This window comes from Athalia rosae, chromosome 5 (genome assembly GCF_917208135.1).
Source record: "Athalia rosae chromosome 5, iyAthRosa1.1, whole genome shotgun sequence".
In the NCBI taxonomy this organism is placed as follows: Eukaryota; Metazoa; Arthropoda; class Insecta; order Hymenoptera; family Athaliidae; genus Athalia; species Athalia rosae.
Window position 1 is genome coordinate 10,410,774 of NC_064030.1, and position 277,550 is coordinate 10,688,323.

Consider the following 277,550-nt stretch of genomic DNA (forward strand, 5'->3'; position numbering starts at 1 on the left):
AATTATTTCTCTCTCATATCATGCGGCAATAACCGCGAAATTCAAGTAGTTTAGGAGTTACGCAACCAGCTATACCGTTCGGATATATCGTAGGGTATATTTGGTATACATATGTACATAAACTGTTAAAGAGCAGCCGTTTCCAGCAAATGATTCTCAGGTGCGATACGAGCCACGCGGCTTTCTGGTCCATTAATTAAATTCACTCCTCTCCTTGGCGTACAACATCAACGTAGGCAGGTATACCTGTATACACCCGTGCACGGATGTGTAGGTGTACCTATACACGCGTATCGTAAATTGTACAGTTGTGCAGGAGCAGGGGAGTTCTGAATCGGGAATAATACGTAGGTATACCCCGTGTTTTCATCTTATTCGTTTGTTCATTTGGTCTGTTTGTAAAGCAGCGTTTCCAGTGTTTCGTTGCACCCGGGATAGACTCGAACCTAGAGTGAGCTGGGAGGGGAACGTTAAAGTGTGCGGAAGTTTGAAGTTCCGAAGGGAAACGAGAAACGAGGGGTTGAAATATATCGTGGCACTGCGAACGGTATACTCGTAGAACTTCAACTCGTAGCTCCGATACGAGTTTTCCTTCATAATATACGATGCAGGTTTGAAATATCAAAGATCTTCACCGAAATTATTCATCCGGTATGTCTTTGCCAGAGGGATGATGCGGTGACGTAGCTGTGTTTCCAAAGTTAACGCGTACGCGTGGATATCCGCGCACGCACCGCGATCCCTTCCTCAATTTCTCGGCAACCAGATCTCACTGCTGTTCTTCTCTCTATAGATATACACGTATGTACGTACGTACGTACGTACCCAGTCCCGTTCTCGGTTCCCAATTTTCGACGTGTGTCAACAAATACAGGATTGAACGAGCCCATTGTTAATGAAGATAAAGAAAGTGATTTGAATATTACGTACCTTAATTGTCGGACACCCTCGATCCCCACGCTGTTATTGTCATTATTGTCATTATTGTTATTTATTGTTGTCGTTATTATTATACCGGGACCGTTGAGCCAATTAATTGTTCCATGTTTACGACGAGGTAAATCAAAGTACATATATCATCTATAGAAATATTCGCTTGTCATGCATGACACAGTATACGTATTTACAGGATGACGAAGCTCACGTCGAAAAGTTGAAAGCCCAGTTTGATCCTACGCAACCGTTTCAAACTGAAAGAAAAAGTTGAGATTCTGCGTAGGCTTATTAATTTATCTTTGATTTTGATTTCCCTCTTGTTTATGCGAGGTACCCTAAGCTGTTCTTTATTATTTGGAAAGTTAAAATGATATTTTCCCCCGTACAAGTTTGTATAATGTCGTCTCATGTTTGCAATCATACGTAATACTTCGATTTGAAATTTCTTTCAGCGTACGTACTCCCGAGGAGGGAGGGGAAGAAAAAAAAAAGTTTGCACGTAAACCATGAACCTGTAAAATCGGCATCGAAATTCTCGATACCCCGAACACGCCGCCTTCTCCTCTTTTCGAGATCAAGGCGATTGATCCGACAGTGGTCTGATGAGCGTGACTTTTGATTGACTATTCACTCGACGTCGTCTCGTGAATTTTGATTTTATATTCGTCGAACGGAAATTCGACTTCGGTCCAAAGAAAATGAAAGAGAATAGAAAAATCGATATTTATTGCAAACACTCGTCGGGAAACCACTTCTTATTGTTGGACACTTTCGACGGGTATTTAGAAATCACTCCCCCTTGAAAAAAATTACACGCGAATATATGTATAGAAGGAAGAAATTGAAAAAAAAAAAAAAACACAACTTTTCGTGAGGTAGAGACCCTTGGATACATATTTCTCGCGGTATTGGGTGGAGGGGTGGAGGTATGTTCTTGGCTCTCGGACACCCCGGACTGGATATCGGATGTCTCCATCTCGCAACGGCGCTTAACGTTACGTACGTACGTACGTACATTACTTCGTAGGTACGGGTTATATTGTATCGCTTTTCATACAGTGTCAACGCTTTACGTTATACGGTTACTTTATCATTGGAGAAAACGAGAACGCTACCAAAGGAGGCGATATAAAGAGAAACGCATCCCCGCCATGTGTTTAAGTACGCCCATGTACGGGAACCCTTGCTTACATTCTACACCCACATATCACGTTTGAACAGAACAGAGTCGAGGGGTTCTGCACACGTATTTCTCGTCTGGATTATAGCATACAGGTTAGGTAGACCACCGTAAGATGGTACGTAGACGTTTTTCTTTGCAAGTAGAAGCGATACCTACGTACGTACTGCACATACCTGTGCATGAAATTACAAGACCTACGTAGCTGAACACGTATCCGTAGGTATACATATGTATAGAAACGAGGTGAGGTGAGAATTAGTTGGACCGGGGGGAGGGGGCGCAGAATTAGCCTGGATAAAGTGGGGAAAGGGGGTTTTGTTCGCTGGTGATATTCCTAGCCGTGTTTCAAGTAGCGGGTAACGACTTCGACCTCTCGAATGGGTATTACTCCGAACGAAGTGAGTACGCCACGAACTGATTAAATTCTCACTCGACGACTAATTCGCCCGTTGAATGGAAATTGTTCCAGCATTTTGGCTGACCGAAGTAAAGTCCGAATTATTTTCGGTTTTCGATGTTGTTCACGCCGGTACGGTTTTTGCGAATTTCGATCGTAAACGAGGCGTGAATGGGGCGGTCGAAAGGACGTCATATCGTCCGATATCCAGGTTAGCTGGTTTCGGGTCGTTTCGTACGTATGTAGGTACCTATACCGTCGCCACGCTGCAAGAAAAGAACAATATAAGAACAGCGAACTGCCTCGTCGTTACCGGAAGGTACTTCAGAGCCGTTCATGGCCGATCAAATTCAACTATGTAGGTACATACCTGTTATGTACTTATTACTTCAGTTCGCACGTATACGAACGACCACATTTACTCCAACTCTACGAGCGTACTCTCCTCTCGTTTCGTCAGGTCTTCGAGAGGAGGGGAGCGAAGAGGCCTGGGAGGGTTTACGGTCAATCGCAACGAGTGCGAAACCTGGACTTTTACTAACCCCGCGCGCTAACTCTTTCTCCTACTTTTGCACATCGAACCAGCGGAAGATACTTCGAAAAGGGAATTCAAGGATTTAGCAAAAATGTGAAATAAAATATCCAAGTGTATACCTCGGGGGCTCAACATCCTGGCTGATCATTACTGATTACTTTCCTCGTCCTGTTTCCGGTGGGATTTATCTTACCGCTTAATTATGAAACGGAAAATTGCAAGCATCGACCATCGATCCGGTTGTACGTACGTTAATCTGGAGAACGTTACGCACCTTGCCGCTTGCGGGGTGTCGAGGGTAAAATAATGAGCGACTGTGGTGCCATTTCATGAGTACGTGACCATCGGGATGCCGGACGTCAAAATTCCCACGACGCTCAAGCCCCGCTTAGCGGTGCCTCGCGTGAACGAGTCTATGAGTCGCGGTGATGACGATGTCGGATGATATTCACATTTATTATCAACACGCGTGTAAATCACACGTAGCGATTTATGGCAGTACGTACAGGCTGCTCGGCACAGGTGTCACTTGCCGGCGGTGTATACATATACAGGGGAGTGCATACAAAGGGGTTGAAACGAGTAAACCGGATAACAACCGTCTCTATTAAAAATGCTTCATAAATTGCGTACAGTTCCCGGAAGATAATCACGCAGGCAACGTGGAATTAATAATAGGAATTTTATAAGCCGTTATGCCCGTACGGTTCGTTTTCTTCGGCACGTGCTGACTCCGTTTATATATTTTTTTTTCGTACTAAAAGAGCGAAGGATAAGGATTCCAAGTATTGGGAAAGCTTCGAAGACAATCAGGATTAACAATTTCATGTGCTATATTTCAACGTCACGTTGGTATAAGAAGACAATAACTACTTCTTTCGGGGATCACATCACCGCGTGTATGATACAATGGAATATAGTATGTGAGGGGTGATAGATGTATCGTCGCTGAAAGCGTATTGGCCTGAAGTCTGAAAACGGTAATAAGTTATGGTAGAGAACCCCAATGTCGAATGATTGAATCTTTTCTTTTTTTTTTTTTTTTGTTTTTATACAATCCGAATTTGGATCACTGCTTGCGAATTTTCCTTAGAGTAAATTTTTCTTCGGATTATAAGTTGCTGTAGAAATTTTGGCGGATCTTTCAGCGATGACCGCCTCCTCCTCCGGCGGATCCTCCGGCGGATCCACCGTCGTCTCCTTTTTTGAATGCCCACTTCTTCCCTTCCGCGTGATCTGCTTTCTTCCCATATTTCTGGTGGTGATCGTGGTGTTCTCCGTGTCCCTCGGCCGCTTTATGTCCCTTCTGTTCGTCGTGGTGATGTCCTTCTTCGTATTTCTTTTCCTTTCCATGCTTTTCCTCGTGCTCGGCTTCATCGTGGTGTCCCACTTTCTCGTGTCCTCCCTTCTTTGACTCGTGTTCGTGGTGATATTCTCCCCCCTTCTCGTTCCCACCGTCCTCGTGGAATTCATCGAAAAATTCTGTCTTTTTTTCGTACTCGTCCTGAAAGATGTAAGTTAGTCGGAGTAGGAACGATTTGTTCAACTTGCTGTTTTCAAGAAAAGGTGGGTGGGTCATGAAGAAAATATTATGGGCGAACAAAATATTAGCAAATTAGCGAACTCCGTGGCCAGGTACGACAATGAATACTTTTTTGCTCAAGAAAAGTAGATTATATCGAACAGAGAGGCGTTAGGATGATGTGAAAAAAATGTCTACGTTCGGTTCGTATTTGGGTGTCGTCCCTAGACTCGAAATGCGATCAGTGACTTCCATCAAGTTATCAGCGGTCTTCATTGTAATCGTTTAATAATATGTGTGGGTAGGGATAATCGAAATTGCTTTCGTATCTATACCTTTTTGTGAACGAAATGTTGTCCCTTGGTGTTGTGCCCCTTTTTGTGTTCCCCCTTTTCGCCAAAGTTCGCTTCTTTCGTTCCCTTTTCAGCGTGATGATGTTCTCCGTGGTAACCACCTTCGGCTTCGTGCTTCTTTTCCTCACCCTTTTTTTCGTCATAATGCTTACTGTGATTCTCCTTGTCATGGTGACCTTTTTCGCCCTTGTCGTATTCATGCCATCCTTTGTAGCCCTACGAAAGATTCGTAAATTAGATAGGATGTAATAATGATAAAGTTTTGCAAAATTTATAGTGGTATGATAAAAAAATATATCATATGTTATTAGCGGATGCGAAGGGATTACCTTATCTCCCTTTTCACCATGGGACTCGTGATGATCTTCTTCGTGTTCCTCACCATTTCCATGCTCGAATTTATGATCACCTTCACCGGCATTGCTACCACCTCCACCATGACCTCCACTGCCACCACCCCCATGTCCGCTCCCTCCATGACCTCCACTGCCACCACCCCCATGTCCACTGCCACCACCCCCATGTCCTCCACTGCCACCACCCCCATGTCCGCTTCCTCCATGTCCTCCACTGCCACCACCCCCATGTCCGCTTCCTCCATGACCTCCACTGCCACCACCCCCATGTCCGCTCCCTCCATGACCTCCACTGCCACCACCCCCATGTCCACTGCCACCACCCCCATGTCCGCTTCCTCCATGACCTCCACTGCCACCACCCCCATGTCCTCCACTGCCACCACCCCCATGTCCGCTTCCTCCATGACCTCCACTGCCACCACCCCCATGTCCGCTTCCTCCATGACCTCCACCGCCACCACCCCCATGTCCTCCACTGCCACCACCCCCATGTCCGCTTCCTCCATGACCTCCACTGCCACCACCCCCATGTCCGCTTCCTCCATGACCTCCACCGCCACCACCCCCATGTCCTCCACTGCCACCACCCCCATGTCCGCTTCCTCCATGACCTCCACTGCCACCACCCCCATGTCCTCCACTGCCACCACCCCCATGTCCGCTTCCTCCATGACCTCCACTGCCACCACCCCCATGTCCGCTTCCTCCATGACCTCCACCGCCACCACCCCCATGTCCTCCACTGCCACCACCCCCATGTCCGCTTCCTCCATGTCCTCCACTGCCACCACCCCCATGTCCGCTTCCTCCATGTCCTCCACTGCCACCACCCCCATGTCCGCTTCCTCCATGACCTCCACTGCCACCACCCCCATGTCCGCTTCCTCCATGACCTCCACTGCCACCACCTCCATGTCCTCCACTGCCACCACCCCCATGTCCGCTTTCTCCATGTCCTCCACTGCCACCACCCCCATGTCCGCTTCCTCCATGTCCTCCACTGCCACCACCCCCATGTCCGCTTCCTCCATGACCTCCACTGCCACCACCTCCATGACCTCCACTGCCACCACCTCCATGACCTCCACTGCCACCACCTCCATGTCCGCTCCCTCCATGTCCTCCACTGCCACCACCCCCATGTCCACTGCCACCACCCCCATGTCCGCTTCCTCCATGACCTCTACTGCTACCACCTCCATATCCGCTTCCACCGTGACCTCCACTGCCACCACCTCCATGTCCGCTTCCGCTATGACCTCCTCCGCCACTTCCACCTGCTCCATGTTCATGAGCATTTTCGTGAACCTTATAATCCACAGCTTGAGTTGCAGTTAACTCTTCATCATCACCGCGGAAACCAGCATACTCAAAATGAGCTGGTTCCACTGGCTCTTCTACTCCATTGGCTTCCCCATTTTCGTAATGCCCATTAACTTCGCCACTCTCATCATCGGATCCCCCTTTCCAGCTGAATCTGTCAGCTCTCTTTTCATCATCTAGTAATAATAAGTCAGGCTCAATTTTTGTTTCCTCAGTCACGTCTTCCTTATACTGAACATTTCCTCGGTTAACAAATGGTGCGGTCGTTACATCATCCTCGGCAACAATTTCAGAAGTTACTCGTGTAAAAGGTAAACGTATATGTTCAATGTTTCGTCCAAAATCACCGTACTTGGAAAATATTTCAGGGCTATTTTCTGTTATCGCTTCTTTGATCCGTGATGATGGGACATCGGTTGATAATTCCACGTATTTTTCAGTCGGTGCAAGTATCGTGTCGGCAGTCAGCAGACTCGGTCTTGTCTCGGCAAAGTGATCGTTTGCATCAAACAGTCGGGGATGATTCTTCGGAGGCACTCGACGACGATATTCTTTCGTTACAACTTCGGGCGAGTATTTCTCGGATATGGTTGACGGTGTTTCTACAAATTGTCCAGCAGGATCAGCTCCTAAGGGAGTATTGGCTGCTGCGACGTAAGAGAAGGGCTGAGGATTGCTTGGATTTCTGGACCTCGATCTTCTAGATACTGGCCTGGGTGTGCTTCCAATCGATTTTACACTTGGTATGGAAAATTGGCGATCGGTTGATTCGGGCGAGGAAGCTACCGTATTTTGTATTTTTACACTAGCGGACATCCGCTGAGGTTCGTAAGCGGCAGCTGCAAGGACTTCTGGATTTTCAGCGGAATCTAAACTCTCGATAGGCTGAGACGTGGTTAACACCGATCGCCTTCGCGATTCCGCTACCGTTTGGTCATTCAACTCTCGAAGACGTATCCTTCTGACATCGTAGGAGGCGCATTCCATTCCGATCTGCGAGAAAGTGTGAAGAAAAAACGTAGGAAAGTACAACGTGAAAATATAACAGAATGCCGATCCGATTCGCAGTATCTGAATGAGGTAAAGTCTTACCGAACAACTCATGAGGAGGATGCCGAAGAGCGCGCACTGCGCCGGCAACGTCCTCATCTTCATGATAGAATTTTTAGTCCTCGGGGTAAGTGCGGGCACCGTCGACTGATCTCTCTGGCCTCTAGTCGCACCCAGTTATAGTCCCGCCTCCTTCTGCAAGTTCTACCTAGAATACGGGAATGATAAGACAATTTTCCACTGATTAATTATCACCATCACGGTGCCGCTTGATCCTCAGCCCCACCCGCATTCGTTTCCTCCTTTCTCTGAATGAACCCATACCACCGCGTCTGGTGTTGTTCAATATAAACTAACAACAGTTGGCGTCATACCGTTCCACAAGAATAAGGATCGATTTTTGTGGGGGTAGAAGCTACTTAAAGAGGAGGATGCATGAAATTCCTGGGAATCCCATGTATTTCCGGATACGCCTACTCACGTGCTCGTAGGATTTTTATCGGGCTCATGAATCGTAGATTGAAGCATTTATCATGCATAAGTTATTCGGACATTATTAATTCGAAAATGTAATGAAGTACCGAATCATTCAACGTAACTCTAGTTATACAATGTTTGCAATTACCGGGTATAGCACGTCCATTTGCGCAATTTGAATAAGTCAATATCTCAGACTCTTGCCAAACTCACCGTATCTTTGTACCTGCATTCTTGGTATTATAACATCAATTCGTCGCCGTTCGTCACAGCCAGTAATTTCATTGATTATAATATTTCATAATAATGCGCGACTTGCGGGCGGCGTCCCCCTAAACTTAACGTCCTATCGTTCCAGACAAATCTCCGGGCGTATATGTGCCCAGACGAGAGTCGCCTTCCGAGATTTACGGGACAATCGTAAGAAAATTAAACCACCGAAAAAATACCTACGCCACGCGTCATATCACCGTGAGATGAAGTCGTCCTATACAGTTATCGCAAATTTTCTACATCGCAAGAATTTCATCTCCGACAATTTTGGGTCGAGCGACTTCCGAGCGCGGGTATGTTCTCCGTCGCTGTAACGAGCATATTCACGTGTCTCTAAAAAGAATATACGAAATTTTGTGGGTTTTTTTCTTTTTCGTTCTCTCACCCACTCATCTCGCGGTCAGATTTTAGATTATTACTGCAGTAAAACATTCACCTCGCTATACATAATGCCACACGAGATTCACCTATCTATTCGAATCAGCTGAACAAACACCCTAGCTCTCAAATCACCGGTTAACAAATGTTTAATTAAACGAATCACCCGGTATGCATATATATTGTCACGAGGCACATGCGGGGCTTGAGAGTCGTGTACGTGCAGTGCTCGTATTAGTTTCGGTATAGATAATTGTACAAAGTATATGACTGTCTTAATGGATTGGTGCAATTATTCGCTTCGGTTGGCTCGGCGTGACTTCGGGTAAGGAAAAGCAGGTAGGATTTCGGCGTTCTTTAGGTCAGTGAATTATTTCGGCGCGAGTTGAATACGGAGTTGGCGGTATCCCCGCGCATTCGTTGTTCATTTTACAACTGTTTTCCTTGATCCTTCGTATCCCTCGGGACGACGTATTATACCGGGTGGCTGTAAACGGCGGAGTCTTCCGATGCATCATTCTAAGCCGATACGCGGTGGGGTTTACAGGGAGGAATGGAAGGAGCTAAAAATACAGGGGAAATTCATTGCTGTGGTTTGAAAAATGTGCCACGTATTTTGTCCGAAGAAAAAAGAAGAAAACTGAGTAACTATCCGAGAAATGACCGCAGTCAGACCAGCTTCTATCGGACATATTATTGCGCGAGTTTACTTTCGGCTCGAACAACTGATTACCGCAATAGCGGTGATTTGTCGATATGTTTCCGGTCCAGCGCCCTGTAAACTTGTTGGATTCTTCGTCCAACCGTGACGGACTCCTTGCGTCGGAATAATCAACGTAAATCTTTGCCTAACGGATAGTTTTTGTTTTTTTTTTTGAAATTTACTCAAAAATTCATTGAACGATCTGATAGGGATCATGGTGAGAATGGATTAAGAACCACACACGAATTTTGACAAGGTCTTAGAAGTACGTGTATATATGTATATATCGTATAAAAAGATCTGTATAGTGTATAATTACTAAAAGGAAAACTTGGCTACAATATTTGGCATGCATTGCACCCGAGCAGATCGAGCCTGTTGATAGTACCGGGAAATGTGGAACAGAGGGACGTTTTTCGCATGGCTTTAGCGTAGCTCGACGAAGACCCCGTTGACGCCTGGGTCCAAGTTCCTTCGTGTACCGGGGCATTGACCAGATGTCCTGCACGTGGCGAGCGACTTTTCATCGACGTCCTTTCTTGTGGGCCCACTTTTTACCGTCCTCGTGACCGCCCTTCTTCCCGTATTTGGAATCGTGATGATGACTGGATTTGTGACCCTCCGCTTCCTTGTACCCCTTATGCTTGTCGTGATGATGACCCTCCTCGTGTTTTTTCTTTTTCCCATGGTGATCCTGAAAATTGAAAAGACGAAGAAACGAATGTGATTATTCTTGGTACATTCTGTCCTTGAGATTTCGAGGAATTTTCGCGTGAAATCGATGTTGGTCGTACCTCGAGGTGTCCCGAGTCGTGATGTCCCTTTTTATGGTGTCCTCCCTTCTTCCCTTCGTGCTCGTGGTGGTGACCTCCGTGTTTCTCGTGATCCCCACCTTCGTGGTACTCGTCATAGAAGTCTTGTTTTTTCTCATATTCATCCTTAGGGCATAAAGAGACGCGAGGGGACTTATTGTTAGTTCTATCTGCTTCCTCGCCTGTTGCGCCTCGTACTTCGAGCTGCGTACGCATAAATCACGTGTGTTGAACCTTTACATTACCTTTTTGAAGATGTTGTGCTCGCCTTTGGTACTGTGACCTTTTTGGTGCTTGCCATCCTCTCCAAACTTTGCCGCCTTCTCACCTTTCTCCCCGTGGTGATGCTCTCCGTAGTGTCCAGCCTCGTCGTGTTTCTTTTTCTCATGCCCGCCCTTCTCGGCGTAATGATGCTTGTGTCCCTCCTTGTCGTGGTGGCCTTTTTCACCCTTGTCAAATTCGTGGATGCCTTTGTATCCCTGCGGTAAAGCAAAATCGACGAACGCCTTTACTCCTCCGTCGGTATACGTGTAACGCGCATCGCTGTCGACACCGCAACGTCACACACGCCCGCCAGCTAATTTGTATTTGTGCAAGTACGTATGTAGACACAGGTATACATTCGGGGCATTATCGTGTTCTACGGAATATCCGAGATATATTTAAGTACGGCTCTGATATACCCGATGCCTCCAGCCCCGAAGTACCTACTCTGGGGACAAGGACGCGTTTTTCCATCCTGTCGAAGCAGATAAAGACGAACTGCCCCCTCGTCTTCTCATGCTTTAGTCTACACCGGCTTCATCCGACAATACCAAGAAAGAAGACACGAGTGACAAGTAAAGCGAGGGAGGGGGTGAAAGTTTCTACCAAAGGAATTTCACCTCCATCCACACAATATACGCTGTCCAATGTCACAGCTCCTGTCGAATCTATACCTATTACACGACCGCGCACGTACTACACCAGGCGCGAAAGATGCGTCGACGTACGTTCTTCCGCTTTCAGAAAATACAGCCTCCACCCCCGCTGCAACGTCGCAACTAGGTCATGATAATGAAACTTTTCTTCGTACCTTGTCGCCCTTCTCCCCATGCGATTCGTGGTGATCTTCTTCGTGTTTTTTCCCACCACCTTCTTCGTGGTGTTTATTTCCACCTCCTGGAGAACATGAGTTCAAAAATTAGAGTCGATTATCATGTTCAACGGTTTCATATTCCGCTGACTGAGTTGAGACACTTGTTGTCGTCGTGGCGACGGTTTTGTTCAAATGTTATACCCGTATGAACCTTTACCTCCGTGTTTTGTAGCTGCGACGACCTGGTCGTCGAAATTGTATTCGAATCTTACTGGAAGCCGTTTGACGACCCGCTTCGCGGACCTTCCCGGAACTATTAAAAGTGTAAATGTAACTGCAAGTATGATGAAAATTTGTACGCGTTTAATTTTCTCCATTATGATCGAATCCCGACAATTCGCTACCGAATCAAGGTCCGGCTTCAGGGTCAAATTATCATCGATTCGCAGAGAATCGTCGCTCCGCGAAGAACTGATCTGTCGGAGACCCTGTCGTGTCTTGATATAACGCCGGGCGTGCACGCCGTCGACTGAGAAGGGGACCGGAAGTTGTTTTTGCCGAGTACCACGCGGGATCAACGGTAGCTGGCACAAGATTTTTATCTTATTCTATTCGCTTATTTGGTTTATTTTATTTTTTGTCGAAGATCGAGCAGGCGACGAAGAGCAGGCGTGAAACGCGATCGCAGAACCAACTCGGTGCTCGGATGGGAAAATACGCCGACGGATCACCGAACACAACTAATGCGGCGACCGAGGCTCACAGGAATGCCGCGTTTTCGTAACTTTCACCCACGCATATAAGACCCGATTCGCATGAAACCCGGAATTAATCGACAATTTGTTATGCTACCGGACACAATAGAGGGACCAATTTTATCCGAGCGGAACTTTCGGGAAAAACTAATCCGGCGAAGGAAAATTCCCTGGTGAGGTGGAATCGACGTAAATCACTGGGCCCATATCTTACGGTATACTTACGTATACATCGAAGGTCAACACAATTTCTTTCCAAGTTTTATCTCCCTTGAGAAGCGCGTTAAATGATCGACGGGATCGTGTTCGGATCGTCGGATCGCCTTCTCTGCACTCTTCTTACATAAGTATATATCCACTAATTATCACGGTCCCGCGCCTATTGGGCAGAAAATGTCGAGGGTTGGACTTTTTTTTTCTCCTCATTTAGTTGTTTTTCTCAAGGACTGAACATTTCGCATATTATATATAAAAGAAGTCTCGCGTCGGCGGAAAAAGGTAGTTAAACGTCTTTTCCCTGCTCTCCTCGATCCCCTCTTCGCGTGCGAATACCTGCTTCGCCGGCTTAATAGCTTAACTTTACAGCGCACGGTTTCAAAACTCTTCGTCATCCCTCTGCAATATTTCATCGCGCACCGTTTATTTCCAGGGGAACCTCTTGGCTCTAAAAATTTTTCAACCACCGAGTCAATAATTGCACGGGACGTCGCGATTTTTCGTCTCTAAGACGCGAGTCTTACTTTGCTTTTTTCTGTCAATTTTATTTTCTGTTTCTCGTTTCTCGTTTCTCTTTCTTTTACGCCACAATTTTCACCGCTCATCGGACTATTTTTTTTCCCTCGCGACCCGCGCAGCGTATAACCCCGTCCCATCCTTTTTATTTTCTACTATGGTAAGCGGTCGAATATTATACTCCGTTCTCTAAGGCCGTAACAGGACCATAAGCGGGTAATACGAATTTCATATAAGAATAAATATGCTGGCTTCCATCGGTCGCGCTCACGTCGTCGACAAGGGTTCGGAAAAAGAACAGCAAAAGAGTGGTGGTTAGTCAACGAAAGGTTGAACGGCTACCACGGGGTCTGAGGGGGTTTTGAGGGAATAAAAGGGGGGTAGATATGGTAGAAGGGGAAGTGGTCAAAGCACGTGACGCACGCCGAACAGAGGCACTGAGCAAACAACGCCCGGCCAGATAGCCGCGGGGGCGAAGTCGTTTGGCAAACACACTCCCCGCTTTTCGCCTGATACCGACCCCTGTTTCACCCTCTACCAGTTGCCTTTGAACGGCTCGCCCCGATCCGAGTCCTACAGACATCGCGAAATTCCTCCACAGCCGCGGCTTACTCTCCAATTTTTATTTATTTATTTATTATTTTCAATAGTTTATTTTCTATTACTTTTTTTACACATGTTCGGTTCATCCGCAGTTAGGATTTGACCAATTTCTCATAACCATTCAGCTACCGACTGGCTCAACTTTCATGCTCTCCCTCTATTTTCCATTTACTCACAAAATCAGGTAGAGAGCCACCTGCGGCATGTGTAACAGGTGCCTCAACATCATTATGACACGGAGTCGAAGATTTTATCCTCTTATAGGATGCGCTATCAAAAAAAGATTATGTATAGTAATCGCAGTAGGGTTATAATAACGTCAACTGTCTCGTGTGCTCGAATTTGTATATTTCACTTTACAATTAACAACCCTTTCGTTTAACAATGAGTATGATGAACGGTTCATGCATCCAGACGTATGAACCTGACCTGCAGTCCAGTCCAGTTCACGTTTCCAGAGCTTCGTACATTTTGCTCATGTTTGTGCTTCATTCTTTGTTTTTCTAATTGAGTTGTAAATGCAGTGTTTCGCTAGCTAGGTAGATTCTTGAGAGGTGACAAACGATTGTTGTTAGCTTTGTGGTTGTTGTTCTTGAGCCACACGTGAATCCGTTTGAACGTTTTAACGTCACGGTCGCGCTTTCGTCATGTGAAAGTCTTTCACTTTCGGTATAGTACTTCTCGCAATTAGTCGGTGTTGCGAAACCGATTTTACCTTATTACGTTAGTTTCTTCCTATAACTACGTGGTGTTATATGCGCCTTGGCGGGACCTGCACTCTTTTGTATCGAGAGAAAATTACTCAAGAACTCGCGAAGAGTAATCATACGATATGACTACGTAGGGCTCCCTCGCGTCGCGTGGGTTCGGAAAAAAATCAATTACAAGAATTCGCGTTCTTCAACCGATTGGAAGTGTACGATGAAAAGATGGACTCTGCTGATACGGCGACAATTTCGGAAAGCACAGGACGAATAAATGGAAGAACGAAGAAAGCCAGTCGCCCGTAGGAGTCCGGAGGGATTAAATTTTATTCCACGAATTCTCTTCTAGCGACTGTATTCGAGTCGCGGACAACCTTTCGTGGCCATCCCGAAGACCGGCCCCCGGAATAGAAGCGACGCTTATTGTCGAGATTCGGAAACCAGCGCGAAAAAATCAAATTGCCGGGCACCTGTGGGCAAAAAAAAAAAAGAAGAAAATCACGCGTGGGTCAGTCGGCTGCGTGATAAGTATGCACGGCCCTGTGCGATAACGAGATATAGAGACATAAGCGAATTAGCACCCCCGCGTGGCGACCGTCACTTCGTAGACGAGGGGAAACGACGTACTGCAGGGTCTCGGTTAAGCTTACTTAATTAAATTTCAATCGGCGCACCCCTATAAAGCGAGGTTCGTTCAGCCGAGCTCTCAGGTCGCTCTCGTTTTGTCGCTGGATTTTTACCTGCCTCCAACTGTCGAATGTTGAATGTTGAAGAGTTTATTAGAAGTATCATCGGCGCAATAGATCGATAAAGGGATTCAGTGCTCCGACGAGGTATATTTTGGCCCTCGGGGGACACCCGCGATGGCTACGCTAGGAGACGCGATGGGGAAGGCCGCAAAAGAGGTGGAAGCGGGAAAAACATTCGCCGATGAAACCGACGAGTATATCGCCAACCTACCCAGATCTTTACTCCTCGAAGAAAAAAAATATCTTCTAGCGGTCGAACGGGGTGACCTCCCGAACGTACGCAGGATACTTCAAGCCGCCAACAATCCCTCTCGTTCACGGGTAAATGGGAATTATATTTCATTCCACTAATGTACGGCAGGTTTTCTATTCTATTGAGAAAAAATGACGAAAAAGAAATGAATAAATAACGCTTAACCGAACCTTATATAATTCCCTACATCTGCATCTCATCACGTGTCTCCACTGTATCTGTATTTTTCCAACAGCAAACGAAACCTCTGGACGTTAACTGCGTGGACAGCTTGGGCCGTGGTGCTCTAGCTTTATCAATTGAAGCAGAAAACCTTCAGATGGTCGAGTTACTGGTTGTGATGGGGGTAGAAACTAGAGATGCACTTCTTCACGCTATCGATCACGAGTTCGTTGAGGCTGTGGAACTCCTATTGGAGCACGAAGAGTTACTACGTGGAGAAGAGGCAGCCGCAGCTCTCTCCTCTTCGGGTTTATCGCCGTCACCAGCTTTAATGACAGGAAAAAAATCAGGCGCCGCCGAAGAAGCTGGCGATGACAAGGGCGAAGTTATTCACAGCTGGCAGAAGGTCGATCCTGTAATTGCCAAACATCCACCCGGAACAACTCCACTCGTTCTTGCAGCGCAGAGAGACAACTACGAAATTTTAAAGCTTCTCTTGGACAGAGGTGCAACTCTTCCTATGCCGCATGACATCAGATGCGGTTGCCCTGATTGTATAAGAGCCGCAACTGGCGACCCCTTAAGATTATCGGCGACTCGAATAGCCGAATATCGAGCACTTGCAAGCCCTTGTCTTATCGCTCTGAGTTCCGCTGACCCTTTAATGACGGCTTTCCAACTGAGCTGGGAACTCCAAGAACTTGCTATCGCAGAACCCGAGGTTCAAACCGAATACACAAAGCTGAGGAAACAGGTCGAACGGTGAGTACGTGAAACGGTAGGGGCGATTTTCTAATCTGAAATCCATCGTCAATTCTCTTCTGCAGCTTCGCTGTGGAGCTCCTGGAGCAGACGAGAAGTTCAGCGGAGTTATCTACCATTTTAAATCACGACCCGGACGAGGATCCTAGCACGGGTCCTACGACGACAAAAACTCTTCCGCGTCTCGAGACAGCAATTCGATATAAACAAAAACGTTTCGTTGCACATCCCCACGTGCAGCAGCTCCTCGCCTCTATTTGGTACGAGGGTGTACCGGGATTCAGGCGAATGACGACCGCAAAACGAATCTGGATCATCGTTAGAACTGCTCTTATTTTCCCGATACATTGTCTCGTCTATTTATTTGCCCCAGAATCCGCCGTTGGAAAGCAAATGAAACATCCATTTGTTAAATTTCTCGTTCACGCGGCATCCTACCTATTTTTCCTCGGCAAGTATAAACCGGATAAATATTTGAAAAATAAAGCTAAGAGTGGAAAAATAAATTTGCCCCGATTATTTCTTCAGGAGTTCTTATCCTGGTTTCGCAACGGGCGGAAGTACAGGCGGTCAGATTACTCGGTGGCGAAGAAGCCCGGCGTGACCTGGAGGAGTCTCTTTTGCGGCAGCGAGGGGTCGGTCCAACGCCCTTGGAGTGTATCGTCTTAGTTTACGTCTTAGGATTTGTTTTACAAGAAACAAGAGAAGTGTGGATCGACGGACTTCGAAACTACTTAAGAGATCTTTGGAATTTCATCGATTTTACGCGGAACTCTCTGTATGTGGCTACTGCGATCCTTAGGGTTGCTGCATATGTCCAGCAAACTGCTGAGGTTCGCGCAAATCCCGCTACTGCGACTATTCCGCGTGAAAATTGGCCGGATTATGACCCTCAGCTTATTGCCGACGGTCTTTTCTCCGCGGCGAACGTTTTCAGCGCTCTAAAACTTGTTCATCTCTTCAGCATCGACCCACATCTCGGACCCCTTCAGGTATACATGATTTAAAAAATGAAGTCTTCGATTTTCCGTAGGGTTTTTATTTCGTTAATTATTTTATTTCTTGGCAGATTTCACTCGGTAAAATGGTGATCGACATCGTCAAATTTTTCTTCATCTATACCCTGGTGCTTTTCGCATTCGCCTGCGGGTTAAATCAGCTACTTTGGTACTTCGCTGAACTCGAAAGACGCAAGTGTTTTGGTCCTGCGGATCTCGCGCCGGACTGGGAAGTAGAAAGTGACGCTTGTTTTCGGTGGAGAAGGTACCACGATCTTGCTGCTCTATATCATACTCATTCACCAAACATAAAAATCCATGAATTTTATTCCGCACAGATTTAGCACTCTCTTTGAGTCTTGCCAGAGCCTTTTTTGGGCCAGTTTCGGGGGCGTGGGTATCGACACTTTCGAACTGACCGGTAAGATTGAAAATAATGCACAACTACATACATAATATAATTCGACTCGAAACCCCGTGTTCCTCAGGTATAAAGTCTTATACGCGTTTTTGGGGTCTCTTAATGTTCGGCTCGTATTCCGTGATAAATGTGATCGTCTTGTTGAACCTGCTGATCGCCATGATGAGCAACAGTTACACACTAATTGTGGTAAAGCAAATTCCATTACGTTCTACAAATTTCCAATCGTCAAGGCTCCCGGACAAAAAAAACTTTTTGAATACCCGATTCCATAGGAACACTCCGACACCGAGTGGAAATTCGCAAGGACGAAGTTATGGATGAGTTATTTTGAGGAAGGGGGCACGTTACCACCACCTTTCAATCTCATTCCCGCCCCAAAAATATTCCTCAGATTATGCGGTCTTCGTAAAAAGGATCCGAGCCAACGGTCCAGCGTGAAAAGACGCGTTCAGGAGCACAGGTGATTATTGACCGTCAGAAGCGAGTAGTGAATAATAATTCGAAAGCTGAAATGGTGATGTACTAATTATAATTCAGCTATTGATTATTCAACTAAATCATACAGATACGGAAGCGTAATGACGGCCCTTGTCTGGCGTTACGTTGTGGCAGATCACTGCCAACAGGTAAACGAACCAGTGACCGAAGAAGACGTTCACGAGTTGAAATCTGACCTTTCATCTTGGCGGTGCGAACTCCTTGATATCCTGGGAAGGAATGGCATGGACATATCCGGGGTAGATACAAAGGATAGAAGTAAGTATAATCGGATGATATGTCTGAAACTCTGTGAACGTGCATTCAAATCGATAAGAAACCCGCGGTTGTTGTAATCCGAACTGATTCCATCTACCTCAATTTGATTCGATCGTTTAGCTCACCGTATAGTGTTGGTATAAGCGTGAACCGCCGGGCTCTAGGTAATTCACACTTGATGTAATTTTTTCTCGGGCTCCAATTTCCTGATGCGATCAGAACCGCTTTGGTTCTATTTTTTTATTTTTCTTACGCACGGTATAGGTATAATACCAGATTACCTGGCAATGACAATGGCTGCGAAATGACAATAACAAAAATTAAAAATGTTGCATCTGTTACTCCCTGTCATTAGCTACTCCGGGACGAAGAATGAGAATTTGGGAGAGACAGTTGATGAGGGATTTCCAGGTGTTGGGACCGATGGCTGGTCTGGCGGAGGAAGAAGCTCGCGAAGAACTGGCTCTTCAACAGCCACCTGAAGGAGAGGACAGCGCGGCGAGATGGCGACGCGTTGCTCGCCTTGCGGTTTTGCAATCTGCCGGGCATCGCTGGGGCCAAGTAAATTACAATTGAATAATCAATAATGCTTCGTGAAATCATCAGAATTCTCGGAATTTCAGGTCGTTGGTCGCGCGGTTCAGAGTTCGCAGATCGGCAGAAGCAACAGTCAGGCGTCTTTTCAGAGTCAGAAAAGCCTGAAACGAGCCATGCAAGATGCCCGAAGACTCGCTGCTAAAAGCCCATTACCCCCGGTCAGTCCGGTTCATCTTCCAGAGACTACAGCATTCAGCATCCTCCACGTTTTAAAAGATATCGACGAACGAGATGACAAAGATGCGTATACGCTGACGCCAGAACCAAATGTAAGCGAGTCGACGAACAATTATTAAAATCGGAGTACGTAAAATTAAAAAGGAATTCAATTTTTCTCTGATTGTGAGCAGCCAAAACCACCAGCAGCAGTTGGCTACGTCGATGAGAAGCGGGAAAAGCAATTAACGAAAGCGAAAAGGAGCCCTGCTCGTGTAGCGCCAAGTAAGTCTTCACCACTGCGAACTGTTGATAAAAAAAAAACAAATTCGACAGCTATTTTACGGCAACAAACATCATCGTCTTCTTCGGATAGCAATCCGAGAAGGATACCGGAAGTATCCGTGACACCAGTTACTCCTGATTTGGGACGAGAAGCTGAAGATGATAAACGGCGATTGGTAATGAAACCACCACCAAGATCACCGCGATTTCCGGCTTCCCGATCTCCCAGAAGGGGTGGAGGGTGGTTGTAAAAATTAATGGTAACGATCAAGTAAATTATCGATTCCTTGCAGACCAAAATTTGGAACGTCACACAAGCCCTGACTTCATTCAGACGGTGCTAATGAGAAACCAAAATTCTACGCCAGTTCAGAGGAAAATAGGTCGAAAACAATAGCCAGATTGTTTTTAATACCATAATCTCTCCTTTATTATTTTGTTATACTTCTCGTACATTGCTGATCGTCAGTAATGCATGTCATAATATGTTGGTAGGTTTCTACGTAGGTTTCATTGACAATTAACGGATCCGACATGTATAAATCAAGAGTTCCAAAGAAAAAGGTTTTGTTTTCAGTGTTGTATAATGTATGTATATATATGCCTATGTATATCAATATTACAATTATTACAAACGCTACAAACTCATATTTAATACCTAACGCAGTTCAAGACCGCCATTGTTATCGACACCCACGAGAAGTTGCGAGTCTAGCCGAGTCTAGAGGGATGAAATTCGTCGGTTCTTACTCACTCTTTTGATAGATTCTTCATTTTTATTTATTGTATATTTAGGCGTTCCTTTTCACTTTTTCTCTTCGCGACTGCGCCGAACCACGTGACAATCTATTTATTGATGAATAGTAGCTGATGAATAATTAATAATGAACAATTCTCAGGCAGCCTGAACAAGTTTACTTTGAGGCCCCTTCTGGGTAGAGTTTATCTTGTCACCCAAAGAAAGTGCCATTCCTTGGCTCTTGGCTCTGATCCGAATATGCCCAACAACTGGAGCATCTTGCTTGTGCATCGGCTTTTCAATCGACAGATTCGCCAGAGCATCCTCACCGAATATCGATTTTGCATACATATTCGCAGCCATGAATCCACACTGGCCAGAAAGAGCCTGGGAACAAAATTCTTATTATTATATCTCGAAGAGTTAGTACTTGATTAGCAGAGCACAAATATGAGCTCTGTATGCATCCATCAAATTATACCTTTTCAGGCGTGAGGCAACGCATGTTGGTCGACTTTAGCAAATGGGCAAGATACTCTCTTAGATCTGAGAGCGTTGTGTTAACGGAGACTTTGTTCTCCCATTCGAACTCTGACCACATACAACGGAACTCGCTATCGGTACATGTTGCTGGTACAATATAATCCATTATATCTATATGTATATCATTCAGGACTACCACGCTCCTATCCGATCCTGCACCAGACACATCGTAAACTGAAATAATAAACGTGTATCAATAATTATCAACTCGAAGAGATGCAAAACTCTTGCAAAACTGAAGAATAATTTGAAAAAAGCAGATGTTATACCAATGTTTCCAAATATAATGCCGTTTTCTGTTGAAGCAACCTTGACATTGGCCTTGATGCTCGCAAAATCTCTAGGGGCTAAGACAATTGGCTGTGGCCTTTCGACGAGCTTGAGGTCGCCCATTGTCGCGAGTTCCAAGGTGCAATTTTGTAGAGTGTCGTCTGTCTGGTTGACTACGAGAACGTCTAGAACGATATCATACTGGTTGACATGTACCAAGGCTTCGGCATAGACCGGATCCGAGAATCCTGTGAGTTGTGTTACTTTGCTTAGAGCACTTGGCGCTGGTGTATCTCCTGCAGCGCCTGAAATTATTGATTATTGATGAAAATTTCATCGTAGTATGATAACCATGAGTTCCTACATATTTTTCCAATCCGCTTACCTGGTCTGCCAGCCACTGCTACGCTTAAACTCTGCTCAAAGACGTCTCCCGCACCTCCTGTTAGATCCGAACCACGACTCAGTTGTAGAAATTGGATCGCGTCGTCCACTTGAACAACATTTCCTGGTTTTTCCTTGGCCTGAAATTCCAAAAACTTAGATGAAAAACCGAACATAGTGAAAAAGTACGGAATTATATCATATTACCACCACCGATTTAAATACCTTTTGGGTTTGTGAGTCCTCTTCAGCTTTGGCGGCAAACATTCTGCTGAGTGCATCTCTGCAGCCTTCTGTGAAGACTTTTTGTATCATTGGTGTTGGGCTGGCTAAAGATCTCAAGCATACGGTAAGACGTTCAGCGTCATCATGAGTCATTGCCTTTTTGGGGAGTCCAGAGCGACCCAACTGTAAAACACTGGACATAACAAGCATAGCTTCGGCTTGCATTTTGTTACCCTTCTTATGATCGCTTTCAATACTTTTGTAGCGGAGTATCAGCTTAGCCAGGGTTGTTGCGAGAGAAGCACCGATGAAGAAATCTCCATCCATCATGTATTGAACCAAAGGTGGGCGTTTTTCCTCTTTTTTACCTGAACAAAAAAAAATGTTCCACTCGTATTTTGAGCTTGAGAGAATATGAGATTACACAATATTGAATCGCAATTGGGTTCAGATGCTAACTTACCAGTGGAAGTTGCACTGAAAGCACTTTGACTGGCATATGTGCCATCTGAAGTGACCAATTGAGCTGGAGCTGCCGGAGAAATTGCTGCTCCGTCTTCAGCTGGTTTATCACCAGCTGCCCTTCTAGTTTCTGCCTCAACTAGTGGAAGTTCACCCAACGCACCTCTGATACGGTTCATCACTGCCTCGATATCTTCCTTAGATGTTGCATATTCTCCGAGAATCCAGAGTGCGGCTCGGTGCACTTTTACTGATCGAATTTGAGGAAATACCTGAGAGAAAAATAACAATAGCATTAGGATGTTTTGAGGTGTACGTTGAGAGGGTGATAATCATCAATTTGCTTATTACTTCGAGTAGTTTTTCTATAATCAAGGGCCTGAGAGACTCAAATCGCTGAATGGCTTCGCGCACGAAGATAAGGACGTCTGTGGCTGCAGCCTCATTGTTTTCAGAGAGGAAGTCAGTTAGAACTGGGATAACTGTAGCAGCCACGTCCGGAAATTTGATGGAACAGGCGTGCAGAGTTTGCACCAGCAGTCGCCGATACCTTCCAGCATCTTCGTGTTCACCACCTGCAGTTCGTATGACTTCTTTTTTCAGAAGCTGCACCATTTCCTCAATAGTTCTGTTCGATACCAAGTCCATCGCCAGGGCCAGAGTTTTCGTTCTAACTTCTAATGCCGGCGACACTACGCATAAAAAAACTCATATTAATAAAATTCGTAAAATGAATGAAGATTATGAAATTTTAGGAGAACTCACCCAGTACTCTGAGAACGTCCATAACCAAATCCTGTAGTACTCTTTCATGAGCGGGACTGTCTTTCATAGCTATTAATCGATCGAGAACAATCAACTTCACGTTATTGTCACTTTCCTTAACAACCAGCTCGACGTAGCATGCAGCTGCAGCTCTTATAGCCGTCGGAGCACTAGAAAGAGTCACCAGAGTACCAGCAGCTTCGTATCGAACTGCAGCACTTGGAGAATTCAGCAGACTGTAGATACATCTAATAAATCTTGCCCTCTCTGATGGATTTGCATGGCACACCTGGTTTAGAAAATCGAAATTTGAAAACAGAACAAAGTGGCCCAAGGAACAAGTGGAATATCGATAGAGTTAACCTTGTAAATTAGCTCGACAATGACCAACTGAAGAATATCCCCAAAGCTTGGAACCTGATCAAGGCAGGCAGCTAGGTAAGCCAAAGCTCTGCTTTGATCCGCATGTAGTAACATAAGGAATGCATTTCGTCTGCAAGACATATCTTGCTCTCCCTCCAAATATTTGGCAATTAATTCAGGAGCATCTGGTATAAGAAATTCGAAGTTCCGATAGATGGTGAATATAGCCAAGACTGCATTCCGTCGAACATATGAATGTCGGTGTTCTAGGCATGCTATAATTGCGGGCATCAGCGGCTCTAGTAGTTCCGGTTCTTTGAGTTTGCAGAGGAATCTGTAAATTTGTCACAGAAAAAATTCAATCATCGGGAGTCCTATTTGGTACCTTATACAAAAATGAGTAAGCAAAGTTTCAAACCTCAGTGTAGAACCCCTCACAAATTCATTAGGATGCTGTAAGTCCTTTCTGTAAGCATCACAGACTAAGATCATCTCTTGGAGAAGTTTGCCATCAGGAGATGTTTTTGGTACTATTTCCCAGAAAATGAGAAGCAATTTTTTAAGGGCGTGGTCTTGCAGGGGTAAAACGAATCTGATTATCGTCATGAGGAGACTGGGTAATCTTTCACCGCTCAAAATCATATGGATGGTACGTTTTAGTGCATCCACTTTTGTCTTTGTGTCACCCTTCTCCAAATCGAGTTTCAGCTGAAGCTCGTTTATTGGTTCCGAGTCTATCGGTACATTTATCAGCGTGTAGCATGGCTGTTCTGCTATGCTACTCATTTTTTCTGTCCTGAAAGGTTGAGAACATGCTTAAGTGTTGGTTTGCTCTCGGAAGTATTAAGATTCGAATCGAAAGAGAAACAATCCAACTTGTGAGGCATGAAGTAACTACCGCATAATACTACTAGTGAGCAGTACTAAAGTATTCATGTGATTATGATTTATTTCATCATTCTTAATTCTATGCTGTTAAGTGTCAGATACAGTCAAAGGTGTCAGCAATTTGATAGGTTATGTTTGATTTCATTTTGACAATCTGGAGAATTGGCATACGTACGAATGATTGCCTTGTTCTCGTTGAGAGTATACAGGCGATATTGATGAAAATTATACACCAACCTCGTTAGAATATCTTAAAAAATATCACTGCAAAATATCTTAGCAAGTAAGGACAGCATTTAAATTCGACTACAAAGATTGCGGTGAATAGACCGCATACGTGTCAGACAGCAGTTCAGACCTTAGCCACGGCAACCATATGGCGCGGGATTTGTCATACCAGGGAGGTATAGAGGTCATACGATTGGACGAAATTTTCCCCTCCACCGTCACCTGGCCAATTCATGTTTGGTTTCATTCATCCTCCGGCGATTTACTACGCCTAATCCTTGCCGGAAGACAGCCGGGCAGTAAGTATGCTTTTAGGGGTCGTATGTGGCTCCTGAAAGCTTCCTTCGTTCTCATTGTCAGATCAATACTGACTGGGATCTCAAGAATCACAAATTCTCAATATGTCTCTATGGTTTCGTCCATTTGTTGCATTTTCGTGACCCGCAGCTTTTGTTAGGATAGGCACTACAAGTAGTTGCGATCAGAACAGCGATTGCAAAATTCTGCACGCGCTATAAATTCGACGACTTCCATGTAGAATTGTTATTCACATCCGCTCATGGTAACTATTGATCACTCATAATGACTGATCACTGTACGTACAATTCTTGCGATAATCTTGTCTGATATGTGGAGGAGGTCAGCTGAGCTAACTGCCTTGATATACATTTTTATAATTTTATGTAATAGAATATTTGTATAAAATTCTCTGCCCCTACCAGAGATCATATCTGTAATTTGAGATACCAGATACGGTGTTTATCAAACTCAGAGAAAACATTGGTTATAATATTTATTGTTAGTATATGTATAATAATAACTACGAGTACATCTCGGAGGCGGTTAGCGTATACATATACATGTATATTGATGAAGTATAATTTATATAGTCAAAAGTAATTATCTGGTGAACGTTCGAATTAGATTCAAAATACGCGCACTAACCGGGGCAGCTGGGGTTAAAGGTCATTTAATCGTCGACGACATCCTGACGACATTGACCAAGAATTTGTACCTTTTTTTTCAATCACAAATATACACACATTCCTCCGAAATTTAAAAACAAACTGATCGAAATACTATAATCTATTATACACGGCATACATACATACATCTGTAATACATAATATTCGTCCACACGCTACTTCCCAATGAACTCTGAAACGTACACTCTTCCCCTTTCATATAAGCCTGTAACATATATATACAGGTATAATTGTATGTATGTAATTATTGTACGTAAATAATCATGCTCTTGTATTGTCGATAGCTTATAAAACTCACAACTCATTCAGAGAGGTATTTTCACAATACCATAATTATATAACGAATAAACGTCACGTTTTTATACATTAATAATTATATCAGAAATCCCTCGCGTCGCCTCTGGCTTATTTGTATCCATATGAACATACACGCGCGCATACATTTATTCTTCCTCTCAATGAAAAGTAAAGAGGAAAAAAAAAAAAATTGAAGAAAAAACAACGATCCAGCTTATCATAAAAGTTTTTAGGTGACACCAAAATGATTGAGTAAAATTTATTACATCTTTAAAGTTGTAAATAACTAAATTAAACACCACGTAGATGTCGAATCGACTGTGCCCATCCAACAATAATATTCGTAAAATATATTTCTATAATTTGCGAGATGAAAGACGTAATAATTACGTATCAAACTGCTCAACGGTACATACCTACATTCCATATCTCTTAACATTCTTTATTACATTTGTATTCACATATTCTGCACGAGTTGTTTGAAATTGTTTTCATACAAGAACACGTATGATTAGTTAATATTTAATATCGTCTACCCCTCTCTCCGTCTTTAATTTATACATCTGTGCTTCTAAACTGGGGCATTCTTCAAGTTTATTACATACAGGGAAAAGAGAACACCTTGTTGCGGCGAACGTGCAACAGAAAAATTGCATCATTATTGTTTTCATTCTTTGCATTGCTTTTGAATTCTCATACTGTACAGCGTTTTAATATAAATGTTATAGATAAACACTGGCACTGCACACGCTCACATGTTATGCGATTTGTTTATAACTTTTCACGGATTATTGCACCCAATAATAATAAGAATAATTTTTGTAGCGTATAAGTGAATCATGAATCAATGGATCAGTTACGCATCTCACTCTGAAGTATAGATTTGATCTACAGCAATTAATTCCAATTTCATAATCAATAAATGAAAGTTTTTTCAAATCTTATGTCCGTAGACTCAAGTGAATAACTCCAGATGTAATCTACATCAAACTTCGTAGTAGCATCGGTTCTATATGACGATCCAATTTTACAATAATTTTATGAGCTGTGCTATGCAATGAATGGTAATATTGAAATGATGAAACACTTGGAATAGAATGACTCCGAAATAGGCCAACTGCAGTATAGATTTGTTAAAAATGCGAACGAAGAAAGCGCCAAGGTTTTTCTATATGAATCCGTGAAACCTCCGCACGTGTTTTAATCTCGAAGTCGAATGAATCGTCACTGCGAAAAACCGCGGCAGTTATATATCTCTTGATATCCTCACGTCCTCGATAAGGTGTTGAGGATAAATGCAGGTGAACGTTGATGGAATTGTTCAGTTTTAAACTAAGCACAGTTGAAGAAACGCGATCGCTATGCTTATTAACGGTGTTAGTTTACCGCGATCGGTTGCTCGGGTTTTCGCGATTGGTGTTATAATCCTACTCGTCGGTTTCGATCACCCGAATGTAACAGCCGTTGATATTTATAACTGTAAAATGAAGGTGCGAGATATGGCTTTGAAGTTCTGTTCCGATCCTGCAGGTATAAGAAAGAAACGCGACATTTCCATCGGTGCAGAGCCGGAGAGTGAGGTACAACGTTCGAGGGATTTAGAAATCGGTGATCCACGTTTCGGCTTTGCTAGTCTGGTCAGTAGTCAGTAGTAGTTTATCACATAACTAACAAAAGATCAGTCACCTTGAATCAATTGTCCGTTGTGATTGCAGAATTCGGGAGCCGACCTAGGCTTAACATTGACCCAAAATGAGGAGGAAGATTTGTTTATGACACTGAGTCAACGTCTCTCGAGGGCTGCCAAGAACAAGAATCAGACAATGCGTATGATAAACGCATTTGCGGCGAAATGTTGCGGCGAAAATCGCCACGATGAATGTAACGATGCTGCGAACGTCATTGCGTGTCCTTGAACTAGAAGACTCGCCTTTGTATGTTCCTATATGTATACATATGGTTTATCCATCCATCGAAACTGGCTGAATTCCTTATCCTTGAAAAAATTAATAATCTCAAATATGAAGTCAATTTCTTTCGCGGGGTATCCAAGTATATGAAAAGCGAATAATTACGTATGAACACAGAGATTTATTATTGGCAAAAGTTTGTGTTATCAAAAATTTTTATCAGCGTTTGGGGGTCCGACTTAATAATAGTACTTGTACAATTCAGGTATATTATATTAATGTATAAAAGGTAGGTACACGTTTTGCGTACATTATAATAATGATGCGTGCATAGTCAGGCTCCTGATGTACCAATTGTCTATGAATTGTTTCTTAAGAATACGTCTCTAAATTGTATATAATAATATAGGTACTAGTTGTTTATAGATACATCATATGGAAATAATATTGGTAAATTGAAATTACTCTATTAAAGTTATTAGAATTATACGGTATACGGTATACAATGAATTGTATAACTGTTATAATTACGTTATAATTAATTAACCTAGGTAAAATAATTTAATGAGATCATCAGTTGATTAGAATTAAATGGGAGGCTGCAGTTGTACCGCAGTTGCACATTATGTCGCGCGCGATGTCTTTTAGAATATATTGAACTTATTTTATGGCTACACGCGCCGTTCGCTGCATCATATGCATAGTATAATGTGCGGTATTCGGACACACTTGTATGATATTTCTTCCTTTATGAACTGCACCATTTCTCAAATCCGGACCGTCTGAATAACCAGCGGGCTACTTCGCGCTTTACGTTTCTGCCACCGCATACTTTTGTACGCTACGTCCTCTGTACACGTACAAGGTCATCGCGAAGGTCGGCGAAGGTCCTTTTCGTGGCCCTGCATTGCGCCATCAACATGCTCGAGGCTAAGCTCGGATTTCAACGGGAAAATGACGATCGAGCCGATCGGTTCGGGGGACGTTGTGCCGACTTGAAAGGCTGGCACTTTTGGAATCACCGTTTCTCTTGATACCTGAAACAAACGTATGAATGTCAATGAATCGATTCATCAACAAATACCTTTATATACGTAATTATTCGAGAATTATTAGATGTGCGAAATTGTTATAAAATGCATTTGAAAAATCGGGTGCTTTCATTTCTGTAAAAAATTGGTGCTAAGAATGATGATCTATTCTTTTTGGTCGGACTAAAATTGAAATTCATGCTGTTGCAGATGTTCGTGACCATCAGGTGCTATACAGTGCTATCATGTGCTATACTTTGGGTGAAAAACATGACACGGAAATATTTTCGTTGCGGGTGTTGTTAGTGCGGTTCTGGAATAGTTTGTTAAAGCACCTTCCGCCAGCTCTTCCGACGTCGTTTTTGCCGCCGTTTAGGTCTTCGGCATTGACAGACCGTCGCGTATTTCCGTCGGCGACCTTTTTTCCGCCTTTTAGTTCTTGGCGCCCGGACGGTTTGGTGTTCAAATTCAACAGCGGTGATATTCGAGTTACTCGTGACCTGCGATTCCCTGACCGTAGAATAAGGTAAACTGACTATTTTAAAAGCCTTATCGTTAACTTTGTCAATTGCAGCTGACTTTGATCTGAAACATTATCGTAACCAAGCCCGCATCCCGCATACAATGAATTTGTATCCTATAACGTGCAATGACGTATGCAAAATGGTTTTCATTCGCAAAAGTCATATTATAATTCACTCCCGTTATGTATCATATTCACCAAATGATTTATACGAGTGTTGACAGGAGAAGAACACCTACCCAATTGCGTTTCCTCGCGTTGCAGTATCGTCCCTTTGAGTAGGTTGCGGCAATGGTTTGCAGTACCTCTCAAGATGTTCAATGCTACACGACCGATGACAGCATTCCTGAACAAGTCCTCTTCTAGGTCCTGTCGTCGAAGCAGGTCGTCTTTCTTCCTCGTCGTTCACTTCACCGGAATATGAAAAGGGTTCGTTGAATCCTCGATCTTTACAAACGAGGAACAACGCGTCGCTGAGACTCCGAGAGCAGAGTCTCAATGTCCTTTGATGGTAGGGCATGGCTTCGACCCACTTACTCTGCATGAGTATCACCTGAAGAATTACAACAGTCGCCACTAGAGCCGTGCAAGCCGTGTGGCTTCTTCTTTCTGTGGGTGTCATCGTCGTCCTCAGGGATATCATAAACGTCAAAGGCTTTTTATAGCTCGACTAGCAGTCAATGGAGGGGATGATTTAGTCCTCGGTATACGTTCCTGGCCAACACCCCCTGCGGCGAAGGAGGGTTCTCGAAAACAATAACGAGTACACGAAGGAACACGCACAAGAATTTCAATCTATGTATCGTATATTATAACGATCCGTTACTCAAAGTTGTTTTTTTCTTTCTATTTTCCTTTTTACAGGTAATATTTTTCGCGTTCGTCACTGTGGCGAGGTGTGTAATTGTTTTTGGGACAAATATTATCGTCACCCGCGACACTCCAACTTCTTAACCGCCTCCAGCACCGGGATCACCGCGACTCCAAGTCGCCTCGAAGACCCTCTCGGTTCTTCCTCTGCGCTTTGCTTAACCGCGCGCTCTTCGGTCAAGTTAACGTTCTTCTGTGGTGGGGAAAATCTTGCTACGCGTGTGGGAGCCGCGTAATAACGCATTGGCGTTAAATGGATCGCGATTATGCGATTGGCGGGTACAGTGTCAGCGTTATGTCGGTGCCAAAGTAGTAGAATTGTTAGCACCAGAGGCAACAACAACGGGAACAGTAACTGTAGCTTGCAGTTTATTACACTACCGGGTTTAAGATGCGACGGTGGTCTACTTTATACGCGCGACTAAAAGCTCTCCGATATAACGCAGCTTCCTGTACGCCCCGATCACGCGCATTTTAATTTTAATTACGTACATGTATGACAACCGCAACGATTCAAAGTCTGCTCGTTAGGTATATATATCTTTGTTATTGTTCTCCATCACCTATACGCGTGATGGTTGGGTCGGTAACCGGGAGTTGCCGTGAGGGTCACCGGGAAACGAATCGATAGTTAGTTAACGATGATACACATGTTGATTGCGTGTATGTATACTTCTCCCGTTACGCGATGTCAACGACTATTAGAGAGTGGCCAACCGATTGCTGGGCGAACTGTGTATTGTAGTATTTATTATTGTTCCCAACAAACGTCCGTTCCTCGGTTCATTTCTCCCTCCCTTACATTTTTCGGTTTCTTATTACCGGGCCCCTGAATGACTCTGGCGAAAGAGACTGTATTAACTTTGAATTATTCGGTAACCGGACACCACCTTACACACTTTCAACGCGTCCTTAACAACGGCAGTAATATAAGTTAGTTCCTGCATCAGTTGTTCTCCTTCTTTTTTTCTTTTTGAACAATCAGAAAATTCTACTAAGTTTCGAACGAACGATGACAAGGGGTGTATAAGTATATAACGTTGATGGTACCGCGGCTTCCGCTGCCACTGGCAGGTACGCAGGTCGGGTCGACGATCGTAATCAGCTGTTCTTCAGGATGGTCGATGACTATTCGGGAAAAAAGTGTACCGCATACGATCAACCGTACGTATTAGTTTTTTGTGTTTTGTTTTGTTTTTGTTTTTGTTTTTGGTTTTTTGTTTTTTTTTGTTTTTTTTTTGTTTTTTGTTTTTTTCTTCTCATCGATGCCATCACCGACGCTACCAACCATTACCCGCCATTGAGTCGCCGAGTCGTCGCCGAGTAGCGATAAGAAACTTGATCCCCCTACGCCCCACCGGCACGGGGTTCCCTCACCCTACTTGCATCGAAAAGCTACAGGCAACACTATAAGGTCGTCGCCATCCCCGGCTAACCCGATCACTCGGGTTCATCGAAGGCAGCCACTGTTTATAGTAAAAATATATGGTCCTCGGAAATCACGAGCTTCGGTCGTTAGTTATAGACAAGATCTGCATCAGGAAGAAACGAAGAAGGGAGAAGAAGTGGAAGAAAAGAGTCGCGAATAAGAATTTATACACCAACGGGGTTACACGCATATCCCCGGATCGTGGGGTGATGAACGCGCGGAGCCGAAGGCCGAAGCGATTCCGTTGTCCGTCTTTCCCCCCGGCTACTGCAGCTATCGGATTTCCGTCGACCGACTGACTGGAGGGTCGCTCACCTGTTCGTCATATCGAGTGCATTATAATCGGGTCTTCGAACGATTGTTTTTTTACTTCCCTCACCTCATCCCGTGCCTCATTACCTTCGGCCTTCACATTTCACGTTTCGAATTTCACGCTCCGCGCTACCCGCAAAAGTTTCCCTACTCTTTGACTGTACGTATACCGTGCACGTATACAGTACGCGTACGTTCAGACGGTACGTTATAATGTTGCAGGGTTTTGAGGATGAGATATCGAAACGGTAGTGCTGCAGGGTGAATCGAGAAGGAAAAAAGAAAACTAATATTACAGCAATCGAAGTCAAAGGCAAACGCATTAAGCGAGGGCGAAAAAAATAAAAAGAAGAAGGCGCCGCTGCTGTTGACCCCTGCGTCTAGTATCCGACATCTCATGTTCTAAATATAGACGTTGCACGCGTATACGTAAGTGAATCTACAACACCACTGTTGTACAGACTTTATGTACGCTTTTATACTTGTGGCGGGTCGTTGTTTTGTCGGGGGCAACGCGCCCCACGCCCGCGTCCGCGCGTACATGTTGCTGCTGGTTGCTGTTACAGAGGTACCACCACCAGCCTCTCGGCCTTCTCGTTATTCCATTTCCTCTTCTCTTCGATTTATCTGAAAGTTGCCAGATCGCCGATCTGATGCAGACGATACCCCTGCAGATTTGCACTCTGTCCTCTCCCGAGTTTTCTTGTAATTCGTTGAATAACATTTTTTTGTCACGTTATTCATTTTTCAACTGCACCATTTGCTGTTTCATCACAGGGCGCGGGTCGCGAATGCAAATTTCGCGGAACGATAAGAAATATGAGATTACCAACGGTTCTACAATAACACTATCTTCTCTATATGATCAATAACGATCGATGAGGAAAATTCTCGTATAAATTAATATTACACGCGTGTCGCTTCTCCCATACTAACAATGAGTATAATTATGCAGCCGATGAGAGGTGATCATCGGGGTAACGCTTGTACCGTATACATACGTATAGTACGAACAAATTTCGAAAGTATTAACCAAACTTGAGAAGAAGTTTAATGTATAAATATAACATGCTTCAGAGCGTAGCGTCGCCGGGTCGAGGCGAGATGAAGTTTTCCGCTAAATATCGAAAACACGTAAACACGAAAACAGAAGTAATTACCAAACGGCATTCATTTAAATGATTTAAGTGTTTAATTTATTTATTTATTTTTTTATGTTTCTTTCAGATCTGCAGGCTGTCCTTCGCGCGACTATACACGCGCGTTATCTTATCTAGCTTTCGCTGGGTAGTATAACGGCCTGGTCTGGAAACAACTTGGAACCAACAATCGCCACAGTGCTACGCGATGCACGTTATACCCAAAAATATCGGGAATCTAGCCAACTATGCTGCCAGCCAACAGATTTTATACGTATAAATAGCCTACAGCTGATTACAGATCATAATTATTATAATGTGTAGTAACGAATAACTTGATCTATGATCTCAGAAAAGTCATTCCCCATCTGCAGCTATTGGCAGATAATCTAATAACCTCGTAAATCTTTTTTCATGCAGTAGATACAGCAACACCGTAAGTCTGCCGAAGGTAAAAATCTGTTCCTATTTTTCTTATTTTTGTTATGTGATTTATTATTATTTTTGTATGCCCAATATATCATCCATTACATACATGACTTATACACATTGTAGACAAACAATCATCGTTGGATAACAAGCTGACGGACTCTGTCCGTTACGTTTTGTTGTCCTGGTTCTCGCCCTCTTGGTTGTCTCTCGCGATAACCTCGCGGGGGGCTCTATGAGAGGACAGAGGAGAAGGAAGGGAAGTAAAAGAGAATCCCAACGCCTCCCCTCCCACATGATGTACTTCATGTAATACATATAATAGTACCGCATACAAATATTTATATTGTTATAAATATAACGATCCCAATCGTGATCACCGATCGAGAATTTTAAATACGAAAATTCTCACACCGTCTAGACGTCAACACGCGTCCAGCCCGCATTATACTTGTGTGAAAAAAATATGCATGTATATATATATATATATATATATCTCCGTGTACATACATATACTTATACCTATGTACATGCCACTTGTAATTGGAATTATTATCATTATGGTAATTATTATTATTGACGTCGATCACCTGGAACATTCTTCTCTGCGAACAACAAGTTCAAAGACATATTGTTGAAAACAAGTTGATTAATCTGTGTATAACGACCCAGAATAATAATATGTAGAATTTTTTGACACCATTTTTTGAAGACGTGATAAGAATTATTCAATATTTTTCCTTTCTTTCAAATTATGATATTTATTTTGTGAATCATTGTTTATCTCGTGGATCAACTCTATGCATACGCGTAAATCAATCATTCGCAAAATTTTCCAGTATACTATTATTGAATCTTAATCGAACTATCTATTTTGTGTAAAAGTATGCACGTATTAGTTGTTTATATCCCTTCATTGCGAATTAGTCTCAACGATGCCGTAACACGCATAAATTAAAGCCGATGAACTTATACAGATAACGTCCGTTAGTGGACCATATACTCTGTTTATGAGAATTTGTTTACCTCTTCTCAGAGCGCATTCAACCTGACAATAATAATTAATGGCGCCATTAATTCCTATACCGGCGTTATTCCCTATTAGCTATTCGCTATTCGCGCGTTTGTGTACTACACATATTATAGTACATATAACTATATGCATAGATTCCATAGCACGTGTGAACGCCATTGGTGTTTTAATATACACAACCTGTACCGTAAAAGCCTATTTATACCTGACAAGAGGTGTAAACCGCAGTGTGGTACCGCATAACGGGGTTGGTGTTTCGGTACGTACTGTTATCGGTTATTTTCTCGAGAAATAATAGGCGCGATTAAACGCGGTGTACGTACTAGAGCGCAAAGCATTGCAATCAATTTGTTTAACTCATTCAAAGGACCTTGCAAATTGAAAATCGCTCAACGGTTAAAAAAAAAAGAAGAAATATGACACCCCCGATTACCTGGAGCTTGGGACTCTCGGGAATTAGGGAGATCGCCGGTAAAGCAACCCGAGTGGTTCTCCTCGGGCAGCCCGGGGTGGGAAAGACTGGTGAGATGAATTCGATCGAATTCGTGTGTGTCTATAATTTTCTTTATATATTTTTTTTGTTGGTTTTATTCGTAGCCTTGGCCGTGAGATTTGCTACTCGCCGATTCATCGGCGAATATGATTGCACAACGGAAAGGATATACAAGGAGACAGATCCCGCAACGGGACATTGGGAAATCGCTGATCCTCCTGGATATCCGCCGGCTCCTACCGAGCCAAAGCTTCGTTGGGCAGATGCAATTCTGATCGTTTATTCAGTCACCGACAGAGTTAGTTTTGATGAGACATCGCGACTCAGGTAAGTCATGATTCCCATTCGCTTTCTTAATTTTTCGAATAGCTACCAATCGTATCGATTATTCATCGATATCTGAGTCAGGTTTTTAGTGACTCACGCGAGACGGGGGCGGAGGGTCCCACCAGTGGTGGTTTTAATCGGAAATAAAGCTGATTTAGCTGCGTCTCCGGGTGAGCGAATGGTGTCAGCTTGGGAAGGACGTCGTCGAGCAGACGATATCAAAGCTCACGGATTTTACGAAATATCTACCAGAGAATCAGTCGATCAGGTAAAAATACCAACTCCAACAATCCGTCCTCGCGCGCGGTTCAAACGCCATCGTCAAAGGTATAAATTACACTCAGGTCACAGTCATGTTTTCCGACGTTGCGAGGCTCGTCGCAGAAGCTGCTGCCGGTGGTTCTCTTCAGGTGAATCCATTCAGAGTCAGAGCGTCCACGGATGGATCTATAAATGATTTGAGAAGACCACCGGTACCTCAAACCGGAAGAAGGTTGAGTATATCCGCCCGAGGTGCGCCGCCCTAAATAAACGAGTTTGAGTAAAAAAGGTAATTATTCTAGGAAAGTTATTTTCAAAAATTCACTGCATTCGACATCTATGACTTGAATTATATAAATCGATTATCATATACGTATGGTGAACAAAAATAATTCGTATACAATTTCTGCATGTTGGAAAGAGAGAATTAACTCCTTTTCTTTGATTTCTCGAAATTCTTGCAACAACGTCGCTATAGAATAGATGTACAATATTCTACATCGACGGTGATTAACCGTGGGAAACTTATCAGCGTAGCGTGACGTGTAATATTATACCTATGCAAACATTACCCTGTTCAACGTTCACGTGGCGCTTAACAAACACACATCATAGACTGTTGTTGTAATTATTTTTCTATCTCGCCCCCGGGGATCAGAGATTGTTATAAAACTTGATAAGATCACCTCTTTTTCGCACGGTTTATATAAACTGATAGTCGCGCATACGTGTACCTGTATATGCATATCGAGTGACGTGTAGGGATACATTGTGTGTATACATGGACACATACGTAATACATTTTCCGACCAGTGAAGTAAAAGGATAGGTGACCGCAGTAGAACGCAATAACGTGTCGAAATGGTACCCTCTGAGGGAAGCTATCCTCCCCTGGGCCTCCTACGGGACCTGAGCAACGATTTACCGCCTCAATCGGAACCGCAATTCGAATCTTGATGTTTGCCGATCGTTTGTGATACCGGCTGCGATGCTATATGTATAGAGTGTTGCCAATTTGCGAGGAACGCAATCCCCGCCTTTCCTTTTATCCCGTAAAATTACCCAACTCACTCTACCAATCTATACATATAGCATCCGGTATCGATGGTATAAGAACCGATACAACACCAATCGACAAACTCTTCAACGTCGCCCCTGCAAGATGCGAGCATCCACATTAGCTTTTGGTTGTTTGGCTTTAGAAGCCCTTGGAGCAATAGGGGCGACGGATCATCTCGTCAATCTTGAACGCGTCTTCAAGGAGAGGTGAGAATATTTTGGTACAAAAAATGAATGATATCCATTTGCTTGTTCCCTAAATCTTGCGCATATCGTAATAATACGAGCACTTTTTTAAAAAAAATTTCAGGTCTAGAGCAGATTGGGAAAACGCCTGGCATCGTGAAACGCACGCTAGGTGCAGAGAAACGCTTCTTCGGCATCTTTACTGGGCATGTGAGAAGGATATTTATGGAGTGAGTCGCCGGTCGGTGAATTTTTCGAAGCCACCACCGCCACCTTGGGTATCTGGATGGCGAGCCAAAGAGATGTTGAGATACAGGAGAGATCTTAGGAGAAGAAGTCCTGCCGCTGTGGCATCTATTACTCAGGAGTGTTGCGGTGGACCTGGATGTACTTGGGAAGAATATGCGGAATACTGTCCAGCCAATAAACGAGTTGATAAAAGAACTCGTTTATCTGCAGATGAACCGATGCTGTAGAGTCTCAAATTGTTGTTATACATCCAGAAGGAGTAATAGCAGATGCAAGATAAAAAAGTGAAAAAAATCGACGTCTGTAACAATTATCTCTTGGAATGCGGTACGCAGATTTATATTATCTATGTACACCGGAAAATATAAATGTATACGTGAGTACTATATAACATGGTATCAGATGGGTAATGATGAGAAGAAAAATGCTCATAATGGACGAAAAAATCATCATCATCGTCATGATTCAACCCAGTCTTGCAGCGAGGACCAACGCCCTTGGGTCACCGTCGTGAATGGCCATTCTGCATTTTGCCACGGCATTTGCTGCCGCCTTTCCAACTGCATAAAATTTCATTTTCATTGATTCATCTGGACCATATAAGGGATGATCTGTTTCGTTTTATTATACCCACCACGAAGACGTGCCACCCGCTGAATTGCGGCGTTTAGTTCTCGAAGGGTGCGAACTAAGTCGGCGTAGCTGTTGGCCCCGATTTCGTGCTCCCTTATCAAGTCACTGTTCACCGACCTCAACTGCGACAGTCTTGTTTTAGCGCTCGCCGCGTCGCCCAGAATCCTCGCATCTTCTGTCCGCACCAGGAGATTTCGTAGAAGCGCGGCACCCCGTGCTTCGCCTGCCCTCAACCGGCTCTCTGTCTCGCGGAGACCTGTCGAACGAATGAGCAAGTTATGCATGGGTCAGAGGATTGAAAACGGAAAAATTTTCACCTTCCAATCGCTCCAATGCTTCGGTCATCCGCTCTTCTTCCGCGGGAAAATTTGCTTCCGTAGTAAGTTCACAAAGCCCTAAATATGCGGCTAGCGAATGGATCACTTCTCCTGCGAAATTCGAATCTTCCGTACGAAGACTAAGTTTACCGGTCGCAGAGACTTCGAACAAGTGAATTTTTCCGTCTCTCAACCCCCGGAGACAAACGCTAAGAGAACCCGTTCCTGGTCCATTTTCCGGGACTTCTATCTCTGTATCTTCCGGCAGTATTAAGTTCTGACTCAACCAAATCGCCAAACGTTGCGGCCGTTCCGCCACCTCAACTGTCACTCCACAATTCTGCGACGAAATATCAACGCCTGGGTACTCTTCAAAATGCTGAATTCGTTCGTACATGCAAAAGCGAGGCAGCTGACGGGTCAATTCGTAAACCTTGGAATAATTTTTTTAATGACAAAATTGTTAACAAATACGTGGATCGCGAGGAGACATGGTGCACATCGTTCTTTTATACCTGAAGAAGATCGGCACCCATGGGACCGACGCAAACTTTAACATGAACATCGACCGGTACGTCTTTTGGTGGTCTGAGTTCAATATCGATTTGACCGCTGGGGCGACTAGGACGAGTAACGAAAGTTTCACCTTCAAAAACACCTTCCGCAAATACGATGGCGCAGTGAACGAATAGCCCTGGAGCTGCAGCTAGAGCCAAGTTTGCAGCTCCGTTGTTACAGGAAATACTAACTGCAAGCCGCGAACCAAAATGAATGGGATTCGCAGCTCTGTGCCTCAACTCTGATACCAACGCCTGTTTTTTCGCCAACAACTCGCGTACCTTGTCCCCTGGCTCTGATGATTCCGGCATGGCACCCGTACCGTACCCCCGGACTTCAAGTAAAAAATCATTGGTTCATATGTAACGCGACGAGAGGAAAGTGCCGGATAATTTTACATACCTTCTCCAGTCGTCGAAATCGCTACTAAATCGGGTCTTCCGGTGCACCGATAATCTGCACGTACTATTCCAGCTACAGAAGCGTTCATCTGAACCCGGAAGACTACTTCTCCAGTAGCAGGAATTCTCGCGTCAACTTTTCCACTGCTCCATCCCGTAATCAATTCCTCGTTGCCATCCCCGTTGATGTCGTAGCCTCGAATTGCCACAACCCTGTATTTCGACTGTGGGGATCAGTTGAAATGCAAGGGTAAGTTTTTTTTTCTAGCTTGCAGAGTGCCATATTTAACTTTGTCCTAGGTGTTTTTGCAAACCTTGACGCGCCAAAGACGCTGTCCTATCTCGTATACACCAACGGTGCCATTTCCTACGGTATATCCGAATTGGCGACCAGCGAGATGAATCAGATCAGTTACCGGTGCTGTTTCCTTCACTTCCCAAGCAATCGAGTCACCCTTTAAAGCACAAACTTCGAAATCCGCAGTCCCCAAGACCAGCTACACCGATATTAGAATTCGGATTATTATCTCTTTTCGAAATATCTATCATCCTTTCAAAACTCACCTCATTCGAACCATCACCGTCGAAGTCAAAGATCGCGAGGGACACGACAACGTCGCCAGTTACCGTCCAAAAGACTTCAACGCCCGACGAATTCAAAACTGTTACGGAACAGTTACCCCCTATAACGACTACTCTCTGTTCCGTTAACCACCCGAGTTTTCCAACAGCGATAGAGTATACCCCGTCGGACATCTATGACGCAAGTTAGTCAAAAAAACATTACTATTTGAGCCTTGAAATCGTTCGCGTAAAACGGGCCCACTCCACCTCTTTATAAAATACATCTGCATTATCCTCGACATTGTATGCCAGCAGGTGAGTCGGGGTACCGACCATAAGAACATCCCTTTCGTCTTCGCCTAACCGTCCGGTATACAAAGCAGTCACCTTCAAATCCATTATAATTGCTGTATTTTTATCACCCGTTCATTTTCTATACTAACATTACAGAGAGAGAAGATTTGTTTGTTTGCTTGTTCCGGATAGACTCAAAAATTACTGAACCGATTTTAAAAAATTTTTCACCAAAAGAAATTAAGCTGTTCTATTAGCGTATAACATGGACTATGAAATATTTTTCGAAAAATTAGAGTTCCATTCGAAAATTGTTATAATGTATTATCATAAATATATTGAACGTAGTATAAACTGATTATGAGCCACAGCAACGCGTGCACGGCCGGGTCAGCTAGTCGTTTATAAACTGCTGACCTGTTTGCCGATTCTTAATTCTGCGAGTTCGCCAGTCCAGGCAAGCCGTCCAGATGCGGAACCGTCAACGGGATCTGGGGGTGCCCGGCGATGCGGACTGTGGACCAAAACGTTGCCTCCGGAAGTGGCTGCCACGAGACATGCGTGAGACCCGTCAAATTTTCCACTTGTTACCAGAGCCGTTTCTATTTTTCGTTCTAGCTGCAGGGAAAACGCTGCCATTTTAAAACTGCCCTGACTACAACTATACGTTTTGTACAACATGCGCCACCCCCTCAAGCAGTACGTGGTTCTTCACCTGTAGGCTGCGCGGCTGTTTATTGATCAGTATACTTGAATTATAAATACACCTGCACAACCTCCCACGTATATCTTTGTTGTTTCACATATGAAAATCCCAATTTATAATATTCTGATTAATTTTGTTTGAATTAAGCTTGATCGACTAATTGTTTTCGTCTGCATGATTGCTCAAATATGAAAAATGGCAATTTGATACGCTTGAGTGTCATGATACCCCTTGCTATCAAGACAAATAGAATTACTTGATAAACAAGTTTTACGCGTAGACAGCAAGATTAGTTGTCGTGTCTACTGCTCTATGATTAAATGTTTTATACATATTTTTCATTACCGCTGAGAAGAGAATTAATTGCATCTTATTGGTAGAGGAATCTTTCACGAAAAACGCGTACCCTAATATAATTCCTTTGTTGAAATGAGCTGAGAAATAATTGTGGAGGATTATCAGGGAATGTAAGAATGAATGATTCATTTTTATGGATGTTGTATTAATTATTCGTTTATTGAATCGGCATGTACTTCGACCTGGGCGTCGTGACGTGCAGGCAAATTTGAGACGAAAATCGTAAACATAATAACACGATGATACGTAGAAGGAATAAATAGCTATATATATTCAATATCTTGTACAATCGGATGTGAGAGGCGCTAGTTATCTCTGAGCACCACCTCCTCCACCACCACCGCCACCAGCCTCGGGGTTTGTCGCTGAAGATAGTAGGACGAATATAACTGCAGGTACTATGTACATCCACTGAAATTCAAATAAAAAACACGTAACTTACCGCGTATTCATGTGTACTTGGTGCTTCCAATAAATAAGCTGCATTATAACGCGATTTATGTCAGGGCCAGTAAGCTAATATATAGTTTATGAAGTCTCGTAAACATTTTCAAGGCTGTTTCATATTATCGTGAGTTACTGTTTAACTGGTAAACACGGCGATTCATTTTCAGGTCCAGTTTCAATATTGGACATAAATTTTTAGATCTTCTAAGTTGAAATTGGCGAAATAAAAGTGTAAGGTTAGCGGGTTCTGTTTTGAAAAAGCCTTGATGTATTGTGCTTACGTATTTCGCCAAAAAAGAACGATTGTCTTTTGTGTCTCCTCTCTCCCTGGCTTCCTTTTCTCGCTCTAGTTTCTGAATAAACGTTGCTGTATCTGGGACTGGTCCAGCCTCTGGATACCTCACTTGAATCCCTGTAGTCCACATGTGGGTGGGTGGAGCTTCCCGAGAGCAAGGACCATATGAAGACAGGCTCACAGCCACTGGTTCTGCCGCTCCATCGAGCCAGATAGTTAAAAAGTCTTCAAGTTCAGCGCCTAATAGGAGACACTGGAATTAAAAAATCAACCATAACTAATTAATGATTATTTGAAAAAGAAAATTTTCTTTGTCATTAGTTTCTAAGTTGCTTTTTCATACACAGATGATGTAATTGTTGTGACGTCAAAACTTATGGTCATATTCTACATTGAGAAAATAACACTCCGTGTTAAAACTGTGGAATGTCTTGCTGAATCTAAATACCACTGATAATCTGTACTATTATGAATATCTTGCCACATATTTCCAAAACAAATTTATGCAGAATCACGTAACAAGATAAACAGGACTCAAATTTTTTTCAACGATATTACCGCTGGAACTGAGGTCAGAAATGTTGTTTCTAGACCTGATGAACCTCGTACTGAAGCTTTCAACCGGTATTCTTTATCATCCTTTGCTAATTTCTGTAGGGCCTTAATGTCATTTGGCTGAAGACCCATTTGCGCTACAGCAGAAGCACTGCTACGAACGCTGGTTACGGTTATGTTACCTCTTTCAATGAAATTTGGCATTGGATCTTTGTTCATAGCATGCCATAATCTAAGTCGAAGCCATCCATCATAATCCAGTTCACTCTGAAAAATCAACTGGTGTTTCATTTAACAAATCGAAAAGCAACATCAAGAAAAAATGTTAAGGCAGACTTGTGTACCGACCCCAACTGCCGATAGAATGATCATGAATAATATACATATCCAAGTCTGAGAAGAAGGCATTTTGTCTCAGATTTCGGCGGCACCTCGTAGTTTTATCATGGAGTCTATAGGTTAAAGCCACCGCACCATTTTCACAATACAATCAAGTTTTGAAACACAAATTGATCGTTTTTTACGGTGTCTCTTCCAGATTATATTGGATTTCACTAGATCGAATGACACCTTTGTACAAACGAAAAGTCACGTACACCTGATTCAATTAATAATCAATTCACACATCGAACAAAAAAACTGATTTTCAGATTTGTCTCTAATTTTTAGTTTTATCATCCGTCATTGGTGTCAAGCAGTTAAATCGTAAATTGTGACGCTACTAGAGGGCTCTACGTCCCGGAATAGAAGAGCGCAGAATAGAGGCCGAATTACAGCTGACAATTCTCTATTTATTACCACCACAGTACAAAGAATATAGTATAACTACATCCATTAAAGTACAGTTACTCAATGCTACATCGTTCCCCCCATGTGACCGGACTAGATTTTAATGATTTTTTCTTATCCCTATCGATTGCAGTTCGTTTGTATATGGTTCAAGCGCTAATTTCGTCGTTTTTTAGTTAATCATTTGTTGATAATGATGAAACCAATGTCGCCTAGGGAATTTCCTGATGTTGGCCCCGCACAACCGTAAATCTCGACCAAACCCAGTTTGATCTATGTGCAATCGTTTGTGCGGCTCTGATTATCATCGGTCGACATAATCATACCATCATACCATCGTAATCATAGCGTGCGTAGCATCGCCGCCGCGTCTGGTAAGAGGGCGCGAGCTCGCAAGCATGCATCGACTTTTTTCTAGTAAGGCAACTGGTTACAGACCTACGGGTGGTCAGTATAGCGCAGTATACACCCAGTATACCCTTAAAGCACTCGCTACAAGTATGTTCCAAGGTGGTCCCGAGAGTACACCTATGTATACGTATGTACGCGTACGTATGTACTTATCTGGCATCAGTAATGGCGTCGGTTTTGTGGTGGGGGAATGGAGGGTAGAGGTGGAGTAGAGGTATCTTCCCATAGATATAGATGTGCGGCTTGGGGTGGCTTGGCGTATGTCTAAACAACAACCGATAGGGTATCCTCTATCCAGTGGGAATAGGTATAAGGGAAGGCGGGGCGAAACGGGGTACTTAAGCAGACCATGAAAATTTTTTTTTATTTCAAAATCCAGAGTGAAATTTGAAGTCTTCGTCGATCGTTTTCAAATTTTTTAAACAAAAAAATTACACAATTTTTGGGGTACCCCATTATTCCCCGCTACCTCGTTTTGCCCCGCCTACCCCTATGTCAATGGTCGACTACTATCCTTGTACTTTTGCAAGTTCACAGAACACGTTCGACCCTCAACGAAATCGATCAAATTTAACGTGCCGCGAAAAGCCGCAGAGTACGGCATCAGCGAGGGTATAGCAAACAAGTCGTACCATCAAAATTTTTCTAAAAATTGTTTCTACCATGAAAACCACGGATTGATTCGGAAAATGATATTTTTCAATCAAATGAAATAGCATTAAAATTATAAAGCGACTTCAATTAATATACCCATTGTCAAATGGATTATAACGATGCGCCAAGTACGAATGAAATATTAAAACCTACAATAAATGTAAGTTTAATTGTGATTGTAGATTTTTATGTTCTTCTAAATAATTGGATGTACACGTGTTGGACCGGTTCAAAGAATGCTTAGTTTCCGTTATTCGTGCTTTTTGAGAATTGTGCGCTAGAGCTTTCATTGAAGTGGCTACGAGCCTGTTCGTATAAAATTTCGCGCCTCGAATATAGGTGGAAATTTCGGTATACAAGGAAACATTTTTGCTGGTTCCAAGTCGGTGGTTATAAAAAAAAATTTTAATGTGGTGAAAACCGTTTTAAATCATGTTTTTTGCAATTCGTCTATTTATTTATTCATTCATTAATTGATGTGTTAATGAAGAGGCGTGATAAAAAAATTGAAAAAATTCTTGTAAATCTTTTGCCAGATATGAAAATTTTAAGCTATACCGCGCAGTTCTTTTATTCCAAGTGAAATAATAAATGACACTTGGCAAATGCTTCAAAAAAATTACACCTGCTTGAGGTTTCGCGCAACTTTGAATTTCTTGACAAGCAATAAACCGACGGAAAAGTTTTGCAGTACAGATTCATTATTGAAACTGTTCTCGAGGGGATTTTCTCGAAATTTCAACCTCTTCGAGGCCATGTAGGGCAAGAAGAATGAACTTATTTTGGACTTGACCGGTCTAAACGCATATAGAATTAATAACGAATTACTGATCCCTTAAATTATGAATGTCGCAGCAATATGGACGTCGGATCTTTGATCCCAGCGGGTCTTTTATCGAATCGATTAGATTTGACAACTGTACCCGCGGCAGGGTACAACAAATTATCAGAAAATTTACGAAAATTAACACCTCTCAGTATGCAATGTGCTATTTTTTGTGGTGGCTCACGTTGCAAATATGAAAACCCAAAAGCATGGCCCCCCGTTCACATGGCGATACAAGATGTATTTTCTCATTGGTAAGTTTTCAGTTTGTTTCCGAGATTATAACATTATTATGCTCAATCATTAGTTACACTTTATTCATTTTGTGCGATGATCGATTGCTTCTATTGTACCAATTCAACTGATCTTCAAAATCGCAATATATCTATACGTATTTATTATAGGGTGTTTCAGAAAATTTTATTTTGATTTGAGAACACGCTCCAAAGTTTAATCTCACAATCAGCGTAAAAAGACACCTGTTAAAATCTGATTTCTCAATATTAATATTTGCAGGTCTCCCATCGCACGCTTTCATTTTCCATATAAGCATAGATATATAAGATTGACATGGGAAAAGGGTTATTTATTTCTTTTGAAATTTGTTACTTGTCAACAAATTAGCTTACGGATAGGCCCGAGACGTATTTTGGTAGGGAATCGAACGCGCTGCAGAACAGGTCTCTTATCATTTTTTAACTAGTCTACAGGTTCAAAACTTATACAATATCAAAGTTGAATAATGAATTTCATGATTTTTGGACTTTTGTGGCAAAATCACAAAACTCAAAAATAAAAATCACCATTTATTTTAACGACTACTCAATTCTCCAATATTGGAAAATTTTGAAAAATTTCTCGTCACAGAAAAATTGGTGTCACTTAAAAGTAGAAAGGTTGACAAAGTCTCAATTCCACCCATTTTCAATTGGATATTGCATACATAATTTTTATAGTATTCTTCGGTTTATTGACAAATATACTTGAGTCAAAGGTAATTATTTTATTAGAAGTAGGGCTCCAGACCAAACTCGCTCCAAAAATTTTTTCTACGAATTTAGTGTAATTTCTAAGCGCTTCAATAGTAATTTCAAGGCGGGGGAGACATATTTTTCTTATCGTAACATGCTCCACAGAATGCATAATAGATATAATAAATTACTTTATTCTGTCAGGATAGATAATCGTATAAAGTTCAAGGCAGCGGGTGGGCGGTGGCGGGAGGGTCAACATGCAAAACATCGAGCGAGTTTGGTGCGATGCACGTAGAGATATGCCTAAATATGGTCGTCGGAATGATCGCTTGCACGAATTAGCTTAAAATGTTTTTTTTCTTCTTTTTTGCTTAATTAAAAAAAAAAATGTTTTTTCTTAAGCAATAAACCCAAGAAGTAGTGTCTCTCCCACCTCAAAATATCTTAATCTACCCTATCGTAGATATGTTCAATATATCTATGACCCTATTAAATCGCCTCCAGTGGGCAACAAATTTTTTAGTCTGGAGCCTTACTACTATAGATATAACATCTATGCCACTACTAAATAATTACAGAGACGAATATGATAATGCACCGTAATATCAACACACATTAGTAGGTGTATATTCGGTCTCAAATCAAAAATTTGTATTCCACATCTCCTTTTCTAACTCGTTACATCAAGAACATTTGGACGTTGCCAAAAAATCACAGTCTATCAACTATTTTCATATTTCTTTTTTAGTTCGCGACCCAAATTTGCCTTTGCATGTAAGATCGTTAAATTGCTTCGGTAACTTGCGGTTTACACCAATCCCGACCTAAAGAATCACCAGCGGCGCGATAAAAACACATTCTAACATAGTTTTCTTTTCACCTTACAGATTGAAATTTCGTCTCATTGTTTTGAAATTGTGAAAATGTTCGATCATGATACAATCAGCGATTAAAACATTTCGATCGCAGTCCTGTAAAACATCCTTTTCAGGGTTACGGAGGACGTTCTCGCGATGGCACGACCCAGCACAGAGCAAATAGAAAAAAGAAGGATAGTCGCTCAGTTCCAGGCGTGGGGAATCAAGACTATCGTCAATTTACAGACTCCTGGGGAACACGCGAGTTGCGGGGGTCCTTTGGAAGATAGCGGTTTTGCTTACGATCCCAATGTCTTTATGACACACGAGAGTGAGTTTTGTCTTCTTTTTTTTGTTGTCTTGAGGTGTTTTATTATGCATTTTTTTCCTTGTATTTTCGTTATACATATGTTTAACGAATCCGACCTTCCATTACAAAATGTCGTGGCGTGCATGACTAATTTTTGCTCATTAATATTAACTGGTTGAATTAAATTTGAACCGAAAAACTACTAAGGCATATGGGTCAAAAGGTTATGGTCTAGTTCACGGTTCCCGCCTTGGAAGGACATACTTGTATTTAACGTATATGCCACCTATCGATACCGCGTATAACCGTTCTGAAAAAATAATCGATTCAGCAAGCAGTCTTGCAGGATGGCATACTTATTGTTTTATTACTGTATCATATCGTACGTCAAATGCTAAAGGACCTAAAATTTTCGACTTTTTTTCAATCGCTCTGAAACGCGTAGAATAACGAATATGGATTGGTAAAAATCATTGAGTCGAAAATTTAGACCGTAGGGGTCCATTTCCACGGCGCATAAGCTCTCCGTGTTTTTCCGACGACAGGGGACCTTTAAATTTCTTTTTATTGTTTTTTGCATTTTCCTTTGTTTTTTTTCAGTGATAATTTCCGTTTAAGTTGTTGTCCTATAATTTCCACATCTATCATTCACTCTCCATTCTACATTCTTCATCTTCGGTATTGTAGAAAAAAACAAAATCCGACCAATAACCTTTCGTGGCATAAGTCCTTCGGAAATTTCTAAAACCCGAAGGACCTGGAGAGTGTGCGCCAGGGGACAGGCTGTTACGGATTTAAATTTGAAGTTCGAAGAAAACATCAATGTTACAGAGATTATAGTCCCTTTTGACGGTTGTCACGCGATCAGTATCACGGTACGACGAGTCTCTCTTACTCAGATTATAATTATTATTACACAGTTTATTACTACAATTTTGCCTGGAAGGATTACGGGGATGCGACACTTGGAAAGCTCTTGGATATGGTGAAGGTCGTGGCGTTTGCTGTGCAAGAAGGTCGAGTTGCGATTCATTGCCACGCGGGTAAGAATTGTATCACATTGTCAGCGGCTCAAAATGAAACCAAATCGCGTGATATATCTAGAAATGTTTAAATTTACTCTAATTAATTTACAGTCAGGAGGAAAAATTGTACATGAATAATAATTAGAATCTTAAATTACCCAAGTTTGCCTTCAACACGGCTCATGCATAATTACCTGCGCGTAAAAAATGTTCGGGATATTTGTTCAAACCTGTTATTGCGTGCGTGCACTTCACCTCATGCGTTGAAGATCGAAAATAGTTGATAATTAGCACGAACAAAAGATGAAAATGAAACAAACAACGTTTAACATAAACGAGCATTTATATTGGAGCGTCCATTGCTTAAAAATTCAAACATTATCTGATCTAGGAATTAAATATTTGTTTTTTGTGTCCTTGTTACGTACATGTAAGTATGTACATACACCGTCCCCCAGATCATTCTCCGGCTCGAAATCGGTAAAAATCCACGAATCTTGTCGCTACGAATTCGAACGATTTGGATTCAATATTTTTTGTTGATTTGAAAAATCGTTCTCGACAAGCCGATAATTAAGGATTTCTGCCGATTTTTAATTATGAAAATCTGATTTATTCCCAGGCCTCGGTAGGACTGGTGTTTTAATTGCCTGCTACTTGGTCTACAGCTTACGCGTGAGAGCTAACGATGCTATAAGATTTGTGCGACTTAAACGGCCTAATGCGATTCAGACAAGTGGGCAGATCCTCTGTGTACAGGAATTTGAACACTACGTACTGCCCCAGATGATAGTGTTCGCCACAAGAGAAACCATCACGGGTAATCGGATTTCTTCCAAGTCATCGTGTGGCCTTCACTCCTACTTGAGGAAACAGCGAAACATGCTCCACGGATACGAACAACGCACATTCAAACAGATTCCAAAAGTATCGCTAGTATTTTTTCTGAATTTATCTTTTCGGTGCAAAAACACTATCACGCCCCATCGAACGGCTGAGTTACGCCCGAAAAAATATCAGACCCAATCTCGAGCCGTCGTGTGTTAAATTAACTCTCCAATATCTTGATTTTCAGATCGTCTTCATTATTTGTGAAAGAATACTTCAGCTCTGTGACTGTCAGGCAGACAATTCTCCATCGGAAATTGAGTTCCTTGTATCCAGCTCTCCATTTGCACAGAAATTTTTGTGCAACAGAATAGAAAAGAATCTGAAAGATGGCGGAAGCATGAAACATTCTTATTCGTGGGCTGATTCATTAGCCGACGCGACATTCGATGGCTCTGGTAATTACCTATTTTTCAGAGTTGGATCGAAAACTCTCAATGTAGTACATAGATATAACGATTCCCAGGCTCCTCGACGATATGCGGAGATGATTCGAATCGAAATACCTCCGAGGATATATCGGCAATGTCCTGCTCCTCACCGGAGGTTCCTTCCTGCGTGTCGGAATACTCAGGTGAGCGAGCCGAGTTTAACTTTCTGCTTAAAAATTAATTTCTCAACCGATCACTAAATTTTACAGTACTGGACGATAATTTGATCGACGACGTACTGGGCGACGGCATCCACGACCAAGATCTCTACGACAACGGTTGCTACAAAGAGTTACAATCACAGATAGACCTCAAAGCAGCCGTGCAAAGCCAAGTCCACGACTTTGTCGGAGCAGATCAAGTTGCAAAATCACTACTTTTCGACCACGAGCTTTTACCCGAAGCCAGACGAGCGAAAGTTCGTGAGTATCAGGTATACTTCAATGTGCAAAAGCCTCGAGCCTCTAATCGTCGGGTTTAAAATAAAACGAAGTAAGTGGATCGATGTAATGAAACTTTTAGATCGATTTGAATAACAGACAAACTGCTTGGCAGCGGTTGGAGCTTGAGACGGATCTCCACGTGCTATCGGCTCTTCTATACAATTGGTTAGAGAACTTGAAGTATCCAGTTCTCGGTACGGATGATTTGAGCATGATAGTAGTATGGGGAAACAACATTGAGAAGTGCTTTGAAAAATTAGAAATATGCGATTGTTACTTAATCGAGTATTTGTTGAGATTTGTGTCAAGGTTAAGACCGCTTTCTAGGGACGGTCAAACCTTGTTGATCAAGAGACTGATGGCAGCCTTAACGCAACAATCTATCTGGATTAATCAGGGGCTACTGCCATCAGGTGATAGAATGATTATTATTTCGATCAGACCATAAATATCCAATAAATACAACTAATCAATCATTCGTTTCCAGGTAAAGAGTTTGGTAAATTGCGAGGCGGAACCTGCACAAAGTTGGAGGAATTCTTTTTTGGGCTCATGAGTTTGATTATGGAAATAAATACCATGGAATTTGATCAATCGGTCTCCAATTCATTTCGATGGCCAACATCCAACTCTCCATCACACGATGATGATGACGACGAGGATGTTGTACACTCTTCATAAGCCCTACAATCGAAAAGCGGTTGAATTCGGCCAGTTCTCACAACTTCTGATGGTTCAAATTATCGATAATCACGCTACCATTCACAATCAGTACAAATTGGTCGTGTCGACAGACGTCTTATTGATACCAATTTCGTGCAGCCGCATTCGTCGACATTGTAGATCCAGTTTTGAATTAATTGTGAATTTCGCGTTGCAAAAAATTTTTTCCGTGCACTCTTACTCTCAGAATATAATTGTTATGTTTTGTTGAACACAAAACATTATTCAAAATCTATGTTTTCTGGAAAATAATAAGATAATTACGTGCGAAGTCTGTAAAGAGTTATTTTTATTGTTGGATAAAAAAATAAAGAACAGTAACAAGAAGTCTTCAATTGACTGCGTAATTTAGAGCCCCGAATTACGTAACACCCATGGTCTTATCGGTTCAAGAGTAGTAAATTTCGGAATCCTTGCTCCAAAAATCGTAAGTCCTAAATTCGTTGAGCCTAAATAACTTGAATTATGAAAATTAACGTTAGGTGGCACACTGAGGATAGAAAGTTGTTAATTTTTATCAAAGGATATCCTTTGTAACCAGAATTCAAAATCATCAAATTTCAAATGTATAAGTAGCTAATTTATTATGTCTCTCGAGTTACAAATATTTACTATAGGTATGTGAGCCAGTCGGTGTACCAATCGATACACTGTCGCAGCACTTTTGTACATGTACAATATACACAATAAATTCATAAATTTTTTTCAGACTTAAGAAGTACGATAGGTGGTATATATGTATAAAGATATGGTCAACCCTATTCTGCAGGCACCGTATATTAGCTACTGTATATCACATTGTTTGTAGGTAACAAAAAATAGCATGTTCTATACCTACTAAAATATTATGAATATTTATTTATTTTATGCTTTCTTTTAATTTGATAGTAATATTTATTACGTTATTCATGATATTACACGGTTGCCGTACAGAATAAGTCAAGGGTACACAAAGTTGTTGATTTTTTCATCTATTTAATAATTTACCTAATTTTTCTTTCAATTTTTCCTTGCTTCCTAATTTCTGTATAATTTCACAACCAAAGGACACACATAGATTCTACGATGGAACTTGTTAAAAATTCTAATAACCTTAATAGTAAACAAAATATTATATGATATTACCGTAAAATAATGGCGAAATACAATGTGCGTCGAGTGAGTTTTTGAAGAACAAATTAATCTTAGAATCTTATAAGAATGGCAATGGAACCAGATTTTGTTGGTTAAAGCTTTCTTCCAATTACTGAATCTACTGTCATTTCAACATACGCACGTACGTACATACATACGTATGTACGTACTTACGGAAACTCAGAAAATTTTTTTTATGCGTCATAATTTACCGCTCATAAGCATCTCAAATTCCATAAATCTGTGTCTCAAGTCATGAAAATCATATCGTGGACAAAAAAGGACGAGCACCCCATGCTTTGGTAAATAAAATTTATTGCAAAAATGACTGAAGCTTACTGTTCAGCATTTCGTTAATATCTCCAATTAGTCTCTCATCGTCAAATTCAAAGTATAATACGGTCGCCGAACATTTTGGTTCACCAGAAGCCTATAGGCCGGTCAATAGAGCGAAAAAAAGGCGATTCTTGCAATAAAATTGTACAGAAAACGACGTGCGCTATCTTTTAGAGAATAGCGCCTAGATGAAAACGTATGTTTCGGGTAGAGCAAATTTGCTTTAGAAATTGGTTTAAACAAACGAAAAACCGTAAAAAATGAACACTTTCAGAGCCATTATTGAGATATTTCGCACACTGAAATAGGTATATCTCTATTTCAGTGATTTCGCACCCCCCACGTGAAAATCTGAGATGGACAAATCAAAGATTTCAATCTATACTTTTTGGAACCATCAACAGAATTTCGATCGGGCCATTTTTCTTATAGTCATGCATTTGACAAGATGAGCCCTCTTATTGTTTACAACGCGATTGTGCAAAAACTATGCGTCGGACAGAAACCATCTTACGCATCATTAAACTACTATTACCCATCATTTGCCGCAATATTGTTTTTCCAGCTTCAAATTTGTGAGAGTAATGAATTTAAAAAAAAACGGTTTTTTTCGCGGTTTTGCCGGATTTTCTCGGTGGAAAATGCACCGATCGAGTTGTTTAAAAAAACATTTTGTAGGTTTTTCAATTCTCTACAAAAGCCTAATTGACAGTAAAATGATCTCTTCTTTACTTTTCGAGATATTTGCGAAAAACTAAAAAATTGTCCATTTTTTTACGGTTTTTCGTTGTTTAAACAAATTTCTAAAGCAAATTTGCTCTACCCGAAACATACGTTTTCATCTAGGCGCTATTCTCTAAAAGATAGCGCAAGTCGTTTTCTGTACAATTTTATTGCATGAAAAAAGCTCTATTGACTGGCCTACTAGCCACATGTTATCGGTTTATTTCATTTGACAATGCAACTCCCGAACATAATAATTAGCTGGTGTCCTCCATAGCCTTCTGTAGCCACGGTTTTTGGTCCCCAATGCGATCTTTATGAACGAGGCACAGATTTATGGAATTTGAGCTGCTTATGAGCGGTAAATTATGACGCATAAAAAAGTGTCATGAGCTCCCGGTCCAGTATGCCTAATTGCAGGCATTGGTTGTTAGAATCAGTTTGTGCCTGATGAAAATTTCCAGAATTGTTAGGAAAGCACAAAGTTTCTTTCGGTAGATATTATAATTTTAGCAACTGGAAAGAGCTGTTTGACTATCAACGAGCAAGGAAATCCTGGTTAATTTCTCAGGTGTTTGAACCTTTGTGAACTTGGCCCCCCCGCAAAGTCTCGAAATTTTTTTAATACGTCACAGGGATTGCCCATCGTTGCCCGTGATGGGCCTCCCTTTTCTTTCGTTCGCCCCAAAGAGTTGCCCCTTTTTGATTTCGAGGTTATCGCGTGTCGAAATTTGGTCGGGCTACGTGTATGAAGTTGACTCCCACGTACATCGTGATAAATTCGTCCCATCGACACGTGATAAATTCAGATTTTCACGTCAAATTTGGGGATAGCATAATTTCTTCAGAGGAGGGGCACGGGGGTAGGGGCGGACAAGTAACCAAAATCCCTTAAAGTTTCTAGAAGAAAACGAGACCCATCCAGATTTGTAACGTTCGCCTACCCGCTCAAGGTATTCTAGGGGTTGCAGTCAAGGTCAGAGGGGTCTAGGGGTAAAAAAACATTAGATCGTCGCGATTATTGGGACGCAGCATTTTTTCCTTTAGGAATATGGGGGCTGGATTCCGAATCATTGTTTAACGATAGTCCGGTAATTAATTTTAAGGCTCAACCCATAAAACTGAACATGGAGCAAACAAGGGCAAACGAATTCCTTCCAAATTCAGGTGGGAAGACCAACTTTACGTAGGTAATTCGCCCCCTCCCCCCGCGCCAAATTTCGACACGTGATGACTTCGAAACCAATACCATAAGGAGAGGGCAAATAATGGGTGATTTATTAAAAAAATTCGTGATGTTTCGAGGGGTCAACTTCACAAGGGTGTGTGTCAATAATTGGCTATCAAACTTTTGCTAGTAAGAAAGTTCAGCGGAAGACCAGTTCCCCATCTTATGAAAATTTTAGCTGACGGAGTCGAAGAATTTCTTGCTTTTTCAGTTTCTATGGAGAAAAGGGAACCTTGGACTCACTTATCCGTGTTCAACTGTACAAAGTTATTTATGCTTGTTATACAGTGTCTGTATATTAGACCTGAGTGAACATAGGTATACACATATAGGTATGTGTATGTATATTTACGTATTATACATACATTTGATGTAAAATTTATAATATACGTATGATCTAAGGCTAGGTATTCCAATCACAAGAGTTTGGCAGTCGTGGAATCAGATTCTGATAACACACAGTTACAGATTTCTATTCAATAAAAAAAGGTTTGCTACCGGTTAGTCAAATGCTGCATACTAGTCGAGTAATAATTCAAACCTAATTACATGGCTACCGAATGAAGCTAGGTTGCGAGCTATGAAACTGAAAAAAATTGTTGGTTGAGAAGAACTGAAATGTTCCGAAAAAAATATGTGTGTTTTCAGATACGGATGCAGAACAGTCATCATCGGATAATTAGTTAGAATATATCTGATGTAATTAGTTGCACTTACATCACAAGAATTAGTCAAGCATTTCTTTTTCCTGGCTTTTGATTTTTCTACACCATTTTCCAAAAATTAAATCGCGGATGTTATTATCAATATATCTAGCCACCTCTGATTGTGAGACTCCGAGTTTTCTGTAAAGATATCTCTTATTTCCATTCATTTTATATACTGATAATCTAATTTCATTTAAGCATATCATTCAATGTTATTGATCCTAAACAGACACGGGAAGAATGATTGGATAAATGAAGCAGCTCAGGTATAGAGGATAGTAGAGCAAAAACATGAGAGGAATATCTTTGATAAGAAAAAAAAAAAAATTGTTTTCAGCTTTAGAAGTGGTTGATTTTGAACTTTAAATGTAGGGGTATGTATACGCCGCCGTTGATTGGCACGCGCAATTAACATTTGATGCTCATATCACCTACGTACAAGAATATTATATTTTTTCATTCAAGTGAGTAACAATAATATACCCACTAAATACTTGTCCAAAAAGTTAGTCAGTCTGTTTAATTAGAAAAGTGTGAAATTTGATGGTGAAGTGGTCGAAAATCTTACCTAATCAAACCATTTATTGTTAGTACTAAGGGCAACAAAAGTGAAGAAGGAGTCACGTTTGGCTATGCCATTAGCATAAATGAATTATAGTCCGACAATTAAATATCTGGCACATATTACTTATAATAATTGAATAGAGTGTATGTTCGGACCTGATACCAAAAACGAAATAGCTTTCAATAGATTATCTGGCAGGTTTTTTTCTTGTCTACTTATTGTTAGTAAATGCACTGATGATAAAAATAGTACAAACAGTGTTGTTTCAACAGCTCAACATGAATTCTTTTTGAAGCGAAGCTTCTTCACGCACGTTTGGGATGAGGACCTATGCTCGGACAAGGTAAAACCTTGGGTAAAACATCGCAAACGGAATTTGCAACGATTCTCGCCGGCTACGCACTGCATATTGTTGACTATGTAAATGAGCGAGATACAGAACTAGAGAGTGGAAGTGCTTCTTACTCATGTAGTACTTCACTCTTATGACATTATGTGCATGTGTGTGCAAGTTTTCAACCCCTGATGCTGTTTTGGGTGATATATTCATGGATATGTATTTGAATATAAAGAGCTACGAAATAAACTTATATTTTTTTTCTGCATTTCTAAATATATCCGAATAACAATTTACTACCACAGATATATCGAACTATATCTATGTTACTACCATATCGAAATTCAAATATATTAATAAATAATTGGATTTTACGTTCAAAGCGTAAGAAGCTTCGCTCCTGTCGGGTGTCCCACGACACCTTACGTAGTTTTTTTTCGCCCCTATAACGGGTAGATTGTACGTATAAGCTAACCTTTATACATAATAAATAATAAAAATTTAAACAATATCGAATAACAATAAAACGTTGATTAGAGAGAGGCTATTTTTAAAACTTCCGAAATCTATAAAAATCAATCAACGATTCCAGGTAGACGCATGCAAAATACTTATAAACGATATATTGAGCAAAAACAAGGGATCTATAAACAAATGGTATTTCTGACAATGAGGTATACAATTCCAACGTTGGAATTATACTACAAATGATAATAATGAAAAATTTCACCGTTATGTACCGGGTAAGTAGAAAATTTCGATTGAAATGAAATTGTAATTAAAACAAGCAGCCGAAAAAACCCATAAATGAATACGTCAAAATCCGTCGGGCATTTTCAGCTGTATTCGTTAAAATTACCCAGGGGTAAGTTGAAAATAAATTTTACAACATTAAAATTATCAAATAAGTACGGCACATAGAAGAATTTGTTTTTCCACATGATAATATACGGAGTTTTATACGATTAATAAATATCATTATAATTTGTCCTTTTTGTTTTGTTTTTTTTATCCCAGTGGCACGTTATCGCTACTGTGGTTCAACAAGAACAACTCGGCAACGATTTATTACTAGCTTCAAAATTCATAAATCTGGATCTAGTATTTTTTTAAATTTCAGGAGGAACAAACAACTAACGACCTTTTGTTTTTATTAACAGTTGGACAGTCCAAACGATTGCCAATAAAATAATATTGTTGAATGATTATCGGTTTGGTAATGTAAACAGTGTGCGAAAATGAAATGTAGTACCTCGGTGTGCATTTTGTAAATTAAATTGTTAAACAAGTTAAACTGATATATGGAAGTAAATAGTAAATGTTAGTCTAGATTAAAATATAACAACGTATTGCTACTCAGTCTAGATAGAGATGTGATCAGTTCTCAAATACTATTTAAAATATCTAACAACAATGACACGAAAAAGAAGGCTGTTCTTCATTGATGCCTACTAATCATCATGGAAACAACTGGATTTGTAGCTCTCAGAACAGATACGGCTCTGTCGTGATCCATTTTAGTAAAGTCAATGCCGTCCACTTCTAAGATTTTATCACCAGGTCGAAGTGTGCCTTGTGCTGGACCCTCTGGATTTACTTTTGTCACTATAATACCCTGAAGTTCAAATTTAACCATAATAAAATTTGTCACTTAATCTTAAAAGCGGCAGAAATTCTTTGAAAGCCTACAAATTTGATGTTCATCTCTACGCAACTGTTGTTGGAAATTTTAAACCACATTAGGATCTGAGTAAGGAAAGAAACTACGCTCAAAGACATATTCTGTATCTCTAACTCATTCATATATCATTGAAACTCCTTTTAACCCCTTACTACTTACCGTTTCAGCTCCCGCAACTCCTCCTGCAATGCTGAATCCAAGACCAGGATTTTTTCTCACTTGTATGGGGAACTGGAACAGTGAGAACAAAACATATTTTTAGCTCTATAGGTTTGTCACAGCATTGCATTGCTTTGTGCTAATAAGAATGAAATCGTCTTACGACATTTGCGTTTTTGTGGGGTCCGAACATCCATTTTAGTCTTGGCTTTCTTTCAGGACTTGGCGAGTTCGTTAAAGTTGGAATTTTTGATTTAGCATTAATTGACATATTTATATTATCGAGTGTTTTATCGGACACAATTGAAGCAGGTGTACTTCTGCCAGATATTATTTCATTATCCATTTTTATGGAGCATTGACTCGGCAAATTGTCATCCAATGTATGTATTAAATTAGGATTTTTTTCCAAGTCATCAGATTTATTTTCTACTGAATTCGATTCACGATTAAAATTATTGTTCGGAATGATATTATCAACTACGTATCGTTCGCTGGACAAATCTATTTCAATGTCACCACGAATATCCAAGTCCTTTTTGTTTAGTGCAATGATATCATCACTTTTCACTGTACGATCAACACTCATTTTAGATTGCAAACACAGCGGAACTCTATATTTCTTCCCTGTTATCGGTGACGTAGGGGTCGATATTAAATTCAACGATTTATAACTATCACCATTCTCCACAGAATTTGAAAATTTATTGAGTGAATCATTCTCCAAGTATTTTTGTTTAAAAATTGGTATTTTACTTGGTCGCGAAGTTTGATCATCCTCAGACATATGATCTGAGCACAACACATTCTTGATTTGAACCTCTGGATTATCAACTACATCGGGGTCAACTGACACTTTTGAATCACCATCTATCGAATGTGAATCCACTGTAGGTAATTTATTTCCATAAATTAATGCAATATTCTCAGTTCCTAACCGATTACAATTTCCCTCGTCTTCAACTGGGCTTTTGGTTATTGTTTGACTAATTTGACTCACTAGGCTAGATGGCGGATCATATTTTTGCAAACTCAGCAACGATAATTTAAAGGGCAAGACTTGCGACTCGATCATAGCTAGACGAAAAAACAATTCAGGTATCAATGTTACATGTTACATCAATGCAAAAAAATGAATATACCTGTCATATTTGTATAAATTACCACTATTATTCTGCTGAAAAAGCATTGCTTTTTTTGAGAATGTTGCCGCAATGTGATAAGGCGGTGGCAGCGGCGGAACATCGTTAACTTTGAAAGCGTCGATGCCAAAATGATTGGTAATATCCTTATTCCCATTAATCGGAGTGCTTCGATAGGGTTCCATAAACTTCTCAGACTCTATTATTTTGGCAGTATTTGCTTTTGAATATTCGTCTGGTTTCCAAGTTGAGTTAACATAATTGGCAACAGTAGTTCGTGGCTGGCTGTAATCGGAGGATGGATTTTTTATACATTTAGCTTCACGAATGTCAGGACTCTTTTCTTCAGCCAAAACAGTCGTATTAACTTCGTCCGAACATTCTTCCAAATACATTCTGCTGCCGTTCACATCGGAAGTATTATTATCTCCATGATTATTGTAGTTATGAATATTTTTTGTTGCAGGGCTTTGGTGAGGACTCTGAAAACGAATATTTTCGAATATTGCAAGATATCAAGCAATCTATAGAAACTCTTGCTGACGTTAAATACTTTGTCATTCCGCTGAGTGGAAGATCCGAATTTAGTTACAACGCTCAAAGACGCAGTCGCTTTTGTCACAATTGCCTCTCTGATGGTAGTTTCTGTTTCCGTATGATTCTGAAAAGTGATTATCAAATTTTAAATAAACTAACTCCTATTCTATCATCATCTTACATGATAACCGCGCGCTGTTCAACTCACTCTTTGATCAAAGCTGTTTTGATGATGAACGTTTCTTGCATGCCTTGCAAGGTTACGAAGTTCTTTAGGATAAGGTGTTGGAGCGCGATGGAGCTGCCGAGGACCTTCAGATTCTACCCCCGCAGCAAAACATATCCTACGCCCCGAGCCGGGTATCGTACCTCCAAGTGGCCCGACAGGTGGTTCCATTTCTGTAAATAACCCGGTGTTAATTGATATCGAATAAGCGCATGATTAGAAGACAGGCTAAAATTAAAAAACAGGTGTCATTATGTACATCGGATTCATATCAGCCCAAATCATTTTTTGCAAATAACTTCTCACCATTTCATTTTTCGTCATCCTCCTTATCATCCGCTGGTTGCACAAAAATTCAATTCGTCGACATGATTAAAGGCAAGCACTTGCTTATGATAATTATTATAATTATTATTGATCATCAGATCAAACGGATACTTACGCTCGATATCCTGTCGAGGTTTTTGCGGTAGCATAAAACAGCTGAGAACCATAATATCCTCATCACAATTAAACTCTTGCTGGAGAGGAACGAGCGGCTGACTTTGATTATCGCTAAGCCAAAGAGCTTTTAAACAGTTCAGATTTAACATAGAAACCGGTAAAAATTTTATACAGTTGTTAACTAGATTTAAAACCCTTAACGAAGACAAGTGACCCAATTCTGGTGGTATTCTTGACAGATTATTTGACCTCAGTGAGAGAAGTGACAGAGCTGTACAGCTGCCAATCTCTGGGGGCAAACATCTGAGGTAATTATTGTCAGCATTCAAACAGTGTAGCTTTCTCAGAAGGCCTATTGAGGGCGGCAAGTATTCGAGAAAGTTTTTTGTTACTATCAATTCTTCTAAGCTAGACATTTGACCGATGTCATCAGGCAGTGCATTCAGTTGATTGTCGTCGATCTTAAGAGTAACAACGGTTCTCAAATAGCACAGGGAGTCGGGCAGCTGATAAATCTCATTTGAAGAAAGATTCATTATCGAAATGTCACGCCAGCCCTGAATTTCAGATGGTACCAGGTGCACGGCATTCATTGTACAATCAAAGTGATTGAGTCTTGCTAGCTGCTCAATATTTGTAGGTATTCTACGTATGTCGTTACCATCTATCCAGAGCTCTGTAAGATTTGTCAAATCTCCTACAACTTCGGGCTGTAAACAGGCAATGATAATTCGATTGGTAAAATATCTGTAATTTTATAAACAAAGTCAATTGTCTCTTTTGAGTTATACCAACATACTTACCAGTTCAGTGAAATCATTGTTGCCTATATCTAGTCTTTGAAGATTAACTAGCCGGCTCATACTTTTGGGTAGGGTCATCATATTATTTTCTCGTAGCTCGAGGGTCTTCAACGATGACAGCCTTCCAAAATTTGCTGGTAAATACTCAATGTAAGCGTCATTTAAATAAAGTTCCCGCAAGCCAACTATATGTGTTATTGAATCAGGAAATCTCTCAAATGGGTTAACACTTATATCGATAGATCTCAAGTTTTTGCATTCTTTTATGCTGTCTGGAAGCTCTTTTATAGCTAAAATAATAAATCGGAATAACGAACTGAAGTTCAATTCTATAGATATACTTTTATCCAGACAATGTCACAGAAACCTACTGTTTTTGCTCAAGTCCAAATATTCCAAGTTTATGAGAGAAGCTATTGCCGGTGGAAGTGTAGCGACTTCGTTGTCACTCAGAGACAAAACTCGGAGTTCGTGGCATTGGAATAATGGCCGTGGCAGATCCTTTATCTAAAATTGGCGTGGTTAAAGTAAATGTGTTCCGTTGAAAATTTCATTGATCCAGGTTTATATATTTCACTCACCCTATTAGCATCGAGGAAAAGTTTTTCCAGCGTTCTTTCATAGATAAATACATCAGGTGGTACGTCGTAGAGGTTGCAGTGGTTCAATTGCAGTTCGCAGACGTCTTCCTCCTGGGTTCTCAAGCATGCAGCGCATTGCCACCAAGCGCTACCCATTTCTTTACTCCGTCAATAATTTGCATAACGTTTTCTCCTTTTTTATCAAGGTCCCCCTTTGTGTCTGTGGATAAGAAAAACAATCATAGGTTCGTTTGTAAAGATATTTCTTCATTGTGAAAACCACTTGACAGGTATCTCCGTGTAAACGTACACTTTTTTCATGAGGATGAGAGGAAAACAGAGACTAAAAATTTATGGATTTTATTTCCGGTAGGTTGTTATTTAAAGGACAGGCAACTTCGTACTACAGTAATTGCGGATGGGGTAAAGTATAAATTTTTAGAAACATACCGTATTACATACGTCAGATTTGTTGTATAAGTGCTCCCTTTACAAAATTGATATTGATTTATACGAAAGAAACTTAGGTTGAATCACGAGCGTCAGAACCGAACCGAAACACCCAGGGGGGTATTGCTCTAGCTTACCGATCCTATTTTATTATTATTTTATATACAACGTATATACATATAATTTATAGTTTGACCATGGAATTTTCATTGTCCTACACCATCCTGTAAACAATTATTTCAACATTGTCGCATTGGTTGTTGGAAATCCATTCAATGCGAATGATTATCAGCTATACCTAGTTTCTATTGATGCGGATACCAATACACATGACGATAAACTGGTGGTATTCAGTAACGTCAATATCGGTATTTCGTTCTACTCCTCTACTCCTTAGTAAAGGTGCGATTTCATGGTGACGCTTGACGTTGGTTTGAACGTCAACGTCGCTGGTAAGAAGCGACAAACAAAAATAAAAAATGGTCGGAACTTGGAACACATACGTATCAAATGTGGACGTAAATACCAAAATTCGGCAAGCCGAAATCGAGAAAAATCAGATAAAAAAGAATTTTAGCTGCTCTTGTATGTACATACGTAATGATATATGGTTTTAGATAGCAAAAAGAACGAAATATTCCGAAACGTTTCTGATATCTCCTATGTTCAAACCGGTCAAACTACTGTGCTGACCATTTGACCATGGATATGAGAAAGACACAGGAGGTATACCGCGTTCCAAAATAAACTACACTAAGCACGCGCTTTACACAGAGTCTTTACATTCGTGAACGTGAACGCGGACTCTAGTGAACGCACATCAAGAAATGAAATGGAGGGGTGAGCCAAGACAAAAGTCTCAACGATTGTATTCATACCTTCGCCTGAGTAATAGATATTTGGTGCAGTTTGAATTATTATAAATTATAGTTCTTTCCTTTGAAACGCTTACGGTTCAATGTAGTTTTTACGATCATTTTATCTCGGTAAACAGATCGCAGAAAAACAGGAGGTAGTTTGGCAAGACTAATCGCGTCAATTGGGGTGAATTGAGGACCGGCTTTGTTGGGTTGTCGTTTGTAGTGCAAAGTAATATCCTTGCAGATCCTGGATTAGATCTTGAGAATAAACAGATCAATATTCTCACAAAGAAACAAAGGGAGGACAATTTCGACGTTGATCTGCAAACATGCAGGGAACAATAATTGAAAATCTTAGTGGCAAGAAGTTATCAGTTCTCGTATCTCTCTTGATCATCGGCCAGATAATATGCTTCTTGATTGGTGGATTGATTGGTGAGAATACAAACAATTATTCATTTGATACGCCAGACTATCGGTGATGTCCTTTAATCAGTAGTCTTTGTCCTGCCTCATAGCTCCAACACCCGCCAGTAGTCAAAATATCCTCGGAACACCCTGCGAAGACATTAGAATCAACGGATCTGAGCCAGGTGGTGGAAAATGGTTTTACACTCGTGGCAAAGGATCATGTATATCGGTGGACCTGAATCATTTCAGCTATGACGATCATCTTCAAGCACATCAAGTTGTTTACGCATTTCAAGTATACTTCCTCATTAATTTACAATGAAATTTTTTCTACAATAAATAGGACTAGTTGACAGATAGAACTTTGCCTCGTTACTGTTACAGATGCCTATTCCTCGGAGTAACAAGCAGCTGGATTACTCGAGATGGCAACAGAATTTGATTGGAGTTTTACAAGTCGATGTCACCTACCACAGTCAAATGGAAATTGGTATGACACACAAATTCCTTCGAATCATGTAACATAATCTCTCTTTATTATTTATCTCAGTTTCAGGTAGCAAGATTACTTTGGACGCCAGATTAGCATATCGGAACAAAGGAGATCCCGATGATGCTTGGAAGCATTATGCAGCATCTATCGAGGAACGAACTCTGGATTGCACAATTGACATGGTGAGTGAGCCACCACTGAGCTCAGCTTAAAAAGTTTGTTTCTATATCTTGGTTTTTATTCATTCTCGTTGCAGAGAATGGAAGAGTATACATACAACTGTAGTGTTGTACCTCTTTTCGAACTTGGATCGTTGTTCCACGATTATTATCTTCTGAATGTCCGCCTACCTGCCGACACAGATAAAAATATCAACCAAGGGCTGGGGCACATCACGGACTTGTGGCTCACAGTAAGTATCTCCCTACCCACCTTGCATGTATTTTTTTCTTTTGTACACTTTATTGATTCAAAATCCTGATTGATGCTTATCTATTTTATAGGCTATAAATCAAAATGGAGGTTTTACCAAAGTATGGGTAGGGTTGAAGACCATTTACTTCCCATTAATAGTTTGCGTACTTGCCTGGTATTGGAGACGAGTTCACATGCTTTCAAGATCTCCAGCTCTTTTGGAATATATGCTTCTTAGCCTTGGTTCTGCCCTGACATTTTTAAACGGTAAGAATTCTCTAGAAGATGACATATATTGTAAAGACGGTTTAAACTAATCAATAACCGTATTTTTCATTTTGTTTATTCGACTTATTTTTGCTATCTGTTCAATTTTCTCAGTACCTCTCGAATACCTGACACTGGCCTACGATATGCCATTTATGCTCCTCCTCGGAGATATCCGACAAGGCGTATTTTATGCTACTCTCTTATCATTCTGGCTGGTGTTTGCCGGGGAACATTTGATGGTAAATTTTTCTTTACATGTATATTCTGTTTACACATTTTGAACTTCTACTAATCAATTGAAATTTGTTGATCTGTTGCACACAATCGCGGCTGTATTCCAAAAGATTCAGGTAAGGCTTAGACAATTTTTTCATAATAAATTTCAAGTGCACGTCAGAGTTGAAACAGAGGATATGAGTTTATTTTTCACAGGACAACGAACAGCGTAATACATTGAAGTGCTACTGGCGTCACCTCTCCGCAGTTGGTGTAGGATGCCTTTCTTTGTTTGTGTTTGACATGTGCGAAAGAGGAGTTCAGTTGAGAAACCCTTTTTATTCTATCTGGGTTACCGACATTGGAACAAAGCTCGCTGTATCCTTACTCAAGATATGCTTGACTTTTGAGATGAAAATTTAGAGCGTACATAATGTCGAATACATTGTTTTTTTCCTTAACAAATATAATTATCGGTAAAAAGCTATCCTTCATAATCTTGGCTGGAATATCGGCTGGCGTTTATTTGCTTTTTTTAACCTACATGATATGGAAAGTCTTCACCAACATAAGTATCAAGCGTGCTACTCTGCCCAGCATGAGTTCTGCCCGTCGTTTACACTATGAAGGAGTTATTTATCGTTTCAAATTCCTCATGATAGCAACGCTTTTATGTGCCACTTTAACCGTGATTGGCTTCATCCTTGGACAGGTGAAGAGAATCCTATATATTGATTTGGAAATTTTTGTGTCAATTTACCTTAAAATTATTCAATCGTGCAGATGGCCGAGGGGCAGTGGAAATGGGATGAAGATTTGGAGTTAGAAATGACATCTGCCTTTTTCACCGGAGTATATGGAATGTGGAATTTTTATATTCTGGCATTGTTGGCCCTCTACGCACCTTCGCACAAGCAATGGCCTATCGAAACTTCTGGTAAGTTATCGCGAGAATCTTATCCGAAAATCTGAATAGATTGAATCCATCTTCTATTAACAACTGAACAACTTACAGACAGTATTAGTGAGGAAATAGAATTCTCACGTCTTCCGACCGACCCTAATGAGATGCTATCGTTGACAGCGTTTGCTCGTAAAACAGCAATAGAATAAGCAAAAGGGTCTGAGAAAAGTAATCAATTTTATCGCCACTCTCAACAAGTATTTCTCATATCACGTGTTATTTTTTTTACATATTTATTGAACTTTCCTTCTGGGAAAGTTTTAATTTTTATTCTAACACAAAAATCTGCTCAAGATGAGGAGGGCAATGTGAAAATAGACGAATGAGGGTATGGGCTCACGTAAAGTGAATGGTCTTGACACGCGGAGACATTGAACCTGGGTTTCAAGTTGACTGATCTTAGAATCGGAGGCAGCTGTGAATGTGGAAAGGCGTTTAACTGATCAAACGATTATTATTTTTTCTGATTCCTCCATAACTTTGACACCGGTAATGATCATTCGTGTTTACATCTAGGATCTGCTATTATGCAGATCAGTTATAGTGATGTTATTCCACTCCGATAGTGTAACAATAGTATTTATAAACGATAGTCATATTTCTATAAGTGGAAACGTAAATTCACGAATTTAGGAAGAACAAAGTCGAGGTCCTCTGTGTAGAACTTTTGAAAATACCTTTTCTTCCTTTTTTTTTTCAATAATTGTCAGATCAAAATTCCATGAATTGAATTAAAAGACTTAGATTCGCAAGTTCTAGAAAAAATATGATTAGATCCTTGTGAGATCCATGAAAAGTCAGTATCATGGGCATTCTATAGCTGATGTTTTGACCTCGACTAGTCAATACGCATTTACTTGCCAATATAAACTTGATATAATATACATATATATCAAATATCAGTATTTAATGTACGTTTGTAAGACGTAAGTGCACCGGCAGATATGCTTAATTTTGACATGAATATCTGGTTATTTCGTTTTCATTTTTTTTTTATATTTCGTATATTCTTGATCATGTAGAATCTTATAGCGTTATTCACTGGTCGAAAAATGTCTCGAAAAGTGTTTTAGCCCAGTGAAAAGCGTCATCATGTGTGTATTGAGACTGACGCGTCAAACCAATTTTTTTACAATTGTATTGATACGAGGCGAAAACTCGATCAAATGTAATTACCTCTCATCAGTAACTTGAAAAAAAGTGTTACTTTTAGGTTTATTTTATTGTATCTCACTTTTTGCGACGTTATTTATGCTTACTAATCCGGTCAGTGTTCCTTTGAAATCTTACGTTTCTTTTTTTTTTTTTTTTTTTTTTTTTTTCAAAGAAAAACTGCAGATATCTAGTTTATTGTGCAGCATAAATTTTGCAAAAATTGTATTTTCATTCGCTCGATATTAGGTATATTATTTTCTAATACACCGTCAAATATTGTCAAATTTAAATAGATTTTAAGACTTTTTATACATATATTCGTATATTCAAAATAAAAGTATTATCGATCCTTGACCTTCGAAGATCTCTAATAATACAGTAAGTAACTGGAAGTAATGTCTCGTAATCCAAAAGCATTTGCACCTTTGCTGAACAAATATTTATCAGCTCTTTCTTCATAGAGAAGAAAATCTAATTATGGGGGAATCAAAAGGTTGGTATTTCAAAGAGATGTGTCTTTAGTCTGAACCTTCTAATATAAAAATTTTTGAAATACCTAGGTCAGCCTCTCAAGTAAGGAATGATGAGAGATACGGATAATAATTGTCGAACCCCCTGGAACTTACTTGAAATTATTAAATTCACCAGAAGCCCAGCGCTGAAACAAAACCAAAAAATGCTGATATTTCGAAGTTCGTTCCACTTCCTCCCCTAATGAAATTCGTAACGAGTCCTGTAGCGTTCTGTGATCTGTTTCTTGTTTTATTCGATTCTTTCGTTTTATGTGAATCTATCTCTATCCGTACTGACTGAAGATTTGTTTTCATCCTTGGTCAGGTACGTTAATTTGATATCAATATTCGGTCAACGTAAGAATGATAGCTACATTTTGAAAATTCCCGCCTCTACTGCCATTTTGTTTTGAAGCGCTGCCTTTGGCTCCGCTCTCGCTATTAGGCAAAGAAAAGTGAAAAGGAACGTCCCGTGCGCAGCAGGTGAAATAAGGACGAATAACGTTCGCACACACGTTCCTTTTGAACCCTGCGGGATACAAAATGTGAGTGAGAGAAATTTATCGGAATTTAGTGTGGCGGAACAGAGATAGCCGAAAGATCAGCAGCTTGGCGAAGCAGCAGGGAGACCATTGAACATTAGATGCGTCAAGTCCGTGGGTTGACAGCACTGTGGTTGACAGGGTTGCGCGGGTTGCGGAAAGAACGAAAGCGTTTCGTAGCGCAGTAATCCGTAGCGAGAGAGCTTTCAAAAAGCGTTGAGTAAATAAGAGGAATCCGATTCGGGGATACAGAAAAGTCAGGCAGTCTCGTAACTGCATGGATCGAGTTTGTCTTCTATTCCACTGGAAACAATAACATAGACCTTGGTGCAGACCAGTGATAAAGATAGAAGCTAAAAACAGATAAAAAAATTAGTGATAAACAGATTCTACTACGCCTTCGTGTTTGTGCAGCATAATAACAAGATAGTTAAATCGTGTCCAATCGATTGAATCATCGTATCATTGAAATGATTATATAGCATTAGCTACCATTTCCCCCCTCCCCCTCCTCTTCCGCATGCATTGAACACACCACGAGCTTATGGTTCGAAAAAGCAAGGAATAATCCACATAAATAAATAAATAAATAAATATTCACTCCGAAGACGTAGTAGAACTAGCGGCAGTAGCGCAGATGATTTTTAACAAACGTATAATATACATATGATTCCACATGACGCATAATAATTACCTGCATTTATATTCATGTGGTATTCGAAAAGTGGGAATTATACATTTGTATTGACTAAATTTTGACAAAAAAAAAGAAAAAAAAAGAAAAAGGAAAATGAAGTGCGTAGGTATGTAGTATGTATTTGGTTTGCTGCTGCTGGGATTCGTATGGTCGATAAGGGAGATCACGTTGTTCGATTCTTTCAGAATATCAGATAAAAAAAAAAAATAATAAAACTATAAAGTAGTTGGAAAACAAAGGATTCCTATGTCGAGTGTGTAAGAATTCGTCTCTGACTGTCGATCTAGTGGCCGTCCCTTTCAGCTGTTAATTTTCGACGAGAGATTTCAACCTCAACGTAAATATCAATATATCAGCTTATCGTCATCATCATTATTATCATCAACAGCAGCAGTAGGAATAAGTTGATCATGTTTTCTTTCTGGCTACGCAGCTGGCTGCTGGCTTGACTCGCTTTTATAACTTGAGAGCACTGCTTGAGAGTTGTGTGACTCCTGCCTGTGTTCACTTCAGTTAAATTCAATTCAGCTGTTTGTTTTGCTCTTTTTTCCTCTTCTACCTTCACCTCATTGGTTTCGTTTCTTCTTCATTTCCGCTGATCTTCCCTTTCTCTTTCTAATTCAAACCATCTTTCTCCCTTTTTTTCATCTTTGTTTTCGATAAATTGACATAACTTCGATCCGTAAATGTAGCTTCAAAGCTTCTGCTTCTACTGCTGCTGCTGCTGCTAGTCAAGTTTATTACATCGGTCTATAATTTTCTCCAACGTCAAAAACGTAGCTTGGGATTCATTGAAATACGATAACAACAATCTACCAGGAAAATAAAAAAACAGTCAATGATGATTAGGATCGAAGCCAATCAAGTTTAAAGATTGATAAATAATTAATACAAATTTACGAACATTATAGTGACAGAAGAAAATAAAAAATAACCTAATAAAAGTGTGTGCTCGGTGAGCGTGATGATTATTGTTAAACTATAAATAACCACGGCAATTATGACAAAGGGACTGTTTAAAATATGAAAATAAATCCTCGTTGTCATCGTGTATTCTCGACGTATTCGTTTCCATCGGTGTGAAATCGATGAACAATTCTAGATAAGAATAATTATAGAGAGCTAGAAATCATTAACAAAGACTTTTCTCTCCCACTCTATAATTTCTTATCACAACATACCGAGGGGCTTCGGTCGTTCTACCGAGATATTTTATTTATTTTTTACTACCGTTTGAAGAGAAAAAAAAGACCTTAACTCGGTTTTTTCTTCAATCTTCATCTTCCTTCAACAACAAATATGTCGTCGCCAAGTGCTGGTAAACGACGTATGGACACGGATGTAATTAAACTGTATCCTTGACTCAATAATTATATCCATAAGCAAATTCATAACCGGGCTTACGGTACGAGACGGTAATATATTTGTCGAGTAATTATTAAATAGTGACATCAAAAACTAGGCATTGTCCGTCCGCCGACTTTATCATTCTACCGATATTTCAAAGTTTCAACATTTTCTTTTGTTGAAATCTACCCCAATTTCCACCCTATTATTCTTACATTATTCCCGTACGCTATACGCTCCTGGAACGACACTTCATCGCTTTCCCTCTTTTATAGCGCACAGCTGTTTTTCTCTAAACCAGCTGATTCGAGAGCCGATTCCTCTCGAATCTCAAATTCTTTCTTCGATACTCCTTTTCCCTTCAGCTCTCTCCCCTTCTCCAGCCCATGTCGCGACCGCGTGAAAAAAAAAACAGTAACATTTTACTTGCGTCGTACAATTTTAATCCGTTTACTCTTATCCGTCCTAACCGAGGTATCGACGCAATCGGCTGATTATCGTTGTATGTTAATTGGTAAAATTGATATAACAATCACAAAATTTGCTATACCGTGCTAAATTTCCGATCATATGTATATACGTACTACATGAAATTCTCTGAAAATTTACGCGGTAGATTGGCGCCGGTATATATTTCTAATTGGCTGAAATTTTTTGATATTATCCATTTGTCCCGTGCCCAAGGGGCTCTTTTATTATCGTTATACGCACCTGGCATTCTCACCGTAGCACAGCTGTTTTTAACCAGCTGATTGCGCGACCAGAATGCGCGTGTATCGTGTTTCTTCTATGTATGTAACGATATTGAAGAAAGGCTTTCATTACGCACCTTTTCTATAGCGGTTTTTAATACCTCCTTCCACCCTGCTTCTTTGCCTCCCCCCCATTCTTTTATCTCAACTCTAATGTTTATCATCGGTTCAATCTCCTCTTACGTTTGATCGAACGAAACTCGTATTCTGGTGGATTTGAATTCTCGATTACTAAGGCGTCCGAAAACACTTTCTTCAAATCGGGCAACCTAATTTTTTGTATGCTTTCCAGTTTTACCGTCGATAAGAGTGGTATTGTTGTTCGAGTATTTTGATAAATAATTTGATGTATTATTAATTCAAAACGGACAAATCTTCCAGTTGGTCTGTTAATCTGCAAAATTGAGCCAAGAAACGTAAGAAAATATTTTCATTCAACCGGCCATATGTTATTCTGGGCATCGAAACATTGTTCGTATAATCAAATAACAATAAGTGGAATGGGACGGAAAAAAAGATTTAAATATTTATTTCTGTTATAAATTGGCAAAGTTACTCACAAATCTCGCAGAAAACTTAATTATATCGGATACGCGCTTCTGAATATCAATCGCATATTCCGCTATCTGATTGTAAAAGTCATTACCGTTATCAACGTCTCTTGCAAATCAGGCAATTCTATAACTTTGACAACTTCAGACACGTTATCTGTGGGTTGCAACATCATTTTTTCACATGTCTTCTTCTCCATTTATCATCATCTTCGTTAGTATGGATACGTTTCACTGATTGTATAAGTTGATACGTACGTAAATTCATATTTTGTAGTTTCTGTGGTCTCTGGCCATCGCATAAATCTGAACCAGCGCCACCCTAATTTTAAGTGTTCAACTTCTCCAACCCATTTATCGTACACTTCTTTGACGATTTTTTAAGGCAAGTGCTCATCTCTTCAGATTCGTTTCTCTACCAGAGCAGTACAAAGAAATAAATTGGAAGGGTTTGATGAAATCCAAAATAAGGATCGAAATTTTTTTCCCTCCGAACAAAACATTTGATTCGTCACTTATTGGTAGCGGTTTTTCTCGGATTTAGCACCAACGGAGCATCCGGGGGAAACTCCGGCCGTTATTCCCGATCACCTTAAAATGCTCTGGAATTAAATCTAGGACAAATCTAGTTTTGTTCAGAAAAGAGTATCTCTTATCAGTTGTACTTGCATATGTTATATTTCCGAACTTGGTTTTTTTTATTTTTTTTGTAGAAAATACAAAAGTGAACCAAGTATATCTTGGATCCATAGTTTTTCTTGTCTTTTTCATTTATTGTATCTCGTGAGGTATGGGATGCATTCACCGTCTCTTTTGATTTCATCTCCCCTTTTTTTAAATGATTTTTTCTTTTTTGTCCTTGCATTAGAACTGGGGAAAAAATGAATGTCTTCCGATAAATTATTTCCTAAAAACCCATTCCAGGATACGGTGACAAATTTCAATGTTTTACAATGACTAACATTTTACGTCGTTAACAGCGCGATTCCATGATGGGAATAACTTTCTTTAATATTCATTGGAAAAAGACGTCAAATGCTTTTCAATTTTTGTTTAAATTTGGAAAATATATGAAAAAATTGAGCGGATTTATAATGTAGACGTTTGTTATTGAATAAAACGTATTAAATTACGAAAGAAAAAATTTACCAGTCAATGGCTGAGGGTTATTTTTCATTTCTGATTTATCTGCAGCGATGTGATAAATCGCTCTGGGTCGATAGGGTCGAAGTAAATTGCAACATTTTGTAATTTCTCGATCCAAGTCGTTGTCATGTCGGCTTAATATTCTTTCATCACTAATGCCGCTGATCAATGGATGTTGTATTCGAACGAAATTTTAATTTCTTGCCTACGGAGTTGCTGGAATAATTTTATCGATGATATAATATTTTGTGGGGAATCAAAGGTGTATGTATTGTTCCATTTTCCTTTTCGTTTGTTTCGAACAGTAGAAATGAATGTCTGAACTTTTTATTCAAAGTATACGCAAATTATTGAGCGATGATGTTTTGGATTCCTTAATATGCTCATGTATAAACCACAGAATTGAAAGTAAACACGAAGTAACGATACTTGGAGGACTCAATGAATTTTCCGTGAAATTTTATGGACCCAGAGGAAGTGAGTATATTTTTATTAGTGATGACGTAAATTTAAACTTCTAAAAATCCCGATCCGAATTCCGGGAGTTTAGGTTTTAAAATGATTGGCATTTCTGGATAAAAATCATAATATAATCATAGACTGGAAGATCAACCGTGAGAGAGAACAGATTTGCTCGAAAACATAGCTAAAAAGTGATCCGTTGATACACGTTCAACCTCCAAGTTCCTAAAATAAACGTCGGAAATATTTTCGGGCCACTGTTGACTCGTTTAACAAACCCACTTAAATTACTTGTGAAATAAGAGAGAGGAAAGAAGTTGACCTGGAATTCGGAAAAACTATTCGTGAGGACTCGTGTGTCACTTTTTCACCTAAATTTCAATTTCGAATATCGCATAGTCGAAAGTGCATTGCCTGCTGAATACAAACGTCTTAATCTATGACTTGGCCATGGTTCCGTTTAGTTTAAAATAAACTCCGAACACCTTGATTGCTCTGCCTGCATTCACTGCAATTAATCGCTCTTGAAATTAATTTTATCGACTACCTTATGCCGCGTGATTCAAATATAGAATGAACGAGTTTAGTGAGTGCAAGTAGAAATTTACTCGTTTCAACCACATTTGCTGCAAAACTGAGAGGGGACTTTGGTAGGAAATCTTTCAGCTTGGATCAAAATCTTACTCTTATTATATCGGATGTAGCATTAACGATTCAGCTTATTCTTCTTTCTTATTCCAGCACCGTACGAAGGGGGCGTATGGAAAGTCAGAGTTCATCTACCAGAACATTATCCGTTCAAATCCCCATCGATTGGGTTCATGAACAAAGTCTATCATCCCAACATCGATGAGGTCTCGGGCACAGTATGTCTCGATGTAATCAACCAGGCCTGGACTGCGTTATACGGTGCACAACAAAAAAACTTGACAAATCATTCCTATAGTACTCAAAGACAAACCAATCAATTCTTGGCTCTACCCATGACACAATACGATACGAATCTAATTACAGTTATACCGTTTGACCACATTATTGAATCAACAAACATTTCCCTTTCTTTTTTCAGATCTGTCAAATATTTTTGAATCGTTTTTACCACAGCTGTTGACGTATCCTAACCCAATTGATCCATTGAACGGAGACGCAGCAGCAATGTACCTTCACAAACCTGAAGAATATAAAAAGAAAGTAGCCGGTAAGATCGATATTAGTAAACGGAATAGTAATTGTTAAACTTCAATTATAGTTCTGATTTAATGAACTAAGTATTTCATTTTATAACTTCAGATTACGTTAGGAAATATGCAACAGAAGAGGCGTTAAGAGATCAAGAGAATGGAGGTACGGGGAATGGAGTTTCGTCCGACAGTGAATCATCTATGAGTGACTTTAGCGAAGATGAGGCACAAGACATGGAGTTGTAACCAATTATCTTATCATCCGTATCCATATCCTATTTTTTAACCTCCTGCAAAACACCTACGTTCGTTTGTTCAAGAAATAACGTGCTTAATTTTGATCTTATATTATTGATACAAAGTCGCTGTTGTAGTAAATATTCTCTTTGGCGTCGCTTAATCACAGATATTTCCACAGAATGGAATTACTAGTGACTACGGATAACGAGTGGTCTTCTTCGCCATTATTCATTGATCTCGCGTTTTAAAATCATCGTTCGGTCTTTGCGTACAATATTGAGCTGACGTGAAGCCTCACTGTATGGTTACGTACTAACTTACCTACCACCACCATCGTATCCAAGAATCTTATAATCATCGCCTGTTTTTGAAAACTTTCAGTCACCCTCATCTGTCTCTCATAATGATAATTCCTAATCATTCGCTATCTACTACGCTTGTTTTCAAATAAAGAGTATCGGGAACTGTGAAAGAAATCGCATCGCAATTCAAGTTTCGGGGTTTGACAAACCCTTGAATCGTTATGTTTAAACACGGGGCCTAGTTGGCCCAGGTTTTTGCGTCTGAACAATCCAAGAAACTAGCGCAGTGCTAGGTTTACTTGAAATCTCTATTAAAACCCGAGTCATTTTTAATCCTTGGACTCTAATCCCAATTTCGATTCCTGTCGAATTTCTCTCACAGGAGCTGCTGTTACTGCGACGATAATAGCAAGCCAGAGTCGAAATCAAGCTATAAACCTCAACTAGGAGATGCCGTCGATTATACCGCTGTAAAATCAACGAGATCTTCGATACAAGACAACTTCAACGTACTCTTTCGTAATCTCAGATCCAAAAACATGGATTGCAGCGAAGCGTCACTGACACTTACATGTTTTGCAGATAATCAAAATAACGACGTATGCATGGATTTGGATTAAAATACTATCGATGTTGTCAATTAATGTTTCCTCTAATGGATGAATAATTTCATTGAAGTCTATTCCTGAGTTTAGTTTATTCATTTAATACTCAATGAATTCTAACACCGTAGTACCATACTATTTTCGTATCATGTATTTTTTAAATTTGGTAAGATAAAATAGAAAAAATCATCTGGACCTCCTTGGTGACTAGCTTTTTACAGCATTGAACCGTGGTACATGATTCGAGATGATAGTAACTTGCTATAAGAGTATCGTACTTTCCACAGAAATATTTTACTGAATTGTTCATTCAATTGAAAAATCATTATATTTGGGCTGAACATTTTTCTTAATTATTCAAGGTAGTTATCCTTTATTTTGTTCATTTCCACCTCACATAACCGTTTAAGAATGAATGTCTTTAGCTGATAATTATTATTTATTTTTCGTTAGGCTTACCATGAACCTGCACACAAGTTTTATCAATTCATAAGTAAACCAAAACCACAACAAGATCAAAATAACAATTATCCGGAAAAGAAGAAAAATCAAATATCGGGGTAACTTACTCATGTGTTTCTTATCATTCTCCGTAATAAAAAATTCCCTTTTCGGTTCACAATATTATTCAACCTAGATTATTACAACGGTTATTATTATTATGCCCTGTGAAAAATTATCTTCGTTCAAATACCTGCTAACGTGTAATGATCTTTCTAACAAAAAAAATTAAATGTGTTTCTCTATCAACTACACAGATGATAAAGAACTAATTGTCACTGCATAAAACGTAAGTTAAACATTGAATATTGAATTAATCGTTGAATCTTTGGATGTGTCCACAAACATCATGACCATTAAAGTAACCGTTAGAAATAACAACAACAATAATAATAATGATAATTGATGATAATAAATATTTTTTAGCTGATCCATTTTCTGTTTAATTTTTCATCCATGCAATGCATGTCCCCGTAGTAGAAAATCCGAAGAAAAGAGAATGATTAAGAAACTGTCAGAGTTGAATAAAATATTATTATGATCATCAATAATATTGTCGTTATTATTGTTGCTGTTGTCGTTGTCGTCGTTGTTGTAGCTGTTGTGATTATTAGTTATAGTGTTCTTCGTGTTGCTGGGCGGGACTTGTGAAATTAGAAAAGAAAAGAGGAAAATTGGAGTCCCATACCCACAGCTGAGTAAACAGTACGCGTTTATTTTGACAGACAATATAGCAATAAATTGGAGAGACTCCTCCATGTCTGATAATTATTAACAATATTGATAATAATAGTAATAATCGCAATGAATATAAGTGGTAATTGTTATCGCTTTTGATGGTTTTTTATTGATTTTCAAATTATTCTCCTTGGGCGCACGGAGCTGCGAAAACTTGTAATTAATCAATCAATCGATGTGAATATTTTGGTAGCGGAATTTGAATAAAAATTCATTATTTACCAATAGGAGGAATGACCATGAAAGAAGAAGAAAGTTTTGATTTTAATTCGATTCGATTTTAATTATCATTTTGGTTCAACTTTATTTTATCTTTCAGAATTTCTCCAAATATACTTCTATCTCGGAATAATGTTAATATTATATCAAAGCCCGAAACCTCGAAAATATAAAAAGAATAAGGCGTATTGTTATATTTATAATAAATATATATAAGTATATTTTTTTAATATATTTAACAACGGATATTATAGGGTGTGGAATGTAATACAAGAAACGTGAGGGAAAGGGGATCAAAACCTTGGAAAATAAGAAAATTGTAGATCGAATTAAAGTTCATCGATACAAAGGATCATCTTTAAGAGCTCCACGACTCATTTATATTTAACATACCTACCTTGAATCGTTGGCTTAGGTTTCTGCGAAACTTTTATTATGGATAATATTAGGATAAAGATTCTAAATTCAATGAATTCAATATAGATGTATTGTTTTATTATAGTAATAATCATGACCCGTTATACTTATTGTTAGAGAATACATAAAAATAACGTTTCAATTAAAACTAATATAAATTATAATATGTAACTACATGCATTGCTGCGATATATTTCATATACGTATATAGGTATGTCGTATAACTGAATAAAACGCATTGATTAATTCGATGAATTCTTTGTAAATGGGATATATTAGGAGACTCCTATATCAACAATATGTGATATACATACAATATACGTAGGTATAATTCATGTATGTTGTACACTTCAATTGTACGTACGAGTACCAGAAAGTCAGATACAAGTCAAATAAAAGAAAATACAAACAAACAAATAAAAAATTAAAAACATTCGAAAAAAGAGAAATGAAATGAAGTTAGCGTTTTCTTCCAGTTTAGTTATGTTCTTGTTGTTTTTTGTTTATATTTTTGGTATTGCACCCCTGTTTTCAATTGTCTAATATTAAATCATGGATGGATATGATTATGGACGAAAAATGATCTTATGAAATGTTAAACAAACGCATACGTATCACACATGAACACCATATATGATGGTGTTCATACATATGATGGATAAAGCTACCGAGATAATCGATAATTTGTCGGGAAAAAATTGTTTTGTCAGGAGTATTACGATACTCGGTAAAAAAAAATAAGAAAAAACTTTACTTATGAGAATATTGATAACCCAGAAAAACAACAAATAATAAAAAACGAACGAATAATAAGCAACGAGGTAAACGTATGCGCACGGCGTGTCGAAGAGACCAACTTGAAGCATTAATATTGAAAATAATTGTAAAGGTAAATTCGATCGACATTCGTATAATAAATTGTTATATTCGATTATAAATTATCTATGATAGTATAATATACTTATATTAGCGTCACTCGAGTAGTGGGATGACGTTATCCGTATTATACAGCAATACATAAATAATAATAATAACCATTATTGTTATAATTACAGTACTAACAATAACGATTCATAATGATGATGATAATGGTAAAAACATTAACAATGATGAAGATTTTTCATGGTGCACAAGGAGAAGGGGCGCCACGTTTATAGTTGTAATATAATTCATTCATTATTCATTAATTTGTTTTTCATTTGTATTTGTTTTTATCTAATTTATTATTCACTTATCAGAAGAGAGTTTAATTTTTACAAGGTATACTCATGTATAGTATTAGTTAATGTGTTTTTTTATCGGTTCTATACTATTCAAAAGAAGAATCATTTATTCTATCACACATCACGGTATTTCAATTAGTTCGAGTGATGTACACTAAACACGTCATCTCTAGAACTCAAAATTATATGTAGATAATCAAGTTGAACATTGTGAATCATTATTCGAATTGAATTGAGTAATTTAAATCAAAATTGACAAAAATTAGTCTCCGTTCTCGTACTGTAGCGTTGCAACATTTAAGATTAACTATAATGTTATAAAATATTTATTGTGTAAGTGAAGGAAAGTCGAGGGGCGAACAATGAGTAACAGAAATTTAAGAGCAAAAAAAAATGATAAAAGGTAATGAAAATGGTATAAAAATTATATTATGAATTAACACAGCATCTAAAAATGACGAATATATTATATTGAATATTCAATATATCTATGATATTACTAATTATGGAAAACAAGATACAATTTTTTGGTACAATAAAAAGAAAAGCTCATTTCAGTTTTTAAACTACATCCTCATCCTTATACGTATACGTGTAGTTGCACTTGCACTCTTTGTTATACTTACAATTAGTTATACTTGCATTTTTAATCAAACTAAACGTCTTGTTGTGTAAGGTTTTTTACTAGACCAATATAAGTATTATATTTTTACCGCTAAAGGGTGTTCGATTATTATTATCGTCAGCAGTAATTATGAGGTCGTCATGTTTTGTTCAGTTTAAAATTATCATCCGTCTTGCCAATGAACCGCACGTGATAAAAATGTTAATGATAATTACGCACCTCTCGTTTGATAATGAAGTTTTATGACTACCGGAATAATTCGTAGAAACTAACAACTCGGTACGCCTGACTAGCGTCAAATTAACGCGCGCGGCGTATGGAGTGGCCAGTTTCCACATATTGTCCCTATGTAATCGTTCGCCAAAATAATCAATTGATAGATTTCACGGGGCGGCAACCGTCGAGCGTTGTTTGAATTTAAATTCAAATTCGAATTCAAATACTATTTGATTTGCCGCGAGTCTAATCGCGCTCTATTTTATCGATTGGAACTAGTTGGAGCGACTGAAGTGAAGTTTGCTGCTGAGAAAATCGTATTTTATGTTCCCGGTTAAAAAGCAAGTTCGTTTCGTTTGCACTGCGAAGGTTTTTCAGTGGTGGTTCACAATGTTTATGTGAATATACGTGTGTGAAAGTAAATAGTCGGTTGCTTTCAGTCGCTTTTCAGCCACCGGCGTAAAAGCTTATGGATATGGATGTTGAGACTAATTCGTGTTCAGGTTAATCAAAGACGTATCGGAGTGCCAGTGTTCAAATTTATATAAACCACTACAAGCAAAACCCGATCGTATCGTGCGACGCTTTCATCATCAAACGGGTGACATAGGATATTTTTTCTCAACACTTTTCTGCTATGCGTTTTGATAGCCAAAACCAAAACCAAAAAGACAACTGGGCACGAGTGAATTAATAAGATGCTAGGTGAAATGAACTGTGATAAAAACTGAGTGAAATTGCTGGATATTCACGCTAAGGTTGCTGATACTGCTTTTATCGTATCCGTTTTCTTTTATTTCTGAATACCAAAAAAAGAGGGTTTTCACTTGTCACGAATAAGATCTCGTCAGCTATGTGAGCAACATGTTCGATTTACTTGTGGCAAATGTAGCCGTGCGGTGTTAATGTAATCCAGTTGTAATTTTTTAGTATCAAAATAAAAAGCGCTACAATTATTCCATCTATATTATCATCGGCGGGCGCCAATTTGAAGAGCCTCAATACTAGATTGATTTTATGATAAGAACATTTCAGCCGTTGATCATGACCAGATCTTATAAAAATGTAGCGGGGTTTTCATACCATTAATTTCGTGACTTTGAGCTAGCTGCATGGGTTATTCAGACGAAAAAAAATTCATTAAAAATTAATTTATAATAATGCTTTATGAACTAACGATAAAGTAAAATCAACCGCAAGTAAGGCAGATCAGAGTTCAACTCGAGGTGGCTACGTCATCATCCGGGTACGAACTTAAAGTAAGCAAAATGTGTTATGCAGAGATATGTAAATATGGACTTAAAAAGTGCTTTTTTTTCTTTCGCTTGTTTTCTTTTTTTTTTCATCGTCTGCTGCTCGACTTCTGCTACTACTCTAACAAAGTAGCTGTCAATGTTTGACAGCTGAAAACGAAAAGATGGGTGTAAGTGTAGTTATGGGCAACAATAGCAAAAATAAAGAAAGGGGACGATCCGATCCAACTAGAAATTATAATGTAATAAACTCAGTTTCCTCACAGAAGTCAATCGTTTTTGGTAAACCTATGAAGGAAAAACGCACATGCATGTTAAGATTTCCATAAATCAATTGCTCAATCAATTATATCAAGACTGACGATGAGCTGCAATGCTTCAGAAAACTTGAAATCACTGGTCAACAGTCAGTTGGAAATTTATTTATGGACATTTGGAATCCCGCAATATTTAAAAAAAAATGATGAAATCCTGTTCCAGGCAATGCAACACCAGCAAGAATAAAGGTCCTCGTAGTCTATAGCAGAAGATCGGAGCGAATCTTAAGATGGGAGAAATCCTGGGTTCGGCTAGCTTCCTTCACCTTGGCGATATCGTCAGCCTTTACGCCGAGGGAAATGTTGCTGGCTTCCTGTCTACTCTCGGGTAAAAATATGTCCAGCTCTGAGACTACTTTACAGACTTCAACAAAACTGTTCCCCGCATTTAAATTTCTGAAATGAGCCAAGAAGCTTCATGTGAAATCTGAGAATTGAAATAATTTCTAGGAAGCCTCAGAAGTTCGGTTAAATAAAATCCAGCTTACACTTTGCTTCTTCATCTGACTTCAAAACGGAAAATTCTGTAATACTTATTTAACTGACTCGATGGAATTATTGGAGAGATATTTTTGTACACGTTTTCACGGATTTTTCTTTGTAAACTGCTTTTTCCTCTCTGGTTAATACGATATCACTGTTCTTATTCTCTGAACCGTATTCAGCTCTGAAGTGTCTCGTTACATCAAAGTATCACTGCACAATTCAAATTTTCATTCGAAAGAAGGTAGAATTTAAAGTTTTACTTTTTCTTTAAATTGCTTTCAATTCTTCATTGTTTGCTTGACTTGTTCTGCGCTGTGATGATGGTTTATTATACTCAAAAAAAGGTACAAATTGAATGAGGAAGTAGCGCTATGTCATAGCTGTCCGGGCAATGCGAGGGCGATAATTTATTCCTAGTCGCACATACCGTGCGTTTGTATTCAGAAATAGCTTTTCTACAGCAATACGGTTTTCTGCAATTTGTTTATTATTTCAAATGATCGGATTTGATGCTGCCATGAAGATTTAATATTCGGACGTTTCGAAGCTGCTGAGTAGCTGCTGGGAACGCTTGAAAACCAAACGCCGCGTTCAACCGCTTACGAACTCTCATATTTTTTTATCAGTTCTTCTAGCCACTGCTGCGGATTAAAAATAGTGATAACATCAAGTGAGTCTGTAATTCGTTTGAAGGTTTATGTATAACCATCGAATTCTCAAAACGGCCACCAATCACGCAGTCGTCTAAAAAAAGGCAACTCAAAATTTCGCCGATACTACTTTACGATGCGACAAATTGCATTTTCATCGATCATGTCCGAAATTCTCTGAATGAACTCGCATCGCATCTTCTGGTTTTAACGTTCGAAGTATGAGTTTCACAGCTTACATTTATACCCATTCGCTGTTCGGTTACTCGATTTTCTCTGAATGCACGTAAACTAAAGAGATTTTTTTTTTCTTCCAAGGGTTTAAATCTTGTTAGTGAACCAGGTGACTCATTTCTTGCAAAGCTGCAGGTAGTGCTAATTCTTTAAGCAGAAAAAAATACCAACGATCAAATGGAAATTCAAATCTGCATGAAGTTTTCAAGTTCGTTTTAAAAGTGGTTGATCTTCGTTACACCCGCTCGGGAATTGTACCGCGGTTATAAATTTACGTTTAAAAATATTCTGCGATAATCTTACGGCATTTTATGCCGCCGATGAGCACATTTCTTTTATTTTTCTTCGATCCCTCTGACAACAGAAATAATTCTCGAAAACGTCTCGAATCATGGGGCATTTGAACACATCCTCGCTTTTCCTTTGAAATGAGGTCTTCCTAATGACCTATCGCGGAGTTTATGTGCTTACTTCAAAAAGTCTCGATTCCACGCTCATAACTTTAACTATAATGACTGTATCTATACAGACTTACATAATGCTAATTCGCATACACGAATTGAATTCTAAAATTCATGAGACATGCTCTACCTTAATATTGATCCATTACAAGAATTTACCTGTGCCGAATTTAGCATACCTATATGTATGTCTACCTATATTAGGGATACTCGTCGTCAACACGATGAAAATTGTCCGGCATATTGCAAAGAAATGAAATGCTACAAGTAAGCTTTACAGCTCGGTATAAAATAAATATTAAAAGAAAAACATCGATGAACAGCATAAATTTTTTGGCAGAATCATAATTTTGTAGAATGAAAAAAAAATTTATATCTCCAACAGGATATAGATTTTATTGCGGGCTGGTTTTTCTTTTTTTTTTCTCGTCAATCACTTAGTCAATTTGGCGTGATTTAAACCGCCTTGAAAATGCACGCGAGTTTGTGTGTCACTATTGAAACTATATCTAGGTATTTACGAAACCGCAATTTCCGCGACGATTTTATACTCACAATCAATTAGAATTAGTTGCAATCGTATGCTATCTACGTATACTTCTTTCTTTTCACACCTGATAGAGTAATGAAATGTATTATTTCATTGTTAGTTATTTGAATAGATAAATGACATCTAATTAGACTGTTAATTATTACTGCATATCTTTGAAAGAAGCAATCGGGTCATCACTTCATAGTGTAGTTTATCCAATAACTCCCCTAATGCTTGAGTTAATTCATAATAACCCAACTTTCCGTTCAATAGTCTATTAAAAAGGTGAGCTTCTCTGGACGTTAACATCTCGGACTTGTAGTAATGAATCAATTGAGAATAGCGAGTGTGGGGCTAACGGAAAATTCAAAAATGAATTTACAGTGTAGATATATTTTATAGACCTGTCTTATAGAGTGTAACGATGCCAGTTTATTTGATAACTAGAGTTGTTTCACGTGTGTTCACGAGTATTAAAAATTAAACCTGAGCAAATGCAAGATACCGTAAGAGATTGAATAATGAGTTTTTTTTTCTACATTTTTCCGCCAGCACGAAAGATACGTAACGTAAATATTGAATTAAAAAAAAAAATTAATTTTTCTTTCCGGCGTTGTTCGCGAGCTCTGCATAATATTTCAGAAGAATGATTCAACGAGAGGTTTTAACTGGCCGCGGGATCAAGAATTTTGTTGTCTGATCAGGAGTGTTCATAATTGCGGTGGTAAAAGCTAAAAATATAAAATTAAAATGAATCTTAATGTGATCTTATTATCAACATTCGAAACAATACAGCCTTTTGATCGAGTGCCTGTTTGAAGTGTGTAATAAATTGTTAACCGCATTACACAACGCTTTGAAGAGATACACAACGATGGTAATTTGTGATTTGAATTTTTTACCCGTCAAAGAGAGGATACTTAACAATATTTTATTTTCCTACAACATTTGTTCAAAAAATTCATCTTTGTTTCTATAAGTTGTTTATTTTGTGGAACGTCTTCTACTCCAAACGATGCTGTACTGTGGTTTCCATTGTATATCCTAATTTCAGTTCAGAATTTCCGAAATGTAATCAAACCATTGATAACAAAACATAAATGAATTCATAAATAAGTCAACTTGAGCTCTACTTTGATCTATTACTGTTATGCATGATAACAACATCGACTGTTGGTGTACAACTCAAATACTACCGAATTACCACTCCACGTTTCAGAGAAGTACCCCACTTTTCAAAAATTAATCCTATCTCTTTAATATCATAGACTGGTGGATGACAGATGCGTTGTCTGTCCAGAGGCAGGGGATCTTTCAAATCCGCCGAAGAAATTTCGAGGTATTTAATCTTAGATAACGATTTGGTACTATCCAAAATATTTGGTAATAAGCGGTTCGAGTATATCACCGATTATTTCAGATTGCCTCTTCAAGATATGTCCAATGAACCGTTATTCTGCCCAAAAACAGTTTTGGAAAGCAGCTAAACAAAGCGGTAGTTCAGGCACAGATGCTGTATTACTCAAAAGACTACACGTAAGCAATTAGGATAAGATTATTCACCTCTCTGGTCGTCAAAATGTATGTATAACCAGAGTATTCATTACTTCCAGCATGCAGCGGAAATTGAAAAGAAACAAAATGAAAGCGAACACAAAAAACTCTTGGGCACGGTCGTTTCCTACGGGAGCGTTATTCAGGTTGATATTAATTCATCGTGTGAATATTGAAACGAAAATCTGTGGAGTATCTTCTTGACAATTTATCTTCACAGTTGCTGCATCTTAAGTCTAACAAATTCTTGACGGTAAATAAAAGGCTGCCAGCTTTGCTAGAAAAAAATGCAATGAGAGTATATTTGGATGCGAATGGGAACGAAGGATCATGGCTCTACATAATGCCATTTTATAAACTACGAAGCGATGGGGACAGTGTTGTGGTCGGTGACAAGGTCATAATGGAACCTGTGAACGCCGGAAGGCAAGGACTCCATGTAGCAGCTAATTATGAGCTCAGTGACAACCCAGGATGCAAGGAGGTTTGATTTAGAAAGAACATTGGATTTTTGCAGTACGCCATTCATTTACTTCTTTTAGATATCTTCTCCTCTTTACAGGTGAATGTTGTCAACTTGTCAACATCATGGAAAGTCACACTTTTCATGGAGCATAGGGAGAATCAGGAGGAAATATTAAAAGGGGGTGATGTTGTCAGACTTTTTCACGCGGAGCAAGAGAAATTTCTCACAATGGATGAGTACAAGAAAAAACAACATGTTTTTTTGAGAACTACGGGGAGATCAAGTGCAACAGCTGCAACCAGTAGCAAAGCTTTGTGGGAGGTTGAGGCTAGTGTCCAATTTATCAGTTTTTATTTCTCATTAGTTACTATTTTCACTCATTACTTCTGACTAACCGAAGAAAATTCATCTCACAGGTTGTTCAACACGATCCTTGTAGAGGTGGGGCTGGACATTGGAACTCATTATTCAGATTCAAGCATTTGGCAACTGGACAATACCTGGCTGCAGAAGTAGACACGGATGAACCAAGAGAAATGACAACAGGCAAGCGTGGTAAGGCATGTGGAATGCGGGCGGTGTATTCTGCCTAGTAGCACAGACTTGCTTATTTAAAAAATGCAAAACAACTCTTAGACCTAAATAGGGAGGCATGATTGTAGTTATTCTTCACTATTCCTATCCGTTCTATTTTTACAAAGTCGCACAAGTTATAAAACCGCCTTATGAAAATTCAGATTTAAGGTAAAGCTGTCGTTTTTGTGGCGATGCGTTTTCACTTAATGAACTGATATTTCTCTCTTATTACTTCATCAGAACCTATCGGGCCAATTTATCGACTGGTGTCCGTTCCACACAGCAACGAAATTAGTTCCTTGTTTGAACTGGATCCCACGACACTGACGCGTGTCGATAGCCTCGTTCCTCAGTCTTCGTTTGTCAGACTGCATCATATCTGTACAAATACTTGGGTGCATTCCACGAGTGTACCCATCGATAAGGACGATGAGAAGCCTGTGATGTCAAAGGTTGGATCAGATCTCACTATATTTTGAAGTGCTTGATTGATCTTGATTAATCTTTGTTGTCCTTTCGATTAGGTCGGTTGTGCACTAAACAAAGAAGACAAAGAAGCTTTTGCTCTGCGATCTGTTTCTCCAGTGGAAGTCCGTGATCTAGATTTTGCAAACGACGCATGCAAGGTTTTGGCATGTATAAGTGGGAAGCTCGAAAGAGGAACAATTTCGCACAACGAAAGACGAGCTGTTACCAGTCTCCTGCAAGACATAGTATACTTCATCGCAGGATTCGAAAATGACCAAAATAAATCCGAAGCGCTGGAATTAATTGTTCCAAATGCTTTAAGAGATAGACAGAAACTTCTCAGAGAACAAAATATTTTGGGACAACTTTTTAAAATCCTTCAGGCACCCTTTTTAGAATCAGCTGCCGGAGAAGGACCGTTTCTCAGAATAGAAGAGCTCAATGACCCAAGGCACGCACCGTATAAATATATGTTTCGTTTATGTTATCGGATTCTGAGATTGTCGCAACAAGACTACAGAAAAAATCAGGTACTGGATTCAAGTAATCGGGCGTAATCGGTCCAGTTCATTAGCATTGGGATACAAATATTATCATTATAATTTTTCTCTTTTCTGTATCACTTTTCAGGAATATATAGCTAAACATTTTGCTTTTATGCAAAAACAAATTGGCTATGATATACTGGCAGAGGACACGATAACGGCTTTGTTACACAACAACCGAAAGCTTCTTGAGAAACACATAAGAGCTGCCGAGATTGAGACGTTTGTGGGACTTGTAAGAAAAAACATGCACAACTGGGAATCTCGTTTCTTAGATTACCTCTCAGATCTTTGTATTTCGAATAAAAAAGCCATCGCCGTCACTCAGGAACTGATATGCAAAAGTGTACTGAGTACCAAAAATGAGGACATACTGATCGACACCAGGTAAATCATTGAGTTTATCAAAGAACTTGGCCTGATTGAATACATGATCTTTTAACGTTTTCCAGAATAATGAACACACCTGTTGAAGTTGAAGATATAGACGAAAGAGGTGAAAACGAAGAACCCCAGATAACGATAATCGAAGAATTGGAAGTTTTACTTGTCTGGAACAATGGGACGGTCGGTTATTTGTTTATGATTGTGAAAAGTGGCAGGCTGCAAGATTTGTCAATTGTTGCAAACTCGATTAATTTTCACAGCGATCTATGTCGCTAGGAGAGCTGTCTCGGGGAGCCAAAATGGGAAACATCGAAGACGCAGCGATTTTAGACTACTACAGACATCAGCTTAATCTGTTTAGCAATATGTGTCTCAACAGACAATACTTAGCGCTGAATAACTTATCCCCACATCTGGGGATTGATTTGATCCTCAAGTGCGTGTATATTTTCTCTTCGTATTCATGTCGATACACCTACATCAAATGTTTCAGAAATTGTTTCCAGAAAAATATAAATTACATTGAACTTTCAGGTGCATGGCGGATGAGACTGTACCTTATCGTTTACGAGCATCATTCTGTCGGCTTATGTTACATCTGCACGTAGATCGAGACCCCCAAGAGCCGGTCACCCCGGTGAAATATGCTCGGCTATGGTCCGAAATACCATCAAAAATGAGTATTAACGAGTGAGCCATTGGGATAATTATTAAATCATTGAAAAAAAAAATTTAATACTCTGGTTAAACGCTTGGATTTATTGAATAGAAGGTGAGAATCACATACATTATTATTTTAGCTATGACACAAACAAAACGCCTGATCAGAATAAGGAAGTTGTGCGTGCGAGGTTTAGCTCGACGATAATGTTTGTTGAAGACTATCTGTGCAACGTTGTAGCAAAAATGTGGTCGTTTGCTGATCAGGAACAAAATAGACTCACTTTTGAGGTAAGATTATTTCTGAATTGATATTTCAGCTTTATTATTCCCACCAATTGTTACGTGTCTTGAACGACGATAACAACACTAACGACCAAAATTAGGGTGCTCGCATAAAGTATATGAAATTCTTTTAGGTCGTTAAATTGGCCCGTGACCTCATATATTTTGGATTCTACAGCTTCAGCGATTTGTTAAGATTAACGAAAACGCTGCTGAGTATATTGGATTGCGTATCCGAGAGTGATTTTTCTGATGGAAAAATACCCACAGGTGAAATTCACTGTAAGTCGCACTAATGCCTCCACCTGCTTAAATAATGTTAAACTATTTTGTTGAGTGATTGCGATAAAAATGATGAAAGAAAGGGATTTGTATCATCGAAAAAAAACTCAGTGATCGAAATCCACTCAAATTCATGGCTAGTCCGTCGTCGGATATTGCCAATAATTTCACAAACGTTACTCAATTTTTTTTCTAGTTTCTGACTGAAACTTATTTCTCTGATAAATTAATCAACATTTTATACATATATTACTATTAAGAATATTGGAATAGTTTAACAATATTCTCAATTAACCAGCTATTCGTAATATTTCACGTAGCTGAGAACATGGATTTAGAAGAAGGTAACTTGATGACTAATTCGGTAGTCGATAGAATTTGGTAGCTTAACAAGTGTTGAATAGAAATAATGTTCACTGCATGATGAGTGTAAAATGTGCATTTTTATTTTTCAAAATAGTGATAATACGATTTGTACCTTGTTATTATCTACCTCTGTACGTTATATTTTTTATTGCGCGAAAATTCGCAATTGTTTTATATGGGTTGCTTTTACCAAATCGTTGCTTATTTATTTCCAACTTGTTTTCATATTGTGCTGTTTGTGTATCCGTTGAAATTACCTAGGGATTATATTCTGTGAAACTGACTAGTCTGTGAGGAGCTGTGCGGCGTTGTACACTAATGATATAAGCTACCCAAACCCTGAAAACAAATGTGAAATAAGAATGACTTAGTAATTTGCCGCACGGCTAAGCACTAGATAGTTGCCAGATTCGGAGTAATATTATCAGCTTAGTCTACAACTTTGGCTAGAAGCTTGCCGATCATTCGTGCGATTGTTAATGTAATTTCAATTTCACGCGTTAGCTGAAGGAGGAGTCTTGCGATGTATCGGAGATATGGGAGCAGTGATGACGAGCTTAACACTCGGTCCTGCTGGTCAAGTACTAGCAGGTGCATCGAAGCCACGTCCAAAACCAAGCATGAAGACAGAGTATCCTCTAGTAATGGATACAAAACTGAAGATTATTGAGATCCTGCAGTTTATCTTGGACGTCCGTCTGGATTATAGGATATCGTGCTTGCTAAGTATCTTTAAACGCGAATTTGACGAGACCGAAAGAACTTCGGACAATGTAACTCCTGGGCAAAGAGAAATTAATTTGGAAACCATCGGGTCTCAAGCGGAAGGGATATTTGGCAGCAGGTAGACAGTGCTTCATTTTTAATTGTAACGTATCTACCCGTAGTCGCGTCGCCTTCATCTGCTAAGATGGAAAGATTTGCTTCAAATTTAATCCCTTTGAAGTACAATTTTAATTTTATGCTGCCAAATTTTTATCTTTAAGTTTTGAACAGATTCTTATCAAATGTCATGAAATTCGCTGCCGCGAGTTTTCATATCAATTCGTATTTCCGTGCTTTTTCATTTCCTTTTCATTTATGTTGCGATGCTAACGCGCTTTTAGCGAGGAGTGCGTCGTACTGGATTTGGACGGTCAGGGCGGACGGACTTTTCTACGAGTCTTGCTTCACTTAGCCATGCATGATTACCCGCCGTTAGTTTCCGGCGCTCTGCATCTACTCTTCAGACATTTTAGTCAGCGTCAAGAAGTTTTACAGGCATTTAAACAGGTTTGAATGAAATACTGTTTTATAATCTCCAGATCAACTTAGAATGCTCCGCTCGTTGGTGTCAACTCTACTACCTTGTCGTTACACATACTTTTGAACAAAAATCAAAATCTGAGATAACAAATTCTTTGTCATTTAGGTCCAACTTTTAGTCTCAGACAGCGATGTCGAGTCTTATAAACAAATCAAATCGGACCTTGACGTTCTGCGACAATCTGTAGAAAAGTCGGAATTATGGGTATATAAGTCAAAGGCTACTGAGGAGCATGGTAACAAAAAAAAGAAGAACAAAGACGAAGAGGAAGATACATCTACCCCCAGGAAAGCCCCACCTCAGTTGTCACCTACGGATAAAAAAGGTTTTAGCAATTTCTCGGAAAAACCATTCAGGATTTCATTTTACCAAGGAATGTCATCGAAATTTTTACACGATTTGATGCAGGATCAGCCATCGACTTGGATGTTGGACCGCCTCTACACCCTGAACAAGCGGATGAGTATAAAAAGATTCAACAGATTTTGATCAGGATGAACAAATTTTGCATTCAAACGCTTCCTGGTGGTCAATTGAAGGCCCGTAAACACGAGCAAAGACTTCTACGTAACGTTGGTGTTCACACAGTGGTGTTAGACTTGCTCCAAGTACCTTTTGATGCTAAAGAAGACGTCAGAATGAATGAACTTATGCGCTTAGCCCACGACTTTTTGCAAAACTTTTGCCTAGCAAATCAGCAAAATCAAGTCCTTCTTCATAAACAGCTGGATTTGTTTTTGAATCCTGGTATCCGTGAAGCACAAACCGTATGCAGTATTTTCCAAGATAATTCTACACTCTGTAACGAAGTTAACCCTAAAGTAATACAGCATTTCGTTCACTGCATCGAAACACATGGACGACATGTACAATACCTGAAGTTCCTGCAGACAATCGTCAAAGCTGAAAATCAATTTATAAGAAAGTGTCAGGAACTTGTCATGCAAGAGGTGAGTACAATGTATGAGAAATTCAAATTCTACAAAGCCATATACGTATCAAACTTTTAATTCAATTTTTATTCACAGCTTGTTCAAGCTGGTGAGGATGTTCTAGTCTTTTACAACGATAAAGCGTCGTTTAATCATTTTGTTGAAATGATGCGATCAGAACGACATCGTATGGATGAAAGCAGTCCATTGAGGTAGCTACAAAAACCGTTTCTATTTCAATAAATGGTACAGTCGTTATTAAGGCACATTATAATTTATATTTTTTTTCTAATCCGCTAGATATCATATAGAATTGGTCAAACTGCTCGCTTGTTGTACAATGGGTAAGAATGTGAATACAGAAATAAAATGCCATAGTTTGTTGCCACTTGATGACATCGTTGTAATGGTGTCGCATCAGGATTGTATACCGGAGGTAAGTAATCTTTGCAGATCGCAGTAACAATTCGAGCTTTCACCTGAAGCAATTGATACCAATTGAATGTCTTTAAGGTTAAAGATGCTTACATTAATTTCCTGAATCACTGTTACATCGATACTGAAGTAGAAATGAAGGAAATTTACACATCCAACCACATGTGGTCGCTGTTTGAAAAGTCATTTATTGTTGACATGGGAATAATTGCTGCAGCGACTCATGATCGCCGACACGCAGATACAGCTTTGGAGAACTACGTTACCAATGGTTTGATGAACGTAATCTCTACGTTCTTCAATAGCCCATTCTCGGATCAGAGTACAACGGTGCAGGTATTGTACTTTTTTTTTTATAGCATCAAAAATTTATTTCGGTATTGGGGATCTTAATTCATTTGTTCACTTGTATTTCATCTTAGGTTACTACGGGTATCCGAAAAATTGTTTCAACTCGTTATAGTTTATAGTATACATAGTATGTATAGTCCAGGGATTGCCTTTTTTGAATTCTTATAAGTTTTTAACTTTCATTATTTCTTTTACTTTACAATCGAAGCTCTTCAAAATTGAGGTAACTTGGTAACGAACGATGCAAGCATTGTATTAGCTTAATAGGTATGCCAAAGATGTAGAGCTAGGCTTTGATAGCAAAATGGAAAAAAAATTCTAGAAAGTAAAAAATTAACCATAAAAATACCTTAAATTGACCAACAATTGAATAATTTGAGTGAAAATAAAGTCTTGCATGGTAGATTGAAACGCACGTGGAAGTTCAATGATCGAACACACGTCGAAGTTTCAATTGAAAAATAAAATCTGCTTTAGAATATATCAATGGAATGGTAAGACGTTTATTTTTAGAGCTCATAATGTAGCTAGGCAATTCCGTTTTAATGGTAGAATTACCCTTGTAAATGATAATGAGCTCTCAAAGCAAAATATTTTAACTGTACATTATGGTTTTGGGTGAAACAAATATGTAAAGATAAGGGTGTAGTTAGACGTGTGTTTGGTTCGCTGGTTGCACTAGCGGCATGTTGTGTGTTCTTGACATGTGTCAACCTCCCATCCTTGCCTCATCGAACCGGTTTGCTGGGCGTACATTCATTTGATGGGTTGCTGGCTTACCTTTGGTGGTGGTTTCGTTTACTAATAGAAACATCTTCACGAAGCAAGGCTATTTTGGAGTTTGAAGGAGTGCGATCGGAACAGTGATAATAATCTTGACGATGACGTAAGTAACATCATTGGCATGCATTTTCAACTATCATCTTTCGTGTATTTGTCAAGCTTACAAGTTGGCTTGGGTAGATATGTTCGAAAAAACCCACTATAATGTTCTAGACAAAATGTTCAACGTTTTTGCTTCAGTTTTGACCGCACAGTGTCTGTCTCAGTATTTCTCTTAAGGTGAGCTCCACCCCGTACATCTCATTTTCGTAAAAAGACGTGTTGAGTAAACCTGATCTCTTATGCTGGAAGATTTATTTGAAACTCACACTATTTTTCAAAAACATTTAAAAAAAAATGGTAAAGCTTACAAGTGCCCTCTCAAATTCGGAAGTAAGATCGGGTTGAAAAGTTTATTGGCACGTCCTTTGAACAAGCAGAATATCTTCTCCAAATTTCATCAAAATTGTTTCTACGGTGGAACTGGAATCCTGCTTACACGAAATTCAAAGTCATATAGGTATATACACTTTCGGAAAAGTTTGCTGACAGTTTTTCAGTTCCAAGAATATACTAGTAAGAATTTTTCTTAATCAGAAGTTTATCGCAATGATGAATCTATAAAGCACTCCGTTCACCAACAAGCATGTTTGAAAATGAAATTCAACTACAGAGAGTATGGCTTCTGAATGTTTATGTCTAAAACCTTTCATCGAATCTCTTTTCCAAACCCCAAGGGGATGGCTTGAAACCTTCTATTTTTTATGATATATCATACACTTCGCAATATGCTGCATGCATAATGTCACGCTATAGATTTTATAATAACCTGCATAGTTTTGATCAAACGTGGTAGTTAAGAAAAAATTGGAATTATCACCTATCACTACATTATTATCATTTATGAAACCTTTCAAGTTAGATCAATTTCTATGGTCGCGCGCTCTTTGTTATCTTTGAACTTGATTTTAACTAAATTTTGGCAACTTAAAAGTAATATTAAAATTTGTATTCTCATCAGACTCGTCAGCCAATATTCGTCCAGTTGTTACATGCTGCGTTCAAAGTTTCGCAATGCTCTTGGCTTAATTCTGGGCAAAGATTCAACACAGAAAATTGCATCAGAACCCTGAAGGACGTTGGTAAGTTTCAAGTGAGGTCGAGTCATAAGAAAAAGTCTTTGATCGATAGGCATTTGATTAATAACGACCTTTCTCATCTCATTTTCGTTCAATATCACTTTCCTCTTTTCCTCGTTAGCTATTGGCAGAGGCATAGCCATTCCGACAGATCTGGAGAGCCAGGTTGCTTCTATGTTCAATAAAGCTGCTCTGCTTACCAGACAAACCAGCAAGTGGCTTCAGGCAGCAAAACAACCCAAGATTGAACGGAGTCAAAGCCAGGTAATAATTCTTTAAGATATTTCGAAGAACATGTACACTAATCCAAGATTAATCAATAGTAATGAAATTAATAATCTTAGTTTTGATACTTCTGTCTTATCTGCAGTTAATTCCTAATTAAACGTAACTATAACCAGCATTTTATAACAATTTTTCTTGCTAAGCCTGACTTGGCTTCTGATTGGGATGTCAGCGACGAGGTAAAATCACATCGTATTACTCAATTTAGCTGCACAATCTCTCGTCCTTGTCGAAAAGAGCAAATCGGTAATGGAACAAGAAACCAAATTGGAACCAAAATGTTTCTACACAGTTTGATTCGGCACCCTATGAATATTACTTACGCGGCTTCTATCCAACAGGACGTTTACCAAAAGAATACCGTGAGAAAAAATTACTTGGTTTTTATGAGAAAGAAAAATGATAATACTATTTTTTGTTCGATAAGTAGTTCAAATGTTATTCTAAAGTAGTCTAGACTTTTTCATTTGTTTTTTGTTCGAATAGAAACCTATATTTTTTGTATATTTTTTTTCACAGAATTTCCCTAATCTCTAAAAGCATCAAACAATTTATACAGGGCTCCGATTATGGGCTGCTTATCTCAAACTACTTATTTTGGTTCACCCTGTCACCCCTTACAAGTTCCGTACTGATTTAGAAAATCCAGTCCAACCCTGTATTCGAAACATTGTTTTCTTTGGCATTCAGTTTTTTTTAGATATTGAATAGAGATCAAATATCAATTAAAACGAACAATTTATTTCAAATTCGGCCAATTCATGACACTCGATGTTCAAAATGATGAACTTCGATTTGGATAAAGTTATTAATACAATTTACGAAAGATTGATGAGCACCCATATTTTTTTTTTTTATTAATAGACAGGTATAACCAAGTCAAAGGTGCATTTTGAGCATTTTTTTGACAAGGCTTTTATGTTGATTCTTTCGTCCAGATCCATGGAAAATGAAAATTTGAATCCTTAGAAATCAGACACATGAGAAAAAAATGTTTAGGGCCGAAGTTGTTTGCATTTGGTCCTAGATAAGGAAATTGCTCGTAAAGATAAAGATTTCCATAAGATCAAACTAAATTGACCCGATTTAACATTGAAATTATCCACTAAATGAAAAACGCATAATGTCGTATGATTTCCTCCCAAAAACCGAGTAACTTTTCCGCGGAAAATTTTTGGAGAATGACTTGTTTGCAAAAATGATTATTTATGAACCAAAATTTGATGTATATTTTTCAAGCAGTTAATGAGACTGGATCGTAGCATCATCGAGGGATTACAAGACATAGTGTCCCTCTTGGAAGAACAATTGAAGCCGCTTGTTCAGTCTGAATTGTCTTTGTTGGTTGATATACTGTATCGCCCCGAGTTACTATTTCCAGCATCAACGGAAGCTAGGAAACGGTGTGAAAACGGAGGTTTCATTAGGAGGTTTCTATAATTCTTTTCAATCAACGATTTGAAATACACTGAGGGAATGCGGATGATATGTTCCCTGTCTTTTTCTAGGTTGATAAAACACACGGAAAAATTGCTAGAGGAAGAGGAAGAAAAATTATGCGTGAAGGTTTTAAGAACACTACGTGAGATGATGGCAATCGATCCGGAGTATGGAGAAAAGGTGAGTTCCAAATGATCGATAAAGCATGAAAGTCGTTCCAGGAAATCATCATTCGTATAAAAAATCAGTTCATAGCAATAATCATATTCGAGCCTTTCGTTTCGTGAATAAATAGGACCATAAAGTAGGTTGGAAGACGAACTGATAATGATTTGTTTTGGAGCCATCAGAGAAAATGAAAGTTTTATACCTGTATTGACCGAAACAAACGTCTCGAATTTCCGGGCACACTTTTTTAATACGTCCGCAGTTAAAAATGGTCAAAGCTTGCTTTAGACGAATAAAATTGCTGATAAAAATAAGTTTTAAGTTACTTTCAAATGAGTTGCTAAATGACTGAATGTTTGGATTTACGCCGGTGAGTAGCTATGGTACCTAGAATAGATCTGTAGGTAAGGTGTTTTCATGCTGCAAAGGAGGATCAGGTGGAATCCGTGGATGGTGTAGCTGCCGAAACGGGAAAGGAGTTCAGCATTGATAACCAATCCATTGATCAATTCACCGATCGTCGTATGACCCAGCAAGAGCGGGTAAAACACAGAATGTTTGAAAAAGTTATATCTTTCTATGAGCACAATCGTAACAAGATCTTGAATAAATTCTGGTATCGACGCTACTCTTGCCTTGAGGTGTTTTTTTAATACTGTTATTTATTCACTTATTTGTTCGTTTTTGGATTTTCTGGCTGACCATTTTTCTGTTCACATGTTGTATTGTTTGGTGTTTCTTATGTGAATAGTTTTTTTCAAACGATACATTCAAATATTATAGAAATAAGTTTTGTCGCTCAAAACTTTTTGGAGCAACCGTTTCAATTTTATTTTCGTATATTCTTTTGTTTCTCTTGCAACCGAAATCATTTAATGATACGTTACGATTGCCAATAAAGATTAACTTGGGAGTTTTGCCTTTTAGCTACGATGTTTGATGTTCCTATACTGTGTAATTTTATGCGAGTGAATTGCGAGTTTCAGTACTTCACTGGCTATAAATTTTATTTCAAATCGAAATAGGTCGTAGAACGCAACGTGCTTTCAAGAAAAGTTTTCCTAAAAAGAAGTCATGCTTTATAATGTAAACTGTGTTCAATGAAAACACAGATTTTGAATTCATATTTGACGATAGATTCATTTCACGTCACAGAGTATACGTAATTATATTAGGAAAGCTTGGACATAATAGCTTAGCAATAAAAAAAAAAAAAAATTAATTTGAAAAAAAAACAATATGCGTGGCATGTAACGCAGCTACAATCAATGCATGCATTCACGGATACTGCATGCCTCACTTTCATCCATCCGTCAATTGTCTGAGTACTGGAGTAGCTATTCGAGTGATTTCGTTATCAGAGATCAGCCACGTTTGGCACAATTCCTGCATAATTACTACGTGACTAAGTATGCAAGAAAAAATTTTCCTTTATTTTATCAATAAGATTGTTGACTAATGATTCTTCTCCAGCTAGAAATGCAATTCGATGTACCAATACGTTGTTAGCATTATATTTTACGTCTGTAAATAATACGAAAATTACGTTTAAGGTACTGGCTAACGGATAAATACATATATGGCCGAAAATTTAGTTCAATATTTAACTTTAAGTTCTAAAATTCTGAATGAATTTCGTTTTTAGCTCATGAACTGTAGCAATGAGATAACTAAGATTTTCCTCGGGTTTTCTGGTGATTGTGCGACAATATTTAACATTCATTTTTTCTATTCATCTACATTTCCTCCCTTAGTAATGAAGAAAGCCATAGAGAACGTGGTCATAAATTTTAAGCCGTAGATGACTTAGTTCATTATTAATTTCGTCCTGAGTCTTTTGGAAAAAGAAGAAATGAATCCGTATCAATTATATCTCACACTACCCACACAGTTAATGTAAATAGTGAATATACCCATTTATATATTTTAACACATTTAACAAATGCTTAGTTTTGCATTACTTCTTTAATTTCTCAATTAATAAAGAAGGGGATGCAACTTTTATCACAAAACTTTCTTCTGAATTATTATCTGGTATTGGTACATCTCTAACCGACTGTGACGACATCATTTTTTTCGCTAAAATTGATATTTTATTTAATTTTTCCAGGGCGACGTTTTGAGGCATAATCTATTGATACGTTATTTTGGCAAGATCTTTGTACAAAAACCGGAGAATGTCGAGATCGGCGTACCTTGTACGACCGCAGTCACACACGGACCTGGAGGTACGCAAATATTCATCGAACCGACGGCAAATTAATTCTCACATCCGCTCTCTTGTTGTAGCAAAAATATTGTTGAGAGCTGGAAGAACCCTTCACGATGTGCAGAGCCACCTGGATAAAGAAGGGGCTTCCGATTTGGTTGTGGAATTAGTGATCAAGAGTGTTCATTCGCCAAGTATTTTCGTAGAAGCCGTCGAATTGGGAATAGCTTTGTTAGAGGGTGGGAATCCGATAATCCAAAAAAGTATGTTCACAAAACTGATGGGTGGTGATTTGAGTCAATCTTTCTTCAAGGTGAGTATCGCATCAATCTCTCCAGGTCGACAAATTGAAAGGATTATAAAAAATGCAATTTTTACTCAGGTCTTCTTTGACAAAATGAAAGATTCGCAGCAAGAAATCAAGTCCACAGTTACCGTAAACACTTCTGATATCGCTGCTAAAGCTCACGAAGATAAAGAACAAAGCAAGGAACTAGAAAAAATCTCGAGAAAACGAGGCGGGGGTAAGATTTTTCTGTCATCTTATAACCGTCCACAAATTCAGAGCTCGCAAGTTGGAAAACTACATTTAACTTCAGGCAAACCAAATGGAATCGTCATCACCGAAGAGCTGCACGATGAATTGAATCAAGCTGCTACCTCAACCGCTCATGCCTATGCAAGCGTCAGAAATTTGGTACAAGGGGACGAAGCGCACCACAATTTAGCGCTTGGCTTTGCATTGGAAGATATGTTGGCAGAAAAACTTGAGAGACACAGAACTGGCGGTGGAAACAGCGCTGAAAGAGACGAAGGACAATTAAGTGGAAAAGTTCTGGTAATGCAACCGATACTGCGATTCTTACAATTGCTGTGCGAGAATCATAACAGAGATTTACAGGTAAACAAATCAAAATACTGTGAAACTACAGTGCGGTAACTGGTTATATCTTGTTTCAGAATTTATTGCGAAATCAGAACAACAAAACAAACTTTAATTTGGTATCAGAAACACTAATGTTCCTAGACTGCATTTGCGGTTCTACGACCGGTGGCCTTGGTCTACTCGGTTTATACATAAACGAGTTCAACGTTGCTCTCATTAATCAGACACTCGAAACCTTGACTGAATATTGCCAAGGACCGTGTCATGACAACCAAAATTGTATAGCTACTCACGAGTCCAATGGCTTGGATATAATAACGGCATTGATCTTGAACGACATTAATCCGTTGGGGAAAACGCGGATGGACTTGGTTCTTGAACTTAAAAATAACGCAAGCAAATTGCTGCTCGCTATAATGGAAAGCAGAGGTGACAGCGAAAATGCGGAAAGAATATTATACAACATGAATCCAAAACAGCTTGTCGATGTAGCTTGCAGAGCCTTTCATCAAGAGTCTCTAGATGACGACGACGCCGATGATACTTCCACTGACGGAGAAGATGGCGTTTCTCCGAAGGAAGTAAGCCCATAATCACATTCATTGTATAAGTCACTGATCTTCGATGATTAACCCTACTCTTCTTTGCTGATACTTCAATCAATTTCCAGGTCGGGCATAATATTTATATCCTTTGTCATCAATTGGCACAGCACAACAGAGAGCTACAGACAATGTTAAGACCATCGGAATACAACAACGCTGATCCAAAAACTAACAGGGCACTCAAATATTACGCTTCTCACACGGCTCAGATTGAGGTACGTATCAAAGATTGTCTTACTAGCCCAGTGATTGCGAGATTGTCATCTTGAGTAGAACATTTTTTCTTTCTTTAGATCGTCAGGCAAGACAGAACTTTGGAACAAATAGTCTTCCCGATACCAGAAATTTGCGAACTCATAACTCTCGACACAAAATTGAGGGTTTTAACTACCGCCGAACGTGACGACCAAGGATCTAAGGTGTCCGACTTTTTTGAACGAACCGAAGATATGTTCAACGAAATGAAGTGGCAAAAGAAACTCAGAGGTGAATAAACCCTGAAAAATTCATTGATGGCAAATAATATACAGGATCTTTTCAATTTTTTTTTTCAGGACAACCGATGTTATTTTGGGTTAGCAGTTACATGTCCTTATGGAGCAACATATTATTCAACTGTGCAGTTTTAATCAATCTTATCGTGGCATTTTTTTACCCATTTGTGGATTCTGTGCCCAGTATGTAAAGATGTTGTTTTACACGTGGTGGGTACTTTTAATTTTGACGGTAAGATTAAAAACAAATTCGTTACGTTTCAGAGCTGTGTCCTCATTTGTCAGGACTCATATGGACGGTGATGTTATCTTCGGCAGGTATAGTTGTAACATTGCCAAGAGAATCTGGTATTCGAACACTCGTCGCATCGACCATACTACGTTTAATATTCTCGGTTGGACCCGAACCCACTTTATGGCTCCTGGGATTTTTGACGGTAAGTAAAACATTTCGGTGTTCACAATCGGAAAGAAGCAAAACAAAGAAATATATTACGCAACGTGCTCTTTTTTTATTGTCCAGGTTATTTTAAAAGTTATTCATCTCATAAGCATAATAGGGAACCAAGGAACGCTGAGTAAAAGCATAGAACAGATAGTAACGAACGTTGAGCTATGGTATCATCTTTCTTATCTCATCTTCTGCTTCCTCGGCATAGCTATGCACCCCTTTTTCTTCTCAGTTCTGGTAAGTATTTTAACATGAATGGTGAAAAGTCTGATTTTATTTAACTTCAATTTGAATCAATTGTTCACTTGGAATTCTCAATTATCTAGTTATTCGACGTCGTTTATCGAGAAGAAACTCTGCTCAACGTAATAAAATCAGTTACTAGAAATGGACGATCAATTATATTGACTGCTGTATTGGCTTTGATAATTGTTTATATGTTCTCAATTATCGGCTATATGTTCTTCCGGGATGACTTTTTAGTGAGCATCGATGAAGAGATCATTTGTAAGTCTTTGTCTAAAAAGTTTTCATCCAAAACGTATGATGGCCGACAACAAGATACAATTAATTTCAATTGATTCCATGTGGTTCATTTGTTTTTCCCCAGCTACTTCTGGTGAAGACAATTTAGGATCTTGCGAGTCGAATAAGTTGGAAGACTGCGAAGCGACAGAAACTATTTCTCGCTACAAGCGAGAAGGTTAGTGTACAATGGAGAACAAAAATAGCTGAAGAGTTGTATTTAATTGTTTTCAATAATCGACAGATGAAGAACCTCATAGAAGAGCGGAGCTTGTGAGCGTAGGTGGAGAACTTAAAGAACGAGCTTGCGATTCGCTAGTTATGTGTATCGTTACAACTCTGAATCAAGGTTTAAGGAATGGCGGAGGAATCGGTGATATACTAAGAGCTCCGTCAAGCACCGTAAGCATAGCTTTGAATTACTTACCGATGCATGTTGGAGCCATGATTATAACTAATGTGATGGATTAATTCTTATTTTAACACGATTTCAGGAAGGGCTCTTTGTTGCCAGAGTCGTGTACGATTTGCTCTTCTTCTTCATCGTCATTATTATTGTGCTCAATTTGATCTTTGGTGTGATCATCGACACATTTGCTGATCTTAGATCTGAAAAACAGCAGAAAGAATTAATACTCAAAAGCACATGTTTTATCTGCGGTACGTACCCAACAAAAATTACCCCAAAAAGTGAATATCCGTCTAACAAATTCATCCCGTTGGGTAAATAATCAAACAAGTAACAAACAAATATGGTTTGCCGCTTAATTTTCAATTATTCCAAATTACTATACGGCATTGTAAATTTTTGAAGTGTTGCTTATATCTAATTTTAAATATTCGCAGTCTTTCATCTTTGCCATATACAGCTTTTCCGAAAAAAAAAAAAAAACAATTGTTTTTTAAAGCCCGCGTTTCGAGGATCACTGATACATTTTGTCCTAACTATGTTGCTGGTGAGGAAACTTGATTGACGAATAATTCAATATTGTAGGGTTAAATAGATCTGCATTCGATAATAAGACGGTTTCATTTGAGGAGCACGTTAAACAGGAGCACAATATGTGGCATTATCTCTACTTCATAGTATTGGTGAAAGTGAAAGATCCAACGGAGTTCACTGGTCCGGAGTCCTATGTCTACGCAATGGTCAAGGTAATAGTTCGTAGAGCTTGCAAAAAAAATTTTAGATGTGTATTTATGTAAGCTCTATGCACTTTCACAGGATCGTAATCTTGAGTGGTTTCCGAGACTACGTGCTAAATCTCTGGCAGCTGACGAAGGCGAGGGCGAACAAGTCGAACTTAGAAGTTTACAGTCTCAGCTAGAATGCACTCAACACTTAGTTAAATGCTTATCTCAACAGCTCACCGAGCTCCGTGATCAAGTAGAATCCAAATCATTATTTGTATCAGTTACCAATCGTTTTCAGATTCACTGATACTTACCCTTTTATTTAGATGACGGAACAACGAAAGCAGAGACAACGTCAAGGATTGTTAAACTCCGCTTCCGCATTACTTCACAACATACCTGCATAAGAAAAACTTCGATGCAAAAATCCAGGCGAATCTAATGAATCTCTCGTTGCGAACTGATGGAAATTCAACGGTTTTTCGTTCCTTTTCATTCATTAAAATGCTGTTAAGAAGAGAAAAAGGTGATCATGACCAATCAATTTCGTGCCGTGTCAAAGACACTTTAAACAAAAAGATAATTATCAAGGTTGTCGATGAAGTATACCTAGAATCTCGACGTTAGACGTCGCAAATTATCCGTACTGTAATTGATATACATATGTATAAGTAGGTAAATAGGTTAGGAGAGTACATCATTATAAAATAGCATATATGTATAAATAAACATGTATATACCTATATAATTGGTTGTATGATAACATAATGAACAGGAGTGAGAAGAATGCTAAAACACACAAAATTGTAGGTAAGTAGTTAGGTTCATATAATATGGGTATACTCTATAAAACATAGAAAAGTTATGTTTTGTTAAGATCTCATTCTACACATTTCATACAAGATAACTTAGGGTATTATATTATGTGATGTTATTCTGCCAGTCATATTTGAGCGATCTGTTGAAAATATATCTTATCAGTAATAAAGAATTTTGTAAAATGATTACTCAGATCCAAGTACATAAAATGCATTCTAAGTTGGTCCCCAGGGATTGATTGAGTGTTGAATTGGGGCGTTCAAAATTCAAATTTCGATATCCTCTTCGCAGGCGGGTAATACAACACTGGCTAACGCTATAGGTTTCACTCTGCCTATTCTGCATAACATTATCTTGATTTTACCAGAAATCATACTCCAAGGACTCGCGTTGATCACCAAGGGTATGGGAACAGAGCTCGGTAGTAGTGGCAATCTAATAACTCTTGGTTTCACATCGGAGTTTTCACCACTGCATGCTATAAAAAATCCTGTGTCGGATAGACCGTCAGATATATTAATGACGGAAATTTTAATCATGTAGTTTGGACCAAGCCCAAGTACGCTGGCATCAATTATGACTGGACAATGACCAAAATCCTGATTATTTGTGAGCTTGTTAGCAGCTTCTTTAGCGGTGTGTACTTTCAGTCGAGTCAACCCTTGGTGAAATATATCGTGTATTTTAACAGCCTCTGCTCTTTCCCTGATCGTTTGCTCGACAAATAATCTCGTTTTCTTTGGTATTGCAAAATGAGCTCCAACATTGGATGGTAAAACTGGTGTGGTATGAGTGGTAAAATCTGCGGTACGCTTCAATATTTTTACATTCAAACCTCCTCCAACGGTTATCATCGACATTGCACGTTCTTCTTGCCCCAGTCGACCATACTGAAAATCGATACGTTATTCGTTAACGATATAAACAGTGTATTTGTGGGCCAATTTAGGAGCCAGTATTCACCTTTAATGCAGAAACTGCCTCCATTGTGTTTATGCTATCGACATGATGTTTTCCATCATAAATACGAACTCCGTAGCCAGCAACGCTTACTGCAAGAAGTGAAAATCTTCTTTGGGATATAGGTAGTCCTACCAAGTCAAGAGGTATGTTTGGTAACTCGAGGTTCCATAAGCAAGCGCCCTGATCAGGAAAAGATAAAGTTCAAAACGACTTTCCGATCTATTTTAAATTAATTACCTTCTTTGAAAAGCCCCAGAGACTTCCATCCATTACGGCAACGGCTGCCCCATCATTTGGCAATCTTGAGAGAGAAACTGCGGGAGCGGGAAATTGATGCCATAACTTTGAACCAGAGCCTCGTTCGGCAGATCCTAGTTCTCCGTTTCTTCCAATAACAACTACTCTACCACCTCCGGACCACAGTCCTACACCTATGATTGCAACTGGCGCCCAACCCAATAGAAGTCTGTCGATAACTGTAAATGCTCTGGGATGTAAAATATTAGCACAATAATTCATAAACTGCTGTTCTGTAGATTTAAATTGGTTAAAATTTTTTATCAAATACCTGGTATCCAGGACTAATATTTGTCCGTGCTCTGTGCCAATCAAAAGGCAACTGCTCGCGGGATCATTCAAAGAGTCTTTACGAATTATTCCAATCGTGGTTGCAACCCCAGGACGGGATAGAGGCACTCTGCGATATTGTTCGATGAAATTTGGCCTTAGACTTATCTCCATTGACAACAGCTTGAGAGTCCTAGGTGTTATTAGCGACCCACCAAGTTCTTTCTGAAGCAATTCTAATTCGTCAGTCAGCATAAGTACATTTGGATCATCTTCAAGTCCTGCCCTGTGCCAAATCTAATCATGAGCTCAAAAGAAAAGGTCAGTCTATAAACCAGAGAACTTGGCAAGATGATTCCTACTTCTCTTTCTCTCGGATGAGGCTCGATTGGAGGCAGGCAGTATTTGAAATATGGTCTCATATTTTTGTATATGTACACACTAGATCCCGCTGCTACCGCTAATGCCGCAGATTCGAGTTCTCGATTTTCAGAATAGAAGCCGACAACACCAGATGGGCAGTCTCCCAGATGATGTTCGGTGATAGGATCTCCACCTTTGTAAACTCGGATCTGATTTGTTAAAGAATTCAGTAGTTTGTATATAAACACATTTTGGATCTATAAAAGTAATCAACATTGTGCATTGTAGAAATTCCTATACTTTTGACGAGTTCATTGTTGCTGTTCCCAGATCTGCGCAAACCAATCTTGGGTCTTCTTCTCCGGATACATCGAGTACTTCCAGACCGCCAGGCAAAACATACAACCGAGCTCCAGGTTCCCACACTGCTTCGAGCCATCGACTACCTCTTAGTTCTGCTGCAATCGCTGGTTTATCTTTACTAGAATTTACATTCGAAACTTTAACTGGCGAAAAGAATAGAATCGAATGATGATTATAAATTATTTGAATGATCATATCTATACATCAAATTTGAATATCTCTTTGTGGTAGAAGTATGAAATGCAACCTACTTGAAAGTGGTCATGACTTCTTAAAGAATGTTTAAGCTGACCCAACTGAGTTTTGAGAGTTCATTGCAGTGTTTTTTTTTTCTTCAGAACAAGGTAGATCGAATGCTAACACATTTATGAAACAACGAATGTCCAACGAATGTTTTGATTTTCGTAGCTATGGAAATATAGTCAAAGATTTGACCAATCATCAAGAAATTTTCTCGGACAAACCGTGGGTGGACTCTGGTGGCGTCCATAGCAGACATGCGATTTACCTCTATATACTTGGCAGACGAATGCGTGTAATTTGAAAACGAATGTGCCCAATTATTTGGAGATCATTCGGACGAATTTGGAAAATCATTTTCGTAATTTGGAAAACGACAGATGATTAATAACTGAGAGAAATTGATGAGGTGTTTAGTTGACAGATATATTCAGTAATTTGAATTTTTTTTGCACCGAACTACTCAGAGTCAGCCCAATGCACGTGGCCACTAGGAGGGTCAACATCAAACACACTTGGTGTACGGGTAAAAGCTTTGGAATCCGTTGGTAGTGACGTCAACGGTAGTGGAGGCTACTAACGGCGGATGATACCATGATGATACCGTTCGCAGAATCCATGACTATTCATACGTCCATAGTAAAATCAGCTAGAGTTACCCGTCTACAGAATGTCTGTACTTGTAATTAATTCATTTCCTGAACTTTGCCCGCTTTGCCCAGCTTACATGTACGTACGTACGTACATACGTATGTATATCAGTGGCCCAGCCCCTTCTAACTCAATGATCACTTCGCTAAGTCATTCAAAGAGTTAACATCTTCGACTCTCATTGAAGTCCTGAAGATGCCAGAAGAATTACGTTTCGATGGTCGTGTGGTGATTGTCACCGGTGCTGGAGCAGGTAAACAAATTCATCTGTTGAGTTTACAGGTTAGAACTGTCTCTCCGTCTATATTTGTGTATATGTAAATAAACATCAGCTGCACCGAAAATATTGTATTCTGCTAAAAATTTGTCAGGTACGGCCGGTTAGGTTGATTGTGAATCTCTTCGCGGCCAAGTGCGCGTTTGGACAACTTTTTCGTGTAGCTGTGCCGCCTACGAAAAGTTGCCCAAGCGAGCTTGGCCGCAAAGCGATTCACAATCAACCTAACCGGGCGTACGCATCCGTATTCTTTTTGTCGTCATCATTTTTCCTTCTCAGTTTGGTTTCGAGGAGATGACACTTCCTTTGAATTTGATGATAACTGATATTAAATATTATTAGGCCTGGGAAGAGCGTACGCTCTTCTCTTTGGTTCCAGAGGTGCCAATGTCGTAGTAAACGACCTGGGTGGTGGCCGTCACGGAGATGGAAGTAGCTCCAAGGTTGCTGATTCTGTCGTCCATGAGATCCGGCAGAATGGTTAGAACCAGTATTCCCATATCGTTATTTTCGTACAATTTCGATTTGTGTTACACAATCTTCTTATCTTCATTTTTATCAGCTTCTTGTCAGTGACCGAAGTTGTTGGATTCAAATTAGATTACCCAGTTATTCATGCAAAGGTATTCACTTGACGGCTTGATTTGTTCCAGGAGGCAAAGCTGTTGCCAATTATGATTCTGTCACCGATGGTGAGAAAATTGTAGCTACGGCTATTAGGGCATTTGGACGAATTGACGTTATAGTGAACAATGCCGGTATACTGCGTGACAAATCTTTTGCTAAATTAACAGACCAAGACTGGGGTACGCTGAAGATTAATAAAATGTTTTGTTAGTTGTATTATTTGTCACTATCCGGAAGAGAGTTATATTTCAAATATATTTGTAGACTTGATTCATAACGTCCACGTTAAGGGTGTCTTCAAAACTACGCAAGCTGCGTGGCCGTATTTCAAAAAGCAAAAATATGGTCGCATTATTGTAACATCCAGTAATAGCGGACTGTATGGAAATTTTGGACAGGCCAACTACAGTGCTGCCAAAATGAGCCTGGTTGGATTGGCTAATACCTTAGCTATCGAGGGAAAAAGTTCTAATATTTACACTAATATAATCGTCCCAACTGCAGCTTCGAGATTGACCGAGGACATTCTTCCACCAGGTTTACAGTTATCTAATTGTCAGATTGTTCGATGGCTGATCCCTCTATTTTCGTTTTATCGATTTCATGGATCATTTTTTCAGATTTTTTCAATGAGCTAAAACCAGAGTTAGTTGCCCCGGTGGTTGTATGGCTGTGTCATGAAGACTCTACTGAGAATGGTTCCATCATTGAGTCTGCCATGGGCTGGGCTGGGAAATGTAGGTTACAATTGGTGCTCACTAAATTGTCAAAAGTGTTTGAATTTCTACTCTCTTTTGCAGGTCATTTAGTACGATCCCTTGGGAGTAATTTAAGAACGAAAATAACCGATGTTGTTACCCCAGAAGATGCTAGAAATAATTGGGACGATGTTACAGACATGAGCAAAGCCAAGCGTTGTGAATCTATTCAGGTAATATACTCTGTCTGTTGTATTCGAAATTTTGTAAATGACGACCATATTCATAAAGAAATTTTGTTTTCCGTTCAGGAAGCATCCTTGGAACTGATGACGGTATTGAAAGTATTAGAAAATCCTTCACAGGATCAAACTGTGAGTAACCATATTCATTATTGATAATCGATCTTATTTTTAAACGGACAAGTAAGAAAGGAAAAGACTCTGGATTTATCATTTTCTTAGTCAGTGTAATATGCCTTTTTTTCAGCATGAAGCAGTGGCCAGATACTCCTACACCAGTCGCGACACTATCATCTATGCTTTAGGAAGTATGGCACAATTAAAATTTTCATGTGTTCGCCTGAACACGATCACATGAGCTTTAATATGCAAATTTTTCGTTTTTAGTCGGAGCTACGAAAGAAAATCCCACAGACATGATGTATCTGTATGAAAATCATCCGAAGTTTTCCGCGGTACCATCGTATTATGTTATTTTTGGTCCAATGACCATGGTAAACAGTGATATACTTCAACGAGCCACTAATGGATTGAATTTAGATCCAGCCCAGGTACATCACGTGCCGAAACGTTTGATGGGGTGATATACATATATTCGAGTCCATCATGTGCCCATTTATCTTTTTTTTAGGTCCTTCATGGAGAACAGTATCTCGAAGTTCATAAGCAGATACCTATTGAGGCTACCGTTGAAACACGCTATAAAGTTCTTGATGTTCTTGACAAGGGGTCTGGAGCTCTGATCATTATGCAAGGTTTGTAGGCATAATTTATTATTCAGCAATCTCTTCGCCGTTGAAATCGTTATCAGACTTACAGGTGTTTTGTGGCAATATTCATTTTAAATGAAACGCTTTTTCACAGGAGATACAGTGGATGTTGAGAGTGGTGATTTGTTGGCCACTTCGCAAGTCTCCGTTTTTGCTATTGGTTCAGGTGGGTTTGGGGGGCCAAGAAATTCTCGTAGTCTCATTCCAACAATACCGGTGCCCGACAGAAAACCGGACATTTCAAGAATTCAAAAGACTTCCATTGACCAGGTGAATGTTTACCGATTGTATTTGAAATATGGATGTTCAAACGGTCGTTAACTTGATTGATCCAGTTTGTTTCTTTTGTTGTAGGCAATTGTGTATCGTTTGAGCGGTGATTTTAATCCTCTGCATGTAGATGAGACCATTTCATCAATCGGAGGATTCGAGCAGCCAATTTTGCACGGTCTCTCCTCTCTTGGATTTTCTACACGACACATCATCGATACTTACGCTTATGAAAGTCCGGAATTGTTCAAAGCATTAAAGGTAAAATGAATTTCTATTAAATGCTCGCTGGCGACATACCCTTGCTTACAATTGACTTATATCTTTGTTTCATATTAAATAAACGAGTGTTTATTCCGGGACGAATTAATCGAGTGATAAAATTTGAAAGTGTAATATAGAACTGTGTACTGGTGGGGTCACGGGCATGAATTCATTCCAATTCATTGATTCGTTGATTTTTTATTTTTTTGACTTCAGGTTCGTTTTTCCAAACCAGTCATACCGGGGCAAACGTTGAGAACTGACATGTGGCGAGAGGGAAACAGAATTCACTTTGAGACAACAGTTATAGAAAATAAAAACAAAGTTATTTCAGGTACGGTTTATTTTTTACATAGATAAATATCCATAAATCAATTAATGTTTCGATCAATATCATCATTGCCGTTAGCATTATCAACAGCATACTAAACCGACAGGCTTCAAGGCCGTGATAATCTTGCATTCTCATCGGTCCGCATTATCGTCATTGTTAGTTCAATTTTATTTTATTTATTTTTTTTTACAGTTTAAAGTCCGCTCTTACGATGTTTGTGTTAGCAAAATTTATACAATCTGCCGGATGACGGTGGTAAGGGTAAGCCAGCCGATTGAAAATGTGTCGTGCGATTGGCCAATCTTCACTCCTTCCATTATGAAAGTCTTACGTCACTGTTAGGTCTACGAGGGTCTACCTAAATTAGACGCCAGTTGCTACTCGGCGTCGTTGCATTGAGTACGCGGTTGTATTTTTCTTTCACAAAATTTCAAACCCTAACCAATTTTCGATAAAAATATCGAGGAACAAATTTATGTGTGCTTTCAATACTTTATCAGCTAACAAAATCAAAGTAAAAATCAATATTATCCTCTTTTTATAACTCTAAAGGTAAAGAAGCGTTCTTGGTTACCATTTTTATATCGTTATTCGCATTTATTCGGTGCTACGCCCTAGTGTAGGATTCTAGTAGACTAGTGTAGATACGTTTATCATCATGAGTCGTTTGAGCTGATAGCGTGTCTTTCAAGTTAACCATATCTTGGTTTTTGCAAATGTTAGGACAAATAACAACGCTGTCACATTATACTTCTACTATAACCTTAACCCTTTTTTCAGCAAAGTTAAATCTACTATAGTTCAGTTCAGTAGCACCTGAAATTTGTGGTGTGACGTCAATTTATGATCTTTTTCAAGCATTAAATTTATAAAAACATCTTATTTTGTAGGTGGCTTTATAGATTTGAAAGGCATTAAAATGCAGCCCATTCAACCCGCCGTGTGCTCAGCTGAAGAGATCTTAGAATGTGATGCAGTCTTTGCAGCAATAAGTGATTATGTTAAAACACATCCAGACCAAGCAAAGAAAATCAATGGTGTATTTGTTTACAACATAACCAGCTCCGGGGCAGCGAAAGGACAGTGGAGTAAGTTCTCTTATCAAACTGAGCCAAATAAAACGATAACCAAATATTTTTTTTTTATAAAATACTATTAATGTACGATTTTCTAGCTCTTGATTTGAAAAAAGGGGAAGTATACAAAGGTGATTTAAAATCTGGTAAGGCTGACACAACATTGACGGTGGAAGACTCTGATATGGTTGATATTGTGAGTTAAGACTTTGTCTATTGTGCAAAAAAAAACAATTACCATTCACAACTGCGATAATGTTTTTCATCCAATATCTCACATATTTGGTTCTTTGTTGATTCTTATAGGCTCTGGGTAAATTGAATCCCCAAGTGGCCTTCATGCGCGGGAAGCTCAAGATCAAGGGGAACATTATGTTGACACAAAAACTGAAGGCGCTAATGGATGCTAATAAATCAAAATTGTAATATTTTGTCATAATTTGTAGATGATGATATCACTTTCTCAATGCCAAGGTGGTTCATCCAGTCACCTGACCGCAAGCCATAATCATGATGGAGTGCAATGCACTATTTACCAACAATATCCCCCAACATCGAACTAAGTTGGTTCAAGAAATAGTTCGGCTAATTACCAACTGCATTCAAGTGTATATCATCGAAACGAGGTCTACTTTGTCATAGACTGTGAAGCTTGACCTCTGATTTCCACTGTCGGTTTAACCGTTTCTACATTTATTCAATGCTCATGATAGTCCAGAACCTTGAATGGTAGAGATAATATTAAACTTTGTTGAGTCAAAGTATTTTATGTTAGCTTTTGTTAGATGATTGTTTTTTATTTTATACACGTTATACAATTTTTTAATCATGATCAACTGTTACTAGGTATTTTATAGGAGTATTATATCAGTTGCATCAAGGTATTTGGTGGCGATGGGCACATTCTGGTGGGTCGAATAATTGTATCACTTACCCGTATATTTTTTGTAAACGTTTCATAAATCTACCCTGCATATAAAATTGACCATGATTACGTTCATTACAAATTCTACATATGGACCATGTAGATTTTACTATTTACGCTTTTTCGTATTAAAATTCACTTGGTTGCTTTCGACTACTGCACAAGTGGTAGACACAGCTAGATCAACGTCTGAATTCATTAATGGAGCTGAACGTCTTAGCTGAAAAGCTCGGTACGAACACAGTTTGTCACGTGATAAAAGCGTCCTAACCGATCATATATTTTCAAACGGTGTTACTGTGCTCTAGCCTTAGAGCACATATATTAGATGGATGGAGCATCGGGTAATTTTTTACACAAGAGCAAAATGATGCAAAGATAGCAATAGGTACATACAAGCCTGCTCCAGCAAGTTTTCCACTTTTGGGTGAAGATCAGTGATTAAGATAGGGAAGATTTCCTCCAGATGTATATGTCTGTAGGGTTTCTTCATAAAATTAGAGACCCTCAAGGTTTCCCAAATATCGCGATATCGTAATCCTGAATAACAGTCTAGTAAAATGCAAGCTACCAGCTAATCCAGCTAGTATAAATCATAAAGTATGAATTCCTAATGGCAAATTTGCCATACATACTGCCAGTAGACGAGTCATGAAAATTCCCTGACATGATGCTCATTTCGTCTAATACAAACACATAATTTTTATGTGTATCGTTTTCGAAGTGTGATACTTTTACGTTCAAGAACTCGAAAATTTCATCAGAAATTCCACTAATCATTTTCAGATTTAATGGAGAAAGTGCGTAAACTTGGCAAAGAGAAATGTTTTTCCACTAATTCATTGTACCCAGACGTACCGCATTCAAATTTCAGCTTCAATACTTTGTTTAAAGTTTCATCACACCAACGTGGTATTTTCTTATATTGATTATTTAATAATAATATTTGGTCTTCATTAAAAATTTTGCTTGAACCGGTCTGATCTCTGTTTACGCGTACTTCATATCTCAGTCTTTTGACTTTACTCTTCATTCTCTTCATCTTTAACGCCATAGATCTTCTCAGTCGTTCACTGCGTTGGAATAACTTTTCATATCTCTTCAGTTGCTCATCTAATTGTTGCCGATTGGAACACGCAGATTTGACAACCTCTTGCAGAGATGAAGTTTGATTAGGATTTTCAACCTGTTCATCTTCCTCCAATGAGTTTTCCTCATGAGTGGGCTTGGAAACTTTTCGACTTTCTGGTTGTAAAACGGTAGTGGCTTCATTCTGAATAGCATCAACGTTGTCTGTCAGAAAAATGAATGTATGAATAAATAAATGAATAAGATCGTTGGTTACTCATTGTAATACGTATAAATCTCACCGATGACCAGGCATTCCTGGATCATAATTCGTTGAGACGAGTTCTCAAAAATAGTTGGAATGGCCGTTGACTTTAAACGTCGTTTTCCATTATGATTAATTTCCCACATGTCACTTGTGAAATGATTCTATATGTATATGCAGAAACAATCATTAGAGCATGAAATAGACTGAAGAGATACAGTAAATTATACAATTTATTCCTATACATATTAGGGTGGGTCAAAAAAAACTTCTACTTTTTTTTTTTTTAATCTCACTTACAAAAACTTGTTGCTAGGCACCTTTAAAAAGGTATACAGGATACACAGGATACACAGCCAGTATGGGCTCTTAATATTAATGGGAACATCCTCCTCATCGTAGATTTCTACTTTCAATTCAGTTTGATATTCACAAAAGTCATGTTTTATCACCAATAGCTTGTTAAGCCCGTACTATGGTCAATATCTGTAGGAAATTGAATGCTCTACAAAAATGGTACCTTATACTTTTTCGATAAATCTTACCATTTCAAAGATATTCAAGGTCAAAAATTGAAGAATCATCATTTAAAGAAAAATCACTTTTTTTCCGGAATTTTGTTACTGACTGAGTAATAATTATTATCGAATAAACTGCATTGATTCTTGTGGGAAATTTAACGCTCTACAAGAATGGTCTCTTATACTTTTTCGAATTTTCGAAATTTTTTTTTTTTTCTCATATGCACTGCATATTGGAATTCAAATGGGAATATCTTCGAAATGGTTCGAGTGATCGAAAAAGTACAGGAAACCATTTTTGTAGAGCGTTAAATTTCCTACAAGAATCAATGCAGTTCATTCGATAATAATTATTACTCAGTCAGTAACAAAATTCCGGAAAACAAGTGATTTTTCTTTAAATTCTTCAATTTTTGACCTTGAATATCTTTGAAATGGTAAGATTTATCGAAAAAGTATAAGGTACCATTTTTGTAGAGCATTCAATTTCCTACAGATATTGACCATAGTACGGGCTTAACAAGCTATTGGTGATAAAACATGACTTTGTGAATATCAAACTGAATTGAAAATAGAAATCTATGATGAGGAGGATGTTCCCATTAATATTAAGAGCCCTCACTGGCTGTGTATCCTGTGTACCTTTCTAAAGGTGCCTAGCAACAAGTTTTTGTAAGTGAGATTCAAAAAAAAAAAATAGTAGTTTTTTTGACCCACCCTAATACATACATACATGTACATACATATGTGTATGTATACTTAACCCCTAATTCAGTACTGACTTTGATTCAATTTACATTTATGTGTGCTCTAGATGTGAAATTGCAGCACGATTTTTATCATTAATTTATCATCAATTTATCAATTGCTACAATAGATCTCATCAAACATACCTCACATAAATATGAATTTCTATCCAGCTGTAAATCTTCCCGATGGACATTCTGTATCCATATGCGCTGACGTATAGGATTCGCGGGAAATCTGCACATTTGAAATTTTTTGGCAGCGGAATTCGTGCAATAACCTGCAGAACATCCGGGCATTTTTGCCGATGATTCTGAACCGAAACAAAATGGTCAATGAAATTTAAGGTTAAGTCTTCTCTCGCAGCAAAATATTTATACTACATGAAAAAAGTTTTTATTATTTGAAAGCCGTCGATGATAATCATACAATATCGAGCTGTACTCACCTAGTTGTAGTTGTCAGAGTATCACCGTGGTATCATGATCGCAATAAGTAGACGAATGTCATTACAAACAAATACAATGTCATAACATCTCCATTTCTTTCACTTGGATTTACTCTTTCTCTCTTCTATCACCATGTCTCTCACTACACATTTCAGTGCACAAAATCGACCTTGAGCGCCATCTATGGCTGAAATTAGGAACATTGTGATCCTGCTTTTATAATCTAATCGGTGCTAAAATGAATCTGAAATCTCAGTGCCGGTCATCGTCGTCATTCGCAACAGTACTCACTGCTTTCCTTGACAATTAGGGGTCGTTTTCCATGGCGTTCTATACATCTCATTTCTTCGTAATTTTTGTTGGTCATTATTCCTTGTCTTGTCCAGCCTAGTACCGAAACGCCACCATAAATCTCAAAGTAATTAGAGTATCTGAAGTCACATCCTTATAATCGGATAGAATAAGAGGATACTTCGGAAAAACCCCTCCAATAGAAATGAATAAGGTAAAGAGTGGAAGTTTGGGCAGCTCCGATGATCTTGAGATCCCACCTCTTCGAGGACTCGATGACTTCCTGATGGAGTCAGCTAGATTTCAAATACCGAACTTCAAGGATCTAGATAAATGGGGTAATAGGGTGGTCAACAATCTATTTTATTATCAGACAAACTACTTTTTCATGTCAGTCATTATCTTCCTGATAGTTGGGTAAGAATTTATATTAATCGCTTTATTTGGTTACCCAAATTCACTCTCTTTTCCCATGACTAATGTCTCTTGCATTGTTATTTCTCCCAGGCTGATTCACCCAGTGAAAATGTTCGTCGGTGCTCTCTCGATGTGTGTTGCCCTTGGACTATTTGCTTACATTTCATCTGAGGGACGTGCGATTCACCGTATCAAGAAAGACTACCCCGCTCAAGGAATCGGTCTTGTTCTTTTGGCTGCTGGGTTTTTAGCCTACACTGTTGGCTCTCTTCTGGTATTTTTAATGGGAATTCTGCTACCTTTTTCGGGTAATTACACTCGTCATCCATGCAGTATGTTGTTATGTGTTAGTCATTCAAAAGCGTATTTCATGTTATTTCCTTACTCGTTTATAGTGACGTTTATCCATGCCTCGATGAGACTCCGCAGTATGAAGAATAAAATAGTAAACAAGATGGAAGGACTTGGACTAAAACGCACACCGATGGGCGTTCTTCTCGAGCAGCTCGGTATAGAGCAGGAAGTCTTTGCTTGATTTATTATGAATCTCGATAATCATCTGTAGATAATGTTATGTTGAATAATTAGGATCAAATACTTAAATTTAAGGAATAATTTTTATTCCGTTTCATCGGCGGATCTCGCTTCAATTTTTTTGCTTTTGTCGCGAAATATACGATCATAATAATATTTTTGTATAAATCGTATAAAGTGACATATATTTGCTGTGAAGAGTAAAGTTTTTACTTAATTTTTTATAAAGTATATCGATTCTGTTATTTTTTCAAAACATGCTGTTTCAAAATAGTTTATGTGTAGCCAAAAGATTACAAAGTAAAAATCCAACGGTCACACAAATTCAGATAGTCACAGAGTCTTGTAATAGTTATAGAGCAATTGAAATTTCAACTGAACGTGGTGTTTGCTATAACCATGATGATGATCATGTTGAATATGAAAAAACTGCATCAAATAAACGAATATTAGTGGAAGAAACGAAAGTATCAAGTTTCAGGGGTCAATTACAAATTACTAACCCAATTATATTTAACCTTTCAGGTTATCTAGCGTCCGGAATACCGGGACTGAGGATGAAGAACGATGCGAATGAATTCGTTGCTGAAGGTACGAGACCATTTTTAGCGAAAAACCGTAGTGGATATACCCGTCTTTTTGACAGCTGACCCGACCATATACGGTACTAAATACTTCCGGCTTCCAGGAATCGTGTCGACAAAAATTATCAGTTGATTCGCGTAAAAATGGACAGAAAAGTTTCCGGTACCTCCTGTAGACTTAATCCCACGTGATTCAATTTCAATAAAAAAAAGGTATTTTTTGACGAGGTTATAATTTTATTTTTGTTTGACAAAATCAACGTGCGACTCGACTACTTTCATTGATCACACAACAGGTGTTTCAGCACTTCCGGTCCTTTTAACCAAGTATATTTGATTTTGACGCTCTCTCCGTCATTGTTAAAATATTCAAATACTTTCCTACCTTGAACATTCTTTCCTTGCATTCCATCGCCAAAATGTATAGACGCTAAAGTCAGGAAATGTTGAAATTCGAGAATCGGAAGAAGAACGCTGAACGCTGAAACATTTGATGCTCGAAAGTTTCAAGTGGCGCCAAAGAACACGAAACTCGGGGCGCAAGGTTAATAAATGCCGAGATTTTCCGATTAAAAACTTATCATCTGTTAATTCATGTAAGCGAAGAAGTCTCCGTACTTTCAAGTTTTTCAGACTTTTGGAGGTCCGAATCTTGAAATAACTATAAGAATTTCAGATTGCGCATCGCTATTGGCATCCAATAATAGCCTTCAATATAGTCACTACTATCATAGCTACTATGACGAAGCGAAAGAAAAAGATTTATTTTTAGAGAATAAGGAGTCCCTGAATATTGAAGCTAGCCGATGATGCGTCGTTCATCGTTCATTATAGTATTGTAATTCACTAAATTTTTGTCGTTGAATCTCTGACGCTGCAGAATGTCGCGATGCGATTCAAAGAATCTCCTTGGTCCAAAGCCACTTGACGGTCGTCCAACTTTAGTCATCTTTTAATTGCAGTAGCTCTCTCGTAATTTCCAACAGACGTCGACTGTGTGCCAAATTTTGACTACAGTTATACAAAAATCTCCCGCTCCTCGATACAGTAGCCTTTCTTTGATACAGTGTTTTTATTTTTTGTTTTATTTATCGTATTTGATTTTTTCAAGAGTGACTAATGCTTTGTACGAGTTAACAGGTGTTGTTTCGTTTTTTTTTTTTAATTCTTCTAATTTTTAATTCTTTCATCTTAGAACAAGGCGATCCCCTCTCTCGATTCCACAGTTTATAAGCGTTAAACCATGGATATATTTAACGTATCACCGTCTCGTAAGTCGCAGAGGAAAGATGAAAAAAAAACGAATCAAAAACGGATGAACGTATGGTCCGAATTCGGGAGATTTGAAAACTTCCGTCGATCCGAGCTTTCGGGCTTTCGGCCAATAATATTGGCCCCAATTCATGCTAGTAAGGTAGCGTCTCGCGGACGGTGCGGACTAATTTTTTACCTCCGTGAGTTCTTTTTATGAGACATTACATAAAAAATATTACTACTGTTTCATATTGAAATAACAGTCCATTTAATATACCTTGTAGGTATTCACGTAATATACATGATTTTGAGATTTATGACAAGTGACACATCAAGACTACCATAGTAATGATAAAAAAAACCAACAACAACAACAAAAACAACGATAATAACATTCATTAAATTAATCGGAAAAATCGTGAACAGGACACACAAAGTGGCACGTGATTTCCGCAGAAATTTATATACGTACATGTATGTTCACACATACATCATACACTTTGAACCATTCATTCGGAGCTGATTTTATCTCTGGAGTCTCAAGAGCCTCAAAATTGGTCCAATATTTTCCCACGTAATAATAATAATAATAATGATAATGATGATTACAATAATAACAATAACAACAATAACAACAATAACAATAAAATATAACCAATAACAATAACAACAATAATAATAATGATGATAATACGGCCACTATGAAAATTCCTATTTTGTATTTTACGAAAATAGCGTGTTATGATCAAGGAGTCTCGAGGGCGTACCAGGCTTATGACAATCGTCATAATTGTTAATATCGAGGTTTTTTTTTAATTCTGAAAATTTTTAAATTGATACCTACCGTTTGCGGTATTTGAATCAAATATCTTCCCTTGACTAGTTCGTGTGTTATGCCGTCGCGAATTGTGCTCATTCCAAATTCTTCCCTCTGCACCCCGGAAAATCCCGACCCCGCCGAATGTCACCAACAAACTCTCCTGACCTTGGCCCGGACTCGAACGCCGCACTTCCGCAGGGCCAAAGTATTTGTCGCTCTGCGCCAAACCAGATGCGTCTTTCCCATCTATGTGCTGTGAGGTATACATATATGTACATCCAAAAATATACGTGCATATATGTGTATGGGGCACTTCAGGTCAGTTTGACCAGGATCTGACCAAATAATTTTCAATTTGGTTAATACATTTTTTATACCCAGAAGCATCTCAGAGCGCGTACATTTTTTCTTGTTTTTCCTTGCATGCAAGCATCATGAGTTATGGATATTCGAAATTCAGTTTAGCCATAGATAAATCTATGGCTTAGCTCATTCTTTGAAACGCGGAACTTTATCCAACCGTCCAATATAGTTCCAATGATTCCAAGGTCAGTTTTATGATTCAACAACATTATCTCTCATTCTGTTTTGTTTGTCTGTATCTTTAACATTTCGGATCGTCAAAGTATTAACTTTTTCCAAATTTCGGATCATTTCTAACACTTATTTAGAAATGCACTCGACGTCACACCAGTAATGTGTTGTATGTACATTCTCTAAATATTTAAACATTGATTTTACATTATTAGAAATGTTTAAAATCTTCAGGTAAAAAAACCAAACAACTATTGTAATGTTTTCAAGATAAATATACAAACAATGTTTTGCTAAACACATTACAACGTGAAAACATTTTTTGAACAATCATAAAAAGGAACATTGTTCGTAAGTTCCTTGCGTATTTCGAATGAAACATGGGCAGAATGTGTATTCCGTCTTTTTAAAGCATTGCCGTGAACTGAAAAAAAAATTAGATTGAACGGAGAAAGGTAATCGTGATGGCGTAGATATGTATATTGGGAATGGTAATATACCCATACGAAGTAATGGTCAGAAACTGCAGGGGATATTGACGGTCGAACTGAGGCGTTTAGAATTTTAGAATTTCAGATCAGAATAAATCTATCATAGAATGATTTTGATATTCCGAAAAGACGCGGTGCTGTTTTGGACTTGAATTTTTATACATCAAAATTTGTTACATAGTTGAGTACCGTTCGCGTCGATTTCGAAAATTTTTTGAGATTCGATCGTCATGAAATTGAGCGGAAAATTTCGACTGTGGTCCAATTTTATCCTACTTTCTTCTATTTACGTTAATTTATCAGAACCGATTGCGCACGTATCTTGGTCATGAAAAGGTGAATACGACAGCTACGGAGTGGGTGCAGCACCCAGCCCAGGAAAAATATCTTTTCCACCCCTTTCCTACGATTCTACTTTTTTTTAACTCTCTTCGCTCTCTCTCTCCCTCTTTGTCTCCCTCATTGATCTAACTTTGTGGTTCGCCTCGTCGCACTGCTGCTGCCTCTGGCGCCGGTGCCGCTGCTGCTACCACCACCCCTCGCATGTTTGCGTCTGCTCGTGCAGCGGAAGGTCTGAAACTCTGAGAACTCGGAAACTCCGAAGTTCGAGAGCTCTGTGTGCACTGAAACTACCACCGGTTCAGACGGTGACCTTCGCGGTGCTGCGGAACGATACGATACGGCATGGAACTAAACGGTGTCCGTCAAGGCCGCGTTCCCCCGTCGATATTAACTAATTATTTATGAACGCGTTGTATAAGACGAGAATAAACGTTGAATGTATGTACTGATGTGAAATGAAATTTTTATCACGATTCAAATTTTTGTTCGGAAATAAATAGAAACATTTAAAAAACAAAAGAAAGAAAACGAATAATTAATATCACGCCCTCGAGATGACTCGCCCCACGTGCTACTCATGTGAAATTTTATACGTGTGCAGGTTCAACTTTGCGGCTTGATTGTATCGAACAAAGCAAATATCGACGAAAGTCATAATTTATTGACATTTCAACGATTTGAATCATTTTCAAGCTTTCACATCGCATACAATTTATATTCGGCCGGTGGTTGGAATTCTTCATGTTAAAACATCGTCGAAGTTATTTACAGGGTATAAAAAATAAATTCACTATTTTGGGATTTGAATCTCGTGCAAAATTTCAAATCTTGTGACCCAGATTTTGGTACTTGTAAAACTATTCCGATTTTAGAATTGTAAATTATTTTTATCTTCGTATTTTGTTGCGTTAACGTCACGAAATTCAACCCTACTCGTGAATCGTTATCACATTCAACAAAAATAGTCGCTGCCAATTTCGAATTATACATACCACCGAATAAACATGTATCATGCGCAATCATTCCCCCCTCCCGTCCACTGTTGATACGTGATTTAATATTTTTATCTCCACCAAACATAACGAGACCTCGTGTACATATTGTTCTTCTGTTACATTTGCGTGATTACTGCCGCAGTGTAACGCCAAAAGTAACCCAAACGATATCGCCTGATTTCCATTGTTGTTGCTACTGCTGTTGTTGCTTATGTGACTGTTGGCGCTGTGAATACTAACAAGGAAGAAGTAAAAGAAAAAATAAATAAACAAACAACGTAGAAAAAAAAAAACGAAAATTTCATAATCACAAAACATAAAGAATATGAAAGACAAGTGCGGTATTCGTGATTCTGCACATCGTTCATCGTACCGTAGTTTCGATGATCAATCGCAATTTTTAATTCAACGAGGACAATCTGCGACCTTCGATTATTTGCAACAATTAATTATTTACGTTTATGAAATTTATTTCTGATCATAGACGTTTAATATTGACGTATATGAAAATTAAATTGGATAAAAAAAAGAAGGAAAAATGAATCGCTAGGGACTCGAGAAAGTGAAGTGGCTAACCACCCCGACGACCGCAAGCGGAATATACTTTAAGGGGATGGCGTCGAAACGTGACACGGCACTTGTTGCCGGCTCAACATCGTCGGTAAGATCAACGACTTTGTTGTAGTGAACAATATGGGTACCTCGAATATTCCCAACCTCATATTGTCCCTAGAACCATCCAGAACGGTATCTACACTGGGTGTGTGACACCCAGTGTACCGTTAATGATCGGATGCGGAAGTGTGCCGATCTAGGGTTATTATTGTGACCATGTTATGATATCCCGAGTACGAGAACTAGTGTTCGAAATTTATTTATTGATATGTATGTGCACGAACCTTAATCATAAGTGGCACATGTAAACACTCCGCGATTTGATTTAGGTTGGCGCAAAATATCCTTAGTCGAATTTACAGCAGCGCCACAGCAGAGGTGGGGGGATCGCATCGACCGGCGACGATCTGTCATGATCCACGGCGTGTTTACCGAAAATATTAGAATCTATCCCTCGATGATATCGTAGAAATCACGACTGATGTTCTTATTTTGGTCAGAGAAATGATATGGTGAATTACATGGGATAGGATGATCTCCGTCGATGACAGAGTAAACACTTGTCATTGGTGCATTCGAAATGAGCGTTGTAAGAAAAGGACAATAAACGAGACGCATTAAGGATAATTGCATGCTAACTTCTAACTGCTAACTGCTTCAGACTGCTAACGCGTCTCGTTCATCGCTAAATCATCGTTGAATGGCTGTGTCAGTTTCGTGAGGTTAACACGCCGTGGATCATGACAGATCGCGGGCGGTCTATGGGAGCGAGCGGCGCCGGATTCCCCGACCTCTGCTGTGGCGCTGCTGTAAATTCGACTAGGGATATTTTGCGCGAACCTAAATCAAATCGCGCAATGTTTACATGCTCCACTTATGATCACGGTTTGTGTATGTACATAGAGAGAATCACTCGAGAACCATGGATAAATTAGATTATTCCATTCAGTTTCTATTTTTATTTTCACGATTGTATAATTCCATCCGTGCATTACGATGTTTCAATTTTAATTATCATTATTTATGGATCTTAGGAACCGTTGCGTAAAGAAAACTGATAACGATAAAACAAAGATTAATAATGATGTTGGTAGTAACATAGATATATGATAGTGACCATAGTGTGAGTAGCAAAAATAATCATTATTTTTTTAAAAACAACAAACGAAACGGTTTTGCTTTAAAATTGCATCGTCTCATAGTCTAGTAAAAATTTGAATTAATAATTCATTGCAACTTATAAACTCATTCAAGGATTTTGGAGTGTTGATGCTACTCTGGATTAGATTTTTCTTTTAAATTTCTATATCCTCACGGAAAGTAGCTGAAAAAAAAATTTCTCAACATATAATCCTTGAAATCAACAAAATTATAAACTTGAGTGATTTTTCGAACGAGGCTTATAATAATACCCAGGAAGATATTTCTTGTGAACTTCGTTACGCCATGGATACTTGACCTCGTCTTATCCTTAATTAAGACTTTTCGTTGTTGGAAGCAACTGGAAAATCTCGGCGGCGTCGCTCTCTACTCTCCAAAATGAGAGACAACCGCATATAGTTCAACCGTGTTCAACCTGCAACATTTATGTTATATCACGTTCGAAGTTGTAACCAAGACTTATTGATCGAATCAGAATTATTTCTTTTCATAATTTCGCCAGCGTTCATCGGTTCATTGAACTATCTTTTGGTTTTTGTTTCAAAGATATATCGATTGACTATTTGCGAAAGATGTGGCCGAGCAAAAAATATTTAGACGCAGCTCACCGCCATTAAATTGTTTGTCACACATATAATTCATCGGAATTTCAATTATCTTTGTCGCCATCAAACTTTATTCGCCGACCCTATTGTTCTTTTCATTCACTGACTAACAACGAAAACAGATGCTTGAAATACCAAGGAAATATACCTAAATAGAACTTTGTCTGGCTTTTCTTTCACGGATTGGTATTTTGCTTTTTTTTTTTGTTTATTCTTTAAATCTATTTTTTTTTTTTCTAGTAAACTGTAGCAGGCGAAATATCTTGAATCAAGGGATTAGGAGTGATAAATTACAGACCTTATGATATACGGTCACCTTTATGTGTACACGAACCTCATTCATAAGTGGCGCATGTGAACACTACGCGATTTGATTTGGGTTGGCGCAAAATATCACTAGTGGAATTTACATCAGCGCCACAGCAGAGGTCGGGGAATCCGGCGCCGCTCGACTCGCATCGACCGCCCGCGATCTGTCATGATCCACGGCGTGTTAACCTCACGAAACTGACACAGCCATTCAACGATGATTTAGCGATGAACGAGACGCGTTAGCAGTCTGAAGCAGTTAGCAGTTAGAAGTTAGCATGCAATTATCCTTAATGCGTCTCGTTTATTGTCCTTTTCTTACAACGCTCATTTCGAATGCACCAATGACAAGTGTTTACTCTGTCATCGACGGAGATCATCCTATCCCATGTAATTCATCATATCATTTCTCTGACCAAAATAAGAAAATCAGTCGTGATTTCTACGATATCATCGAGGGATAGATTCTAATATTTTCGGTAAACACGCCGTGGATCATGACAGATCGTCGCCGGTCGATGCGATCCCCCTACCTCTGCTGTGGCGCTGCTGTAAATTCCACCAAGGATATTTTGCGCCAACCTAAATCAAATCGCGGAGTGTTTACATGTGCCACTTATGATTAAGGTTCGTGTACATTTCATTGCAACAGTTGGATGATCGAGGCGACGTTATTGTAATTTTGTCATGATTATTGTTAGAGATACTATTATTAAAAGTTAGCCTACACCGCATAATCTCGAAATACATGGGCGTCTCAAGTTTCTGGGTTTACTTACAATTAGTTTTCCTTGTGCAATATAACATACATGTATAATATAGTTTGTGTTAAATGTATGTAGAGATGGTAGAGGTTGTGTTTCTTCGGGCCTCAGGAGATTCAGTTCGACAGTTTTTCAGAGGCCTACAAGGTGCCGTTTTTACAAATACAAATATTTCTACACGCGCATCCGTCGTGTAACATTATAAGCGCGCTGTGCATCGGAGGATATACCCAAAGAAAAAAAAAAAAACATTCGAACAGTGATATAAAACTGCGCTTGTGCAACCTAGAAATTAGTGTGCAACGAAAACTTTATTAATAAATAATAAAATGAGAACGAAAAAATATTGCGTGAAAATTTTAAGCTGCCGAAATCCGTGGAATGGCCACCAATGACGTACGAATGTCTAGAATAAAAACTATTGTGTCGAACGTGTAGCTTTTGATATAAAACTTGTGGTGTAGAATTTCATAGATATCAATTATCAATGTTAAAACTGTTTGTTTTACAACTTGAAGAACGGTTTTTGCCCATTTGAAAAGATTCAAAGGAGACAATTTGTTAAACCCGTACAGGTAAGCAATGAGTTCAGAAGATGCTGAAATAATCTGAGAAAACTCTACATGTCTCGATATATGTATATAAACAAACCTCATTCATAACTGGCGTAGTTAGACACTACGCGATATGACTTGGGTTGGCGCAAAATATCCTTAGTGGAATTTACGTACGATGGATGCGGGTCAAGTGGCGCCAGATCCCCACCTCTGACGTCGCGCTGCTGTGAATTCCAGTAAGGATATTTTGCGCCGACCTAAATCATATCACGTACTGTCTAACTACGCCAGTTATGAATGAGGTTTGTGTACTGCGACGCGGTATATTTTTACCCCGGGCGGGTTGGACCCGGGAAACACGCACGTGCCTTCGGCGCGATCTGTACGAAACTGAAAACGGAACGAAAAGATTGTTGGGCGCCAGACGCGTTATCGCGTCACTTAACGAATTAACAAAACTTACGGAATAAACGAATGCAGATCCGGCGGAGTGGCTGGCTAGGCACAGGATCAACAGCGAAATAAATGGTAGAGTGGCGTGGATTCACAGCAACAATTCGGGCACAAAGAAAATAACGATAATGCAAAACCAAATTCGTAATTACGGGATACTGTATTTTAACAAATTCGGCAAGAAGTACAGAATCGGTAGATTTACAAAAGTTCGGGAGTAACAAAATATAATTCGTTTAACGGTAGATCATTTGCGGTAGTACAGAATTTTAATTTCGATATTCGGGAGGCCTAACGGGAGATTACTGATACTTTTTTTCGAATTGACCAAATGTGCGATAATTACGAACGGGAGAAAGGCGGGGTTTTACACGGAGCGCTTTTCCGTGGCTACCCTACGGTAACAGGGCAAATATATTTTATAAACTGAGCGGGAAAGTAACGGAACAAAATATTTAACGTAGGGGTAACAAATTACCCAAAGAAATTACAAATCCCTACGGTAGAACATATTACATAAGTCATCAAATTAGAACCAAAATACCATACAGCATCACCAGATATCACCAAGGCTTACTTAACGTTTTACTTAATTACAAAATGGCAGACTTAAGCAACGTGCAGCAAATGCACGGGAGAAACGGTTGAAGACCAAATCACAGACTCAGATCAATAATTATTTTACAGACTAACCGATATCGTAATCGGCCACGAGGTGGGCCGGGAGAAGTCGCAGAATTGCCTCATTTAACAAATACTTAAAACGGACCGGACCGTACCAAATTGCAGTGGGGCTCGTACCCACCGACTTAACAAATTATAACGGGATGCGGTGGGGCTAGTACCATAGAATATCTATGCTAGTACCCACCGACTTACGAAAAATATAACAAAATACGCAATAATGCAAGGCAATTCCCAACCCTCACTCGGCGACTTCGTGACTCTCTCAGAAGGTGGAAAACCTTACCTCACTGAAGGAGTTCGGCACCCACTGATTTTACTGATTCTAACTAATAAACTTTAACTAATGACTCGAGATTTCAATAAACTGTGAAACCATTATCTATGGTGAAACTAAAGGATGGATTGGAGTAAATCTAAGTCACAACGGTAGCGGTAGAAAGGTGAAAAACGATAGCGATACGGTAGATGAGGGAAATCGGAAAAGGATGATCTTAATTGGTTCGAAAGGATCTAACGATACGTCCAGTCTGTACAACGATATGCCGCAGAGTAGGACGAGTTGAGCGCTGATGTCCAGGATCTTCTTTCTCGGAAATCGTCCCGGATTGGCGTTTCCCTCTCCTAATCAGGCTACATTGGTGTAGGGCGCAATTCTTCGGATGACAATCGAATTTGCCTATTCGGCGCCTCTCCTCTCCTCTGACGTCACCATCCATGTTTCCTCGTTGGCCGCGCTCGCTTTTGAATACTGACCGGCTGGCTGTCTGCGTTCGGAAGGCTATCCAAGGCTGCGTCGACTCAGACACTTGGAGTCCTCGTCGTCAAGAACTACATCGCTATCATATGTCTTCTCGGGAGTCGGAATGTAGGCCTGAGCTCACCTGTGCCTCGGCTCCTACATGTCCTCCTAGGCAGAACGTCATCTCGGGAGGTTACCAAGTTTTACCCGGTGACGGGATCAGTTCCGGAACGGTAGATGTTGGTTCGGTCTGGCTCCTGGCCAGTAAGTTACGGGACGGGAGGTGACACTACTCGATCCATGTCACCTTATACGCCGTCTCCGTAGCATCCATTCGTCGGTAGCAGAGCGTCTTACGCACCGATCGTCTAGCGGGTTATCATAGACAGGTCGTCTTGCGGTCCTATACACCGGTAGAGATTCGGGAGATCGGGAGGCGAAAGATGTTGGCGAAGCTATCATCAGCTGATTGTCCGGTTCACAGCTGGAGAGTCCACATTGGTGCTTTGATTGGCACGGATGACGTCAGATTTGTATCCTTTGAGGCAAGGGCCCTGGAGGTCGTCATAGGTCGTCCTTGGCTCAACTCGTCGGTATTTCCCCCAGGTCACATTAGAGAATATTCGGAACAACAACGAAAATTAGCTTAACATACGGAATATCTCTTATTTCAATTTAGCCTTGGTGATTCTTTTCGGTGTGCTGTAGCTTTCTATAATATTAACGAAAAACGGGAGGAAGTTTTGGGAGATTTGGGTGCCGTAGTAACAGGGCTGAAAACGCCACGTTACAGTACATACATTATAAGTATGTAGGCCTGAATATAACGTATATTTTTATGGACCATTCCATGTCAACTTGATCAGCATCTATAAACTCATTAATTTCGATAATCAGTTGGAAACTTGTCATCATATTTGAAGCGCTTGATGATTTTTCCAAAAGTTTTCCAAATATCGAAGATAAAAACTAAAAATTGCTCTCGTGAAAATTCTACAATAGGTGTAGTGCTGTTGAGAAAAAATTGTAAAGATTCGTAATTCACAAAATTCTAAAGATTAAGACGCTATGCCATGATACTATAACTATACCATAGATCAATATATCTATGACTATACCATGTATCCCAGTGTTCCGTTGACTGAAGATAGTTATCTTCAGTCAACGAGTGTTCACAGTGTGTCTGGTTGCTTGCCGTGAGGGGCCACCCTTCCTATAGCGCTACGTTCATTCACGGACCTTACAATTAGTTTGACCATAGATATATTGAACGTTTGACTTGCTGATACTTCGTAAGCCTGGCGTCAGACATACTGCGGTGCAAACGCTGGGGCATATTATTAATTGAGATACTATCTTATTGCGAAAGAAAATATTTACAAAATTGACAATGGTGAGTTTCAAAACTAGGAGGCCGAATTGACGCGAAACACCCCATATATTATGTATATATTAACAAGAATTTAGCTTTATCGTGAGCAAACTTTTACTTGCGTGTTCTAACAGTTTTAATCTAACAATTCCATCGCTTTCGTCGGCAGGCGACAGACACGCTTTCAGCACCATTTTTATATTTATGTATACTTATGTATGAGTATAATTTATACCCACATATGTATATATTTTGTTCGTACTTTACAAAATGCATTATGATAATCCAGACATTCAATTTTCTTGCCACCTCCGAGCAGACGACGTCGATGCGCCAAAATAATCAAGAAAAAAAGAAGTAAAAGCATCAGAGTCCGACGAAAACAATCTTCCGAATTTAGACAACCCTTCGATCCTAGAGTCATAATAATAGATTGAAAAACAATCGATACATCGATCAGTTTGCACAAAATTTGCAGCCTGGAATATTATTATTTTCGACAAGTGTGAAATCCTTTATCTGGAAGACGTTTGCATTTTTTTCGGCTAAAATTTCCAATAAAATATTCCGCACTTTCACATAAGTCGGTATTTATTATAACGTGTACAAGTTTAACCGTAATTAGTAGCGAGATACATTATACAAGCGATATTCATCGAGGACCGTCAGAAATGTGTTTCGTTCGCGTTTCCCGAACAAATTTCCTTTGGAAAAAATAACCGGAATATCAGATACGACGGATCAATGGAATATTGCTAATCTACATGTCATTGTGGAAATAAAATACAAAATTCGAACAATGGCGGTAATCTTCCGTAAAATCAAACCACCGTAATTCATATCGTATCAAATGTCCATAGAATACAACGTGGAATGTCTTGTATCGATCGGTGACTCGTACCATAACTATACGAGTTCTTTTATTAAAATTGAATATTTACCTCAGGAAAGAGAAAAAAGGAAAAAAAGGAATCGCGGGATGGATCGGTTCGCTTACTTACATGTACGTACGTATGCATGTATTTACATGGTATGTATACACAGGCCATCGTATGTGACTTATGTTGACAAACAGTAAATAACGGATAACCGATCGATATACCTCAGCTGCAGCTGTATTATGTTGCAGAAGAATATTGTCAACAATAAGAAAAAGAAATAAAACCATATAAGACGTAGAATTGATTTTTTTTCAAGGGTTTTTCTTTCTAAAATAGTGAAGCATGGGATTGTTCCCCATGGGAATGGTTCATTGTTGACTCACTCGTTGTCTTGTTATCGCCTTGATTTTGGAAAACCGACGTCGTCTGATATTCTATGTGTATTCAATATATCTATGATTCTATCGATACCAGGGAGAAGCGAAAAGAAAAATTCATTCCCTTAATTGAATTGCGACACCCATGCATTCATTACCTAAACCATTACCACGTACAACGATGTTATAGTATAATAATTGTTCTCTATGATTCTCTGTCTAGTTTTTCATTTCATTTTTTTACAACTAAAAATCTGTACGGAATGGATTCATGAGTTTTATGTGATATCGGAATCGATGATACGGAAAATGAAAACTGTTAATTCATTCTCCAGATGTCAACGTACGTATGTACGTACATACGTACGTATGTACACAAACCGTGTTCATGAGTGGAGGATGTAAACATTGCGCGATTTGATTTGGGTTGGCGCAAAATATCACTAGTCGAATTTACAGCAGCGCCACAGCAGAGGTGGGGGGATCCGGCGCCGCTCGACTCGCATCGACCGGCCGCGATGTGTTATGATCCACGGCGTTGTCACCTCACAAAACTGATACAGTCATTCAACGATTATTTAACGATGAACGAGACGCGTTAGCAGTCTGAAGTTAGCATGCAATTATCCTTAATGCGTCTCGTTTATTGTCCTTTTCTTACAACGCTCATTTCGAATGCACCAATGACAAGTGTTTACTCTGTCATCGACGGAGATCATCCTATCCCATGTAATTCACCATATCATTTCTCTGACCAAAATAAGAACATCAGTCGTGATTTCTACGATATCATCGAGGGATAGATTCTAATATTTTCGGTAAACACGCCGTGGATCATGACAGATCGTCGCCGGTCGATGCGATCCCCCTACCTCTGCTGTGGCGCTGCTGTAAATTCCACCAAGGATATTTTGCGCCAACCTAAATCAAATCGCGTAGTGTCCAACTACTTCACTATGAAAGAGCTTCGTGTACGTAAGTATATGTATACGTAATCACGAAGGAAGGTCGCATTGAAAGTATAGGGAATTCAAAATTTTTTCGTTTCTACTCTGAGAATAAAAAGTTCTGCCTTCTCTATTCGTTTTTTACACGTTTACTTTTCTACCTTGATTTCCACTTTTCACTAATTCGTCTTTTGTGGATTGTATCTGTACTTAGGAGGCTAATGACCGAAACTGTGCACGTTCTGCAGTGCAGGCATCGTAGAACTAGGCAGAAGTAACCATCTAGAATCTGCTACTCTTCGTATATCTTTATACTTAATTATATCATGTACAATAAAACATTGTCGCGTGTTTAAATGTGATCTGTGTACATTATCATATACATATAGTATATATATCCGACCCTGCAAAGTATCCGGTCCGTGACAGTGTGAAAGTCCAGCTCTGTTTACCGCTAAGTGTTGCTGATAATTCTTGGCACAAAACAAAAAACAAACAACCAACCAACTAAAAAAAACAAAAAAACACGTCCTGCACATTCCTTCGCAGCGAAAAAAAAACACCTCGCATCACAACAGCATAAACTAAACAAAAATTCAGTCAACGCGATAAACTGATCACATCGTTATCGAAAAGTCAGTAGAAAAAACACCTACCCACCCCCTTCAATCATGAATCTTATGTTCCGGAAGAACTTTGCGGCGGACAAAGGAGGAGGAGGAGGAGGCGTCGGTGGTGGTGTTGATCGCGGAAACAGTGGCGTGGTGAGCGGCTGTGGGGTAACATCCGGTTATCGTCCTGGTCAAGGAATGCGAGGTCGTAGTGGCGTTGGTCGCGATGCCATCAGAAGAAGCCGCGAATTTGGATATTATCCGATGGACGAACACCCTGCGCACTCTTACAGGACTCATTTGTTCCTCTCTCCCCCCGCGGTTGGTACCTCCATAGAAGACAGTGGTCCCCAATTGGGCCCCACTACCCGTAGAAATTCGGGACCGGTCATAAAGTGGGGGGCTGGCGCAGTGGGGGGAGGCGTTGGGGGAGCGGGAAATACGGGGGGAAGTGCACTAGGTGGGGTTGGAAGTGGTGGGGGTAACGCAAAACGGAAGCAGAACGGCAACCACCGGCGAGATCCTTCGGGAACATCGACGCCATCAGCCTCCAGGCAGGTTAGATGAGAAATGCCGCTTACTGTTTGTGTATTTTTTTTGGTCTGTCTTATTTTTTTTTTTCCCCTCTAATACTACACTTACAATGTCTGATCTTTTTAATAACTGTCCCTGTGCAGGTGTATAATATTATGTCCAATGTACCATTATCATTGGGGTCCTACGTATGGGTGCGCAGGAACCCGGCCAAGATCGTATAGCAATTATACGTACGCAACCGTGATCATAAGTGGCGCGTGTAAACACTCCGCGATTTGATTTAGGTTGGCGCAAAATATCCTTGGTGGAATTTACAGCAGCGCCACAGCAGAGGTAGGGGGATCGCATCGACCGGCGACGATCTGTCATGATCCACGGCGTGTTTACCGAAAATATTAGAATCTATCCCTCGATGATATCGTAGAAATCACGACTGATGTTCTTATTTTGGTCAGAGAAATGATATGGTGAATTACATGGGATAGGATGATCTCCGTCGATGACAGAGTAAACACTTGTCATTGGTGCATTCGAAATGAGCGTTGTAAGAAAAGGACAATAAACGAGACGCATTAAGGATAATTGCATGCTAACTTCTAACTGCTAACTGCTTCAGACTGCTAACGCGTCTCGTTCATCGCTAAATCATCGTTGAATGGCTGTGTCAGTTTCGTGAGGTTAACACGCCGTGGATCATGACAGACCGCGGGCGGTCGATGCGAGTCGAGCGGCGCCGGATCCCCCCACCTCTGCTGTGGCGCTGCTGTAAATTCCACTAGTGATATTTTGCGCCAACCCAAATCAAATCGCTTAATGTTTACATGTGCCACTTATGATGACGGTCTGTGTACAAGTACGTGCATGCAGCCAATTTTTTTTTCAAGTCGAGAATGCACAAATCATTGTGTACAAAATTGCGTGAGAATTATCATAACGAACGAATTCTAATCGGAAATTTTGATGGATTATAATTTCAAAACACATTCTGCGCACGCAAACTTAAGATTTCAAATAACTTAATCGTTAGAATTATTTGTCGTATGTGTCACATGATTAATATATGTACATAGCTTACATATACATATTATTAGAATGGTCCTCAAAAAAGTGATTTTTCAAATTTCTTATGATCACCTGTCGAACGGTTCCAATTACGATACACCCATTTAAAAGACGTTTTTTTTTACTCGCAACATAAATGAGGGCAAATAAAATTCTTTGTTTTCACAAGCATTACCGCCAGTTATATGTATTGACAAATTATTGTTGTTATTTAATTAAAATGTTGGTAACAATAATGGTATAATCACGACGATGTTAGATCGCACGAGGCACAAACCACTCCACTAAAAATACAAAAGCAATTCCGTTGCAGAAACGCAAATAATATGTGTCGCGCTGTGTGTATAACGCTATGTATGATCGAAAAGTGCAAGCTTGCTGATCCAAGACTAATGCAGATCCATCACGCTCCGTGGCCTTTTCGGATTCGCGAGAGATTTCGTATGTGACACATGTGCAGCTTATGAAACCTTTTTATTTTTCATTTCTTTCATTCATTGTCGATGCGAAGATTATACGGATCTTGATATCCCCTGCGTGATCTTTGTTTATTTAGGTGTCTTTTAGCTCTGGAAGTCCTCCGAGTGCCGTGGGAACTTATACACCTCTTGTGGTTTCTGGGAATACTCAGATATCGTCGGGAGAACCGAGGACCTTAGCTACATTGGACAGGGACTGTTTCATCATTCCTTTAGCATCGTTGGATCATTTTCTTCCAGCAGGAGTACCGGTAAGTGCATTATTTTTTCTTTCTCTTTTCTTTCTTTTCGCTGAAATATACAGTGTGGAAACAAATTATACGCGTCATCGTATAAGGTTCATTCATTGATTTGACGTTGTGGCGGTGCCAGCTTAACAAGGGTAAAAATGAAAGCCGACCCGTTTTAATGTGAATATGGAATACTGATTTTGTATATTGTTCCTCAAATCAAATAGTGATTTACTGATTATCGAATCTTTTACTCGAACTTTTCCGCTTAGTTACGTCAAATCGATAAATTTTTGGGGATTCATCACTACACCGTTATGTTAATCGATTATTTGGTAAGAAGTGCAGGCTCCTCAGGTCTTGAACGATTTCGAATCGGCGACGTGATTCATAGAAACAATTTTTTTTTATCCCGTGTACATGATATTGAGAAAGGATAATTTTCATTCGAAGTGGAAGTTGAACGATCGACCGAAGTTTGATTTAATTGTTTAAGCTAGCGCCGATCGTAGACAGAAAGAAGACGAGCAGTCCGTTATCAGTTTTGGAAGTTGAAGACCCGAAACAATGCGTGTTAGCGCATCTCATGAGTCCCCTCGAACCCCTTGACCCTCTTATGGAATCACCATTAGCCTGCCCACTCGTTCTTCAAAGGGATACAGCGGCAGAATTAGTAGCAGAACTCGCGCCAACTGCTGCTCAAAGCATTCTACTTGTCAACATGGAAAGAAACGGTGAGTGTAATAACGAAAAATATCATACGAAACTTTGACACGTTACCAGACACTTATTAGAATGGGAGCTTTGCTTGGCGGTCCGCCAGTAATACCTTTTTATCGAGCACATCCCATATCCCTCAACCGTTCTTGGTCACTACTCCGAATCAAATCACGCCAATCTCGCTTGGTCAATTTTGACCTGGCTGATTTCTCAACGCGGTCACGGTGCGATAACTATTGCTTCGAATCGAATAGAAACGCACTGTTAAAAGTCTGGGGCCATACGGGCTTATCCACATGTCACATAGGCGCTTCGAGTTTCTCGAGTTTCGAAAGATTTCAGTAGAAATCCAATCTCAAAGAGGATGCGTTATCCTCGAAATCTCGAACCTTGTACACTTTGATATGTTTTTTTTTACACATTGCAATTAATTCTTACGGGATACCACATGAGGTATCGAAGATACTACAAAGTGACTGTAGAGTATGTGTATGAGTATGAGTGTGAGTTATGTACATGTTTACCTGAATATGAGAGAGTGCAATGATGTCAATATGCATGATGAGTGCAAAGGGAACGAGAGTAAGTTATGGTCTTGAGATCGAGGGGTCAACCTCGCTGGAAATACCGAATAAAGAGTACGTGTTGTGAAACAGATAATTAGGATGTATCGGGATTTTATGCAAAATCCACGGCCCCGTCTCGAGACGATTGATAAAATACGTATGTTCAGCGCCGGAGAATTCTACTCCGAGCGGGTTTTACTCGGGGATTCTCCCGACTGCACTTCGCTGCTATCGTGTCTCAAAAGAATCTAAAATTCAAATACTCGAAATCCATAGAAATCCCAAATCCAAAGCTCGAAACTAAAACTCAAAAGAAGCACAAAATCACGGGAGTCGGGTGCCAGACGTTTCCATCGTTATTCAAAATAACAAAATCAAATAAAACCTAAAAAATCGCCGACAGGATCAAATGGTTCGGCTGGCTAGGCTCAGGCACTTCGGCAACCTGGTAGAGTGGCGTGGGCTAGACAACAATCCATTAAGGGCGAACGAAATACCAACAAACGCACAAAAGAAAGGCAACTAGGAGAATTCCGAGGAGAATTCTTTCAATAGGCAATCGCCCGTATATTCAATAAAACGGGAGTATTTCTGCAATGCCATAGCGAGAGTGACGATATATCAAAATCGGGAGGTGGTACATCATTCCTTAAATTAGTCCTCTCGGGGAACAACAGTCATTATCACTATTAGTAGCTAACTGTACTAACGCGGGAAATGCAATCCGGGGGTAAGCTAACGCTACGAGGTTTGACGGGAGTAAGTTTTAACGGAAGATCCGGCACCGGCTGAAAACGAGAGCGATATTACGGGAGCAATATTTACAATATTTCGGAAGAAAAGAAACACCTCGATTACGGGAGATTTACTATTTCGCGGATTGCGTCCCCGCAGCTACACGATGATGTTCTCTGCAACGCGACCTACTCGGTCCCAAATTTTAATTTCAAAAGTTAACATACAATGATCTCCGAAATTTTACACAATAAGCGACCAGATTTACTAGGCGGTAAGGCAATTGAGCGTGAGCAGACTATAAAGCGATTATCAAACTTACGCTTAACACACCATCCAAGAGATGCCAAATCATTACTTAACTTGAAATTCTAAAATTGCCAAAATATTGAATCATGACATTATCGAATCACTCTAAAAGTCAACTCGTTTCTCCAAAAAGGTTCTAACTTCATTCAAATTACCTTTTAACGAGAGACCATTTTATAAGGAATACTTAAAAATATAACTGTCGAGTCGCTACGGAGCTACCACTGCCCTCCAAATTAACAACAAAAACCCCTAAAACCAAGGATCTACCCGGAGGGCTCACCGTTCCGTCAGTTCAAGAACCTAAATAACCAAATTGATCAACAAATCTCAAAAACCGAAGAAACTACCCGGAGGGTTTACCAGTCCGGTAGCTCCAAATCTAAAATCTACATGCTAAATTCAATATGGCGTGGTAACTTCGTGGCCATTACAAAATAAGTGAAAACGTTACCTCATTATCGGAAGTTCTTCATCAATAACTGACTCGACTTTATAAAAGAATACCAAAAGGCTCGACGGGAGCACGAACTAATTACATTACAAAATCCTTGTTACAATTTGACGGGAGAAAATACTAAAGTAACGAGAGCAAAACTAAATTAAAAACGGGAACAAACTTAAAACGTGAGGGCACGTTGACGGTGGCGCGCGGGTAGGACGAGAAGAGGTTCTTCTTCGATCTTCCGGCCTTGCCGATCTTGATTGGTGTTGCCCCTACCGCAATTAGGTCGCCTATCAGGTATCACGACTGGACACCTCGTGACCTAATTGTTTCGGCGACTTTGTCATCCAATTTCTGCTGTTCCCACACTCATTGTCAGGATACTATGTACTCCGTGGCGTTGCCTACCCATCTTCGCTCTCAACGCTGATCTCCGCTCCTCAATGTCGTTCCGTTGAGGGGCGCCAAGCATCAGGGCCATCCCGGGAGCATCACTTTCTCTCGGTAGTCCGGAAAGAAGGGCAACAGGCACCTTCATCCACGGGGACACCTGGTATCGGTGCTGGGCTCAGCTTAATTTTCCCCCTTTTGCAAGGCCCATCGCCTTCGGGAGTCGCCTCATTGTACCGCCTCATTGCGGGAGCCACCTCAGTCGTCGGGAGTTGTTGAAAATGGTCCAGCGCCAGGCTGGGAAGTTGTGGGTCGGAAGGTAGCGTTTCTCAGTCCACGCTACCCTATACGCCGCCTGCACACATCCATAAAATCATCGGGAGCTGGCGCCCGCTTTAGGACGCGGACAACCCGGACATTTGTCCGGGGCGGCAAATTTGTAGGGCGGTATTTTGGCTGTCAATGTGTCAAAATAGTCATCAGTTAGATACTTAGATAATCAAAATTTAGACTTATCGATTTTTTCTTACGCTAAAATCACCATGCAATTTACATTTCATACTTACTATTTTTGCCTTATTGTTAGAGCTAAAAAATTATTTGTAATCCTTGATTATGAAAAAACCATAGAAGAGCGGCATATTTAGATAAATAACAAAAAAGCCACACCACAAAATCGGCTCAATGGTTTGGCTATTTTAGCGATTGAGCATGAAATCGCTGATCAAATAAACTTAAGAGAGTTGATAAAAAAGTTTGCAGAATTAAAAGTGAGGATAAAATGTTTTTTGTGATTATAGCGTATAGTCAATGACTGTTAATTTTATGTTGCATACTTATATGTATATTTTTGGAATTATATACGTTTTTATTATAATTTGAAACTATGTATGCAATTCTTATTCAAAATAAGATTGAGATGTCTATTTTTGAAAATTATACAAGTTTAACGTGGCGGCAATTTGTCTTTTTGCCCGAGGTGACGTAAACGCTAGAGCGGGCGCTGCGGGAGCACATCACTGATAATAAATGTATAATCCCCCCAAAAGGCACCTACGGTGCAAAAAAGTTCGCCAGGTACATTAAATGTTAAAGAATAACTACTACTCAAATATCTTTAATGACAAAAAAGGAAAAATTCATTAATAATTCGAAAAAAAGGATCCAAATCAATTATTGTGCCAAGTACATGTAACTTTGCATCATGCACAGAAGTACTAGAGAAGACTGGAATGAACATACAACGAACAATAATACCAAGTGTAAAAATATAGAATTAGAGAATGAATCAATTAAAATCAATTCGAAGAATAAAAAAAAAAAAAAAAAAAAAAAAACTGAATTAAATTAAATTAAATTAAAAATAAAAAAATAAAAACTTGGAGTACGTGGTTCTTGGCGAGCTAATGTTATATTGCCATACTAGAATTCCGAATTTTTTTTTCCGAAAAAGCTCGCCAAGTCCCACTGCCTGCAAGTTTTTATTTTTTTATTTTTAATTTAATTTAATTTAATTCAGTTTTTTTTTTTATTTATTCTTCGAATTGATTTTAATTGATTCATTCTCTAATTCTATATTTTTACACTTGGTATTATTGTTCGTTGTATGTTCATTCCAGTCTTCTCTAGTACTTCTGTGCATGATGCAAAGTTACATGTACTTGGCACAATAATTGATTTGGATCCTTTTTTTCGAATTATTAATGAATTTTTCCTTTTTTGTCATTAAAGATATTTGAGTAGTAGTTATTCCTTTAACATTTAATGTACTTGGCGAACTTTTTTGCACCGTAGGTGCCTTTTGGGGGGATTTGATAACTTTTTGTATGTTGTTGAAGAATATTGTAGTATTGATTATGGTTACGTTTGTATACTATTGTTGTAAGATATTTGATGGGTTGAAAAAAATTTAGTTACCATCACGATTAAGCTTAGCAGATATCAAGAGATTCGGTATAGTACTATGCCTTTGCAATTCAACGATTAATTACTTCGCAGGTCGGTTTCCTATGCTTCGGAGAATGTGTCCTATTTGAATAAGACAGACACATGACGGGTTGAGTAACGAATCCATTTTCTGACTCCTGCTCCAATTGAGTAGGGATATGTTTCGATTTGTATTTGGCTTCTGTTATTCGATGCTTTTGTTTTCAGAAGATGATCAAAGTTGGCATTTGAATTTTTAAAAGATGCAGTAGTGATATGGTAACTGTTCTACCCGCACTAAATTCTCAGATTGATACTACATGAGAAGTGACTCCATCAACTTTTCACTGAGCAAGTATTCAGGGGCAGCCGTATAAGGATACAGTAAATAATACATATTGTTCTTATGACTTCCCCTAACCTTGAGGAGACTACAAGGACAGCTGTGACAATTACAATGCAATGATACCATAAATGAAACTAACATTGATAGTGTCTTTTATTGCGAATGTCTTTCTTTTACCATGGACTGTGATCACTGGTATCATCCTATAAATCAATTGTTATGATGCTTTTTACATACGACGAAAAATCTTATGAAAAATACTCTATTTAAATGCGCATTTCACACTTATGTATAGTTGACATTAGCTCATGATAGATGGTGTTCTTAATACTAACATAGATTACGTATACAAACACCGAGTCTACGAATCTTCACACGAATTTCACAATTTGCATTTCATTCTCTTCACTAAGAACGTTAATCGATGCACCATTTTCAGCGTGACGCATTGACGTATATGCTAATATATTGTAACGCATGAGCATTTGAAAAATATGCTTGATTGAGCGCAATCTAAGGTCCCTAGGTAACAACGAGACGGCGATCAGCCATCGGTAATGAATGAGGGTTTCAGGAATCGTCCACTATTGTATTCAGCCACAGCTTAGATCAGCGCGTACATTTGTAGAAGTATTTTGTAAAGTGCCAGAAAAAAGACTGTCTTCTTTCATGTAACGTGGAAGGGAGCTCCGGATTTTTCATCTTCGGTTTGTTTAAGGGTGCAGGAACTCTTGGTTTGCGGTATTAGAACGGGAACCGATTCTTCCATCGATATTAGCATGCTGGTAGGAAGGAGGATGGTGTTAGTCATTACGGATTTGTACAAAGGGTTGAGAGAGTGATGAACGTCATACTTGAGTCACATTCGGCGACCAGAACTCGATCTAGCTATTGAAGCAAGATTCTTGTCAAAGAAACCTACGTTTTGGAAAGTTGTTTACCTTTCGATTCGCTACAGCTCTCGTCCCCTAGTGGGATCGCGTTTGGAAAGGTTTTTCGTGAGTGTTGTGCCAGGAGAAAGATTAGTTGGTTTCGGGTGATGTGGAAGGGAGCTCCGGATTTTTCATCGTCAATTTGCTCGAAGATGGTCTCTGGGAAGGAACTCTTGGACTGTAGCAATAGAACAAGTGCTGATGAATCTTTCAAAATCAGTATGCTTCTAGGACAAAGGAATGTGTTAGTTGTGATGAAGCGATATGGTAAGTACCAATGGCAGGCAAACGTCATAGTTGGCTTACCGACAACTGCCGGGTGCGTGGCCAGTAAGTGATTTGACTGCAGTTGACGACGCACCTCATTGGACGTAAACCTTCTTTGTTTTGAAAAGTCTTCCACCGTTTCGGTCATTTGGAACTTTTGTCGGCGGGTAGGATTGGAGAGGAGCTTTCTGTTTGTGAAGTCCCAGAAGAGAAACCGAATTCTTTCGTGACTTTACATGGAAAGAGCCAAAGAATTTGTTGACTTCATTTCACCTGTGGAAGTAGGATCCATTGATTCGTCGTATTAGGACAAATACTGCTGCATCCTTCGGTATCGAGATGCTTGTGGTGGAAAGGAAAGTGTTAATTGCGTTGATACGGCACAGCAGGTACATTAGGGAGGCATTGGTTATGATTGACCTATATACAACTTTGGGGGAGGTAGGTTGGATTTTGTCACCTGCAACTTGTAATGACGAACAGTATCAGCGGGAGACCTCCATCTTGGAAAGTTTTCCTCTCTCTGATTTTGTTACAGGTTTTATAGCCGAGTAGGATTGGAAAGGAACCCCAAGTTTGTGGCGTGCCAGGAGGGAAAGCATCCTTTTGTGAAATCCGGGTAGTAGTGTTGGATCGTTCGGCGTTTGTTTTCCTGTAGGAATAGGAACCCTCGATTTGTGTCATTGGAGCAGAAACTGCTGTATTTTGCGATATCCGTATGCTTGTGGAACAAGAGGAAATGCTGGTTTTTTTGATTCGAGACAGTGGGTACGTTGGAATACGTTAGAAACGCAAAGTTTATGATTGACTCGCACCCATGCTGTTTGTTACTCACGTGATTGCTTCGCGAATTCGACGAACTTGATCACCTTGCATAGCATCAATCAATACATCTGTTTTACGATATATTGAAAATTTTATAAGGCAATCACTGTCGGTAGCGATTACCGATGATTCGACGAGCTTTGTCCTTCTAACCTCACAAGCGGACGACGAGCTGGTGAGTGAACACCCGATATTTCGATCATCGATCAAGTCGACAAACATGTCGCACTATTCAGAGTTTTATTACCAAGATTATTTATGTTCGTTCATGGAACTAAGAGTGCTATCACAAGGGCATGTAAAATACAACACACATCCCAGCAATGACGATTCCGTCACTTCTATTCTGTGCCGCCATTGTGTTGACTTGCCACTAGACGGGCTCCGATATCAGCTGCCAACGCGGCAAGCGGTAGCCATGAGAGCGCCGCTTTTCTGGGGCCCAATCACAGTATAGGGAATAACCACACCCACGGTTTCTCTTCTACAGAATTATGTTGGAATGGTTTTGGATATAGCTGGCTGTACGATGACGACGGTGGTGAATCCGATCGAAACGACCTACCGGTGATCAAAGATCATCATATCCCAGCTCTCCGACCACTGACGTTATTGAAATTACACTTAAATGACAGCTCGTCCGCGATTAATATAGCGAAAGTGCATCCAAATTTCCCGAAATGCTTTTGATTTAGGAGATACCTAATAAAACAGTCGGCCCTACAGCGCTTTTTCTATCCCCTAGCAGTAAAGATACTCGGTAGTCCGCCCGTTCTTTTGAATGTACTTGGCGCGAGACTCTACCGAGTCTCTTGATACTGGAATGACTTCTGAGGTGGTGGGGGTTCTGAAGAGAGAGATCGCGCGGGTGTGACCACCTGTCTTTTTCTATTCATCACTGCGCTCCATGTGGTGCGAGAGAGTCAAGTGGTCACACTCGACCCTCTCTCTTGCCGGAAAGTCTTTCATAGGTATGTACATACATACGTATGTATGTACATACGTATAGTAGTAGGCATTCCAGTATTATTACATTTAATTGTGAGTGGAGCACATCGTCGTCCATCTTCATACCGGGAGAGCTATTCGTAGCTCGTGCATTCCTGTACGCCGGGAGAATTGGCAGCGGAAGTGAACCTGGTATCGTCCGAAGTGATTCCTGAGCTGTTTCAGCCGCAACCAGGAATCTTCGGGAGTGTTTCGTATATGGCGAGCGACACAGAAGTTTCTCCTCCGAGCGGGGTCCTTCGGAAGTGGTGTAGTTGCTCGGCAAAGCAGAATCCTCTCGTCCCACCGTCCGTCATCCCATACATACAATACAAAATCACCCTATAAATTACTGTACAATACCAAAAACTCAAACGATTGACCTTTGGAGCGATTTTCGGTGCATTTCTTGGTGGTTCTTTTTTAAATTTCCCTGAATTTTGGCCGTGGTAACTGACGATGAAAAACGCCACGTTACATCTCGTGCCCTGTACACGATATTTTGGCACGAAATTTCATTGAAAAAAAACTTTCTCGAATTATTTCAGCGGAGTTTCCCTTCATCTCCTACTATTTCATAAACAAGCAAACGAGAGACCCAGCCGAGTTTTATCAGGAGGCACAGTGCCGTGCACTTCAAAAATTCGATCCACGCGAATTGAAATACGCCGCAAGCCACACTTTGGACATATTCAACGAAGTTGCAACGATCGCTCGACCACCTCTAGAGCCTCCCGGAGGTCGACCTCCTCTTGCAACAACCGGATACATCGTATCAATTTTCAAGGTCTTCGAAGGTGACGATGGTTTGAAGTTCGAACGTAATTGGCTCTACTGGACGGGTGAGCGATCCTTTTCGGAGTTTTTCTCCCCTGCACTTTAGTGTAAAACGCGTTTGATAAATAACTTTTGAAATGCACGGTTTTCGTTTTTTTTTTTTTGGTTTCAGGGGCAAGAATGATTTACCGATATCTACCAAAATCTGTTGGCTTACGGCGTATAACTCTTCACAAATCGATGTCGCACGGCGACAAAATGTATATTTTGATATGCGAGTGTTCCCAACTTCAGGACAACTTGTCCGCGGCAGCTATTTTATTACCAGCATTACGTGCCAGACTTTGTGGCTACACCGGACTTTACAGGCCTTCCGTGTGCTTCTGATTTCCTTTATTTTCATTTAATTCGATTATGTAATTTTCTCTGAGAAAATCTCGTTCGAAACAATTACTTACACCGTGTCGCAGAGAACATGATATGATTATTTTCGGTTGCACATTATATCATGTGATGACTAATAACTCTCGAGCAATTTGTAATGACTAGTTGCCGTTACTTAAAAAATCTTAGAACATAAGAAAAAGTAACTATAAATAGTTTTTAAAAAAATTCTTAAAAAAAATCAAATATAACGCAATTATAATATTCTCAAATTAAAAATTCGAAATTATAATTTATCAAATTCGATGTTATCGAAAAAAGCAATATGAAAAAAAAAACAAAGACGTTCTCTGGATTGAGAATTATGTTTTGCAGCAATCGATATACATATAGGAGTGTAGGTATGTGCTGCTTCAATGAGTCTTTTTCAAATAACAACAATAACAATCAGAATAATTATATTATTTAATTGGAAAACAAAATTAACGAATAGATGATCTGAATTTATCTACACAATCGACTTGAAAATTGCTTAGGAAAATAACATCGACATTTTTTTAGAAGCTACGCGCATGCCATTATACATATAAATAAAAATTTAAATTATCCGAGAAAGTAAACCAAAATATATATTTATAGGAGAAACAAACTACAAATTTCTGATTACATGAACGATATAATTATAGGTAATTAATTTCGTAGTACAATGAAAAATAAAGTGTTCAAGTCACAACAGCTTAAATTATGATGAGGATGTATTTAAGAACTATACGATAGAATTGTCAAATTATAGCATAGTAAAAAAACAAAAACAAAAAATGAAACAAAGGAAAGGAGAAACCAAAAATAATTATTAAACCACAACGCTTGATAGGATGAATCCGAATGGTTAACAACTAAGGAATATCAAAAGTATTTCAACTGCAGGGTGTCATCGAATCTATATCTATTATGAAGATAAGAGCATACCTAATATCATAGATATACGATACATCTGTGCTAATATATAACATACATACTTATATTATACGAAAAAATGATATACAGTTTATTAATACGCTAATATTATGAAAACTTAATATTATATGGACAGTGATTACATATCTTACGATTCAGAGGGCTGTGATATTTACAGAATGTATCATATGATTATATGCGATATATAGGTATGTGGGCAATTTCACATCCACCCGATCAATTGAAAACAGTTATCTTTTTCGATTTTTTCAGTGATTTTTGTTACGATTGTTTTCGGTCCGAAACACTTCTATGAGTTATGAATGTCTGAATCAAAAGAGTGCCATGATTGCTTTCAAAAATTCATAACTCAAAAACGGCTGAACGCAAAAATTTGAAAAAAATCGAAGAAGTGTTTCGAACCAAGAACTGCCGTACAAAAAATCGCTGAAAAAATCGAAGAGGGTCACTGTTTTTGGCTCATCGAACTGACGTGGAATTCCCCGTACATAATACTTATACTTATACAGTTTTAACGAGTCACGATGTGAAACATTATTAATACGGATTCATGATGAAAATAAATGGATAACTAGACCAGCTGGCGATTTTCAGTTTTCATTTGATGGTGCAGGTGTGCTGACAATTTTTTTTTTATTCTGGAGAAAGTCGTATTTATTTTCATCCTTCAACGTGTCGAAATTCTCCGATCTCGAAAAAGAACTCGTGAAGTTTTTCCAATTTTTTTCTTTAATCGGTAATTTTTGATAACTAATGGAACCCATCTTAAAGTTGGACTTTTTTTTCAATTCTCAAAAATCTGAATTTTCATTTCGATCATTTTGACATGAGTTTCCCGATGTGCCGATTTTTTTTTCCATATCTTTCAACCCTTCAGACATTTTGAACAAACAAAATGCCGTGTATCACCATCATAGAAATTCTTGAAAAATTACCAAAAATACGGTGGACAATTCTAAATCTTTTGACGCAATACCCATTACGACGCTCGACTGCTATTATCGTGCGCCAAAATGGTATGTAATCACCGGTTGAATAGTCAAATGATTGTATCATATTCTGGCGTACTGTAATATCGATACTTGGAAACTTAATATGATGTAATTTGTGGAGAACAAATAATTGCATGAGTAACTGGCCTTCGACGAAAAAAAAAGAAAAAAAACGATTATTAAAGTTGATTGATTGAATAATCATCATGATTGAATACATGAATTAACAAGGGACAATAAGCTGCTGACAATAAGTTGAATCTCAATTTTTATGATATTGCCGTCAGTAGCTTGATAACAGATCCCGATATGATCATGATAATAATGTTAAATACCAATAAGAATGTCGTGATTAAATCTTTGTATCCTTATACATATACACCTTAATAATCTTCTTTCTTATCTCCAACAAATAATTTTATGATAAAAAAAACTTTGCTTCGTATTTCGGGTATTCGAAGCCAATTTCTGAACGGGCGTAACTAATAATTTTTATACGATCGTGAAAAATAAACACAATTTTTGTTCGTTTTGCATGGACGTCGTGAAGTTATGAATATTGAAGAAATTATTTGGCTGCAGTTTTTATTGGGGATTTGGTATATGTTAGAAATATTGCATTTGTTTTCACTATTACCACAGATATAATATATCTCTGCTATTACATATCTTGCAATCACAACCACTGCGGAACTTCTTTGATTTCTATTTTTTTCACTAGTATACTGTTTTTTAGTTTGACTACTTCTAATTCCGATAAATCCTCACGACGTTGGACTTTTGTTGTCCAAAACAACAGGTTTTTAGAAAATTTTGATCTGTCTGAGTGTACCGACAAAGTCATGCGATGTTCTCGGAAACGGTTCAATCAATAAATCTGAAATTTGCAAGATTTTTCATTTACGTTATGGGGATGAAAAATCAGACATAATTCCTGTCAAAAAAACAAATTAAAATAGCAGATTAATACCGCAAAAAATCGCATTAGCGGCATGACATTCCATGAAAACCGTAAAATTTTTGCGTCGCTGATTTCCAATCTGATGTTGAATTTTCTAAATTTGATATTCACCACATTCAAACTTCAAAAAATATAGTTGACCAAATGTAAATTTAGTTTCTCCGAAATTTTCGTATCACTGCAGTTATACCAACTGGAGTTCTAATTATCGGCATCCAAAATGATGAAACCCTAATTAAACCGGTCTGTAAGACAATTATGAATCCGTCCTTACTTTACCTTTTCGTTGTATTTTCAAAAATTCTGAATTGGTTTGGAATGTTATACCTACATATGCATATGTAGACTCATAATAGAATATATTATTATTTCGAGATAAATGACATCTTATCGACTATAGTCAATTCTCAGACGTATAAATGTATGTATAAATTTACAATCGAAATGAATCTAACAAGAAAGAAGTGAAAGGCAAATAATTTCATTATAAGTAGGTATGAAAATCTTTCAACTCCTGCCTTCGCCTTAGGACTATAATCCAGATAATAACAACAACAACAACAACAACAACAACAACAACAACAACAGCAACAGAAACAACAACAACAACAGCAGTAACAACAACAACAGCAACAACAATAACACAATGATAATGATAATGATGATGATGATGATGATAATGATAATATAGACATACGTTGGTCGGAAATTTATTAAATGCGAAATTAAAGGTAATTTCGGTGTGTTTTAAAGAAATGTATGTATTTAAATTCTGATGTGAACCACGCAACTACCTTCGATTATTTTGGTAACATATCTATGGTGATATATGGCTTTGATAATATAAATACTGAGATTTAACTAGAATGCGGAATTATTTTATCTTGTCATGCAATATTTATGCTTTCGGCTAAGAGGGTATTTGTAGTAACTATTACTTTATATGTTCAATTTATATCGACCCCTCGAAATACTCGTAAATAGACCGCAAACGATATCCGTAAATAAAGCTTTTAAATGAATAAGCGAATGAACATTATTACGTACGCTTCATTTGCTAAGCCTAAATAGTGACCTTTATCTCGACTAGACATATTCTTCCTAATTAGAATCGTTTGTAAAATTAATCAAGACATTCCTAATACGTAGAGGCGTAAAGTGAGCTACAGGAGACAAGAAATTAAGAGGATGATTATGGTTCTGTATGGTTCTGCCTGATTGTTAGCACCAAAAATAATATCGCCTGTATTGGCGATTGGTCAACTGGCGATTTATTCAATATTATTACCAAACAACTGTAAGATAAATCTCCGATAAGATGAGTAACCGTAGTGTACTTTAACCAGCGAAATTTTTAAGCATCTGTCTAAAAAAGTTTCTTAAAACTAAGCGATCCTCCAAAGGAAGATCCGTATCATCGAGCCAATATTTTCGGTGGTAAGACAGAACTCTTAAGGTCCTCTTAAAGTTATTAGTTCTTCAATTACCTTTAAAATTTAATCTATAGAACGACTATAATTGAAAATAGGTATTCTATGGGATTTATAGGCAATAGGTATACGCGTGTAGGTAGTGATAAAACATTTGATGCATATCCAATCTTGGCGTTATTTACGTAAGTAAAACCAAAACAAAAAACATTATAGGTACAATAACAAAAACAAAAAACTTGTCGTTCTGTTCGCGAGTTAAATTTGAAAAGATTTATGGAATATGAATTCATTCATTTGATTATTCATGATTTACGGCTTCTCGCACTCTACAATAATTAAAATTTGACACATGGAACAAAAATTTTATACTCGAGTATTTTGTATGATATAATTGTATGATATATTTGGGATTATTTTTTCATGCTGCGGGTAAATGATTAACAATAATCATAACAATTATAATTATAATGATAATGATAATATGTGATATCATCATATTAAACATGTAAGGAAATTATCGCGCATGTTAATAATCATTGTACGTACGTACGTACGTACCTATGTATGGGGAGGTCCAAGTAACTTCGAGTAGAGGGATGTCTAACCTTCATTATGTGTTTGCAGTGGTTAACAGTTTTTTTATGATGATCGTAGCACTTGCAAAATACTTCCTCATTATTTATTCATTCATTTTTGACTTCTGGAACCGTATTTTGAAGGTTTTGTGTCGAAGTTCAGAATTTCGTCGACCTATCTTGAAACTCTTTAGCCGTTCAATATCATTTGTTTTTTGATACTCAAAATTTTTTAGAGTAGTAAGAAAATAAAATCAGAAACGGACTCAATCCGTTGTGTAAGTTTTTGGAAATATATCTAGTCATTGTTCAAGAAAGGTTCCAACAATGAAAAAAATAACAAACCATAATCTGGGGGTGTTTTAAAAGCGACATCAGAAAATCCCCTAGTCAATTTAAAACAGTGGGGATCAGAAACTACACGAATTCGCCCGGACCTTCCTTTATTGTTAGACACGTTCAAATGAACACCAAAAGTATGCCTTTATATTATGACTCTTCTATAACGTGTATAAGGCGAAATATTCATATTTATTCGAACTGAACGCACCTGTGTTTTCATAACTACAGTACCGTAAAAACTTAGAGGGCGTGAAAAGATACCAGAGTGTCTAAATATGTTGTTTTTTTCTTTTATTCGTCATGATTGCTTAAGTTTTATTTGTGAAATGTAATTGCGTAAATTAAATACACGTTATCCCACAAGAAGTAAAAACGAATTAATAGCTTCAGGTAATTGAGGTTTAGAAACAAAAATAACATAATTGAATAATTTGCAATCTCTTAATTCAGCCATGAAGTTAAGAATTTTATTATCCGCTGGGCGGAATTGAATTATACATATACATAAACATGGAGTTATTATAATGATTTAGATAATATGAATATAGTTTCAATTCGTGCATTACTATATTACAGTATAATAGTTCTATATTATAATAAAGTTTGGCTACATATTTTCGTTGACTCGAACGGACATTTTTCTTAAACCTTGACCAATGCAAAGATGATAGACAATACTTAACAACATCTAGATGGGTTCATCTGTATTTTGTTACAATATTTTATTAAAGAATTAGAATAGCCAAATAACGATGTTATAGAATTTAAATAATAGTGATATAATCTGTAGATCAGTAGCCCTTCGGTCCTCTGAATCGCCTCCTACCATCCAGCTGTTGAGAAATATTTTTAATAGAGCTTTCCATAATACAAGGTGATGCATTATCAGAGTATGGAAAGGGGGTAAACCAAAGACACTCACGAGTGAACGTTTACACTCGAAGAAAGATACTCTCAAAGCTTGACATTTGGAAGGTACAGTACCGTCTGTTGCATTTAGACATTCTCTAGGGGTTCGTTTGTGCTAAAGAAACACAACGTAAGATTACAATTTGCCTGTCATTAGAAATCTATTGTATGCAGCCTGAAATCCTTGGACAAAAGGCTCATAACTTACATACAATTTTACAGCAGTCGCTCTCTAGGAGGCACATCTTAAGGTCGGCTCTTGCCCCAGCACACCTAGATTGATCCTTGAGTCTTTCATTTTCTTCTTCGTATCTGATCATCTTCTACAGGGTGTAATGAGGTGTAGGTTAGATTTTAGCACACGGTAACCAAGTCCAAATCAAGGACTTCAGCTACTTTGAATGAAAATTTTTTTTATCTCGGTTTAATCTTATTCTATTAAGGCTAGGTTGTTCCACCTCCGGGTAAATTTCGGCCTACCTAACAGATAACTAACCGTCAAATAAATATTACCTGACAGTTTACCGGGCACGAGTTGTTCCACAACTTTTTATCCTGCCGATAGTTAACTACAGAGGCGAAAACGCCCCATGTATGGGTCCTGTGTTAAATTTTCGGTCTCAGAGTGCGTCTGTTCGGTCCACTGAACCGTTGAGTGTAGATAGGAATAGAGGTGCGGAAAGCGTGGTGGGGGTATGCTTATGTACGGACATAGGAAATATAGTACGTATGTACATACATACAACGAATTCAGATCTGAATTAGTACGAATCATACTTAGTACGAAGTATAGTCGTTGAGTGTAGATAAGAATAGAGGTGCGGAAGACGTGGTGGGGGTATGCTTATGTACTTTTCCTTATATACAAGAGCTTTGCCTCCCCACTAGTAGATGGCGCTGACAAAAATTGCCCGATTTTACGCACACGCAGAGCGGTCTCGCGTACATGAGATTACCACATGCAAAGGCTCACGGACGGCCCGAGCTTTCCCTCCCCACTACTTGGTGCGCTGCAGTCGGTCACTTACACGCATACGGGTCCCTGTAAATGATATGCACGCACACAATCGATTCTCGCTGGCGCGCGGCGTTCTGCGATTTCAACTCATTGCCAGAATCAGAGCAATCGAGCAACTCACAAGGGGAGGCTGAGAACTCGTCGTCACCGATTTCGACCAAATTCACAGTACATGTTGGGCTCGACTAGAACTTAAAGTGAGCCAAGTAAAAAGACGAGATGGCCAAGCGTTTTGCAGATATTATTGTTTAAACATTTTATGCGTAGTAGACAAACGTAGTAGACATGTTATATTGCCCTGCAAGAATTCTGAATTTTTTCTCCTAAATAGCCCGCCAAGTCCTGCCGGCTCTATTTTTTTTTTTTTTTTTTATTTAATTTATTTTTTCAATCTTTATTGTTTTTTGATTCATTGAATTGATTTTCATCAATTGCTTTCCAATTTCGTCATCTTTCATATATATTCAAATATACTCTTTTTTACTATCAAGTATATGACAAATGCATTGATATTGACATAATACAGAAAAATTGACGTTCAGTAATGTATATTGCGTTACTGATAAACTGACACTTTCTTACTATAATGTACCAAATGCATTCAACATATATTACGTTTTTGTTAAATGTATGTAAATATGTATTTTACATTTCTGTTACTGATGCCAAATGCATTCTACATCTAAAAATACAAGGAATCCAAATTCGTTATGTATAGTTTTATACTTTACCCAGTTAAAATTTCAGTCTTGTGACAACCCTAATTGATTTTGATCCTCTTCATTCTTTAACGGGCAAGGCTGTGAAAAAAAATTGTAACAGAAAAGTTAAGTAGCAGTCCATATAACAGTTCATACCAACCAATAGAACGAAATTGAGTAGGCTAAAATATTACCGTGCGAAGTGTGTATCAATTAGTGATCGGCGTACAATAGTATTATCATTGCCATTAGGATGTTGTATGCCGTCAATGTCTAATTGGCTGCTGAATCGTCATCAAATGGGGGTTCAGGTTCTCCTTCATTCTGTGCAATGTTGTGCAGTATAGCAGTAGCTACTATTATAGCTTGAGTTGCGAGTGGTTGCACTCTTAAACTAAAAGCTAATGCAGCAAATCTTCGTTTCCACAGTCCAAAACTTCTTTCAATCACATTTCGCGTCCGTATTTGCGATTTATTGTATAATTCATGTGCTCGAGTTAGTGTTTGAAGCAGTGGTGTTAACAACAAATTTGTACACGCATAACCACTATCCCCAAGTAATAGTGCATCTCCCATTTCAGCATTCAAAAACCTTGCACGTATTCTACTCGCATTAAAAATTGTCAAATGATGGGTTGATCCAGGCCATCGAGCTACGATATCTAAGAATTTTAGATTACTATCACAAATGGCCTGTACGTTGATTGTAAAAAGTCCTTTTCTATCACGCTATTCCTCTGCCTCATCTCCCCCTACAAATATGACCAAGATATCAATATCACCAAGATATAATTAAGACAAGCTTATTACGAATTTAAACCTAATACATACCTGATGATTGTATTTTGATGTGAGTACAATCAATAGCTCTCACAACTCGAGGGAAGCGAGCGATATTTTACGATTTTGTTCTGCTTTGTTGCAGACCCAGATCTGTATTAGGAAATCGAATGTATTGTGGGCGTAAGGCTGCTATGGCTTCCGTAACCTTCTTTATGATTCGACACATCATAGATTTGTGTATCCCACCAAGATCACCAATTACAAGTTGAAAACTCCCAGTTGCAAAAAATCTTAAAGTCAGCAATAATTGGTGTAAAGGATCCACAGCTTTATTTCTAAAATGAAATATGTATGTATAGTAATGTATCTAGTAGATTGTAGCTCATGAGAATCTTCTCCAATATGGAATTGAAATAGGTAGCTTGATAAAAAAAAAAAGTGTAATTATAACTCACCTGTCGGTTCTGCTTCTTATTCTAGGTTCGATAAGAGCTAGAATTACTTGCACAGTCGGCTTACGGAAGCGAAACTGTCTAAAAAATTCCTCGTTGTCGCAATCATTAAATAAATCCGGACGTGGACGCACCGTATATCTTTTCCTAATCACTATAATAACCTCTTCATCAGATTCGTCGGTATCATTTCGTCACCATATAGTCCAGTCGAATTAGGTTTAATATTAATGTGGAAGAACATAGGCTGGCTGATTTTTTCAAATTTTCTTTAGACCAGTAGAAAGCTACTCTAAAAAGTCTAACATTTTTTTCGAACGGGTTTGGCCGCAAAAAATTCTTGAAAATTGAAATACCCATATTTCGCAATATAACTTTTTCTCTGTAAACTTTTCGGAAAAAGTTTTCGTACAAAAGTTGTTCGTCGTAAAGAGATCCAAATTATGAGCCCGATTTCGAAATTTTATAAAAATTAGTCTACTTGCAAGCAAACACGGAAATTTTTTTTCGATTTCTTCGAATAACTTGATCAATAATCAACTTGTGGTATTGTAATTGATGGAGCAGTAACTTCAATTCTTTTCCCAGAGGAATAGTCGAAGATTCGTTCTCCTAGGTTTCATAGTTAAGCAACAATACGCGACGAGGTAAAATCCGCGGATTGCCCATACTTTCTCACGAACGATCGTCACACGGTGCCAAAAAATCATGAACGTAGTGGTCCATGAGTACTTTCTAGATACAAAAAATAACGAGAGTACGAGAGATGGACGGGAGAAAAACTGCACAGGGCATTGGTCCTCGCTGTGTACTGTACCCTCACAATCCTAAGTGCTAGATCTACGTGAAATGATACTATGTGACGTATGACAGGGCTAGGTAAGAAGAGATTAAATAATCAATTAGCCGTCTTTTCACGATAGGCAGGACTTCCAGGAAGTTATGTTTTATTAATAATACGATATTATCGGGAGAGAGCCTAGATGTACAATGTGTCTTCGGGAGCTTTTAATTATGAAATCCGACGAACGTGCTGAAGCGTTGGAACCATTATCCAGGGACACAAATGGGTCTTTTCCAACTTACGTTACTCCATTGTCGGTAGGATACGGGAGTAAGACCAATCACGTAAAACAGACCATGGTATCCGGCAGGACGATGCTACGACGGTAGGACGAAAGCGATGACGATGACGGTAGCGATCTCCTCTAAGAAGATATTTCCAAAGAAGTTAACGGGAGGATCGGCCAAATCGCCTGTGCGACGACGAAATCCGGAAGTTCTTCCTTCTCTCTTCACGCCACCCTCCGGGCAAGCCACCGGGTGGGTGAAGGTTTCAGTAAGGCACGGTAGATTCACTTTTTACACTTTCCTCACGATAGTTTTACTTCGCCGACGATAGGGCAACGGGAGGATCTTCTTCGTGTTTCGGTCCTTCGTCTCGTCCTTCAACTGATTTCTTCGATCGGCTCGATCATACCCGTTTTCGAAACGCATGCGTATGTACCGTCGGGTCACGTGTCGATTCTCCGATGAATATGAAAAGAAATATTCGGTACGCCAGGAGTCAATTGGCTCTATTTTGGTTTGTTACGGACCGATGAGTTTGTGTCCGAATGTTTGATGAGATGTCAACACTTGGCAGTTGTATCCTATAGTCAGTGACTTCATGTTTTACTGTCACAAGTCGTCTGAAATCGCCACCCATTATCAAAATTTTCCCACCGAATGGTATATCATCATTCATTATGTCGCGTAATGTTTTATCAATAACTTCTAACGCGTACCTGGGTGGCATTGGAGCTTCATCTCAGACAATAAAGTGTGTTTTTTTCAAATATTCTCCTTGTTGAGATTGAACTTTCATGCAAATGTTGAGTCTGAATAGAGGGGAACAGGTAATCCGAACGTCTTATGAACTGTTCTACCCTGTGATAACAATGTTGCTGTACTTCATGTGAATGTCATTGTAATCACATTTTTTCCTTTTGCTTTCAATAAATGCTATACATACAGTATTGCATTTATAGTTTTGTAAATGTGATTTTTACCAGAGCCACCTGGGCCATCGATGTAGAAGCGTTGTTCCTGTCTACACTCAACGATTCCAGATCCCGGGTCCGGAACAAATTGCGGATCATGGGACGCCAGCCTGGCGTCAGTTCGACGCGAGTGAAAAGGCACCTTTACGTCCATGGGTACAATAGGCAGACATGGCATCTGCAACGGCCTTCGGTCTCTATTTAGGGAATACGTCGGCATGTCTTGCAATATTTAAGGTAAATTCTCGTGAACCAAAAAACACCCATTATAAGTATACGGTAATAAATATATTTGAAGATTTCGAAGGCCAACATACAGTCAGTACTAATAATTATTTAACTACTAAGAGCCACGCGTGCTTGACACACGGACGCACTTTCGTTCTTTTAACCTATTCGAATATCTGTATAATCATTTTGAAATCTGCTTTACCAGGATGACAATGTTGATGTCGTTGCCAATGAAGCCGGGGATCGGGTTACGGCAGCTGTTGTCGCCTTCAATGAATTCGAAGAGGTAAAATCTCATCTATCCAATAAGTTCATTGAATTTGGGGTTATATCACAGAAATTTTACCGCTCCAAAACACGTTCAGAGTCTATAATTACGTTCAATTCAAAAAAACTTGACAGGTGTCAAGGAACACCCGGATGGAACGAAGTTCCTTTCGATTAATTAGTGAAGGAATTGTAATAAAATTTTATTTTTTTTCAAGTTATAATATTTTTTTTATTATTAACAAATATAATGTAATATAAACTTAATCAGTAGGGTCAATTTTAGTAATAATTGGCTTGTGGTAACTGAAGTAGGAAACATATGTTTGGGATTCTATGTTATTTAAATGTCTTGAAAAAACTGCATTAATGGTAGTATTATATTTTGTTGTTGACTCTGCTGGATTATTGTTTATTCTTAAATCAAATTCTTTCTCTAGAAACTGTAGCAATGGTTTTGATTTTTCATTACTGAAGTTGATGTTAAAATCACCGGCTAAAATGACTGAAAGTTTATCTAAATTTTTGTTGTATCCGCTAAGCGTTCGAGATTATAACGCGTATGACTTGGTTAGCACAATAGTAAAGAGAGGTTATAATGCGTAATTGCTCAAAATACAAAAGCATTTATTATCGTCTGTATAAAATCTCTACTTACCTAACTCCATTAGCAACATCCGGAACTTGTGCAGAAACACTGTCAGTATTCATTTTTGTTATTATTTTTTATTATTTATTATGTACAAAAAACCTGTATACACTCAACAAAAATAATCGTCGCGACACCACACTTGTCAATGCGAAATAGAAAGACGAAACGAAAATGACTGGCTCGCTTTCTATAAGAGAGATAGAGAGACAGACAAAGAAACACGCGCTCGCCGCACGGCTTACACTATAGCAAAAAAGGTCTTAATTTTTTCCGTCTAGCCCCCTTTCGCAACGCGCGATAAGGAACTTCGTTCCAAAAATGGAACAGTTTCAGATTATTTGTTCGCTATTTCACAGGTGATCGGATTGGCGGCAAAGGCTGGTCTCTTTAGAAATGGCCCCGTTACAGTGTTGAACAATAAACGATTGATGAACAAAGACATAGATCCCCTGGAGTTGGAGTTAGCGATAAAAAATAGCCCTTGCAAAATAATAACAGAGAATAACGTAGTACAATATTTAATTAAACGAAATGAGAAAAACGAGAAAATACACCCGGTCGAAGTATCTACTCAGATATTTGAGGCAATGTATGCAATTTCTACAACCGCAGCTCATGACGATAACGAACACAATGTTGTGCTCTGTGTACCACTCAGATTCAACCCAGACAGCATACGAATGTGGAGTAAATCTGCGATATCTGCTGGCTTCAGAGTATTGCAAGTGATCAGCGAACCCGCTGCTGCATGTCTGGCCTATGGAATCGGGCAGGATAAAAAAGAATCCTGGTTGGTAGCTATTTTGTTTCTCTTTAAACCCTATTTACGTGTGATACATTCAATTTATTCTTTTGCACTTGATGATCTTGCAGTTACACACTAGTCTACAGAATAGGAGGCTTGAGTAGCGACATAACTTTGATTCAAATAGTTGGTGGCATCTACCAAGTTATATCAACCTCGTATTACCCTAACTTGGGCGGTAATAAGCTGACGAGAATTCTATCTGAATATTTGGCCGGAGAGTTTATGAGTAAGTGGAAATTAGATCCGATGGAAAGCAAAAGATCTATGTCAAAGTTGAATATAGCTGCGGAAACGTGTAAACATGTGTTGTCAACGATATCGACGGCGCATTGTTTTGTTGAATCACTCTGTGACGGAGTTGATTTCAGCCACAATATAACTAGGGCTCGCTTTGAGAACCTGATAAACTCAAACATATCTGAATACATAGCCCCAGTTGATAAAGTGCTGCAAACGACCAAACTTAGTGCCAAGGATATTGGAAAAATTGTACTTTGCGGAGGTACTATGAAAATTCCGAAACTTCAGGATAAAATCGGCGCCCTATTCGCAAATGGTGAAGTGCTCACAGGAAAGTGGAGTCCAGATGAGACTATGGCGATCGGTGCAGCAACGCAGGCCGCTCTACTACTCTCTCATGGAATGTGGGATCAGAGTCTCCAAGCAACGAATGCAGAAGTCAATGCTCTGAAGAAATCACTTCATATCCAAATCGGAGACAACGAACCCATTGTTATACCAGCTGAAACCGTTGTCCCAATTAAATGGCAAACTAAACTGGATGTACCAGAAGTCAAAGATGGCAAAATAAATATCAAAGTATTTGAACAAGATACAAAAGAGCTAAATAACCCGAAGGAAATCGGACTGGTAAGTTTTCATTTAGTTTTTTTTTTCGAAAGCCAATCAAAGAGTAAAACGTAAATTGAGTTTTGGTGTTGACAGATTTGCATCCCAGCCGAGAGCGGAGCTAAGCTGAAAGTTGATACAGATTTAACAGAGGCCAGCTTAAATGTAAATATAACCGATACAAAATCAGGTCGTAAATCCTCGTTTCGTTTCGGTATACACGAAGATGATTCATAGTCAAATACCACTGACTAGAGCTTCAGAGTACGTAATTATATTATCGATAACTCTTGTTACTGGAATTTAAATAAATCCAACAATGATTTCGTAAACTTTTGTCTACATTTTGATTTACCGTTACTCCCTCCTTAATGATAATTACAGTTTCAAATCTACAATGGAATCAACCGGTGACAAATATTTTGTAAAACAAAAATATATATGTATTCAATTATTTACAATTAAAGTATAAAGGCAGTGAAGTAGATATACAATAGTATTCTGCGAATATTCCCTTCAACAATACAGAGTAAGTATATCTTTGACTCATCAATATTTTTACAGGTTCCGCTATTTCGTTCAAAACTTTTATGGAAAATCTTTTCCTTGAATAGTCTCAGGGCATTGAATGTAATCGTTACGAATTACTTTTCGTGTAGTTTTTAAACCTTCTGTACCAATTTCGTATGAATAACGATTGCAATTGAGCTAATCCTGCAATAAACTCAACCACTCACACCAAATCTACTATTTGATGAAATAACAATATCATAAAACTAAAAACACTTACAAAAGACACAAATCACGACAGTCTATTTACAGCTATAAACAATTACGTATTACTAATTTTAATATTACTTTTTGGAATTAAATTTCGTAGTCTTCGAATCCGCAAAAACAGGGTCATTCTATCTTTCCTTACCTTTTGATTATCATAACAAAATTATCATCACGCTTTGTTTTGGCCTCGCAACATGACCGCAACATTCGCAAAGGTGGCAATGATTTTTATATAGCACTGATCAAATAAGGTCTTACTGACGACTAATTATTGGCTGCAAAGACCCATCCACAAATGAAAACAACAAGCGTTAAGAAATCCCTCGATCAGACTGTACACATCGCCCAAATTAAATGGCAAACTTGCAAGTTCGGCTGGCTTCCGATAAACCGCACACAGGTCCTAGAAAATTCGAAATAAAAAATACCTCTCTGATAAAATACATGCATAACAGTGAAAGTTACTTATACTCACGCCTCGAGAAGTATGTAGATCAATAGTAAGCATCATGAATGCTTGGAGGTAACTCGGATGAAGAACTACAACATGGCTAATGTTACCATCTGGTGCATTGAAGAGTTTATGATGATCCTGATATTTGTTGATTAGGACCTTGGATAGGGACTGATACCAAGTCAATGGTTGATTAAGAAGCGGGCTGAGTCTAGGATCAAGTTTGGACAGAGGATCCACGTGTGCAAGACGACAGAGTTCGTTGAACTCTAAATAACTCATGGTGGATCTGTTCTCTAAAAGTTTATTCCATAGTAGATGCGTGCGGCATTGAAGAGCCCCATCTTTTATCATGGTCGTTATTCTTGCTGTGGCCGCTTGGGCTTGTGACATCATCATTTGTTGCATCAACTGTTCGTGAGATGAATAATAACCTAAATAATTAACAGATTCTTGTCTTATTTGCAGAGCTGGTGGGCAAGTTCTCGGTAGGCTTGAATTTTGCGTTAGCGGAGAACTTGGAACAGGTGGAGGTGTTGGAGCAAGAGTATTGTTGACATTATTGGGTCCTTCGAGCTTATACTCTCCTTCTTTAGAACCTTCTTGGGTTTCGCTTGAATCCACAGAGCTGGTCAAATGTTCATTTTTCAGAGTTTTATGTTGCAGGAAAGGTGTAGGTGACACCGGACTCGATCCTAAGGGACTTTCGGCATACGAGTTTGTCGTCGATCTAGCGACACTATAGACTGTGCGAAATTTGCCCAGCTTGTTATTCTGCACTTCTTTCTTTGGGTAAAGTTCTCGTTTGCTAGTTAGCATCAGATAATATTTCAAAGTTATCTCAGTTCTCTCAAATTGAGGGGGCTGTTCAACCCTGGAGACTATCAATGTAATGTCAAAATCATCCGTGTGCTTCATATCCTGCGCGTCACAATAACTCACCAGAGGTGTGCTTTGTAGATGAACCAAAACAAACTCACTCTCTTTATCCTTCTTCGAGTCACGAGACATTCCTAAAACTTGCATGCCGCAAGCTTTTTCGTGCGAGAGAAGGTATGAGTAAAGCGTACGAGCCGGAGTTGCCAAGTTATTCACGGTGACTGTATCTGGAAGAAAAATTTAAATTTCAAATAAAACTCAATGGCATTGAAATCTTACAAGAAGACCAACTTCTTTTTATTTACCACTGTACACGAGGTTCCTCGCGTAGTTGGGCGCTTTGCTGTAGTACTTGTTGAAATCATCGAGAAAGTGGGTAAGATGATAGTCTTCTTGCAGAGACCATAAACCATTGCCAGCAATGTAGGAATGGATACATCGGAGGTGAAAATCGTAAGTAAATGAATGGAGATGCATATCAATCTTGACTTTGTCACACGCGTCCACAAAACTGAGCATAAACTGAGACAAGTAACAAATATTATCAGTGTAAACAGGACCATCGGTGCCATTTGAAGAAAATATACAGAGACCCAGGTCGAATTAACTTACCTGATTAACCAGGGCGCTGCTTGACTTTGTTTGTAGTCTACTACATTCGATCACTCGTACTTTGGCAATAAAAAATGGCTCACGGAGTAGAATTTCGTACAATAACACGCCACCCAGCATCGATTTCTGGAGATAACACGTCTGATGCGGATCTTGAGTTTGTTCTCTGAAAAAATTTTGTTCCATGCTTCAATCGTCTCTTGACGTCTATCGTCTATCTAACAAGAGTAGTGAAAATTACCTACACGTTTTTATGGAATTCTACTCGAACGTGATTAAAACCCAAGGTTTGGAGGTACAATTTATACTCTTGTAATATAGCAACGCAAAGTTCCTTGTGCCATTCGGTTGTAGTTGCGATCGACCCGGCCTGTGAAGTTTTCGCCTGTGGTTGAGAATACTGTGGAGATTGCGACTGTGACATAGATTGGAGAGTGGTCGAGGGCTGGGCAAGAGAATGATCCCGAGTAGCTGCTGATTCAAGTCGCCATTGAGATAAGAAAAGTAAAGGAGTATGGCAGTAATGGATAAGTCGAGAGTGTTGTTTGAATAGATTCAAAGTAGCCAATGATATGGGTATGTTCGAAGTCGCTACTCGGCTCTGCCACATTTCTCCAAGGCATTTCAAGTCTTCTGTAAGTTCATCCATGTTTTATTACGCATTGCAATAATTTTGGTGATAATTTCAAAAAGAAATATTTCGATTTTACCCTTAACTTTCTTGTCACGATGACGCAAGTCTTGAAGATGGTATGCTGCTCTGATTACTGGATCTACGGTATTGACTGGATAGGGTCCACTGGGCTTCACGTCTCTCAAAATTTGACCGATACGAGGATTCCAAGATACCATAGAGACCTTTCCATGAGTACGAGCTGAACTCCTGGGCCATTCTTTACCATCGTTGTGTAGCCCATTTGGAAATTTAGTCAAGGTTTCCATGTCGGTTATCTGGTAGTAAGGTCCTCTGTCCTCTTGAGAAAAGGCTTGCATCGATTGATAGTGAAATATTCCCAACTTCTGCATCACTATGTTTGTGAATAAACTTGATCTAGAAGAGAGCCAATTGCCAAGACTGGTCACTTGCTTGGTTAACTTCTCTGCACGTTCCTTGGACCAATTGTACATATACATAATAATCTGTAAATGAAAACATTTAGACATGAGTCACAAGGAATATCGTTTGAAAATTTTCAACACTCACGTGATCACTTTGAATCTTAGCAAGCAGGAACCGTTGCCTTGGAACAAAACTGGATTTCAATATTAGCGGGTTGAATTTCTGTAGCAGTTTTTGATCTTTTGGCACCAAGATTTCAGGTTCGATGGTTTGGCTGTGTGAAGCTTTCCACTGATAGAAATTCCTAGCAACGAGAAGACATTTTATGGGACTTTGATCTTCTCTGGTTAAATCACAGGGCACATACACACTTTGGCTTATATTATCTTCTTTAAAGACAGATAGCCACACGCCGTTAGCACTTTCAATGCTGTCAGACATGTGGAAAGACTTGGCCATACAAATGCTTTCGTAAGATGAATTGCTATCGATGAATGGCTGTCTTTCCGAGAGCACAAAAGTTCTAGAAGATGTATCTGGAGCATGACCACGTATGAGGCTTTGTAATTCTTTTGCAATAACGGGAATTGGATGTCTTCTCTGCATAATAACCGTATGTTTCTTAACAGCAGGAACATTCAACTGTAAAGCGAATTGGAACCAGTGCTGTAGAGTCGTCCTATAAACTTGGTGTAGCGTTCCACTTTCTCCAACATCATATCGGGTCAGCTGAAAGGCATCGGAAATTGGAGGCTTATATTGCTTGTTTTTCATTGGAGTTTGAGTTTCTTTGTGTGCAACGGCGCAGTCGATCAAAAGATCATTCTGAAGTTCTTCAGTTAAAACAGTTGGCAGTAGTTTGTATTCCGTAACCAAGTCCCAGGTCGCATGTCTTACAGCTGCGCGCAATTTTTGGGTTAAGGATTCTAAATTGACGCGGCCCTGCTTCCATATTCTGAACTCTATCAAAGCATCTGGAGTTGAAGCAGAATGTGTTTGGCTATCGTATAGAGAGCTGCAAACTATATTCTGGAAATGTTCATTCGTCAATGGGTTTGGAAATTCAGAATCAAACCATTCTGTCTTACTAGTTGTTATCAAATCTCCATTTGCGTTAACAATCCCAACAGCGATACAGGCAATGCCCCTACTTCCGCTGGAATGACTTTGATTGTACAAAAAAACGTCAGATTCCGAGACACGTTTGCTCGAATCTTTGGTATAATCTTGAAAATGATTGTGGGCCCTCGGGTCTGTATACTTAGGATTGTGTAAGAACTGCAAGAGATTTTGTCGTAAGTAGTACCCTAGGGCTTCGATATGTGGAAGACAATGCAACGGCACTAATAACTGGATAACGTTTTCAGGAGTCTGATACTCTTTTTGAATAAAGTGAACATCAGTTGGCGCCAACTTGCACATAGGATTTCGAGCCAACATCACAGATAGAACTTCAAGTACAGCATCGTCCAATCGATTTTGTAGAACTTGTGCCAATTCTGATTTAACCTCAGGTCCTGCGTCTGATATACCGTGAACCATCAGGATTATCAAATCGTCCGATTTATTCAGAAGATTACTCTCCTTCTCCCCAAATGATCGTACCCTTGGCCTTATGTCTATTACACCCAAAACTTCATTGCCTGATCCTTCCTTTCCTTTGGATTGTGAAAGAGAAGTAATGCTGCTGCTACGTGAGACTCCTAATCTTTCATGACTCTCGGATAATTTGCTTTGAAGCGGCTTGGCTTCGTTTATCTGCTCATGCAATCGAAGGTAAAAGACGTTGTCATTATTGTCTTGATATACAAACATGTTGGTTCGATTATTGACAGAAAATCTGTTGAGCACCGCTTGCAAAGCTTTTATCCCGCGAGAAAGCCCCGGCCTTCCGGGTCCAGTTTTTAGCCTCGGATGCAAGCAGAATGGGACTTCCCATACAACGGGACACCGGAAGAGTCCTGGCGCCATGTTTACTACCGAGGTTTGACTTTGATGCGAGGCGCCTGACTCGCTTCCGGTTTCTCCGCGCCACACAAAGTCTTCACTTGACTCTGGCTCCAGCAGTGGATCACACACCCTTGTATCGTGCAGGCTTTGCAACAATAGGTATTGATTTACCCGCCTGCATATCGCCTTTATTTGAGATATGGCCATTTTTTGGATCTGGCGGTAGCGATCTACTTCTGGAGAGGCTAGCTCCAGAAACCTAGGTTAAGGAGATTTGAATTCAACCAGGTGTACACAAAACAAATGATTTAACGATAGAGGCAAACTCACCTGCAGTGAAAGTAGACGTTGACATGATCGGTTTCAACTTTCAGAATGAGCCAGAAATTGGGCATTAGAGTTCTTTGCTTATCAAGGTCCATCAACCAGTGATAATCATCCTCTGAATTACTGCTGTCCCCTTCATATCCATCGTCGGTACCAGCCTGACCATCTCCTAAACTAGATATTTCAGAATGACAGCTCGGTAGGTCGCCAGAATTCATTGTACTAACTCTGTGCTCAATTTCATTTTGCTTTGGCTCGTCAGACCCTTCTTGCAATGCATCGTCTGTAATGATTTCACTTATGAGGATACAAACACAACCACATCAAGATTAAACGATACGAAAATACATAATCATATTCACTCGCCATAGGCAGATCCATTGCGATCGATATTTTCATACTCATGCTGCTCTTCCACCTCTTCATTGAACTGGTTTACATTCTTGGTAAAGTAGAAAAGATTGTCTTCCATTTGTATCCGATAACGATCAATCTCCAGTTTTTTCAATTCTTCTATAAACTTTGGACTACAGCATTCTGTTGGAAAGACAAATTGCAGTGGTACCTTATCCATTGAGCAGCTGGGCCTTCCATTGGATTCCGAAATATGTCGCGAAACTAAGTTTAACGTTTGATCCATTAGCATCGTTTGATCCAGAAGCGCGGTTGCGGTTTCATCTCTCAAAAGCCACTCAATCTCATCGACTAAAGTGGATACCGCATTATGTTGCCTTCGAGGCAGGTGTTGTATTCTGTCCTGCAAGGCGTCAGTGCCCGACAATTGCGTATCATAGTCCGGACTACTTTCGCTGTTAGTGCGAGTGCTTCCAAGGGGAGAAGCACTGCAAAACGAGGTCGTTCGTAATGCAGGATTTTGTTCAAGACTGACTTCTAAGACTTCACTGGGAAGATTCAGACAGATTATATCAAGGGTTATTTTTAAATCTGCTGGGTTATGATTCTTGAAATTTAACTTCATCTGGTCTAAAATTTCCATAAAGCATGTGGGTAATAATTTAACTGAAATGGTATCGAGACTAGATCGTGAATGAATTGAGCAACTGAGCTGCAAAAACAGAGGTTGTTCAGGACTTGAGCTATCGTCTTCCATCAAATCACAGCTAACAGATTGTGTAGATGCCAAACTGGAGAGTCTATTTTCATCTTGAAGACTTGCCCCAGGCCATGTGGAGTTCAATTGGTTACCTTGAATAAATATTGCAGTTGGAATACCATGCTTTCACACATAAAATATCACAACAGAACTTTGGGCTTACCCTCAGAGTTACCATGATCTACTTTACAATCAATAATGTCCGAGTGGAAGGTCACTCCTCCTAATTCTTCTTCACTGTCTGACCGAAACAAATCCATTCTTTCCTGAAAAAAGGTTTGGATTTTATACTCGTGAATCGCGGATACAATTTTTAAAATACCAGCAAAGCTATCTCGGACCATTTTATCTGAACTCCAGTTTGGAGAGCAAAAATAAAACTCTGGGTGTGCAGGGACAGCCCTGAAAGCACCATTCATTATCCTTTCGAACTTTTCCGTGATCAGATTATGCAGAGGTTGTGCATCGCTACACGACGGTGAAGATCCAAGACTTTTTCCACTGATTGAACTCAAGTGTCGACACACCGAGGACAGGTAGTTGGTTATGTTAATTTCGATCAGTGCTTCTTCGCACTGTTCAACTGCTGCTTCTATATCCTGATAACTCAGCGGACGTTGAAGTACCAGTGATTTGTAGACTGCGACTACGTAACATTGGCAATAAGCCAAACTCAATAGCTTACAATGGTCATTCATACTCTTGAGGTCTGAAAATTATTGCAGTTATTTATTATTTCTTTGCGATTTCGATAAATAAAAAAGCATCCAATTACCTCCGCTGACGTTGTCTGAATCGTCACTCTTAGGTTCAGGTGATGAGGGTTTGGTATCGCTACCAAATTTAAGAGTAACAAAATCTTCTCCGACCAGATCACCTGCCTTATATGTATGGTTTTGATAAATATCTTTAACTCTTGGTGATTCTAGTTTATTCACAAGAGCGTCAATCAGTCCTGCAAGTGGGCAATCATAAACATAAATAGGCAAAGTTAATCCCCTAGAACTATCCATCACGGATTCACATCGATCTCCAGGTCGCGGAGTACTAAGAATTGTAGCAGTGGGACTCGAATGAGTAGAAGAGCCATCTAGAGCTCTAGGACTACCCGAGACTTCTGACAATTTCATGCTCTTGACTGAGCGCGAAGGAGTCGAATTTCTTTCATAGTTTAGTAGATTGACCGAGGGAATATCATCTTCATTTGCGCAATTGGTGTGACTGTGATTTTGGTTATTCTGATCTTCAGGGTGGAAGAGTAGTCGGATATCTTCTTCAGATGGCGGTAATATAGTGATTATTACATGTGTGACGCTAATGCCTTTGACAAAACATCTCCACGTTGCCTGTGGTAAATCATTGATCAAACCACTCGGAAACTCTTTACCTGTAATGAATAATCTCCGTCGATGCTGCTGTTTTATTTACTTTGCAGTTCAACAAACTTGCCTGTATTTAGGGGAAAGTTAAGCGGGGGAGCATCGTGACGAGGTCGTGCAAGTAGAAGTTTGGTAAATCTTTGCGATTCTTCAGGAGTAAATATCAGTTCTTTATTATGAAGCCTCTTTATGTGCTCTATGAGCCCCTCCAGAAGGCACCGATTTGCCCCTTCTCTTTCTTCACCGTTGGATCCTGCAGAATATATTTAACCAAACATCAACTCCGAAAAGTTCTACCAACAAGCAATAATATAAAAGAGGATAATGTCAATGGATATATTTCTCAATGAAGTTACAGACCCTCCGTAAATACTGAAAAAAGAAGCTCTGCCTGCTGGCACTTGGGTAGAATATTCAAAACGTCAAAAGCAAAGGGTAGCGAACGTATCCGATCATCGGTATTTGAGAGTCCATAACCAAATTCGGCAGGACTTTGGTGCCGGGCTGTTCTGCTGATTGTTGTTGAAATATTTGTTCGATTGGAATGATTTGTGACGATATTACCACCGCCTAGTTGAATATCTCCAACTGTCTCCTTTGAAATCATTTGACTTAACAAGCTCAGATGCTCTAGAGTCAGAAGGGCGTTTATGCATTCTTCGTCTACCTGAGCGATCTGTAATCAATAGTCAAGAAAAATAAAAAATAAAATATGTGTGGAGTATCTTGAAATACCATTTGATAATAATTGAATTCATCATTCTCTATTTAACGGTTTATTTGGAATCATACCTATAGGAGGCGGAAAATCACGCAAAAATTCATGCATCAATATGTTTGAAGGTTTTGGTCTAGCCTCATTGAAAAAATTAGACTGAGTGAAAAGAAATCACTCAACATCAAACGGCACATTTATGGATAAACAATTTTTATTATACATATACAACGAAACGTATACCTTTAGAGATAAAAATGAATGAGGGATATAATGATGTGCAGAATAAATGCAATAGTATAAAATTAACAATAAAAATCTAATACACATTTGCATGGGTTAAAAATAGTGTTACGGCAGTCAATTGCATAGCGTTGCACAAACAGCTGCTAAGGAAGTAGTTCGTCGACTAGATTTTCATAAATCGGTAGTTTTTCTTCAAGATAGTACCAAATGCAACAGGGATTGAATTTTGTCAACGCAGTTTGGAACAGCAAGGAATAAGTTGGAGGAGTTGAATCTCACTTTAACACAAAGCGAAGAGACCACTGCTCCACTTAAACCTTGTCGCTTACTTTTTTATTGTAAAGTATTGTCATGGAAGATAATTTGCAAATCCCGAATTTTTCAAATTTTTGAGGCACTTCAATTTTTTCCTATCTATTTGTTACAGCAGCAAAAATATGAAACGAAGCTTGCGAAGCCAGTTCACGAAACCATGAGCTGGAAGAGTTAGATCTGGCAGATTTTGAGAGCTGAATCGCTCACTGCCTAGATCCCCACTTCCAACTTAAAGTCACGCGGGTTGTTATCCGATAGAGGATGGCTGGGACTTTGTCTTGTTTCAGGATAGAAGAACCTCCAAACATCTGTCGACGATGACTACCCACAGAATTTCATATGATACATTGATGACCGAAGGATATTTTTTTAACACTTGAGACAATATTGCGACCCGATCTAACTACAATTAAAAAACCTAACATTATCGAAAAAACGGAGATTAAAAGCAGAACAATGGAATACCGATACTTTTAATCTTCGACAGTTATCACTCTATTAGTTTACATTAAATTACATAGAAAAATCAATGAATGAAAATTTCAAGAGCTCCAGAGGCCGTATAAAACCACCAGTTTGCCAAATCTCCACAGTAAAAAAAATTAAGATAAATTAAGATAAATTAAGATCATATCACATTAGTCTGTAGATTCAGAGGTGTGATATCTGTAAGTTGAGATCTTACAATTAGTAAACCGAGTGGAAAAAATCCATACCCGCTTTTCAAAGTTCACCAATTATAATCGAGTAAAAAAACACGTAGATGTTAATCAACGCTTTCTATACGCCCGCATTATTCAGCTTTTTTATTCTGTAAATATCACTGTTGTCTCTGAAACGCAGTCGAATTCGAACTGTCCTTCACATGTATGATGATTCAGCTTGATACAATGAACAAACGGTACACGACGACTAAACACCCCCTTACACTCGCCTGAAATGGACCGCATCACAGGTTTGACTAAGAATTACGTCCGTATCATAAAAGAGGAGGATAAGTGAAAGACTAGTGGGCCCAGGTGATGATCTGGGCCCTATATATACCTGTGGCAACTGATATGTGAACCCCATTTGGGGTCCCTGGAGTCGATAACCAACCCCACCCCTATACTGATAAGGAACTGATGTGACAAACGCCTGGCTGAGTCAAAATCCATCATGTTTTCTCTATGATTTATATCTCCAAGGATATTACTGATCAACGATAATCACCAATATTCCTGTGCAACTGTACTTATTAGCTTTGGTATTCCAGTTTCAGCTACCTACAATTCATCACTAGGTCCACGTTTTGTTCATGATTGTATCATATCGTCTTGTATCGTAGGAAATATTCATCAATCTGAACATATTACTTGTTAATTTTTCATTTCAATCTAGCGTCAAATGGTAGAAAATCTAGCCAATGAATAAATTAATTTGTTTTGCCGAAAGATTCAAATAAAAATCTTACACTGACTCTGGAAGTGATTGATTTCGTAATCATTGCAATATTAGGACCTGAGTCTGAGCAAACAATTTATATATATTGAGTAGTGACCAAGTACCAACGATGAGTTGATTAGATATCTCCGTACCCGTATCAGTATCTGCCAAACGTAGACATGAGGAATTTAATGACGACTTAATAAATATCAAAGTCTGGCTTGCGACTGAAACGAAATTGAGATGTCGGAAATTCCTAAAACACTTCAATGATGAGAATGATTCAATAATTCAGAAACGAGGCGAACTCCAATCATAATGATAATTCGTGAGAAATCTTAAGAGATTCTATGTGAATTTCACGAGCTATCCACATGATACAAAGCTGAGAAGATTCGTTGTACCGCTGCCCAAGTGTTAAATTACGAAAATAATCGATAATCTCAAGGTTTATCGAATTGTTCTCTTTGTCCATATTGGTAAAGTTTGTAGATAGGTGATATCTCACGACAGAGATTTTTTTAACTGATATTTTTCACTTGTACAAGACCCAAATATATATGTACGCACAGAATGAAATACATTAGGATTTAAATATCCCGATTCCGAGAAGACTTTTCAGGCTTTTTCATCTCATGTCAGTTGAATTGAACGATCTGAAGATGAAAAATAAGAGTAAACTAAAAATTTCCAATCCAACCAAGTCCACGAAGAATGCTCAAGATGAATCTTCAAATATGAGACTTAAACTAAGAGTGAGAATAAGGGTAGGGGAGTAGTGTTTTTATCTATAGAAACAAGTTAAATGCGAAGAAACTCGAAGGGGCACAAAGTGTGGGCAGCTCTTGGTGTAGTTGAACCAATAAGCTGCACAAGCTTTAGAAACTCTGGCTAATGTTTGCACAGAGATAGAGATAGACATACTTGACAAAATAAACCACTTGAGAATACCACTAGCCTGGATAAGTTTTTATGTTATTGATTACACACTTTATCAAGACAGCTTAAGATAACTCCTGGCTACAGGAACTCTAGAAACTCATATTCCAGCTCTACATGCACGTTTCCAATTTATTCATCACGTACAGCAAATATCACATATCCTGACAAAATAATTAAAACGCTAACTTTCATTCCATGAAACAAAATTTTATAAGCCACTTCATCAGGCGATTTTTTTTACAACTAATCGATGTTTATCAACAAAATAGGAATTTATAAACTCAATCATCTCAAATGGCTAATCGTCTGATTTACTTTTGAAAAAAGAATCAACAGCTACAGACGGACGAAAAAAGTATAAATGGAAGAAATAGTTTTTGATCATTTATTTTAAGTGGAGACTTTTGTGATCAGGTGGCATAATTTTCCTTATCAATTTGGAGTAATCAGGTATTGTCAGAAGGTTGTGCAACTATTGGAATGGAGATATGATATCATCTCAGATACTGACTACGGGAAATTGGTTTATGATATCAGCTCGTATAAGCTAGCTTCGAATGAATCAATCGACATATTTCCTTGGACACAATGATTCACTGAAGATTTATGTAATTATTCTCAATTCTTGGCACAATGTCAAAAACCAGAGCAAAAATATGAGAGACAATCATATTTTAAGCAATTTAGATTTTGCAAGGCCGTCTGATGTTGTATTCTTCATTACTTTTGTGTGGGTAATAATACTGATTATAGAAGCATGAGGTAGCAGACACGACTTGAGATAAGATCCATGTTCAGAGTTCAATGTAGATGATTTACGAATTTAGATGATATAAAAGCAGGTAATATTCAAGCTGACGTTGAGAGCACTTGAAAATTACTTACCGCGTCTGGTATCTGCTGATATTGCAAGGTATGCATGTAAGCCGCTGTTTGATTAATCGGAAGCAATGCATGGCCGCATTGAGGTTCAATCCAGACTTCCGTAACGATTTGAAAGTCCCCACAACTTTCTCCGTCATCGGTAGTAGCTTCTCCGTCTCCAGTGCCTAGATATAAGCAAGGATCAGATGCAGGATACGATTATTAGTCAAATCTCTCGATTGATAATAATTCATATTTTTTGTAATACCTTCGTCGGTATCTTCCTCTGATCCGCTGTCCCGTTCGGATGAAGGAGCTGCTATAGTATGAGGTGGAAATAGAACGTATTGAATGATGCAAGGGTGTGTTATGTTTTCGCTAGCAGGACCCTGCATCTGCACTTCCAAAACCATATTGATTACTCCAGCAGCCGAATGTGCGAATGAAAACCCTTCCACTAGCCGCATCCTAATGAAAAAAAAATGGTAGGGTATGATGACACGTTGCTTACATGGGATTAGCACAAACTGATGTAAGAAATATACTTAATTTGTGATTGTTGAAAGGATGCGTGCGATGGCAGTGACGTTAGGTCTTGGCCATGCGACGTTTGGTACTGTCTGAATCAGCGGTTTTTTGACCGACCATAGCCATCTACTATGATAAAGATATCTGGACAGGGTAGTCGTCAAACATCCTCCAGGAACAGGTGAGAGTCTAGCAGGAACAGGTTGCGTGCCGTCAGGGAACACAACCGTATTCAGATCAGTGGGAACACGTTCATATCTGATTAAAATTCTCTCTAAAGGTTTTTTCAGGATTATACAGCAAGGAGTTTCCCTCTGTTCAGTGGGTCGGTTAGGTAAAGTTAATTTCGATAAGCAATCGAGTAAATTAGTGACGACGTTGTGTCGAACTATGCCCTCCGTACCACCAGCAAATGCTATGTTTAGTACAACACAGGGTGGCTTGCAGCTTAGTCGTATCAGCGAAAATGATACGGGAAGTTTATCCATTTCTTTGTAAATGAATTGTACATAGGTGTGATTTTCTACAAGTACAAAAGTTGCCCAGTTTTTCAGCATAGCGTAAAGCACAGCTGCTGCTTGCCGACACTGAACGCTTTGAAATCTTCCACTCTGATTAGCCAGGTGAAGGTGACGTGGTAAAGGTCGGTCGTGAGATAATAGTAACGCTACTCTTTGTGAATGCATCCAACGTGCCCATTGCGATGGGTCTAAAAGGACAACTGGACGCCAGATTTGTCCAAACAAGGGAAAAGTTGGATCACTGAAAAGTTAGATTTATTTTAAAGTAGACCTGAACAGATCTGATGAGAAATAAAGAAAAACGAAGAGATACCTGAGTAGTACAGAACTGGATGATGAGTAAGTAGGTAGATAAAAAACGGGCATTCCACTTCTTATTGTCTCCGGAACATTGTACCAAGTCCAACTAGAGCCAGGAAACCAACTGAAATGTGCCAGCATATCATCACTGTCAGTCAGCGCAGATAGTGCTCCCCAAAATCTAGAGACAACGCTTTGACGGTATTGCGATTTCAGAGGTTTTTTAGAGAGGCAAGTGATGTCGTGCAAAAACTCGTAGGGGGCTAGGAATTAAAAATTTAATCATCATATATCTAACCATGCGGAATCTTGAAGTGTATTTTTGGTGAGCGTAGAATTACTGACCTTCGATGGTAATGGTATAATGTATTGTGTTTGATATCGGAAGAGGTTTTGAGGGCCAGGGACAGCTAACTAAATACTCAAGAAGTATATGAGTCTTCCATGGCAATACAAAACACAATTCGAGACAGTTATCCCGAAGTCCAACGCGTTTAATGAGGTATCCTTCTCGAAGTCGACAACACAAGAGGCTGCTCAGAGTACAGGTCACTTTGTCATCGATCTGCTTTTTCCTGAGCAATTGGGGAGGTCTGTTTCCATGAAATAAAGAGTTACTCGTGTACCAATCGTTCAAACGAATCGGTGTAAGTGACAAGTCGCAGGACATTGTTCTGTATAATTGCCAGCACAAGAAGCCCTTGTGATAAACGTTCATGCTCACTTCTTCGTCGCAAGTCTGTGAAATTCAATTTTCCATCAATGAATTTCTCATGCACCAATAGAATATTATATGATCAAAGATCAAGCATTACTGTAAATGAGGAGCCACGTGTAAGCATAAAAAGGGTGATAGTCAATATAAACAGAATGAACTTACAGTTTGTGGTACAAAAGTCATGTAGTTGCCGAGAGTGGCTGTGGCAAGGAAATGCAACAAGTCTTGGTAAGGAACTAGAGCATTTGAGCAATGGGGGTGATAGGTGCTTCCCACATGTAGGAAGCTACATGCCACAGTTGATGCACGTAATTGTTGAACAATCGAATCCAGTACATGCACATCGGTCACCCCTACTATACCATCTGACACCACAACCAGATCTGCAAGCATCAATTTCTTTAGAAAATCCGAAAAGCATTGAGTAAATTACAGTATATCAACTATGTTTCTATTCACAATTGATTAATCCAGTGGTTTTATAATTTTTTTTAACTCACTAGCACAGCTACATTCCGGCAGCAGAGCAAGAGCAAGCATCCCATAGCGAAGCATATTCATGAAACTTGCCTCCGGGGACACCATTGATATGCTTGTTATGGAATCACTATTATTTTGATTTGCACAGGTTCCACCTTCCTCAAATAGCCCACCTACTAATCTTTCACTCTCTGATCGTAACGTCTCCAGTTGCTGATTAGCTATAGCTGTTACCGAAGCTACTTTTTCTTCCAAGATGTTCAATTGTTGCTCAATGCAGTGAGTGAGAAGACCAACGTTTTCCACATTGACCAACCACCCTTGGACCAGAACTTGTTGCGCAGGGCTCGTGAAAAATGGTGTGTGAGCTATCACAGTTACGTATATTTCTGGCTGCATGACTCGTTCACTTCCCGGAATCAGAAACTGCAATATTGATTTCATCTCTCAGCAACTTCATTCAAAAAATTTACGAATGAAGTTTACGAATTTTTAATGAATAGTACGACTGAGGAAAGAGTTTACAAAATTTGAGAAGTAGGGTAATCCCTCCCGAAATTTGGCATATATTGCTCCTGGGATTTTTGGGCTTTGACAACTGAAAAATTGTTGTTATGTTCTTGTGATTCGTGAAATCTCTAAATTACTGGCTGGTAGTATGACGAAATCCCATGAAATTTCATCAGAAATTACAATTATTTTTTCTTGCATTTTTGTGGAATCAATCTCCAGATTCCTCACAATTCGATGATATCCTATACAATCCGTTTAATAGAACCATACAAATTATGGCAAATCGCTGCATATGTTCAAGTGGTTTTGAATTCCTGGAAGTCGGAAATCTCATGGGATCTCAATTTGAATTTTTGTATCAGTGTACACTGAAAATCCTGATGAAGGCAAATGATAAAAGTGATCAGATTTATTTGTTTAAATATGGAACATTGGTTCCATGTAGACTGGTGATATGTTTAAAAAGGTATAAACTTGGAACAGTCAAATTAATTAGAAGGTAGTGTAGAGTGGACTGGAGTGGAATGGAGTAGACATTTTTAACTCATACTTACAGGTCGAGTGATGCCTTCTAGACAGCGTTTGGTGGCTAAATAAATTTCATCTATGACGATTTCTCCGTGTTGAATATCCTGAAAGCGGTAAAACGAACTTGACAACCGACTCATGTTACATTTTTTATATACAGGGTGAATTTTTACAAACTCCGAGATTAGGAGGAGCTAGACTTGGTGGATATGTGCTTGACCTTGACTCAATTTCTTCATTACTTGAGCACGTTATATTTTTAAATCGACTTTTCTCATTGTTCCCACTTTTCTCATGTGCGCGTTCGTTGATCAGATAAAGAAACAGAATAAGGCTCCTCCTGTTCTCAGAGTTTGGAATGGCTCACCCTATATACTTACAACTGTGGAAAGCGAAGGACTCAAATCCAAGCTGAAGACCATCCTGTACTTGTGCGCCAAAAAAATCAGCGATGTATTTGTAGTTATCTTATACTGGAATTGATAGCTTGTTTCTCGACGCCAAAAAGACGGCTGATTAAATGGCAGTACCGACACTATCTCAAGCTCTGGAGGTTCTGCATCGTTAACCCCAGGACGCTGAATCGTTATTGTCGTATTCAGGTGTTCAAGCATCCATTGCGCTCTAACATTTCTTGATATCGGGAAACCCTTTTTCATAAGCAAGTACACAGTTTCTGCTTCAAGTACAGCTCTCTCCTGAAGAAAAAAGGTAATATGCAAGAATTAAATATATTTTACTAAAAATAGTGTTCTGAGGGATTTGACAAATTGTATCCCAAGCCCAAGTCATAATCCAACACTTTTTTAAAGTATTGAGTGCCAGACTCTATCAAGTCTCTGACTATCTGCTTTAAGAAGACGAAGATTTTTCCAGAATGACTGATCTCGAATAGGATTCAAGGATACAGAGAATTTAACATATTTCTACTAAAAGTGTGTGAACTATTTCATTTTTACCTCATTATCTCCGTTGGTTTCCATAGCTGGAAATTTCTGTTTAACGATTTTATGGTTGCCTAAATCATATTACAAGAAGGCTGCTCACGACTCGTGATAACATAGTTCGAACAACCCTACTTCATATAACCAAAAACATGACAGCGTCGCAGATTTTTTTTAATCATAAGTTATGATTTACTTTTTGTCTCGATATTAGGTCAAAGGTCATATATTTCTCGGTTGGTACACAACTTTTCATATTCCTATGTGTTGATAAACATAACCAAACATTATCTTCGTTCATTACATCGTATTACCAGTGCTGACCCATGGTGCTGACGACGTTGGGCCCATAGATGCACCAGTGAGAACGTGAGATGCACCTATGCCACGGTGGCAAGTCGCGAAAACTATTCCAACTAAACCGTTGAGTGTAGATAGGAAAATCTACCTCGGTAAATCGGCGAAAACAGTGGCTGTCATCATAGACTAAGTTTCCATCGATGGTTCGAATCGGGTTCGAGTCAGGTTGGGGTGAGCGTTTGTACGGTGGAAACACGGAACTGGAACCAGAACCCAACCATAAAATACTTCATGGTTGGGTCTGGATGAGGTTCGGTGGAAACGACAAAAGTCGAGTTCGGATACCGTAGTGTTGCCAACGTACGAAATTAATTGTTCCATAACCGATGTTTATATTTGTTTCGTTTCGTTTCGAAGATGGATAATTATTATTCGAATGAAAATAAAAAAAAACCTGTAGCCTGGAACGTGGATGAATCGGAAATCTTTCTGGCAATAATAAACGAATTACAAGTGATAAACCTAATGGACGGGAAGAAGTTTAAGACTTCAGAAATCTTCAAGAAAGTAGAGGAAAAAATGAAAACTTGTCCAAGCATATGTGTATTCATAATTATACACATTGCATGCCATAACTTTTGCGCTGTTTTCCGTCGCCGATTTTGTAAAATAAGAAACAATTTCTGCATATTAGCATAATACTGCGAAATTAATATACACGCGCGAGGATCCATACTGTCTTATGATAACATAACCACACTTTAATATTTGTATACAAATGTCAATCTGCCTGTGATGTTATGCGGTTGGTAAAAGCTTTACCTTGCCGTTACTCTGGTGTGACATCGTGTAACTAGCGTCGCGTGGAAACAGATAAGCCAACTCGACTCTAACCCAACTCTAACCCGATTCGAACCCGCGATGGAAACTTAGTCATAGAGTCAGCGAAGTATTATTTATGGGATCATACATATAATCTTAAAAAAATTATTATAGCCACTGTTTTCAGCAGCTCATAGCATGTCGCTACAATGTAGTGTGCTGGCCCTTTAAACCATAATAAACATCGCGAGACGAATACATTGTATGTAGGCGACACATATGAGCAGCGGTGGATTTACACTAGGGGCAGTCGGGGCTAGTGCCCAGGGCGGCAAATTTTTTGGGGCGGCAAAATTTAGAAAGTGGAAAAAAATTATTGTGATATCATAATCAGTCAAAATTAGTGCAAAGTCTATAGTGCTAAGAACACTAAAACTAACGTTTATTCTAAACACAATTATTTTTATATGTTATGTTAAAGTATTTAATACATAGTAAATTGTTTGCAATAGATTAAAGACTTTGATTTTTCAAAAATAAGATGTCAAAACTGTATAACTTTAAGTAAAATTTCAGTGATAGGGCGGTATTTTTTAAGTGCCCAAGGGCGGCAAAAATTTAAATCCGGCTTTAATTTTCTTAACTTTTTGATAAGAATTGAAGCTGAAAGGACGTATTTTCGAAAATGTTACAAATAATATGATTGACGAAACAAGTATCAAATAAAGCGATGGTAGACAAAGCAGAGCATGAAGATAAGTAGTTGCAGATATGATCTTGGACCTTTACTTTTGAGAGACTAAAAAAAAAAATTTCATATTGTCAATTTGTAGTTTTGAATTTGCCGTGATTCTTCATTTTTCTCGTATTAGTCTATACTCATTGTCAGCTAGAATTGTAGATTAACATAAAAATGGAAAAATCCTTTCAAAACTTTATCAATTCTTCAAACATCGTTAATTTTTATTTACATAATTAACGATTTCTAAACACATTAATTATCTTAAAAAATCGATAATCATCTTTTGAAAAATTCATAATCGTATCCTTAATGATGTCCTCAGATGAAATGACCGATCATTCAAAAAATTAATAATCTCCTTGAATCATTGAGAGAATGAATAATCTCATTCAATGGAATTAAAAATTTTCATAAAAATGCATGATTTCCTGCAAGAAAATTTTCGGGTTTCTGAAAATAAATGTTTGCCTCAAATGAAATTATCAATTTTTTTCCTATAACTATTTCTATCTTTCAGAACGCCGTTTTTGTAACAACAATAACTGCTATATTTTTCAATAATTGAAAATTGAACAATGATCAGTATATTACATTAATCAGATTGAAAAAATTAAAATGAGTAAAATAAAAATTTTCGAATCTTCGAGCAGGGTCCACATTATTTTTCGCTGTATAAAAAATGTATTTACGTCATTTTTCGCAATTTCCAGAAAAACTAATTCTTATAATATTTCACGCTGCAGCTCATTTTTTAGATAAGTTTATAACGAACAACTTGTTCCGGAAACCGTACAGGAGATCAAGTATCCCGTGAAATATCGGTCTTGTATTTTTTGACAATTTTTCAAGGCTAAACCCAATCAAAAATTTGTGAAACTTTTAATTATATATTTCTGGTGGTTTAATAAACTTATAGAAAAATCGGCTACCCTATGGCTGGCCACAATAATATTCATGCCCTCGTCGCGGCAACAATGTTGCTCTTATCATTTTGTGTGTGGGCCGATGCGATTTTGCGAATTTGATTGGTGCCGTTGCATTTTGCGTGTGGACCAATTTGACTTTGCGAAATGTTCGAATTGTGCCGCTGAACGCAGCTGATTGTGAGTTTTTATTCGTTCGCTGATTGGCTGCGTTAAAACTTGAAAGTTGGTTATAACGAAGCGAATAAATATGAATATGATGTTTACGATAACCAAGATTATCGATTCACATTTGGATTACAAGATGACACAAGCGTCGGCGTGAATGGCGATATAATATTATAATAAAAATTACTTTTTGAGTATATAAATGATCAATTTGAGAACATGGAAGCAGAAAATGTAAAAAAAAATCATTTCCAAGGTGAGCCTGAAGCAGTAGTCTGATTGTCTCTGAGCGACTAATACATCAAATTGTAGAGTTAGGTTAAAATGTGACTATTTCTCTCATGGAGAGCCAAATTGAAGATCTAACAATAAGTGATGTTGAAAATTCTCTTGTTAATGACAATTTTGCAGAACGAGTAGAAACTAATAATATTTATACTGAAAGCAATATAATTAATAATCATTGCGCCAATTTCAATAACCAAGTTGAAAGGATTAGTACTGTAGAATACAGACAACAATCTCGGGCATGTCAAAGATTACACGTCAATTTGCAAAATGTCAATACAAGTAAATTTAACTAATTTGAACAGCATTACATTGGTCCAATGAACGTGTTGTGTGGTAAGTGCTCTGTTAAACATTTTGCGGTAGAAAGGGTGTCAAATAAAAAAACTTTCAATGATTGTTGTTCACATGGAGACGTGGTCCTAGAGCAAATACCAAGTCCGCCAAACGAATTACAAGAGTTATTTGAACATCGCCATGTTAAATCAAGACATTTTTTCGAAAGAATAAGAAGTTATAATAGTTCAGTTTGTTTTGCTTCGTTCAACGGTAACTCGGTTATCTTCAGAGAAATACGTAATGGACCGTATCGTAGATGCGAATGAAACAGCAGATCATAGATTACACAGAGATAACGAGCTGGACCGTGAAATATTGCATCTATCGATCGGTTAATACGTGAACAGAATGTGTTCGCAAAATCTTATCAGATGATGGGTGATGAAATGGAAAACCAACGTAGATCAGCAATCGAAAGGAACGAAATCTTACCGGAATTACAATTATCATTTGCACTAAAGCCGGGAATGTATCGTCGTAGATTTAACTTTCAAAGATGCAACGAAGTTGCAGCAGTTTTCTCTACTACAGCTGATGGCGAACTTCCTGATACTTTTGTAAGTATTCGGAATAAAAGTACAAAAACAGTACAAAATGTAAGCTCAATGGATCCAAATGTAGAACCATAGATATACCCGCTATTTTATTCGTATGGTACTCGAGGTTGGAGTAGAGATTTCACGCGTGTCGGTAGAACTAGTTCAACGTACATATGTATGTACGAAACGTATTAGCCGAGCAGCATATGTCAAATATAGCATTGCAATCAGAGACACTGGATTTAATGTATTTCTACTCGGCAGACGATTATTTCAACAGTGGATCGTTGATTCTTACGTTAAAATTGAAAAAGATAGGATCGATTACTGCAAAAATCACCAGAAAGAGTTGCGTGCCGAATCTTATCAAGGTTTAGTGGATTATTTGGACAAAAGAGCGGAAAACATAAATGGTCGTGTTGGTAAAATGGTAGTTTTATCTTTATCTTTCATTGGTTCGCCTCGCAGTATGATGCAAACGTATCAAGATGCGATGGCTATTGTACGTAAGTACGGAAAACCAGATTTCTTCATAACCATGACATGTAATCCCAAATGGCGTGAGATAAATGAAAATATTTTTGAACATCAGCGGGCAGTGGATAGACCAGACATCTGTGCTCGCGTTTTTGATGCTAAAAAAAGTTATTTGATAGATATGATTGTCCGCCAGAAATTTTTTGGAAAAGTAGCAGCATACGTTTATGTGATTGAATTCCAAAAACGTGGCTTGCCGCACATTCATATGTTGGTAACGTTGGCACAAGGTGATAAGATGACAACAAAGGAGGCTGTAGATAAATACATTTCTGCAGAAATTCCAGATGAAAACGAGAATAAAATTTTACACGATATCGTGATGAAACACATGATACATGGCCCATGTGGAGAATGGTGTATGGAAAACGGTAAATGTTCGAAAAATTTTACGAAAGAGTTTAGGGAAGAAACGATAATAGATGAAAACGGTTATCCTTACTATCGCCGACGAGACACGGGGCTATTCTTCGAACGACCTGGCAGATTTGTGGTGAACAATCAGTACGTTGTGCCGTATTGTCCTCAACTATCAATTACATTCAATAGTCACATTAACGTGGAAATAGTATCAAGTATAAAATCGGTAAAATACTTGTACAAATGTATTTACAAGGGTCACGATGTAGCTGCTATAACAGTTGGCGAAAATCCTGAAGAAAATACAGTGATCGACGACGATGAGATAAAAAATTTCATAGAAACACGTTATGTTGGACCCGTTGAAGCGAGTTGGCGAATTTTGGGAGAGTTTGCAAGACAAAAGTCATGCTATCACACGTATACCCGTTCACTTACAAAATGAGCAAAGCCTAGTTTCACGGATGACAATGAAGAGGAAACGATAAGATCAAGTTCGGAAAGAACCGTAATGTTATTGGATTACTTTGCCTGAAAAGGACGTGAGCCTCAGGCTAGGCAGTATTACTATTCTGAGATCCCGTGTCATTATACGTACAAAAAATAAAAAATTAACGGAAATACTGTCCATAGATGGGAACAACGAAAGGCTAAATTCAATTGTATTGGTCGTATGTATTCTGTTAATCCGACGCAGGTTGAATTATTTCATCTGAGATTACTGCTACTGACAGTCAAAGGCGCAAAAAATTATATCGATTTGAAAACCGTTAATGTAAATGTTCATCAGACATTCACAGCAACGTGTTTAGCTCGAGGTTTAATCGAAAATGACGAAGAGTGGAAACGCACGATGGACGAAGCTACAACTTGGATGATGCCACGAAGACTTAGAAGGCCGTTCGTTAGAATACTTATCCACTGTCAACCAGTTCACCCAAAAGATCTTTAGGAAGAATTCAAAGATGAAATGGCAGAGGATTATTCACACAGGGAGGGATTGTCGCGTGGCCGAGCACGAGCCTATGCACAAATCAGTGAAATGTTGAATGCAGAGGGTTGGAGTCTTTCTGATTTGGAAATTTCTGGAAATGGAACAAAGAATAATTACTTTGGAATCGAACAATGAATTACTTGAGGACTCATCGACAATCGGAGTGCGACAGTATGAAAAATTAAATTCTCAACAAAAAGAAATTGTTGACGCCGTATTGGATTTGATTAATACAGACGAATACACCGGCCCCGCTTACTTCTACCGTTGAGTGTAGATAGGTCACCGTGGAGTGTAGATAGGAATAGAGGTGCGGAAGACGTGGTGGGGGTATGCTTATGTACGTACTTTTCCTTATATACAAGAGCTTTGCCTCCCCACTAGTAGATGGCGCTGACAAAAATTGCCCGATTTTACGCACACGCAGAGCGGTCTCGCGTACATGAGATTACCCATGCAAAGGCTCACGGACGGCCCGAGCTTTCCCTCCCCACTACTTGGTGCGCTGCAGTCGGTCACTTACCGCATACGGGTCCCTGTAAATGATATGCACGCACACAATCGATTCTCGCTGGCGCGCGGCGTTCCGCGATTTCAACTCATTGCCAGAATCAGAGCAATCGAGCAACTCACAAGGGGAGGTTGAGAACTCGTCGTCATCGATTTCGGCCAAATTCACAGTATATGTTGGGCTCGACTAGAACTTAAAGTGAGCCAAGTAAAAAGACGAGATGGCCAAGCGTTTTGCAGATATTATTGTTTAAACATTTTATGTGTAGTACACAAGCTTTTTAAGATTACGTGTGGAACAAATAATGGTCAGCGCAGCGGCAAGCGTTCGGATTCATAGCATGAGGCCCGTGGGTTTGATTCCGTGTGCGTGGGGTTTTTCTTTTGGTTTTTTTTTTTTTCAATTTGGATCTCATTTACGTCGAAAATAAAATGAATTGATGTCAAATATGTAGTATCCACTCTGTTCCAGGCACAGAATCAATTTTACTGTCTGCCATTTTCGAAAGATTTGATTCTCGCTGGCGCACGGTGTTCCGATTTTGATCTTACGCGTCGATCGAGAAACTGGCAGCTTGCGGGGTTGCGAAAAGCGCATACAGACAGTAATCGAATTAGCACTAGGTGAATTTTTTTTATTTCCCAATTGTTACTGTCAAAATAAGAACTAAGTAATACAATATTATCTGCATCCTTAATTACATCATTCGAATGAAAAAGTAATTTTCAATTTTTTAGTTCTGTCATTCGAATAAGAAATTTATTTTGAAACTCCTCAATCTTAATTTTTGAGTTAAAAACCCGTTTCTGATTTTTAATATTATGATTCGAATTCAAAATTACACATATCATTTTTCACTGAAAATTTAATTTCCAGTTTTAATTCGAAGTTTTGGAACTAATTAATTTGCAATTCTGGTCTCATAACTCGCAGTTTTCCAAATCACCCGTGAGGTACTGCGACAGATTCGTTTCCCTTTATTTTACATGGCGGGTTCCCCGGTAGGCCTATTACCATGTGATATCCCTGCCCTCTCTAACTAAATGGAATTTCGGAATAGACTAATATCCTCAGCTTTTGATGCAAATCTGTCACTCATTTTACCCTCTACTATCCTCTAATCGCCTCTGAACTTCTTAACAGCCGAATTTGATTCATACCCTGACAAACTATACGATCGTTTCCTAGATTCGCGAGCTTCGATAGATGACCACTGCAACCCTCTAACTAACCGTGAAGTTAATAGCGAATGGAGCAAAAATATTCTATGTTCGCGACAATCATCATCAAACCAGCCCTCTGACTTCGAATCCTGATCTACTATACGATTTACTAATGTCCTAACAACGTTGGCTTTGTAACGAATTTCGGGGTAAAACTTTTGAAAAAGATGCAAATGATGGGAGGCGATCTGCCAATACTGCTCGGACGCTGCAACGAGATTACCTAGGGGAGCTGAATTTTTCGTGGGGTATGCTTTGAAGAACTGGAGCACCTGATTTTGCGCAACGCTTTCCCGACGCCTATCAACAAGTACCTCTCTACATCTAGCACAATCAAACTTGCTAAGAGTTTTTTTGACCGAAAAGCCTGAAAAGTAATATACTGCATTATCTTTTAAACTGATCACCCTATCTGTACCTATCTCATGACAACAATCTACCTCTTTCACCCTATCGTCATATATCCTCATCGAACTATTTTCTGCAACTTCTACCCCGGCCGTTTCGTCTACGTCAATCTCGTTCGTAGGTACGTCAGAAGTCATCGTTTCATGTCGACTGATAATCATTTCGTCATTATCGTCTTCGCAATTTGCTGTTTCCGGGGGAATAAGTAAACGGTTGCCAATCACGTGTTGTAAGTTTTGTCGGAATTGCATCGCAGTCGGGTTTGTTCCGTATGACACTCGTTGTCTTATAATAGAAAATAAATTTTCAACTGGGTCTTGTTGGAATCGTGATGTCAGTACGTACTTTACACCCTCGGATTGCATATCTTCCCACAGCTTCAAAATTGAAGTTATACTTAACATCAAGTTTTCGAAGGTCGGTGGATCGTGGAGTGTGGGCTCCAAGATATGCAAATGGGGTAACCATTCAAGTGCGTCCCGTAGAGTCTGTTCAGATCGTCTGTCAGTCGCGTTTAGAGGTCGGCGGTAGGGATTTTTGTCATGTAATGTCCTGCTGTTCAGTGCGTCAAATATACGATCGATTTTACCAATAAAGTCACCTAACTCAGTCAGTTCGTTCTGAGTCCTACTGTCTGAGGTAGTCGAAGCTAATGTTAAAAGTGCGGCGTGAACGGAATGACTAAAAACTTGGGTCGCGAGTTTAACGTTCATTTTGTCAAACGGGCCGGGGTATACGTGCCTATGCGAAAGATTTGGAGCTGCCCTTGCTACACCCTGGGAATCTACCGTGTAGAGAAACCGAAGAGCCTTCCATGTGATAACCTCATCTCCTATCACAAAATCATATTTTATTAAGTTATTCCGCAAAGATTTTATCAAGTGCGGAACATCGAAGACCGCGTAGATTTTCCTACCACCCACAGAAATGAACGAGTTGTCTCTGTTGACTCCTAGCAAGCGAAATAATTTTTGGTTTAGACCACCCTGATCACAAGCGAACGCCCTAACATGGAACCCTATTTCAAACAACGCTTCTAAAACACGATTAAAAATTTCAGATAATTTGAACGCGGTAACTGGACCTGCCGATAAATAGTATGCTACGGGAATTTTCCATTTGTATACCAAACCACGAGCCATAAAAACTAACGCATGTGAAGCGGATTTCTCATTCCTGCCCAACTCCCCAAGATCCTCGAAGCCCTCAACACAATCGAATTTCTTATTGTAATTTAGCCAATTTTTTATCCTCATTTCATCGAAAATTAAAACGCACTGCTTCTCCCGCCTATCCATCATTTTGACTGCACCCCCAAATTGCTTCATCAACTCACTGGATATCCCTGGCAACACATTTAATGAATTCACCCAATCCCTAATAGTACGAACACTCGGCAACTTGAAATTCATCTTCAACATAGCTTTGTATAATTTTGGTGACCTATAAAACATCGCTAGACCCAACTCCTTTTCTTCCTTCGACCATTTGGAAACTTTTTGCCCTACTCGAAGCTGCGATTTCACAAATACTAGAGGAGCCCCGCTAAGTTGTCTGTCGATTTCTGCAAAAACGCCCTTACCTACCCTGCCCACATCCGAGCTACTCCTACGCAACATTCTCAACTTTAAATTACGAAGGTCTTTCCTAAGTCTGCGATTATTTTTGACCACTCGGTCGTGACGATTGTTATTGTTTGTGACGTCCGCGTTTGTCGCCGTAACGTTCGTCATTTCCGTCACAGTCGCTTCGGGAATTCCTGCGGAAGTCGTCGGGATTTCTATGGGAGTCGGGATTTCAATGGGAGTCGTTGGGATTTGTGCGGGATTTTCCTGAAGAATTACAGAAGTTTCGATTTCCTCCCTAACATCATCTACTTCGATCTACACTCAACGGTCCGTGAGCCTTTGCATGGGGTAATCTCATGTACGCGAGACCGCTCTGCGTGTGCGTAAAATCGGGCAATTTTTGCCAGCGCCATCTACTAGTGAGGAGGCAAAGCTCTTGTATATAAGGAAAAGTACATAAGCATACCCCCACCACGTCTTCCGCACCTCTATTCCTATCTACACTCAACGAGGTCACTGCCCTAAGTTCGCTCTGGATCCGAACGGGTGCGCTCCGAGTTTTTGGTTTGACCGCGAACTGCTCTCAACGGGTGAGTTCTCAAGCGGTCTCGAGAAAAGTGCCGGAGAATTTTCTCTGCACCGGGGTCATAGCGCCATATAGGGCTTGATTTGAATAGTAGTATGTATTTACATACGTATGTACATACGTATACGTACATACGTACGCTACACCATGAAGGGTATTACAAGATCGGATCAATGAAACGATCATTCTCGGAAATAAAAACACAATGCAGTGATTTATATGTCTGAACAAACTCAGCGCGAATAATTTTGTATGATGTTTTTCGGACTCGAATGATATTTTTGATCAGTTCAACAACTGTAGAACACAATCTTCATAATATTCATCAGAGAATAAAAATTATACAACAGTTTAAGGATCGTCTTTAGTCAATCAAGAAAATACATAAGAACATAATTTAAAAAAATGAATAAATCAAATTACTACAGCTATTTGATGAAACATAAAAATAATACTGCGGTGTACACAAATCACTCAATAACACTAAATCTTAAGCGTCTTTGGCTTGACTATTATAAAAATGATTGAAGTGATCAATGAAACCTTAATATTCACGCCTACCCACCATGATCTTTGTTCAAATCCATGGATTCAATCGAGCTATCGAAATCACCCTGGTAGCAGATATCTTTTCGTCCCCATAATGAATTAAAGAGTTAAACAGAAACACTACCGACTTTTAGTCAGTTCCAATACACATAAAACACGATATCTCTTGTTCCAGAACTGTATCTATACCAACGCCCACGTGATTGGCCTAACTACATTGAACCAGTTGCTAGACTACTATTTGATACACTTATTACACCTGCGCCTGCAAAAGTATGCAAGAGAAATGATTTATTTTTTATCGATTTTTTCTGAATCATATTGAACATGATTTTAATTTGTATTGCTAATTGTGTCGCCACTTACATCAAAGCTCACCTAATTAAAATTCCCCAATATAATCTTCGATCATCTTTGGCATTCGTCTCTCTCTTCGTGGTGAAGAGTTTTTTGGAAATACGCAGTTTCGAGAACCGTCTATTTCAGGAGTTTCCAAGTCAGGGAACTGAAAGTCTTGAGCAGCTCTTTTTTTTGGCGGAACATACTTCTTTGCAATAAGTTTCTTCTTTTCACCTGTGGTAAGCTTGTGACTTGATGGACTATGATCTCCAATATATGCTCCATTATCCATGCAATAAGACATCAGTTCATTCCAGCATGGGTCGAACTTTAGAATAGTTGGATGACCTATTGTGATCAGCAGAGATTTTGCCCTTGTCACAGCCACATTAAATCTCTACATAAGAGAACAATAGAATATCAAATTCAAAATAATATCCAAAAAACCGCGCTATCAGCAAGTTTAAAATTTTGAGAAAGAATAACTTGAATAGATAACCTCACCTTTGGATTTGATAAGAACCCGAGCGGCGCTTTTGTACCGGTGTTACACATAAGTGATCTCACGGTAGATATAATAATAACGTCCCTTTCTTGACCCTGGAAAGTTTCTACAGTTCCAACAGATATATCGTCCCAGTTTTTTTCTTCTAACTTCTGGCGAAGTTTTGTTCTCTGAAGTTTGTAAGGTGTAACAATTCCAATATCCTTCAGTTCCAATTCTCTGCCTCCAAGTTTGGCTCCAATTAATTTTTGGAGATAATTCATTGTTATACCAACTTCTTCCATATTACATACGCTATATGCGGTGGGAATGGGCGATTAGTGAACAGACGAACTGATTTTCAAAATTCAGCTCGAGTTGTGCGAATATACTGAACTTGCCTAGGTGAGTTTTTTTCCCTGATTTCTTGTCCCTGTACACCATGAAATATCAAAGGAAAAGAGTTATTTGGCAAATGAGCATAGCCCAGTGCTCTATTGATGACTGCGTCTTTACCACACTGAACAAGTTCGTTATCATAAAAGAGTTTATTTGGGACATGGAGTATAGATTTATGGCTCCTGAAGTTTCTTCTGAGCTTGGTTATGTAATTTGGATTGTATTTGCCAGTGTTATCTTTCTTATAGGGTAAACATTGCTTCATAAGGCGTTCCAGTAGGGATTTTCCTGGATGTAAAAAATAATTATGCATTCTGAGTATGCAGATGTATGTATGTACAATACAAAGATGAAAACTATTAGTTACGATGATTTGAATACCCAGCAAAGTCATGCTCTTAGGAGCAATGCTTGGACCCAATTGCATGGGATCACCAGCGATGACTACTTGACCTTGGAAACGTCCCTGGTAGAAAGAATCCGCACTGCTCACGAGAGTTAATGGAATCAAAGATTCTGGTTCTGTTGCCTGACCAGCTTCATCTATGAACACATAAGAGAAGTGATTTTCTCTCAACTTTAATGCCCACAACCTGTAAGTTACATCATGGAGTGTTAATTTGGTGCAATGATATTAAATGTATTGCACATCAACGAGGTTGTGGTACAGTTTCTCTGACTTTGATTTCAAACAAATATCTCGGTATAACGTGTTATTTTGAATTCTATCCTTACACAAAGAGTACGAGTGCTTGAATGAACAGTACATACCTTGCACAAGACATGGCAGTAACCACTACGATACGTTTCAACATAATCAGTTCCTTTGGCAAAAAAATTATTTCTCTCTCGACAAAGTTAGCACATGGCTGAATTTGTTCATTTACCTCATCCCTGAAATAGTTAACGTATTTACATAATATGGTTTAAAAAATCGAACGAAGTGTAATTATAACAGAATAGATATTTGCGAATGAAAAAATCGAAAAATACTTGCCAACTTCGTGATGACCCATACATTCGATGGACGTCTCGTTCAGGAACAATGGTCAATAATCTCTTCAGAATTTCATCAGCAGCTGCATTCGATGGGGTGCAAATCAATATGTGATTGAAAGAATTAGTTTTCCATATCTGTTTTGGTTCAAAATGAAAATGAGTATGCCCGGTTAAGTTGATTGTGAATCGTTTCACGGCCAAGCTCGCTTGTACAACTTTTTGCAGGCGGCCCAGCTATACGAAAAAGTTTTCCGAACGCGCGCTTGGCCACACAGCGATTCACAATCAACCTAACCGCACATACATATCACAATGATATATTCACTGATATTAGTGCCTGGTGAGTGTATAATCTTATCATTCCAGTCTAACTAAAAATACAAATGATGTATTAATTAGGTTCAGTTCTTTGTTTAATAAGTTTTTGGACTGAAGCTTCACCTGAGTAACAGCCTCAACAAGGGTTTCGGTTTTTCCAGTGCCAGGTGGACCAAATAAGATATAAGGAGCTGGCCTAGCAGTTCTTGCTATAATGTTATGGATTGCTTGTTTTTGCTCTTGGTTTTCAGCAATTTTCTCATTAAACCAAAAAAGTTCTCTGAAAAATGTATGGTCTTTAATACTTAGCAGCTACAAATTGATCATGTATGTATGTGCTTAAAGGTATATTCTCAACAATGCAATTTACCTGCATGATTTATTGTAAATGGATCTCATTTCCGGAAACATAGCAGGTACCAGTTGATTTGTTTTTACTACATCAAGGGCATAATGACAACATTGTATAGTCCTTCTCGGCATCAAGAACTTGATATTGTACAAATCGTCTTCTGTGAACCTCTGCAAAAATCTGTGTCACAAATGGTAACTTAATGCTAATTCCTGGTACTTCAATCATGTTTCAAATACATTTGACATGGCAATACCGTAAATCAATAAGCATTTTATAAATTGACAGCTTTACAACACTCACTTGGTGGTCGGTACCACTTTAACAAAGTTTTGCCCAATGAACGAAATATAAGCATAGCACAAGTTACGTCCATTAGTTTGACGAAGTTGTACTTCATCATGTAGTTGCAGTGATGGTCTTTCCTCAGTAAGGCCTGGTACATGAACAAGAAACTCGTTGTTCTTCTTAACAATTTTTTGATTGTGTAGATCAAACTTGCGCATTTCTTTTTCCCTTTCATATTCTTCTATGTGCAACATCAGTTTTAGCTGTTGTATATAAGTATCAGCTGTGATCTCTTCTTTGCTCATAATGTTATTTATGTCTGCCAATAGAGCTTCCTGTGCAGAGGATATACCAGGAAAACTTTTCATACGGTTCTCGAAAATCTTACGCATATTTTTTGGGATTCGATAAGCTGGTAGTGCTAAGTCTGGAGCCATTTGAGCTATTGTTGGTATGCAACAACTGGAACAAGAAAAACCATTCAAGTAAATTTTCGATAACTGACTTCAAAAATATGCAAAGAATTTTTTCACATACGATTTTGATGATGATCGCCTCATGAAGATGCTTAGTATTGTCTGAATCCAGTGATTACCTGCACGAATATAATAAAAGTTGGGCATCAATGAGTGATGAAAACAGGGTGAAGTGAATAACTGCCTTAACTCAAAGTCGAATGAGCACTCGCTAATGATCTCTACATACTCTATAGAGATTAGTGCTGGTTGCTAAGTGTGTCAAGAACCGGTTAAACAAAAATCAAATATCGAAAGAAAGCAATTCCAGAATTTCTCATTTGGTTTACAACCCCGGACAATATTGCAAAATACCAGGAGATGGGATGTGAAAATTACAGCTCCAGTGACTCTGTAGTCGAAAATTATGAGGTTAAAATCAAGAGCAATCAATTACACTCTTGATAAAATGTCACATATACAAGTGTGTGTGCAGAATTGTGTGCAATAGCTATTTACTTGTATAAATACGTATAACGCAAACTTGTTATCGATTGACTTGATGTATGAAACTGCGGTAAGATACATCTGATTGGATCTAACATCCTTTACCTATAACCAAATTACCTTCAACTACAACCGTGGACGGACGAGCCAATACAAAAAACATATGAAACTAAAAAGTAAATTCGAGAAGAAATAAATCTCCAACAATACTCTTTCCGAAATTTTATTTTTGCTATGGCGATAGCCTCTGATGTAGTGGGACCACTGAAATAGAGATTTCAGTGAGTGGGACCGTTGAGTGTAAACGGTGGGACCGCGCCGAAGTACCGATTGGCATTCGTACGGAAGCCCGGTGGGGACATCTGTCCGTTGAGTGTAGCTACAGTCAACAGTTTAACTGCTCCACTTATGAATGAGGTAACACTTGGAATAGACGACTCCATGTGAGTTAAAAAAAAAAAAATTTTATCGTATGTAAAGTGCTTTTCAAACTTTAAACGCGTTTTTCTCAAAATGGTATTTACAAAGTCGGTGACCAACATTACTCGAAAACGGCTAAACCGATTGGTCTCAAATTTTAACACGAGCTTCTCAAATATATTTTTTAGTAATTAATCGAAGATTTTTTCTTACCGATAAATATTTTTTTTTACAAACAATTTAAGGCCGAAATTTTGGTCAAAAATCGATTTTTTTTTGTTGAGAAACCGCCATTTTGTAAAAAAAATTTATTTTACTTATTCCTTCGATTAATTACTAGATTTAACATTACTTCAACGAAAACTGTTTGGTTTTTTGATTTCAGAGGATCCAGTTCAGAGATATAGTGGTCCCGGAGATCAGCTGTAGCTCCTTTCCAAATAAATATTTTTACTAATACTAAGTCTTAAAATACAGTTAAAAGATACCATAATATGTGTACAAATTTTTAGATCAATAAATTTAAAAGTTTTCTCAGAAAAAATTCTGGAAAATTCGCTCTTTTCCGGCCTTCTAACTGTATAAACCCCTTAATATTCTTGGTGATGTTTTTTGCACCCGAGGTGCTTTTTTGGGAATTTTATTAACGAGATTTTTAGTCTTTGTGGCAAAGTAACAGAAAAATTCGTTGCGAATCTTTATTACTTGACGTAAGACGTACGTACAAACAAATCAACCTCGCCTGTCTGCGTAAATAAAACGGTCGAATAACGATTCGAATATCGGTCGAATAATAAAACGGTTTGGAAGACCAGATTCTGAGGATCAATACTCAAGAATCGTCATCAATTACAAATGTAAGATAAACAACAAGAAATACGTAGTTAGGAATGATTTTATCATTAATTTTGAGGTTTTGCCAATGATTTCTCATATTACGTCAGAGAAAATGGTTTTTTTAAAGACATTTTGTACTGATAATAATTATAAATATGCATGGTTTTTCAAATCACCATGTGCCATATAGTTTGATGGAGCAGCTTTGCAATAAAATGAGAATGCATCATTCGAACATAATAATTTTTTTTTTCCTATTTTCAGAAAAAAAGTATACAATGAAAAAGTTTCGCTCAGTCATTATCTAGCATTATCTATGCAAAAGTATTTTCACAAAACTGCAGTAGTCAGAGAAACTGAAAAATCACTTGATGAAATGTGAGTGTATCTTGATAAGTGAAACTTTATTGAAAATATATGAGGGGCGCTGAGAAAAACACAGGGGAAAATATTGCTGGTTGAATTACTGTGCCTCAACGCTGTCACTCGTTTTCATCTTTTTAGGATCAGCTTCTCCATTTTCCATCGCCTTTCTTTTCCGCTCGGCCTTTCTCTCGACCATGGTTTTTTTCAGACCCTTCATCTTTCTCGTCTGAATTGTCTGCAATCTCTGCTTACCCATATGTACCCTACCATGCATTGAGCCCAATGCGTCCATTGAAATATTCTTCTTCTTCTTTACCTGAAATGAGCAAAAATTAGAAACGGAGAGGTGGAAATTTTCATAGTTGTTGATGTTGACAGTCAAAACAAAATTTTAGTGCATCATTTTACCTTGAGTTCCTTGGGCTTTCTGCAAGCCTGTTTGTACAGGTCGTCGGAAGCCAGTTTCGTTCGTCTGACAATGAGGTCAACTTGTGGTCCGATTTCTTCCAACTCAATCCTAGGAATCCTACTCCCAGACTTTTTTAGAAGTATCCTACAGATTGTTTACGAAATTACTTTTTTTGTTATAACAAAAAAACAATATACGTTGTTTTGTCAGATATATTTCTCGGGAAAACTGTACTATACCTGTAACTCCTAACATGTATCTTGTTGTTGATAATCGTGAAGCTGATAGAATGTTCTATACCTTGGAGTCTTATGTTTTCGACAGTGTTGCGTTGAAAGAGATCAATTAAAAGGCTTTTAATCCTAGAGTATTCTCGATCATTCTCAAACAATTCGCCATTGAATATAAGGACTGGTTTGATTCCAGTAACGATTTTGTCAATCTTGAAATCAACCAGACCCTTGTAGTCCTGAACACCAAATTCCACCATGTCTAGAAGGTTATTATCGAACATCCTCCCAACCACAAGGCTGTTGGGATGTTTCTTGTTGTGCGAAGAAAAGACAAACAAGGGAGAGTTTAACTTTCGTGCAAATTGTTCCAAGGGGGTTGCATCCTCAAAAGGAAGGATATCATTCTTCCTCTGCATCATTCTAGCATCGGGTTTCTTTATATCATACTATGAAAAATCGTTAAATTAATCAAAGGGAGTAAGACAAAGAATAGGTAATATTCAACACTTACTAGATCTTTTGCGCATTTGTTCAAAATCTCACTGGTGCGGCTTCCCTTTATGAATAATGTTTGTTTTGCATCTTCAACGAGTTGAGGTTCTCTGCTGAGCAGGGCTCTTTTTCCTCTTCGTGTTTTGGGTTTGCTAAAGAAAAAAGTACATATATAGCTTGAATAACATGATAAGTCATTATTTGGTGAAATTTTGCTTAAGTGAAATTTGCTCAAGTCAGGGTGAATGAAGTTTCGATTTCATACTCACACAACCCTTTGGATGACTGGCATCTTCAAAATACTAAGGTATCAGTAAATTAAAATACTAATTCAAGAACTGAAATCGAGTTAGCTTAGGTTATGTCAAGTCAACACATGGAGAAAGATAAAAAATTTTTGTTGCCATCTGGTTATACAAACGAGAAGCGTTTTAGTTTTCCAGCTAGAGGATAGAGAGCAGGGTTGAAATGAAAAAAAGCATTCTCCCTGCACGTCCAAAATCAGTATTCGGAAAAGAGACGTTACCGGTGTCCGCGGGTTGTTCTCTATTGAGAAAAACTATCAAGTTAAGACACTTGAAAGGTCGAAAATAAATAAATAAACGACCAAATTAATTGAACAATAAATGTAGCAAGATGGATCGTGAACTTATTGAAAAATTCATCGAGGTCACAGGTCAGTTGTGGAAAACAAGCGAAACAACTACATATCAAACATTGTTTCACTTTGTCAGTCCTTACCCACCCCCCATTCTGGATTATACATATGAAAATCACCAGTTTCACTAACCAGTTGAAGCGGTAAACAAATAAGAACGGAGTCTGTTTCACTGGCAGAATTCATAAAAATTTTCATCCGTTTTTCATTCTTCACCCCACTCATGTACCGCTTCCCAAACTCATTCATCTCTAACCTAATATTCATTTTTTAAATCTTCCAGGGTCTAGTGAAGCTGTAGCTCGGCAATATCTCTTGGTGGCTGATGGGAATGTCGAAACTGCGATAAGCTTGATGTTTGAAGGTGGTGGTGCAGGAGTTGGTGCAGAAGTTGATGGCGAAGCTGAGCTGCCTGAAACAGAAGTCAGAGCTCCGATTCTTCCAACTCAGGAAGTTCTGGTACCGACACAGCCTGTCTGTGCCTTCCCCAGAGCCTCGAACAATGTGTTTGATAGATTTAGGGACTTTGCGGTAGAAACACGTAAGGAACAAGAGGTTCTTGAGAATGGGAGTTCATTCCTGTCTTAAATCTTACGATTCTACTCTTGAGAGACAATAATTGTTCCTGAGTGTGCTGGTTTTGATAATGAGCAGTTTTTGAATCATGAAAATTTATGTTCCTCAGAGCGCCAAGAGGAAGAAATGGCTCGCAGAGTAGCAGGGGTAAAAAAGTTGTCACCTAGAAAGTCCAAGCGTCTTGAAGATCTTTTTAGACCACCTTATGATATCATGTTTCTTGGAACATTCATTGAAGCGAGAGAACATGCCAAAATAATGAATCGTTGGCTTCTGGTAAATGTTCAAAACCCACTAGAATTCTCCTGCCAAATTCTTAACAGAGATTTGTGGCCTAACGAACAAATTAGAGAAATGGTCCGAGACCATTTTGTTCTTTGGCAGGTGATTATTTAAAATACACACAAGTGCAACAGCTTTGAAACAATAACGAAAACTCGATTCAATCATTTTTTAGGTAATTTCTAACACATCAGATGGTCAGCGATTCATTGACTTCTACAATGTCACAGAATATCCTTATCTGGCTATTTTGGATCCTAGAACAGGCGAATGTGTTAGAACTTATGACCGAATTACAGTCGAAAGTTTAATAGCTGGGCTCAGCGATATGCTTAGCACTCATATCTCACCAGAAACTGCACCTCAGGTTCCTTCCACTGCCACAGATGATTGGCTAGCCTGCTCTGCGGGGTCAGTTGTACGATATTGTGATATGCCTTCTGAATCCTCAACTAGCGTGCGTATTATTATCTTACGGCCTTTTGCAACAACAGTAGATTTCAACTGATTTTTTTTCTTGTTTTTACACAGAACACCAATGCTAGTTGCAAAAAACTTAGATGTACGCAGAACACAACCGTTGAATCAGGTAAGTCCCTACTTTTCAATATCGAATTACGACTAATTGATTTATGTACCTCTTTCATTGTGAAGCAAGTAACGAACGAGTTGACGCGGGGCCCAGTGCCAGCAGCACAGTAGCGTTACCTCGAAGCAGTGGAGTAAGCATTCTTGGAAAAAGATCGAGAACAGAGGAATTATCCAAGACAAAAAAGCACGAGATTCTGCATTCGCTTCTGCAGAAAAATGTTAAAAAAATTTAATGGTCTTTACGTTTTTTTTTGCTTATCATGCATTTTGGTATTTCATGTGAAAATTATTTTAGAATGGGGAGCCAAGCGTTTCTGAGCCAAACTCTACTGTAGTACATTCACGTGAGTATGAAGCTATTTACTATTGTGATTTTTTCAACGGCACTTTTCTTCGATTCAAATCCGGAGAAGCATAGGCTTTCTCAGTTCTATCATACATTCTTCCGTTTTCTCGAAAGCGGATGAACCGTCCTTACGTTTGTGCCTGCGCTTGCCAAATGGAGGTAAAGAAGCAATCACGATGGGAGCCAGCGACACGATAAAAGTGGGATATCAATTTACAGCACATATTTCAACTACTTATAATAAGTTATAAAATTACGTCTTTTTTTCTTCCGCTAGAATTTTCTCAGTCGAATGGAAACCATGGGCTATCCCCCCTCGGAGCACACGTACCTGGTACCATTTCCAAAAACAAATATCGGTGCATTGTCGCAACAGATGCGGCTATCAGACACAATTTTGTTTCCATCGAACACCGTTTTTATCACTAGAATATAATTGAAAAAAAAGGACATTATTATATTCAGCTCATTCCTATTTATTAGTGATGCGTTTCAACTCCTAGAGAGTTTCTTTCCAGTGTTCGCCTCAGTTAAGTCCCACTTTTCTGCACGTTTTTTGTTTGACTAACATGGATTTTTTCCTCTATCATACCTCTATCGACATGAGGGCAGTTTCCTTGATGTCTTTAGAACTCGGCTAACTTATGTGTCGACTGTTTTTGATAAAATCCACATTGTAAATAAGCATAATGATCAAGCTGGCTCTGAATAAATTTAGCTTGTTGGATTTTCAACTGGCAAAAAGACACGAATACTGAATAGACTTCCTATTCGATTAGTATATTTCAGCCTTTTTTCATGGTCCCCAAAATCTTCGTGTTCACATTAGGCAAACGTGAAGTGGAAAGATCTAGTTTAAAACAAAACAATGGCGTAGGATTGCATGTTTTACGTTGCATTCTTATTCAGTAGGCTTAACTGTTAAATTTTTTATACAACGTACGAATATACATGATCATTATATCGTCTTGAACGTTCGTTAAAATTTGTATCATATGCTGCCTTAGTACTGCCTCAATCCCCCTCGCCGCATCATTGGCTGGGTTGTTCTGTTTGGCGGAGTGATAGATATATCCAAGTAATCCCCAATTGTAAACCTATGACCAAATCCAATTGTAGAGAGCAAATTTTAAACATAAATCTCATTTGCCATTCCAACAGAATTCAATATAAAAGCATAAATACCTGGCCTGCGCAAGCGTCTTATTGTCGTCGGCTCCTCTTTGTCCTGAACACGTAACTCCAATTTCACGCATCCTATAGCCTGAGTTACGTATTTCTGGGGTGACAAGAGAAAAATCAAAATAAGTTCCTTTCTTGCGTGCATCAGGATTTACTTCTTTCACTAATGCAGTGATTTCACGCAATGTAGCATCCATCCTGGAAAAATCAATTGATAAGAAAGACAGGTTACCAAAATTTTTGGGCTTTATTAGGTCACTTGGAGAACCAGTTAAGAGAAGGGGTAGAAGGTTGGCCTGCTTCTTAAATTAAGTCATGGGACATGATTTTCTTTAATGATCTGCTTAGTCGAGACATTGGTGTACCGGAACGATGGACATAACTAAATAAGTTATAACACTCACCAGGTATAAATTTGCAGCTCGTTCGAGGGCACGTTTCCTCTGCTGTATTCACCGATATTGTGATGACGACCAATGTTACAAAATACTCTTAGTAGCAGTGGACAAGTCTTAAAAAAAATCAGAAACAAACATCAAGGTTAGAATAATAAACGTAAGTTTGAAGATCCTGTTGATCGAATCAGTTCAGAACTATATACTTCTGAATAAGTAGAATTTTATAACACCTTTTCCCTGTCCACCGGCTTATCCAATATCTGTTTATCATCAACAATCATCGATTCTACCGCTGACGCCATTTTTCAAGCAAACGATTGCAACGACGATTGCAAACAATTATAGCAAAGAAGCCGAAAGAAGATTGCCAACACCAACGCCGCGAGGCTCACTTTCAGTACTGCAAGCGTTGAGTACGTATGTATGTATGTACCTACGTACACTCAACGCTGCAAGTACTGGCAACCGCGTTCCAAAACCACGCGGCAGCTTACTGTCGCCAGTCAGTGACGTCATAAAATTGATGACGTAGTTGACTGCGACTCTGGCCCGGGACGAAACTAACTGTAACTTTAAAATAATAATTTTGATCGAGGATGCCAAGCGTGCGCGTGAAGGTATATGGTAATACCAGCAATAGTATTAATAAACTTTTTTTTAAATATCTTCTATCAATGTTCTCGAAATTGTACATAACCTTAAGGTGTGGTACGACCAAGGATTGTATACCAGGAATTGATGTTTTCAGATATGGAATTCGCAAAAAAGCTGCTGTGCCATGCGATATTGGTACACGCTGCGAGTTCTAAAAGTAAATAGTCAAGTACTATACTATCAAAATAATCAATACGTATTATTATTTTAGATAAACACTGCATTCTTTTTTATTTGTAGCTTCCAATACACAACACCATCAACAACAATACCAGGAACAACACAGCAATACCAATTACCACTGCCGCTACAACACTGCAATACCAACTACCACTACCGCTACAACAACAGCAAGAACAACCAAAGCTACAGCAACAGCAGATACAGCAACAGCAGGACGAAAACTGTGATGAATGTAAAATTATCTGTTTAACACATATACATGTATATGTTGTCAGAATAGACTATAAGCTAATTTTTATCTCCACCTGTACATATCTGGTGCAACGCGGAGGTGCTTCTTTTGCTGGAGCTATACATAGATAGAGAAGCAATGGTTAGCTCCGGGCGAATGACTCAAAAGAACTGTTAGGCCAGTATTGCTAGGAAAATACTGGAAAAGGGATACTGTATTTCCAGCTATAAATGTGCAACAAATTCCAGGCATTAAAACGCACTTATAAAAACCTCATTGCCGATAACGGTAAATCAGGAAATGACCGTGAAGAGTGGGAGTATTTTGATGTGAGTTCCCATGATAAATCAATAGACAGCATACAAAATTAAATTGTATTCTACATTTTAGAAAATGGATGAAATGTTCAAAAATAAACCATGGGTTAAACCATTGACCATTGCCGGGTCCAACATCCCAGTAGTTGAGCAATCCATATCTACTTCTTCAAACCAGTCAGGTAAGTGGATGTCAAAAATTATAAATCGCTATGGAATACAATTGTGTATCTTCAATTATCTTTTTCACACTCTAGCGACGCGTAAGGCTAAGGTCGATGCGGCGCTTCTGCAGTACATGAAAGATACAACTGAATATAGACAGTTGCGAAGAGAAAATCAAATGGCACGTTATCGAGAAAAGCTCAATGCATTCAACGAATTGAAGGACATCTTCAGGGTGTCCAGTTATCATGAAAATTCTGGAATTATGGATTTCTCATGGAATTTGATATTCTTTGGAAAAGACCTGGAAATCTCAGGAAATTTCAGAATGTATCTGGAAATTTGCCTACATAAGCGAATTCGTGTTTGCTCTGAAAGCCCATTTCTTCATTTTGTGTCGTAAATGCCTTCGAATTTTCGTTACCATGATATTAAACAAATCACCATTGAAATTTCCAATAGAAAAAGTGATATCTTGCTTAGATCCAGCTATAGCTGTTCAAAATGATTCAGCTTGCCGGCGCTTATCGAAGACTTTGAAAATTTTCGATGAAAGTAATTGGATTCCAGCTACTCAAGCTGACAACATTGATAGAGAGTACTACAAAGGAATTATTAGTTTACCAATGGTTCGAGAACAGTTAAAGAATTTCAATCAGAGCTAACGTCTGGACCATCTATGGATGCGCCTTGTAAACCTGCACAGTGCAGCAAGCTTTGCTAACATAAAAAACTTCATCAAGATGGTACTGATCTTCTCACATGGTAACGCTGCTCTCGAAATAGGGTTTTCCATTAATCGCGAATGTTTAGTAGAAAATCAAAAAGACAAATTATTGATTGCACAAAGGGTCATTCATGATGCTATAATATCACAGGATAATAGACTCGAGAATTTCATTGTCACCAAAGGTATGATTCATGCTGCAGGCAATGCACATATGTGGTATACCGAAGCACTGTTAAAAGAAAAAAAGAACGAGAGGAGGAAGATAGGCTCTATAATGAACGAAAGAGAGCTCTAACAGCTGTGAAAGAATTGGAAGCAAGAAACAGGAAGATTATAGAGGAAGCATGCAAAGAAACTACTCGAATTAAGGGTCTTGGATACCTCGGAGGCAACTCCGAAACGATGATGTATATATGGGCCATTCGACGTGAACCGGATCAGTCACCTCTCAGATATGTCTTTAATTTGGCGTGTCAATTGTCCATGGGGATTTAGATTTTGGTGCCAAAGGATTTTCGAATTAGTGCAAATTTCGATTTATTATGAAAAATCGAAAAATGGAGAGGTGGTTTCTTCAAAAAATCATAACTTCGTCAAAAATGATGTTGGATTCAATTTTTTTTTTTAGAATTTACGCGGATAAGGCCATAGATTTGGAAAAAAAATAAATGGTGCCGGAAAAGTTTATTTATCATTTGTTTATTTGACAATGAATTTTGAAATGATTTTTAAAACACTGACGGATAGCACCGAAAAATTAAAAAAAAATGCTGACATATACTTTGAACTATACTACAGCCTGTGAATTAATTTCAGAGGTGCGTTCGGCTTCGTTTTCGAGTAAAAAATCATCAAAGTTGGCGGCGCGCGTAAATTCGAGCTCGTCTAAGCCTATGCGCGTAATGACGCGCGTCGAGCGACAGAGAATACCCTGTCTACTCTCCATGGTCGCTACTTGGTGGACGCTCCGCGGCGGCATTCACGAGTCATTTTCGCGATGATCGACACCATTAAAAAATCTGAAAAAAATACCAGAGCTTCCCCATGACACGGCAAAGCGATAGAGTCAAGTTCCAGAAGTGTGTTATTTCTCGTTTTCGAAATATTATTGTGTCTTAATATGTTCTAATATCTCGAAAACGAGACATAAAAAATCTCTGGAACTTGACTCTATCGCTTTGGAGAGTCATGGGTAAGCTATGGAAGTTTTTTCAGATTTTTTAACGGTGTCGATCATCTTGAAAATGACTCGTGAATGCCGCCGCGAAGTGTCCACCGAGTAGCGACCGCGGAGTGCCATATGCGTTTTAATATTTCGAAAACGAGAAAAAACACACTTCTGGAACTTGACTCTATCGCTTTGCCGTGTCATGGGGAAGCTCTGGTATTTTGTTCAGATTTTTTAACGGTGTCGATCATCGCGAAAATGACTCGTGAATGCCGCCGCGGAGCGTCCACCAAGTAGCGACCATGGAGAGTAGACAGGGTATTCTCTGTCGCTCGACGCGCGTCATTACGCGCATAGGCTTAGACGAGCTCGAATTTACGCGCGCCGCCAACTTTGATGATTTTTTCTCGAAAACGAAGCCGAACGCACCTCTGAAATTGATTCACAGGCTGTAGTATAGTTCAAAGTATATGTTAGCATTTTTTTTTAATTTTTCGGTGCTATCCGTTAGTGTTTTAAAAATCATTTAAAAATTCATTGTCAAATAAACAAATGATAAATGAACTTTCCGGCACCATTTATTTCTTTTCCAAATCTATGGCCTTATCTGCGTAAATTCTAAAAAAAAAATTGAATCCAACATTATTTTTGACGAGGTTATGATTTTTTGAAGAAACCGCCTCTCAATTTTTCGATTTTTCATAATGAATCGAAATTTGCACTAATTCGAAAATCCTTTGGCACCAAAATCTAACTCCCCATGGACAATCGACACGCCAAATTAAAAAAATATCTGAGAGGTGACTGATCCGGTTCACGTGGAATGGCCCGTATACGAATTCAGAATGGATTCATAATACGCGGTTGGAGCGCGCTGTGCAGCGGAAAATTCGAAGACTAGTGTACCGTATGTGGGCCTGTCTGAAGACAATATGGCCGTGCGAAAAGCGTAGATTGTCGGATATTTGCTAGTTTCAAGTATTCGAGCGTATTTTAGACTTTTCCAAAAAAGTGAGAGGTGCATTCTCTTTTATTAATTGCTAGGATGGTGCGCTGGGTAGTCAAAGTGGTAAGCAAGTGACTAAACTAGTGTATAATTGGTGCAAATAGAGATGACGGGTCCCCACGCTGGGAAATCATCACGACGCACCTCGCATTTTATAAAATTCAATTTCATAGTTTTTTGACTTTAATACCTGGTTTTTCCGACCAGCGCACTTTCCTAGCAATTAATAAAAGAGAATGCACCTCTCACTTTTTCGAATAAGTCGAAAATACGCCTAAATAGTTGAAACTACGAAATCTCGCATAAAAAATGATATATATATGTTGGTATCCAAGGCCCTTAAGGAAGCCTTGGTGATATTTGGTGATGCTGTATGGTATTTTGCTATGATTTATGTAATATTTTCTCCCGTATGAATTTGTAATTTCGTTGGGTAATTTGTTACCCCTACGTTAAATATTTCGTTTCGTTACGTTCCCGATCAATTTGAAAAATCTATTTGTCTGTTACCGTAGAGTAGCCACGGAAAAGCGCTCCGTGTAAAACCGCGCCTTTTCTCCCGTTCGTAATTATCGCACATTCGGATAATTCGTAATAGAATAAGTAACCTCTCGTAGGCCTTTCGAATATCGAAATTATAATTCAGTACTCCCGTAAATGATTTCCCGCTACCGTTAAACGAATTATATTTTGTTACTCTCGACCTATTGTAAATCTACCGATTCTGTATTTCCTGCCGAATTTGTTAAAATACAGTCTCCCGTAATTACGAATTTGGTTTTGCGTTATCGATATTTTATTTGTGCCCGAATTGTTGTTGTGAATCCACGCCACTCTACCATTTATTTCGCTGTTGAACAGCCTGTGCCTAGCCAGCCACTCCGCCGGATCTGCATTCGTTTATTCTGTAAGTTTTTGTTATTTCGTTAAGTGACGCGACAAAGCGTCTGGCGCCCAACAATCTTTTCGTTCCGTTTTCTGTTTCGTACAGATCGCGCCGAAGGCACGTGGGTGTTTCCCGGGTCCAACCCGCCTGGGGGAAAATTAAACCTTAACGTCGCACTACATACAAGATGGTGATATGCAAACTCAAGTACTTGTGCTAATTGTTAAATAAATATATCGTAATAATATTACTTTGTTTTCTACGTCAAAAATAATAATAATAATAAGTAGAATTTCCCCTTCCAAACATTCTACAATTGGTGACCCCGACGTGATTTAACAGTGAATATTTTTACGCAAGAGACTTTTTCTATTTTCCAACCTCGAAAAGGAAGCCACAACGGCAGCCATCTCTCTCTCTCTCTCTCTCTCTCTCTCTCTCTCTCTCTCTCTCTCGGTTTTGGCGTGCTTTTCTACTAGCGTCTCTCAATGGTCTTCGGATCTCCTTCGAAAAACAATCCGCAACAAAAAATGGTCAGCACAGATCCTTAACCGGGTCTTCCCCTAATCAGCAACCTGATCGACATTCAAGATCCTCCACTTCAGGTTCATCCTGGCACCGGACAGTCTGACGCCGATGGAATACCTCCAATCAACAACAACCCACCAACACTTCCGGGTAACACAGGGGGCCTATTCCTGAGCTCCATCGAACGGTATTCGTGCGCGAATTCCCTAGATATTCGAATGACTTATCCATGTTGGTATTCTTGAGCGATCATCGAATATTCGAATTCGAATAATTCCGTTCGAATCACATCGCATGGGTATAAACCATTCGAAATCAATAATTCGACTAAAAATCATGCAAAAGTAGCAGGGCCGTGCCTGGGTATATGGCCGCCTGCGTGCCAGTCTGTATGGCCGCCCCCAGGATAACATTAAAAAAAACTACTTTAATTTTTAATGTTTATTATTATACACAGGGCATCAAACCGGGAAAAAAATCAGTTTTTGGCTAACCGAAATCGAGCCACTGCTTTAGACTGTAATAATTTATATTTTATCACAAGTTTTACTGGTTGAGTGATGGTGACAATAATATTTAGTATAATGATAATAACAAGATTTATGGTGTAAACTATTATTCAGGTACTTTTACTTCTCACTGTGAACTTTTTCGATTCTTTGTTTTATATAAATAACATAAAAAAAGCGCGAAACATTCATCCATCACACATCTTCACAGATACAGACAACACAACCAGTCGTAGGTAAGTTGTATATAGTAATTACATATAAATATATAGTCAGTACTAGATTAAAATTGTATAAATAAAATGGTTGTGGTAAAATGTTCTCTGGGGAATATTGTTATGAGCATTATCGCTATGTTTAATTTCTTATAGGCTTAATGTTTGGTTTAAACTTAGCTTTATCATTTCGTTTCTTTTCCAGGGTGATAAGCGGAGCAGGACATGGATGGCCAAAATGCGTCCTTCGTACTTAGGTAATTTGTTTCCCCGAATCTCCTTTGGTCAATTATTGCTGGTAGTTTCAATTTCAGGTCCTCCAAGGAATTAGAATTTCATCCTGAGACGTCGATGGTTCAAATGGCGATATGCTGTTGTGTGATTTGATGAGTTTACTCTCTAAGTTTTTATATATTCTTTTGTCGTTGAAAATATTGTTGTATTCGTGAAATTTAATGTTTTTAGATAACTGTTTTGTATATTAATAAGTCTTATTTTTATTATAGTTAGCGGATCGCACTGGATTTAGTTTAGAAACACGTTTTATCAAAATTTTAATAAAGACAGGAAAAATACCAGTCACGTCCTTTCCTGTTAACTGTCTTCCCCAGAGTGTCATCCTTTCGTTCCTTCGGATATTTTCAAAGGTGAGTCGTTATTTTGACTGATCATTAGCTGACTCAGGCGTCGCTATACCTACAGCGGTAATTTCAAATCTAATATCGTTACATTATCCCCCTTTTATCTTTCATTAGGGTTGTCAGACAATTATTAAAGATAAACATTCATTCTCGCATACATTACAATATAGCGCATTATTAGTTTATCGTTCACAGGTGATATCGTCATACTTATACTTATTACTTAAAACTTATGTCTGTATATAATAAATGTAGCGGCGAGGCGGTGGTAGAGCAATGAAGCAGCAGGTTCGTCGTATTAACTTAAAACTACTCTGAAAACGTTTGTTCAACAGCAACCTGATAATATTTTTTTAAATTTACCCTATTATATGCACCTTTTATATTAGTTGGATCGTTGACTTCGGATAACCTATATGTATTTACCCCGATGATCTTAGTTATTATGTATGGGCCTTGATAAAGATGGAAAAACTTTTTAGTAACTTTGTCTAGCGCGCTTGACTGCATAGGCACTCTTATCAAGACCAGGTCTCCGATTGAAAGTTTTATTTTAGAAATTGCCTTCTGTTGTACGCAACGCTTATGAAATTTTCTTTTTATTCGGTCTTTTGCTATGCATATTTTAGTTTCGATGGGTGTCTCGGTTGATTGTGGAAATTTTATTATTTTCATTATCTGATCGATAGGACTAACACCGAATTGCAATTCATACGGCGTATAGCCTGTGGTGGAATGAGTGGTGATGTTAAGGATCTCTTCTATCTGAGTTATATGTTTTGCCCACTTCGTATGCTTATCACTACAATAAATTCTAAAAAATTTTCCGAGTTCCCGCATTATTCTTTCGGTTGGGTTAGATTGCGGGTGACGAATGGACGAGAAACATACTTTAATACCAAGTTTTTCCAATGTTATTTTCCAAGCGCTCGATGTAAATTGAGTCCCGTTGTCTGATAGAATCCTGTTAGGCTTTCCGTGTCTAGGTATATAATTATCGATAATTTTCTTCAATGATATTTGAGTAGTGGCACGTTTAATTGGATACAGCGTTACATATTTGGAGAACGCATCTAATACTACGAATATATATGACACACCGCCCAGGGATCGTGGCAAGGGTCCGTAAAAATCAATCGTTATTAAATCATTTGGTTTATCTGCTTCTACCAATTTATATTCGCCTTCCATGCTATATGTGAGGTGTTTTACTCGCTGGCATAAATCGCAATTTAAAACGAACTTTTTAATGTAGTCATTCATTTTTCTCCAATAATAATAGGTTTTCATATGTTGTATGGTTTTATATACTCCTGGATGTCCTAATTTACTATGCACTGCATCGATGAGTTTCTGAATCAAGTTTTCGGGAACTACGACCTTCCAATGATCATCAATACCATTACTGGTAAATAACACGTCATGATTAATTTGATATCTATTGTCAATTATTCCTTTTTCAAGTTCGTCTAACTTAAGTTTAATTGTGGGGTCGTCCTTTTGCCATGTTCCCAACTCTTTAAATTCGGGAGGTAATGCTAAATTGACTGTTACATGATTAATGGATTTCGTTGATATTTTAGATTTGTGCTTATGGTTCGATAAATTACGAATTGCCTTTAGCTCAGATATTATTATGTTTTCGTCATTTTGCTCGTAAAATTTTGAATCGGGATTGCGACTAAAGAAGTCAGCCACTAAATTATCTCGTCCAACACAATAAGTAACTTTGAAATCATATTGTTGGAGCAATAAACTCCACCGTATAAGCCTGGCATTCTGATACGGCGTGCTATTCAAAAAACAAAGACCCTTGTGGTCAGTAATTATTTGGAATTCGTTACCAATTAAGTGACATCTAAATTTGGTTATTGTATATACAATGGCGAGTAGCTCTTTTTCGGTCGTTGTATAATTTATTTCTGCCTGAGTTAAACAACGGCTAACCAATCCTATCAAATAATTATTTCCATCTATACAGGTTTGAAATAAAAGTCCGGAAATCCCCCTATCACTGGCATCGGTTTGTATTTTATACGGTGCGTTTGGAATGATATGATTCAATGTTATGGTTCTAAGAAACTTGTCCTTTAAATCTTGGAAGGCTTTTATGTGTTTTTCCTCCCACAACCACGCAGTGTTTTTCTTTAAGAGTTCCCTAAATGGGTCGATATAATTAGAATATTGCATGCAAAATTGACGGTAGTAATTACAGATACCTAGGAATTGTTGTAACTGTCGCTTATTGCTAGGGTCTTGAAATTCAGTGATTATCTTAAGTTTCTTAGGATCAGGACAAACTCCGGTCCGAGATATAATGAATCCTAAAAATGGGATGGTTTCCTGGATAAATAGCGATTTACTCAGTCTTAATGTGAATTTATATTTTTCCAGGCGGGTGAAAATTAAATCGAGATGTTGCAAATGATCCTTAGAGTTATGTGAAGTAATTAACAAATCGTCGATATATGGCGTCAGGAAATCCGAAAATTCATTGTTGAAGGCTAAATTGAGTGCCCGAATGAAACCATTACCCGCGGTTTTGAGGCCAAAGGGTACTCTGCAAAATTGGTATAATTTTGAATTATAAAGAAATGCCGTATATCGTCGGGATTCGCTATGTAGCGGTATTTGCCAATATCCATTGGTTAAATCTACGGTACTAAAATATTGCGTTCCATGGTATTTCTGTAAGATTTCGTTTATAATAGGTGGTGATTCGTTGTCAGACTCAATAATATCATTCAGATAACGGGCATCAAGGCAAACTCGAACTCGCCCATTTTTTTTTCGAAACTATCCTTAAGGGATTGCAAAATGGACTAATCGACGGCTCAATTATTCCCGCATGGAGCATTTCGTTGATTTCTTGGTCAACAGATTTTCTCAGCGATAGTGGTATTGGATACGATCTGCGAGTAAATGCTCTATTGCTATTAATTTGAATGCGATGTTCATATAGTGTGGCACAACCTGGCTTGTCAGAGAATAAGTTTTTATGTTTAATAATTAATTCAAAGAGGGGTTCGGTAAATCGAACGTCCTGTATCATAAGTTTTGACGCGATCATCCGAAATTCTTGGAAGAAACTGTAGTCTTCTATTTCGTTATAATTTTTGCTGTTTTGTGAATAATGGTAGTGGTTTTCGTCAGATGTTACTTGTTGAATACATCGATCATTACGTAAAGATTGTTCATCTAAATTTTCCATAAATTTATTGTCAAAAGCTCGTCCAGGATCACTGACGATCTCAGTTATTTCTAAATTATCACTATTTACCATATTCGAGTAATTCACATTATTTCTATCATTTCTATCTGTTTGATTGAAAAAATTATCACAATTTAATGATTCAGCATTAATATTAGCGATATCCTCTTCAATAGGCATATCTTCTGTTGCATTGTATAATTCATTATCAATATTTATCTCCTCTGAGTTTCTACAATTCTTATCTATGTTATCAACTTTACTATAATTCATTTCAACATTTTCTATATTGCTCTCATTAAAATCGGTTATTCCAACTCCTTTGGTACAGTTTTTCTCAATGAATGAGTTAATGTGGCAAAGATTATTATCTTGATATTCTACCCTTGAATAATGTGATTCTTCTACGTTGGTGGACTTATTTAAGTAATTTTTTATCGTTTGACGATCAATAATTTGAATGTATGTTATGTTATCATTAATAGAAGACTCCAATCTATTCACAGACTCTCGGCTGTACGACACAAATTCGTTAGCCATTACCGTTCCGTGAATTTCTATGGATTCTGTAGAATAATTTAATACTACTTGATTAACTGACAACCAGTCATCCCCCAATATGACATCTACAGACAATTTAGGTACAATTAAAAAGGCATAGGTCATTCTCCGCTGCTCTATATACAAGTCTATCAATATTTGTTGCTTCACGCTCACCGCCTTTTTTCCAATTGCTGGATATACCTTGATGTTCGTTACTGGTAGTACTGCAAACTGACAACTAGCCATAATTCGATTATAAAAACTTTCAGAAATACAAGTTATTTGACTCCCTGTATCGAGTAGCGCATAGGTGGTAATATCTGCTATTTTAACCAATAGATGTGGACATTTCAGACCCTTTTCTTTTGCAGCGTCTTTATTTTGACAACTAGGTTCTATATCCGCCGATAGATCCTCGATAAATTCGTTTGACCATCGGTACGATAACGGATCTCTGTTTATCGCACCCGAATTTAGTTTAAATTAGTTGCAGGATTATTAAATTGGCATAAGTTAGGATTACTAGCTACTTGATTATCGTAATTTGTTGGTCTTACTAGCACCGGAGGTGGATATCTTGTGTTTGGCAATATAAACTGTTGCGGCACTGTATCATAATACGTACGGTGTCCAGTGGGATTCATATAGGATGAACCATAATTATTACTGTTATTATAATTATTATTAGGGCGTGATTGAAAACGAGATTGTCGACTATAATTATTTGATATCACCCCCTGTATTTGATTCCTGTTCTGATTTGGTCTATTAAAATTTTGAGTTTTGTCTCTATCAAATTCTCTGCCTTCTTGGGATATGTCTAGATTAGATAACGATTGCATTATTAATTCACTATTGTTAAAATCTATGGTTGCTAATAAATCTCGAATCCTTGCTGGTAGTTGTTGTACTACAGCATAATTTATTTCATACGTAGACAACGCGGGCTCAAAATATTTCGCTTCTTTAGATTGTCGACGAAAGTAACTGCGCAATTCCCCATCTTGTGATTTATAACGACGAGACGACCATCGATTCTTAGCTTTAACTTGGTATTGAACGGAATAAAACTCCCGTTTAAAATGCTTCCTGAAATTTTCATAAGTGTTGCATACTTCTTTATTTGCTTCGTACCATATTTTGGCTCGACCTTCTAATATACTCCCGAGAACCCAATCCTGTTTTGCGTCGTTAACGTTATGAACGTTGAAATATCTCTCCAAATCTCGTAAAAATTCAATGGGATTACTTTTATCTTCGTCAGAAAATTTTGGTGCTTTAATGTCTAACTGGAGATGTTGAAAATGATTTATCAGGCCACCTAACAAACGATTGGTAGTATTATTTGAGTCATTTGATACCTCTATATTGTTACTTGACGAAGCTCGATCTCGTTGATCTTTTTCACGTTGCAACATCTTAACTTGATCAGCTAATTCCTGACAAGTTGCAAATTGTGTCATGCGTAATTCAAGATCCGCTTTTTGCTTCTCCATATTTTCTCTCTCTCTCCTGAGCTGCTTCATTTGCTCATCCACCGTCTGGCTCGTTCCGTGCGCCATTTTAAGACGATAGGTTGTTCCAGTCCTTGACGACAATGTTTTGTTTTGAGATTTGGACCTAGTTACAACCGGACTATGAATAATCTTACCCATAGGCAAATACAAAACAAACAATTACTTTTACACACACATTTGTACCTAAAACTTTGACCTTGGGCTCAAGGCCTGCACGTTGGGCGCCAATGTAATAATTTATATTTTATCACAAGTTTTACTGGTTGAGTGATGGTGACAATAATATTTAGTATAATGATAATAACAAGATTTATGGTGTAAACTATTATTCAGGTACTTTTACTTCTCACTGTGAACTTTTTCGATTCTTTGTTTTATATAAATAACATAAAAAAAGCGCGAAACATTCATCCATCACACATCTTCACAGATACAGACAACACAACCAGTCGTAGGTAAGTTGTATATAGTAATTACATATAAATATATAGTCAGTACTAGATTAAAATTGTATAAATAAAATGGTTGTGGTAAAATGTTCTCTGGGGAATATTGTTATGAGCATTATCGCTATGTTTAATTTCTTATAGGCTTAATGTTTGGTTTAAACTTAGCTTTATCATTTCGTTTCTTTTCCAGGGTGATAAGCGGAGCAGGACATGGATGGCCAAAATGCGTCCTTCGTACTTAGGTAATTTGTTTCCCCGAATCTCCTTTGGTCAATTATTGCTGGTAGTTTCAATTTCAGGTCCTCCAAGGAATTAGAATTTCATCCTGAGACGTCGATGGTTCAAATGGCGATATGCTGTTGTGTGATTTGATGAGTTTACTCTCTAAGTTTTTATATATTCTTTTGTCGTTGAAAATATTGTTGTATTCGTGAAATTTAATGTTTTTAGATAACTGTTTTGTATATTAATAAGTCTTATTTTTATTATAGTTAGCGGATCGCACTGGATTTAGTTTAGAAACACGTTTTATCAAAATTTTAATAAAGACAGGAAAAATACCAGTCACGTCCTTTCCTGTTAACTGTCTTCCCCAGAGTGTCATCCTTTCGTTCCTTCGGATATTTTCAAAGGTGAGTCGTTATTTTGACTGATCATTAGCTGACTCAGGCGTCGCTATACCTACAGCGGTAATTTCAAATCTAATATCGTTACAAGACTAATACGACTAATAAGACGAATAAGACCGCTTACGCGACGCCGGTCAATTGAAAAAACTATTTCGGCTCTTCGCTCGTGCAATGTTCGAAAAAATTCGGATTCGCTGCATGACTAGGTATATAAATACTACAACGACATAATCAGTTTTTATACATTTCTTATTTCTGAGAAACTCTTTTTAGATAGATTAGATTAGAGAAACTGTTTTTACTTCGTATCTTAATGAAAACAAACCGATTGTATTTTTGCCCAGTAAACAACTTGTAACGATTTGGCCGCCTCTTAATTTCGGCCGCCTGCGTGCGGTGCACGCAATGAACGCCCGTCAGGCACGGCCCTGAAAAGTAGACGAACACAGTGACTTTTATAACAAGTATGGATCTACAACGTCTGATTAACTGGAATGCTGTAGAGTTGCTTGAAAACGCAGAAATACTTGAGGAGCGTTCACGACGAATCTACAATCGTCAACGCGATCCATTTGAGTTGATCGACGATCAGTTCATACGGTTGTTTAGGCTGAATAAAGATCTAGCAACGAATATAATTAATCTATTCGATGAGATGCATGATAATCCTCACCGTCGATCTTCCGCATTAACTTCTGAAACAAAGGTCTATTGGCAATCTGCGAATACATTGTGTAATTGGAATTATCTTATATGATTGTTATAATTTTAACTGCAGTGTTCACTTTATACTTTTACTTCGTGTGAAAAAATAATATACACATGCGTCTATATGTATAATCTCAACCACCATTATACTAGCCTTTTTCTTCTTAGCATGTAATTGCATATCTTGCCAGCACTATCAATAATATTGGTATATATTTAGCTGTTTTTAAATAAAGTGAGTTAATATCTTACGGTATGTATGAAGAAATGTTAGATATATTACTTACTTTTCTCCATTGCATCCAATCTTTTTTCGCACCTGGTATTGCATTCATATTTTGGGCCACTTCCTTCCACAGATTTTGCCCCATTTTATATGTGAAATCTTTATTGAATTTTCCAGATACCAACTCCGGATGCTGCTGTAGGAAGTGGACCAACATATTTTTCTCATCCTGAGTTGGATTTCCCGCACGTTCCATTTTTATATGCTATACAGAAATATGAGTCATGAAGCCATGTTACAATATGTTGGAATTATTATTGAAATATTGTTCCTTGAATAATGATGAATAAGGTTTGATTGTCATTTCTATTTTCATCGTTATAAAAAACTTGACTCGCAGGGTTATACATCGATCATGCATATAAATTGCACCGGTACCACTACCGGCACACATAAAGTACGATATTATTTTTGATATAATATGAAACGTTGTTCTTACCACTCAAATCTGATTCCTCGCAACGGAGATTGATATGTTTACGTTTACAAAACCGAAAGTGTTTGCCCGCCACTTTCCAGTGGCACCTTTCCCATCCTTCCTCCATCCAATTAGTAGAAATAATCTTGACAGTACGGCAACATTGCATTCGCTTCGTGCATCACATGTGATGCTCGTATGCGAATGGTCGGGTGACTTCGACCATTCGACGGGTGCTCGAGAATGCACGAATCTATTTGTGGCCGAATATCGAGTAATCGAATCACTCGTAGACGAATAACCTTCGACGGAGCTCAGGAATAGTGCCCCAGTTCGTCACGGCGCGAAGCCGGTTCTTGTCTATCGCTTTTGTATTGATTGTGGATGTTTGTTACCGGTCGCGTTTCCAGGGCCCTTCTGGCCGAGTACCGACCGAACTTAAATATATATGTATACCTGTATCATAGTTTCACTATTATAACTATTAATAAATACTCCACCGCTCGTTATTCTAACAAGGTCTGGATAACCGCCATTCTTCCCTTTCGCTCCCCTCAACGTCTTCCATGCCCCTGGCCACGGCGGAAGAAGACCGTTTCAACAATCAAGTAAATAATACCAACCGTTATAATTTTCAGTTTAGTTCATCATTTAACACCAGATAATTTTAATTTACCTACTGGACATTTATATGCTGTTAATCTCCATTTGCCTCAATTTACAACGGATGAACCCGAAATGTAGTTCGCAATAGCTGAAGCAGATTTCATGGCAAACCGTATCACCAGTGACACTCAAAAATACAGCCAAATTCTGAAATCGCTGCCTATCAAGGCTAGCAAGCAACTTTGGGACATCATCAGCAAACCGCCGGTTCACAACAAGTACGGCATCTTGAAAGCGGCAATGCTGAATCGCTTCTCAGAAACTCGTCAAGTGAAACTCCGCAAACTTCTCAAAGAAATGAGACTCGATGACAAAAGACCTTCACAACTTCTACGGGAAATGCGCGAACTGGCTCAAGACTCAATCGGTGATGAAGTTCTACATGAGCTTTGGATAGCTCAACTTCCAGTTCAGGTACGTCCCTACTTGCTCATGTCAGGCGTCTCATCAGCAGGTTTTACAAATGTCCCAGCAGCAACAACCATATGTTCAGTATAAATCGCGATATGACCAAAACTCACAAGGTCATCGCCCCAGGAACAGATCGACGACTCCCAATCGCAACGGTTACTGTTTCTACCATCACAAGTGGGGCAATGATGCTCGTCAGTGCATTAAACCGTGCAAATTCGCTCCTCTTCCAACAGACAACCAGGGAAATTAAGTCCGCTATCATTGGTCGGGGAAGTCAATGACAGTAAAAGCAAACTTCCCACCCAAGAACTTCGCCTACACATCTACGACTTCTCAACTCACCAGAACTTCCTGGTCGATTCAGGATCAGTTGTTTCCATCATACCTGCAGGCTACTTCAACAGAAAACTCGAAGAGGACTCCTTCAAGCTGTACGCCGCCAATGCGTCAGCTATCAGTACCTACGATAGCAAAACTATTCATCTAGATTTAAACCTACGCAGAGATTTCACCTGGCCTTTCATCATTGCGGATGTACAAATTCCAATAATTGGAGCAGACTTTCTCACTCACTTCAATCTTCTCATTGATCTCAGGAATCAACGCCTCATTGATCCGCTCACATCTTTTTCAACTAAAGGAGAAACAATACACACCCGCACCTACAATATTTCGACTGTAGATTCAACTTTACCATCACAATATGCAGAGTTGCTCAACAGTTTCATCGAAATAACTAAGCCAATCTCGAAGAAAAACTTCACCAACATCAATCATGCTCATCGCATAACACAAAAGGCCTACCAGTCACAGCACGTGCTCGCAAACTCGCGGGAGAAAAAGCTGTGTCCGCAAAAAATCAAATCTCCGACATGCTTGAAAACGGAATCATTAGATCCTCCAGCGGCTCCTATGCCAGCCCAATACACATGGTAAGGAAGAAAAACAAAGAATGGAGACTCTGCGGCGACTATCGTCATCTTAACTCAGATACCGAGCCCGAGATGTATCCACCGCCTCTGATACACGACCTTTTTTCACGTTTATACAGAGCTCAGATCTTTTCAAAGCTCGACCTTGACAGAGCCTACCACCAAGTGCCCATGCATGAAAATGACATCCACAAAACCGCAATAATTACACCCTGGGGTCTTTGTGAGTACCTAGTCATGCCATTTGGATTAAGAAACGCAACTCAAAGATTCAAAAGATTCATGGACACAGTATTTAGAGACCTTGACTTCATCTTCGTCTACATAGATGACATCCTCATCATGTCAAAAGATGAATCAGAACATCAAAAACATCTAAAAATTGTCTTTTAGCGTCTTCGGCAACATTCACTCACAATTAGCATCAAAATCAGCAAATATGTCTTCGGTCAGCCTCAAGTTGATTTTCTAGGTTACCACATAACACCTGAAGGATACTCACCTATCACCGAGCGGGTTGAGGCCATCCTTAACTATACCAAGCCCAACACAGTTGAAGAGCTCAGACGTTTTCTCGGAGTCATCAACTACTACAGAACATGCATTCCGCATGCAGCGCACTCACAACTTCCACTATACCAATACATCAAACATGCCATCAAAAAAGACAAAACCAAAATCTTCTGGACTACTGAGGCTGAAAAAGGCTTCGAAGAATCCAAAAGCAAATTGGCTAACATCACTCTTCTGGCCTATCCATCTCCTGATGTACCAATTACTCTCACCACTGATGCGTCATCCACCGCAATTGGAGGTCAACTCCAACAACTAGTTCACAATGTCTGGCAACCACTAGGATTTTTCTCAAGAAAACTTACCCCTACAGAACAGCGTTACAGCACGTACGACCGAGAGTTGTTAGCAATTTATTCGTCTATTAAATTTTTTCAACATCTCCTAGAGTGTTGAAATTTCACCATTCAGACGGATCACAAGCCTTTGACCTACGCTCTCAAGCAAAAATTAACTAAAGCCTCAGAACGTCAACTCAGGCAGCTGGATTTCATTCCCAGTTCTCCACGGACATCGTGTACGTCAAGGGTGATGACAACGTAGTGGCTGATGCACTCTCACGCACCTACACGATCAATATGCCCACTGAACTCACAAGGAGACGGCATAAACTTTCAGCGTTCCAGTCCGTCGTCTTATTGTATGGGTTATGACCGCTCTTGTGTAATAGGTTAACGCTTAATGTAATCTACGCGCGAGCCGAAATCGGCTTGGCTCCGCCCAAAATTCCCAAATTTTCAAATCGCGATATCTCAGGAACTAAGGCCCATTGGATCAAAAATCAAAAACGACGTTAATTCGGAGATCTTCAGCTTTCATCACGCGAAAGAAGAACCCGATTCGCGACATCCAACCTATGCCGTCTCCTTGTCAGACCCAAGAACATCCGTGATGAATAAGTCAACGACGCAGAGCTACAACACCTCCTACAGGGCGAAACTCTTCAACTCCAGGAATTGACAGTCGAACCAGGCATACAAATTTTCTGCGACATATCTTTAGGCACAGTTAGGCCATACATCCCAACGACTTTGAGAAAAACAGTTTTCAACGTGATACATAACCCTGCGCACCCGAACGGCAGAACAACTTCAAAACTTCTCAGAGAAAAGTTCATCTGGGCCGGAATTCGCAAAGACGCAACTAAATGGTCTCGAGAATGCATCGCATGCCAGAAATCAAAGGTTCACCGTCACACCAGACTCCAACCTAACCACATCGCAGTCTTGGATTCAAGGTTCAATCATCTCCACATTGATATCATCACCCTGCCTAACGTACGTGGGTATCAATACTGCCTCACAATGATTGACCGTTTCTCCAGATGGCCCGAAGCAATTCCAATGCAGAACATGACCGCAAAAACCGTAGCCAACGAATTCTTCAACCATTGGATCTCTCGTTTTGGTTCACCCATCACAATAACAGCAGATCAAGGTACGCAATTTGAATCTGCCCTTTTTCAAACACTTACTCACCTCGTGGGCACACAAAAAAGGTGGACCACAGCGTATCACCCTCTGTCCAATGGTATAGTTGAACGCATGCACAGAACTTTGAAAGCAGCACTCATCTGTTCTCCCAAACCATGGATGGACATACTACCGACTGTACTACTTGGTCTCAGAACTTCACTCAAGGAAGACCTTTAGGCCAGTCCAGCGGAGATGCTCTCCGGCACGTGTTTGCGAGTTCCTGGAGAATTTTTCGTCTCAGGGGACCTCTCATCGGATCCGAAAATTTTCATTGAAAAACTCCACGAATATATGCGCGGCATTCGCCCAACACAGACGGCACATTACACCAAGGCCAGAGTCTTTATCCTAAAAGACTTGAGCACTTGTGATCATGTTAAAGCTCCTCTCGAACCACCATACCAGGGGCCTTATCTAGTCATAGATCGATTGTCTGATCGTCTGTACAAGATCAACGTCGACGGCGAGGAGAAAAACGTTGCAATTGAAAGACTCAAGCCCTGCTACGTCAGAAAAACTGACGACCAGCCCGTCAACGATGACGCACCATCAACATCTCAACAAATGCAGCCACATCACTGGGGCTTGGTTTGAAATTGCTACCGGTAGAGGCGTGACTGAGGAGTCAGTGCCGCCACAACCACTCCCCCCCAAGTGACTTTTGGCGGGTTCTTTAAAAGTCACGGTACGAGAATAGGTGCGTTTGGGTGGATCATCCAACGATGACGCACCATCAACATCTCAACAAATGCAGCCCCAGTGATGTGGCCCCAGTGATGTGGCTGCATTTGTTGAGATGTTGATGGTGCGTCATCGTTGGATGATCCACCCAAACGCACCTATTCTCGTACCGTGACTTTTAAAGAACCCGCCAAAAGTCACTTGGGGGGGAGAAAAGTAGTGGTTCAAGACGAACAAATTTACCTAGTATCAAAGTCCGATACCATCTACAGATCTAGATATAATAGGCTGTTGAAAATATAGTTGCGCGCTACAATTTTTTATTTTTTAAAAACCGGTGACGAAATTCGGGTGTTCGAAAAATTGAAATTTTTTTTTTTTTTCTCACCTATCCTGAAACATCATAGTACAAAAAACTCTTACTTGAGAGCGATATCGATGCTTTGCAAAATTTCAATAGAAACGTAAAACATGTTAATACTTGTTTATATTATGTTTTTGGGTTCATATTTTCATCCTGTAATCAGCTTTGAATGATGCTTCTCTGTGATTGCCCCAACTCATGAGATCGCATAAACTCACTATACCCACCAAAGATGTACCTAAAAAAATCGTATATTGACATTAGGACGAGCATTAGGACGTCGTATGACGTTAGTTGTATGGAATTGGGAACTCTTTTAGATTCATATCCCTGGAAGAAATAGCGAATTGTGTTAGTTGATATAGTCGAAATACTATTGGCCATCATGAAATCGTATTCAACTTCGAATTGCTGTAATTTTTCTGCTGGAATCTAACAGGGGAATACCCTGATATCTATATCTGTATCTGTATGCATACCTTATACTGGCGCCGTCGAATGGTTTGGAGAAGTAGATATAATCGATTCCAATAACAAAAACGTAGAATGGAATGTTTGAAATGAATTGAATTGATTGCCTCGAATGGGAAATTTTCCGCGACACGCATTCGAAATGCAACCGATTTGTCGAGTTAACCGAGGAAAAGAAATGAATCACAAGTTCATTATTAGCGCGTTTCGCGAGTGCTACTATCCTTTGAAGTGTCAGGTAGGTACGAATTTCGTGAATTAATTGTTATTGAGTTATAGTATAGTGAATTTAATTACGATTGCATTCGTTTTCAGGTATCAGTTGTTTATATTTCGAGCGGAATATGGCAATACGACAGCTCATGAACCGAACAACGCAGGTGGTAGATATACATATGAGAACTAGCAATGACAATAGCATTGCATTCACAAGTAAGTGCTATTCGCACTGTATTTGTTATTGTTAGAAGTATCGTCGTTATAAAAATTCGTGTCCATGATCGACCGTGTGTGACTAATATCAAATGCAATGTGCTACCTGGCCGATATACTTAGGTACTATCTGCAATCTCTTCTTTACAAATATTCCAACGTAACTGACAATTATCACAGGATATTTCTATTGTTGCAATCGTTATTCGATGTTGAAGTAAAGTTCCCTGCGGCTAATGCGTCTCAATGATCTTGAATTTGGCGGTTGCAAGATGCATGCCTTTGGATGACGGCGGGCTACGGATTGTCGCCCGCAGCGTCATTTTCGGCGATTAAAATTGTTACACATGTAAACAGTAAACACGCGCGAATAATCCAGGATTTGAGAGGTGATAAAATAGTAGTAATTCGAAGTAAATAGTCATGATGGTTATGAAATGTTGCTATAAAGGATGCGAGAATAGATATGGCCAGATATCTGGAATATCTTTTTTCAGATTCCCTTTGAAAAATAGCGATAGGTATGTACCTGGTTGTTGTTGTTGATATGTCATTTTTTTGTTCACATTTGCGATACCGTATTCAGCTTCGGAAATTCATACGCGTCTACTTTTTTACCACTATCCCTCATTAATTATCAGTAATTAACAATAGTCAATTATCTGTATCTTCATGTATAATTCACAAAGTTGCCTCGAATGGATGTTGCGAGGCGATAATCAACATTATCTAGATTTGCCGGAAGAAACGCTTGCGTGGAAACGGATATGTTCCGTGCATTTTCCGCAACACGCATTCGTAAATGCGGATCGGAAAAAATTAGAGAAAAATGCTCTTCCGGAAATGTACGACGAAGTTCTTAGTGAATCGGATCAGGGAATTGGCCTCGGAATTGACGCTCGGAACCCGAGACATTCCAAATGGAGACGACGAAATTGAGAACTTAATTATCGAGGTAAAATGTGATCAAATTGAACGTAGTTCAATTGCAACGCATACCCAAGTGTGGTACGAATATTGCACAACTTTTCAGAACTCGCTACTTAAAATTTCCACAATTCATAATTTTCCATTTCTTTTTTTTTCCATTTTGTATTTCAATTATTTCATGCCATAGTAGAATTGGTCAATTAATTCTTGAGTACTGGTTGTTTTCGCCTGTACTTGCCCAAATATTGGTAATTCCCCCTCCTGAGCCTGCAAAATATTGAAGATTAATTAAAATACTGGTATAGTTCAACATGTGACATGGTTCAAATAAAATTCACTCAGTGCAAGTCTGTGAAATTCTTATTTACTTTAATACATACCAAGTAGGTATGGTTTATCCGGTGTTGTGACGATTCATGTATGTATTCAAATCATTTCAATCGTTGCCAACTTCAATTGCAGACAGTACAATCAGATAAAATACACGACCGACCTACCTGTGATCCACTGCCACCTGATGAGATCACATCCCTAAAAGAAAAATTGAACGTCATGACGGAAAAATATCGTAATGAAAGACGTAAAGCAGCTAGGCGCGGGCCGCGTAAGCTCACGCGGAAGATCAACGATCGAGAACAGATGTCACGCGATGTAGGAAGATATGTGACGGGTCTTCCTCAGATTTTCATGCAGATGCAACTGCGGAAGAGTAAGTTTACAGCCTGGAAAAAAAATGAAAAAGAATTAACGTTGGCATTTTACTATCGATCGCCGAAAATGTACAAAGTACTGCTACGTATGGGTTTCAAACTCCCATCCGTTTGCTCAATTCAAAAGTGGGTAAATTTGCTCGACATGAAACCCGGCATAGACACCGAAGCGTTCGATAAATTTCGAACGATCGTCGGAACCATGTCACCCAACGAGCGTCAGTGCGTGCTGATGTTCGATGAAATGACCGTTAAGAAATGGGTGTCATATAATTTAAGGAATGATTTTGTTGAAGGATTCGAAGATCTTGGGGAGTTAGGCAGATCCAGCAAATTAGCTTCTCACGCATTGGTGTTCATGGTCTGCGGTTTGATTTATTCATGGAAAATGCCGGTGGCATACTTTTTATCAGCCGGGCCAGTGGTAGCATCAAAGCTTTTGGTTCTTGTCAGATCAGTAATCAGCGCGTTACTTTCGATAAAACTCAATATTAGAGTACTAGTTTGTGACCAGAGCGGACCAAACCAAAAGGTCTTCCGGGATTTTGGTATGACGATCAATCGTCCTTACATCGTTATTGATGATCAGAAAATTTTTGGACTTTTCGACTGGCCTCACCTCATAAAAACTCTGCGGAACACTTTGCTACGACACGACATTCGCATCGGAGAGGGTGTCGTTTCGTGGCAGACTTTGAGAGATCTGTATCACCTAGACTCTTCAGGTTTAGCTCGCGCTGTTCCAAGACTTACGGAAAGACACATTAATCCTGGTCCATTCGATAAAATGAGCGTCAAACTCGCGACGCAGTCGTTCAGCAACAGTGTTTCTGCAGCTTTGTTTACGTTGTCGACTCTGAACACCGATGTCAGTGCTGATAACCGTACGTTCGCTCTTGGCAGCTTTATCAAGCACATAAACGATTTGTTTGATACGGTAAATAGTCGTACTCTCAGTGATCCCAATCCGCTGCGTAGGCCACTGGGTTCACAAAATATTCAGGTAGAGAATGAAATGCGCGAACTCCTCGATTGGATAGGTACGTATGTACGTGGACCATGGCTGATGACACTGTTAAAAAACCGCCGACATTCACAAATTTAAATTCAGTCTAGTTTCGATTCTACAACTATGGGGTGACTTGGTCGAAGAAAATATCGCTTACCTACTGACCGCGCGACTCAACCAAGATTCGGTGGAGAATGTGTTCTCAATCATCCGGCAACGCGTTTCGTATGGGAGTAATCTAACGAGCACTCAATTCCGGCAGAATTTACAACATGTTGTGAGCAATCGTATGCTGATTCCACCTAAAACAGCGAACTGTGAGCCGGATAATGATACTATCATTGTCGATAATGTGACCGACGATAATGGTAATGCCGTAGGTACTTCGTCGGATACAGTAATTATTCCTTGCGAAGGTGAAACGGCCACGTGCACGGCAGAGATATCAACTGAAAATATCATCAATAAAAATGTGCTCAGCGACGATAGTAATAAGGAAATGGTGGAGGAAATAACATCAGTCTCTAGCGCAAAGTTGGAGGTTAATGCCATTTATTATTTCGCCGGCTATTCTGCACGACAGTGTATTAAAAAATTTGATTGCGACGAGTGCTCACACGTACTTCTCTCGGATACGCGCCAGGCAACGCACCAACATCAAATACTGACGTGTTATAAGACATACCCTACCTTTAGTGATGACGAGCTCCATGGGTAATCTCACCAACATTTCTGAGACTTACCGAGAGATATGCATCATGCAATTAAATATTTATGCAATCGAGTACCCGTTCGTGCAAACGGAATATGGGGTTATAGACAAGGTGCAGGGATTAATCGTTGAACGAATGAACCAGACACAGGCTTGTTGGTTCGACCATCCCTGTCGAGAGCACAGGCTTTTTGTTCTTCGTAAACTTCTCGTATCCAGGTTAACACGTGGGTTAAAGTGGTTTTCGGTTGACGAGAAAGAACGGGCAAAGTGGTCGAAGAATCTAGTCCGTCAAGGACCGAATTCTCGAAAAGAGAGCGCCGCTGTAAAGAAATTCAGATTTCAGTGAGCGATAGTGCCATTCATTGTTGCGATATTAGATAATTCGAAAACTTACCTGATATAATAGCCTCTAGTCATCTTATCGCGCCTTAGGTGTTTCTTACCTTGTATTGTATATATGTATATTATAGCCCATATCGGTCAGTATTTTAAGTTTATTATTTACTAGATTTATATAGTCCTAGCATCTCGCAATGTGCAATATAATTATATAATTATACCTACATGATTACAATGCTCGTAACCTCTGCATCTAGTATGCTTTACATGAGCCATTGACTTACATGCAGTTGTTTATTTAATGATTTGACACGTTGAAGAAATATACGACGCACATTGCTATACCGATCTCAGGTGACCCGTATATGAGTCTGTTACCTGAAAATGAAAAAAATGAACAAATTAAACTATACCCTAGTATATCTTACATTCATTCTACATAAGTCACTATAAAAAGAGAATAACAAGAACAATTATACTAATGATAGAAACAATAACGACAGAAACAATGACAAAAACAATAATAATAGTAACAACAACGACCATAATAATAACAATAACAAATACAGTGCGAATAGCACTTACTTGCGAATGCAATGCTAGTTCTCATATGTATATCTACCACCTGCGTTGTTCGGTTCATGAGCTGTCGTATTGCCATATTCCGCTCGAAATATAAACAACTGATACCTGAAAACGAATGCAATCGTAATTAAATTCACTATACTATAACTCAATAACAATTAATTCACGAAATTCGTACCTACCTGACACTTCAAAGGATAGTAGCACTCGCGAAACGCGCTAATAATGAACTTGTGATTCATTTCTTTTCCTCGGTTAACTCGACAAATCGGTTGCATTTCGAATGCGTGTCGCGGCAAATTTCCCATTCGAGGCAATCAATTCAATTCATTTCAAACATTCCATTCTACGTTTTTGTTATTGGAATCGATTATATCTACTTCTCCAAACCATTCGACGGCGCCAGTATAAGGTATGCATACAGATACAGATATAGATATCAGGGTATTCCCCTGTTAGATTCCAGCAGAAAAATTACAGCAATTCGAAGTTGAATACGATTTCATGATGGCCAATAGTATTTCGACTATATCAACTAACACAATTCGCTATTTCTTCCAGGGATATGAATCTAAAAGAGTTCCCAATTCCATACAACTAACGTCATACGACGTCCTAATGCTCGTCCTAATGTCAATATACGATTTTTTTAGGTACATCTTTGGTGGGTATAGTGAGTTTATGCGATCTCATGAGTTGGGGCAATCACAGAGAAGCATCATTCAAAGCTGATTACAGGATGAAAATATGAACCCAAAAACATAATATAAACAAGTATTAACATGTTTTACGTTTCTATTGAAATTTTGCAAAGCATCGATATCGCTCTCAAGTAAGAGTTTTTTGTACTATGATGTTTCAGGATAGGTGAGAAAAAAAAAAAAAATTTCAATTTTTCGAACACCCGAATTTCGTCACCGGTTTTTAAAAAATAAAAAATTGTAGCGCGCAACTATATTTTCAACAGCCTATTATATCTAGATCTGTAGATGGTATCGGACTTTGATACTAGGTAAATTTGTTCGTCTTGAACCACTACTTTTCGATGTATATTTTATCGATTGTCCACGAATTTTTCGAAGTCAGTTTCGAGAATTCAAAAATCAAAAAACTGAATTTTCGTAAAGTATGGCATTTTTGAGTGCTTTCAAAAAACTCTCAAGACATCTTCTCACCGAGCCTGAATTTTTGAGGTCATCCGGATCACGGGCCGAATTGTTTACGATTTTCGGCAGAATGTTTGATTTCAATTTCTCAGAAATCTTCTCATGGAGCCGAAGAGAGGTGTTGTGCGCTGAAGTGGGATGAAATGTCCCTGATGGAACGGGAGGAGTATGACGTGAAGACCGATGTCATCGAAGGCTTTGAAGACCTTAGACCTCTGGGTAGAACTGAGCGACGCGCCAATCACGCCTTTGTACTCTGCTTGAACGGACTGCATGCGGGCAACCAATGGCGAACGATGTTGGCGTATTTTCTGCCATGCAACAACGTGTCGGGCTCAGACATTTTTCGATTGGTGAGGCAATGCATCGGCTAAATCAATGACGCCGGAGCTGACCTCAAGATGACAGTCTGTGACCAGGGAACGAGTAACGGCAAAGCTTATCCCGAATTAAGAGTAAGCGAAGACCAGCCTTACTTCTTCCACGAAAGGAAAAAAATCATCGCGCTCTTCGACTTTCCGCACGCGGTAAAAAACGTTCTAGGATTGTTCCGTAAGTGGGGTAAGATCACTGCAGAAGATAAGGTTGCTGTTCATTCCGATTTTATTAACAAATTCCGTAGCGATCTCGGATGCGCAACGTCTAATCTTTGAAGTTATATCACGGAAGCTCACATGTGGGCTAACGCTTTAGAATGTATGAAATCCCGAGCTTTCCAGGTTTTCAGCAAGTGATTCGCTTCTGTGATGGAATTGGCGCGTCATTCGGAAGCTGTGAGATCGGAAACAATTTCTTACACCGCAAGATTTTGCGGAAGTATGGACGAAATCATAGATGCTTGCAACAGTTCGGGTATCTACAATGTGAACCCCGCAAAGAGGCCTTTGAGCGAGGAGGATGTGCGCTAAGGGCAGATGAAAGCGACCTGCATCATTCGTAGGAATAGTGTGAACAGTTCGCGGTATCCTTATGCTTTATCGCTAGCTGCGAGAGCAGTTCCGAGGATACAAGTTATGTACAGCATTATGTAATCAAGATTCGGTGGAACGACTGTTTTCCAGATTCCGAGGACGTGGTGGCTTTCATCCAAACTCAACGTGCAGAATGTTCCGACTCACCGCACGTCACTTGATATCGGTCGGCAACATTGTTTCCTCGAGGTGGGGTAATGTCATCTGCGCTGACCTGCTATACTTGGCTGTTGCGACTCCGACCGAAGAACCGCAGCTCGCCGGTGATCTTACGAAACGGCAATACGAAGCCGGTGTAAGTGCCGTCGAATTCTTCGAAGATGGGGAATTCGCACCAGTTGTTGACGACGAAAACGACGAACCTCTCGATACACGGAGCGAAAGCGACAGTGACGTTGAGGACGATGACGAACTCGACTTGGCGACGAGGTTACGCATGTTCCAACCCACCGCAGCTCCTGTGAGACCAGGATCGTACGAGGCTAACGCTATGGCCTTCTTCGCTGGCTATACGGTGAACAAGTTGTCCAAGCTGCACCCTTGTGACCGATGTCGAGATATGATGGCCAAAAAGGTATCCGATAAGGTCAATTCTAATGAAAGGTATACGGTATGCCGAGAATACGTAAGTGATGACACGTATCTAGTTACGTCATCAAAAAGACCAACTGGCAGGTACTATAGGATTGTCGTAGTTCAACTACAGTCTTTTCTTCCAGTATTCATCCAGCGTAAACACAAGGATGGCATACTGAAGGAGCTCGTTGCTCACGCAATTGCTGCAACGACCAAAATTGACCCGCAGTGGTTCGACGAATCTAATTCGTGCAACGGCCATAGGATCTTCGCTGTACAATTCATGTTGAGGGTTAAACTTCAACGTCATTGCTAGCTTAACAACAGGGCTGCCACATCAAAGAGCCAAGAGAAGCGTCGTGCAACCGCGACGAAACGAAATGCTCTCAAGCCAGCCAGGAGGATGCGAAATATCCTCCATACCTAAGGTTGATGAGAACTCTTGGCACTTTTGTCGAGTACACGAAGCCGATGGTAGTACGTACAGGTGATGCAGATACTTGTTACGTAATTCAAATAACTCTGTTGATTACAGCTTGTTCAGACAGCATTGACATTTTTTATGTTCACGTTGCAAATGATGAAATATTGACGGGCGGAGTAAATATTTTACACAATAGTACCATAGCATTACATGGAGAACCATGATAAATACGAAGTGCCTTTGGGTTTTCTAGGTTATGTGAGATAAACGTGTTCTAAAAAAATACCGTGGAGTCGCCATTTTTTTGCAATTGATTACGTGATATCGGTATATTATTAATATGAACGTATTCTTATATTATTATTATTACATAATTATATATCAATACGAACATATTAATAACTTACTACTATTACATAATTAAATGTATGTGAAAAGGGAACGTTGAATTCATAGCCGTCCCGATCTTACCGAGAGTTCAGGGTGAGCTGCTCGTGCAGTTATATTGCAGGGATTAACACCCACGTGTAAAATAGAGCTGTAAATTCGGCAGAAGTTCTCGAGCGACTTCGCGGTATGAAAAAGTTGGTCGACTTACACTTTCTTGATAAGAAAGCATTTAATGTGATAACGATCCATTTGGAGTAATCCAAATGTTGAACTCCCTGTAGTATGGCTATTCTGTTAGGAATAGTTCTCCCTGTTCTCTCAGGTAGGATTGGGACATTGTTGACCGACGCACGTTGATCTCATGTTCTTGTGATCGGTTTATTAGACCGTTCACTGTAACAATGGTTCTCAGTATTTGGTTGGTCTACCGTCATCCTGTACCTTGAAGAGTTTTCGCATGTCGAAAGCGCAAAAACGGGTGAAGTGGACTCCATTTCACTCCAGTCTCCTCCATGAAATTTCTGATACAATTGTTCATGTTTTTTTCCTCCGAACTAGTAAACAGATTGTGGGTTCAATCGATTCGTGTTTGCCTTTGATCTGGCGACACTTATAAAGTGTCGGACAATCGTAAATGTGTATCGAGTGTAGCGTAACGCTTACTATCCAATCTAGAATTTAATGGGATACAAAGTACTTTGATGGATGCAAATCCCAGTCTAACGGCAGAACTTCGTTCCCCAATATCGATGCAATGATTATAAAACATGCGATTATTACTAATTCAAAGTTTCGACTCTCAGATTCGGCGAACTGGCGTTCATCGTCGCTGCCCGACGAAATCGATGGACCCTATTGTATTACACTTACAAGTAGAATCTCTTATTAATCGAAATATCACTTGTTGTCTGTATTTATATTTCAGGATTCGTCGCTTCAATAAAATAATTTTGGATTTTAAAATTGATCTGTGGCCTTTTTGTATCCAACTCCGATTTAATTCCAATCATTAAATGTACCCTAAATTCAACTTAGACTTTCAATCACTTTTGAACCTGTAGACTCATCAAAAAATGATCGATACCTATTTCCTAGGGCCATCTAGGGCATTCAATTCCCTACAAAAATATGTCTGGGATCTATGCTTAGAGCCATTTCTAGCTATATCATATATTTATGCTTATAGGATCACTCTCATGTCTATCTGTCCGTCACAGTTGATTTTCTCCGATCTATTGGATGAAACATTTTGTTTGGTACGCCTGTATGTAGAGTTAGATGACCCAATCACAAACGTATAGCCTAAATCAACGAATTCCGATTTTGGGGAATTAAGTTAGAGGGGTCAGTTAGAAAATAGAAAATTTTGGTTTTTTCAGATGCATTATGTGACACAACTAATAAAAATGGTTTAGAAGAAATCGAACAAACTATGATTCCATGATTTCACGGAAAACGAAATGGATGCGGGATCCGTCCCACGCGAGTTCGGCTCGCATTTTTTTTTAATACGCCGAACAAATCCATCAATCCACAGCTATTTCTTTTTTAGATTCTGGCGGTTAGATTTTTATTAAAAACGAAAATAGCGCGAACACTACCTAAATTTATGCAACGCTATGAAATATTATAGAAACATGATGGAAATACCATAAAAATACCACAGATGAGATACCATAAGGTACTATTTTCCCAAAGGCCGTCAGCTGGCCAATTACATTAAATACTAAAAGAACAATTTTGTCAACATATAATCACGCATGCAGATATATTTGTGATGATATCTGATATCATGTTCAATATATCTATGATATTGATATGATCAATTTGTGCTTAAATTATTCGAGTGGTACGAGCAGCTCGTCGGATGGCTGCACTCCATTTCGGATCGTCCGAATGGATTATATTTTATATTGCATCACCGTGTATAAGTATATAATGCGTAATTTAGCCATGTGATATTTTCGGTTGGCGAATGAATTTGATGATCATACCTACGCATCGCTTATGCGGTTGGCCGCCAATTTTCACGTTATCGATCAGGACCCTGTTTTACCATAAAATGCAGATGGCGCCCTAGGCTGGCGCTCTTATTTTGCGACATACTACCGTATGACTCTGACTTTTTGCAACTTGTCAGATCTAGTTCAATATATCTATGATCATGCCAAATAACGATACTACAAATGAATGGAAAATCTGTCAATAATTTAGCTAAAGATCTTGCTTCATGTTGCGTTAAGTTATCTCTACGCTTATCATCTGATATTTCTATCAATGCATCGTAAATTTCACCTAATTGATACCTCAAGGGCTTCACTGCTGCAACTCTACTCTCCCAGCGAGTATCACTAACAGACTTAACTGATAGGGATGAGATGTGCCTTTTCAATACATCCCACCTCTGAGGGGAGCCAGAGAAAAAATTGAAAATTTTTTGGATAGTTTGTGAAGAATCCAACAGCTGCTCCTGATGCAGAAGCAGAATCGTTAACGACCAAATTGAGTGTATGCACAGAACAGGGTACAAAGAAAGCCTGCGAGTGGACTGTTAATATTCTGTTCTGTTGTATTGCTTCTGATTTTTGGTGAGGTATTACTCAAGAGTGTATAAAATAACGTGGCACTTGACTGGTATCAGGATTATATAGAATTATTAACTTTTACTCGATGTGAACATTACTTATTTCCGCAGCGAACACGAGAATTTACGGGTGATGTTCACAATTTTTGTCGCTCGGTGTATGATTAATATAAGAAATCGTAATGATACACACTTATTAAAGTGTACTTGCATCCAGGAAGAGACTCCATTTTGCAGAATTAAAATAACTCAATTCTACTCGAAGATATATCACTTTGAACACAACGATATTTTTCTAGCGTAGCGCACGACCGACTATGAGATTTCAACGGCTCAATGCAACACCTGCAACCTACCAACCCTTGAAAGGGTTCCCCGAAATACCCCTCTGTCTGACCCCATAGGTAAAATTCCTGGAATATAAACTTCATTTTCCGGTTTTTCGCCAGGTATTCGGGATTGCGAACCACTGTGTTACGGTGAGCGTGGCATAAAGGTGAGCCCAGCACCAATACCAGGTCTTCCCGTGGGTGAAGGTGACTGATGCGGAGATGCCAGTCTTTCTTCCCGAACTCCCGAGAGATTATGTCGGCTCCCAGGATGGCCCTGACGTTTGGCGCCCCTCGAAGGAACGGCGTATCGAGAGTGGCGACAGCGGGGAGAGCGGAATGGGTAGGCGACGCCACGGAAAAGTATCCAGAAGAGTGGGATCCGAATTCAAATTGGAAGATGCAAAGTCGCCGAAACAATTAGATCACGAGGGATCGACCTGTGACACCTGATAGGCGACTCAATTGCGGAAGGGGCACCACCAATCAGGGTCGGCAAGGCCGGACGAGGAAGAAGAAGACGATCCGATCGTTCTATAATAATTTCGTTGTTTTTCGATTCTACGATTCTTGTGAGTAGAGTTAGAATGAGAAAGAGAGAGAAAGAGAAAGAGAAAGAGAGAGATTAGAGCGAATTAGAAGAGTAAAGGCCAGAAATTAATAGAAGAACAGAGGCAGTCGGCGCCCAGTGGTCAACGTGGAAGGATGACCAATAATTACAATCGAATTACAAACGATCATAAAAGTCTCCCGAATTAAAAGCAAGACACACTATTGAACAAGGCATTTCATCAACCTCCACCACATATATACAAGGCACCGCCAACAGCATTACGAACAGAGATCTATAAAACGAGGATAAAACGAGGCCTTACATCTACGCTAGCCGGACACATACACTGCAGACTAATTACTGCACCAGGACAACACGAAACACCCAATACACGACACACACCACGTCACCAATCGCCACAAGTAACTGAAAACTCACCACACGACAACTGAAAACTCACCACACCGACATTTGCATCACACATCCACGTTACGTAACGTACCAAAGTCATCAACGAATCTCTCTCTCTCATGCAATCAAAAATAGAATATCGATATTCATTAGCTAGTCTAATTTTAAGTGTATAAACGAAGTGAACGAAAGTAAATAATACAAGAATTCATCGTGATAATTTCCCTTTTTTTTGTGTAATCCACATCCAATTCTCACATGTGATAATATGTGTTTTTTTTGTTTTCTGTAAAATCGAATTCTTGCAGTTACGTGGTTACATAGAAAGGGGACAATATACTACAAATATACATTTAACTTGTCTTGAGGCTTGGTAGGATGAAATCAAACGAGAATTTGTGAAAATTGCCGGTGTTTGGAAAGTTGGTGGTTTCATTGCTTGAGCATCCTTTGCGGCAGCATTTCCGCTTATCCGTGATTGCTACATGCTCGGTTAGCAGATCTTCGAAACTCGGGTCATGTAGCACTTTTCGTTGGATTCCAATGATACGCAGTTTTTTGCGGCGGGGTGGACAACCGCCTTCGCAGATAGAAACCTCTTCAACACTCGGCGCATCGGTGAATAGTAGTGTCACGAGGTAGCAAGCATTAACACGACAGTCGATTTTATAGCTATTCGCATTCGTTTGCTTTATACTGTGTCTATACAAATCTTTTAAAATCACAGCCCGCTGTCGATACGCATGCGCACGAAGGCCCTTTTGCATTATAGACAGGATGAGTTCAAACAATGGAACGTCTTTTTTACGGCTAATCATATTTCGCTCTACGTCCGGATGGTCACAAGTATCCACTAACACCGTCGTCAAAACGCTATCAAAGTCACACGTATTCGAAAAAGAATACTCACAACCTCCAAATTTGACAGCCTGTAAGTGAATGTTTTTGTAAATATGAGGTAATAACTATTGCATCATTTGTTTTGGGGAAAAAGCTTATTAGTAGACGATGAAATAACTCATTGCCATACTACACTATGAAAAGAGATCCCGGATGATAGAAAGCGAGCAGACAAAAAATAGAAAAAGATTGAGATCAATTGATTGGATTTGGGGTTGTCATCTGATTGCGAGTCTTTCGTCATTCATGAATGGAGAGTATACCGATCTTATAGTATATTCTTCCGCCCAACTTTTGAGAGAATCTTTCTCCGCATTGTAATGTATGTTGAGAATAGTGTAGAGAAATGTGATGTACCTGAACGCTCAGACTGTGCTCGTTCTTCATGATGGGAATTTTTGTCAATGCCTGCGATCAGCAAATTCGCGTACATTTTTATAAAATGCGCGACGTCGATTCTAACGTAGCATGAAGGAGCTATTCGACCGTCAGTGCTGAAGGTGTTTGAGTATTGCTCAATAGTTGAATAATCTGTGAACAAAGAATTGTGATTGTGGATCGTGCAGAAGAATTAGCAACAAAGTGTATCTCTTTCACAGAAGAATCACTTCCAATCCCCGCCTTTAATAACATGATCCTTCGGTGATTCGGGTGGAATGAAACTAGCCATGACTACTACAGCACTTGAGTACGTACGTACCGGTGAAAGTTTTTATCACGCCTGTGAGCAGAGCCTTAGAGGAATCACAAATAACTTCCCGTGGATGAGGGGCACCATTACGAGCCCATGCCGAGAGCCAAGACATAATGGTATCCGTATGGTGACTTTCGCTCAACATTTGAGAGACGGAAAATTGATTGCCATTATCGTTAACGACGCATATGTATAGAAATATGTGATGTGACTTGGACCCATCGGATCGCTCGATGCGTCTGATGATACTTCCAGTGGCATCAATGTACACCGACGGCGGGCATCTCTTCGTGTACGAGCGGTAGACGTGTAATTGGTGGTTGGTCCAATAGTGTACTATGAATCGGTTCATCCCCACGTTATGGATGATATCCTTCATAGATGTCTCCATCATGATATCTAATGCTCGACGTGGATCCGCATCAAGGTATTGAGATGCCACGAATTCATTTTTGGCCACCTTCATCACGTTTGTTTGATGTTTATCTTTAGAATTCATGAGATGATCCACCATTTCTGTACGCAATACCACAGCAGATGTTTGACATAACTTTGCGCCGATGTCACTGCGGATGGGATCTCTGAGATGAAGTTTGCTACATGTCCGGCCAGTACCCATTTGTAGGAAACACTTTATTTTCACATTCCATTGCGCAGAATTATCGATCACGCATTTGAGCTGCGTGCCACAAGCGCATGCACCTGTTGAATATATTCGATGTATGTTTGCAGGAAAGACGTAATTTTTTTTTCATTTTCCGATGTCACCTCAAAATTCTCTACCTCTCCACTGTCAAATATAGTTCCCAGAATTGGACATTGTCGAAAGAATTGGGGGGGCCTAAGAATTCCGAGAATCATTAATTTCATCGGAAACCTTTGTAACGAGTATAATAGAAAGAAGTGAGAAAGAGAAAGAATAAGAAGAATGGTGGGGAAGGAAGGTGGATTTTGGACAATAAGTCGAATGGTAACATTAGACAATAAGGTGTTACGACGAAAGGAGGTCGAGCTCGCGCAGAATTAGTGGCACTAAAATTTTAATATACCGACGTCAACTGACAATTAATACATACAAGAAAACCAATGACAGTGCACGAGTGATCCACGTTAGAGAACATTCTTTTTAATCTACGATCCAAGTCGACCCTATTAGACTATTGAATAAAGATTGTGCCGTTAAATATATTTATTGAATATTTATTGCTGTCATGCTGTTTGTGTTCTGTCCGCATAATAATTTTTAAACCAATCGACGCAGACCCCAAAGTCAAAGATAATATTAACACACCTTTTTCTTTCTGTTTTCTTTTTTCTTTTTTCTTTTCTCAATCATAACTTTCACGGACTACCTTTCTTTAGTAATAATGGCAACGCGCAGTAAAATTTTCGAATTCTCGATTTTTTTCTTTCATTTCTTGGAGTCAAATTCAACCAGGTTTGAGCTATGAATAGGGTGTTCTCGCTGAAGCGGGACAAGTTTCTGCGCATGGAGCACCGATTTTGGCGCCACCCGAGATTTTTTTGGTTCTCGACCAACCCCCAACAACTAAGCACAGAACGACTGCACAACCAGTGGTCAAAATTATACTGTTTTGAAAATATTACAAAAAAGTTTTTCGCCGCACCTGACACTCTTCAGGTGTACTGTAAGGCTTAAATGTACGCGCCTAACTCTTGACTAGAGAGGTAATTACAATATATGACAACTTGAAGCAAATTTACGAACAAAGAAAAATCTGCTTAACAGAAAAGGTGAAACTAGAACACTACGAGAAGACGCCCGACTGTAAACATAACTGTTATTCCTCGTATCAGTACAAATTTGAGATTCAATTTCTTTTACAATCTTGAATTATTAATTTAAACGCATAAACAAAGTATCAGTCACGAATAGTTATATTTTCAACGTTAATACAAAAGAACGGTGAAACGCAATAATTTATTAAATATTGCAACCTTTATATAATCTACGAAAACGAACATCGAACGTGAGGGTCTGACGAGACGCCGATCGCCATTATTGGAAATTGTAATATTCTACGGAACCTACATGATCAATTTGTAAAGATAAGTTGCAAACTATTTCTTTATTTTTAAAGAACTATAAACCGACTGACAAGTCAAACAAATTGATTTCAACAAAATTTTATGAAACATAAAGTATACAAAGAAAGGGCGTATATTGTTATATTATAAAGAATTTCTAATAGTGAGAATGATCTGAATGAATTATTAAATAAAAGAGTTTATTCTCCTGATAGAATTTATAAATAAAGTTTTATACGATCTGGTTTCTTTTCCTCTAATTTTTATTTTGAAATAAATGATTGTAATTAAGAAAACACTATTAAGCGTAAGTTTTGTCACAGTACGTATCTTCAGCTCTGAGTATCGCGGCTCAAATCAAATATTTTTCGCGGCTATTTCGTAAACAGAAAACTTCCACCACTGACGCGATAAAATTGCGAATTTTTGATAAAATATGTTGTTCCACGAATTTTGAATTTTAATTTCGTTTTTTGTAATACTAGCATTGCACGCGTGCGCTTCGCACGCGCCGCATTTCATTTTATTCATCGTATTAATTTTTTACCTGTAGTTTTGTCTCAATCTCATATCATTACACTTTACACAGGTTTTTTTCTGTCAGTCTACATTATTGTTATCACAATTGACGTGATCATCAGCATCATTCAATTTCTCATCATTAATACAAGATCTGTTATAGATTCAGAAAATTCTACTTCATCAGATAAATTTCACATATTTTGCGTTTATTTGAACTTTTTAAATTATTCACATAGACTACTAAATTTAATCCATAAGTTAACTGTTTCACTGCGTGTACCTCTCACTTTAATTGGTAATAGTTGTCTGAAATCGCCACCCATGATCAAAATCTTCCCACCGAATGGTAAATCATTGTTCATTATGTCGCGTAATGTTCTATCGAGAACTTCTAACGCGTACCTGGGTGGCATTGGAGCTTCATCCAAAATAATGACGTGTGTTTCTTTCAGATATTCTCCATGTTAAGATTGTACCTTTACGCTTGATGTTGAGTCTGAATAGAGGGGAACAGGTAATCCGAACGTCTTATGAACTGTTCTACCCTGTGGTAACAATGTTAATGCAATTCCCGTGAATGCCATTGTAATCACATTTTTTCCTTTCGCTTTCAATAAATGCCATATAGTTTTGTAAATGTAAGTTTTACCGGAGCCACCTCGGCCATCGATGTAAAAGCAAGCGCCTCCGTTGTAATCGGCTGTATAAATTGAATCCAATACGGCGTCAACAATTTCTTTTTGTTGAGAATTGAATTTTTCATACTGTCGCACTCCGATTGTCGATGAGTCCTCAAGTAATTCATTGTTCGATTCCAAAGTAATTATTCTTTGTTCCATTTCCAGAAATTTCCAAATCAGAAAGACTCCAACCCTCTGCATTCAACATTTCACTGATTTGTGCATAGGCTCGTGCTCGGCCACGCGACAATCCCTCCCTGTGTGAATAATCCTCTGCCATTTCATCTTTGAATTCTTCCTAAAGATCTTTTGGGTGAACTGGTTGACAGTGGATAAGTATTCTAACGAACGGCCTTCTAAGTCTTCGTGGCATCATCCAAGTTGTAGCTTCGTCCATCGTGCGTTTCCACTCTTCGTCATTTTCGATTAAACCTCGAGCTAAACACGTTGCTGTGAATGTCTGATGAACATTTACATTAACGGTTTTCAAATCGATATAATTTTTTGCGCCTTTGACTGTCAGTAGCAGTAATCTCAGATGAAATAATTCAACCTGCGTCGGATTAACAGAATACATACGACCAATACAATTGAATTTAGCCTTTCGTTGTTCCCATCTATGGACAGTATTTCCGTTAATTTTTTATTTTTTGTACGTATAATGACACGGGATCTCAGAATAGTAATACTGCCTAGCCTGAGGCTCACGTCCTTTTCAGGCAAAGTAATCCAATAACATTACGGTTCTTTCCGAACTTGATCTTATCGTTTCCTCTTCATTGTCATCCGTGAAACTAGGCTTTGCTCATTTTGTAAGTGAACGGGTATACGTGTGATAGCATGACTTTTGTCTTGCAAACTCTCCCAAAATTCGCCAACTCGCTTCAACGGGTCCAACATAACGTGTTTCTATGAAATTTTTTATCTCATCGTCGTCGATCACTGTATTTTCTTCAGGATTTTCGCCAACTGTTATAGCAGCTACATCGTGACCCTTGTAAATACATTTGTACAAGTATTTTACCGATTTTATACTTGATACTATTTCCACGTTAATGTGACTATTGAATGTAATTGATAGTTGAGGACAATACGGCACAACGTACTGATTGTTCACCACAAATCTGCCAGGTCGTTCGAAGAATAGCCCCGTGTCTCGTCGGCGATAGTAAGGATAACCGTTTTCATCTATTATCGTTTCTTCCCTAAACTCTTTCGTAAAATTTTTCGAACATTTACCGTTTTCCATACACCATTCTCCACATGGGCCATGTATCATGTGTTTCATCACGATATCGTGTAAAATTTTATTCTCGTTTTCATCTGGAATTTCTGCAGAAATGTATTTATCTACAGCCTCCTTTGTTGTCATCTTATCACCTTGTGCCAACGTTACCAACATATGAATGTGCGGCAAGCCACGTTTTTGGAATTCAATCACATAAACGTATGCTGCTACTTTTCCAAAAAATTTCTGGCGGTCAATCATATCTATCAAATAACTTTTTTTAGCATCAAAAACGCGAGCATAGATGTCTGGTCTATCTGCTGCCCGCTGATGTTCAAAAATATTTTCATTTATCTCACGCCATTTGGGATTACATGTCATGGTTATGAAGAAATCTGGTTTTCCGTACTTACGTACAATAGCCATCGCATCTTGATACATTTGCATCATACTGCGAGGCGAACCAATGAAAGATAAAGATAAAACTACCATTTTACCAACACGACCATTTATGTTTTCCGCTCTTTTGTCCAAATAATCCACTAAACCTTGATAAGATTCGGCACGCAACTCTTTCTGATGATTTTTGCAGTAATCTATCTGATCTTTTTCAATTTTAACGTAAGAATCAACGATCCACTGCTGAAATAATCGTCTGCCGAGTAAAAAAACATTAAATTCAGTGTCTCTGACCGCAATTCTGTATTTGACATATGCTGCACGGCTAATACGTTTGAATGTGGAACCAGTTCTCCCTACACGCGTCAAATCTCTACTCCAACCTCGAGTACCATACGGATAAAATAGCGGGTATATCTATGGTTCTACATTTGGATCCATTGAGCTTACATTTTGTAATATTTTTGTACTTTTATTTCGAATAGTCACAAAAGCTTCTGGAATCTCGCCGTCAGCTGTAGTCGAGAAAACTGCAGCAACTTCATTGCATCTTTGAGAGTTAAATCTACGACGATCCATACCCGGCTTTAGCGTGAATAATAATTGCAATTCCGGTAAGCTTTCGTTTCTTTCGATTGCTGATCTTCGTCGGATTTCTATTTCATCACCCATCATCTGATAAGATTTGGCAAACACGTTCTGTTCACGTATTAACCGATCAATAGTATGCAATATTTCACGGTCCAGCTCGTTGTTTCTGTGTAGTCTATGATCTGTTGCTTCATTCGCATCTACAAAAAAAAGCTGACCATAACTTGGAACGTCATTCACTGCTGGATACAGCGCAGTATTCACTTGATAATATATTTGTCCATGAATTTTGAAACAATACGGTCCATTACGTGTTTCCCTGAAGTTAACCAAGTTAGCGTTGAACGAAGCAAAGCAAACTGAACTATTATAACTTCTTATTCTTTCAAAAAAATGTCTTGATTTAAGATGACGATTTTCAAAGAACTCTCGTAATTCATTCGGCGGATTTGGTATTTGCTCGAGGACCACGTCTCCATGTGAACAACAATCATTGAAAGTGTTTTTATTTGATATACGTTCAACCGCAAAATGTTTCGCGGAACACTTACCACATAACACGTTCATTGGACCAATGTAATGCTGTGCGAATTCATTGATTCTACTGGTATTGACATGTCGCGAATCGACGTGTAATCTTTGACGTGCGCGAGATTGTTGTCTATATTCTAAGTAGTCATTACCAATCCTTTCAGCTTGGTTTCCGAGACTGGCGCAATAATTGTTAATTACGTTGCTTTCGGTAGGTATATTACCTGTTACTACTCGTTCTACAAATTTGTTATTAACGTGTGAATTTGCAATATTACTTGGATCTTTAATTTGGCTTTCCGTGAGAGAAGTTTCCATTTTTAAACCTAGCTCTACAATTCTATGTTGATTAGTAAAAGATAGTTGATCATTGCATGTTGTTTTAGTTACGTTTTCAATTTGGTTTACGTTAAAATAGTCAATTGAATTGATTTGACAATGAGTATGTGTGTTCATTACTGTTTGTTTTGGAAAATTATGAAGTTGATTTTTATGCGAATTCTCATATTTCGCGTGAACCATTATCATTGACTGATTTCTTGTTTCGGCATCATCAGTGATATTCACGTGAGCATACGTTAAATCGTACTGGTGTCCAGCTCTGTCTGTTATGTTTGGAATGTTTCCAATAAGCATTTTCCACAGTGATTCGATGGATGTGAACATTATGAAACAAGCCCTTCCTGGACTCGCTGCTCTACCATCCAGTCCTCTGGAATGAGAATCAAATGACCAAAATTGATCATTGAACTTGCCAACTGCAACGGAAATTCCATTACATGTTAGAATTCTAGAATTTGATTCACTCAACAAGCGATGTAAACCGTTTTTCAAATTAGGCATACCAATGTTGGTATTGTCGTCGTGTATATGCCCAAAAATCACAACGTCAAATGTCAAATGACAATTTTTTGATAAAACTCTAATATCCGTCTTGAGGTCTGATACTGCCAAGTAATTTACATAATCCTCATCCCGATGCACACTTTTACGGCTTGCCATACTCTCAATGTATAATTTGTCTCCACATGTCAATACACTATCAATTATATCATTGGTCCAAAGATTAGCTGGTTTTACAGCAGACATAGCGATTGAAACTGCAGCATTAGCAGTGCACTGCTTACCTCTGCTGTATGATGAAAATCTCTCGTCACCTTGGTGAAATGACCCATGTGTGATGATGATTATATTATGGTTGTAACTTACAGATTGATGTACGATGCTTTTAGACACCTTATTGGCATCCCTTCCGGTAGTTTTGATTGACAATTCTTTTTTTCGGATATGGTATTCATGCTGCCACTGTGAACAAATTTTTTTAATATCTGCTTCTTCATTCAAGTTTCTCAAAATTTTTCGACGGCCCATTTTTTGTAGAAAATGAAGATTTTTACAGGCAGCTTTTCCACCGGACCGAACTGCTGGAAATCTAGGGCAGATCAGCGAATATAACCTGGCAGCAATAACAGCTGTTAATAGATTAAAAATCTATTACAAATCTCAATTGTGAATTGATTAAATGGATTGGGTGAACGCCTTTGTATGGGCTTTCAAAGCTCAAACAACCTCAAATATTAGTCATAAAAACGCGTCATTGTTTTCGTCTTTGTCTTTGAAATTATCATCATTGTCTTTGTTGAATCATCATTATTATCTCAGTACTCTTTCAAATTCAAAATCAATCGAGAAAAATGGTGTAGTCACACACCAAATTTGGGGCAGGTTTGCTAAGCTCAGATGTGGTGACACACCGGACTTATTTTGTTCTTGTGGCTTCAATGTTCGTACCTTTGAATAATAAAAATGGAACAGGTTCAATTCGCTCACTTAAATAAGGAGTTTCAACTATAGTGTTTAAATTAACAATTTTACCTACCACAAGATATAATAGACTGGACTCTTCGGTGGCAATGTACGTATTAATTTGGAATGTGTAACTTTTTAGTTCGTATGAACGTATGAATTACAATTAAATTGAAGCTTTCAAACTGGTAGAGTCAGGGAAGGTATTGTGGTAATTCGGGTAACGGCGGACGCTGAGGTATTCGAATAGAGAAACAAGAAGAAATGCAGCCAAATTTATTAAAAACTTTTTCATTTCTGGGTGGCAAATTAAACTCACCATAAATTGTCAAGCTTCGGAGGGATAAGAATTGCAGATCTGTCGTGTAAAGTATGGCGTATTTTGCACACTATAATCTTTTATTATGTAAAATATGTGTAATAATATTCTTCATATTCTTTTTATGATTTCTGTAAGCTGTCAAAGACACAAACAATTAAGGGATAATAAAAACAGAGGTTTATCGCAGTATTCAAGTTTCTCACAGCCAACCAGCAAAAGAATCAAATATCAGCAATGTAGAGCGGCATAATTCACTTAGTTCGCAATGAGTCGACACCTGTCCCTGCGTTCCACAAGTTGGGATTCATTTCTAACGAAAATAGCGAAATTGACGGAAATGATGGGATTGACGGAAATGACGCGAACGATGTGATTCGAACAAAATGTGTGTTACGTGTTACCGTTAGATTTAACAGCTCAAGTTTCATGGGAATTTTTATCTGTAATTAGAACCGCTTGAGAGGTTGGTCTAAAAAGTTTTAAAAAAGTACCATTTTGAGGACTACTCTATTGACCACATATCATAATCAGAACTCACAATCAGCAGGAAATGCGTTGGTGTGTTTGAGGAAAACAACTTATCCGTTGCATAAACACACACAAATTTTTTAAAATTTGGTGATTTTTTTTTCCTTTCGCTTGCCAAGATTTGAAATTACCTGTGAGAGGAGAAAAAACTCAACGAGTTGAGAAAACAAAAATTTATACATCCACTGAATTTTAGAAGAAACATGAGCATTTTAGTATCCTTAATAAATTGCTGTCGGCCTCGAATAATTACTTATGATGTGAAATAATGAATACCCGGTTCCTTATTTGTATATATTTAGGAAACGAATAAATCCCATGAGAACAACTTTGGAAAACGGCCACCAGTGTAATTCGAAATTAGTCTAAACGTAAGAAATAGTTCTTATAATTGAAAAGTAAGACATGAAACGATTAATGAATCCAGAGAACCAAAAATGAATCTCATCGTATTTTTTAAACCCTCATTTCAGTGTAACGGATACTTTAACGTAAGTAACTGATTGCGATTATTTTGATAATTTCATGAAATCGGTTCAATTGGTTGGGGACTGGGTTATGAACCCCTCTGACTAACAATAAGTAGTCGGTCACGAGCGAAAATCAGGAATTACTTTTACATATCAGTTATCGTGCTATTGTTGGCATTTCGGGTCAGACCATGATTTTTAAAGTGGAATCCACATCCCAATCGCTTTTCTTTCCATATTTCGTTCGAAATCCATTTTTGCCACAGACCGTACTTCAAAACAACAGACCGACGATCATACACTTTTTTCTCGCTTTTTCCTGCCTGACGAATATTTTCTCTTCGCAGAGATTTTTGAATTCGTCTGGGTCAGCGAAGATTGTGAAAATGGTAGTAACTTCAGAATCGCTTACATTCGGATCGCCTGTAGAAATATCTAAATCTTGGTCCACACCCGAATCACTGATGTTAGCTGGTAGTTTCGGCGGTAGACCTATCACTTCGTCACGAAACTTGGGATTACACAGGTGCGAATAAATCGTTCTTCCAGTGATTCTTCCGTTAAGATCTAAAGCCATCTGATTCCAAATCGAATGCGATTTAGAAATCAATTTCCCATCTTCTCTAACAATCTCATTTTTGTATTTTTGCACCGTGCGAATGATTTTCTCCACGCTAACTTTAGTGGGTCTTCCTGGCCTGCGAATCATTTTCTTGAATATCGTTGTGGTGTCGTTAAGAGGTGACGGAAAACTGAGCCGCTCTAGCTAGTTTAGTAGGAAAGCAAGAAAGACAAAAAGGCGCCGATTTCTAAAGAAACTCGATCAAAAGTACCCGCAAAATCATTATAAGCAACATTGTTGCAGGAAAAACCTAAATCGTATTGTACGTTAGATGTTATTTAGTTATTTTATCACATTTTCAATATAGTGATGTATTTATTATCTGACAAATAATGTTAACCACACATGAGTGCATTAACGGTTCAGAACCAGATGGACGTAATTCACATTTTTTTGTTTTCAAATATTGTTCTGCAGCCATGAAGGCTCAGTCACGAAAATGGTCTTGCGTCTGTTTTGAAGGGGACGCTTGGGGCTAATGAAGAAAAAATGTTTTGAAGAAAAATTTTGAAAAAATGAAAAGTTTGTAGAATTTTGAATGTTTAAAAATCTTCAAAATGGTATGGCGACACGAAATTTTGAACTCAAATTTTTTACTAGAATGCCTTCAAATAATCTTAAGAGATCCTGAAAATTTCGGAGAGATGTTTTTTTTTTGTTTCAAAATTATGAATTTTTGAATTTTGGCTGAACAAAATTTTTTTTTTTCACCCTTGAGCCCAGCATAGTTAAGAAAAAATGTAATTTTGAGTGAGAAAAATTTTATTTTATGACTTCAAAACGTACAAGCGAAAAAACAAAAACATAATCAAAATTACAATAAAATCTTATTTATTTGGTATAGCGTTTCAAGATATATATTATATTATTATCATTATTATATAATCTTGAACTTAATATGTTGAAGCGCCATCGTAGTTTTGAACTCCGCGCTCTTGGGGCGATTCTGGACTGCCTGGCGCGCTGCGCCACCTACACATCCTGTATCTCTCATTACGTTTTTATTGTTCTTCTTGTCCGCGTCACATTGATGTAAGAGCCTCTTTACTGAGGAATTAAAGTTTATCCAACGTTATTGCCCTGTACTGGCTAGTTCGTTTTTGCCTCCACGTACCGCCTCAATAGGTTATGGGCCCAGGAATACGGAAAACAAAGTGCAAAAACGAGATTAGTGTGTGATCGTATTAGGGTGTTTTACACTTCCACGTTGCTCACGAAGGAAAATGGCTTCATCCAGCGTTGTTCGAATCGAGCTCCTAAGCAAAGAAAATTTTGACACCTGGAAGATCCAAATGGAGGCGATTCTTGTAAGAAATAACGCATGGGGTTATGTGAGTGGCGAAAAACCAAGGCCCACGATAGTCACAGGAAACTCGGCATCCGTTGAAGCAGCTGAAAAATGGGATGTTGAGGACAGAAAAGCGAAATCAGACATAGTCCTGTCGATTAAGCCATCCGAGCTGAAGCAGGTAAAGGGGTGCAATACGTCTAGGGGAGTGTGGGAAAAGCTGAAATCGATTTATCAATCGAGCGGACCGGCACGAAAGGCGACATTGTTGAAACAACTCACGCTGCATAAAATGACAGACAGCGACGATGTGCGCGAACATCTACGGAAATTCTTCGATACAGTGGACAAACTGAGCGAGATGGACATAGAAATAAATCGCGATTTACTGACGGTGATGCTACTCTACAGTCTTCCATCCAGTTTCGAGAACTTTCGATGCGCTATAGAGTCTCGGGACGAGCTTCCGAACCTAGAAGCTCTGCGAGTGAAGATCATCGAAAAGTACGACGCGAGAAAAAACGAAACACGTGACAGTGGAACTAACGCGATGTTTGTAAAAAACCGGTGGGCGAAACCCCAGAATGCTACGCGGAAAAGTGCCGACGAACCGAGAGGAGCGCATAAAAGTGAAAATAGACCGCAACGTGAGCCATTCAGATACAGGTGCCATCGTTGTCGAAGTATGGGGCATAAGGCGGCCGATTGCCCTGCACCGAGAAAAAATGTCGAGAGTGCCGGGGAGGTTAGCCTGTACACGGGAACGGACTACATTTCCGCTACCGAGACGCCCGAAGCGAGGGTTGCACGAGACAACGGGAGATGGTGCTTGGATAGCGGGTGCACAACGCACATGGGAAACAACGGTGCGGAATCTGCGAGTACCTTCGAACCCTGCTACGGAAACTCGCAAGTGAGGCTTCATCAACGCCAATCCAAGGTAAAGGGTCAGTACAGATAGTCGCTTACGTAGAAGGTCAAGCGAAGAACGTGAAGGTCTGTGACGTTCTACGGGTCCCTGAATTACGTACGAACTTATTGTCAGTCGGAAAGATCGCAGATCGCGGATACGCGGTAGTTTTCGATAAGAAAAAGGCCGAAGTCTTTGATGAAAGCGGAAATACCGTTCTGATTGCCGATCGAAGGGAGAACCTGTACTACTTACGCGAGGCGAACGATGAGTACAGTGCGAATGTCGATGTTTTCGACAGTACAAACCGTAAGGGAATTTCAACAAATGAGTGGCACAGGATGATGGGTCATCTAAATGTTCGTGATCTCGTCAGGTGTCATCGCGAGGGCATTGTTCAAGGAATGAAGCTCGAAGGGTCGCGGCAAGAGTTTACCTGCGAAGTATGTATCCGCGGGAAAATGACCAAGACACTGTGTTCGAAAAATTCAACCCGAGTCTCCAAAACATTGGAGATAATTCACAGTGACGTCATCGGACCAATGCGCGTCGAGTCAAACGAGAAGGCGAGGTATAGTAACGTTCATCGACGATTATTCCAGATGGGGTGAGATACGCTTGCTTAAACGAAAGGACGAGGTTCTCAACGCTTTTAAGGAATTCAAATCTCTCGCCGAGAATCTACATGGGTGTAAAATACAGTTTCTTCAGACAGATAATGGGAAGGAATACCGGAACGAAGCTTTTGACACATTTCTCAAAGCGAACGGTATCGCACGAAAATTAACGGTCACTCACACGCCGGAGCAAAACGGAGTTGCGGAGAGGCGCAACCGCACATTGATGGACATGACGAGATGTCTCCTCATACAATCACAGTTGCCTCCATCTTTCTGGGGCGAGGTAGTAAACACCGCGAATTATGTACGCAATCGATGTCCATCGAGAAGCCTGGGCGGAAAAACTGCTTACGAGATATGGGCGGGAAGAGCTCCGGATGTAAGTTATTTTCGAGAATTCGGATCCGACGTGTTTATCGTCGACCGAACACCATCGAAGGGAAAGCTTGAGTCCCGGTCAAAGAAGGGTATATTTGTTGGCTACTCGGAAGAATCCAAGGCGTATCGCATCTGGCTACCGGACGAGCGACGTATAAATGTTGCTCGGGACGTAAAATTCATCGGAATACCGAGAAGTCGATCGACGAGCGAAGAGGGTGCCGAAGATCCTGGCGAAGACGACGAGGATTATACAGACATAGAAATAACGTCGCCTCCCAAAGATCAACGAGACGAAGAAATTCTTGATAATGACGATGCTCAGAGTGGTGTGGAAGACGAGCATGACGAGCTAGATGCCCCTATAAACGCGAATGCACTTCCTCCGCGAAGAGGCCGAGGAAGACCCAAACTGGAGTGAACTGGATTAAGGGGGAGACCCCGAAAGCACTACCAGATGACGAATCATGTCGAAGAAGCCGTGTGTCTTACCGAGGTGCCACTGGAGGAGGCCGTTCACGGACCTCTAGCCGATGAGTGGCACCGAGCCATAGCCTCGGAAGTCAAGTCCATTATAAAGAACGACACCTGGATCATCACCGACAGGCCAAAAGGTCGGACAGTGATCGACTCTCGAATAGTGCTACGGAACAAATACGGACACGACGGAGCGTTAATCCGCAGAAAGGCTCGACTGGTCGCGAGGGGGTTCGCGCAACGACCCGGCATAGACTTTTACGAGACGTTTGCACCCGTTGCGCGACTTGGTTCAGTGAGGACCATGATGGCTATTGCCGTGGAAAAGGGGATGACAGTGAATCAATTTGATATTGCTACTGCTTACCTAAACGGAATCCTAGAGGAAGATGTCTTCATGGAAGTTCCGAGATACACAGAAGATGCTCTGGAAATGATTGTTCGAACCGAGCCCCATGACAGTGACATTGGAGGAAAGGCTGCTAAAATGCTGAACGAACTAGACAAAGGTGACAAGGTGTGTCTACTGAGAAAAGCTATCTACGGTTTACGTCAGGCAGGACGTTGCTGGAACAGAAGGATCGATCAGGAACTGACGAACTTCGGAGCAAAGAAGTCTTCTGTGGATCCGTGCGTTTACTTCAAAGGAGAGGGAGAAAGCCTGCTCCTGATTTCTATCTATGTGGACCACATACTTGTCGCATCGCGTAATAAGGGAGAAATTAGCAATTTCGCACGACATCTCTCAAGTGCATTCGAGGTCTCGGATCTTGGCCCAGTGAGATATTGTCTCGGAATGGAATTCACTCAACATGGAAACGAGATTACGATGTGTCAGACCGGATACGTCAGAGATATTCTCGAGCGTTTCGGGATGCAGGACGCAAAGTCTGCATCCACTCCACTAGACCCCGGAGCGAAACTTGGTATAAGCGAGGGGGAACCCAGTTCAGAAGAAAAGAAGCTCCCGTATCGCGAACTTGTTGGAGCTCTCATGTACCTAGCCGCATGCACCCGCCCAGATATCGCTCACGCGGTTAGTCACCTAAGTCAGTTCAACAGCTGCTTTAGGACTGAACACTGGGTAGCCGCAAAGAGAGTACTGAGATATTTGCAGGGATCCCGAAACTTGGGACTGCATTTTTGCCGCACCGAAAGGCCGATCGAGGGATTTGTAGACGCCGACTGGGCGAACTGTCCGAACGACAGGAAGTCTTACACGGGCTTCGCTTTCATTCTTGGAGGATGTCCTATCTCGTGGGAATCGAGGAAACAGAAGACTGTAGCACTTTCTTCTACGGAGGCTAAGTATATGGTCTTGTCTGAGGCAGCCAAAGAGGCTACGTATCTAAGACGTCTGCTGGTGGAACTTGGTTTCACGGAAATGGGAGACGTGAAGATCTTCTGCGACAACAACGGCGCTCGAAAAATTGCCGAAAATTGCGTGTTTCATAATCGGAGCAAACACATCGATACACGCCATCACTATGTGCGCGAAGTCCTTGAGAGCGGCTATGTCCGAATCGAATACACTCCGACCGCAGACATGGCGGCGGATGTCTTAACGAAGGAAGTGCCGAAGCAGAAGCACATCAAATGTTTAGATCTTCTCGGCATGACAGAGATCGAGATGCCTACATCGCTACGTCCCGAATCGAGCGGGAGTGTTGAAGCGCCATCGTAGTTTTGAACTCCGCGCTCTTGGGGCGATTCTGGATTGCCTGGCACGCTGCGCCACCTACACATCCTGTATCTCTCATTACGTTTTTATTGTTCTTCTTGTCCGCGTTACATTGATGTAAGAGCCTTTTTACTGAGGAATTAAAGTTTATCCAACGTTATTGCCCTGTACTGGCTAGTTCGTTTTTGCCTCCACGTACCGCCTCAATATAATATATATCTCTCTACCTATTATACATATACAAGTGTCCCCTTCAAAACAGACACAAGACCATGTTCGTATCTATAATAGTTTCCGAGATATTTAAAAAATAAATTCGAAAAATGGTGAAATTTTGATTTTCACGTAAACTTTGGAAAAAAAAAAATTTGAATTTTTTCCCTTCGGCTGGACTTTGTTTTATGATACAAGGAAACTCCAGACAAAAATTCACACAAATGGAAGGGGGTCGATTCCAATCATTGGTCAATTTGAAATGGAATTACCCAAAATCAATTTCTTACCAGGGCGACAGCAACAACGGACACGTCTATCAGGTGACGAGAAGTGTTCCGACCTACTAGGCCACTATGCGTCCTCCTAATACATGGTTGGAGTATAATGACCAAGAGGACAAAGAAATCCATGTTAGCCGAGCTTCCGAGCGAATGCTCATCTCATTATATCCGCTAAAATATCAACGGCATAGCCGAATACGAATAAAATAGAAATAAAACTCTGATTTTTTTTTTCAATTTATTTGTGTGATGTATTGTGTCCATGGAAAATTGTTCCACATTGTGCAATTTGAATAGTCTAGGACAATCAGAGAGTATTCTCTGATTTTTTACATCTATATCCTTGATCTACAGTTGGGGTTTGATTGTATAACATCTCATAATCAGTGAACTAGAAGAGAACTGTGTCATTGCCTATACTTCTCACGATCAGTATATTGGCACTATTTCGATATCAGTCGATCTTATAATTCATTTTTGTTACTATCGTTTTCTTCCACAACTACATATGTTATAGTATCTTTTAATGCTTGGAAGTGCCACACCAAATCCAATCTCCCAACGGCTAGCCGCACCACAGGTTTTTTGGTTTTTTTTGGGAGCAGAAAATTCGGCATTGTGGCATTTAATGAGCCTAGAATGAGCCTAAAATTATGGCGTGGTTCGTTTTTTAAAAACGTTCGCCCTACTATCGTTTTTGGTGTGGCGTTGCTGACTTAACGTTAAGCTAGCCACACTACAGGTTTTTTGGTTTTCTTTGAGAGCAGAAAATTCGGCCTTGTGGCATTTAATGAGCCTAAAATGAGAATAAAATTATGGCCTGGTCCGTTTTTTGAATTTCTTTTGTGGTGTTGCTAGCTTAACGGAGGTGTAATTTTTTTCTCCCGAACTATTGTTTAAATATCGCTCCCGTTATTTCTCTGGAACTGGATCTCCCGTTGAACTTCTTTTGTAAATTCTGTTAGTTGTAATCCCGGATTGCCTCTCCCGCGTATAGGATAATTAATCAGTAATAAGGACTTTTGTTCCCCGAAAGGGCTAATTTAAGAAATAATGTTCCACCTCCCGACTTTTATTCTGTAACTCCCGTTATTGCATTGTTTTTTTACATTCTCGCTTTATTGAATATACGGGCTTCTGCCGCTTGAAAGAATTTCTATTATTGCTCTCTTTTGGAATTTTGATTTTGTTGTGTTTCGTCCTTAATTGATTGTTGTCTAATCCACGCCACTATACCAGTTCGCGGATGTGCGTGAGCCTAGCCAGCCGAACCGTTGGATCCTGCAGTCAATTGAATATTTTGTTAGGTTTTTAGGTTTTAGAGAAAAACGACGTAAAACGTCTGGCGCCCAATTTCCGTAATTCTGGGATCTTTTGAGTTTTGAGTTTTTTTTTGAGTCTTTGAGGTTTGGCGATTAAAAGTTTAGTGTGTTTTGGGTTTCTTGAGTTTGAGTTTGTTTGTTGGAATCGTTTTTTGCGTTAAGCAGGATCGCGACGAAGTGTCGTCGGCGAATTCCCGGGTAAAACCCACCCGGGGTGAAATTCGCCGTCACAACTCTGTCCAGCCTTCCCCCTAGGCGCCTCTGTTTTTATCGCCCGATTCCATTCCGATCCCCTAACCTCCAACCTCGTCGTTTTTCTCCCATCGTTCTTCCTTCCCTTTCTTCTTACTTTTCGTTCCTTTTCCTTCCTTGCCCTATCCTACACCTCCTGTTCTATTCTTCATACTCCCTCATCCTTTTCTCCCACTCTCACCACACTTTTTTCTCTTTTTTCCTTGCCTCGAGCTCTCACACAACTCCTACACACCGCAGCGGAAACGGAAGTCCCCGCCAAATTTAATATTCAGGTGGTTTTCGGATCCGGAATGAGCTCGAGAAACTTCAGGAATCGCATGAAAACCCGGTTAAAAAAAATACAAAAGTTATAAACAATTTAATGAAAAAAAAAGCCGGGTTTGGTTTTTAACAGATATCTCGAAAACTATTGCAGTTATCCAAAATTTGAAAAGTGATTCAAAAAAAGCAGAAAACATACTGAAAAAAAGTCCAACCTACCTGAACTGCACCACGAATATTTATAATTTTAATCGAGTTATGAAAAAATTACCGATGACGCCTTATTCGGCTCCCGCACAATGCTCGTTTCGGAGACATAAGCAAAACAAATTTATTTAACGGTTTATACATGAGTATTAAGGGATAAAAAAATATAGGTACTCGCCGGACACTTCAATGAAAAATAATCAGTTGGAACAAATTAGAACCAAAATTACTTATTAACTGTTGATACGACGAGTAATAATACGATAGTAGTAACTTTTGTAACAAAGGTAAGAAACTCGAAGAGAATGAAAAAATTCAAGATGCATAAATTTTTTGAATTAAAAAAGAACTAGAAATTTTTTTTTCAAAAAGCCACACATAGTTGTTTTTTTATCATTTTTTAGTATTAGAAGAAAAATCTCGCTCAAAAATTCATTTGTTCGTAACAAATCGTTTATGTGAAAAACAATTAAAAAATAATTGAAGAAAATTTTTCTCTTTAGAATGTCAAATAACAATTGAAATTGTGATTTGAACAAAAAAATGGTTCCTTAAAAAAAAAATTTCTCTCCTTTTATTATATTTTTAATTTTTTTTCATAGCTCTCAGGAGTGGAAGGAATATGAAACTTTCGGTTCGTTAATTATCTGAGTTTTGTTGTGATTTGCCTATTGAGAGAAAGTTTTTAATTAACGGAAGAATAGTTCATTGAAAAATGATGATCGAATTTTTTTCCCAACTGATTATTGTTTATTAGAGTGTCCAGTAAGTACCTAAATTTTTCTATTCCTTAATATTCATATAAAAACTGTTGAATAAGTTTTTTTCGCTTATGCCTCCGAAACGAGCATCGCGCGCGGGAGCCGAATCAGGCGTCATCGGTCATTTTTTCATAGCTCGATTAAAATTATAAATATTCGTGATGCAGTTCAGGAAGGTTGGACTTTTTTTAGTGGGTTTTCTGCTCTTTTTGAATCTTCTTTTAAATTCCGGATACCTGCAATAGGTTTTGAGATATCCGCAAAAAACCAAACGTGGTATATTTGAAAAAACAAAAAATTTATTCGAAAAAAAGCTATTCTCTGCTTTTGATCGTATCAATAACTATATTTTGTAAAATTTCATTATGATAAATTTCATTGATTAGCGATCCGTTTTTTGTCATTTTTTTTTTTTCAAGAAGAGAAGTTGATATTGTATTGTCATCCAGTTATGAGGTGTGTTTGAAGTTTCAAATCTCTAGCTCATCGGGAAGTTGGTTTAAAATCGATTGCAAAATTTTTACCGAACAGACAAACAGATAGACAATAAAAGTGGGTTAATGAAAACGTAATATAAAGGAACGCTTCGTTACAGAGTCGTATCTCCAATTAAAACTAAATAGACTCCACGAAAGCTCTGTACAGGATGAAATTATTCTATGCAATTACATGCAACTGCAGGAAAAGGATTTACAGCGATAAAGGTGATTGAGAGTTCGTAGATGAATATTAGGGTGGGTCAAAAAAAACTGTTTTTTTTTTTTGGATCTCACACACAAAAACTTGTTGCTAGGCACCTTTAGAGAGTACTCACCAATTATGGGCTCTTAATATTAATGGGAACATCATCCTCATCATAGATTTCTATTTTCAATTTAGTTTGATATTTAAAAAGTCATATCTCATCACCAATAGCTTGTTGAAGCCCGTACCATCGTCAATATTTGTAGGAAATCGGATGCTCTACAAAAATGGTCTCCTATACTTTTTCGATAAATCTTACCATTTCAAAGATATTCAAGGTCAAAAATTGAAGAATTTAAAGAAAAATCACTTTTTTCTGAATTTTGTTACTGACTGAATAATAATTATTATTGAATGAGCTGCAATGATTCTTGTAGGAAATTCAATGCTTTACAAGAATGATCTCCTAAACTTTTTCGAATTTTCGAATTTTTTTTTTTCACATACGCCTGTATATTGGAATTCGAATGAGAATATCTTCGAAATGGTTCGAGTAATCGAAAAAGTATAGGAGACCATTTCCTACAAATATTGACGATGGTACGGGCTTCAACAAGCTATTGGTGATGAGATATGACTTTTTGAATATCAAACTAAATTGAAAATAGAAATCTATGATGAGGATGATGTTCCCATTAATATTAAGAGCCCATAATGGGTGAGTACTCTGTAAAGGTGCATAGCAACAAGTTTTTGTGTGAGATCCAAAAAAAAAAATAGAAGTTTTTTGGACCCACCCTAGTGTAGATGTGCTGCGTAGTGTTACGATGACCTCGTCCCAGTTGTCGGATCAGCTGGGCTCTATGATGTGTTGTCAGCGTTTTCTCCGGTGTCCGGGTGCTGACGAAATTGCAGGTTCTCTCTGCTACTGGTAACTGCTTCACAAAGCTATTACCGCTGCTGTTTTTCGGTTATTGTCCAGTAGTGCTCGAGATATTTTCCACTTCTTCGATGCTTAGTAAAATTACTGACTGATCGAAGAATAACGTGGGAGGCTATGAAATTAACACAGCACTGTTTGAGAATTTCAGTACTCGGTGAAGATTATTGAGTTCTTTGGTCACTATTATCACGGTGAACTGTTATGTCTTGACGTCGCGATTTGTAGTCACCAAATGTCCGCAGAATTGAATACTAATTGTCTGTTTTTGCTGATTTTGAGATTTTTCGGCGCTTTGTCACGGATTGTTTTAATACGTCGCTCTGTGGCGGATTGAATAAATTTCGGTCGCGTTTTCCGCGGATCGTATTGATGCGTCGCTCTGTGGCGGATTAAATTGATTTTCACTTATGATGAAATGATTTGTTTATTTAACTTCGATGTTTCCCACAGAAACGAGAAGTTCACCGCTGCCACCAATGTTACGTCGGTAAAAGGTTCGCCGGCGTTACTATTCAGATTCATTCTCGTTTTATGCAACTAAATGCAAGTGCAGGAAAGGATTCGAAGTGATGAAGGTGATTGAGAGTTTGTAGATGAATATGATGCAAAATATGTTCATTTGCCAAGCTCGGGGAGGCTTACAGGCGTAATCAGACGTGGTTAAGTCTCGAAAAGTAATGATTATTATTGACCAGGCTCGGTGAGGTTTACAGGTGTGTTTGATGAATATTTGTAGAGTGACCGATCCAGGATTTCGATGTTTGACTGAGGAACTATGTCCTGGAAAACCGTACTGTTTGGTTCTAAGTTCGGAAGTAATTTCGATATAAAGATTAGGAATAAGGTAAACTCGGTTTATTGAAAGAGGGGGTAGGTGAAGTGGGAGTGCACGTGTACCTGACAGGGTGCAAATCGGGAAGTCATTGCACTTGCATGTCATGCTGATGCAAGGTCGAGCAATGACCGATGGCAATTGGAATAGGAAGGCAGGGAAAAGGATATCCGGTTGCATCCGGTAGAATTGCTGGTAATAATTGATATGTATTGTAACGTACGATTTTCCCCGTGGAAAATTAACGGCAGGGATTGACCGACTCGTCGTTACCCTACGGCGCGTCTCTTTTATCACTTGGCACGATAAACTCTGAAATAACAAATTTGCTCGGTTTGGGCGCCAGGCGCTGGTGCGTCACGTAAAATCGACAACGAAATTGAGATCAAGATACGGTTTTTGAAGAGATCTGCGACGGGCGGCAACTCGACTAGCTCAGACACGATATGGAAAGGTAGAGGGGCTGGGTTTGCCGTAAATCATAAAACAATAATTTCCTTCACTGGGCTTTGGCCCGTATATTCGATCCACAAGATGGGTCGTGCAATGATACATGAAATTTTAATCAGTCGAAGGGTTACATTAATCAAGAATGTGGCGGCGGGATCGGTAATTTGCTGAATTTAATGAGAACGGTATGGCTTTGCGCCGGGCATGATGCAATATTTTCAACTTAAGCGCTCCTTCTCGGAGCGGTCGTAAACACTGACGATCAGCTGTCGGAATTGTGTCACTTGGACAGGCGAGAATATGTCACAATAGACAGGCGAAAATATTACGTGATCGGGAATCAATTATCCCAGCGAAACACAAGAAAAGACAATTATTACGTTGCGTCGTAAAGATCCGTTAGGCGGATTAACGTGGGGTTTTAAAGCACCAACCGAAAACAGATAGATCTTTAAATTACGGGTGCTATTCCCACGGCTACAACTACGGAGAAAGTCTTCAAGAACGGTGGCAAAACAGTGAAGCGGTAATAACAGAAATATGAACAAAATTGCAGGTAACCAAGTCAAAGCGGGATAATACAATAGGGCGTAAGCGGCGATAGCGATAGGCAAAATAGCGACAATTTGATAATAATCCCCAATTATTAAAGAATCGGCCCTCGGATAATTCAGATCGACACGATACGATACGGAAATCCGGAGAGAGATCCCTTGATCCAACACTCCGGGCGATAAACCAAATAAATTTTGCCTCGCTGAATTATTGTTGGCTTCATATAAAATATATGGGTTTCTTACCTTGCTGGCGGTAACGGTATGCACTACACAAATAGCACTAACACTAGAGAATTGTTCGTAATAAATAAAGGCGAAACTAAAAGGTACCATAAAAAGAAAATGACGGGTAAGAAAAGGAAGTCACAGAAAAGCAAAGGAAATAATGGAAAAGAGAAGAAAATAATAGAAAAGAGAACTTAGTTCACACTAAGAAAACTGCTAAATACCGGACTTGGAAAAGTGAATAAATGCGTCTGGTCACCAGGACGGTCGGCGTAGAAGAAGATCGAGATCCTTCCTGGTTCCGGAGATCAGGCAATGATTTCGGCGTGCGATGATGGGAGGTGACCTCGTGATCCATAATTTCGGTTATTATTGGTTATTGGTTTCCCACCCTCGGTAGATCCTTTTTGGCGTGCCGCGGTACGGGATGACTGGTGGGAGAAATTAGCGATGCGTGGTATCACCTGGGGTTCACGGTTGGTGATATGACGTGTGATGGGGGTCAGCATTTGACTGGCGAATTGCTGGCTTTAGTACTCCTGGTCCTGTTGCCATCTCAGAATACTTCTGCGGGTCTCTCCGTGGGCAAACAATGCACCGGAGGAGCGAGATCGTGATGTGCTACACCGGGACTTGCATCCACGTCTATCCTTGTAGTCCTCTCCGATGGATCACCGGGAGCTTTCTTGGCCAACCACGGTGATGCTCCAACGGCCGAGACAGTAGGTTTTTGGGGGTTGGTCCAGCTTCTGGCTGGTGAGTCTAGGCATCGGGAGGCTCAGTCGTGCGCTTTTTGGAGGATGTACAGCCCTGTACGCCGTTGCAGAGGCATCCAATTGCATTGTATCGGTCTGGTTCAGCTCCAGGCTGATGAGTCGTTCGATAACGGGAGATCTCGGCAGATTGGCGTTGACCCTGTACGCCGTGAGCGTGGCATCCAGACACAGTTTTCACACTTCCTTCTCATCAAAGCGTCAGGTTCGGTATGATGGCGGTACTTCGGCGGTCACGGAGGTCCAGATGCTCTCGATATTTTGGATGGTCTTGATGATCTCGATGGTCTCGATGAGTACAGGCGCAAGGGGTTACGAAATAATGATGGGAAAATGGCGATAAATTGAAATGACTACAAATGGCTAACAAGCATAGACCGCTTCTTGGAGATGGTGATACAACGGATGTTATCCGGGCGATACAGGACGTAAACGGTATTTTCCGGGAAAAAGTGACGGCGGCAGAAATGCAACGTCACAGTACATTACGATAAAATGAACCCAATAACCAATTAAGAGAAATAAAGACAGAAACCAAATATGTGAGTGGAAAAATGCAAGGATGAGCAAACGAATAAAAGAAAGCACAAACGACGCAACCCGGTGAATGGCAACAACGACAACAAGAGGAAACTTCGAGAATATTTTTGAAAAATCTTACTAATTAGGTACCACACAATTTTTCGAGAGGAGAGATGATGTGAGGACATGAACGGACGAAGACCCGAACGCGGTAACACGAGGCTGTCGCTATAGGTAAGCAAGGTGATCAGGCAGTTGGCGTTTAACACCGAATAATTGACGTCGGTTGCTTGAGATAAGGGTGCCCAAACGTAGCTGGCAAAGTACAAATAACGATAACGACAGAATATGAGAACGTGAAAAGATCAATGTACGCTACTAGTTCAACGCCAAGACAATATTTAGAACTAAGGGATAGTGATTGCGAACCAAATTCGCCAACAACATAGAAACAAAACATTGACAAGGGACGGTCAACCAAAGCAACAATCATACACTTAAATCGAATGCCAGCCTAGGCAACAAAGAAATAACTTGCGGCTCGACAACGACGACCGGCGATCTTGGTAGGCCCTCACCGAAGAAAGTGTGAGAGCGTGTGAATGAGATTGAATGTTTGAAATGAGGACTAACGTACAGATAATGACGAGATTAGATATCGCAATTGTTAGAATATGACGAATGAATCTAACGCCATCCCATCCACCCTCTACACTAAGAATCGTAATATTCGCAGAAATTACGGAAACGACGGAAATCACTCAAATGAAAAAACTAACGGAAACAATGAAAACAGTGAAAAGAATAAGAATAGTGAAAACGATGAAAATCGTCTAATTGACAGAAATAGTGGAATTGATGGAAATCAGAGAATGAATAAAAATAGTCTGATTGACGGTAACAGTCAAATTGTTAAGAATCGCGAAATTGATGGGAATCGTAAATTTGACAAAAATGACAGAAACGAGAAGAATCGCAGAATTGACGAAAATTGTGTGAATAACAAAAAAAGTGAAATTGATAACAATCGTGAACTTGACAGAAATGGAGGAATTGGCAAGAATGACGAAAACAATGAAAATCGTAAAATCAACGGAAATGATGAAATTGATAGAGACCAATAAAATGACGGAAATAGTTCATTCGACGAAAATGACGAAAACGATGAGAATTGCGCGATGACCGAAAATCGTAGAATTGATGAGAATCGTGAAATTAAGGAAAATTACGATAACGATGGAAATCGCGAAATTGACAAAAATCGTAGAAAAGTCGGAAATTACGAAAACGATGAAAATCGTCCAATTGACAAAAAATGATAGAATCTACAAAAAAACAGAAAATATCAAGACTGCGAATTTGACGGAGATAGTAAAATTGGTGGAGATCGTGAAACTGACGAAAAGGGTTCAATGAATGAAAATGACAAAAAAGATGATAATAGAGAAATGGACGGAAATGACGGCGACCATGAAAATCGCGGAATTGATGAATTCTCGGCATCGACAAAGATGATGAAATCGACAAGAATGACGAACGAGATTCAAATCGCGCAATTACCATAAATCGTGAGATTGATGAAAATCGTGGCACTAAGCAAAATAACGATAACGATTGGGATCGCGAAATCACCGGAAATTGTGAAATAGCCAGAAAAAACAGGAAATATAGAAATCGTTCGAAGGACGAAAATGATGAAATCGAAGAAAATATTGAAAACAATGGGAGCTGATAATTTGACGGATATAGTCAAATTGGTGAAGATCGTAAAACTGACTAAAATGGATCAATGAATGGTAATGACAAAAGAAATAGGAGAAGTAAAGTGAACGGAAATGACGGGGACCATGAAAATCGCGGAATTAATGAATTCTCGACATCGACAAAGATGATGAAATCGACGAGAATAATGAACACGATGAAAATCAGGCAATTACCAAAAATCGTAAGATCGATGAAAATTTTAAAACTGACAATGAGCAGAATCACGATAACGATGAAAATCGCAAAGTTAACGGAAATTTTGGAATAGCCATATATTACGGGAACTACATGAATCGTAAAATTGACAGAAATGATGAAATCGACGAAAATTACAAAAACAATGAGAACTGCGAATTTGACGGCGCAAGTGGAATTGGTGGGAATCGTAAAACTAACGGTAATAGTACAACGAATGAAAATGACAAAAAAACCGAAAATAGTGAAATAACCGAAAATGACGCACACCATGAAAATCGCGGAATTGATGAATTCTCGACATCGATAAAGATGATGAAATCAACAAGAATGATTAACACGATAAAAATGAGGCAATTACCAAAAATCGTAAGATTGATGAAAATTGTGAAACTGAGCAAGATCGCGATAACGATAGGAATCGTAAAATCAACGGAAATTGTGAAATAGCCGAAAATTACGGGAACTACAAAAGTCGTTCAATAGACAAAAATGATTAAATCGACGAGAATTACAGGAACAATGAAAACTGCGAATTTGACGGCGAAAGTGGAATTGGTGGGGATCGTGACACTGACGGAAATAGTACAATGAATGAAAATGACAGGAAAGATAAAAATGATGAAATAACCGGAAATAACGGAGACCATGAAAATCGCGAAATCGACAAGTTTTCGGCATCGACAAAGATGATGAAATTGACAAGAATGACGAACACGATGAAAATCAAACAATTACCAAAAATCGTGAGAATGATGAAAATTGTAAAACTGAGCCAAATGACGATAACGATAGAGACCGCAAAATTGACGAAAATTGTCAAATAGCCGGAAATGACGGAAACTAAAAAATCATGGAATTGACAAAAATGATGAAATCGACAAAAATAACAAAAACAATGAAAACTTCGAATTTGACGGAAAAAGACAAATCATTGAAAATCGTGATACTGACGAAAATGGTACAATGAATAAAGATGACAACAAAGATAGAAATAGTAAAATAACCGGAAATGACGGAGACTCTAAAAATTGGAGAATTGATAAATTTTTGGCATTGACGAAGATGATGAATTTGACAGAAATGACGAACACGGTGAAAATCGCGTAATCACCGAAAATCGTGGGATTGATGAAAATCGTGAAACTAAGCAAGATTACGATAACGTTGAGGATCGCAAAATAAACGTCAATTGTAAAATAGCCGGAAATGACAAGAACTAGAAAAATTGTAAAATCTACGAAAATGATGAAATCGACGAAAATTACGAAAACAATGATAACTGCGAATTCGACGGGAGAACTAAAATTGATGGGGATCGTAAAACTGACCAAAATGGTAAAATGAATGAGAATGACAAAAAAGATGAAAATAGTGAAATGACCGGAAATGACGAAGACCATGAAAATCGCGGATTCGAAGAGTTTTTGGCATCGGCAAAGATGATGAATTTGACAACAATGACGAACACGATGAAAATCAGGCAATGACCAAAAATCGTGAGATTAATGAAAATTGTAAAACTGAGCAAAATGACGATAACGATGGGGATCGCGAAATTGACGAAAATTGTAAAATAGCCGGAAATGACGGAAACTAGAAAAATCATGGAATTGACAAAAATGATGAAATCGACAAAAATAACAAAAACAATGAGTTCTGCGAATTTGACGGGAAAAGTGGAATTGGCGGGTATCAGGAGCGTAACGGAAATGGAACCATGAATGAGAATGACAAGATGAATGAAAAAAGTAGAATAACCGGAAATGACGGAGACCATGAAAATCGCGGAATCGAAGAGTTTTTGGCATCGACAAAGTTGATGAAATCGACAAGAATGACGAACACGATGAAAATCGCGCAATTACCAAGAATTGTGACAATAATGAAAATTGTGGAATAAACCAAAATGACGATAACAATAGGGATCGCAAAATCAACAGAAATTGTGGAATAGCCGGAAATCACGGGAACTAGAAGAATCGTAGAATTGACAGAAATGATGAAATCGACAAAAATAACAAAAACAGTGAAAACTTCGAATTTGACGGAAAAAGACAAATCATCAAAAATCGTGATACTGACGAAAATGGTACAATAATTAAAGATGACAACAAAGATAGAAATAGTAAAATAACCGAAAATGACGGAGACTCTAAAAATTGAAGAATTGATAAATTTTTGGCATTGACGAAGATAATGAATTTGACAGAAATGACGAACACGGTGAAAATCGCGTAATCACCGAAAATCGTGGAATTGATGAAAATCGTGAAACTAAGCGGAATAACGATAACGATGGGAATCGTGGAATTGACGAGGATTGTGGAATAGCCGGAAATGATGGAAACTAGAAAAATCATAAAACTGAAAAAATGATCAAATCGACAAAAATTACGAATACAATGAGATCTGCGAATTTGACAAGCGAAGTAAAATTGATGGGGATCGTAAAACTGACCAAAATGGTAAAATGAATGAGAATGACAAGATGAATGAAAAAAGTGGAATAACCGGAAATGACGGAGACCATGAGAATCGCGAAAACGACGAGTTTTCGGCATTGACAAAGATGATGAAATCGACAAGAATGACGAACACGATGAAAATCGCGCAATTACTAAAATTCGTGGGATTAATGAAAATCGTGAAACGAAGCAAAATGACGATAACGATGGGAATCGCAAAATAACAAAAATTGTAAAATAGCCGGAAATTACGGGAATTCTGAAAATCATGAAATTGAAAAAATGATCAAATCGACAAAAATTACAAAAACAATGAGGACTGCAAATTTGACAGAAAAAGTCAAATTGGTGGGGATCGTGGAACTGACGCAAATGGTACAATGAATGAGAATGACAAAAAAGATGAAAATAGTGAGATAACCGGAAATGACGGAGACCATGAAAATCGCGGAATCGAAGAGTTTTTGGCATCGGCAAAGATGATGAATGCGACAAGAATGACGAACACGATGAAAATCAGGCAATGACCAAAAATCGTGAGATTAATGAAAATTGTAAAACTGAGCAAAATGACGATAACGATGGGGATCGCGAAATTGACGAAAATTGTAAAATAGCCGAAAATGACGGAAACTAGAAAAATCATGGAATTGACAAAAATGATGAAATCGACAAAAATAACAAAAACAATGAGTTCTGCGAATTTGACGGGAAAAGTGGAATTGGCGGGTATCAGGAGCGTAACGGAAATGGAACCATGAATGAGAATGACAAGATGAATGAAAAAAGTAGAATAACCGGAAATGACGGAGACCATGAAAATCGCGGAATCGAAGAGTTTTTGGCATCGACAAAGTTGATGAAATCGACAAGAATGACGAACACGATGAAAATCAGGCAATGACCAAAAATCGTGAGATTAATGAAAATTGTGGAATAAACCAACATGACGATAACAATAGGGATCGCAAAATCAACAGAAATTGTGGAATAGCCGGAAATCACGGGAACTAGAAAAATCGTAGAATTGACAGAAATGATAAATTCGAAGAAAATTACAAAATCAATGAGTACTGCGAATTCGACAGGAAAAGTGGTATTGGCGGGTATCACGAGCGTAACGGAAATGGAACCATGAATGAGAATGACAAGATGAATGAAAACAGTGGAATAACCGGAAATGACGGAGACCATGAAAATCGCGGAATCGAAGAGTTTTTGGCATCGACAAAGTTGATGAAATCGACAAGAATGACGAACACGATGAAAATTGCGCAATTACCAAGAATTGTGTCAATAATGGAAATTGTGGAATAAACCAAAGTGACGATAACGATGGGGATCGCAAAATTAACGAAAGTTGTGAGATAGCCGAAAATCACGGGAACTGGAAAAATCATGGAAACGACAAAAATGATGAAATTGACGAAAATTACAAAAACAATGAGAACTGCGAATTTGACGGGAAAAGTAAGTCTGGTGGGAATCCTGAAATTGATGGAAATGGTACAATGAATGAGAATGACAAAATGAATGAAAAAAGTGAAATAACCGAAAATGATGGTGTTACGTTTTGACGTACGGAATTTTTGTTTTCTTTGTTTCTTTCTTTCATTTTGAAACCTAACTTCGGTCAGTACACCTTTTCGGGCATTGCACTTTTATCTATTTTCTGAATTTTGATGACTGCAATTCCGCAGTTTCGTTGACGTCAAAGCCCGCCTTGAAATTATCAACTTCCGCATAGAAATAAAGAGCGACGGAAGGATCATTGACTGAGATACACGTGGTCTACTTTTGTTATAATAATGGATCACGTAGACGCACGACAAGGTATGGGATGGACAGCGGCTACCGAGATGACGGGAAGACTGCGGTCAGTGTACGGACGATGCACTGCTTGCACATTTTCTCTTTTTTGTTCTTCCCTTTTCTCAACCCCAACATCGGGGCCCAAAAACAATAACGATCATCAATCGTTTTTCAAGTCGCGAGCCGCGCAGACGTTTTCGTCCGAGTGGTTTAACCAGTCGAGAGTTGGATCCCGAGAATCTACAGAGTGACGGGCCAAGAAGACTTCTGCTCGTTAAACATATACTGTGCCAAAGTTAATCGTAGCAAGGACACATTTCCAAATTTTTTTTGATTTACTACATGAGTGCAAGGGGTACATCCCGTTTCCCGGACGTTAAGAAAAGACCACGTGAGAAGGGTGCCGCTCTCCTGATCCAGCCAACACGGTACTGTGTTTTGAATTAGTAAAATTGCTATCTCCTTCTTTTCCGACTGAGATATAGTGTTATTGTAGTCGCTTTCAGTAGTAAATTAGTCAAAGGTAGCTGCAATAGCGAGCATTTGGTTCATAGTTTAAATTCCGACATTACCCAGATTCCTCCGTCGCGTAGATAGGATATTTTTTTTTTTATTCTAAATCTAATTTTTAATCTCAATTATTGAAGTGCGTTGCACTTTCGTGTCCTTATTGAACGTTATTAGAAGGAATTAACTATCTCTATTCATCCGTCCTGGAACCGTTTTAGTCCCAATGAGTACATTCATAAAAGAGCCTCCACCGAAAGGATAGTCGTGCGAACCTGTATGGGTCTGACAAGAGGGGATCCACTACCGAAAAAGGCTCGCTCCGGAGCGAGTGAGTATTCTCCTTCTTAATATCATCTATGTTTTTTTATTTGTCGTGTTACGCGGAGAACTCGCCGCTCGACCCGCCCATACGTAACAACGGAGACCATGAAAATCGCAGAATTGATGAATCCTCGAAATCGACAAAGATGATGAAATTGAAAAGAATGACGAACACGATGAAAATCAGGCAATTACCAAAAATCGTGAGATTGATGAAAATTGTAGAACTAAGCATAATGACGATAACGATGAAGATCGCAAAATCAACGGAAATTGTAAATTAGCCGGGAATTACGGAAACTCCAAAAATCATGAAATTGAAGGAATGATTAAATCGACGAAAATTACAAAAACAATGAGGACTGCGAATTTGACAGAAAAAGTAGAATTGGTGGGGATCGTGGAACTGACAGAAATGGTACAATGAATAAAAATGACAGGATGAATGAAAAGAGTGAAAAAACCGGAAATGACGGAGACCATGAGAATCGCGAAAACGACGAGTTTTCGGCATTGACAAAGATGATGAAATCGACAAGAATGACGAACACGATGAAAATCGCGCAATTACCAAAAATCGTGAGATTGATGAAAATTGTAGAACTAAGCATAATGACGATAACGATGAAGATCGCAAAATCAACGGAAATTGTAAATTAGCCGGGAATTACGGAAACTCCAAAAATCATGAAATTGAAGGAATGATCAAATCGACAAAAATTACAAAAACAATGAGGACTGCGAATTTGACAGAAAAAGTCAAATTGGTGGGGATCGTGGAACTGACGGAAATGGTACAATGAATGAGAATGACAAAAAAGATGAAAATAGTGAGATAACCGGAAATGACGGAGACCATGAAAATCGCGGAATCGAAGAGTTTTTGGCATCGACAAAGTTGATGAAATCGACAAGAATGACGAACACGATGAAAATCGCGCAATTACCAAGAATTGTGACAATAATGAAAATTGTGGAATAAACCAAAATGACGATAACAATAGGGATCGCAAAATCAACAGAAATTGTGGAATAGCCGGAAATCACGGGAACTAGAAGAATCGTAGAATTGACAGAAATGATGAAATCGACAAAAATAACAAAAACAGTGAAAACTTCGAATTTGACGGAAAAAGACAAATCATCAAAAATCGTGATACTGACGAAAATGGTACAATGAATAAAGATGACAACAAAGATAGAAATAGTAAAATAACCGAAAATGACGGAGACTCTAAAAATTGAAGAATTGATAAATTTTTGGCATTGACGAAGATAATGAATTTGACAGAAATGACGAACACGGTGAAAATCGCGTAATCACCGAAAATCGTGGAATTGATGAAAATCGTGAAACTAAGCGGAATAACGATAACGATGGGAATCGTGGAATTGACGAGGATTGTGGAATAGCCGGAAATGACGGAAACTAGAAAAATCATGAAATTGACAGAGATGATTAAATTGACAAAAATTACAAAAACAATAAGAACTGCGAATTTGACGGGCAAAAACAAATTGATGGGAATCGTAAAACTGACGGAAATGGTGAAATGAATGAGAATGACAAAAAAGATGAAAATAGTGAAATGACCGGAAATGACGGAGACCATGGAAATCGCGGAATCGAAAAGTTTTTGTCATCGGCGAAGATGATGAATTCGACAAGAATGACGAACACGATGAAAATCAGGCAAAAAATTGTAAAACTGAGCGAAATGACGATAACGATGGGGATTGCGAAATTAACGGAAATTGTAGAATAGCCGGAAATTACGGGAATTCCGAAAATCATGAAATTGAAGAAATGATTAAATCGACAAAAATTACAAAAACAATGAGGACTGCGAATTTGACAGAAGAAGTCAAATTGGTGGGGATCGTGAAACTGACGGGAATAGTACAATGAATGAGAATGACAAGATGGATAAAGGAGGTGAAATAACCAGAAATGACGGAGACCATGAGAATCGCAGAATTGATGAATTCCCGAAATCGACAAAGGTGATGAAATTGACAAGAATGACGAACACGATGAAAATCAAACAATTACCAAAAATCGTGAGAATGATGAAAATTGTAAAACTGAGCGAAATGACGTTAACGATGGGGATCGCGAAATTGACGAAAATTGTAAAATAGCCGGAAATGACGGAAACTAGAAAAATCATGGAATTGAAAAAAATGACGAAATCGACAAAAATAACAAAAACAATGAGTACTGCGAATTTGACGGGAAAAGTGGAATTGGCGGGTATCACGAGCGTAACGGAAATGGAACCATGAATGAGAATGACAAGATGAATGAAAAAAGTGGAATAACCGGAAATGACGGAGACCATGAAAATCGCGGAATCGAAGAGTTTTTGGCATCGGCAAAGATGATGAATTCGACAAGAATGACGAACACGATGAAAATCAGGCAATGACCAAAAATCGTGAGATTAATGAAAATTGTAAAACTGAGCAAAATGACGATAACGATGGGGATCGCGAAATTGACGAAAATTATAAAATAGCCGGAAATGACGGAAACTAGAAAAATCATGGAATTGAAAAAAATGATGAAATCGACAAAAATAACAAAAACAATGAGCACTGCGAATTTGACGGGAAAAGTGGAATTGGCGGGTATCACGAGCGTAACGGAAATGGAACCATGAATGAGAATGACAAGATGAATGAAAAAAGTGGAATAACCGGAAATGACGGAGACCATGAAAATCGCGGAATCGAAGAGTTTTTGGCATCGGCAAAGATGATGAATTCGACAAGAATGACGAACACGATGAAAATCAGGCAATGACCAAAAATCGTGAGATTAATGAAAATTGTAAAACTGAGCAAAATGACGATAACGATGGGGATCGCGAAATTGACGAAAATTGTCAAATAGCCGGAAATGACGGAAACTAAAAAATCATGGAATTGACAAAAATGATGAAATCGACAAAAATAACAAAAACAATGAAAACTTCGAATTTGACGGAAAAAGACAAATCATTGAAAATCGTGATACTGACGAAAATGGTACAATGAATAAAGATGACAACAAAGATAGAAATAGTAAAATAACCGGAAATGACGGAGACTCTAAAAATTGGAGAATTGATAAATTTTTGGCATTGACGAAGATGATGAATTTGACAGAAATGACGAACACGGTGAAAATCGCGTAATCACCGAAAATCGTGGGATTGATGAAAATCGTGAAACTAAGCAAGATTACGATAACGTTGAGGATCGCAAAATAAACGTCAATTGTAAAATAGCCGGAAATGACAAGAACTAGAAAAATTGTAAAATCTACGAAAATGATGAAATCGACGAAAATTACGAAAACAATGATAACTGCGAATTCGACGGGAGAACTAAAATTGATGGGGATCGTAAAACTGACCAAAATGGTAAAATGAATGAGAATGACAAAAAAGATGAAAATAGTGAAATGACCGGAAATGACGAAGACCATGAAAATCGCGGATTCGAAGAGTTTTTGGCATCGGCAAAGATGATGAATTTGACAACAATGACGAACACGATGAAAATCAGGCAATGACCAAAAATCGTGAGATTAATGAAAATTGTAAAACTGAGCAAAATGACGATAACGATGGGGATCGCGAAATTGACGAAAATTGTAAAATAGCCGGAAATGACGGAAACTAGAAAAATCATGGAATTGACAAAAATGATGAAATCGACAAAAATAACAAAAACAATGAGTTCTGCGAATTTGACGGGAAAAGTGGAATTGGCGGGTATCAGGAGCGTAACGGAAATGGAACCATGAATGAGAATGACAAGATGAATGAAAAAAGTAGAATAACCGGAAATGACGGAGACCATGAAAATCGCGGAATCGAAGAGTTTTTGGCATCGACAAAGTTGATGAAATCGACAAGAATGACGAACACGATGAAAATCGCGCAATTACCAAGAATTGTGACAATAATGAAAATTGTGGAATAAACCAAAATGACGATAACAATAGGGATCGCAAAATCAACAGAAATTGTGGAATAGCCGGAAATTACGGGAATTCCGAAAATCATGAAATTGAAGAAATGATCAAATCGACACAAATTACAAAAACAATGAGGACTGCGAATTCGACAGAAGAAGTCAAATTGGTGGGGATCGTGGAACTGACGGAAATGGTACACTGAATGAGAATGACAAGATGAATAACGAAGGTGAAATAACCAGAAATGACGGAGACTATGAGAATCGCAGAATCGATGAATTCTCGAAATCGATAAAGGTGATGAAATTGACAAGAATGACGAACACGATGAAAATCGAACAATTACCAAAAATCGTAAGAATGACCGAAATCGTAAAACTGAGCCAAATGACGATAACGATAGAGACCGCAAAATTGACGAATCTTGTAAAATAGCCGGAAATGGCGGAAACTGACAAATCATGGAATTGACAAAAATGATGAAATCGACAAAAATAACAAAAACAATGAAAACTTCGGATTCGACGGAACAAGACAAATCATTGAAAATCGTGATGCTGACGAAAATGGTCAAATGAATGAGAATGACAAAAAAGATGAAAATAGTAAAATAACCGAAAATGACGGAGACTCTGAAAATTGAAGAATTGATAAATTTTTGGCATTGACGAAGATGATGAATTTGACAGAAATGACGAACACGGTGAAAATCGCGTAATCACCGAAAATCGTGGGATTGATGAAAATCGTGAAACTAAGCAAGATTACGATAACGTTGAGGATCGCAAAATAAACGTCAATTGTAAAATAGCCGGAAATGACAAGAACTAGAAAAATTGTAAAATCTACGAAAATGATGAAATCGACGAAAATTACGAAAACAATGATAACTGCGAATTCGACGGGAGAACTAAAATTGGTGGGGATCGTGAAACTAACTGTTAGTTTTCGGTTAATTAAATTGTCCTTTCGTGTTAACTTTATCTTTTATTCTTTGCACGTATATTCCGACCAGCACATGGCTTCAGCCATCTTGTACAAGACTAGACTAACAGTGACCTCACCACATGTGGATCCTCGATCGATAAACCACACTAGTCAAGTTAGCGTGTTGATGCGCATTTGATTCTTTCTAATCTAACACCCTCTCTATCAACGTGATATATTTGACAAGTTCAGTTGTGCGACGCATCGCTTGTATTTAGGTGCTGTGAGTGCTTTTGTGAAGATGTCGGCGACCATCTCGTTTGTGGATAGATATTCCACCATGGTTTTACCGTTTTCCTGTGCCTCACGTGAAAAATGGTAGCGGATGTCTATATGCTTGCTCCGCTTGTGCTGTCCACTCTCTTTGCTCAAGTGGATTGCACTTTGGCTATCGCAATGGATTACTGTGGGTTCCTTCGCGAATTCTCTGAAACCCAAATTTATTAATAACTTTCTAAGATATATTACCTCTTTGGTGACCTCGGATAAGGCCATGTACTCGGCCTCCATTGTGGATAAGGCGACCGATTTCTGCTTCTTGGCTTTCCAGCTTATAGGGCTGCCCGCCAACAGGACCGTATACCCCGCGCAGGACTTCCGATCGTTGATGTCCCCAGCCCAATCGGCGTCTACAAATGCTTCTGGTGGCTTTCCTTGTTTTTCGTAGACGATGCTGTAGTCTTTCGTTCCACGCAGGTAACGCAGGACTCGTTTGCCAGCTTTCCGGTGGGTTTCGTCAGGGTTTGAGCAAAAACGACTCAATGTGCTGGCTGCGTAGGCTATGTCAGGCCTCGTCGAACCAGCTAGATATATTAGGCCTCCCACGAGTTCCTGGTACGGGACGCCGCTTAGCTCGTCCTTTTCTTCTTCGGTCTTTGGTCCCATCTCTTTGGTTAGTTTCAATCCTGGTTCCATCGGGGTTTCTACAGGATTCGAATTTTGCATGTGAAATTTTTGTAACAGATCATTCACATACTTTTGCTGAGTGAGTGTTATTTTTCCTGTCTCCCCCTCTCTGTCTATTTTGATCCCTAAGATGTCGTTTGCCTGGCCTAGGTCTCTCATGTGGAATTTCTCTTGCAGATGCTTCTTCGTTTCGTATAAATTCGATAGGTTGTTCGATCCAATCAAAAGATCGTCCACGTAGACTACGATGATAGTCGTATCTAGACCTTTTGTCCTTGTATATACACATGGACTTGCATCTGTTCTTCTCATTCCCAATTCGGTTAAGCAATTATTCAGTTTTATGTACCATTCACGACCTGATTGTTTTAATCCGTATAGTGGTTTGTTTAGTAAGCATACCTTGTCTTCTTCTCCGGGTATGGCGAATTCCTCCGGTTGTTGCATGTATATTTCTTCGTTTAGATCTCCTTGGATGTACGCTGCGGTGACGTCCATCTGGTGCACATGCATTTCCTTTTCGACGCAAACAGATGAGAACGTCCTTATTGTTTCGTACCTGGCCACAGGAGCGAAGATCTCCGTAAAGTCTTCCCCTTCTCGTTGCTCGCATCCACGGGCAACTAATCTTGCCTTGTGGCGCTCGATTGCCCCATCCTGCTTACGTTTGATACGGAAAACCCATTTGTTTGACAGTACCTTTTTGTTTTTCGCTCGTGGGACTATCATCCAGGTTCTGTTTTCCTCTAGTGTGTTGAATTCTAGTTCCATAGCCTCTTTCCACTTTGGCCAATTTATATCGTTTTTGGCTTGTTCTACGGTTAATGGCTCTGTGTTCTCTTTCACATATGCCATGTTCGCTATTTGGTATAGTTTCTTTGGTCTGCCCTTTTGACCTGTTCTGATTATTTTTGGTCGCCCCTTTTCTCGTTTCGTTGATGGATCCTCTTCTGTTCTGATTGGTGTGGTCTCCATTGGACCTAAGCTTCCTTCTTCAGGGTCCTTGACCCGTATGACGGTAGGCGATGTTTCTGGTTCATATCGGTGCGCGTTTTCCGGTGTTTTGGGGCTTTCCAGGTTTTCATTCTCCATGCTTGATAATTCGTACAGGGTTGAAGATTCGTGAAAACCTGTATCGTCCGCTTCGTCTCTTCTTATTTCGTTTAGGGCTTCGTTCCTTTCTTCAATATTGCTTCCATCGCTCACTAACGTGGGTAGTATTGCGATGTTGTGTGTTTCTTGGTTGCCATGATATGTCTCCTCGTGGAAGCGAACGTCTCTTCTTTTGACAACTTTCTTCGTGTCTTGGTTGAATAGTCTATACGCTTTCGCTTCCTCTGAGTAGCCAAGTAATACGTATTCTTCCCCTTTTGCATCGAATTTTCCTCGTCTTGGACCTTTTTCCAGGGCTACGACTTTGCTTCCAAATATCCGCATGAAACCTACGTAAGGTTTTGTTCCATGCCAGCTTTCGAACGGCGTGATGTTTTGCAATGCTTTAGTAGGACTTCGGTTTCTTATGTAGACTGCAGCGTTTATTGGCTCTGCCCATAGTCCTGTCGGTAAGCCCGATTGCAATAACATCGACCTTGCCATTTCTACGAGTGTCCTGTTTGCCCGTTCAGCAACTCCATTTTGCTGTGGAGTGTATTCCACACTCAGCTGTCTTTGGATTCCGCATGCCTGTAAATATTGAGTAAATTCGTTGGATACGTATTCTTTTGCGTTGTCGCTTCGGATTTTCTTTATTTTCTTCCCAGTTTCGTTTTCTACTTTGGTCTTGAATTTCTTGAATTCCTCCAAGACTTCGCCTCTGTTCTTTAACATTACTGCTTTCATGTACCTTGATTTGTCATCGATGAATGTTAAGAAGTATCTTGCTCCTCCGAGCGATTTGACGGACATTGGCCCACATATGTCCGTGTGTATTAGTCCAAGTACCTCCTTTCCCTTCGTCTCTGACTTGAGGTACGGCAAACTATGTATTTTTGCCTTGTCGCATATGACATATGCTATTGAGCTACTTTTTGACTTCATATTTATCCCATGGACCATGCCTTTTGTGTGTAATTCAATTAAACTTTTTATATTTAGGTGACCGTACCTTTGATGCCATCTTTGTAGGGTATCGTCGTCTGTGCTTTCCGCCGCTATTGCGGATTCATCGCAGACTTGTTGCACTACATATATCTGTCCTTTCCGTTGGGCCTGTGCGGCTACTGTGCCGTCCTTGCGTTGTATTGATGCTCCTTTCTGATCGAATGCCACGGTATACCCGCTGTCTGTAATTTTCGAGACTGAAAGTAAATTGTCTCTTAATTTTGGTACATACATTACGTTTTGTAGTTTTACACTGTTCGAAGAGTCCTTGACTTTGACGTTGACTTTCACAGTGCCACAGCGCCGGCGCTAGCTTAGGAACGGCCCCGGGCGAGTTTTGTAAATCGGGCCTCCTATGAGAAATTTTTCGACTACTGATTTTAAAGTGGAACTTTGCGAGATTTTTTCTTGTCAAAAGTCGCAATAATATCTTTGAAATTCAACTCGCTACCAATTTTATGCTCGATCGACATCGCAGCTAAACCATTTAGTCGATCTTGGCACATAGTAGATCGCAAGTAAGTTTTTATGAGCTTTAGCTTTGAAAAAGTCCTTTCACCCGATGCGGAGGTTACTGGTAGTGTTAAAAAAATTCTCAAGGCAACAGTCAAATTTGGATATATCTCATTCAAACCCTTGCCGATAATATGAGATAACATAGCGAGCGCATTCAAATTGGTCATTTCAGCTGTTACAAAGTAAGCCTTCAGGGATTCCAGTTCTTCAGCAAGCTCTCGACCATCGATGTCACTATTTTCGTCTTCTCCAGTCAGAAAATCTTCTAAAGCCTTCGATTTAGTCAAAATTTGGGTTTTATCCAATTTCACAAAATTATCTGAGTTACGGATGATACGAAAAGGTTCACAAATATTTTGTGTCATTTCGAAACGTTCGCGTAAACCAGATATCGCTATATCGCATAATTTATCAAAAAATTCAATTTCTATCCGTTTCATTGGATCACTAGGTCGATCGTCGTGCTGAAGCTCATAATCAAAGAATCGTTTTTTTCGTGGAGTACGTGATTCGGGTAAAGTTTGCGGAATGTCCAGCTTTTCAGCCATTTCTTTAGCTGTGGCCACGCAAGTTTTGAAACCGGATTCTCGAAAGGCTTTTAATTGAAGAATAGCACCATCAATCATGTCGATCGCAGTATCCAAATCAACTTTTGGACATTGCAAAGCTTTACTGACTTTATTGATTACTTGCAATACATCATACCAGACAACTAATCGAATCAGAAAAGACATAGACTCAATTTCGAAACAAAGGCCTCTCAGTTCCGACCTCAGTTTTGCATCTTTACCTTGTGATATTCTGCAAAGTTCTCGCAACGCATCTCTGATTCCTGCTACTTGGAACCTTACTGCTTTAACAGCGTTTATTTTCCCTTTCCAGCGAGTTTCAGGTAACGATTTGACACTGATACTAACGTGCTCCTTCAATATTTGCCACCTTTGGATTGAAGCAGCAAATACTGAAAATAGCCTTTGAAGAACACCAAAGAATAGTTCAGCAGTGACGGACGAATGTGCGGCATCTGAAACTACTAGGTTGATGTTGTGACAACTGCAGGAAACGAAGAACGCCCTTCTATTATCCTTCAAAATTCTGGCCTGAAAACCACTATTTTTACCCTTCATTTTACTGCCATTGTCATACCCTTGACCCCGACAGTTCTTCAATTCAAGATTGTTGGATTTCAAGATATTCAACAACGTTTCATACAATCCCTGACCAGTTATATCGTTTACAACAACGAAGCCAATAAAATGCTCGCAAATTTCCACGCTGTCTTTGGACACTGTGACGAATCGAACAACGGCGGTCATTTGTTCGTTATGACTAACATCGGGGGTGCAGTCCAAGATTATGGAGTAATATTTCGCGGCTACAACTCGTCTACCGACTTCTTTGAAGATGGATTCACCCAGTATGTCAATGAATTCATTCTGAGTTTCCTTTCCCAAATAGTGAACGCGTTGGAGGTCCCCACTTTGAACTCAACGTACATGTTCGCTTAAAATAGGATCGAATTTCGCCATCAGCTCGACTTGGCTTAAGAAATTACCGTTATTCGGCTCGTATAATCGATCAACAGTACCTCGAAATGCCATATTCCGCTTAGCTAAGTGCATAACTATTTCAAGAAGTCTTTCAAGTACTTGTTTCCAATAAGTTTCCTCTCTTTGTATCGAATCTTGATGTTCGTTATCAATGGTCTTTCTACAATCTAAACGGACTTTGAGCTCTCTCCACTTTGTCATGCTTTCAATGTGCATTTTGGATTTTTCATGCGAGCTCAAGCCGTCTTGCAAGTGCCGCCAGGACCTGAATCCGGTCGATTGCAATTGGGTTGGGATGTTGCGGGAGCCAAATAATTTGCAGCAAAAACAATAAACGGAATCCGTACTCTCTGAATAAATTAACCAGGATCTTTCAATTTTTTCACCATTCTTGAGGGATCGATGACAATTTTCCGTGGTAAATCGTCGGCGATCTGTATCAAAGGGAAAAACTCTATTCTGATCTATTTTCGTAGGCCCTAGCTTTACCAATTCTACGCGTGAACCATTGCTGATGTTATTCGGCCACTCAGCGGGATCTTGCCAATTAATATTTGGTACTGAGGCATCTTTTTGTATAACTTGTTCTACCAAGTCATTCTCATCCGTAGTTATCGTCGTGTCTTCAATATTCACAGACTGAGTATCTGAATTTTTATCAGAATCTACTGTGACTTCGGAAGGAGGACAAGCGGGGTCTAAGTCATCCGTGGTGTAACTACATTCGCCACCCTCGTCACCAGATCTCAACCGCTTTACAAAGCCTCGAAAGAAAGCGGCGCTTTTTTTGTCCACTTCAGATCGAGCTGTTTTTATTTTCCGCTTTTGGGACCCTGATAAGGTTTTGGGCTTGTTCATAATGACTAACCAGTACGGGTTGAGCAATCAAACAGTTATAAAGTAGACCCAGAAAAATAAAATAATATTGCAATTTGGTACAATGTTAGTAAGCTGGAACGAGGTTAATTAATACCAGGTAACATAAATATCATCAAGAATTTAGCCTATATTAAAAATTTTCGAGAAAATTATGCACTAAACGTGATAGGTCCTGGCCCGACAGAAAGATTGGTAGCTTATAATTGAAAAGCCTCTGAAGTTTTGGAATTACGAGTAATTTATAAACGAAATCTGAAATGAAAAATGAGAAAAAACAAATATTTAACGAGAAAATGTTTCAAAAATGTTCGCGTTGCCGAGAATTTTGTTCCCTAACAATAATGCGTGAACAGTATAAACGAAATACAGAAGAGAAGCTTCAAAAATCGTCTGCACATAAACAAATACGAATACGATGGCTTAGGTAGACAGAGCGAAGCAGTCAATCTACAGTCCATACATGTAATGCGGTATGATATTCTCTGGTACTGCGTAGCTTGACGCTTCGGCTATGAATCAGCGCATGCGCTGCACCTAGAAGAATCGTGGGGCAGGGGACCAACCACTGACCTCTATTAGAGAAGAGCCCCCACCCCGTGCGGATCCAGACCCACCCGTAACATGGAACGGCAGCGTGAGTCGTACGATATTTCGTCGAGGCCCCAACCGTTCAATCTTATCTGTCAATTTTTTTTAGCATCCATCTATCTCAGCGTTTCCATGTATAAAATGTATTATCGCGGTCAATTTTATTGAAAAAAAAAAAAATATCTTGCTTCCGTTCTTCGGCCCCCTCGGGCAGAGGGCCCCGGGCGAGCGCCCGGTTGGCCCATGCCTGGCGCCGGCGCTACAGTGCCAGTACCAATTGCTGAAATTATATCTGTCCCAGCTGTGCGCACCGCACCACTCACTTCATTGTTTATCGTTGCGAAACGCGATTGATCGTTGCACATATGTGCGGTTGCACCACTGTCCAAGCACCATTCTTGTCCTGCTACCTTACTAGCTATCATCGCTGTCGAGTTTATGGCGCACATTGCGTCTTCTGTTGTAGCTTGGTTAGCATGATGTGTACCTTCTTGCTTGAAGCGGCAATCTGTGGCTCTATGTCCGTACTTCCCGCATTTGTGACAGTTTCCTCTAAACCATTGGTTTGATCTCGTTTCTCTTTTTGGGTGTTGATGTGATTTCGCTGGCGCACCTCCGCGTGTGTTCTGTCGTCCTTTTGCGATAAGTGCCTCTTGAGTTTCACCTGTATTTTCGTGCTTCGCAGCACGCCTCGCTTCTTCTTCTAGCAGTTTGGATTTCAAAACCGGTAGCTGCGGTATATCATCTCGTGACTCTATGGCCACTAGGAAATTTTCATACTCTTCGGGTAACGAGCAAAGTAATATTATTGACAATAACTCGGCCGGTATGGCTATTCCGCCCTCTGCTTATTGCTCCACCTTGGTGATAAAATCGTTTATGTATTGCTCCATCGATATTTCTCCAGGTTTGTACTTCATACGATAGATCTGGCGGTAAAGCAGAGTTTTTCTTACCGGCCCTTGCGACTTGTGTACTCTTGCTAGCTCGTCCCATGCTTCCTTTGACGTCATTGCTTTTCGCACGTTCCAGAACTGGCTATTCGTTACTGATAAGCATAGCAGTGACAATGCTTTTTGATCCTTCATTTTCCAGGCTGCAAGCTGTTCTCTCTGTGTTTCTGCTGGTGCGGGTGTGATTCCGTTTGTATACTCCCACAGGTCGTTGAATACCAGTATTGTAGGATTTTACACTTTTTTTACTAAATTGTCTCGGGATGGGTGGAGGGTTTTAAGAAAATCACCATACGTCCTGATTTCATTTGGCACACGTTCGTTTATTTCGGTATCCCTAGACCAACTGATTATATTTCTTTCGCACTCATCGTACTCTTTCACACTGTACACAAAACCAACTCACACTCACAATCACACTCATACTCTACAGTCATTCCCTTTTATTTTCGATACCTACACTCGGCCCTCCTGATTGTTCATCTGACCCCAGATGAACTCGTCCTTACAATTGTATATACGAGTCGTGAACTTAAATTTCCATTGAGAATAACATACATCTAATCGTCGCATACATCTTCATCATCACTTAAAATGCTAAAGTTCTGTGCCCACGGTTTGAGGTATTCGGCGGTCGTGATCGTTTCGCGAGGACCTTCGTGTTCACCTAATTTAATGACAGAGTATCGATCGTGAGGTAAAATTTTGTCAATGCGATAAGGTCCTAAAAATTTAATGGCTAATTTCAATCCTGGCTTCATCTGGGTTCGCTTGATCGCCACGACATCGTCAACATTATGGAGCCTTGCTTCTTTTCGCTTTCGGCGCGACTGCCTACGATTCTCCTCCTGGATCTTCTGGATGTTATCCTTAGTATGCTGCCTTGCCTCGTCACGACGTTCCTGGAACAGATCGACCTCCTCCTGTTCAATCATCTCACGAAGTTCCACGTCCTCTTTGGTTCGCATACGCGTGCCGAACATTATCTCGAAAGGTGAGGCGTTTGTACTGCGGCTTGGCGTTGCATTCAAATATTTTTGTGCTGTCTCCAGGTATTTATGCCATTCGTCCGGTTTAGGTGCTGATAATTTTGTTAATAAAGGAATTAACGTGCGGTTGACCCGTTCAATCTGTCCATTAGCCCGAGGGACCCCCGTTGTAATTAGGCTGTGCTTGATGCCTTCCTCTCGACAGTATTCCTCGAAGTCGTGTGCGGTGAATGCAGTTTCTCGATCTGAAACAATCTTACGCGGGTTTCCGAAGATTGCTGCCTGTTTTCTTAGACGATCAATTACTTCAGTTGCACCGGTATAACGAGTGGCGTACAGCCATACGAATTTCGTAAAAGCATCGATGACAGCAAAAATGCAGGTATATTTTTTTCTCGTCGAAGGTAGGGGCCCGAGACGGTCAATGTGGTAGACGTCAAGTGGGACGTCTCCCTTATTCACCATATGCAGGAATCCCTCTTGCTTTCCCTGCTTTTTCTCCGCCAGGATGCAGTCCACACAATTTCGGATGACCTTCTCGATCTTTGTCTTGGCGTCTCGAAACCAATAATCTCTTTTTAAAAGCGACTCGGTCTTACTGGTGGCGAAATGACCTCTCTCGTGTGCCTTCCGGATCATTTGCTGTTGCAGGGTACTTGGCAAGACGATGCGCAACTGACCATCGTCACTCTGCTTATAAAGAATATCGCTTCCGATGACAAATCCTTCCGTTTGGTTGTTCTCAACTGCCTCCAATATTCTCCGAATATCGGCATCTTCTTTTTGCGCTCTTCGAATTTGCGCAATAAGGCCCTTTTCATCTTCATCCACCAATAAACTCGAAGGAAGAGGATTTTGGCTGAGAGCGTCGACATGATTCATTGCCTTTCCCGGACGATGCTCGATGGAATACTGGAACTCTTCTAGTAGGAGGGCCCATCTCGCTACACGAACACAGAGATCTCTTTTATTTAATGTCATTACGAATGCCTGACAGTCTGTGATAATTTTAAATGAAATGCCTAAGAGGTACACTCGAAACTTCCGTAGTGCCTTAACAACTGCAAGGACTTCTAATTCATAGCTCGTATACCGCGATTCGGCGGGTGTCGTTTTGCCGCTAGCATAATATACGGGGTGCATAGCTCCATCGTCGGTATCGCGTTGTAATAAAATTGCCCCGTATCCATCCATGCAGGCATCAGTGTGTAACTCTGTTTCGGCATCTGGCTTATACAATTTCAATACAGGTTTACTTGTTAATATAGTCTTAAGGTTCTCACACGCTTGCCTCTCTTGCTCCCCGAAACGGAATTCTACGTTTGACCTTAGTAGGTCTGTCAGCGGCCGCGCGATCTTCGAATATCCTGGAACAAACTTCCTAAAATACCCTGTCAGCCCAAGAAAGCTTTGGACTTGTTTTGTGTTGGTCGGTAAGGGGAACCTCGCCACTGCTTTCGTTTTGAATTCTGAGGGACGTACGCTACCCTTTTCGATTATGTATCCTAAATATTCAACTCTCGATTGCAAGAAACAGGACTTTTCCCAATTGATAACGAGCCCATGATGGCTAGCCACGCCCAATACGACTTCTAGGTTCTTGATACCATCTGCATAGTCGGCTGAGGGTATTATCAAGTCATCCATATAGATAAGTACGATTTTCCCAGCGATCAATTTATTAAAAATAACATTGATGAAACGTTGGAAAACTGAAGGTGAATCACAGAGCCCAAAGGGCACCCTTAGGAATTCGTATTGTCCATCAGGCACGACAAAGGACGTATACTTACGGCTATTTGGTTCTACTTCAACATGAAAAAATCCATTCTTTAAATCCAGAGTGGTAAAAAGTCGTGCTCCCTGCAATCTGTCTAACTGATCCTCTATCAGGGGTAGCGGATACCTGTCTTTTACAATCTTTTTATCAATTTGTCTATAATCTACGCATAAACGCGTCACCCCGTTCTTTTTTCTTACCAGCCAACTGGACTTGCGTATTCAGACAAGGATGGCTGAATAATTCCGTCTCCTCGGAGCCACTCATTAATCTGTATATTTACAGTTTCCCGCTCTAACACAGAGAGCCGTCTTGGTCGCTCGTACACAGGGATCTCGTCTTTAACCACTATAGTCATTCGCACACCTACATTGCATGACCTATTCGGTGTATAATTCTCTACCATATCACATACCATACGTCTGTCTTTCTCATCACTTAAGTGCGTCACTTCTACTTTATTTACTTCCCGCATATCACCTGTCAACGGCATATCGGCCCAGTTTATATTTATAGTTGAACAATTAGTAGGTCGATTCACCGTGATCTCGCCTTCTTTAATGGTGACCTCAACCGAATTCAAAAAGTCTGAGCCGATCAAAAGATTGTGTTGCATCAGTCCGTCCGCGACAACGTACACCACAACCGGGTATGTGTTTCCATCTATAGTCATTGCTTCACGAAACTGTCCCAATGTTCGATTGTTTTCAGAGCCCACGCCACGAAACTCTATTGCAGCCCTGTCTAACTGTGGTGCCCCTATTTTTACATACTGTTCCGCGCGCATGAGGCATATATCGCTACCCGTATCAACCAATGCGACTATATCACGTTCGGCTATATTTACAGATTTACAACATTTTTTTCGCCTTAATAGAGTATTGGTACCTAGGTCTTTACTTACAGAGTTCGTTTCTCTTCGATAGGTGCTAGGTTTTGCGCATTTTGAGGCGATGTGCCCAAACTCATTGCAGCGGAAACATTTCACACCCTGTGCCTTTGCGGGGCACTTCGCGCTAACGTGTCCTTCCTCACCACAACTAAAACATCGAACTGGTTTGCTGCTTCCTCCCTGGTGATCGTTGTTCCACGTTGGCTGAATCCGCTGGTCCATCCTTCGTCCATTGCTGGTGGTCGTTGCACGATGACGTAGTGACAACTTCTCAAAAGCCTGCAGGAGTGCAGTTGTCGTACTAAAGTTTTGTATCCTTGCTTGGTCTCCCAGGGTAACGTCGGGTATGCCCTCAATCATATAATCTATTATCTCGTCGTCGTCTATCGGCACGCGGTTGGCTAAAATTATTTTGTCATGATGGTAGTCGTTGAAGGTTTCGCCGTATTTCCAGGTTCTTTCCTCGAATTGTCGACGCGCCAACATCCTTCTCTGCCTGTGTGCAAACATTGTCCTCATTGCTGTCAACAATTCTCCGGTTAATATTTGGATGTGTTCGGCTTTGGAATGAAACCATTCCAACGCTCGCCCCTTTAATCGCGACGCTATGAGCACTCTCGTTAGTGAGTCACTTAATCCGTAGCTTTCACGTAACATTAGCAGCTGTCTCTCCCAGCGATCGAACGTGTCGGAATGTCCTTCGAAGGTCGGCAAAAGATCGGCAACGGCATTGATGTTTATTTTAGGTGTTGGGTTCCTGATTTCAAACACATTGTGCTCGGTGGCCTGTTGTTCGTCGCGCCGGCGTAGCAATTCAATTTCGCGGCGTGCAACCGCCAATTCCCGAGTTGTGAGTTCGTTTTCTCTGCGTTGCAATTCAAATTCTTTCTGCATATCGGGTGCACTATGCGATGTATTTGCCCGTCTTACCGTTGTTTGACCTCTAGCCTCGTCTATATTATTCTCGTCTTCACAATCGTCATTATCATAAGTGGATTCCCTGTGCGCTACACGTGCCCACGCGCCGGTTGGATCGGCCGCCATTAGCCTCGCGATCAACTCCGCTTTTGTTCCAGAGGTATTTTCGCGGAAACCTCTCAACTTTTCTTTCAGCTCAATAACGGTAAACTCATTCGGATCTTTCGTCGCATGGTTCGTCATGACAGTTGCCATCTTAGTTGCAACAGCGTCGTCTTGATTACGTCTTTTTCGTCTTTAGAACTTCTTTTCGTCTCCAGCGCGTCTTCCGTCTTCGGCTCGTATTTTCGTCGTTTTACCCTCTTCACTTGCACTTTCACCCAAATCCCGGTTGAGCCCCCATGTGTAGGATTTTACACTTTTTTCACTAAATTGTCTCGAGATGGGTGGAGGGTTTGAGAAAATCACCATACGTCCTGATTTCATTCGGCACACGTTCGTTTATTTCAGTATCCCTAGACCAACTGATTATATTTCTTTCGCACTCATCGTACTCTCTCACACTGTACACAAAACCAACTCACACTCACAATCACACTCATACTCTACAGTCATTCCCTTTGATTTTCGATACCTACAGTATGCTTCGCGTTT

General features: G+C 39.2%; 31 protein-coding genes, 1 long non-coding RNA gene and 1 pseudogene across 84 annotated transcripts; 14 read left to right on the plus strand and 19 right to left on the minus strand.

Moving 5' to 3' along the window:
* Window positions 1-3,866: 3,866 nt before the first annotated feature.
* LOC125500977 (uncharacterized PE-PGRS family protein PE_PGRS54-like) lies at window positions 3,867-8,015 on the minus strand. The gene is made up of 4 exons (XM_048655378.1): window positions 7,701-8,015; window positions 5,256-7,601; window positions 4,909-5,142; window positions 3,867-4,555 (listed from the first exon to the last, which is right to left on the minus strand). The coding sequence occupies exons 1-4, from the start codon at window positions 7,761-7,763 to the stop codon at window positions 4,196-4,198; spliced, it is 3,003 nt and encodes a 1,000-aa protein (XP_048511335.1). The 5' UTR covers window positions 7,764-8,015; the 3' UTR covers window positions 3,867-4,195.
* A 193-nt stretch (window positions 8,016-8,208) lies between these two features.
* On the minus strand, window positions 8,209-14,719 carry LOC105685399 (histidine-rich glycoprotein-like). The gene is made up of 5 exons (XM_020852238.2): window positions 11,597-14,719; window positions 11,377-11,462; window positions 10,547-10,780; window positions 10,284-10,427; window positions 8,209-10,183 (listed from the first exon to the last, which is right to left on the minus strand). Exons 1-5 carry the CDS (start codon window positions 11,754-11,756, stop codon window positions 10,013-10,015), a joined length of 795 nt encoding a protein of 264 aa, XP_020707897.2. The 5' UTR covers window positions 11,757-14,719; the 3' UTR covers window positions 8,209-10,012.
* Window positions 14,720-14,888: 169 nt separating this feature from the next.
* On the plus strand, window positions 14,889-19,959 carry LOC105685723 (transient-receptor-potential-like protein). 3 transcript variants are annotated; one of them, XM_012400090.3, is made up of 13 exons: window positions 14,889-15,243; window positions 15,411-16,099; window positions 16,165-16,550; window positions 16,628-17,091; window positions 17,169-17,362; window positions 17,436-17,518; window positions 17,586-17,707; window positions 17,794-17,981; window positions 18,087-18,277; window positions 18,633-18,838; window positions 18,901-19,143; window positions 19,225-19,315; window positions 19,407-19,959. In XM_012400090.3, exons 1-13 carry the CDS (start codon window positions 15,037-15,039, stop codon window positions 19,436-19,438), a joined length of 3,096 nt encoding a protein of 1,031 aa, XP_012255513.2. In that variant the 5' UTR covers window positions 14,889-15,036; the 3' UTR covers window positions 19,439-19,959. The 3 variants fall into 3 exon arrangements, with proteins under 3 accessions (XP_012255513.2, XP_012255504.2, XP_048510970.1); XM_012400081.2 differs by having other exon boundaries at window positions 19,225-19,959; XM_048655013.1 differs by lacking the exons at window positions 19,225-19,315; window positions 19,407-19,959 and having other exon boundaries at window positions 18,884-19,143.
* Window positions 19,721-24,440, minus strand: LOC105685739 (coatomer subunit beta). The gene is made up of 11 exons (XM_012400101.3): window positions 24,130-24,440; window positions 23,485-23,862; window positions 23,067-23,400; window positions 22,704-22,992; window positions 22,290-22,630; window positions 21,940-22,210; window positions 21,477-21,844; window positions 21,253-21,391; window positions 20,867-21,172; window positions 20,536-20,771; window positions 19,721-20,441 (listed from the first exon to the last, which is right to left on the minus strand). Exons 2-11 carry the CDS (start codon window positions 23,850-23,852, stop codon window positions 20,211-20,213), a joined length of 2,883 nt encoding a protein of 960 aa, XP_012255524.2. The 5' UTR covers window positions 23,853-23,862; window positions 24,130-24,440; the 3' UTR covers window positions 19,721-20,210.
* Window positions 24,441-26,507: 2,067 nt separating this feature from the next.
* On the plus strand, window positions 26,508-28,756 carry LOC105686008. Of its 4 annotated transcripts, XR_007278345.1 has the most exons (4): window positions 26,601-26,919; window positions 26,996-27,102; window positions 27,181-28,423; window positions 28,617-28,756. XR_007278345.1 is itself a non-coding variant. In XM_048655033.1 (3 exons), exons 1-3 carry the CDS (start codon window positions 26,523-26,525, stop codon window positions 27,379-27,381), a joined length of 315 nt encoding a protein of 104 aa, XP_048510990.1. In that variant the 5' UTR covers window positions 26,508-26,522; the 3' UTR covers window positions 27,382-27,836. The 4 variants fall into 4 exon arrangements, 3 of the variants coding, with proteins under 3 accessions (XP_048510990.1, XP_048510989.1, XP_012255959.2); XM_048655033.1 differs by lacking the exons at window positions 26,601-26,919; window positions 28,617-28,756 and adding an exon at window positions 26,508-26,529 and having other exon boundaries at window positions 27,181-27,836; XM_048655032.1 differs by having other exon boundaries at window positions 26,661-27,102; window positions 27,181-27,399; window positions 28,617-28,753.
* On the minus strand, window positions 27,537-30,179 carry LOC105686017 (insulin-like growth factor I). Its single transcript, XM_012400548.3, has 2 exons — window positions 29,169-30,179; window positions 27,537-28,412 (listed from the first exon to the last, which is right to left on the minus strand). Exons 1-2 carry the CDS (start codon window positions 29,570-29,572, stop codon window positions 28,394-28,396), a joined length of 423 nt encoding a protein of 140 aa, XP_012255971.2. The 5' UTR covers window positions 29,573-30,179; the 3' UTR covers window positions 27,537-28,393.
* A 9-nt stretch (window positions 30,180-30,188) lies between these two features.
* On the plus strand, window positions 30,189-40,335 carry LOC105685844 (ras-related and estrogen-regulated growth inhibitor). 5 transcript variants are annotated; one of them, XM_012400283.3, is made up of 9 exons: window positions 30,198-30,963; window positions 31,763-31,969; window positions 32,618-32,692; window positions 32,768-33,130; window positions 33,235-34,663; window positions 34,739-34,961; window positions 35,043-35,229; window positions 35,306-35,511; window positions 40,102-40,335. In XM_012400283.3, the coding sequence occupies exons 5-8, from the start codon at window positions 34,558-34,560 to the stop codon at window positions 35,486-35,488; spliced, it is 699 nt and encodes a 232-aa protein (XP_012255706.2). In that variant the 5' UTR covers window positions 30,198-30,963; window positions 31,763-31,969; window positions 32,618-32,692; window positions 32,768-33,130; window positions 33,235-34,557; the 3' UTR covers window positions 35,489-35,511; window positions 40,102-40,335. The 5 variants fall into 5 exon arrangements, with proteins under 5 accessions (XP_048510986.1, XP_012255706.2, XP_048510984.1 ...); XM_048655027.1 differs by lacking the exon at window positions 40,102-40,335 and having other exon boundaries at window positions 33,235-34,400; window positions 34,509-34,663; window positions 35,306-35,493; XM_048655029.1 differs by lacking the exon at window positions 40,102-40,335 and having other exon boundaries at window positions 30,189-30,330; window positions 35,306-35,493.
* On the plus strand, window positions 35,548-37,104 carry LOC105685863 (probable insulin-like peptide 7). The gene is made up of 2 exons (XM_012400307.4): window positions 35,548-36,488; window positions 36,592-37,104. The coding sequence occupies exons 1-2, from the start codon at window positions 36,385-36,387 to the stop codon at window positions 36,941-36,943; spliced, it is 456 nt and encodes a 151-aa protein (XP_012255730.1). The 5' UTR covers window positions 35,548-36,384; the 3' UTR covers window positions 36,944-37,104.
* On the minus strand, window positions 37,037-40,182 carry LOC105685834 (Bardet-Biedl syndrome 2 protein-like). Of its 2 annotated transcripts, XM_012400272.4 has the most exons (9): window positions 39,901-40,182; window positions 39,457-39,576; window positions 39,190-39,381; window positions 38,940-39,122; window positions 38,627-38,849; window positions 38,182-38,558; window positions 37,667-38,099; window positions 37,351-37,605; window positions 37,037-37,276 (listed from the first exon to the last, which is right to left on the minus strand). In XM_012400272.4, the coding sequence occupies exons 1-9, from the start codon at window positions 40,162-40,164 to the stop codon at window positions 37,182-37,184; spliced, it is 2,142 nt and encodes a 713-aa protein (XP_012255695.2). In that variant the 5' UTR covers window positions 40,165-40,182; the 3' UTR covers window positions 37,037-37,181. The 2 variants fall into 2 exon arrangements, with proteins under 2 accessions (XP_012255695.2, XP_048510974.1); XM_048655017.1 differs by lacking the exon at window positions 39,457-39,576.
* A 349-nt stretch (window positions 40,336-40,684) lies between the features above and the next one.
* On the minus strand, window positions 40,685-42,666 carry LOC105685855 (ER membrane protein complex subunit 10). The gene is made up of 4 exons (XM_012400295.3): window positions 42,192-42,666; window positions 41,847-42,110; window positions 41,275-41,541; window positions 40,685-40,957 (listed from the first exon to the last, which is right to left on the minus strand). The coding sequence occupies exons 1-4, from the start codon at window positions 42,249-42,251 to the stop codon at window positions 40,856-40,858; spliced, it is 693 nt and encodes a 230-aa protein (XP_012255718.2). The 5' UTR covers window positions 42,252-42,666; the 3' UTR covers window positions 40,685-40,855.
* A 415-nt stretch (window positions 42,667-43,081) lies between these two features.
* LOC105685464 (protein tyrosine phosphatase domain-containing protein 1-like) lies at window positions 43,082-50,501 on the plus strand. 9 transcript variants are annotated; one of them, XM_020852117.2, is made up of 12 exons: window positions 43,082-43,350; window positions 43,574-43,857; window positions 44,553-44,777; window positions 46,489-46,685; window positions 47,352-47,539; window positions 47,611-47,707; window positions 48,312-48,616; window positions 48,765-48,975; window positions 49,044-49,151; window positions 49,218-49,441; window positions 49,531-49,864; window positions 49,939-50,501. In XM_020852117.2, exons 3-12 carry the CDS (start codon window positions 44,557-44,559, stop codon window positions 50,130-50,132), a joined length of 2,079 nt encoding a protein of 692 aa, XP_020707776.2. In that variant the 5' UTR covers window positions 43,082-43,350; window positions 43,574-43,857; window positions 44,553-44,556; the 3' UTR covers window positions 50,133-50,501. The 9 variants fall into 9 exon arrangements, 8 of the variants coding, with proteins under 8 accessions (XP_020707776.2, XP_020707782.2, XP_020707797.2 ...); XM_020852123.2 differs by having other exon boundaries at window positions 43,082-43,257; XR_007278344.1 differs by having other exon boundaries at window positions 43,275-43,857; window positions 49,218-49,430; window positions 49,779-49,864; window positions 49,939-50,079.
* Window positions 50,502-50,732: 231 nt separating this feature from the next.
* LOC105685812 (protein lap1) lies at window positions 50,733-61,968 on the minus strand. Of its 5 annotated transcripts, XM_020852108.2 has the most exons (12): window positions 61,526-61,934; window positions 61,228-61,451; window positions 60,778-60,997; window positions 60,568-60,703; window positions 60,197-60,486; window positions 59,392-60,103; window positions 58,932-59,122; window positions 58,740-58,847; window positions 58,209-58,668; window positions 57,208-58,121; window positions 57,045-57,116; window positions 50,733-56,819 (listed from the first exon to the last, which is right to left on the minus strand). In XM_020852108.2, the coding sequence occupies exons 3-12, from the start codon at window positions 60,931-60,933 to the stop codon at window positions 56,643-56,645; spliced, it is 3,216 nt and encodes a 1,071-aa protein (XP_020707767.2). In that variant the 5' UTR covers window positions 60,934-60,997; window positions 61,228-61,451; window positions 61,526-61,934; the 3' UTR covers window positions 50,733-56,642. The 5 variants fall into 5 exon arrangements, with proteins under 5 accessions (XP_020707767.2, XP_048510971.1, XP_012255676.2 ...); XM_048655014.1 differs by lacking the exon at window positions 61,228-61,451 and having other exon boundaries at window positions 61,825-61,968; XM_012400253.3 differs by lacking the exon at window positions 61,228-61,451.
* Window positions 61,969-61,989: 21 nt separating this feature from the next.
* Window positions 61,990-76,671, plus strand: LOC105685437 (ubiquitin-conjugating enzyme E2 H). Of its 3 annotated transcripts, XM_020852144.2 has the most exons (13): window positions 61,990-62,522; window positions 62,606-62,793; window positions 62,883-62,988; window positions 63,049-63,173; window positions 63,248-63,403; window positions 63,495-63,672; window positions 63,787-63,914; window positions 64,020-64,025; window positions 64,108-64,269; window positions 64,376-64,603; window positions 64,675-64,828; window positions 64,907-68,098; window positions 68,542-68,580. In XM_020852144.2, the coding sequence occupies exons 1-12, from the start codon at window positions 62,417-62,419 to the stop codon at window positions 65,002-65,004; spliced, it is 1,635 nt and encodes a 544-aa protein (XP_020707803.2). In that variant the 5' UTR covers window positions 61,990-62,416; the 3' UTR covers window positions 65,005-68,098; window positions 68,542-68,580. The 3 variants fall into 3 exon arrangements, with proteins under 3 accessions (XP_020707803.2, XP_020707811.1, XP_048510980.1); XM_020852152.2 differs by lacking the exons at window positions 61,990-62,522; window positions 62,606-62,793; window positions 62,883-62,988; ... (6 more) ...; window positions 64,376-64,603; window positions 64,675-64,828 and adding exons at window positions 71,958-72,034; window positions 72,761-72,928; window positions 73,089-73,217; window positions 73,310-76,671 and having other exon boundaries at window positions 66,975-68,098; window positions 68,542-69,113; XM_048655023.1 differs by lacking the exons at window positions 61,990-62,522; window positions 62,606-62,793; window positions 62,883-62,988; ... (7 more) ...; window positions 64,675-64,828; window positions 64,907-68,098 and adding exons at window positions 68,275-68,291; window positions 71,958-72,034; window positions 72,761-72,928; window positions 73,089-73,217; window positions 73,310-76,671 and having other exon boundaries at window positions 68,542-69,113.
* A 1,814-nt stretch (window positions 76,672-78,485) lies between these two features.
* LOC105685628 (inositol 1,4,5-trisphosphate receptor) lies at window positions 78,486-101,994 on the plus strand. 11 transcript variants are annotated; one of them, XM_020852387.3, is made up of 48 exons: window positions 78,486-79,545; window positions 80,020-80,184; window positions 83,488-83,558; window positions 83,640-83,755; window positions 83,833-83,919; window positions 83,994-84,257; window positions 84,336-84,566; window positions 84,656-84,785; window positions 85,056-85,267; window positions 85,340-85,813; window positions 85,914-86,215; window positions 86,281-86,395; window positions 86,476-86,651; window positions 86,750-86,905; window positions 87,016-87,166; window positions 87,295-87,442; window positions 87,763-87,786; window positions 88,313-88,652; window positions 88,915-89,080; window positions 89,220-89,439; window positions 89,523-90,064; window positions 90,143-90,258; window positions 90,347-90,482; window positions 90,560-90,817; window positions 91,641-91,718; window positions 92,676-92,796; window positions 92,915-93,057; window positions 93,222-93,257; window positions 94,321-94,508; window positions 94,587-94,698; window positions 95,115-95,228; window positions 96,797-96,914; window positions 96,976-97,208; window positions 97,278-97,419; window positions 97,495-97,796; window positions 97,856-98,362; window positions 98,452-98,601; window positions 98,680-98,872; window positions 98,941-99,063; window positions 99,145-99,317; window positions 99,404-99,568; window positions 99,658-99,838; window positions 99,942-100,034; window positions 100,101-100,258; window positions 100,351-100,516; window positions 100,851-101,011; window positions 101,082-101,243; window positions 101,317-101,994. In XM_020852387.3, the coding sequence occupies exons 2-48, from the start codon at window positions 80,087-80,089 to the stop codon at window positions 101,395-101,397; spliced, it is 8,433 nt and encodes a 2,810-aa protein (XP_020708046.2). In that variant the 5' UTR covers window positions 78,486-79,545; window positions 80,020-80,086; the 3' UTR covers window positions 101,398-101,994. The 11 variants fall into 11 exon arrangements, with proteins under 11 accessions (XP_020708046.2, XP_048510961.1, XP_020708053.2 ...); XM_048655004.1 differs by having other exon boundaries at window positions 78,488-79,545; window positions 84,656-84,794; XM_020852394.3 differs by lacking the exon at window positions 87,763-87,786 and having other exon boundaries at window positions 78,490-79,545; window positions 84,656-84,794; window positions 87,295-87,430.
* LOC105685679 (Bardet-Biedl syndrome 1 protein homolog) lies at window positions 101,706-104,818 on the minus strand. Of its 3 annotated transcripts, XM_020852411.2 has the most exons (7): window positions 104,317-104,817; window positions 104,003-104,183; window positions 103,702-103,911; window positions 103,341-103,636; window positions 103,010-103,259; window positions 102,773-102,952; window positions 101,706-102,699 (listed from the first exon to the last, which is right to left on the minus strand). In XM_020852411.2, exons 1-7 carry the CDS (start codon window positions 104,328-104,330, stop codon window positions 102,076-102,078), a joined length of 1,755 nt encoding a protein of 584 aa, XP_020708070.2. In that variant the 5' UTR covers window positions 104,331-104,817; the 3' UTR covers window positions 101,706-102,075. The 3 variants fall into 3 exon arrangements, with proteins under 3 accessions (XP_020708070.2, XP_048510979.1, XP_048510978.1); XM_048655022.1 differs by having other exon boundaries at window positions 103,010-103,636; window positions 104,574-104,818; XM_048655021.1 differs by having other exon boundaries at window positions 103,010-103,636; window positions 104,317-104,818.
* Window positions 104,819-105,028: 210 nt separating this feature from the next.
* On the plus strand, window positions 105,029-110,495 carry LOC105685765 (peroxisomal multifunctional enzyme type 2). 2 transcript variants are annotated; one of them, XM_012400156.3, is made up of 16 exons: window positions 105,029-105,209; window positions 105,576-105,713; window positions 105,887-106,039; window positions 106,125-106,397; window positions 106,481-106,597; window positions 106,661-106,791; window positions 106,870-106,932; window positions 107,048-107,108; window positions 107,188-107,351; window positions 107,432-107,555; window positions 107,665-107,840; window positions 107,925-108,101; window positions 108,321-108,438; window positions 109,329-109,526; window positions 109,613-109,710; window positions 109,821-110,495. In XM_012400156.3, exons 1-16 carry the CDS (start codon window positions 105,152-105,154, stop codon window positions 109,938-109,940), a joined length of 2,169 nt encoding a protein of 722 aa, XP_012255579.2. In that variant the 5' UTR covers window positions 105,029-105,151; the 3' UTR covers window positions 109,941-110,495. The 2 variants fall into 2 exon arrangements, with proteins under 2 accessions (XP_012255579.2, XP_020707826.1); XM_020852167.2 differs by lacking the exons at window positions 105,029-105,209; window positions 105,576-105,713; window positions 105,887-106,039; ... (8 more) ...; window positions 107,925-108,101; window positions 108,321-108,438 and adding an exon at window positions 108,799-108,990.
* LOC105685771 lies at window positions 110,291-113,661 on the minus strand (annotated as a pseudogene).
* A 50-nt stretch (window positions 113,662-113,711) lies between these two features.
* Window positions 113,712-129,591, plus strand: LOC105685485 (PRA1 family protein 3). Of its 3 annotated transcripts, none has more exons than XM_048655030.1 (5): window positions 113,712-114,197; window positions 114,288-114,505; window positions 114,593-114,706; window positions 115,257-115,322; window positions 115,420-115,539. In XM_048655030.1, the coding sequence occupies exons 1-5, from the start codon at window positions 113,986-113,988 to the stop codon at window positions 115,446-115,448; spliced, it is 639 nt and encodes a 212-aa protein (XP_048510987.1). In that variant the 5' UTR covers window positions 113,712-113,985; the 3' UTR covers window positions 115,449-115,539. The 3 variants fall into 3 exon arrangements, with proteins under 3 accessions (XP_048510987.1, XP_048510988.1, XP_012255029.2); XM_048655031.1 differs by lacking the exon at window positions 115,420-115,539 and adding an exon at window positions 129,433-129,591 and having other exon boundaries at window positions 113,713-114,197; XM_012399606.3 differs by having other exon boundaries at window positions 113,714-114,197; window positions 115,257-115,539.
* Window positions 116,738-143,303, plus strand: LOC105685517. 2 transcript variants are annotated; one of them, XM_048655025.1, is made up of 6 exons: window positions 116,738-116,769; window positions 129,911-130,387; window positions 131,985-132,158; window positions 132,634-132,871; window positions 141,134-141,427; window positions 141,535-143,303. In XM_048655025.1, exons 2-6 carry the CDS (start codon window positions 130,028-130,030, stop codon window positions 141,747-141,749), a joined length of 1,281 nt encoding a protein of 426 aa, XP_048510982.1. In that variant the 5' UTR covers window positions 116,738-116,769; window positions 129,911-130,027; the 3' UTR covers window positions 141,750-143,303. The 2 variants fall into 2 exon arrangements, with proteins under 2 accessions (XP_048510982.1, XP_048510981.1); XM_048655024.1 differs by lacking the exon at window positions 116,738-116,769 and adding an exon at window positions 117,156-120,412.
* LOC125500880 lies at window positions 120,419-126,006 on the minus strand. Its single transcript, XR_007278347.1, has 3 exons — window positions 125,186-126,006; window positions 121,779-121,942; window positions 120,419-121,690 (listed from the first exon to the last, which is right to left on the minus strand). It is a non-coding gene; the product is annotated as an uncharacterized LOC125500880 (long non-coding RNA).
* LOC125500879 lies at window positions 136,822-139,820 on the minus strand. Its single transcript, XM_048655034.1, has 3 exons — window positions 139,609-139,820; window positions 139,234-139,425; window positions 136,822-139,046 (listed from the first exon to the last, which is right to left on the minus strand). The coding sequence occupies exons 1-3, from the start codon at window positions 139,818-139,820 to the stop codon at window positions 139,043-139,045; spliced, it is 408 nt and encodes a 135-aa protein (XP_048510991.1). The 3' UTR covers window positions 136,822-139,042.
* A 4,151-nt stretch (window positions 143,304-147,454) lies between the features above and the next one.
* Window positions 147,455-148,840, minus strand: LOC105685552 (cytochrome c oxidase assembly factor 5). 3 transcript variants are annotated; one of them, XM_012399766.4, is made up of 4 exons: window positions 148,450-148,831; window positions 148,149-148,328; window positions 147,950-148,051; window positions 147,455-147,860 (listed from the first exon to the last, which is right to left on the minus strand). In XM_012399766.4, the coding sequence occupies exons 2-4, from the start codon at window positions 148,254-148,256 to the stop codon at window positions 147,819-147,821; spliced, it is 252 nt and encodes an 83-aa protein (XP_012255189.1). In that variant the 5' UTR covers window positions 148,257-148,328; window positions 148,450-148,831; the 3' UTR covers window positions 147,455-147,818. The 3 variants fall into 3 exon arrangements, 2 of the variants coding, with proteins under 2 accessions (XP_012255189.1, XP_020707996.1); XM_020852337.3 differs by having other exon boundaries at window positions 148,149-148,259; window positions 148,450-148,811; XR_007278346.1 differs by having other exon boundaries at window positions 147,740-147,860; window positions 148,145-148,259; window positions 148,450-148,840.
* Window positions 148,841-149,176: 336 nt separating this feature from the next.
* On the minus strand, window positions 149,177-151,081 carry LOC105685594 (putative nuclease HARBI1; the record flags this gene model as incomplete). Its single annotated transcript, XM_048655379.1, is given in 4 exon segments — window positions 149,177-149,754; window positions 149,850-150,407; window positions 150,487-150,773; window positions 150,894-151,081. Coding segments are annotated over 3 exon segments (954 nt in total), but the record flags the coding sequence as incomplete, so codon positions are not given.
* A 983-nt stretch (window positions 151,082-152,064) lies between these two features.
* Window positions 152,065-156,071, plus strand: LOC105685567 (heat shock 70 kDa protein 14). Of its 3 annotated transcripts, XM_048655824.1 has the most exons (6): window positions 152,065-152,788; window positions 152,945-153,250; window positions 153,369-153,449; window positions 154,439-154,872; window positions 154,956-155,760; window positions 155,836-156,071. In XM_048655824.1, exons 2-6 carry the CDS (start codon window positions 153,104-153,106, stop codon window positions 155,974-155,976), a joined length of 1,608 nt encoding a protein of 535 aa, XP_048511781.1. In that variant the 5' UTR covers window positions 152,065-152,788; window positions 152,945-153,103; the 3' UTR covers window positions 155,977-156,071. The 3 variants fall into 3 exon arrangements, with proteins under 3 accessions (XP_048511781.1, XP_048511782.1, XP_048511783.1); XM_048655825.1 differs by having other exon boundaries at window positions 152,065-153,169; XM_048655826.1 differs by lacking the exons at window positions 152,065-152,788; window positions 152,945-153,250; window positions 153,369-153,449 and adding an exon at window positions 153,487-153,622.
* On the minus strand, window positions 156,063-175,245 carry LOC105685558 (KICSTOR complex protein SZT2-like). 3 transcript variants are annotated; one of them, XM_048655820.1, is made up of 24 exons: window positions 173,638-175,239; window positions 172,770-173,087; window positions 172,416-172,493; window positions 171,369-171,774; window positions 171,031-171,251; window positions 170,496-170,889; window positions 170,164-170,413; window positions 169,351-170,091; window positions 169,070-169,269; window positions 168,823-168,986; window positions 164,655-164,970; window positions 164,365-164,547; window positions 163,691-164,302; window positions 163,257-163,624; window positions 163,079-163,181; window positions 162,168-163,007; window positions 161,805-162,084; window positions 159,669-161,733; window positions 159,175-159,604; window positions 158,710-159,097; window positions 158,465-158,630; window positions 158,158-158,374; window positions 156,995-158,079; window positions 156,063-156,922 (listed from the first exon to the last, which is right to left on the minus strand). In XM_048655820.1, exons 2-24 carry the CDS (start codon window positions 173,046-173,048, stop codon window positions 156,788-156,790), a joined length of 9,921 nt encoding a protein of 3,306 aa, XP_048511777.1. In that variant the 5' UTR covers window positions 173,049-173,087; window positions 173,638-175,239; the 3' UTR covers window positions 156,063-156,787. The 3 variants fall into 3 exon arrangements, with proteins under 3 accessions (XP_048511777.1, XP_020708001.2, XP_020708005.2); XM_020852342.2 differs by having other exon boundaries at window positions 173,349-175,239; XM_020852346.2 differs by lacking the exons at window positions 156,063-156,922; window positions 156,995-158,079; window positions 158,158-158,374 and having other exon boundaries at window positions 158,505-158,630; window positions 158,706-159,097; window positions 173,349-175,245.
* Window positions 175,246-183,991: 8,746 nt separating this feature from the next.
* LOC105685871 (putative helicase MOV-10) lies at window positions 183,992-188,653 on the minus strand. 4 transcript variants are annotated; one of them, XM_012400328.3, is made up of 12 exons: window positions 188,452-188,653; window positions 187,907-187,964; window positions 187,385-187,831; window positions 187,100-187,261; window positions 186,853-187,009; window positions 186,410-186,546; window positions 186,184-186,306; window positions 185,794-186,005; window positions 185,415-185,700; window positions 185,034-185,328; window positions 184,569-184,926; window positions 183,992-184,455 (listed from the first exon to the last, which is right to left on the minus strand). In XM_012400328.3, the coding sequence occupies exons 1-11, from the start codon at window positions 188,492-188,494 to the stop codon at window positions 184,573-184,575; spliced, it is 2,274 nt and encodes a 757-aa protein (XP_012255751.2). In that variant the 5' UTR covers window positions 188,495-188,653; the 3' UTR covers window positions 183,992-184,455; window positions 184,569-184,572. The 4 variants fall into 4 exon arrangements, with proteins under 4 accessions (XP_012255751.2, XP_048511779.1, XP_048511778.1 ...); XM_048655822.1 differs by having other exon boundaries at window positions 184,557-184,926; XM_048655821.1 differs by having other exon boundaries at window positions 183,992-184,926.
* Window positions 188,654-189,424: 771 nt separating this feature from the next.
* LOC105685492 (ribosome production factor 2 homolog) lies at window positions 189,425-191,517 on the minus strand. The gene is made up of 5 exons (XM_012399618.3): window positions 191,358-191,517; window positions 191,108-191,240; window positions 190,603-191,042; window positions 190,363-190,507; window positions 189,425-190,270 (listed from the first exon to the last, which is right to left on the minus strand). The coding sequence occupies exons 1-5, from the start codon at window positions 191,378-191,380 to the stop codon at window positions 190,052-190,054; spliced, it is 960 nt and encodes a 319-aa protein (XP_012255041.2). The 5' UTR covers window positions 191,381-191,517; the 3' UTR covers window positions 189,425-190,051.
* Window positions 191,518-191,582: 65 nt separating this feature from the next.
* Window positions 191,583-194,293, plus strand: LOC105685940 (UBX domain-containing protein 7). The gene is made up of 9 exons (XM_012400440.3): window positions 191,583-191,764; window positions 192,030-192,287; window positions 192,432-192,706; window positions 192,780-193,061; window positions 193,136-193,193; window positions 193,259-193,413; window positions 193,491-193,539; window positions 193,656-193,741; window positions 193,819-194,293. Exons 1-9 carry the CDS (start codon window positions 191,725-191,727, stop codon window positions 193,975-193,977), a joined length of 1,362 nt encoding a protein of 453 aa, XP_012255863.2. The 5' UTR covers window positions 191,583-191,724; the 3' UTR covers window positions 193,978-194,293.
* On the minus strand, window positions 194,002-195,573 carry LOC105685974 (histone deacetylase complex subunit SAP18). Of its 2 annotated transcripts, XR_007278569.1 has the most exons (5): window positions 195,352-195,573; window positions 195,128-195,234; window positions 194,727-194,921; window positions 194,485-194,638; window positions 194,002-194,391 (listed from the first exon to the last, which is right to left on the minus strand). XR_007278569.1 is itself a non-coding variant. In XM_012400489.3 (4 exons), the coding sequence occupies exons 1-4, from the start codon at window positions 195,421-195,423 to the stop codon at window positions 194,545-194,547; spliced, it is 468 nt and encodes a 155-aa protein (XP_012255912.1). In that variant the 5' UTR covers window positions 195,424-195,573; the 3' UTR covers window positions 194,421-194,544. The 2 variants fall into 2 exon arrangements, 1 of the variants encoding a protein (XP_012255912.1); XM_012400489.3 differs by lacking the exon at window positions 194,002-194,391 and having other exon boundaries at window positions 194,421-194,638.
* A 29-nt stretch (window positions 195,574-195,602) lies between these two features.
* Window positions 195,603-197,075, plus strand: LOC105685955. 2 transcript variants are annotated; one of them, XM_048655827.1, is made up of 5 exons: window positions 195,603-195,745; window positions 195,870-195,932; window positions 196,016-196,519; window positions 196,581-196,689; window positions 196,765-197,075. In XM_048655827.1, exons 3-5 carry the CDS (start codon window positions 196,421-196,423, stop codon window positions 197,073-197,075), a joined length of 519 nt encoding a protein of 172 aa, XP_048511784.1. In that variant the 5' UTR covers window positions 195,603-195,745; window positions 195,870-195,932; window positions 196,016-196,420. The 2 variants fall into 2 exon arrangements, with proteins under 2 accessions (XP_048511784.1, XP_048511785.1); XM_048655828.1 differs by having other exon boundaries at window positions 195,604-195,738.
* Window positions 197,076-206,248: 9,173 nt separating this feature from the next.
* Window positions 206,249-207,764, minus strand: LOC125500882. The gene is made up of 2 exons (XM_048655036.1): window positions 207,471-207,764; window positions 206,249-207,398 (listed from the first exon to the last, which is right to left on the minus strand). Exons 1-2 carry the CDS (start codon window positions 207,762-207,764, stop codon window positions 206,583-206,585), a joined length of 1,110 nt encoding a protein of 369 aa, XP_048510993.1. The 3' UTR covers window positions 206,249-206,582.
* Window positions 207,765-220,720: 12,956 nt separating this feature from the next.
* On the plus strand, window positions 220,721-224,959 carry LOC125501148. Its single transcript, XM_048656247.1, has one exon. It carries the CDS (start codon window positions 222,683-222,685, stop codon window positions 223,439-223,441), a length of 759 nt encoding a protein of 252 aa, XP_048512204.1. The 5' UTR covers window positions 220,721-222,682; the 3' UTR covers window positions 223,442-224,959.
* Window positions 224,960-228,113: 3,154 nt separating this feature from the next.
* On the minus strand, window positions 228,114-231,547 carry LOC125501169. 2 transcript variants are annotated; one of them, XM_048656362.1, is made up of 2 exons: window positions 229,074-231,547; window positions 228,114-228,745 (listed from the first exon to the last, which is right to left on the minus strand). In XM_048656362.1, the coding sequence occupies exons 1-2, from the start codon at window positions 229,101-229,103 to the stop codon at window positions 228,170-228,172; spliced, it is 606 nt and encodes a 201-aa protein (XP_048512319.1). In that variant the 5' UTR covers window positions 229,104-231,547; the 3' UTR covers window positions 228,114-228,169. Both variants share the same exon structure in this region; 1 of them encodes a protein (XP_048512319.1).
* Between the last annotated feature and the right edge of the window lie 46,003 nt (window positions 231,548-277,550).

What these genes read in the sequence shown, in the direction of transcription:
- LOC105685955 (XM_048655827.1), top strand. Translation starts at nt 196,421, where the DNA reads ATGTGCAACAAATTCCAGGCATTAAAACGCACTTATAAAAACCTCATT. An exon ending in AAGAGTGGGAGTATTTTGAT is followed by an intron (nt 196,520 to 196,580) that starts GTGAGTTCCCAT and finishes TCTACATTTTAG; the next exon opens with AAAATGGATGAAATGTTCAA. An exon ending in TACTTCTTCAAACCAGTCAG is followed by an intron (nt 196,690 to 196,764) that starts GTAAGTGGATGT and finishes TTCACACTCTAG; the next exon opens with CGACGCGTAAGGCTAAGGTC.
- LOC105685552 (XM_012399766.4), bottom strand. Translation starts at nt 148,256, where the DNA reads ATGATCAGATACGAAGAAGAAAATGAAAGACTCAAGGATCAATCTAGG. An exon ending in AGAGCGACTGCTGTAAAATT is followed by an intron (nt 148,052 to 148,148) that starts GTATGTAAGTTA and finishes GTGTTTCTTTAG; the next exon opens with CACAAACGAACCCCTAGAGA. An exon ending in TCGAGTGTAAACGTTCACTC is followed by an intron (nt 147,861 to 147,949) that starts GTGAGTGTCTTT and finishes ATTTCTCAACAG; the next exon opens with CTGGATGGTAGGAGGCGATT.
- LOC105685812 (XM_048655014.1), bottom strand. Translation starts at nt 60,933, where the DNA reads ATGGGTAGCGCTTGGTGGCAATGCGCTGCATGCTTGAGAACCCAGGAG. An exon ending in ACCTCGACAGGATATCGAGC is followed by an intron (nt 59,123 to 59,391) that starts GTAAGTATCCGT and finishes GGTTATTTACAG; the next exon opens with AAATGGAACCACCTGTCGGG. An exon ending in CCACTCAGCGGAATGACAAA is followed by an intron (nt 58,669 to 58,739) that starts GTATTTAACGTC and finishes ATTCGTTTTCAG; the next exon opens with AGTCCTCACCAAAGCCCTGC.
- LOC125500879 (XM_048655034.1), bottom strand. Translation starts at nt 139,820, where the DNA reads ATGTTTGTCGACTTGATCGATGATCGAAATATCGGGTGTTCACTCACC. An exon ending in CGAATTCGCGAAGCAATCAC is followed by an intron (nt 139,426 to 139,608) that starts GTGAGTAACAAA and finishes CTATTCCTACAG; the next exon opens with GAAAACAAACGCCGAACGAT.
- LOC105685863 (XM_012400307.4), top strand. Translation starts at nt 36,385, where the DNA reads ATGCGAGCATCCACATTAGCTTTTGGTTGTTTGGCTTTAGAAGCCCTT. An exon ending in GAACGCGTCTTCAAGGAGAG is followed by an intron (nt 36,489 to 36,591) that starts GTGAGAATATTT and finishes AAAAAATTTCAG; the next exon opens with GTCTAGAGCAGATTGGGAAA.
- LOC105685723 (XM_012400081.2), top strand. Translation starts at nt 15,037, where the DNA reads ATGGCTACGCTAGGAGACGCGATGGGGAAGGCCGCAAAAGAGGTGGAA. An exon ending in GGTAGATACAAAGGATAGAA is followed by an intron (nt 18,278 to 18,632) that starts GTAAGTATAATC and finishes CCCTGTCATTAG; the next exon opens with CTACTCCGGGACGAAGAATG. An exon ending in CGCTGACGCCAGAACCAAAT is followed by an intron (nt 19,144 to 19,224) that starts GTAAGCGAGTCG and finishes GATTGTGAGCAG; the next exon opens with CCAAAACCACCAGCAGCAGT.
- LOC105685765 (XM_012400156.3), top strand. Translation starts at nt 105,152, where the DNA reads ATGCCAGAAGAATTACGTTTCGATGGTCGTGTGGTGATTGTCACCGGT. An exon ending in TGTCACCGGTGCTGGAGCAG is followed by an intron (nt 105,210 to 105,575) that starts GTAAACAAATTC and finishes AAATATTATTAG; the next exon opens with GCCTGGGAAGAGCGTACGCT. An exon ending in CGAGGACATTCTTCCACCAG is followed by an intron (nt 106,398 to 106,480) that starts GTTTACAGTTAT and finishes TCATTTTTTCAG; the next exon opens with ATTTTTTCAATGAGCTAAAA.
- LOC105685871 (XM_012400328.3), bottom strand. Translation starts at nt 188,494, where the DNA reads ATGTTTTTTGTATTGGCTCGTCCGTCCACGGTTGTAGTTGAAG. An exon ending in TTGTTGAGGCTGTTACTCAG is followed by an intron (nt 186,547 to 186,852) that starts GTGAAGCTTCAG and finishes GAACCAAAACAG; the next exon opens with ATATGGAAAACTAATTCTTT. An exon ending in TATGGGTCATCACGAAGTTG is followed by an intron (nt 186,307 to 186,409) that starts GCAAGTATTTTT and finishes TAACTATTTCAG; the next exon opens with GGATGAGGTAAATGAACAAA.
- LOC125501169 (XM_048656362.1), bottom strand. Translation starts at nt 229,103, where the DNA reads ATGAAGAACGAGCACAGTCTGAGCGTTCAG. An exon ending in AGCACAGTCTGAGCGTTCAG is followed by an intron (nt 228,746 to 229,073) that starts GTACATCACATT and finishes ATTCACTTACAG; the next exon opens with GCTGTCAAATTTGGAGGTTG.
- LOC105685739 (XM_012400101.3), bottom strand. Translation starts at nt 23,852, where the DNA reads ATGAGTAGCATAGCAGAACAGCCATGCTACACGCTGATAAATGTACCG. An exon ending in GTGAGGGGTTCTACACTGAG is followed by an intron (nt 23,401 to 23,484) that starts GTTTGAAACTTT and finishes ACAAATTTACAG; the next exon opens with ATTCCTCTGCAAACTCAAAG. An exon ending in GTTGCCTCACGCCTGAAAAG is followed by an intron (nt 20,442 to 20,535) that starts GTATAATTTGAT and finishes TTTTGTTCCCAG; the next exon opens with GCTCTTTCTGGCCAGTGTGG.
- LOC105685855 (XM_012400295.3), bottom strand. Translation starts at nt 42,251, where the DNA reads ATGCCTTCTTCTCAGACTTGGATATGTATATTATTCATGATCATTCTA. An exon ending in TTCTGACCTCAGTTCCAGCG is followed by an intron (nt 41,542 to 41,846) that starts GTAATATCGTTG and finishes TTTTAATTCCAG; the next exon opens with TGTCTCCTATTAGGCGCTGA. An exon ending in GTTCTTTTTTGGCGAAATAC is followed by an intron (nt 40,958 to 41,274) that starts GTAAGCACAATA and finishes TTTGAATTTCAG; the next exon opens with TGGATGTACATAGTACCTGC.
- LOC105685679 (XM_048655021.1), bottom strand. An exon ending in CTCATCCGAGAGAAAGAGAA is followed by an intron (nt 103,637 to 103,701) that starts GTAGGAATCATC and finishes GCTCATGATTAG; the next exon opens with ATTTGGCACAGGGCAGGACT. An exon ending in TCTGGGGCTTTTCAAAGAAG is followed by an intron (nt 102,953 to 103,009) that starts GTAATTAATTTA and finishes TTTCCTGATCAG; the next exon opens with GGCGCTTGCTTATGGAACCT.
- LOC105685517 (XM_048655024.1), top strand. Translation starts at nt 120,365, where the DNA reads ATGGCGTCGAAACGTGACACGGCACTTGTTGCCGGCTCAACATCGTCG. An exon ending in TTGCCGGCTCAACATCGTCG is followed by an intron (nt 120,413 to 129,910) that starts GTAAGATCAACG and finishes ATGTTCCGGAAG; the next exon opens with AACTTTGCGGCGGACAAAGG. An exon ending in TTCTTCCAGCAGGAGTACCG is followed by an intron (nt 132,159 to 132,633) that starts GTAAGTGCATTA and finishes TAATTGTTTAAG; the next exon opens with CTAGCGCCGATCGTAGACAG.
- LOC105685492 (XM_012399618.3), bottom strand. Translation starts at nt 191,380, where the DNA reads ATGCCAGTCATCCAAAGGGTTGT. An exon ending in CCAGTCATCCAAAGGGTTGT is followed by an intron (nt 191,241 to 191,357) that starts GTGAGTATGAAA and finishes TTTTTTCTTTAG; the next exon opens with CAAACCCAAAACACGAAGAG. An exon ending in ATACATGTTAGGAGTTACAG is followed by an intron (nt 190,508 to 190,602) that starts GTATAGTACAGT and finishes AACAATCTGTAG; the next exon opens with GATACTTCTAAAAAAGTCTG.
- LOC105685974 (XM_012400489.3), bottom strand. Translation starts at nt 195,423, where the DNA reads ATGGCGTCAGCGGTAGAATCGATGATTGTTGATGATAAACAGATATTG. An exon ending in GAGCTGCAAATTTATACCTG is followed by an intron (nt 194,922 to 195,127) that starts GTGAGTGTTATA and finishes TGATTTTTCCAG; the next exon opens with GATGGATGCTACATTGCGTG. An exon ending in AAGACGCTTGCGCAGGCCAG is followed by an intron (nt 194,639 to 194,726) that starts GTATTTATGCTT and finishes ATTTGGTCATAG; the next exon opens with GTTTACAATTGGGGATTACT.
- LOC105685558 (XM_020852342.2), bottom strand. Translation starts at nt 173,372, where the DNA reads ATGGAAACCAACGGAGATAATGAG. An exon ending in AACGTCTACTTTCACTGCAG is followed by an intron (nt 161,734 to 161,804) that starts GTGAGTTTGCCT and finishes TCCTTAACCTAG; the next exon opens with GTTTCTGGAGCTAGCCTCTC. An exon ending in GAGGAACCTCGTGTACAGTG is followed by an intron (nt 158,080 to 158,157) that starts GTAAATAAAAAG and finishes TTTTTCTTCCAG; the next exon opens with ATACAGTCACCGTGAATAAC.
- LOC125500882 (XM_048655036.1), bottom strand. Translation starts at nt 207,764, where the DNA reads ATGGGTAAGATTATTCATAGTCCGGTTGTAACTAGGTCCAAATCTCAA. An exon ending in CGTCAAGTAACAATATAGAG is followed by an intron (nt 207,399 to 207,470) that starts GTATCAAATGAC and finishes CAACATCTCCAG; the next exon opens with TTAGACATTAAAGCACCAAA.
- LOC105686017 (XM_012400548.3), bottom strand. Translation starts at nt 29,572, where the DNA reads ATGATATCCCTGAGGACGACGATGACACCCACAGAAAGAAGAAGCCAC.
- LOC125501148 (XM_048656247.1), top strand. Translation starts at nt 222,683, where the DNA reads ATGTTCCGACTCACCGCACGTCACTTGATATCGGTCGGCAACATTGTT.
- LOC105685567 (XM_048655824.1), top strand. Translation starts at nt 153,104, where the DNA reads ATGGCATCTGCAACGGCCTTCGGTCTCTATTTAGGGAATACGTCGGCA. An exon ending in ATTTCGAAGGCCAACATACA is followed by an intron (nt 153,251 to 153,368) that starts GTCAGTACTAAT and finishes CTGCTTTACCAG; the next exon opens with GATGACAATGTTGATGTCGT. An exon ending in CCTTCAATGAATTCGAAGAG is followed by an intron (nt 153,450 to 154,438) that starts GTAAAATCTCAT and finishes GCTATTTCACAG; the next exon opens with GTGATCGGATTGGCGGCAAA.
- LOC105685437 (XM_020852144.2), top strand. Translation starts at nt 62,417, where the DNA reads ATGCAGGGAACAATAATTGAAAATCTTAGTGGCAAGAAGTTATCAGTT. An exon ending in TCACGGACTTGTGGCTCACA is followed by an intron (nt 63,404 to 63,494) that starts GTAAGTATCTCC and finishes TCTATTTTATAG; the next exon opens with GCTATAAATCAAAATGGAGG. An exon ending in ACATTGGAACAAAGCTCGCT is followed by an intron (nt 64,270 to 64,375) that starts GTATCCTTACTC and finishes ATCGGTAAAAAG; the next exon opens with CTATCCTTCATAATCTTGGC.
- LOC105685844 (XM_048655029.1), top strand. Translation starts at nt 34,558, where the DNA reads ATGACACCCCCGATTACCTGGAGCTTGGGACTCTCGGGAATTAGGGAG. An exon ending in GCCCGGGGTGGGAAAGACTG is followed by an intron (nt 34,664 to 34,738) that starts GTGAGATGAATT and finishes TTTTATTCGTAG; the next exon opens with CCTTGGCCGTGAGATTTGCT. An exon ending in CCAGAGAATCAGTCGATCAG is followed by an intron (nt 35,230 to 35,305) that starts GTAAAAATACCA and finishes AATTACACTCAG; the next exon opens with GTCACAGTCATGTTTTCCGA.
- LOC105685940 (XM_012400440.3), top strand. Translation starts at nt 191,725, where the DNA reads ATGGATCGTGAACTTATTGAAAAATTCATCGAGGTCACAG. An exon ending in ATTCGCTTCTGCAGAAAAAT is followed by an intron (nt 193,414 to 193,490) that starts GTTAAAAAAATT and finishes AAATTATTTTAG; the next exon opens with AATGGGGAGCCAAGCGTTTC. An exon ending in GAGCCAGCGACACGATAAAA is followed by an intron (nt 193,742 to 193,818) that starts GTGGGATATCAA and finishes TTCTTCCGCTAG; the next exon opens with AATTTTCTCAGTCGAATGGA.
- LOC105685628 (XM_048655004.1), top strand. Translation starts at nt 80,087, where the DNA reads ATGGGAGAAATCCTGGGTTCGGCTAGCTTCCTTCACCTTGGCGATATC. An exon ending in CCTACGGGAGCGTTATTCAG is followed by an intron (nt 83,920 to 83,993) that starts GTTGATATTAAT and finishes TTATCTTCACAG; the next exon opens with TTGCTGCATCTTAAGTCTAA. An exon ending in GTGGCAAAAGAAACTCAGAG is followed by an intron (nt 98,873 to 98,940) that starts GTGAATAAACCC and finishes TTTTTTTTTCAG; the next exon opens with GACAACCGATGTTATTTTGG.
- LOC105685834 (XM_012400272.4), bottom strand. Translation starts at nt 40,164, where the DNA reads ATGTTGTACAAAACGTATAGTTGTAGTCAGGGCAGTTTTAAAATGGCA. An exon ending in AATTAAGAATCGGCAAACAG is followed by an intron (nt 39,577 to 39,900) that starts GTCAGCAGTTTA and finishes ATGGATTTGAAG; the next exon opens with GTGACTGCTTTGTATACCGG. An exon ending in GCGGGTGGCACGTCTTCGTG is followed by an intron (nt 37,277 to 37,350) that starts GTGGGTATAATA and finishes AATTTTATGCAG; the next exon opens with TTGGAAAGGCGGCAGCAAAT.
- LOC125500977 (XM_048655378.1), bottom strand. Translation starts at nt 7,763, where the DNA reads ATGAAGATGAGGACGTTGCCGGCGCAGTGCGCGCTCTTCGGCATCCTC. An exon ending in TCCTCCTCATGAGTTGTTCG is followed by an intron (nt 7,602 to 7,700) that starts GTAAGACTTTAC and finishes ACTTTCTCGCAG; the next exon opens with ATCGGAATGGAATGCGCCTC. An exon ending in AACATTTCGTTCACAAAAAG is followed by an intron (nt 4,556 to 4,908) that starts GTATAGATACGA and finishes TACATCTTTCAG; the next exon opens with GACGAGTACGAAAAAAAGAC.
- LOC105685464 (XM_020852117.2), top strand. Translation starts at nt 44,557, where the DNA reads ATGGACGTCGGATCTTTGATCCCAGCGGGTCTTTTATCGAATCGATTA. An exon ending in CGAAAGTTCGTGAGTATCAG is followed by an intron (nt 49,442 to 49,530) that starts GTATACTTCAAT and finishes TGAAACTTTTAG; the next exon opens with ATCGATTTGAATAACAGACA. An exon ending in TCAGGGGCTACTGCCATCAG is followed by an intron (nt 49,865 to 49,938) that starts GTGATAGAATGA and finishes ATTCGTTTCCAG; the next exon opens with GTAAAGAGTTTGGTAAATTG.
- LOC105685399 (XM_020852238.2), bottom strand. Translation starts at nt 11,756, where the DNA reads ATGGAGAAAATTAAACGCGTACAAATTTTCATCATACTTGCAGTTACA. An exon ending in CGCAGCTACAAAACACGGAG is followed by an intron (nt 11,463 to 11,596) that starts GTAAAGGTTCAT and finishes CATGTTCTCCAG; the next exon opens with GAGGTGGAAATAAACACCAC. An exon ending in ACGACTCGGGACACCTCGAG is followed by an intron (nt 10,184 to 10,283) that starts GTACGACCAACA and finishes TTCAATTTTCAG; the next exon opens with GATCACCATGGGAAAAAGAA.
- LOC105685485 (XM_012399606.3), top strand. Translation starts at nt 113,986, where the DNA reads ATGAATAAGGTAAAGAGTGGAAGTTTGGGCAGCTCCGATGATCTTGAG. An exon ending in ATTATCTTCCTGATAGTTGG is followed by an intron (nt 114,198 to 114,287) that starts GTAAGAATTTAT and finishes TATTTCTCCCAG; the next exon opens with GCTGATTCACCCAGTGAAAA. An exon ending in CGTTCTTCTCGAGCAGCTCG is followed by an intron (nt 114,707 to 115,256) that starts GTATAGAGCAGG and finishes TTAACCTTTCAG; the next exon opens with GTTATCTAGCGTCCGGAATA.
- LOC105686008 (XM_048655032.1), top strand. Translation starts at nt 26,827, where the DNA reads ATGCTTATTAACGGTGTTAGTTTACCGCGATCGGTTGCTCGGGTTTTC. An exon ending in GTTTCGGCTTTGCTAGTCTG is followed by an intron (nt 27,103 to 27,180) that starts GTCAGTAGTCAG and finishes TTGTGATTGCAG; the next exon opens with AATTCGGGAGCCGACCTAGG.